This window comes from Passer montanus, unplaced genomic scaffold (assembly GCF_014805655.1).
Source record: "Passer montanus isolate IOZ18808 unplaced genomic scaffold, ASM1480565v1 scaffold1, whole genome shotgun sequence".
NCBI classification, from domain to species: Eukaryota; Metazoa; Chordata; class Aves; order Passeriformes; family Passeridae; genus Passer; species Passer montanus.
The window spans coordinates 10,490,759-10,733,104 of NW_024356504.1; the positions used below are offsets into that span (position 1 = coordinate 10,490,759).

General features: G+C 36.2%; 5 protein-coding genes across 8 annotated transcripts; 3 read left to right on the forward strand and 2 right to left on the reverse strand.

Annotated features, from left to right (window-relative positions):
- Positions 1 to 32,131: 32,131 nt before the first annotated feature.
- LOC120498257 (sodium channel protein type 2 subunit alpha) lies at positions 32,132 to 73,389 on the reverse strand. Its single transcript, XM_039700778.1, has 20 exons — positions 72,780 to 73,389; positions 68,759 to 68,822; positions 68,056 to 68,197; positions 67,067 to 67,273; positions 65,363 to 65,653; positions 61,828 to 62,208; positions 60,721 to 60,853; positions 58,941 to 59,179; positions 57,914 to 58,087; positions 55,820 to 56,176; positions 53,687 to 54,166; positions 44,484 to 44,604; positions 43,966 to 44,120; positions 41,750 to 41,923; positions 40,126 to 40,248; positions 35,101 to 35,382; positions 34,503 to 34,556; positions 33,321 to 33,458; positions 32,591 to 32,695; positions 32,132 to 32,425 (listed from the first exon to the last, which is right to left on the reverse strand). The coding sequence occupies exons 1-20, from the start codon at positions 72,994 to 72,996 to the stop codon at positions 32,132 to 32,134; spliced, it is 4,131 nt and encodes a 1,376-aa protein (XP_039556712.1). The 5' UTR covers positions 72,997 to 73,389.
- Positions 73,390 to 73,731: 342 nt separating this feature from the next.
- On the reverse strand, positions 73,732 to 101,659 carry LOC120498266 (sodium channel protein type 2 subunit alpha-like). The gene is made up of 5 exons (XM_039700791.1): positions 101,379 to 101,659; positions 81,090 to 81,409; positions 77,947 to 78,065; positions 75,332 to 75,421; positions 73,732 to 73,819 (listed from the first exon to the last, which is right to left on the reverse strand). Exons 2-5 carry the CDS (start codon positions 81,354 to 81,356, stop codon positions 73,732 to 73,734), a joined length of 564 nt encoding a protein of 187 aa, XP_039556725.1. The 5' UTR covers positions 81,357 to 81,409; positions 101,379 to 101,659.
- Positions 101,660 to 111,187: 9,528 nt separating this feature from the next.
- Positions 111,188 to 172,933, forward strand: LOC120507592 (sodium channel protein type 2 subunit alpha-like). Its single transcript, XM_039720462.1, has 26 exons — positions 111,188 to 111,465; positions 119,588 to 119,846; positions 120,394 to 120,647; positions 126,356 to 126,672; positions 130,157 to 130,275; positions 131,144 to 131,233; positions 132,833 to 132,961; positions 133,655 to 133,746; positions 134,592 to 134,864; positions 135,160 to 135,223; positions 136,095 to 136,236; positions 136,367 to 136,573; positions 139,434 to 139,733; positions 143,269 to 143,622; positions 144,560 to 144,692; positions 145,350 to 145,588; positions 146,703 to 146,876; positions 148,109 to 148,465; positions 149,351 to 149,836; positions 159,609 to 159,729; positions 160,326 to 160,480; positions 161,500 to 161,673; positions 165,167 to 165,289; positions 167,225 to 167,506; positions 169,840 to 169,893; positions 170,996 to 172,933. Exons 4-26 carry the CDS (start codon positions 126,406 to 126,408, stop codon positions 171,143 to 171,145), a joined length of 4,485 nt encoding a protein of 1,494 aa, XP_039576396.1. The 5' UTR covers positions 111,188 to 111,465; positions 119,588 to 119,846; positions 120,394 to 120,647; positions 126,356 to 126,405; the 3' UTR covers positions 171,146 to 172,933.
- On the forward strand, positions 172,835 to 203,209 carry LOC120498273 (sodium channel protein type 3 subunit alpha-like). The gene is made up of 4 exons (XM_039700801.1): positions 172,835 to 172,933; positions 174,011 to 174,281; positions 175,124 to 175,209; positions 202,958 to 203,209. Exons 1-4 carry the CDS (start codon positions 172,850 to 172,852, stop codon positions 203,207 to 203,209), a joined length of 693 nt encoding a protein of 230 aa, XP_039556735.1. The 5' UTR covers positions 172,835 to 172,849.
- Positions 203,210 to 207,882: 4,673 nt separating this feature from the next.
- Positions 207,883 to 230,844, forward strand: SLC38A11 (solute carrier family 38 member 11). 4 transcript variants are annotated; one of them, XM_039702251.1, is made up of 12 exons: positions 207,883 to 207,901; positions 210,229 to 210,346; positions 210,782 to 210,856; positions 211,457 to 211,591; positions 213,337 to 213,402; positions 215,017 to 215,123; positions 215,285 to 215,364; positions 223,759 to 223,829; positions 224,657 to 224,818; positions 226,502 to 226,614; positions 227,254 to 227,385; positions 229,278 to 230,844. In XM_039702251.1, the coding sequence occupies exons 3-12, from the start codon at positions 210,796 to 210,798 to the stop codon at positions 229,521 to 229,523; spliced, it is 1,173 nt and encodes a 390-aa protein (XP_039558185.1). In that variant the 5' UTR covers positions 207,883 to 207,901; positions 210,229 to 210,346; positions 210,782 to 210,795; the 3' UTR covers positions 229,524 to 230,844. The 4 variants fall into 4 exon arrangements, with proteins under 4 accessions (XP_039558185.1, XP_039558166.1, XP_039558156.1 ...); XM_039702232.1 differs by lacking the exons at positions 207,883 to 207,901; positions 224,657 to 224,818 and having other exon boundaries at positions 210,233 to 210,346; XM_039702222.1 differs by lacking the exons at positions 207,883 to 207,901; positions 211,457 to 211,591 and having other exon boundaries at positions 210,233 to 210,346.
- Positions 230,845 to 242,346: the final 11,502 nt, after the last annotated feature.

Here is a 242,346-nt window from a genome sequence, read left to right on the forward strand (position 1 = left end):
CCCTTTCATATATAACAGCTGATCTTTGCATCTTCATTTATGGAACACCATGCAGGAAAAGATCTAAATATTTTTAAAGCAATTTTTAGATAATTTTAACACATCTGATAGGTTGAAACACTTTTTCTCTATCTTTAATTTAAAAATTGGTTACTATCACCCTCATTACTGATTAATTCCTACTGCAGACTGAAAATTAATTCAAAGATCTTAACTTAAAAGTTACAGATAATATCTACTCTCTGACTATGCTAATCAGTGAAATACTGCTGTAAATAGCTGGGGAAAAAAGGCTGATGTTTGATGCTTTTAAGCTTTTAGTATCAAAAATTCTCATCTGATGCCACTTGCCTTCAGCTTGTTAAGCTGCCAATTCAATTCATTTTATAACATAGTTATTTCTTCCAGTAAGCTTCACTCTACCTTTATGGATGTGTCTAATTTAGAGGAAAGATTTCAGTATAGATGTGGAATCCTGACATAATGCTAAGAACAGATGCTGCAGAAGATGATCTTCAGCACCGAACTTGTTTGCATGCAGAGCACAATAAAAATTAAATAACAAATATATTAGAGTTTCATACAGTCAGTCACACAGACTGATTTAAATACATATGCTCACCATGATGTTCTCAGCTTGTTTTACTATTCATGAAAAAAAATGTTTTCCTGAAAGGGATTTCTTCAGGCTAAATGTATGACTCAAACAGAAGTTGCTTAGATCTTAACCTCTGCCCTTTTGTCCAAAAATGAATTACTATAAACTGCAAAGAAAGCACTGTACTTTTATTCTGAGGACATGGAAAGGAGAATTTAGCATCACTTTGTGATAACCTTTGCAAAAACGTAGGAATGCATTTTTTATGAACCAACCTCTAATAAAAACACATTTACAAAAAAGAAAAAAGAGAAAGAGATAAAACAACTAAACACACACTAAAACCCCACAATTATAAAGAATCACCCCCCAAGTACAGGTCTAAAAACAACTCCTCTGAATTGTCCCCCATATCCTCCCTACATCTCTTGCCAACCACCTTTTCCATTGTCTCCTGCAGTGCTTACAGCACTGAAATTGTGAAATCACCATTATTTCCATGGCAACAGCCTGCAATATCAAATCCACAGGATTATAGCTTGACTGTAGAAGAGGGTAAAGAAGCAGCTGGAGTGTGAGAAAGAAAATGCTTACATTCAAACATCTCAGTGAAGAGAGTGAGAAATGAGCTGACAAAGAGTTTATCGTACAAGTGAGACCTAAGTCAAATCCATGTGTGCACCCATTGAAATTGTGGCTACAGGAGTCATGAAGTTCCAGGTCCAAAGAACATAAGTCATAATTGTACTGCAAGGCAAACCTAATATCTGTGATCATCATGAGTGCACAGCCAGTCAGAGAGCAAGAACTCATTTCATAGCCTGAGATGACTTCCAGACAAAAGCCCTTTTGTCAGACACTGCCTCCCACCAGTAAAAGCACACAGCAACTGGAGGACTAAATGGTATCTTGTGTATCAGTAAAGTCGCTGCACGTTGTGAGAGTGTCAACAGCCACAACTGTTCCCAGCAAGCAGGAGAAACAAATACTTTTTAACACCAAAGGGTTCTAAATTTGCCTGGTTTTAGCATAGCCTACATTTGCAACAAGTGCCACAATCTAGCAGCAGCAAAGCCATTTCATTAAGATAATTTGTATCATGAACCATAAGAAATGGGTCTTAGGATTCCTGGAAATGACAGGTTAGCTCTACATCACTAGCTGATCAAGATAAGGTACAGGAGGTACAGGGACACTGCAGAACATGAGTATCACCACAACACAAAGAAGGCATAGCTAGCCATTGCATATATTTAGTGTGACTGTTGCCTGATTTTTGTTCTGAATCTCTTCCAGGAAGATTACTGGAAGGTTGTTTGACAAAGTAGTTGATCAAATTTAGGCGTTGCCATTTTCTTGAGATCTGTTGATTCCAATCTCTCTGTAATCAAGTCTCCCCAGGAATATGTTACATGGGCGAAAGGAGACACTTCCATTACTCAAGAGCTTAGCTACCACAGAGAGAGATTAAAGAGTGTCTAAAGCTGTTTGTACACACTATGTACCAGCAGGAGATCCCTTCAGAGTAACATCTGTAAAAACAGATGCTGCTCCATAAGCCTATACTTCAGAAAAAAGTACATCTGCGCAGTAGTGCAAAGGCATGCTCTATGTGATAGCCTTATTTACACAGGCACCCTGCAGCACCTGAGCAAGATCCACACCTCCAGGAACTAGGACATAATAAGCATGGGACACACAACTCAATGCTGTTTATGAAAGTGTGTGATATATCCCAGTGGAAGACACGGATATATGCCAGAGATGAACAGGAATAAGCAACAGTCAAACTTCTAACAGCAGTCAGGCCACAAAGTTAGTGATTTCACCAAAGGCTCCCTAAGGGCACAATCGGGGAACCAGGACAGAGAGTTCAAGTGAGTTTTGGCATGTCCTGTACCATAACTACAATTGAATCGGTAAATTCAGATTTTGGGGAATCAACTGAAGCAACTACAGTCATAAAGAAATCCAAATCCAATTTCATTTGAACAGAAGACCCTAGCAGTAGGTCTAATGGTACAAGGCACCAAAGATTTACACAAGTCAAATTTTCAATATATGAATGGAAAGCAAAACTATAAATAAATCCCATAACTGATAGGACGAATCATAAGGGTAATGTAACTTAGGAGTGAAACAATTTTACTAATACAAGTCACTTAGGGTATGTGAGACTATCATTATATAGGATGGGAATACTCTTAAATACACAGAAGTACTTCAGCAATACATATTTTATGAAATGTGAGCAAATGTATGTAGGTATAGAATGCAGTACAAAGAAGTCCATGTCCGACTACAGGAACCAAACAACAGCACATGACTAAGAAAAACAAATGGATGGTCAATCAATATTCTTGGATTTCTACTAAGGCATCAGGGAGGTTCAGCCTTCAGAGTTTGAAAAATAACTGTCAGCTACAGGTAAAGAGATCTGCTATATCATACTTACCCATTTGGTTAAAAAGGGCAAAAATTGGCTTGAAAGGTTCAATTAGAAACAAACCTTTCTAGACGATTACTAAACAGCTGTCCAGTAAGTACAGTTGATTTGGAACAGCATTCTTCCAATTCGCACAAGTGAGGAACAAGCTGACAGAGGAATCTTTCCTGTTCGTAGATACATCCTTCACAACAAAAACATCCTTGATGTGATACATCATCCTCTGCCATCCTTCTCACCATACTTGTGAGGCATTAGCCTACAGCAAGGCAAAACGAAGTTGAAACAGAGGGACCAGTACTAAATCAAGGAAAAGAAGCTAACACATTGCTATGAGCTCTAGGTAAAACATCAATTGCCTAACACAGTTAAGGACTCTTCAAGAAAGTGACTACTTGACACAGTAGAAGCATGTGATGGCTATGGGCTATGAGAAGGATGTATCTCTCCTAAACACCCCCCACCCATTTTTTCCTCCTTCACTTCCTAGTTTTCCTACCCTGCTGAAACTACTCCTACAGTGAGATCATTTAGCCAGTTCTCTAGCTGCAGGTATGCTGACTGCCGAAGCAAGTCCTCAAAGCTCCATGGCAACAGGCTTTGCCTTCCTATGATGCCAGATACCTGGCAGGCACCCGATATTTAAAAATTTCAGAGGCAATATGTTATTACTAGAAGATAAAAATTCCATGCAAATGTGGGAGATATATTTCACACAGTCACAGTACTATCTGGAACCCAGAAAGTAAAATAATATAAAAAGCCTAGCTGGTATGACTTTCTCTAGTGCCTAAAAAAGCTGAAAATTTTAGAGAATCTTGGTTAACAATCTCATTGCAGAAGACCTTTAGATATCTTCTTTAGATAGCAGGTATCCCCAAATCCCAGTGAAAGGCCTAAAAAGAGTGATGTTAGAATTACTGAGTGAGTGGATATGTGACAGTAAATTCATTACCTGTGCTCCCAGAAGAAAGTTTTTCTTACGATACTGGGGTAACATACGTTGCCAAACTTGTTCTACGAAACCAAACATAAGTTGCCATATCCTCAGTGTCTCACTGACACCCATGGAAAGTTTATATACAAGCATTATATTCTATGCTATAGAATATCCCTTTGGCCAGTCTGGGTCAGCTGCCCTGGCCATGTCCCCCAGGCTCCTTGAGCAGCTCCTCACTGGCAGAGGGTAAGACACCAAAAAGTCCTTGACTTGAAGCAAGCACCACTCAGCAACAACCAAATCATCAGTGTGTTGTCAATATAACTTTCACACTGAATCTAAAAAACACAACACTGACCCAGCTACTAAAAAGAAAATTAACTCTGTCCCAGGCAAAACCAGAACAAGTCACAAAGACAAATCCAACAATTTTTTCATCCTAGCCAAAATTTTCAAATAAATGTTTTTCAAAATTCAGTGCTATAGTATACAGCTTATACATCATCATCTGGGACACCGAACAAATATGGAGCATACATGTGAAGAAATAAACATCAAGCACCTACCATATGCAGTAACCATTAAAAAAAGATGTGAAATAATAAAACAGAACCTATTCAAATGATATATCCTCATGATTTAGAGAAAAGCCTCACTATAGAAATCAATTATTGACTAAAGCTACAGAAAAATCAAGAGGAAAAAGACCTCAGGAACACATTGGCATTGGAATGGAGGGAGCTGGGGGACAGAGTATAAGAAATCCAACTACTTATTTCTTTGGTTTATTTATGAAACCTTATTTTGTACTAATTTCCTCTTGAGACCTGATCACATTTCATGATAAAATCTTCCTGAATAAAAATTCTTATCTGAAAATAAAACCAAAAATAAACATCAAAGGTGGGCATTCAATAAATAACTGTCCTATGTGTCACACTGCATTTTCCTTAAATATATCAAGTGAAAGTACAGAAAAATTTAAAGTCTATAGCAGCAATACAGATTCACTTTTGAACATAAAAAACTTCTATGCAAATGACTGCAAACTGAACTGGAGAACGCAGAAAACAGATGTTACACATAAAACATTACTGTGAAGTACTCATCACAAACAACTCCCACCCACTGGCCAGTCAGCACGTACTATAACATTCTAGGGAGACTTGGCAAATAATTCCACAATCAAATCACGAATATTGAGGCCTGCAAGTCAGGATGTTTGGGTTATTTGTTGTGATTAATACTCTTTTTGAATTTAAGTCTTTTTCTTAGGCTGCAAAGCTTCGTTTTTTTAAAGACAATTTTCTTACCTGCTAAATGAATGTCAGCAGTAGAGATGGTTGTGAAATAATCAAGGTGGTTGCTCGGCTCCATACAATGCACTGAATTATTCTGCTCTTTGTGTAACTGACAGTTTTAAATTTGGGAGGGGAGGGGTAGTCAAACCCAAAAGCAACTACAGTGACATCATCACTCACACAAAGAATATTACTTGCTTGTGAAAATGACTGTTCACGTAAGGAACTGCATTAATGCAGACAAAAAACCATTTGCATTAATGCTTGCAAACAGTGAACAACAGAGGTACACGAACATGAATCAAACAGCTGTTCAGAATTCAAATTAATGTTTGCAATACATGTTTTGCTGTATTTGGCAGCTCTAATCATAAGCACCAGTTGCCAGAGGTAGGCTCTGGTAGTTTCAGTACTACAATCTGTAAAATTTACAAACACATAGCAAGCTAATTCCACTTAAGAGACTACACTGTATAGGTACAGGGAATACCATTAATATAATCTTACTCATAGATTTTTGCTTACAGCAGTGATCAACTTACATAAACGTATAATAGGTAAAGTTTTTCTTTCCTCGTTTGCTTCAGCCTAGCTAAATCCACAGTACCAAGTAAATTCTGCAGGATACGACAGCACAACTCAACCTAGGGAATGTGTTCTGGCATTGCAAGCCAAATCCTGCCAAGTCTGCTCTTTGCAGGGTTTCTATACCATCACTTTACAGTACTCCTGATTTCACACTTGAGTACTAATCCACTAATCTTCTAGACTGCCTACACATTGTTGTACACTCTAACACATGCCACCTAGCTCCACTGGCAATGAATTTAAGATGTAGAAACGATGCTGACATATGCTTACCTCTCACATCTACAAGCAGTACAGATGCCGACAGATCTGGCATCTCCTTTAGTCTTCCAAAAGATCTCACATGGTCCTACATGAACCAAGCATGCAAATATCCCCCTCTTCATCACTCAACACAAGAATCCTGCATACAGCAGCAGTGAAATGGCCTTCTAATTCTTATCCACATCAATTGATGTCAGCAGTTGAATGAAATGCTTGTATAACTCAGCCAACAGAATAAAATTCTGTGCTAGTTCTCTTAAATTTTTTCTCAGCATGCTCCCTAGAGAACAAAGTAAAATGAGTAAGAGGCTGTATTAATTCAACCAGGAAGCTGGGACCTTAGCATTCAGGTCTCCAGCGATGAAGATGCAACTTGGTAGGAAGGGACTCAGAGGAATTCAGCAAGAGGGCCTTCCCGTCAATATGAGATTTGTCCACAAAAGCTGTTTGAGCGTGTATTTCATTTATAAAAATTTTCTAAGCTTGCTACAGCAAGCCTTCCTTCCAAGAGGAAAACACGAGATTCAAGAGAAAGATATCCTGAAGCTGGGTCACAAACTCAGGTGCACAATGCCTAACCTCCATATAAGTCATCTAGGACACTATTAGCAGCACCTGTCGAAGTCCATTCCATAATCTTCAGGTAACACTACTGAAGACCTGGTATTGGGCACTTCTCTTCTAGGTTTTGTGTTTTCATAATGAAATTTCATCAATTAAAATCCCTTCACCTAAAATCTCTGCAGAAGATCTTCTTTTACCCTTTTTAAAGAAAAAAGAAATTACTACCTGTATCCCAGAAGAAATTTTCAAGTTTGTACAGATGCTTCCAGAACAGACTAACTACCAGTGGCATTGACTGTATTGCCAGACTGCTTGCAGCAAAGGTCTGGCCAGGAGAAGTCACAACTCCTTCTAAAACTGAAATGTGAAAACAGAAAAACACTGCTACAACAGTAGTCAGTCCTACTGACTTCTACAGATACACAGAGTTTTAGAGCAGAGTGAGCATGTAGATGTTGGGAAGAACTGGCCTGTCATCTGGACTACAAACACATCTTTACTGCACCTCTTTATAAAAGGACATAAAACATTTGGCTTGCTTAACACATTCCCAGCAATTTGAATGAGATTCTGAGACTGGCATGTGTATTTGGCACAGCAGCCTTGCATCATGCTGCTTCCAGCTGCAAGAATGGCAGTAGGGTTCAGCTCTGTAATGAAGACTGGAATGCTATCAACTTCCTGAGTGCTGGAAATAAGTGGCCTTTAATACAAATTTTGCCAAATTTAGCCCATGTAGTAACACTAACTAGCTCACTGCATCACCTTTTCATACTATTTCAGTGCAGATTTTCCACACTGTTCTTTCATGAACATCAACCTTGCACCCCACCTGCAGAGGAACTGCACAACATGGCAGGGAATCTTGTGCATCTCCTGCCAAAGTACGGCATGGCCATGACTGGTACGTGCCAAAGGAGCCTTCCCACCTGTCCAGCCCCAGTACACGTCACTCAGCTCCCTGCTGCATGCTGCATTAGCACGCAGCCTGCTGCTCCTTCACCACTGCCATCATAGCCACTACTGAGGGAGCATGAATTCAACAGCTCTCCTCTTCTGCCTCACGTTCTCTGCATCTTGACACAAGGGGTAGCCATTCTCTACTCTGAAATACATAATGGTTAATAGCTTTTCAAAAATCCAACCAACCAAAACAACACAAACTCACTAAAACACTCAACATGTCCAAATTCAGAACATCTGAACTCCAAGAGCAGTAGCACGAACTTGTAACGCAAAACCATACTGCAGCATATTTGCAAAACTTGCTCTGAACTAGGTTTTCCTTTTTTTTTTCCTTCTAAAAATACAGAACAGACTCTTCCAGTTTAACTGTTTAAGTACTGAGGTATGTGTGCACAATGGTGACAGGAAAGTGTAGATGCAAAGTTTAGGTAAAAAATGACCAAATATTTCATACCTTGTTTTGGCCACAATTTTTGACAATAATAGTACTGCTTCTACGTGACAAGATTAAAAAAAGGACTAATTTTAGGAGATTACAGCTTAGAAACAAGACAAGTAGATATTTTTGAGGTTTTCTGCCCAGTGGCAAACGTGGCAAGATTGCCATCACCTTGTAGTCTGGTATTAACTGTACAGCACAGAATTCTCTTCACACATGAACAAGCAATGCTGAAAATTGCTGGAAAAATCTAGCCTGGCAGAATCCTGAGCTCATCTGTTTGCAACTTGCTATAAAAAAAGCCAAACCAAACCAGAAAAAAAAAAAAGCCCCAGTACCTCCTCCATGTTATCATCACTATCTTTCACAACCTAGACATCACAGGCAATATGCAACAAACTTTCTTATTACTATTTTTACCAGCTGAGAACTTCCACTTCTATCTCCAAAACCCAAAGGATTCGAACTGGTGCAACTTGGCTACCACTACAAAATGCAAAGATGTACTTCTAGCAATGTATCACACCTTTACTTCCTCAAATAAGGTTTAGATTACTTATCTCCATAGAATTTAAATTACATACACAGGAAAAGGAGGTTTAAAATTAAAGCAACTCAGGTTTGTCTGCCTTAGTTGAAAACAAATCACTCTCAAGAAGACCCACAGAAAAGTTTCAATTATCCATTTAATTATCTGCTTTCTTAACATGTTGACATCTCATATAGAATGAAAGCTACTGTATCTTTTCCTCTCATTTATTTTGCTGGGTTAAGAACTGTCTGGATGGATGGGCCCAGGGAGTGAATGGCCAATGGTGCTGCATCCGGCTGGTGTCCGGTCATGAGTGGTGTCCCTCAGGGATCAGTGCTGGCCCCAGTCCTGTTTATCATCTTTACTGATGATCTTGATGAGGGGATTAAGTCTACCATTAGCAAATTTTCAAAGTTAGGTCAGGGTGTCCATCTGTTGGAGGGCAGGAAGGCCCTGTGGAAGGACCTGGACAGGCTGGATTCATGGGCCAGACCAAGAGCATGAGGTTCAACATGACCAAGTGCAGGGTCCTACAAACTGGCCACAACAGCCCCATGCAGTGCTGCAGGCTGGGGGCAGTGACTGGAAAGTGGCCCTGTGGGAAAGGGCTGGGAGTGCTGGTGACAATGGCTGAGGGAGCTGGGGGTGTTTAGCCCAGAGGAGGCTCAGAGGGACCTTCCACCCTGCAAGGCGCTGGAAGGAGGCTGTAGCCAGGGGAGGGTCGGTCTCTTCCCCCAGGCAAACAGCAACAGAACAAGAGGTCACAGTCTCAACCTGTGCCACAGGAGGTTTAAGCTGGACATAAGGAAGAATTTTTTCACAGAAAAGGTGATTAGATATTGGAAAGGACTGGCCAGGGAGGTGTTTAAGGAAAGACTGGACTTGACACTTAGCCATGGTCTAGTTAACGTGGTGGTGTTTGGTCATAGGTTGGATTTAATGATCTCAGAGATCTTCTCCAACCTAACTGATTCTGTGATTTCAAGTAATCATAAGCAAGTATTCAGCTTTCACTTTAATTGACTTTTGGCACTTGTGATGTCAGTTAAAAATGGATTTAAGTATTAACTTCCAGAGGATTAATTATTTGTATGTGCCACAATACCTTGTAATACATTAATTCTATCTTTAAGATAACTTCGTAACAGGAAAAATGCCCTTTTCAATGATGAAAATGAATCAGCATACTGACTAACATATGCTACCAGAAATCATATGTATACCAACAAAATAGAAGAATATGAGGTGTATATTTAGCCCACTATGAAAATGCTTATCATTTGTTCTGTTTTCTAGGCACAAGCAGGAAGTCATCCAATGGGAAAGAAGCAGAAACAGAAAAACCTGGTATTTTTCATTTATATTGAATACCAGCTAACAACAAATTATGATACGTAGAAGGAAGAAATAATGAAGAGCTGGATTAAAAAAAAAGTAGTATGATAGAATATCCCAGGTTGGAAGAGACCCACAAGGATCACTGAGTCCAGCTGCTGCAGTAATGGTTAAACATTCTTAACTGAAAATAATTAATTCCTTAAAAGATGAAATTGGTTAGCAATCCTAAGTAATTGAATGCTATTTCTTTCTTGTAACAAGTTTTTTAGTGATATAGGGTTTGACTTTTGCTTAAGGTAATTTAATATTTTATTTTAAATGGTTTGCATGGTATTTCAGTCACCTACACATACAACTGATAAGGAAGTATTTGCTAATATAATAAATAAAAGAAAAAAAAATCTTTCATTTGAAGGTTGTTAATTTACAAAGTCAATGCTTAAGCACACTTTTTCTACCACAGACTTCCCTGGGAATAAGCCTGTATCTTCGAGTATTATACAACACCTTACTTGCATCACCACCATGAATTTTTTAACCAACTTTCTACCTGCTTTCCAACTCTTCATCTAGTCTACCTCCCACTCACTGCTCCCTTCTCAGCAGGGTCTCCAACCAAGGCTAATGAGCTTATCTCGTTTCCACTGAACTGGTGAACGCTGGCAGCAGCTGACAGTGAATGCTGGACAGAAAATGCAAATCTAGTTCATGTAGAATACCTGAATCATTAGAGAACTTTAAAACTAGTGACAGCACAGTAGTTTTATTCAGTATTTTTCATGCTGTCATTATTAAGCGGCAGATATTTTTAGCCACCAAAAGCCAAATCCATCTGCAGCAGCAGCGTTTCCAAGGAGACAGAATAATTTAAACACATGTGGAACTACATCTCTGTTTTCATCAACTACTCTGATACTGGAGCACTTCTGAGTCAGATTTCTCATTTGATGGGGGGAAAGTGATTTGAATACATGGTCTTGAGACTGTAATTTAACAGTTGAGGTTATGCTTTCAGATATATATCCATTACCTACAAATAACAAACGTTAGGATACAACTCCACTATTTTTCAGCCAGTGTTATTTACCAGTTTTACATTCCAATATAACAAAAAACCCCAAACAAACAAAAGATACATCTCACCAGTCTTTCAGAGTAATTTTTTCAATCACTGACATTAGCTGCAAATTACTTCTTTTTTTAGCAAACATACCAGGCTCCATTTTCTGAAGAATCAGCTAGGAGGAAAGGACACCACTCCCGATGGTAAGGTACATAAGTAAGTAGACAGTGGACAAAGCTTCTTCCAGTCCTTTTTAGCACTCACAAGAGTCCTATTGGCTAATTCCAGTTTTATTTTATGGCACAAATTTTTAGTAATTGTAGGTCTGCTGTAAGGGAATTCTCTCAGTGAATACAACAAAAATGGATTCATGCATTTACCAATTTTAATCTCTGAAATCTACTAAAACTAAATTTCACCATTTTAGCTTTATAAATGTATTTTGTAAATATATATACACAAATCAGTTATAATCACAATTTATTTACATCAATTAGTATTTTTGCTTCAAACCAGCAAAACAGGGTCCTGCATAACAATTACTTCCTATATGTAAAACGTAGAGGTAAGTCAATAGAGAGCTGACTCATTGAAATCCTTGCCCCAGTGAGGCAAATATCAAAATATCCTATTGTTTCAGTGGGGCCAGGACTTCTGCCTTTAGTCCTATATTCTCATATAATGTGACTTGATACACCAATCTACTTTCTGTACCAAGCAATTTATTTGCTGCTTGCCATCTCCACACTGCATGAACTACCAGCTGCTGCTAACACAAACTCTGCAGAAGCAAGCTATTTCAACAATTTATTAAAACTCAGATGTAAATGCTGTAGGTACTACAAGATTTATCTGTCTCATACACATAATAATATGCATCTTTTTTTTTTCCCTTTATAACAAAGATAATTTTATACCTGAGTTATCAACCACATTCATTCCAAACCTAAAAATAATGAAACAAAATCTACAAAATCCCTTTCAGTAATACTGAGGAGTCATTCTTACTGTTTGTTCACCACTAAACAAGACAGTGTCAGAAGCAGTTCATTTTCCTATGCAAACTCAAAGAAAGCATTTGTAGATCTTCCAGCACTCTCTTCCTGTTGGTAGCATACACTGTATTTTCAACAGTGAGTATTTCCATCACACAAAATGACCTCTCTTCCCACAGCTTACTGAGCAACTTCGGCATCAATGAGATGCAATGCGTATCCTGTCACATGAGAAAGCTGCCAGCATCAGGCATGCCTATGATTTCACTGTTTATGGATCTCACATCCGTTGAAAGCTCCAAGGCAGCAGAAATAACAACGGGAAAAACTGCTTCAGACTCATTTGTGAGGAACAAGCAAGATGCTTGCACATGCATTTTTATATCCAAGAAATGTTGTGGCAAGGATCAAGAATAGCAATTCGTAACAGGAATTTTTTTCACCCTTACCTGTAAATCCGGTTTCTGTGTTTCAGCTCTGTCAGTGCAGAATGAAAGGTTTACTCCCCCTTTTTCCATCCATCAGACAGCAGCCATCCAATAACTGAAGTCATCCTGGCACCCTCTGGAACATGCTCTCTCCCTTATTTTCCACTCCCCACCCCCATCTGCATGCTAGCAAAATGGGAAAACAGCAAGAAGAAAACAACAAAAAAGCACATCTAAAAACCAGCTTTAATAAACTACTTAGTAGTCAGTGAGGACACTCAGTACTAAAAGGTAATGACAAAATTTAAAGACAAGAAAAAAAAAGGTCTATTAATAAGCCTTCAGCTCCACTAGTGAATAGGAATTCTCCCTTTCAGCTCCTTTTTGTAAGGAAAAAACAAGCAAACAGCTGTAGGAACACAGTTACTGCCTGTATACATTCTTTGAGACTGACTCAGCTATCCAGATCTTCAGTGAAGAGTGCTGCTGTGTATTTAGGAAAGCTTGTGATTATCAAAAAAACAGTGGTGCTTTTATACAAACAAGGATCTGAAATCTCAATGCAAATTAGAATAATTCAGAGATAGATGCCAGGAATTCCCTACAAAATATGTTTTCTTTCTGTTTGAGGCAGTATTTATAAAATACCTCAAAAAGAATGATTAGTAGATACCTTTTTCTTGAATGATAGCTGTGTAAAACTCTACCTGTATAACTGGTCTGAGTGCATTTATTTTATTGTATTTATAAAAGAGTAGCCAATGTTCAGTGTGCTGCATGAACTTTACACAAAACTTTCTACCTAAATAAGAATTCAAATGCAGAGAATGACTAGGTGAACAATTTTCAATTAATGTGCCTGAAATATACTCCAGTCTCTTTGCAGCCTCTTAAATCTAGGTTGAAAAAAATATTTTCCAAGATCAGAGAATTTTTATTTTCTACCTCTCTACATAAATCAGGTAGGTATCAGCTCAGTTGAAGACAACAGCATCATATTTAGTTTATGACAGTTTAATTACATTTAAAATCAAAATCAAACATGAGTCTTCTTAGCTAAGACATCATTTACTGCCATATCAAAGCATTTGTACTCCAGGATTTCCCCTTTAAAGAAAAACATTAAGCAGCAGAAGCTGACAAACACCTTTGTGTTTACAAATTTTAATCTTCAGCTATAGTTTTCCAATAAAATTAACTGTGAATTCCTTTAAATACAAGCATCTGTTCTCTTCAATGAATTATTGATCTTTAACGACAGCAAGACTACACCAATTAGCATACTTTCACTACAAAGTAATAGCTGATTTAGCTTCTGAAAAAATTAGCTGTCAGTCTTATCACAACAAACTGCCAGCAGATCCTGTGCATAACACTCAGATTCTGTCTTTAAAAGTAAAGTAGGTGTCTTTTTAACCAAATTACCTCAGTTTAACATAAAACCTCTTCTTAGATGCCTAGAAAAATGGAAATCCCTTCCTACAAGCATTGAAAAACTATTAGGTTTCAAATCCAAAAAAATCAATATAATTTTTTTTTTAGTGGGGAAAAAAGAGAATACTGAGGGACACCTAAACTAACATTTTGCCCTGGTAAGCAATTCGCTGGAAAACTTCAAATTTATTTTATTTTTAATCTGCAGAAAGAAATTTGGAATTGAGCACCAACACTTCACCTTTCAACCAGCCTGAGTGCTGAGAGGAATTTACAGATATACAGAACTGTAGTACCAAACCATACTTAATAAACATTTTTTAAATATAGATGCAAGGTGCAGCACTCTTCCATCCCCAAAACACCATCAGAACAGCAAGTCAGAAAAATGGGCAGTACAAACAAATCAATCAGAATGCCTCGCAAAATCTACTGTGAAAATAGGAGAGTATTGCCAACAAAAAACCCCAATAGCTCTACAACAGTCACAGAATGAAGCAACTCAATACAGTCAGACAGTGTTTCTAAAGTAAAATACAAGTAGCATTGCTACAAAAACTGATTAGCATTAAGTAGGCTGCTGCTTCCCCCACACTCCACAAGGGCTGCACACACAAGCAGTGGGGTTCTGTGCAATCTCCAGAACCTAACCTTGCCAGTTTCCTCGGATTTCTGTGTAACACCAGACAGTCCTTGTGAAACTTGCCCCAATTTGCACATCAAGAATTGAGTAAAGTCGTTTACATAATAAATGTATTTAAAAATGCATTATAAATATATGAAATTCACTCCCGCAGAGTGCTGAGGATATTCTCCTGTGCAGGTGGTGGCGTTTGGCTGCCTGGGCAAAAGCCCAACCTACAGACAGCTCAGCTGGTGGCCCTGACGGAGGAAGGCAGCAGCAGCCCCTGCCCGCCCTTTGCCAGGACCCTTCCTAAAGGTTGAGGCTCCTGCCCTCGGCCGCTGCTGGAGCTGAGCTCCGGCTGCTGCGGCCCTGCTGGGACGGGCCAGGCCTCCTGAGCCGGGCCCCGAGGGCTGAGCCGGGCCCCGAGGGCTGAGCCGGGCCCGCCTCGGGCGATGCCAGGCCTGCCTCCCCAGCCGGCTGCCAGGGCAGCCCGCCCGCCTGAGCTGCTCGCAGTGCCGAGCTGCCCTCGGCTCCCGCCTCACCTGCTCTTTCCAAGCCACCTGCTGCACTGGCTGCTCCCCGGCAGAGCACCTGGACCCGACTGGCCCTTTCCAGAGCCAGCACCTGCTACATCTCAGCAATGCTTTCCAGCTCCAAAGTGCCATTATTGGACTAATTAACCACATATACACAGAGATGGAGAAATGGAAACAATCCAGGTTTGTACCCAGTCCCTGCTGCGACTCAAGGAATTACTTTTTGTACTTGTATATGTTTGGTTATTTCTCGTTTTTTTTAAACTTACCTATACCTGATATTCCATACAACACACATTTATCTTTTTTCTCCAGAGCTATTACATTGGAAAAAAAGGAAAGCTCCACCAGAAAGCAGATTCCTGCAACAACTTCCTTCACTTTTTCTTTCCCTGACTATGTGTATTGCTACCAAAATATTTACTTCTGTTTTCTCTGACTCTACAAAGAATGAAGTTTCTTTTCAAAATCCCTGTATGAAGTAGGTCGACAGGATCACCTCCCTCCTAAATAAACTGACTTCAGGCTATGGTACTGGATAGCACCACCTTCACCATCATAGTTTCTCCTGAAATGTAAATCTTTCCAAGTAGGAGAGAAGGTAAGCAATGGCTGAGGGCAAAATGGTCTTATAGATGTACAAATCTCAAAGAACTCCAGTTTAGTGGTAACTAATATCTCTTGATCTCCACTTCACACACCAAACAGGCACTCCCAGCCCCTGGATCCCAGCAGCTATACTCTGGTTACATAACTTTCTGATAGCTTCTCACACGGTCCTTCACTAAAACAAATTACTCTAGATCTCTCCTGTCAAGGGTGAGAGCAGCTCTAACATCCTTCATGAAGGCATGGGTGGAGCTTGATGTCTGGAGAATGCTCCAGGCAGACTTTTGAGACAGTCACCAGTCTGTTCACCAGGCTACTGACTGCAGGCTCAGGCCCTTGCCTAAGACAAGCAGTGGTTACTTGAATATATTCCTCTTGTTACAGTAGGAGAAATTAACTATCAAGGAGCTGTAAAAACTACACTGAGATGCTGGCTTGCAGAGCTCTGGGTGGGAGGTCAGAGAAGAAAAGAGGCTGTGAACTGCCAACTTTGGGATGACAAAAGGCACAAAGACTGGTGATGCTGGCCAGGTGAATGGACACCGAGAGACACAGCAGAAACTTATTAATAAGGAAGGAGATGAAGCTGGGTGACACCAGCAAGGTGGATGGACACAAGGTGGATGGGGAGGGCAGCAAGAGCTGAAGACTCCTGGAGGAGAAGCGAGATTTTTCCACACTGGGACTGTGAAGGCTCAAAGCCTTTGGTGGGGGTCCCTGCTCAGAGGCACCAGCTCCAGCTGTTTCTGTGTTACTGTGCCAGGAATAAGCAGCTTTATGGACATGTGAAGCTCTGCTGTGGGCAACCCGGGGTGGAACCAGTGAGGAAACTCTGTCTGGCTGTGTGAGGAGGCTGTGCTGGGCATCCAGCAGGGCCTGCTGGGTCACTGGGGCTGCCTGCCATGAAGGGGCTCCGGTCCCAGCTGTGCAAGTGTGGCCTTGGGAGTGCAACTGCCAGAGCCTTGGGAATGGGCACACTGGGAAGTTTCATCAACGGGGCGAGTGGGGAAGGGCTACGCTGCTTATTGAGCTGCTAAAGGCCAAAACCACCTGCCACAGCTTTAAGACAAACAGTACTGCAGCACCCGTCAGAAGTAAGTTTTTCTTTACTCCTTGATAAAACCAAGGAAAACCAAACCAAATGTTCCTTTCTCCTTAAAATATATGTAGAGAGCTTCTGTGAAATTAAGTAAAATTAAATACAAAGCCAAACAAACAAAAGAATAACCTAAAAATACCTACTCTACAGAAACCTCCAAGAAAATAGTGCCAGGTGAGAGCAAATCTCAGGCAAAACTGAAAAATATATTCAAGGCAGACTAATTTTAACCTCTTAGAAATGCAAGTTACATAAATTTCAAGTTTCTCAGACTCCCACCCACTTACCAACATTCAGTCTATATTCCTTCAATCAGCTCAAAAGTATAGTGATCTGCCTTCAGTCAAAGCAAAAGTCATATAACAAATGACACAAAAATAGACAAAAGGTAAGCAAGGAACTTTTGCAGAAGAATATGCATGGATTTCCTTTAATTCATCTGTGACTAACTTATAAAGCAGCTTTCTGCCATGGAAATTATTTCCAATTTTGCTTATTTGCATACCAACTAAGTCAGGCAAGTGCCCCTCAAAACCCAGAACTGACTTCTCATAACTAAATAACAATACAAAAGCCTGAAACATCAGACTTCAAAAACAAGCTTCTCTTGAACCATAACCTATGCTTCATGACTGAAAGGCAAAATTAAACAAACCTGAAAAAAAAATATAATCTAAAGACATTTCCTCAAAACATATGCTGCTTATCCCAGCTGTGGACATCTATCTTTTTTTATTCAACAGTAAAATCAAAAATCAACTAAATTTAGATAAATTTTGCCTTGAGTATTATCAACCTGGTTTCAACCACATGCACAGTGTCCTAATCCTCCTAATTTGGTTTTTACTGGCAAGCTTCTGCTCTCTCTCCCCTGCCTAGCTTCATTCATGAGTCTACAGCTACCCTATCTTCAGCCTCACCTACTGGTCATATTCATATTCATTCATATTGGTCACTGAAAGTAGCCCTTAGCCTTTTACTTTTATTGGGGATTGTGGGGCTGCCCACAGTCAGTTCACACAGATGACCAGAGAGGTCACAAGGCTACAGTGATATCTAAAATCACCCTTCTCCTGTATTAGATATTAGATTTTGTGCCATATGCTACATGTATCCTTGTGCCAACCACTGATCAAAAGACGTGATCAAAATATTAAATGGTGAACCAGGTCCTCAAGTACATTATACAGACAAACCAGGGTTTTTTTCACAACAATTTCTGGTGTAAAAAATTAAGTGTTTTACATTTCTACCAACAAAAGTACTACATTTTTAAATACACTTACACAAAATTTAATTCCAGAAGTCACTGAAGGAGTTCCTCCTTTACCCCAGGCACACTTTTAAGCAAGGCCATGCACTGTTGCTATTGATAGTACTCAGTGTTTTCCCCCCGTGCTGCTGATGCACAGCTCACCAAAACAGACAAGGAAAGAGCATCAAAGGAAATCATGTCCAGTTCATAAGGACATGTGACTAACCAGTACTACCAGCCTTTGAATACAGCCACTTCCTTGGGGCCATTCTCATGCCTGTTCCATGCATGGCTTTGTCCTAGTGTTTTTGTTTTTAATAACATAAAGAAAAATCACCATTGTACAGGAAACAAACATAAGAAGTTATGCATCACAGAAATATTAAATATCTTAAATCACAAAAGATGATAAGTAGGGCATTAAGTTAAGCGATTGAATGAATAGCAAACAAATTTAAAGCTTGTAAGGGGCAGACCTGCTAAAAAAAGGAGGGGGAAATTATATGACAGATCAGTTGCTTTTTCAGAAATTCAGAGTGTGCCTAATTTGTCTCCTTGTAAAATGAAAGGTCATTATTTAACTTTTTGCTCCATCATAGCTAAGGCAGAATTCAAAGCGTATATAATTTTGCTGATAAATTAAAATGCCCTCACTCTCCAAGTAACAGGAACTTCAGCTGCACCAAAGAAAGCAGCGTTCTGCAAAGACTGACCTGTGTCTTCACATACAGATCTGCAAAAGCATTCCAGAAGAGAGAATTCACTTGGCAGGGAACAAGAGTCTAGTTCCTATTTCCAAATCAGTCTTGTGAACAAGAAAGCCCAACGATCCCTACACACAAGTGAGTGGCCTAGCATTAGTGTTATGCCCCATTTCATCCCATAGCAGCCAAGAGAAATGGCAGGCCTTGCTTAGCATTATTCTCCCAACATTATTTTATAGCTCGTTCATTACGATGTGTCTCTGAAAGATTCAACTGTCAATTTCAACACTTTCAGGCCAAGAAAAAACAGTATCCAAGTCTCTCATTTTCTTAGGAACTGCTCTCAACTACAATGAACAAGTACATGGCTTTCACTAGGAGAAGAGAAAATCCAATTACATTAAGAGTTCACCCATAGAAAAGAGATTTCCACTGCACAGAGCTGACTGTACTCTAAAGCTCATAAATTCAGATATCCTACAGTGCTAGTATCCCCATTTCAGCAAGGTGGAAGCCCCAGTGACATGCAGGATGACTGAATGCAGGATGGTTCTACTGGCTATGTTAAAAACACAGTAAGCATTACTTTAAAGGTTGTAGCTGCAGAGAGACATCAAATGGATTTCCTGACTTGCAAATGCCTTTTTAATCACCTTCAGTGCAACAGCACGCCAGCAAGAAAATGCTTAGCAGAATCACAAACTTTGAAGGAGCCATACCAACAGAACGTCAGGGTTGGCAGTAAAAAACAGGCAAGTCAAAAGCAACAACCAGGAACTAATTTAAACAGCTTTCTCAAGACATGTCAAACAAGGAAAGACAAAAAACATTGTCACTGGGCAGAGAGAGCTCTTTTCAGACAGATCAGCTTCTGAAGAGTGGTTCTGGAAGAATCCCAAAGTTGTCATCAAAACCAAAAAGCCTCACATCTTACACAAACTGTTAAGCCTTAGGCTAGGAAGGATTTTCAAAGCAGTGACAGAGTCTGCATCTTTATCTTGCATCATTGTGAATAGATAATTTTTGGTGAAGTTAATGAGCAACAGAAGCTGGAGAACAGGCTTCCTTCAGTGCTCAGACACAAAATCAGAAAGTCATATGCAATGAGAAGTCATTCAAGCTCTCCTTTTTTTAGAACAAGTGTTTATATTCAGTGTGTCTGTAAGGGAGAGGTGCAGACAATGGTCTCCACAGCCTTCCTACTGTATCCCTTACAGATCTTTTATAAACTCAATCAAAAATTGTCTGAAAAATCTGTGCAGTCAGGTAGCTGTGTCCCATGATGAGAGATGCAGTGCTTAAATGTAACTGGAGGGACTCTGGGGCAGAAGAAATCTGCCCTTGATGATCAGATGGTTCTTACAGGTAGGTGGCATGATGAAACAAAGATGGCATCAGAGGTAGTACCCTTTTACAGCTACATCAAGCAGTGAAAATACTGAAGGCTGGCCATCAGACAATCCCTTCAGTATCTCTGATACAGATTGAACATGCAGAAATACAGTGTACAGCACAAGTCAAAAACTTGTCTTTGTAACCAAGCTAACTTCTCTTATCTATTAGCACGACCATTGGCACTTCCACAAGAAAAACCTGGAACAGTTTCACAAAAGCCCTCACTTGTAAATAGATTCAGTATAAAAGGGTAAAGGGTATCATCCACTCAATGTTATGGATTAAAATATAACAGAAAAAGTTCAATATAAAATGGAAGATACAGGAAAGCCATTTCAAATATTTTCATATATCACATGAATTACTTTTTTTGCTATTTTGACCTACGAATGAACACTTACAAACACTTTCAAGAGCAACAAAAAATTATCCATTTTGGAACAATTTAAACTTCTGGATGAATGCTGATCACTCTACAGACATTGAAATGATGAGTTCCCTAATAATTTATTACTAAAACTAAACCAAATTTGAATTTAAATCTGTTTCTAAAATGAATTTTAAATCAATTTTTAGTCCATCTTTTAAAAAATCTAATAGTGAGATGCAAGCAACTGAAGATATTCTAATAAACAGTATATTTCATTCTAGGGATACAATATGATAAGAGAACAGAAAACCAGGGAATTTTAGCTATCTCCATGGGGCTTTCCTCCTCTCTGACTGCATTTACAGACTTGATCTTTAACATCTCTTACGGAAAACAACAGTTTTGATAATAATTGAATATATTCATTTTACAGATAATATATCACTATAAAAACTACAATTTTTCCACATTTTAATAGGAATTTTAGTCATACCCAGAATCAGCAGCAGTATGAGTAGAGTGTTTCATCAGTAATATATCAGATGCTGACAAGAAAGCCTGATAGTGATCAGAAACTATTCTAAGTCTTTAAATTATCTTCACTAAGCACAAAACACGGTAGTAATTTTATTTTAATATCAGCATTTTTATCAGCCTGTTCCTTAAAAAAAAAAAAGACTGAAGTATTACTTTTATTCGTTAGTTATTCCTTAATGTAAGCCACATTGCATTGTGGAAAAAAAAGTGGGAATTTTCTTTAAAAGCCCCCTTCATCAGGGAGGTACCCCAACGCAAGCACCAGCTCTCTGCAGTCACGCACTGACACCTAGCGAACGCTGGCAGTGAGGAAACCCTGGGCTCATCTCCTCACCACGAGGGTCACCAGCACACCCGCACTGACAAGGTGCTTCAAACACAATGTTTCCCCAATTCCAATCAGGGGGACACCAGGACCTGCGGTATTCCTTGCACGGGAGCAGGAAAAGACGCATAAAGCATCTGACCAGCTCAAAAACGTGTGTGTTCCTGCAAATGAGTCCCTACTTTGTTTTATTTTTCATGCATAATGGCAGCCTAGTGACTAGTGCTCAGTGTGGCAGTGAGAACAAGCAGACAGACAAGTTCCTCGAGACGAGATGGATTTTGCAACCCCCCCAAATCCACTCAGGGAGTCAGCTGGCTCCACACACAGCACAATTGTTTTCTTTCCATTATGCAGCAGATGGTGCTGGAGATGATCTGAAAAGCCCTTAAACGTGAACGGCACATGCAGAGAAACAGTGGAGACTGCAACCAGAGGATTTATAGCTGAGAACAATCTGGGGTCAGCGATTATGTCATCACATTGTCACTCCTAATGTGTCTCAACAGAGATGCAGAAGCTAGCTGTTCAACCCATTCATCGAGCTTCATGCAGAATCACCAGCCTCACATCCTCACCAGAAAAAACAGAGAGTTCCTGACATTCTTACTCCACTCCTCTTATTCTTTAATTGCATTTAAAGGATACCTTTTCCCAAACTTTTTGCATTTCTTCAGCCTAAAACCCAAGGTAGCAATTATCTGTTCTCTGGAATCCTTAGACAGCACTGGACAAATTACTCAGTGAAAAACTGCACTGCCTAGTATTACAAGCAAAGTCAGAAAACAAATTCCAAAATAAGCCTTCGAGCTCTTACAAGTGAGTTGAGGTTGTGTTGGAAGGCAGGGGAGGAGGGGCAATGCAGTACACTGCCAGATGCCATCCATCACCATAAACCTTTTCAGACCCGTGTTCCAAATTCCCATTTTCACAGCTTGAGTTTCTGGAATTTCCAAACAGAATGTTCCAGAATCACATACAGCATTATAAATTATATACCTCTTCAGCCTGTAAGCTGTATTTTTCCAATATTAGCTCTGAATTGACTTTGGTGAAAGTTAGGTGGAAGAGGAAGTTATAATTCCAGAACTTCTAGATTCACTTGGGAAAAAAATCATGTGTATTCAGGGTATTCATACTTGGCTCGAGGTACTACACTCAATTTCTCTCATGTATATGCAAGTTATTTTGTTACAGCTATCACCTACACAGGTGATAGCAGTAGTGAAGTCTTTAACAAATGGACATTTGGATGAAGTTGTAGTAACAACTACAACTATTATACTAGGTTGCTCTTTCCTGTATGATCCTCCTCCAGCAGAGCTGCTTGTCTTTCAATGAGCAGCTCCAGCTGTAGAGGTCACAGTGGTGTTTTTTTCCTTTTCATGATTCCATAATAATCCACATTTGTTTGTGGTGACAGTGGCAGGGCGAAACAGAGGTCTCCCAGCCCAAAGCATGAAGATCAGCAGGCCACTGGCAGCTGCCTTTACTTTCCAAATTTGTTTTTAATACATCTCTAAATTACCACACGTTATGAGGATAAACTTCTTAGATGTACTATTCAGAGACTTTTACAACATTAAATTATCTAGTTTATTTGAGCTGATTGTTTCAGCAACTTTATAATTCCCATTTTCTTTTTTACCAGTTACAAAACAAAACAACCCATACTAAACTGTGGGGTTATGGCAGGAACTTGACAAATCTGAATAACTGGCTTCTTATTTTGGAATGAGTGCTCAGAAGGAAAACAACACAGAGAACCTATCTATCTTTTAAAAAATGACCCAAGCAGAGTTACTCTATCAAGGACTATCCTATAGCTATTTGGTTCAGGATACACCCCAAACATCCCATGCCACTTTTGCTCATCTGAGATGGTGAGGGACAGACACCACAAAATTACTAAAATTTATTACTGCTAATAAATTTTAGTTTGTGAATCGGGTGCAGTACTTTGAGATTCTTCATTTAAAAAATATAGTGTAAGTCGGTTAGAGAAGTAAATATTTTATGAATGCATCTTGGAAACAAGTTCAAGCCAAAGTAAACATCAGCAGAAGCAGAGCAAATCCTGAGCAACTCAATTCTCATTAGATTTTTATAAGCATATACAATGTTCACAAATATATAAACATACAAATTTCTAGGTATATAGAATGCTCTCCTGCTTGTTGGGACTGTATCTGGAAGACAACATGTTTTTCTATGCTATCACAACAGTAAGGCTTGACAATTTTTTTTCATAATTTCTCATATCACGTATTTTTCAAATCTCACAAAAATTAGAACAGGTAACTGTATTCTTGTCAAATAAGAATTCACATTTAGGTGTAAACATATTGGCAAAAGCATAGATGATTAAGGGGAGGAACCTGAGGGGGAACAGCAGAATACCTGATCAGCTTTCAATGATCAAAATTTCTTCTGTAATAAGGAATCTTTATACTCCCTCAAAGCAGTATCCTGCTTTGCAGTTCAAAAATCCTTGTTGCCATGGGAACTGCAAAAGAAGCCAGTTGTGACATAGCAAACCTATAACAGAAACAAGTCTACTGTGAAATGACCAACAGTCCAGGGTTTTGTATAAAAAATGCTTGAGTATTTTCAACCTGAAAACAAAATGCTGCCTCAAAGCTTTCTTCCAAATCCTTCTTCTACAAATATCTTGCAAATTTTCACTAAAATACAGACATTGTTTATACAAAATAAGGTAAAATACTATTTCATACCTACTACATCCAGCACAAAAATACCTGATTCCATATGTGTCTTTTGCAGATATATTTGGTATAAAATATACATTAGTGATTTACATTACTGTACTTTATGTAGAGAGACAAACAGATCTCAAAAAAACAGAATAGACAAAAGACTAAAGCACACACCAAAAATACTGCATAAGAAACTATATAAAGGAAGACTTCCAATGCAATTATATAAAACAATATTTCCAGGGTACACATGCAATTTGCCCTCTGTATCTGTTCTCACCAGGTAACAAAAATCAGTGCTTGATTACTAAAATAGAACATCATGTCTTTTGAGAAGGCTGTTGGCACTTCAAAGCAAAGTGAAAAAGCAGTGTCAAACCCGGAGTCATGCAGTTCCCACTTGAACACAAACAGTTTGCAGAAGTGTGAATAAAAAAAACCCAACAGGCTGATCAAAGGATCCATGTAATAACATGGAATTCATACTTTCAAACATAACCCTTTCAGTCCCCCATTATAATCTTATCGAGACACTAGACTTATTTTCCTGTCAAATATGTGTATGATACAAAATGTCTTGAGTACACCACATGATAAGTACTGCACTGAATGATGTGACCTTTAGGTCACATATGCTGATTTGTGACACAACAATGAAGCTGGGGAGAGCCCTGAAGAAAACAGTTTTGCAAAACAGTTACCTGCAAAACTGCTTTCACACGTCAAAGCAGTCTCGCATATGTTTAGAATACCTTTTAACATTATAACTACTTCAGTATCACATTATGACTGATTTTAAAAGAATCCTAGGGAACTAGGAACAAGTGTTATCTGCAGACTGGCTCATGGCTCCAGATTGCTTTGCACAACCATTAATTAGGAAATACATTCTTTTTTATCTGTTCTAACAACACCTGCTTATCAGACAGCACATTATACAGAACATATCACTGAAACCAATTAGTTTGGATTACCTTCATTTCACCCCCCTCCCTGGAGGGAGATAAGAGCAGCTATCTCCATTTTGGCCATGCCCACTCCCCTTTTTGACCTAGCCTGCACACTCTGGCACAGACGTGTACAGGTCTTGCCAAATGCTTGGACTAATCACCAAGAAACTGAGGTTACTGAGAGTAACAGAAGGCATTCCCAATGGTAGTTGCTTGGGAAATGGGAAATGCAACAGGCTTTTGTTTTTACCTGTCAAAGCCATAGTGCAAACAGGATGAAGGAGAAGCAAAGCAGTGATACCTGAACCTTTTCTGTCTTTCTTTTTCTAATTCCTTCTTCTTGGAATTTTTGAGAACTTAAAACTGAACTGGCTTAGAGTTTGCTAAGTTGAATGGGCCAAGTTAATGCTTTGTGAAATGTTTTATGTTGATTGAATGCTGCATTAAACCCTTTTCAAAGTTTCTTTTGATTTTCTAAAGTTGCCAATAAAGTTCTTTTTGTTGTTTTGATCTCTTGAGAACACCTTTCAGTATTTCTCCTGTGGGTCTAACTTAGAGTACATGAACAACTGTAAACCCTTTCCAATGGCTCATCACACAAGGTGCTTGGGGCCTTTACAGCATTCAAACCTTCTTATTCTCTGGCTCAACATTTCTCTAAATTAGTGTGCTGGGTTTGGCTCGGAGAGAGTTAAATTTCTTCATAGCAGCTGGTAGGATGCTGTGTTTTGGCTTTGTGTTGGACGCAGTGGTGGTGATTCCAGGATGTTTTTGTCATTGCTGAGCAGGGCTCACACGCAGTCAAAGTCTTTCCAGCATCTCACATGGCCCCAGCAGTGAGGAGAATGGAGGTGCACAAGGAGCTGGGAGGGGACACAGCCAGGACAGCTGCCCCCAGCTGAGCACAGGGATATCCCACCCCCTATGGTGCCATGCTCAGCATACAAACCTGGGGGAAGAAGGGGGAAGGGGAGATGTTTGGAGTGACAGTGTTTGTCTTCCCAAGTCACCGTTGGTGTGGCTGTCCTGGGGATGGCTGAACACCAGCCTGCCCATGGGAACTGCTGGATGGATGCCTTGTTTGGCTTTGCTTGTGTGCACAGCTTCCCCTTTACCTACTGAACTGCCTTCACCTCAACCCACAAGTTTTCTCACTTTTACCCTTCTGATTGTCTCCTCTATCCCGCTGCTGGAGCGAGCAAACAGCTGTGCAGCATTTATCTGCCAGCTGGGGTAAACCAAAACCATCAGTCAGCAGCAAACACCTGTAGAAGATTCCCCTATAGAAAGTAAACCAAACCCCAGCCCAGCCCCATTCACCCCCCTTCACTGTGAACAAACAGACTGATGGAGTACATCCCTGCAGCAACATCTGTCTGTGGTTAAAGCAAGCTGTGCTGCCAGTGTGACAAGTGCCAAACAAGGCTGTCTGCTGATCTGTAGCATCTCTACAAGGCCATTTGTTTCCAAAATACAACAATTTACAATAGTGAATGTGTGTTGTAACACACATTACAACCTCCTGCAGTTGCTTATTGCTTATTCCCTCCACAGTCATTACGATGCAATCACGGAGGCAGGAAATAATTTCAAATTGTCATTAGAACCACCTGACAGAAACAAAAATCTAAACACTAGACACAAGACCTATCACAAAGATAAACTCACAGCAAGGTAACAGTGCATGCTGCAAACATTTTTTGGACTATTACACAAGTAAGGGTCCCCACAGAGTGAAGAAAGCAGTCTACATTCAAGTGCTTTGTATTCCATATATACTACTTAAGTCAAAATACAAACAGATTTCCCAAGGTTCAACCAAAATTTCACCACACATTGCAGAAAGCTCTATTTATTTCCTAGTACAAGCTAAATAGACCTAAAAAAGCTTTATGATGTGTAAGAACACTTGGTCACAAACTATCCAAATTTTCTCATTTTGCTGCACTTAACTGCATTTCCTAAAACAAATTATGATGAGATTTTTAGTGACTAGTGAGGGATGTTGCTGAGCTAACCTGAACTACTGTTCAAACAATAAACATGAAAATGACATCTTGAATTAACAGCCACAGATAAGAACAGGCATACAAAAAGGGCAGACCTTTCCTTGTACTCAATTTTTAAAACCTGTATTTACAGATAACTTTAGCCTGCTTTGCTCTGACAAGACTAAAAAGCATGCAAGTTGCTCTGGAATCACCCTAAGGTCACTCCAGCACCGCTGCCCTTGGGTGTTTATTTACGTGGCCACTTTTCAGGGTAAATATACTGAAATTTACAAATCCCTCAGAGCTTTGTTTTTTCTACAGACACTATGCAAAAATCCATTCTCCAATTTACACACTGATAAAGTAAGGGTGACTAATGTGGATGTGGAATCTTTTGTGGCAGACTTTTGTTAGCAATCTTTCCTCAGTAAAACATACCCTCATCCAGAACACTGCAATATATGGTGGGTATAATTACCCATTAAGTGTGAAAGAACATGGGAAGCTGAGCATGTTTTGCAGCCTGAAGCAATCTGTTCATTATTTAGCTCTACTAGCCTGGGTCAGCCACTGCCTCTCACAACTGTTTGTCTTCTTGTCTACTGAGACCAGAAGATGTTTTAGACAAAGAACGAACAGGAGGTATATCCCTGCTGCTGAGTGGATACAGAACACAGTTTCTCACGCAGGACTAGCACAGTGTTGCAGCACCACAGGATGGATCCAGAACCACAGACCGCACAGCAATGCCCGGAGCCGTTCCCGTTTGCTCCGCTCTGCCGGGGCCAGCGGGGGCCGGCGCAGCTCCGAGCAGCGAGGCCAGGCCCCGCACACCGAGGGGCTCCGAGCCCATGGGCGCAGCCGGGGATGGAAGCGCTGGGCCAGCGGCAGCGCCGAGGGACGGCCAAAGCCCCAGGAGCCCTGAAGGGGTGCCGCAGGCCACCTCACCTCGCATCCCTTTACGCCTCAGGTGCCCCAAACGCAGGAGAGACAGGCGGTCTTACAGGCGAGGATCTCGAGGGTCTCCGCTGTGGGGACAGCCGCTCTCTCTGCGTGACTCCCACACGCCCACAGATGCCAGCGGGGCTCCTTCTCCTCACCCAGCGCTCCCAGCTCCCGGGCCGGCAGCGGGCGCGCCGCGCTCACCGCCGCCCCTGCGCTTGCAAGCGCGCACTGCGCTTGCGGCTCCTCACCTGAGCCTCGGTATTCCAGCGCTGCCTGGCGCCTCCCGGTTCGCCCGCCGGGCCCGCCCTCCATGGCCGGCGCAGAGCGCGGCCGGCCCCGGGGCGGGCTGAGCCCCGGCGGCTCCACGGCTGCAGCTACAGATCTGTTTACGAAACAAACTCCAAAGGGAGGGGTACCCAAGGGGGGAAAAAAAAAAAAAAAAAAATGCTGCGGGAACACGCCTGGGCATCGCCCGTGTCCCGTGTGTGTCGCAGGTGTTTCCTGTGCAACTACAGATCTGTTTACAAAACAAACTCCAAAAGGAGGGGTACCCAAGGGGGAAAAAAAAAAAAAAGTATCCACAGCTACTTGTTGCTTGAGGCATTTAATAATTTCTTTCTTTCTGCTGGTCTTCTGATAAGCACAAACCCCTCTCAGACACATACTGATTATTTTCAATCTAAATCAGACAAATATTTATGTACCTGCAATTTTTTCAAGACCTTTCCCACCCCAAAAACAACCAAACTGACATGAAACTTGTCCTTTAATTACACATTTTGGACTTCGGATGTTTTGGATTTTGGGTTCTCTCATCTCTCCGTATCTTACACCCTGCCCTGACAATTGTTTTTTTACAGCTGAGGGAAAAATCTTAACTGAAACACTGCAGCCTAAGCGCTCGCTGCACAAGAGTAGCAGTACTCGTTTTTAGAGTGAACAGCCTCAACAGACCATCAGTAGTTGAAAATTGTGGAGAGCAGGGACAAAAGGACACCATCCTACTGCTCCATTTGTGTTTCTCCTGGGGTGCACACCCAAAGCTCAGAGTTCCACATCACACAGATTCCTGGGTACATCTGGTTTTCCCAATACTCTTCAGAGGATCTGATGTAGAGTGCATATCTGCACATCTATGATGATTATTAGTGTTTGTGCTTTTAATTTGTTCAGTTGTTGTAACCTTCATGGCATTACTTTAAATTTAGGACAGAGAAAAGTTCTTCTTAGAAATAGCACTCAAATATGATTGCTACCTAAAAATTTGGCTCTCATGTCTTATCATAAAATAATAAATTATACTTAGAAAATAATGATATAAATATTTTTTCTTTATAACACAAAGATAATTCTTCGCATATAAAATATAATTGAAATTGTACATACATTGCAGCCTTGGTAGCTAGAGACTTTCTTTAATATCTGGTTTTTAGTTGTCTCAGAACACCTGATATGAGAAAGGGATTGAAGCATCATGAGCTCTTAGATGTTATCCTGGGATCCTGAATAGGATTAATAACCTCAAGAGTGGAAGTTCAAATGTTTAAGATCCTTCAGAAAGCATACAGCTTCAATTTTTCTTTTCACAATTCTATTTCTAACATTTTATATATATTCATATTTTACTTTCATAGCACCTCTTGATATCCAATAGTTTTTAATGGGAGAATAAAAAATGCAGACAAAACCATTAAATACAATAAAAAATGAAGTCTTTATTCTTTTGGCTCAACTGTAATGTGGTTTACTGTTCTTTATGGTAATAGCATTTTCCTGCATGCAGTTCACCGACACACAAGTCAATATTTTTGTAAAAGGAGGAGTCAACATCGAATTTTTGCTTGTGTAAGAAACACAAAATGTCCTGATGTGATCAATTATACAAGTTTGCTATTTAATTCCTGTGGAAAAAAAAAACATTGTGGATCCCATATTATATTTAGAACAGTTCTAGTGCAGCATGAATCAACAAGAATAAGAATAGTCTATGTAAACAAACACTGGTAAAGATTTCATGAATAAAAATACTACCTTGAAACTTCTGATGCAGGCAGTGCTAGAATCTTAAACAAATCCTCCCCACCACATTTCAATTACAAGTTATATCTATTTGGAAGCAAGTGCATTTTGGACTCAGTTTGAAACTTATTTCACATTAAAATGTGTGCAAAAATACAGTACTAATAAAAAAGCAGAAACCTAAAGCTACCCCATTCTTTCCTTTGTTTCTTATATTGTGAAGTTCTTGAATTAAAAAGTGCTATGGATAGAAAGTAATAAAAGTGACAGTAACATCAACCTGAAGATAATTCTCATTTCTTATTTTATGTACAAAATGCTGAAAAATAAAATAAAATGGTATTTTTTACAGTATTTATATTTTCTTAGAAAATTCTATCCATGTAGTTTTCAACAGATTAAGCAGTTTGCAACATATCCCGTACAGTCTATGCACCGTACAGTAGTCACTTAAAATTTTAGAATGCAAAGCAAGAAGCTCTTAAATAACTGCAAACTATTGCTTGATGTTGTGAAAGAATGATGACCAATTGAACAATTTATTTCACTTAACCACTGAGCTATGGCTTCCCATATTAGACTCTTAACAGTGGAAGGAGTAAAATTACAGCAGCAAAGGCAAGATAAACATGCATCAGTGATAGCTTCCAAACTGTCTATAATGGTACAGAATACTTCATATTAGCTGTTGAGAGATTGCAAATTACACTTACTGTGGTACATATTTGATGCAATAAATATTGTGCACATGTCATTATTTGTTTGCTCAAACATGCACCACGGGATAAAATAACTATTTACATAGAGGGTACTTTTTTAATCAACACATACAATGTCAACCTTGCTGAGAGCAGAAGATGGCTAAATGATACTGCAGGGTGAGGCAGAACAACTTCATAATCCTTGTGTTTTGCAGGTTTTTGGTAAATTCAACTTCCCAAGGTCAGGTAAACTGGTTTCCGCAGAAGAATACTTAGAAGTAGATTCTATGTCCCTCGGTAAAATTTTTATACAGAGATTGTTCAACTACTGTTAAATGACTCATGAAAAAATAAAACATCTGTTCTATTATTGTAGACTCTATGGGACTTTACAGGCACATTAAGATTTGTCTGGATGAGATACTAGATGGATACTGTTATTAAGCACCTCAACATACAGAGCCACCCTGAAACATGGAAGTAGTCAGACTGCTGCTTTGTGCGACGTCATGTTTTCCCATGCATGAACTACAAGTGCAGCATGCCTTCATGCAAATCACTTCTGTTTGTACATTATAGAGAATCCGAGAGCAGAACACCTGGTCCTCATACCCCCTTCCCCAACATAAAACCCATTTACAAAAATAGTCACATATAATAGTAAACAACCTGTGAATTAAAAAATGATAAGTTCACCAACACTGATTTTTGTAAAAATATGGCAAATGTGACTGTTGAAATGCTAACAGTGGATACAATTTTTGTACTGTGTGTTTCATGTTAAACACAGAGATTCATAGGTTTGCACCTTTTTTTTAACTGGTCCCTACAGTCTGGTTGGCCATTTTATCATCTCTTCAGCAGTGTCAGCTGGTACTAAAAACAACAACCTCCTGTCAAGATGTTACCCTGTTTTACAGAGTTGCAGTTTGATGACAAGGGGTCACTGTCTTGCTATAGGCACTGACCTTATATATATATAATTATATATATATCTATATATGTAAAAACTGACAGTTTGGCATGTACCTCCTACAGGAGTCCTGTTGACACAAATACATACTTTTTCAGGCTGTAAACAGTTTATTACAAACAGTATTCTACATTACTTTTTACTTTCCCTGCTGTCTTTACCTTTATCTTCTTTTTCTGACTTGTCTTTTTCATATTTATCCTTGTCTGGCTTTGTTACACTGTCATAAGAAGGTGGGGAGGTTGTGGATGGGGTCATATCTGTTTTTTCTGGAGTGGAGTTCTCATTTAGTTTATCCATAATTAAGTTAAATCAGTAAAGAATATTATTACATTTTAAAACCACTGCTAAAGATATATTCTACAAGGATTGTAGAACTTTAAGAAGTTATTTTATGTACAAGACTTTCTAGTGACAAAGTTGAACCAAAATATAAATAGAGTTTACATGCCAAAAATATTTCTATGTTCACACATCAGACATTTCATAAAAATGAGTTGCTCTTACCTACTATGGAGAGAATGACAACCACAAAATCAAAAATATTCCAACCTATAGTAAAGTAGTAATGACGAAGTGAAATCAATTTCAGGACAAATTCTCCAGTGAAAAGTACAATAAACACCAGGTTAATCCAATATAAAATGTTTTCCATTTCTTCACTCTGGTCATCTGTTTCTACCATCATTGTGACCATGTTAAGGCAGATGAGTATCATGATACTGATATCAAATGCTTGTTTTGTTACAAAATCAAAGACCATGCCTTGGAATTTGTTCTGTTATAGCAGAAGAAAAAGAAAAAAAAAGGTATTTCAGATTAATAAGGCTTTTCTTACATAACGTAATTTTTTTGCTTATGACTTATTTCAGCCTAAGGCATAATACAAAAAATAAGCTTTTTAAATAGATGCAAAAATAACAGAAAATATTTTTATTCTTACTGCTGGTCGAGGTATAGGCTTTTGTGGTTTCTTGGAACCCAATTTTTTCATTGCATTGTAGTATTTCTTCTGTTCTTCTGTCATGAAAATGTCTTGACCTCCAAAGTAAACCCAAGAGACAAAAACTGGTTACAATCATGTATCTTTACTGATTACTTATAAATAATATTAATGATCACTCTTGTTCACATTCGCATCTGTAGGAAAATTTAGGACAGATATAAAAATCCTGTTTTATGATTTTTATATTAAGTATTAAGCTACAGAAAGTGTTGAGTTCAGCAGCTGGAACACTGATACTTTTTCAGGCAGTGTTGACAAAACACAAAGACTAAAGAGGGTACGAATAAAGATAATACAATGTTTATTATCAAAGTTCAGAAATCTATACTGCTGAGCTCTGTGACATGAAAGTATAGCAAAGAGTTTTTATAGCCACATTTAGCTATTTCAGTGGTTAGCCTTTTTATGAGTCAATTAAGGCTTCAGTCACAAATCCATATCTTTACAAAGATCACATTGAGTATTTCACTAACCATGGAGAGTCATAGATTGTCACTTGTCCATCAAGCCCTCATCAAGCCAAATTATAAGCTTTAATAATTTAATGTATTTACTATGCAGTGCTCTTAACTAATTTATCATTAAAAATTATTAATCAAATTGTCATCAGTGGACCAAAAATAAGAATTTTTTAATATTCTTTTCAAAATAACAATGAAGTACTTATCTTCTTTTTCTGCTGGTTGAAATTGTCTATGATGACACCAATAAAAAGGTTTAAGGTAAAAAAGGATCCAAAGATGATAAAGATGACAAAGTAAAGATACATGTACAGGTTATCTTCATACTTGGGCTGATCCAAAACCTGCAAAAAAGGCATAGAAATGACACATTAGTTTAACAGTGAACACTGTTAAAGATAGAATTTAGGGCTCCATCACTGTAACCTTTGGTTCGTGTGGTCAAATCCTGACATATATTTCAGTGATCTTCAATCTACAAGAAGTTACATTCTTGAAATTAATTTTTAAAAATGAAACTGACCTGTACGAATGTAGAATAAATACTGAAAACACAATTGGTTAAAACTAGCAAAGTTCCACTTGCCTGAGTGTACAGACAACCAGAAACACCAAGTTTTATGTCTGCAGAATTTTCTGTAAATCTTCTGGGAGGCCAGTGTTGTGGGCTTTCACTGCTACAGGCACTTAGGAAAGTGCACAGGATTGTGGAAGAGAGGTATCCAAGCCATGTTTAGACTAAGCATATTTTCTTGGTATAGCTATGCACTATCACTATACTACAACAGGCCTCCTGCTGTGAGTGCAGCTTACAAAAAAAAAAAAAAAAAAAAAAAGGAGCTTTACCAGTATAGTTTATTCAATTGTCTACTTAGAACTAGAGGAAAACTTGCAGCAAGGGAACAAGGGGCAGGCCAAAGGGTAAGAAAATGCAGAGGTCTAATTAAAAATAAGCACTCTGCCCTAAAGAAAGCAGTCAGGCAGCTTGCAGAGTACAGTGAAAATCTTAACTATAAATAAGATCAGTATTACAAAAAACCCCAAGTTTCCCTGTATTGGTGTCTGTTTCCAAATATAAAGAATGGCACAATGCATGATGAAAGGAGGGAAAGGTATTTCATTGCAATAGGTGAGTGTGCTGGTGTGTTGTAGGATTGAGGAATTTTGATTCAAGTGTACCATGGAGATAATGGAATCCTTTAGCACTGCTCCTCTGCTTTCCTTATTTCTTGTATTGTCCCCATGGTTTCAATTTTCTTTAACTACAAAATTATAGTAACTCTTTGTTCTTTCATTGTTACTGTAATTGCTGAAAGATGTTAAAATTGCATTCTCAAATCTTGGAGCTCATACAATCAAAACAAATGGAGTCAAGGGACTATACTCACATTCCGAGAATCCACAGCTGCGTACATGATATCCATCCATCCTTTAAATGTAGCCTATAAACAGAACACAGGTGTTTAGGTCACACTTCTGGAAAATGACTTGTCAGAAGCATTTTTTAGGAGCTGAAAACTAAGTGTCTTTAGTACTCATAATGAAAACCAGTGGAGTGAAATCCTAATAGCTGACTCTTGCCTTCTATTGTATGTTTTATTCATGTACAAGAACTGCAATCCAGTTCTAATATCTGACTATAGAGGAGACAGCATCCATTAAGAACTTTTGTCTATTACAAATAATATCTGGTGTAAAAGTTATTTTTTCTGTGCATGAGCATTAGAGGTTTATTTGACACAGATTCAATGCAGTTAAGGTGTATTAGGTTTGAATTACATTTTTTCCTCATAGTCAGTATATCCTCTAGGCTTTGTGTTACTTCTTCTGTAGAGTCATGAATTTGTCCCACACTTCATGACTCAAATCAAGAATTGAGAGACAAAATTTCTAAATAATAAATAAAAGAAGTAAAATCTTTTTACTGTTACAAGTAAATAATAGAGATATAGAAAGATAAATAGAAATTAAGGACTGGTGACTTACCACTTGGAGCAGAGAAAGGTAACCAAGGCCTACGTTGTCAAAGTTAACCTTCACGTTCTTCCACCGGGCAGTTTCATTGTTTTGTATGAGCTCCTCACATTGACTAAAGTTGTTAATTTGGCTGATATCAAATCTCTCATCAGTTGTAGTGTTAACACAGTAGTAAAACTTTCCAGCAAATAGATTTACTCCCATGATACTAAATATCAGCCAGAATATAAGGCAAACAAGAAGCACATTCATAATAGATGGAATTGCTCCTAACAGGGCATTCACCACAACCTGAAGTACAAATGAAACCAAAGAGAGACACTGTAAGAGCACAGACACCAGGATTTTACAAATGCTTCATCAGCCTCTCTCACATGTAACATGCTATTATATTTCTAATATCTGTGTTACACTTCAATTGTTAAGAGCAACAAGTCAGAAAAGCAGTATAGAGAAAAGATAAAATGCCAAACTTAATTAGAAGGAAAAATACAAATAGTAGCAAATGGTAGCTTTAAAGAATGGGTAAAATAAGAACCAGTAAAACAAACTTTTTAAAAAAAGAGGAAAAAGAAGTATTTATCAGTGCTTTTTAGAATATTTACTTAATGTATACCTGCAAAATCATAACAATTATAATCACTGATTGAATCAAACAAACTAAAGTTTCAATATTACATGTTTACGGGATAAATCCAACATGTTCAAATCTATTACTGAGCAAATTTCTAATTGAAATTAACTTTGAGTCTTTTTGAAAATAAAACCAAGTGATGTATGCATGTTCCTTTGGATCTTTACATTTAGAATTAGAAATATAGAAATGCTCAAACAAGGAAAGCTACTGAGTACCTGAACACACCAGAGCTGTTACTGTTCAGGCAACTGGCAGATAAAACTTGAAAAAGAGACTTAATTCCCAACTGAATTTTGGGAAAAATAAGGCTTCAGGAAAGAAAAATGTGAAAATGAGTTCATGTGTGATGATGAGCAATGATTAAAAACATGCTAGAATGAAAATAAAACACTGAGGAAAATGAAATTTGGGAGAAAGTAGGTCCATTATGAATGAGAATTATTAATTTAATGATGGAATTGATGATGCTAAATTAATGAATTCTGATTTTAAATCTCTCTGTAAACAATTCTAAGAATATAAAATTTGGTAAGTATAGAGCACTGCCACCAACTTTGCCAAAACAACTGAAGCAGATCCTTAAAGTTTGCTTTTCTTTTAAATGCAAAACAGTGGCTATTACTTTGATGGGCTTTTTAATATTTCATTTAGCTTATATGATGTAAGTACAAGGGCAGATCCTCTAGCATAATAAACTTATTGTTTCTTTTTGAAATACAAATATATAATGAAGCTCTATAGAAACAATGAATAATAAAATTAGTGATCCAAGTAGATGGGCTTTCATTCCTTGCCCTCTTACAGAACAGAAAATAAACCCTTTGAATATTAGATCCGTGATGAAACACGATCATGTGCACTATAAAGGAGAATTGGGCTGAAGGAAATGAGGGGTGCCTGTTGGACCTTCAGGGCTCCATTCCTGTCAAAACTCTACCTCTTTTGGGTGATACATACTTTGGGCAACCTTTGAGAGCCTATAGGACTTCAGTGAAATTGTTGTTATATTTAAATTTAGGATCTAGATCAAATGAAGTTGCTTTCAATGTAAACTACTTCATCCCTCTATAAAAGCACAAAATGGTGCATGAAGTCCAAATATTCCGTTCTCTTTTTTTTGTTTGTTTGTACCTTTTTTTCCACATATTGTAAATCAAATGTTTTAATAAGTGATTATTTCTCGTGGGAAAATTTAAAACAAATCAGAACAATTTCTTAATCATACTAAAAACCGTCTTAGCAATAACTTATAAATTAATAAACAAAAGTAATGTAGAATTTTATAAGTCAGTATCTGGGTTGAGAAGATTCCCTAACTGGTGGATAAATCTCTTCTGATTATTTCAACAGTGCTGTCTTATGCTGACAAGCTTGTACTCAGCACTGTGAGCCACATGATTGTAGGAGGCCATAAGATGTTGTTTGACCTTAGCAAATGAACAGCCTATATAATGATGCTGAATTAGTTTAAATTGGAAAATCAGGTACTCACTTATTTTATTTTTACAGCAATTTGAGTGGAATAACAAATGGCAAGGTCATTTTTTCTCAATTTGAGAATATTTTCCAAATGTATTAGGGTTTTTTTAAATTGAAAGTTATCTCAATTCTTCTACTCAAAAAATATAAGTAGCTTTCTTAAATGCAATAATATCATCCATCAGGAACAATTCTTGAGATATAAAGGGATAGTTAATGAAGTGAAAATATTTGTCCTCAAGCTTTCAATCTCAGTATACCCAAGAATTCTCTTCCTCTTTGTGCTCCAGCTGCAGGTCCAGTCATGTTCTTTCTTTAATTGCTGGATTTCTACAGCTGACCTACTTTCTCTGGTATTAGTCTGAGTCCTGAAGCTACAGAGAACCAGCTTGTGATACGAATATTTGAAGACGCTCAAAACATAGGGTTGAGCATCCCTGGAAACACTGATCCTGACACCTTCCAGCTTCCACTAGTAGTAAGTCTGTGAGAAAAGGGGGCTAGGCCTGACAGAAAATGAAAGCAGGGGAAGCATAAGAAAGACATCAAACCCCTTGTTTTCTAGTTGAAAGAAAAAGGTATTAGTGTCTAGCACCATATAGCAGTGAGTGATACCACTTGGGACAGAGCATGGGCAGATTAATTATATTCCCACAGATTAATTAATCTGCACGGGCAGATTAATTATATACCAAGTGGAAATTAAAGTATAACTTTCCTAGCAATAACAGTGGTGGGAAGATGCAGGAGAAAAAAAATAATGTTTTTCATAGGGGCAATTTTTTTCTATTAATTACTAGTTTGAGTGGGCACAAGCCGAAATCCTAGAGAATAGTACAGTGTCTTAAAAACTGTACATGTATTGAATGGAATTTCCTGCTTGCATATGGGAAGTATAATGCTCAATGGAAGCAATTTAGAGTGTCTATGCAAATATATGCATTGTACTGTACTGTCATATTTTCAGTTCATACAAGATAAACACCAATGGAATGATTATGTTGTGAACAGACATCTTGAATTTCCATGTATCAGACATTAAAATGTTCTCATACTAATCTCTTCATCAACTTGTGCTACTGCATCTTTAAAAACACTAAACTTGGAATTAATTACTTTAAATAAGGCAAAATTCACTACATCCATTGGAATATTTCAATGGTTAATTGCCTAACTAATGAAGTTATAGATCACATTTCTAGTCTTAAGTAATCTAACTTCATTTAGTACTTTTTATTGCATTTTTTGCTAAACTCATAAATCTTCTCCTCATCTGGTTATTGTACAAAGAGATACAGTTGGCAGATCAGGATCAAATCCGCAGGTAAATTTTATACCAACATGGAAGTTATGGGATTGACAATTACACATAAACCTTCATTACAAGGTTATTGGGTTTTTCCTTGCAACAATAAATTGCCACTTAAGGAATTTTTTATAAAATTTGAAATATTTTTATTTTGGGTTTTTTGTTTTGTTAATTGTTGTCATAAAAGAAACCCCTACAGTTCATATGATTTTAGTGAGATAATACTGATGGTTTAGACAGGCCTTACCTTGATATAAACATCCCAAATTTTCAAGTTTGCTTTAGTAAAGGTCCAGAAATTTTTTGGAGGCAAAGAAATGCTATTTCCTGTTTGAATTTATAAAATTTCATCAAAGCCCATTTCCTTTTTCATTGAGAGCTCTTACTTTCCACACACAGAGCATGACATTTTCTTCAGAAGCTCACCAGTTTGAAATTGACTTACAAATTAGCTAATCAGCTTATCACCTGGGGTGGCAAAGAATGTGATCCCAGGAGGGAGCTCACACAAGGATCCCTTTTAATTATGGCAGGAGGGTTCCAGTTCAGGTGCATCTGCTGATGCCCACTATGGCGGTATGTCCAAGAGAGACAGATGGACCCTGAAGGTGTAAGCCAGACATCTTCCTGTGGCTGGACCTAGAAATATCTACCGTGTCTGGTTGTTCACTACTACCCTTGAGAGAAACATTTCTAGAGCTTTTGAGTCATGGCTGAGTACATCAGGTCTTTGTCCATATCAGTGCACTAAAGAAGTGATTTAAACTGACCACTTTGACTGACTTTGCACTGAGACAGACTGAATGTGCCCTGTTGGGCAGCTGAGGGTCTCGGCTGTGGTAACTGATACAGTGATAAGGAACACTGGGGACAGTAACTTCTCAAATATACCAGCAAAAGTCTAATATGTTTTCAGGCTGCTTAGTGCTCTATAGATTATAATCAAAATTTTACAATCAATACAGAAACCAGTAAGCAACCAGAAATCATGAAACCAGCTCCATCTCTGATATGCTAGAAAAGTTTTCTTAAATAGAATGCTATGTTCTAATATGAAAGAGAGAAGTAAATTAGCACTATTTTAATAGTGCTAATTTACTTATTAACATACAAATTAATTACAAAACTTTTAGTTCTAAAAGATATTCCCAATTTATATATACTGAATAATATGTTAAATGATATAGGCTATGTATGGTAGTCTAAACTGATAAAAAATACATATGTGCTTGCATACACGGGTGTATGTGCACACACTTTTAAGAGGAAGTATTGGAGCTTTTTTAAACTGTCCTGACTATAGAAGGTTGTGTTTGTATAGGATAAATGCAGTAATATTGCATAGATCCATGCAGTTGATAAATCCTTGGGCCCTCCATGAAAATATGAAAATGGGGAAAGGCCAAGGAGTGTCGTTAACTGTAACAATATGTGCCATAACACATGAATTCATATAAGCAGATGAAGCCTTTTGCTTATATGTTAGTGATAAATGTGAAATATATAGGATGGTAGTGTAGCATTTCTGCATGGATTGGTTGTTGATTATTCTGCATGCATTGTGTCCGTGGATGCATGCATTATTTCAGATTCTTTCACGTTGTCTTACCCTCATCCCTTCAAATCGCGACAAGGCTCTTAGAGGTCTCAAAGCTCTTAGTGTCCTAAGGGATTTAATCGCACCAAGTTCTGAGTAGCCCAAGGCATTAGCTGTTAAGCTAACCAAAGAGACCTACACAAAAACAGAAAGGCAATATTGCTCATTCATCTTTATATCCTTCCGACACATATGGTGGGAATGATGTGTGCCCTGAACTTCTCAAGAAGATTCAAGGCTGGACCTCTTTCTCCAGGAAACCCTCTATAATGCAGAAAAAATTTTACGTCAGACAAAGTAGAATAAAAGGATATTCTAGGTACCTGTTGATGAAATCATGTTGATAGAATGGTATATAAGTGCCTTCTATAGTCACATAAACCAGTCAACATTTGGTGGGATTTAAACAAAAATGAAGTCACATGCTAAAACAAAACACCCAAAAGCTGGGTGAATAGGAATGGACAATTTAGGTCAGGACTTCCCATGATATCTTCAGCACTTGATGAGAATGTAAACGCTCTCAAAAACCACATCCAGACCTTGCTTTTGGTCAAATGTAACTTTCTAGTGTCCAGAAAATCTTATTCAACAGCCATAGCTACCAGTGCTGTTCAGATTTAACCGGACTAATCAAGATTGAGAACCAACTGTTTGTTAGACAATGGTAGAAGCTTCACTGTTAGGCATATCCACACTTCATTACATTCCCTGTGACTCCTTTAACCACTTCATCATTTCTGGCTTGCATAACGCTGGTCTGGTCTGCAGGCAGATGAGTAAATAAACTAGAATAGCTGTAAAATAAATAATACAATTATCTTTCATCAATAATCCTTGGAAATGTATTTCTTATAGCCATTGGGAAGGAGTGGCCCTAATAAATAAAAAATAAATCATCTTCTCTTTATGTCCATTTAATGCCCTTCCCTTCCATCCTTCCTGTTCTCTCAATTCCTTCATCTCCAAATTGTTCTTTTTAATTTTTATTTCAATCCCCTGACTATAGGTTCAAAAGAATGCTTCAGATATTAATTTTTTTAATTAAAAAATTGCACCAAGGTAAGGTTGACATGAAAAACTAATAAAGCTATTTATAAGGGTCACAGAAGTAACTAAACCACAGATTATCAAATAAGAATTAAATATTTGTTGATAAATACAAGTTCTACTGGTCATGGCAATGTACACATTGGATGATTGAGCCAATACATGTTTTACAGAGGTACAGACTGAATCATAAAATACTATATGAGCATATAGCCATGTCTTATCATAGGATTTGCAATGCTGGTCTGGTATAGTATAAGGTATAGTGTTTTCCAAGCTCTGTGTAGTAAAGACCTCCTGATCCATCACTGTGTTTTTAGGGAGATATTTAGCAATTACTGTAGAATTCTGGTGCTTTTTATAATGCACAAATAGGTGGTTTAAGACATACTCTTAACTTGCATTCCTTAACATAGGAATTACATCTGTGGAACTGAGAGGTAAATCAGACTATACAGAATTATAAACCATACCACCACAGCAGTTAAAATAGAGTTTTTGTTGAATAGAACAGAAATCTTATCCTGAAAACATAATATTCTTTTTTTTTAAGCCTATTGTACAGGACATGAAAAAGAATACATACATCAACAATCAGGAAGTCCAGCCAGCACCATGCATTAGTGAAATAGGTTTGAAAGCCATAAGCAACCCATTTTAAAAGCATTTCCAGAATGAAGATATAGGTGAAAACTTTGTCAGCATATTCCAGCATGGTCTTGATAGTTTTACGTTGTTCTATGTAGATATCTTCAAATGCCTGTGAAAAAGATTTTTGAAGATGTGATTAAATGTCTTCGCAATTTGCAGTGTCATATAGGAATGGCCAGGAAAAAAAATTAATTGAAAGAAACCCATGATGATAAGGCATGTATCTTTCCCTCAAGCATAACTTTGGCTTTCACTTAATACTTTTTATAAAGCTGGGTCCAAGCAATATTCATCTTTCAGCTGAACTGAACATCAATACACAGAACTTACTGTAAGTCCACTCTTCAAACTTCATTTTAATTTGTTTCCATGGATAATGTTTGTGTGGCCAGGTTTTGGTAGTGGGGGGAGCTAGAGAGGTGGCTTCTGTGGGAAACTCCTAGAAGCTTCCTCCATGTCCAGCACAGCCAATGCCAGCTGGCTCCAGGACAGACCCACCATGGCTGAGGCCAAGCCAATCAGGAATGATAGCAACACCTCTGTGACAATATATTTAAGAAGGAAATAAAAAAAAAAATTGCACAGGCAGAATTGCAGGTAGAGAAACTGGAGTGAGAACATGTGAGAAGAACAGCTCTGCAGATACCAGGGTCAGTGGAGGAGGAGGGGCAGGAGATGCTCCAGGCCCTGGAGCTGAGATTGCCCTGCAGCCAGCGGAGCAGATCATGGTGAAGCAGCTGTGCCCCTGCAGCCCATGGAGATCCACAGGGATGCAGAGATCCACATGCAGCCCCTGGAAGAGCCCCATGCTGGAGCAGGGCTATGCCCGAGATCAGGCTGTGAAACTGGAGCAGGCTTCTCACAAGGACCTGCAGACCATGGACAGAGGATCCTGTGCTGGAGCAGGTGGCCCAGTAGGACTTGTAGGACCATGAGGACTGGATCAGGCTGTGCCTGAAGGACTGCACATCATGGAATAGGGACCCACATTGCAGCAGTTTTTGGAGGACTGTTGCCTGTGGGATGGACTCACATCAGAGAAGTTCATAGGGCACTGTCTCCCATGACAGGGACCCCATGCTGGAGCAGGGGAAGGACTCCTCTCCCTGAGCAGTGGCAGAAACAATGTGTGATGAACTGATCGTAATGCACATTTCCTGTCTACCTGCACAGCAGGGGGAGGACTTCAGGCTGGGAAGGAGGGAGAGATGGGGTGAAGGTGTTTTTAAGATGGCTTTTACTTGTCATTATCCTGCTCTGATTTTGTTAACAATAAACTCAGTTAAAAGCCCTAGGCTGAGTCTGTTTTGCCTGTTACAGTGTTTGATGGCTGATCTCTCCTGGGCCTTATCTCAACCCATGAACTCTTCTTTCCCCTGTCCACATGTAGAATTACAGAGCACCTTTGGTGGGTACGTGGCATCAACTCACTACAGATAGCAAGGGCCTATTGAGATTAGGATTTCCTTTGTGGGAGTTACAGATTTATATTACATTTTTATGAGGGATTTTAAAATTACTGTGTGATACAGTAATTTTGAGGAAAAATTGAAACCAAACTATGTATACTAACTCACAAAGCAATCCTAAATAGAGATAACTGTCTTATCAAAAGAAAATGTATCCATTGACAGTGAATCACTGCATTGAGCCAAGTGTAGAAAGAATGTTACATTCTGCCCCTGCTATGAGAAACTAATTACTTCAATACCTACTCATTGCACTTGATTTAACACCAATCTGTAAAATATCTGATGGAATTGTGTTGGCACTTTCCTCCTCAGTTTGACAATTTGAGTTGCTGCTGATACGTTCATAGCTAAGCTGTGTTTTTATTTAAATGTGTGTTTAAAAAAAAGAAGCTATTATAATCAATATTAAGACATGTGAACACCAGTCTGATAAAATTAATTTCTTATTTCCATTAACACTACATTTTGAACTTACCAAACCATTTGTTCACAGCCCACAAGCAAATTCTTACATGTCCTACAATATATGCAAACGCTTGCAGATATATATTTATATTAGAACATACATTAATTGGATATCAAACTCTAATTTGTTACCTGTAGGTATGTGATTAACTGTAATTTTAAATGCTTGCTGTTTAAAATCACAATAGTCACAATAGTTCCACACTTAATTTACCAGAGCACCACTGCTGAGAAGAATCATGAAGACTATGAAGGTCTCAAACCAGTTATGTTCAACAATCTTATAGCAGGTTTTCCTAAGATTCCACCAGATTTTCCCCTTTCCTTCTTCTACACTGACTTGACAGCATTTGAATCTCCGTACACAACCTAAATGTGATAATAAATTTTGAGATGTCAGAATAAAATAAATATTTATTAGGAATCACAATGAATGGCAATCATTTGACTTATTTCTTATCATAGTTCTACTGCATTAGATCCTTATAATTCCTTTTTAAGCATTTTTGTTTAGTATTTGAATTTAAATCTTCATCTTATGCAATACTTCTAAAGAAACAGAGAAAACACACAAGAACAGTAAATCTATGGCAGTACCTATGAAAGAGTTACTAATACTAACAGATATTACAACTATAATCACTAAACTTTTTTGATTTTGAATAAAAAGAGAATCCTGCCCAAGTCTACACAACTAGGTCTATTTATCTTGCATTTATTTTGCTTTCCTACCTTCTGTGAAACAAGCTTCTGGTTCTAGAACTTCTTCTGGTTCTGCTTCTGGCTGTTCACCTTCTGGAGGTAGTCCAATATCAACTGTGCTGCCTTCTGATGAACTGGATGCATTCAATTTCTGTGAACGAAACCCCACATTATTTTTTTTTCAGTTTTATTATTTTGAATAGAAATTTATGTTGGAAATGTACACCAAAATATTTTGAATGTATTCAGTGCTGTGATACTAAAATAACTTCTTATCTGCAATTTCTAATGCCAAATTGCTCTGCTACAGGTGAGGTCACAAGATTAGAAACTACATAATGTGCATTTTCCCTATTGAAAATATTTTGATATTTTCATGCAAGGAATTGCTGAAATTACTAGAGTATTATTCTGAGCCACACATAAGAATTTTGAAGGGAAATTTCAGTAAGCTGAGAATGGGTGTTTTCCACATTTTGTACTGTTTAATTATTCCAATCATGTGGCTGCATTTTAGGTTACATTGTAGATAGCATGTGTTAATACAACTAAATTTCCAAAATCATGACCAAACCAACAGCAAGCTGCACAGATGTATTTTCATGCCTCAAGTAAATATTATTCTAGCAAGTCTGTAAAAAGCTAAATCAAAAGTTTTATTGTAATGTTTTCATTATTATTGACATGAAAACACATGTTATGAGTTTTATAGGATAATTTAATTATCTTTATTTCCAAAAGAGCAGCACATTACTCTAGGAGCAGTAGCTGATATTTTGCATACTCACTTGGCAATGCATTTTCTGAATTTATTGTGCATTTTGAAACTACTTATTACTTTGGTACAGTACACATAGATGTCCAATTACTATAAAAGGCCAAAAAAAATTTGAATTACTAAAGTCAAAACAAATTATTTTAAAACAATATTGTAAAAAAATAATACTGCATCAATAAATCATGCCAATATTATAATTCAACCTTAAAAATTATTCTTTCACACCATCATGTGATGCTGGCAACAGACAAATATGAGTACTATAATAAGTAAAAGTAGTTTGATTACAGCATTCTATGACTCTTCTAATGTTATCACTATGTGGAGTATAACATCAGTAAAATGGCTGCATTGATAAGTAGCTAATCTTATAAAGGGAATGATGTAAGCAGATTTAGAATAGAGTCTATAGGGAATTAATATTAGACAGAGATGTTCTATGATAACATTAAAGATATATATTTTTGCTGACACTTAAATCTGAAGTTAGAGGCATTATTCCTTTAAAACATTTCTCAGTAGCTTCAAATTCTATACAGTTTTTTTTGTAAAGGAAATGTAAACAATATTATTCTGTGGTACAGAAAGTAACTTGAGACATTTAATGGACTTTTACATAGCAACAAATATTCAATATGTTCTTTAAACAAAAAGAAGATTTATTCATTTCTCCCCCATTCTGATTCTACTGAATCACACTGACAATATCTTGTGTTGTGATTCTGACATAAGCTTAACTTAGATTTTTGTGCACCATGGTTCACTGTAGAGCACATTTCATAGGAAGGCTGAACAAATGGAAACATGTACTGGAGGGTGTATTATACACCTAGTTTCAATGATATCTGCACACACCTTTCATCTATGTTTATTTGAATTTCCCAGCTTAAACATTCATGTCTTGTATTTCTGCATGAGTTTTAACATCTATTGAGGTCAGGTACAATGTACAAAGAGACAGATGCACACTTTTCTGAAGATTATTATTGACAAATTTCACATTGCAATGTGTTTGAATTATAGATAATGCATGGCAGTTTGGTCAATGTGGAATACTGCCTCTAAAATGGAGAAACTAGAAAGTTTGGGATAAATACTGTAGTAATCAAGTAAGTACCACAGCATTTAAACATCAGTGGAAGTCAATCATCAGTTTGAGGAAAAGCCAGAAATACCATAAATGCAAAGTACATTTAAAAAAATTACATATTATGTTAAAAATTACCATTTATCAATACAATATACTAAATAATTTTTCAAACTGAGAAGTGACTGTTTTTATTACATAGTGTTTTCTTAAAATGTTGCTTGCATCATTCCAATCTGGAGAGCGTTTCTAGCAGAATGCTGTAGTAGTAGCAGAGCAAACAAAAATTATGAGCTGGCTAAACCGTAAGTTTGAAAGACCTACTGTCCACTCTTTTACAGGAAAAGTAAGAGTTTGATGACTCAGATATTACGCAGTTAGTTTAATAAGCACAAAAGGATAATGAATTCCTATTACTGAAATTGCTTAACAATAACACTTAACATGGAAGATTAGATATAGCTTCTATAAGGAGAGATCACTAATATCAGATAGAAAGGTAAAAAATTATCAATAGAACCATAAATTATCAGGAACATCAAAAAGACAATTTTATTTATGTGGGACACTATGTATGGTGCCCCACATAAAAAGATGTATCTTTCACGTCTCTTCTCACTAAAAAGCTGCTATGCTTCATTTACAGAGCTGTAACAATAATCAAAGGAATTAAACTGAACAAAAAAATCCTAAAGTGAATCAACAGCAGCTGATACTTGAAATGCAACAATTAAATGCCTCATCCCACTGAGAGCTCAGTTACTCTTCTGCTGATGTAACAGAGTATTTCCTTAGAATGCTGCTCTACTATACCTGCATTTGGCCCCAAACAGATCAGTATATAAAGAAAAATATTACAAAAATTATTCAATAAATTCAGTCTGTAAGAGTTCAGCATCATTTGGGAAAGAACAAAAACTATAAATTTTCAACAGTATAATTTCTTTTTTTCTTTTTTTTTTGGTTATTTTTAACATTGAATTTATTATGTGGCATTATGTACAAAATTTATAAAGTTTAGTATGTATTAGAAACAGTTAGAAAGATTTTATGATACAGCATCTCAAGATTTTATCAACTCAATTAGGTTCAGTATGCTAGGAAAGCTTTTCAGTAACATTTACGTATTTCCACAGCAAACTTATGCTCTGGCATTAAGTAACTGACTCGGGGACTTTGTACTGATTTCTATGTATTCAACACACCATGACCTGGCAATGGATCATGTTATTGCTATCATGTTTAATCATCATGCCTTAATATATAGGAAGATTTTTCTAGCACTTACTTACCAGTGTTCACACATATGGAATCCAGCTGGCTAGCTAGACTACCCCAACTGCAGACCCTGATATCTAGCATATATCCCAGTTCTTTACCTAAACATATCTGGAAGTTACCTTTTTACCTGGCAAATTGCTCTCTGCTTACCAGCATTACATAAACTGGATTTAGGCTGTTTACTTAACATGTGTATAGCTTTTTTAAAAAAATGAACCTATAGAAACGAGACAATAATCAAACACAAGCATAAGCTTTGATCTAATAGTAAGTCCATTTTGAACTTTTTGTTATACCATGAGTCTAGATTTCAAAAGGATTCAGTCATGCAGATTATAAGAGATTTATCAGAATAAAGCGTTAGACAGTCTTTGAGAATTATGAAGATAGACATTTTCTGAATAGTATGCTAAGAGAATTATTCTCAGAGAAGTCTGTTTTTCAAAACCCTAGAATGTACATACTCTACCTCCTTTTCAAAGAAAACAGTAAGGGGACAAAAATAGTTACATGTTTCTAAAGCAGCAGTATACTGATTATCCTAGAGATTTAATTATCTTTTACATCACATGTACCAACAGCCTTGCCAGTCATGCTTTAGTCAGCAACACACAACAGTATGAGATACAGATTTTAATTTAGCTTTCAAGATAGGAAAGCAGCTTGCCTATCAGAGAAGCATTGCAAAAAGCAGCAGCCAAGATTAGGTCAGGAAGTTTTCGACATAATTACTTTCTGAACCTAGACAACATGGCATAGATTCATACAATTCTGCTTCACTTACAGCCAGGCCACTTCTAACGTTTCTTTGTTTGCTCCAAAGATGATTATCTGAGAGTAGTTGGACAGCTCTTAGTTTAACATTTTTAACAAAGCCTGAAATTTCATGATTAGCCAGGATGCCACTAATAGATGTTGAAATCATAATTTAATGATTTAATAATGCAAAGAGCAGGACAGACATAAGCAGGAAGATGGTGCCAAGAGAAACCACCATTTTGATGTTGTTTTCAATTTCCTTTCCTCCTAAATACCTGTGAAAATGCTAAATAATGGAAATTAAATTGGTTTTATTTTCTCAGTCCTGTGTGGATGTCAGTATGAAAATGAAATATTCTGTGATATAAATGGCAATATTATATCCAAACTATCAGTCTTTTTCAGTATGGCTATATCACCTATAAAATCTTCAAAGTGATAGATATCATTGTGATTCCACTGGTGTAATTAAGTGGAATCTGGATTTAACTCTTTCTAATGCTTATACAGTTAGGTAGAATAACTAAGTATAAAAATCCAGAACACTGCAAATCAAAGCAAAACAATTTTGTGGTGATTATTGGTTGCAAATACTGCAAAACCCCCGTGTCTCTAAATTATAGTCCACTCTGGACTTTATTGATATTCATAACTCCTTTGATCTACTTATTAATGAGAATTTATTAAATGAAAATATTTGCAAAAATAGTTGTATGAAAGCAAAAGCATTTTAAGTAGCAGTAGAAATATGCTCCAGTGGGAAAAAGATCTACCACCAGAACCTACTTTAAAAGCCTCTTTAACTCATACAAGCAATAATGAAAGGATATTTCTGAAATAGAGTAAGGGACTGCTGTTTGCAAATATTAATTAAGCAAACTTCAGTTAACTCTCACAGTAACAACTTCCACATATCATATCATAGCAATATCTTCGACAGTGAATCACAGTATGCCAATACAATGTTACCAATTCACAATACAAAGCCTAAATTCTTCAGAGTATCAAGGGATTTTAAATAATGAATATTTTAAATCAAAATACATCTTATCAAAATAATTATTCTTTACTAAATGTAAGAGAAAAAGCTCTGGAGCAAGTATGTTTTAATTCCACTGATTTACAAAACTGAAAGCAGCAACTGTGGTGTTTTAAATATTATGGCATTGTTTAATAGGTGAGATGTAAATCACAATGAAGCTGAGCAACTTCCGCACATTTTGATCCAAACTCAGTAGTTTATTTACTTGAATGCTAAACTTTGCCTATTACTGATGAGATGAGAATAACTTTAAGTTTCTCAAGGCAGACAATTTTAGCTGTTTGGGGAGGTAATAATTTTTTGACCATAAATTAAAGAGCTATAATAAGATTGAATTGGGCCACATATTGCAATAAGTGTTCTCTTTGCACCTCTACACCTAAGTGTGAGTGTAAGTAAGAGCAGAACTGATCTCTGAATATTTAACCAGCCAAATAACAGTTTTGTATGAATTCTTTCAACTAAATTATGGTCACATGCTTTGACTGCAGAAATTAAATTAATTTCATGCTTAATGGTGCTCCAAGTACTGCATATAAATCTCCAACAACTAAATGCTTATAGAAGTACTAAAGAAAAGCACTTCTAAAAAAAAAAAGTGAAAAATAAAAACTATGATGAGTTTGCAGGTTACCTCCATTATAAGTTAAAATACAATAATATGAAAGTTTTCTAAAACAGCTAGCAGCTTTTCATTATCAATGCAATTCACAGATGGACTTACATATAAATATAAGCTTCTGATGAGAAATGTGGCATATGTGTTACATATTCTGCCTTCCCTCAAAGCAAAAGAAAACCCTTCAAAAACCGAATCCTGAATTCCATATCATCAAGATTAGGAGAGGTACATGGCATGCACTGCAGAATACTATTAAAGTATTATGGAGAGGATCAGGACCACAGAATTCCTGGTGCTGCCGCTCTTGCCTGACCATGCTGTGATGCGAGTCCCGTGGCTCAGCAGGGAGCAGCTGTGCATGTTGGTACTTATTGCAATGAATGGGACAGGATCATAGCTGAAGAGCATGCAGGCCAGTCAATATCGGCTAGAAGGTGATTAAATAGGATATAGAGAGATGTATAACTTGCTTAGGTAACCTGTGTAAAACTGGTGACACGATGCTCTGCCTCGCTAAAAGGCACCAGAGCTGCCCGCTTGACTGATCCAGCTTGGTTCTACTCCTGTGAGAAGTAAGAACGGTAGGAAATGAAGTTCAGGACACAGCACCTCTGGTTTTTGTACTGAATATTGCTTACTGTAAAATATACATTATTAATGTATCTGCAACAGCATTACGAGAGCCCATTTTCTTCAAAACATTGAAAAATATTTTGTCATTGGTATATCTTGGTGTATTATTGGCCTATAAGTTACATTTAACATAAATTAATTATTACCCGCTATTATGAGTATTTTAACTAATTATTATACATTCATACATGTACTACAAAATTTTCCATATAAACCATCCTCATAGTACTTAAAACCTAAAATTGAAAAAAATATAATTTCTACACTAAATAGCAGTACTGCAGCTCAGATCCACAGACCTTTATTTATAGGACAATGGACTCAGCACAGTGTTATCACAATTATTAATGGCCTCCTTCCATGATAAAGTTTTATTTAGCATTTCTTCTCTAATTTCCTTATTATACTGTATTCACCCACTGACATTCTTGGGGACACTGTTTTTATTATTAAATTTGTTTTAGGTTTCAGTAACTTTCTAGCAAATTCCTTGTTAATTCACACCTACTAAGCATGTACAACATTTTATATATTGTTTCTACAAAGGCGTAATCTAGTTAACATTTCTATCAAACTACTGGAAAGATACATGTGCTATAATACAGAATTCACCAAACATTAACATGCTTTAATTAAAACTTGCTAAGAAATAATAATTATTTTGTTGGAATTCAGCTTATTGCCCTATACAACAGTGAATACATGGACTTGGTTGTAGACACAGAAGCAAGCATAAGCACACAAACACACACTCATCAGCATCTGGCTACCTTGTACAGTGTCCTCACAGCACCTGGATGCCTCAGCTGCCTTTCATCTGCAAATCTGCTAATTGAATGCAGTTTGATGGCAGTTCCTGACTTAGATTTTAATTTGTGGTGTAAGCAATGAAATGACTGGCAGATCAACTTGGCAACAGCAGTATCATATAAACAGGAAAACATGAGAGGCCAGAAATGCAAGGCACATTATGGCGTGGCAAAAAAGAGGAAACCTTATAAAAAAGCCATCTGTAGCCAATTTTTTAATTTTAAAAATGCCTTTTTTTCCTATGGATCATTTTCATTAAAAGAGTGTTGGTCATCTGTCTAATAAGACAACACTCCACTATATCAAAAAACCATTAAGAGTATCAAGTGAAGAGTAGGAACTAGGATTAAGATTTTAATGCTTTTGTGTCACATTTCTGTGACTCAAATCTACTTGAACTTTAGGCACTTTCCTAAGAAATAGGCTCACAATCTTTGCTTACTGCTGTGTCTCTCTTGAAAATCCCTGAAACTGATAAACATTCCCTTAATTTTTTCACCTTCAGCATCTGCATTAGTAAGAAATGTTGGCCCCGAATATACTCAGCTGAGTTTCAGACTTGGCCAGTTGAAACTGCTTGACCCTAGCTCACCCCTGACTCAATAAGCATTTATTTGTCTTATCACCTGATCAGTTTGCAGTTCCTGAAGCACAACAGCATTAAGTGCCTCCAAGAATGCAATGAAGACACTGTTTTCTTTTAAATATGGTAGGTGGTGTAAAAAGCCTTTCTTTTATGATGGAAGCTTAATGACTGGAGTTCATGCCTCAAATGTGGGATAATCCGCTTTAAAACTTTTCCTATAGGAAGTCAATATTTCTGTCATCTTTAGAATAACCCAATGAGGGTCCTTCCGTGGGAAGAAAAGAAAGATTTGGCTAATGAAAACAGTCAGCAGTCACATCATCCAGTTATACAGTGAAGTAAGAGATGCACCATTGTCATACTCAGCCCTGCTAACCACCAGCACAGAGGTTTGTATAAAGCTCACCCTCCACCTCTCCTACAGACATAGCGCTCTTGTGCAGTGAAGAACAGAACAACTGAAGGTTAAACTTCAACTGATTTGTTCTACACACAAGTACTGGTTTTGAAGAGTAAGAGTAAGACAAATACAATCAATCCGAAAAATATATTTTTATAAGAATAATAAAGACATGTATGATAAGAAACAAGAAAATATGACAAAATGTGTATTGCAGTTGGTAAAAAATCGATCTCAGGTAGAAAATTACTAGAATCTTACCCATGTTTATACTCTCAGATTCAAGTAAGAGAAAATCACTAATGAAAGCCTTTATGTTAGTTTATGTCTACCCCACAGCATGCAATATTGTTCAAAAATACCCATGATAATGCTGAATGCACTAGCATCAGTACTAAGCATAGCACACACTTACTGCACTTGAGCTGATGTGCCTCCACCACTTTCAGTCGTGCAGGACAAAGCAGTGGGTTAATAATACACACACAATAACAATGCCTTGGCATCCACTATAACTCTCAGTGCTAGATTGGATTTATCCACTTGGCACCACCTTGTGCCAGAAAGAGGTACATTTTATTAGTCACAGTACGTAACAGATTGAAATATCTTAAAGCTTTCAAAACAATGAGTAGCCAAATGAAAGGATCTTGTACTAGGATATTAAGCTTTGTAACTTTTTCTCATAAGGCCATTACTTCACTTCAGTGGTTCTGCTACCATCAGATAGATTATTAGTGATTTATTTGGAATTGTTTAGTGATGCTAGTCCAGTATTCAGATGTACCTATCTGTGATGTACATGCATGCATTTTCACTATATAAAAAAGGTTAAAAACATCAGAATGAATTGTTAAAAAAGCAGATTAAAAAATAATCTGCTCTAATGAGATAAACATGGAGAAATTTGCACCAGCCATACACACTTTGTATGACTTCTGGTATCCAGGACTATTAAATTGGTTCTTTTGCTTGCTAAGGATTTAACGAAATAAAATAGAAAAAAAATATTAATTTTCTAAAAACTTTTGTTACGTATCTTAATTGTTACTGTAAATGCAATACGGTATCACCGTCATTCAAAACTTACAACCTTACATTAATTTACCTTAAATAACATTACAAGTTTGTATATGCTGTTGTAAATGACTTAAAGATTTGAACTCAACACTAGTAACCACAGGAGAAAAAAAAAGAAAAGCATCAGAGTACTTTAAAGTTAAAAATAAACTTACCTCTTTGCTTTCTTCCAGGTCTGATTCACTGCTGAACTCCTCTGTGTTTAAATTTTCAAAATCTGATTCTCCAACAGCAATGGGCACTGTCACGGTGAGACTTGGGTTGTTTATGAATGACATGTAATCACTTTCATCAACAACATATTTTTCTACACTGCTGCCTATGCCACTGGTAGTTCCATTCCCGTCTTTGAGATAGGCAAGGTTTTTACCTATATCTACTATTGTATGGTTGGAAATACAGCTGTCTTTTTTATTGTTCAGGTCTTCAAGAGGTTTGATTTCATCTAAAGCTTTCTGTTTTCTAACAAAGGCTTTTTGGATGAATTCACGCACTTTTCTCTTCACATAATCTATGCCTTTCTGAATCCTTGCTACAGCAATCTGGAGATTGTTCATTTCATTGTCGTCATCAGTAGCAGCAAGGTTGTCTGAACTAAATGAGCTCAGCAGCAAGGCCAGAAATAGGTTGAGTACCTAAAATAAAATAAGAAAAAAAATTCTCTTATTTCTAAGTCATAAAAGATATGTCATTAAAAGTTTTTCAATATGAGATAATTTTTATTTCACATGTAACACTTTATTTCTATGCACCTTCCTGCTATTCTTTTCACTTCATAATCCTTGTCCCCAGCATTTTATTATCTTGCTAAAAGCACTTTTAGCTGGTTTGACTTCACTAATACAGGTAAAATCTGAGCTGTTCCTTGACTGTCTCCTCCACAATCTGCAGTAGTTCAGATCTGCTCCTCAAAATGGAGAAAGACATAAAGAGGCAGAATACAACATAATGCAGTGATTTATGCAAGCTACGCCCACTATAGTGCTCATAGGCCAGGGGAATGCAGGCAAACACCAGTCTTTTACAGTTCAACAGACCATAGCTCTAGTACCTCTAGTACCTTCTAATTCAGAATATAGTAAAATTTTGTATTTGGCAAGTATATATGAGTCTATCTTGGTCCTGGGCAGGAACACTAGCTAAGAGATAGACTTCACAGATGTGGTATACCTCAGTTTCAAGAAACTATTTCATCTCAATTTCAAGAAGGTATTTCAGACTTTCTTGCATGACATTTTACAAACATACAAGAGAAATTTGGATAGCATGCAATTATGACAGACCATGTGCAAAACTGATTAAAAACCACTTAATTAAAAATCAGTTAAATTATATTTGTCAGTTCTTCCTGTTCAAACTTGCAGAATATTTTATAAGATATGCCACAGGACTCCCATCAGTCTGGTGAGTGACTTAGTAGTGATAAGCATATTTATAAAATTTGTCAATCATACCAAAAAGAGAAAGATGCACTCAAGGAGGAAGAACTACAATTAAACATAATCATGGTTTATGGAAAGTTGGTGAAATTATTCCAAATCAATATTTTGTTTAATTCTGAAGTACTGTTGTGGAAAGGATTGTTACGAAAAATGAAAAGTATGTATACAGAAAGTGTGAAAGCTGGCAAGGTGGAAGCACTGCAGAAAGGGGTATAGAGGCTGCATCAGGAGAGCAACACTGGTACAGAAAATTCATGTGTCTTTTGGGGATGTACTACAAGGAATGCTGAGTGTAAGAAATGAAAGTATCATTATTCCACATTATTCAGTACTTGTGTCTTTATTCAAAATGTTGCTTGGGAGGAATTTAGAAGGCAGTAGCAAAAGGGATAAGCCATTTACAAATCATCACTTATGAGAAAAAAACTGAAGCATTAGGCTTGTTTTGTTTCCCAGAGAAATGACTGAAAGTGGAAACAGTAAGCTTTTAAATATCTTAAATGTTGTCATAAAGACCAGCAGTTTTCCATCAATATTGAGATAATTTCATTTACTTGGCTGTAAAAGGTGATTTAAATTAGATGTTTCTTTAAAGGCACTCTTAACTGTAAGCATAATTCAGCACTGGTCTTACTAAAGAGGTTATAAACTTACTGAGATTTAAAAGAAAAATAGACAAACCTTTTGCATAGATAATCAAGGTATATTTGAACCTGGTATACAGAAAGGGCAAGTGAACTACATTATTTCCTGAAGTCCTTCTCCAGTTTTCATTTCAGATTTCTAAATCATTAAAAAAAAGAGATATGTCCTAAGAGTTTTAAAAGATCCCCACTGATTACATACCACTAGGTTTCCAATGACCATGACCATCATGAAAACAATAAGGCACATGGCTTGGCCAGCAACCTCCATGCAGTCCCACATGGTTTCTATCCATTCTCCACACAGCACTCGGAATACAATCAGGAAGGAGTGGAAAAAGTCGTGCATGTGCCAGCGAGGGAGCACACAGTCACTTGCAATTTTGCAGACGCATTCCTTGTAGTTTTTCCCAAAGAGCTGCATCCCAACCACAGCGAAAATGAACACGATGATGGCCAGCACCAGGGTCAGATTCCCCAGAGCCCCCACTGAGTTGCCAATAATCTTAATCAGCATATTTAGAGTTGGCCAAGATTTTGCCAGTTTGAAAACTCGAAGCTGCAAAACAGAGGAATGGTTCTTTGTTATCTAATTGTAATGGAATTACTGCTATACATTTCATATTTCAGTTACCGTGTGTCTATATCTTGTCTCTCGTAATCTTTAGAAGTTTTAGTTACAAAATTTCTGTTTCCAGTTCTTTGCACAATACTACACATCAGCAGTGTTAAGTCCTGATTCAAGTGATAAGAAATCAAAAATAATATCTCTATGCTCATTTCAATTACATTGAAATTATCACAAAGACTCTTATTCAGACTTTGACTGTTTTGATGACTTTAGGTATTTATAAAGAAGTTTTACTTGTTAAAGAAGTTGGGCAAAACAATCTTTCTCCTGTAAACTCTGAGAAATTATTACTAATAAATAAATGAGCACATATGAAATGTGATCAGTTTAACAGGACTATAAGTGTATAGTCACTTCCAGTTTCTTTCATCTTAACAGTCAGTGAAATGAAGGAAATAAGTTTCCTAAAAAGAGAAACAAGCTAGAGTTGATAATGACAGACATGAAAGTGACTTGCAATATCTTTAACAATATATTTTCTGTCTTTTAAAATAAATGTAATGTGTCTTACAAAGGTTGTCACACAACATTGAGAAAAAAGAGGGAAATTATTATATTAATAAGTACAACTTGGAACAGATAAAAATGAAATTATTGGAAAGATACAGCAACTGTTCAGACAATTGAAAGAGAAGAATACTAAAATGAATATAAAACTAAATAGTGTCTCATGTGATTATTTTATGTTTCATAAAGAAAATATGACATTAAAACAACTTGACATAAATGTCAAGTTAAAACCAGAATCTACTCCTGAGAATGAAGTCAATCCAGACAGATTTTAGACTTCAGGCAAAGTACAGTGGAATGCTATGCAGATAACCAGAAAAAACTTATTTAAACCTCTTATTTTTTAAAGGGATGTATTTAACTTTCATTTCAAGTTAAATATTTTTTTTTATTTAAGGCAGAAGTTGATCTTGATGACCAGGAACTCCAGCTTGTGGTCTCTTACTGTGTAGGTCTTTTCAGAAGAGTGTTTGGACACTGAATTGCATGCTAGCCTAGTCTGCACGAAGACCAAGGTTTTTCAAGTTCCTGTTCATAAAAGAAATATCTAATAACAGACAGAGACACTGTAGTGACTTCTGAGCAGAAAAGCTGTCAGACTGCAGATAGACCCTTGCACAGGATGGTACAGAGAAGGCTAGTAGCAATGAAAAGTCCCTGGACAATGAAAAATCTTAACACTACTCTCTTGTAAAACTAACCAATAAAGGCAATTGGTAATAGAAGTTCATAAACTAAAATTGTCAATAAAATTTTATTAATTAACTAATTATTTACCAAGCAATTCACTAATCTTCAGTCACAGGTAGTGTAGGCCCTATGGATCTTGAATTTTTTTACTCCTTCATCTAGGGAGAAGACTCTAAGAAATATGTCTCTTAGAAAAATTAATCCTTTAAGCATACTTTTGTCAAGAATAGAATTGATGTTGACAGTATCTTGAAGGAGAAATAGACGTTACCATGATAATATGCAAAACAAACTTGACATAATATAGACATGCCATCTAGTGAGTATGCAATTTAGCATTTTGTAAGTTCTGAAAAGATCTTCTATCTCAGCCAAATATTTTATTTGCAAATGAAAAATGCACAAAACATATATGTACAAATACAAAAATATAATCTAGAAACATATTTTAAATAGTATACTTACCAATCGGAATGACCGAAGGACAGATAATCCTTCTACGTTTGCAAGGCCAAGTTCCATTAAACTAAGACTCACAATAAAACCATCAAAAATATTCCAGCCCTCTTGGAAATAATAATAAGGATCCATGGCAATTATCTTGAGAAACATTTCTGCTGTGAAAATTCCAGTAAACACCTGCAAGGAAAATACAGTTTCTTACTCCAGTTTAGGAAGAGTAAAACTAATGGTATCCACAAGCGCTAAGTTATATTTTCAGGAAGAAATTAATGATAAATCTGAATGTCTTCTCTATATTTCCATACACTGGGGTTAGGAATAAAATTAATATTTGAAGCTTACATATGCATCACATAGTTTGAGTTACAAATACAAAGGATGGGAAAATGCATTTTTTATCTAGCCTGCTAATATGTGTGCATGCCAATACACAGAATATAATCTGAATTTAATGCTCATTTTTATCTCCTTAGAGCTCATCTTTTCCCTTAAACCACCTTTTGACTTCTAGGAATAAAGATAGTTGTTCCTATCATAAAATTATTTTATTAAGAAATAATTAAACAGAAAGTTGAGCAGAACTGTTCTTCTTCAGGATGACTTATGGAAGACACTGTCATTCCATTTCATAATTTCCTTACATCTGTCATGCTTACTGGGTCTTTCCCCTCTAAAATTCCTTGAACACCCAGACCCTTAGGAGGTACTAGTGAGGAGCAGAATGGGTATGGGAATGGAATTGAAAGTTCTTATCATTTGTAACCATTCATCAGAAAACTCCAATTCTTTTAATGAGCTTCACTGACAGAAGATGAAGATTTTAAAAATCAAAGCGCATCTATTGACTCAGTAGATCTTGACTCTGCAAAGTAAGAGTGGTGAAATTTACAAATGTCAACAGCTTTAATTTAAGTTCAACAATCCCAAACCTTTAAATAGTTAACTTTTTGTTTTACATGAATGTGCATAAGTCACAAAAGAATTAAAGAAAAATGCATTTTACAAACATGGCACATCATGAAAGACTTACAAGGTTTCCTACTGAAAGCACCCCACTAAACTGTTCTGTCATTGGGTAGTGCTCCATGGCCATGAACAGGGTGTTCAGGACGATGCAGATGGTAATGGCCAGATCAACAAATGGGTCCATCACAATCAAATTTACTATATGTTTGACTTTCAGCCAGGGAGTACAGCAGTCCCAAATCAAGCAAGTGTTAGCAAATTTATACCAGCATGGTGGACATTTCTGTCTGGATTCTTCCAGTTCTAGAGAGAAGATGAAAATAACATTTTAAACACATTTATCTATTCCAGAATTGCCTGGATATTTCCTTGAAACCTAAATGCTGTTTTCAAATGTACTGTTGATAAACTGCATTGATATTTTGAAACTGAGACTGCTTTCAGTTAAAAGAAATTACATTTTAAAATAATCTATTACAAAAAAAACCCCATGCCAATTCCACCCCTCCCGCCAAAGCAACTATACTAAACATTCAGTAGATAAAAGAACCATTCACAAGCTAATGCTAGATAGAATGCAAAAGAGAAATTTGTCTTGGAAACCTGTCATAAGGCTGGGTGATGAGGGGATTGAAAGCAGCCCAGCAGACAAAGGCTTGGGGTTATTGGTGGCTGAAAAATTGCGTGTGAGCCAACCATATCAGTCACAGCCCAGAGAGCCAATCTCCTCCTGGGCAGCATCAAAAGCAGCCTGGCCAGAGGGCTGTGGGAAGGGATTCTCCTCCTCCAGCCGGAGTGCTGTGCTCAGCTCTGGGATTCCCAGCATAAGAGCAGGTTCAGAGGAGACCACAAAGATATTCAGGGGCCAGAGCACATGGCCTGTGAAGACAGGCTGAGAGACCTGGGGTTACTTGTCTAGAGAAGAGAAGGCTCCAAGGAGACCTTATTGCAGCCTTCCAGCACTTACAAGGGGCCTGCAGGAAAGATGGAGAGGGAGCCTTTATCTGGGAGCGGAGTGAGAGGATGAGGGTGTACAGTTTTAAACAGAAAGAGGGTAGGTTTAGATTAGGTAGTAGGCAAACTTTTTTTACTGTGAGAGTCGTGAGGCACAGGTTGCCCAGGGAAGATGTAGATGTCCTATCCCTGGATGTGTTCAAGGCCAGGTTGGATGGGGCTTGGAGCAATCTGCTCCAGTGAGAGGTGTTCCTGTCCATGGCAGGGGAGTTGGAACTCTAGATGATCTTTAAGGTCCCTTCCAATAAAATATTTTAAAATATCCTCATGAAAGATTAGCATTTAGAGCAACCCTGAAGTCAGACAAGTATTTAGGCAGCATTGTGGTCCACATGTGCCCAACTGCTCTTTATTACCTTCCAATTTTCTATTTTGGGCATAGTCATTTAAGCCTTAACATAAGGTTTCAACCTTTCTTACAAATAATTGCTTAATTCCATGATTCAGAGTAATTGTATTTAGCCTTACAGAAAGAACATGATCCCTCCTTTGTGAAACAGCAAGTCTATTGAATTGGTAGAAGGGGATTTTTCTACTGCAAGAAGCATAGCCATTTTTAAATTGGAAACTTGCTACTTCTACCTCAAACCTATCAGTACGTTGCAAGCTTTTATATTTTTTCCAAATTTATTAGTCCCAAATTAAAAACAAACAAACAAACAAACCGCCAAAAATCCCAAAACTAACTCCACATAGAAATCTCTTCTTGTCTGTACCCTCTAGGCTGAAATAGCTGCATTAAAACATCACTACCACTTAATGCATCACACATTTAACAGCACTTTTAAGGCACTGTCATACAAAAAAACCAAAAAGTCTGTGTTACATACCTTCCATTGTGTTTGTAAGCATGCTGGCTATACTCATTGCTCTTTGCCTTGCACTAGGGTCTGTTAGGTAGTCCATAGGAACATGGTAAGAACTAGAATGTCTCTTTCTTAAGTCAGTTTCTGTAGTAGTGCCCTGAAAATAAAGCACTAATGAAATAGCTAATTGACTGTACATTTATTAACACTGTAAGTTACTCTAGAGCTCTCCTCTAAAGATTTAAAACTCTGCTGTCCCACACCAGTTACATTGCTCCAGTTATATTAAGGCTTCACAACAGACTAAGGCATGCCTGACTCTGCACAGAACAAATAGTCAAACACTGTAGCACATTGCACTTGTGCCTGAGGAATATGTTTTTAAGTACTTTGCTGAAACAGGGTGAGATACTAAAGCAGATTTCAGACTAAAAAATGTTTCACAGTGCTTCTCAATGAGCTCTGCTTTAGGCAGTGAAATCTTTCTCTAAATGTGAAAATGCACAGCCCACACAGCTAGCAGTAAAGAAACTAAGCATAAGTGCATTTTCTTAAGAGAACTCTTAATTTAGAATAAACTATGAATTTCCTAGAACATTTTTCAGACAAATGAAAAAATTAGTAATGTTGACATAAAAAAACCCATAGAAAAATTAGCTATATTACAGGAACACTGTCACAACCCTTTTAAGTTGTACTACCAGGGTAATATCAAAAGTTTCATGTATGGACAGCAGGCAGCTAAATACTAATTTAATATATTCCATTAAGAAAATGTAATTTTTTTCCATTTTGATATCCTTTTGGATATACAAGTACAGAATCATCCACTTCTTAGTTAAGTCTAAGCATAATGAATCAATGGGTGTAAGACTACACAAACTAAATTTATTCAATGCTTTACTATGTTATTCTTTTAATTCCCAGTCAATTTGCATGCATTTTCGCATATTTAGTTAATGAGAGCTGGACAACATCAATTTCTCCTTTAGCTTATAGCTGAAATACATGAGAGGAGCATTCACAGCTTAGCCAGAAAGGTCATCATTGCCATGTGACTACATTTGTGGAAACAGTGACTGATCATTCGGGGAGAGAACATCATGCCTGAGCTATTGCAGACTTCCTTACGTTGCTAGCAGTGGCTGCTTTATCAATCATCACCTCTGGCAGAAGCTGTCCCGTAGGCGATGTCAAAGCTGGCGGCCCACCAACTAAAGACACCACTCCATTGCAATCCACAGTGCTGTGCATCTTCCCGTTTGCTGGAAGTGCAGGAATTGTTCTGGATGACCTACTGGCCTGGCTAATGTTACTGTTGCGCCGTTCACCGTGTCTATGAGGGACAAAGAGAGAATCTCTTCTGCTCTCGTTGTCTTCAAAAGTGCTGTGCTCATCATCAGCAAAGTCATTTTCTGATCCTACATCCTTTGCTCGACCTCTGAAGCTGAAAAGACTTGTTCTGCTGTTGCGCCTTGGGGAAAACAGGGAGCCACGAATGCTCAGCAAAGACTGCAGGTAAATAAAAACAATTATTATCAGATGAAAATAATTTAAAATACAACATTTTCATACAGAGGAAAAATCCACAATGTCTTTAAGGGTAAGGTCATCTACAAAGAAATGAACTGGTACAGTCCCCCCCACTAATACACTCCCTTTTGGGTAGTAAACAAAGAGCACATAAGTGACAGACAAAGACTAGTTATTTTACTGCTTTGGATATATGAAATCAATCAGTTTAATCAGAGTAAAAGAAACTGCTTGACAGAATTGTTTCCTCTGCTATTCTGCCTATGTTATTACCAACTGTGCATAAACTGAATAAGTGTATCTAGATACTCTTTACCCCAGGCTGGCATTAGTACGACAGGCTGAGTAAATAAAATTTTAGGCAAATTTTCTGTGACCCAGTCTGCACACAGAAGTAGCTCCCAAATACTGCCTAGTTTAAAAAAATTACATATATTTTCAGATATTAGTCAAGTAGATCATAATAGGTTTCTTATTTCTTTTTTAAAGTCTTAGCTATCCTGAATATGCAATGATTTTCCTGTAACTTTGTATAAATAGGTTTGCTAATCTTCATCAGTTTACTCATTGGCATAAGTGTTCTGCTATTGGAGGATCTCCAGTATTAGAGTCAAAATAATGCTCTAATATTACAATTAATCATACACATTCTTAATTTTAATTCATATCAGTAATTGCCTTGACTCAACTGGTAAGTATTAGTACCTGATTTCACCCAAGACCTCTATAAACAGCAGAGATGATGCATAATGAAGCAATGTCTTTTTTTCTCTTCTGCAACTTATCTTTGTGGACCTGAGCCCCATTGTATTAGGGACTGCAAAATGCAGAACAAAAAGGCACTCTGCAAAGAACTTATCATTTAAATGTAACACAACAGATGGATACAAAAAAAAAGGGAATACACAGAGGCAAAATTGATGAGTATGATAAACAGTCATCTTAGCTCACCTGAAGTCACTTCCCTGTCAAGCTTTCTGTAGGCAGCATGGTAAAAGAGAGTTTTAAAGAGGGATTTGAGGAAAGCAATGAAGTGTTCTGTGGAAACTCATGGGAGCTTCTTCCAAGCATGAAGGGCAGCATACCAGAAAGAGCTCAAAGAAACTAGTTTGAAAATTTAACAGGAGGTTATGAATACTGCTTTGGGTCAGTCAAAGCTGGGACTTGTTTACTGTAAGTAGACAAGGTGGGTTGGGAGGAACTTCAGGTACAGTATATTTTATGATATAAAAAAAATATTTAGGTAAATATGTTTACTAGCAGATTAGAGAAAAGCAATGGGATAGGTTAATGCTCTTTGCAACAACATTCTTGATGAATACAGCAGTAAAGAGGTCCAAGTTAAAAACTATTGTTTTTAACAACAAAACAGTTGTGGGTCCAGAATAGAGTTTAAAAAAAAAAAAACAATTAAAGAAAAAGAGAGAGAAAAGGGATCTAGCAAAAGGCCTTGTGGACATCCTTTGGAAAACTGTCAAAGTGGTAAAAGGATCTCCTAAAGCACAACTAAACCAGAAGAATTGAGAGGAGACAAAGTTATGAATGTTAGGAAGAATAAGATTTCAAGAGGAATAAAATGGTCATTTACATTGAAAGAAAATGAAATGCCAAGGAAAAAGGCAAAGATTATATATAAGCCTGAGTTTTCTCTAGGAAAATGGTATTAAAAACTGATGAGTGGAACTTCTTTTTAGTGGTTAGAATCCAGACTGAAAAGGAACTAGGGTTGGAAAACCAGAGGGGAGGTGATTTCTAGACTGTCATAGTCAAACAACTGTAAATGAACTTGGAGATGAAAATGTTAGAAGAACAAGTTGTATGAGGAATGCTTCATTTCTTACAAGACGGATGAATTGTGCTGCAGTTGAATAAGGCTGCAGTTTGAATGAAGAGATAGGCAAGAATATGCACCTAGGGGATCATGGATCTTCAACGTGAAGTTGAAGTCAATTGACATGTGTGAAAATTTGTGTAAGGAACAGAATGAATCATGAACTAAATTCAGCAATGAAGCCTCACAGAGATTAGTTAGACAGCTAACAACATAAAACAGCGGCAGACCAAGGAGGTGGGGTGGGGGAAAGGATTACTGTTGAGAAAGGAAATACATTAGGAAGTGAGTGGAAGGAGTGCCAGAAACATTATATTCCCACCACAGTCTGGTCTAAGGAGGACACTCCTTAGTAAGAAAAAATTGGATGAAGAGCTCTGAGCTTCTTTGAGAATGGGAGGCTGGAGAAAACAATACATGAAGAAAGTATGAATGCTCATGATCTGTTAAGGGATGAAATAGGCTTTCCAGAGACAGAAATAGAGGATTAGAAAGGCAGGAATGAGTTTAGTAATAATGACTAAGAAGAAGGAGAAAGCAAGTCATAAAGACCAGGGAAAATTGAAAAGATGGAGATAGAAGGAAGAAGCATATTGAGACACAAAAAGGGGCAGAAAAAGGAGAGAATGTATGCAAGATCTGGATTTGCAGTGCTACGGGGAGAGTGAGAAGTGGGCAAATGAAGAGGAGCTTTGAAAACTGTAGGAGATAACATTACAAAACTATCAAATGAAATAAATGTCTGGATGGCAGATGCAGATGGCACTCTGAGTCACTGGTGTTTCAATGTAAGAGAACACATGCAAAGACACATTGCCACACACATTTCCACCTTCTTTAAGATAACACAATTAATGGTCTCACATCAATTAATTTCTCAAATTTTACATGAGCATTAATGTAATTTCTATTGAGCTTTCTGCATCCCAAATTTTAATACTCTTCTCATTTGAAACATTACATTTTGTATGTATGCACCCTGTTTTGAAGCTACTCATCATGCTGAATACACCCAACTTGATGGGGAGATAGGTCCATTTTAATTAAGAAGCTTGAAATACAGCTCATATTAATTAATATATGTAATTTTGATTTTTCACACAGGAATTCAGAGTAAAACCAAAACCTCTCAAATTCTTAGAGTTTCATATTTGGCTGCAAGTTTTTACTTGGTTAGTCTTTGATTTAGGATATTAATGAATCTGTGGTATCTTGCAAGAAGTAACCAAACTGCTATACAGGGCTTTCTTTATATGATGAGTAGACAAAAAAGGTGTTTAAGAGGTAATAATACTATGGTACCTGGTGTGGGGAAGAGAATCTCTTTTCGTATGTCAGTCTATTCCCCTCAATGGAAAATCGGAAGCCTTTCTTTTTGATGCTGTCCTCTGATGCCGATTTGTGAAATTCTTCCCCATCCTTCTCCTCGCCTTCAGATTGTTCTTTTTGCTTTTTTTTCTTTCTTCTATTCCTTCTCTCTTTAGCACTCTTTGAGCTCAGTTTTGATGCCTCAGAAGAACTTTCGGAGAATCCACCTATTCCACCTACTCCACTATAATCTCTTGAGTCAGCTGCTGCAGCTGCTGCCGCCGCCTATACATACAAGCACATGTGTGATTTCCACCATTTATACAAACACATACCCCACTCACTATTTCAAATTTATTGCCACTCTTAAAGAAGCTATTATTTTGAAATAAAAGCAAAGTTTCTACTTCACCAAGCTCAGCATATCATAAGAAGTGTAATTTGTGAAATACTACAGGAACCATAATTTGCCATTGCTCCATAAACCAGGAGCAAGAGTAACCCAAGGGAAAAACTGTGCTGTCAAAAAAAACATCTGTTTCAGATTGAAGCAATATGTTGCAATGAATTTTTCATCTGAAGCACTATGTAAAAATAAAAATCAAGGCTCAAACAAGTGGTAAAATCCCTGTTAACTGGAAGCAACACTTTCTTATAACATTTTGATGGGTTTTGAATACTCCCTAGTCTATTAAAGATCTTGTGTAATGTTGATATCTTAGCTTGGCAAATAATAATCAGAGATTTGTGTTAAATTACACACTATTACATACTTGTTCCTGTTTGATTTTCAAAACATGTGGAGCATTTTATTAACATTTATTTACAAGATGTGGTAAAAAACAACAAAAAAAATCTCCCAATTCACCCCTAACACATACCAATTGACCAATGAAACAAAAAATGCTGACTGCTGACTTTAGTCATGTGCTTATATGGAAGACATTTTTCAACTTCTGTTCTATGAGGCCACATGCCAAGCAGACATTATAAATTTTTCTATTAAAGATTTGAGAGCCTTCAAAAATAAAAAGTAATTTCAAAGCAGCATATAATCATTACATTTGTACCACAGAAATGTTTTATTCAGTTTCTGCACTTTTCCCAATGCTCTTTAAAACTATAAAACTATGGCTTTCTGCTGTGAGAGATGGGCAGGGAGTAGGAAAAGCCAATTTCTGAAGCACCATCACCTACAATAGTTTTGCTTCTGTTACTTATGTAAGCACAATTACTCTTTGGATTTTTTTTCCATATCTCCACCTCCATTTCAGACAATCGCAGAATGGTTGAGGTTGCAAAGGAACCTCTGGAGGTCATCATGTCCACCTCTCCAGCAGACAGGGTCACCTAGAGCAGGTTGCCCAAGGACCATATCCAGATGGCTTTTGATTATCTCCACAAGCACTCTGGGCAACTTGTTCAAGTGCTCCAGTAAAAAGGTAATTTCCATCTCCAATTTGAAAATCCAGTGCTTTAGCTTTTTGGTTATTATTTTTGTCACAAAATTAACAGATTCACTCAAACCAGCATAAATAGTGCAATGGAAAACATTAGAGATTGTTTACAATATGAAGGAATTTCTGAAACAAAGAATGTATTGCTAGGAGTAGGGGTGTACAAGTTTTCTCGTACGTGAACATAAAGCATTTGTTCACTGTCATGAACAGGAGATGAAATTTTACTTTACAAGGATACCTGAGCTTCTTCCTGTTGCTTTTTCAGTTGTTCCAGCATTTGCTGAAATTCTGCCTCTTTCTGCTCTGCTTCTTCCATTGTTGCTTGGTTCTGTTCTTCATAGGCCATGGCAACCACAGCCAGGATCAAGTTAATTAGATAGAAAGAACCCAGGAAAATCACCAGAACAAAAAATATCATGTATGTCTTCCCAGCAGCACGCAGTGTCTGGAGAAAAAGAGATAATACACTTTTTAAACAGATTTTAACTACTGTTGCATAAGTTAGCCTCTATGTTCTAATTTAGAAATATGTTATAAGACAGATTTGTTATGTTATTATGTTAACACAAGATTATTTAGTTTCTTTTTCCTTATAGAAATAATATTATATCCTAAATAGATATGAAAAAGTTTTGTGTCTACTATTGTCAAGGTAAATCCAAATCTGAATAGTTCAGAACTTATGCCAGTAAGAATCTATACATCTACATTACAGCCTTTAAATTTAATAGTAGGTGTGGCCACTGATCAGCATCTTACCTTCCTGTCTCATCAGTCCCAAACTACACTGCCACAAAAATAGTGCAATATACATAATGTGACAGTGGAGAAAATTACAGTACTTCAAGTAAGGATATGTGTAGTTCAGGGACACAAAACAAAATATTTTTACTAGACTGCAAATCAATCAAACATAGCATCTCTTTACAGCGTGTATGGGTGAGAAACTCTGACAACTTAAATTCATGTATTCATTCAGGTAAAAAAAACAATAATGCTTAACCATCTTTATAAAATAACAGCTATTCCCTATATTGTATTTAAGAAGCACATGGGAACCTAAATCATTAATAAGGGCCTTATTGTTTTAGACAACAGTTTACATATATGAAATTAAAGATGGTTTCTGTTCCAAAGGCCTTAGGGACAAGTGAATGAAAACAACTATGCAAATACTATGTAGTAATGGTATTGGTGATGGTGCTGTTTATTTTAATAAGTCCTCACCAGCTGGTAAAGATTCTCCCAAAAGTCCTGAGTCATCAATCGAAACAGTGACAAGAATGCCCAACTGAATGTATCAAAACTTGTGTAGCCATAGTTGGGGTTTCTACCAGCTTTCACACATATATATCCTTCTGGGCATTGACTACAAAAGAAGAGGAAATGCTATTTTTAACAACTACTCTACATTACGATACGCTGCAGTAAAACAAAATTGTTTAGGAGTACCAGTTGCTAAAGAAATTATGAACAAGTAAAATGTTATTCTACATACCTAACATAAAATTATATAGCTTATTATTTTTCACTTTTTAATTCTACTTCCTAAAAATATTTCAATGCATTAATAATATAACTAATAGTATTCTATCCTTCCCCACAATTTGTCATAACACATCTCCATCAGGACAAGAGAAGAACATCAAGTAGCATGGCTAATAAACAGTTGTTAGCAAGCTGGCAGCAACACTTATGCACAGATCATTCATGTGATTACCTTTACAAAAGTAGCCTGAAAGGCTGATGGAAGTGCCTATGTAAATTCAAATCACAGAGATGGTTGTATTTAGGTATAGTTTCAAATGCAAAACATTGGTAACTTGCAACTCTAGAGTACACTTGATATTAAAGTTGACTACCTGAGCTATTCTAAGTAGCTTATTATTTGTCTTTGATGCATAATGAAAAATTATGATCATTTTCTTACCCTGCATCTGAGCTATTGCCACACAGCAGTGCATCATTTTGTCCTTCCAAGAAGTAGAAATGACCTGTTTAAAAAAAAATCAAAAAGGTGATGAAAAAGATAATATTTATGCTTAATGAAAATTGAGCAATTATATAGACTTTTACACTTGAAAACTAGCAGAGCTAACACATTGTTCAACAGCAATATATAGTGGTTAGGAATGAAAAAAGCATGAAAAGTATTGTTTTGACAGGAAAATTACATTCTACAGAATCTTCAAGTTAGCCTTTCTTTAGAAAACAAAAAAGTTAGTTATACAGTTAATTCTTAGCAACCTAACCAAATTATAAGATATAAGGGGTGGAATATCAAATTGTGTATGTTAGCAAATCAAAAAAATACCAGGAAAATGAGGCAAAGGATGAGAGCAATTCTGTGCTTTCATTCATGCCTTTTGATACATAACACTTAGTACTATTCATTTATAATTATCAATTACATATTATTTTATCCAAGTATTCCTTTAAAAAAAACCTGAATTATTAGGGATGAGATTTTTTCCCTGTCCTCAGCATTGGTAAGGCAACACCTCAAGTGCTGTGTCCAGTTCTGGGCCCCTCAGTTCAGAAAGGCCATTGAGGTGCTGGAACAGGTCCAGAGAAGGGCAGTGAACATGGTGAAGGGTGTGGAGCACAAGTCCTGTAAGGTGCAGCAGAGGGAGCTGGGGTGTTCAGCCTGGAGAATAGAAGGATCAGGGGAGGCCTTGTCACTCTCTACAGCTCTCTAGAAGGAGGGTGTTCCCAGGTGGGGGTCAGTCTCTTCTCACAGGCACCCAGTGACAGGATGAGAGGGCACAGCCTTAAGCTGTGCCAGGAAATGTTTAGGTTGGACATAAGGAACAATTTCTTCACAGAAAGGGTGGCTGGGCATGGGAATGGGCTGCCCAGAGAGGTGGCGGGGTCACCATCCCTGGAGATGTTTAAGGAAAGGCTGCATGTGGTGCTCAGTGCCACGGTCAGTTGACAAGGTGGTGTTAGGTCATAGGTTGGGCTAGACGATCTCAAAGGTCTTTTCCAACCCCACTGATTCTGTGATAACACAACATGCTCAAGAAATTTCTAATTGGATCTTGACTTGAGCAGCTGGGGGAGAAACCACGCATTTATTGTACCTTGCACAAAATTCTGTAGCAGGGGAATGTACTTGAACATTTAGGCTAACTATTAAGATGAGGTAAAATATAATTTAAAGAGGCAGAAAGCCTAAAAAACCCCAACACGCTCTTCTATTTTATTTTATTTTTCTTTCTTTGCAGCAGAAAATGAAACACATTTTGCCATCAATTCCTAGTTTGTGATTCTTAGGGTAAAATGGGAATCTCTAATGGAGATTTTTGGGTCAGGTGGCACATTAAGCTAAAGTTGCCAGAAGTAGGTATGTTCTGGCTGTTCTCAGGAAGCAGATGGTTCCGTGAGATTCACTGCCAGCTGGCATGGACTAGCTTAGCTGGCATGAACTAACTGAGGGCTAATGCTAAACAGACAAGCAGGGAATTGCAACCAGTTCCTACAGACTGCTTCTACTCTGTCACCACCAGTATACGATAGAGGCAGCATAAAATCTGCTTATTTTAAAGAGAGAGAGAAATTATGTCCATAATTTATATATCTGCAATTCTAGTCTCAGATATCATATAAGAAATTAATGCATTTTCAGACATTCTGGTGATTACAGAGTCAGAGGCCGTGAGACATCTGACCCCTACTTAAAAGGCAGTTTAAAGAGGCAGACAGGCTCCAAGCAGAACTTGCAAAACTCTCTGTGGGCCTAATTCACATTCTTTTGTGGTGCAGGTCCACTTTCAGTCCACTACTTTGGAAAACAAAGAAGATTTTTTAAGATACAAAAATAATAATGATAAAGTAATAAAAATAGTAAATATGGGTTTGTAGAAAATATGCCATATACAAAACTATTCCTGCCTCCTGCCGACGTAATAGAACAACCATGGGTACAATTGCTACATGACACTTCCAGATACAAATAAAGAAGATATGTTCTGGCTGGAAATATCACAAAACACTTGAAAAAAGTTCTTAGAGAGCTACTGCCAGTGACACAATGTCAATTCATAAGGGATTCTCCGAAGATCTCCCAGGTATCTGTGCTAGACACTGTTTTCTAGCAAGTTTCATTACCAATTCGAGACATGAAACAATAGGAAAAAAATGCATCAAGTATTCTGAAGACATAAGGCTAGGAGAAAAGGTATTTGAAATTTAGAATGACTTTTACAAGTTGACAAATTTGTCCAAAAGCAATTGGATTTATTCCAATAGAGACAAGTGAAAAATGCTACACTTGACAGGGCAAAATCAAATACGTAAATACAAAATATCAGGATGTGGCTGCAGCCGCCACTGTACAAAAAGATGCAATAACTGCTGCAAAATACAAACTGACTGTGAATCAACAATACAGTGCTGACATAAAAACGACTTAATTTTGAAATGTGCTAATAGGAATGTTGCATATATAGCATAAGGTAAAGATACAAATTAGAAGTAATTGCTAGAGGAGTTAGCACCCAGTTTCAGGATCTCATTAAAAAAACCCCATGCAAACAAAAAATGTAACAAAAAAAGAGGCAAAATAAAAACAACAAGAAAAAAGTGCTAGATTAATTGGAAAGATTGAAAAAAAGTAAAAAAAATTGAAAATGGGTATAGAAAATGCAAAATGGAAAATAGGATTGCCTGGCTTAGGAAAGACCAGAAATGCAGAGGATAAGAGTTTTTAAACTGCATAAAGACATATATATATACATATATATATGTATATATATATGTATGTATAACGTAGTCTATGATTATCTTAGTCCACAGCAGATATAGTAATATATTCAATCAGAAATTAGGAAAATGTAGGTCAGATATTTACAAAAAAAACATTTCTATTTGTATGACACAGTACCAGAAACAACTAAAGGGGAATGGAACCTGTTCTTCAGATGGCTTTAAGAATAGGTTATCATCCAAAATTTCTGCATGACATTTGTATATTTCAAGCATGCTGAGATGATAAGTATATTAAAAGATTATAAGGCAATGAGACCTGGATCCAAAAGCATTTAGTTCTTAAACTGAGGTTTCCTAATTTTCATTGATATAGTCACCAGTTAAAATATACATGCAGACTTTATTAAAAACCCATTACACCTAATTATAAATAAATTACATATACTAAATACACTAAAATAAATAGAAGGTCCTGAACAGATAAATGGGAGAGATTAACAATACTATTATGAAAGAATAGCAATCTACTACAGATATGTTCAGAGTTCTACCTGAATTTTTAAACATGTTAACACAGTACTAACATTAACTACCTAAAATGGTAGAAACATTGTATTATGAGGTAAAAAAGAGAAAAAAGTGCTAATTTCTTGATTTTCCAAAGATAAGAAACAAATTAAAAGACAGAAATATGGAATCTAGTTCTTATTTTGCAAGAAAGAATCCTGGCATAAATCAGCAGCTTTCTCTTAAAGGCGTGTCTGTGCTGTGCAAGGGCGCGTGGTGCAAAGCCACTCACCCAACTCCAGAAGGAACAACAAAGCTACATTTATGTGCTCTGGCAGGATTCTTGGGCTAGCTGATGTTCAGATGTGGGCTCATGAGACTGGGCACTATCTTGCACTAACCTAGCTGTTACATTTCAGATCCCATGTTAAGGCTGTCACACTATTTCAGGAGGCTTGAAGCTAGCACGAAAATTTCTGGTTTATGCTGCAACATGATTTTACTCTAAAAGTCATATTTAATGAAAGAAAAAGATATTTTGCTACCCAATATAATGTTATGAATGTTAAATTATATAACGACTGTGCTTTTATTTACTAGAGAAAAATGAGTGCTTTTATATTTCTTGGCCATATTACACACTTTTAAAGGCAAGGGAAAGATACAGATGTTCTCAAATCTATTTAAATCAATACCAGAAAATCAATTCAGTAGATGATATAATTAATTCTTACTTTTGTCTTCGATGTATTCATCCCAGTTAAATGTTGTCATTGTTGCATTAATAAATGTACCATTTTCACCTATAGAGCTATTAAAGATGGAAATAACAGTTGTTTCAAAAGTAGAATTGTCTGGAGGCCACTGCAGGCATTTATTCCTCAGGTTGCCCATGAACAGCTGCAGCCCTATCAGTGCAAATACACTCAGACAAAACACAGTCAGGATCATCACATCCGAGAGCTTCTTCACAGACTGAATCAGGGCTCCTACTATAGTCTTCAAGCCTGCAAAAAGAAAAGATTTTTATTATGATGCTAAATAGATACTAAACACACACAAAAAAATCATGTGGCTTTTTTCTTGATAAAGATATCATGCAAAAAGACTAGTAATTTGTGACACAATAATTTTAAAGAAAAGCCTTATTATTTGGAAAGATGAATGAGAATATGTAAGTTTATACTTATTTTATAGTGTAAAAAAATAAAAAGTAGATAATACCAAACACATTGTTTATGCCAAAACAAGTGATTTTTTTATTATTCATGCTATATCTCAACCCTACATAAAATAGCATTGTTTACTTTTGCTGATGCTTCTTGCCCAAACCTTTATTTTATGAACTTTTGCAATGTATTCTATATTAATGTAACCCCATTGTAAAGATATTATATGTGCACATCGAAATAGTATCATAATAATCTTGTTAAAATATATGAGGGGTGATGGTTTGGAGAAGAAAGACATCTTTAGAACAATACCCCATGCATGGCCCATGCTATCCTTTAGAGTTTTTGGTTTGTTTTTTTTTTTTTTACATAACTTAAAACTGAATTAAGTTGCTATATCAAGTGCCTGCAATAAATGAGAAAATTTGCATCAATATGAAAGCTTAAAATTAACTTATATTTAAAACATGTAAAGGAAAGCTTGATGTCATAAGATGCAAATCAGATAGGCTGTTTACTGCAAATATCTCATGCAAGAATTTGTTAAACTCAAAGGCTGATTTTTTTTTTTTTTAAAGGTATAAATTCCAGTGAATGTGTATCTGAGGAAAATATGCAAGACAGAGTTTATACATCACGTTATTTTTGCAGTTTATGCTCTCTAATTGTTTTATTCTCATTTTGTTTTCTCATTAGGATTTAAACACTGATAACCCACATCTTAAATTCAGCTTCTACATTCTATGCAATAAGACAGATGCAAAATTCCCCGTTACTTAATTGGTGCATGTTTATGACCAGTCTGAATTCATGTTATAACAAACGACACACATGTATTATGTTAGGACTTTAGAAGTTACTTTCAGGCTAAAAAATCCTTTCTTCAATGTTATTTTTATGCTGAAATGTTGCTTAGTCCCAAGAGTTGGCAAGCGCCAACCCTCATCTGTCTTCATTGCTCTGTAACTGTGTTATGGAGTAGGTATATCCAGTACTTCACCTTCAGCAAGACAGATGTAGTACAGGAATCAAACAAGTGCAAGAACAACCAAAATTATACATGAATGCCAATTAAATTCTGACTAAAAATGTAGTTGAAATGTAAATTGAAAAGATATTTAATTCTGGCATTCTGATTTCAATCTTCTGTGTCCAAGTGATGTCATCCTGAAATTTAGTTTAATTTAATGATATGAAAGTTTTCCATTCAATTACTAAGAAATTTATTTCCTGAAGAACTTTACTACTTTACTCCACAAATGAGGACATCCATTGTAACTCTGAATGGCACAATATACAGACATGAAGAAATATTCAAGCAATGAATCTTCATCATAAATATTTACTACATGCTAAATATTCTGAATACATAGAGGCTTACACTGAAGCCTTTACACACATTCTCAAAATGACAATGTCCTCGTTGCCTTAATAGCCCTACGGTTTCATTTTTGATTTCTGCAGATTAAACAGGTATGGATCAGCCCAAGCAGTAAGGAATGCAGAAGCAGCAGCAAGGAAGCACCAAGAACAGCGTTTCACACTGTGGCCTGCAGCTTTGGAACTGTCACTGTGTGTTGACACCTTGCAGCTATTTGCACCAATTAGCCAAGCAGTCATCATATTGCACCAATGATTAGCTAACCATTTCAATACTTTTTTAACAGCTTATTTTGCATAAAAGTTTTCCACTGTTATATTGGTTTTAGTAAGAGAAAGATGCACTGTGATCAACACAGCCATCCATGAGATCATTCATTTATCTGTAACGTTTATTGCAACAGAGATGAAAGACTGCATTTCCCTGCATTCTTGCACAGATGTGACATAGAAGTCAGTCAAAAATATTTATAATCCACTTTTTCTGTATGATCATAAGAATAGCTTTTCTTACATTTTCCATGTAGTACTGCAAACAGAGGAAGGACATTAAAGAACTTGTGATTACACAATTATATGCATTTAATGTTACAGCAAAGGAAATAGCATCCGAATAGCTGTTGATAGGATGTCCCAACAAGGTAGCTGCTGCCAGTGGAAGCCACCCTAATATAATTTACAGTAGTTTATTTCTGATTATTGGATATTATTCAGAAAAAATCCATTTAACTTACTCTACATTCTTTGTCCAGTCTGGAGGGTTACTCATGGTCATAAATACGCAGTTGGTCAAAATAGTGCACATGATAAGCATGCTGAATAACGTAGGCAAAGAGTTAAGGAATGTAAGCCAGAAAATTTCATAACAAGATTATCAAATAACACACTGCTTTGGTAGATTTTCACTATCAGGAGCTATCTATCCCTCTATTGCTCTTTTAATAGGCAGTGAGAAGGCCTGAATATGTTAAAGCTTTCATTCCCTGCTTTATAGCTACAAGAGAACAATCATATGCTAAAAATTAGAAAACCTGAAAGGTATTTTAAAAAGCACCACAAATCTGGAATATTTTTTCTTATTGAACAAAAATGTCAATCTTTGAAGTATTAGCTTCTAACTTCATATAATACACAATATTATAACACAATAATAACACAAAAATATTGAATAACACAAAAAGTGTTTCTTTTAGATGATCCAGACAAATCTGATCTGCTTCACGCATGCAAAGCAATGAAAAATACATTTTCTTCACTTCAGTGTTTTGTCATAAAATTAGGCATGTATCAACATTTTTCCTTATCACTATGATACACTGAAAGCTAGCTGCCACATAGTAGGAGAGAACATGGGGAAATCTTAGTGAGAAAAGTGTTTTATGGCTGTTTGTTTTATATATGACTTTTGTAATATAAATGCTGTTGAGGGGAAGGCACATGTGATTCTCAAAAAAAAAGATCCAAATAGAATTCCAGAAAAGGTTCAAGTCACTCTAAATCTACAGCCTTTTACTCTCAGAACTGCTGACATTCTTCTAAGATACAAAAAAAAAATGCACCCATCAAAATGAAAACCATGCAGATGAACCACGAAACGCCCACATGATGGCACCAACACCTAAAGCTACAGAGAGGACAAAGCTCGAGTTTGAGAACAGCTGCAGGTTCATGTGGTGCTCCTAAATAGAAATCCAAATACAATGGGGTGAGAAGTACTGTGAGGTTCCCCTCCAAAACTTTTCTTTGTATGTCTACGCTAATTAAAAAACCCTTCAAGTGATAATGATACCTCTACCTTCTGAGCTGTCAAAAAACTGTGACATTACATTCAACAATCCTTTGGGTTTTCTGCACAATGAATATATTTAAAATTCTTAACTGAGAACCTAGCTTCTCTTTATGTAATGAACACATATGAACAGAGCAAAAGAGAAATAAATATATGTTTTTTTAAATATTAAAAACCCATGCTACAAGTGTTTCACCAGCCTGTACTTTACATAGGCTTTCAAAATCCTTTTTGATGAAATGTCCACTTAGAGTTGCAGACCCTCACTATGCTTTCATTGGTGGAAAAATAACTATAATATACCATAAATTTAAAAAACGTGGTTTAGCATTCTGACTTTGGTGACTAGTTCTTCACCACCACCTCAGACCCACAATCTTCTATTATTTCCCATAAGTCAATATAATAATGCTTCAGAATATGGGAAAAAGTGTCATACTACTGAAAAATAATAATTTCTAGTGGCACCTGTTGCAAGAAAATTGACAACAGGCTATGCAGTATCATGATTGTTTTGGAAGTCATTCGTAGGCTAGCCATTGATAACAATGTCTAACACATACCAACCACTGTAATTATCAGTCTTCCAGTACACCAAGACTGAAAAAAGTCCTTTCAAGATTTAGTCTACATAATCTCAGGATCTCTGTACACAATGCTAACACAAAGTTACTTTCAGTGTGCTTATATTAGACTTCTGTAAATACAAGTGTGTAAACATTTGTATTTTTTGCTTATTAAGTAAGCTGGCTTTCTGAAGTCAATGACCTCATTGCTCATATTGGTATTTGGGATCAGACCAGTGGGATGCCTACTATAGTCTGCTATTAAAACACCGAAAAAGACAAAATAATAGTTAAGTAATTATAATAATTTAGCTTTTCAAATCTCTACCTGCAATGTGGAAATCTCATGACCTTCTTGAAGACTGAAATTAAAACATCAATAGGTTTACAAGTGTATAATGCAATAATGATCATGAAATAAAACAGAGAGGTGGGATACATACAAGACTGAGAATGTATAACAAAACAAGAAATCTAAGCTGTGTTATGAATCTATCTTTCTGTTAGGGTTATCTGAATCAGAAAATGAAAAGGAATAATGAAACCATATTTTCACTAAATACTCATGTAAGCACAGACCTGGGATCAAAGATTTGATTTTAATACACAGTGTCAGGGAAGAACTGAAAGTATTCTGAGCAATATATCTGCAGTTTATGAAAAATGTGGAGGAGGAAAGATGAAAAAAAGATGTGAAGATTACAGAAAAAAAATAAGAGGGAAGGAAAAATTATGTGGGTGAAGAAAGAAGATACAGAAATTGTAAAGGACGATGACTGGTTGTCTGGCTTTTGGTATTACTATATTAGGATCCAGCAATGAACAGAAATGAAAAAGGAGAATGAGAAAAAGATCAGAAGACAGAAATAGTAGAGAGAAGAGGGACAAAGCACTACCGATCACATTGATCCTGGGACATGTGCCAGAGAATGATTTAAATACTAAGTAACATCTCATTCATTACAGTTTCAGACTAACCACTTGAAAAGGATATGAATGTACCAAAATCTTAATAGCTATTTTTCTAAGAGGATTGAAAGGAGTTAACATGTACAGGGCAGAGGTGGCACTGAATCGGAATATTGCCTTTCCTTTATTTAATACTATAAAGGTCTGGAAAAAGAAAAAGAGAATGAAAAACAGCATTTAGAAGACACCAAGTTACAAACCCTGAATAATTTTCATTTCATCATTAATCATATTTGGTCAATATGCTCTTTTTGCATTGACACAATCCCCTTGTCCAGTTCACACATTGTAGCATCCAGCCAAATTACTATAAATACAATTAAATGAACATTTAAGTGCATCTATAAAGAAATCATAAGTAATCCTGATATTTCTAGCTAGTAAACAGAGACAAGTATGAAAGTAAGGTAGGCAATATTTGAAGAACTAGCATACTTTTTGTGCGGTATAACATATAACTGAGGTCTGTAACTGCAACCAAAATGAGAGCCATTAAAACTTCAATCCCCAAATCAAATAACCAGCATAAATTATCAAATCAAAGTACTAAGACAAAAGTAACTCAAAGTGATCCAAGTTTCAAGTGATCATGGAAATATGGAAATCAAGAGGTTTCGACAACCATTTTTGAACATAACACTAATGTACTCAATTTTTTGCTGTACTCAGAGTAATGTATTAGTCCCCTTTTCAGCTATTGCTTGTGATAGTTCTGTACCTGCAAGTCTATTTTCCTTGTTGTACTTTACTTTCACCTAATACAGAATTCATTCCATTCACTGTATCCAGCTATTTTCACTCTCTCCACATTTTCAGCAATTGCTCATTTTAAAAAAAGCATTTTTAAATGTAACAGTGCTTTTAAAATCCAAGCAATAAAGAACAAAGCCTGTAAGGGTTTTTTAAAAAAAATTATGTTGAGTCCCACACATCTGGGGAAAGTCCAGTCTATTTCCACAATTTCTTCTTTCTACACATGGGTGACTTTCGTAATTTTGAAAGAAAAAGGATCTAGATAGCATTGTGGCAGTCTAGGAAGCCCAAAGGGCACATAAGCCATGCAGACCTGGAATACTGCCAGCAGCCATGATCTAACTCAACTGAAATCAGAGGGCAGCATTTGTCAAGATTATGCTCTACTTTCTGAGCAGGTGTGGCAAATAAGAGCAGCTGAAACCACAGCCTCTCCCTGCCTGAAATAATAAATTATAAATTATAAAAATCAGTGGTTCCAAACTTAACATGTTTGCATTCTCCCATACTTAGAGATTCTCAAGCTGTACTTTGATCTTTTATTGTACAGGAGTCTGTAACATGTTCTTTACTATGAAGATTTTTCAACTCTCTTACTATTGGTCCTGGAGTTAATGAAAACAGGACTTCTAATAATCAGTTTCTTATGTTTTCTTTTCCCTTTACTTTGACAAAACCTCTCATGAAGTAGCATTTGTGTTATGCTGACTCATCAAGTTAGGCTAAAAAATGAAAATGGAGCCTGACCCAAAAAATTATGTTCAAAAATATGCAAAGAATGCTAAGAAAAACAATAGGAGAAATTCATAAAGCTTGAAGTCTTGCTTCTCCTACTGGAAACCACAATGCTTTTGGAAAAAGATCATGGCAACTGCTATACATTTCTCAATCAGGAACGAGCAATTCAGCAGGATTTTACTTCACATCCACACTTAATTGCAGAATTACTCTTCTAGTTTCCAAAGCATGATGATGCATGCTCTAACTTTAGGATTTCTGGCATTGAATTTAGATTTTTACTACTACAGAATGTGAAAAGAATTAAGGAAAGGAATTGTTACTTTGACCCAAATTCTATTTGCCTTCCAGACTTCAACAGGGTAAATCACTTGACTAAAGGGAGCAAAACATGATAATTAATTGAAAACCTTGTTTTCAGATTTAACTCATTATTCTCTTTACAGGAATTCTGTTTTAGAAATCCTGCAATGAACACTTTAAGCACTATTGATTTTTTTTAGCTATTCTGCTTAGTTATTCATGGTATGCCTATATTGCTATTATTTCAACATATTACTGATGAGGCATACCCCTAATTCCTGCAGGAAATATCTTCATTTGCATTTTTTCTCTTAGTCTGAGTTTGAATCATAACAATTCTTGGAATCTTTCTTCATTTTTCTTTGAAGCAGTTTCTTCACTTTCATGGGTTTTGGTTTTTTAATTCACTTGTTTTTGTTAGCTAGCTAGTTTCCACAGGAAAGAAAAAAAAGCAGGAGAAAAAAATTATGAAAACAAGGTAAAAAAATAATTTCTTCTTTACTAGTAGAATAATGAGACTGCAATACATATGATGCCAAAATCAAAGGGACTGAAAATCTGGAGGAAACCCAAGGCCATCTGGACACTAGTCTAAAGTTCAACACTTTTGTGCTGGCCACAGCAGTTGTTGTTACTTTAAATCAAAGCAAATATGTGGATTGTTTGGAGGTTTTTTTTAAGTAACATCTCCATAAAAATAATTTTTTAATTATGTAACATTCTGTCAACACTCCAAGTGCAATTGCTACCTCCGCTTTATTTAAGTCCCTCTTTTGAATACCTCCTCTTTGAAAACAATCCTAGTACAAAATAGAACTGGATAAGAAAATTTTTTCACCCAGACTAAGTTGGATATATGATGCCTCTACAGAGTAAATATGGATCAGGATGATCATCATATCCTGAGAAATTACCTTTACATACTTCCCTATCCTTCCCAGTGAAAAGAGAATGCAACCTAAACTTTTCACAGCAGTGAAGAAATCTAGTAAGAGGATGTGTAGCTACCTTTGAGGTGGATTTCATATTGGAGACCTGCTCCTTTCACAACTACAAGACAGCAATTAGTAATTATTCTAAAGATAAACCCTGTGCTGCTACTTCAATTGTCCTGTGTGCAAAACACTGAAAGTTACAGGTTTTAATAAAATGCCAGGTTTATTAAAAAAATAAGTGCATCTCTACTTGTCTATAAGGTCCCACAAGCATTACTAATTTCTGCTCTTAGAGTGGAGACTTCTGCCAATCACATCAGCTGTTGATGGAATTATTATATGGAAGCTCTAGATCAAAAACAATAGAAATACTATGCCTTTGAAGGGTTGTTTGTTATTTATTTTTCTTAAAGTCTGATGGAAATACTTTTACACTCACTTTTTTATTGATATAATATGGGTCCAGGTCTTCCAAGGGCTCGGACACCATTCCTGGAGGTATGTCGCCGTAAATAAATGGCAGGGTCTTTCCTGCCTCCAAGTCACTGTTTGGCTTTGGGCCATCTTCATCATCATCATCTTTGCGCTCTTGTTTGGATTTTTTAGCTTTCTCTTCATTGATACGCTGTTCAATAGCTGCAAGGGATTCTCTTGTGAAGTAGCGGAAGCTGTCAGGTCCTGGTGGTACCAGCACTGATTGTGCCATCTTTTCATCCTGCACCTCTTAATTACTGTTTAGCCTCTCTCATAAAAAAAGTGCTAAAATAAAAAAAAACACACACACACAGAAAAAATTTAGAACAACACAGCTACCAACAATGTAAAGTAATATATCATCACAGAATTTTGTGGGGGACAAAATGTTAAATGTAGGAATTATCATCCAAGAGGAGGCTGCCGTGAAATGAATTTTTAAATTTGTTTTTATTTCAAGACAAGTCATTTTCCTTTGCAGCTTGCCTCTTAGATAGTCTCAGAGGTATCAATTCTTAAAGCATTTAGTTTAAAATTCATTTAGTGCTTGCACCAATAGATTGTCAATTCTACAGGCTGATAAAAAAATCACATACAATACAATAACATATTTTGCCTTTATCAAGAGTAATGTTATCCATTCCTATGAATAGAGTAGGAGATATTTTCCACTACATTCAGTGTTAGGAATCAACAGTTCTGAAGTATTTGGTTCAGTATTGAGTGAGACTCCAGACAATGTAGCTCCTTATTACCCTGAAAGCTGCATCTTGGATCAGTCCTCCCTCCTATATGGACCAGAAATGACTCTTAGAATCCACTATTGCCATGTAGGGCCAGAAGGATCAGTTGAAAGCAATATAAATGCTCCTTCTCTTCGAGTACAAATCTGCTGCCTTTGCCGAACTGCCAGCTCAGGAAACAAGGTTCAGGCATCAGCACCTGTATTCAGATCCCCTGCCTGGCAACACACTGTGCACTGGAAGAATTGCTGAATTAAACAAAACCGATTTTTAATCATTACAACCTGCACTTAGATCTTTTATGTCTGAGATCATATCAATTGTGTATATATTTCATAAATTTCACCAAGAGCAGGACCATCTCTTCTTAATGTCTCCAGGCAGTTCAGTTAAAAAGAACAGTGGAAAATATTCCCAATGCAAATACTTTGATCTGAAATTGCAAACAGGCTATCTGCTGTAGCCTACAAGAATTTTTCTCAAGCATCCTTCTGAGTAAGCACATTAAAAATACAGCAAATGCAATAAAATAACAAATTCTGAGTAAGACAATATACCCAGAAACAATAATCAGATTAAAATTATACAAAAGTTTGAATACAATCAGCCTGATCCTATTTTACCGTCTCACTTAGCACACATACTCCGGTACACACAGTCGCAACAAATATTTTTGAAGGCTGTTAAATAAGCTGCAACATGATGCTTTCTCCTCCTTTTCAACCATATGCACACAGCCACTTACACCTACACAATCCACACACATCCCAACTCCTGCAGGTCTCCCTGTGAGCATGCTCTTCCACTGCAGGCAAATGCACCTGGTGCATTCTGTCATGTACAGTCTGTACCAAACTGCTGCTGGGAGCTGCACTGACTACCAGCAGCAGAAAGGTTCATTAGGAAAATGAAAATGGTCCTACAGCAGAATCCTGTTAGATTTTATTTCTAATTACGGAAGGAAAAAAAAAAAGAAAAAGAAAAAGCATAATTCTGTTTTAATACTGCAGGAAACAATTAAAAATTCATTACCAGTGAAGAATCTTGCAGTTATGTGGGTTTGGAATGGCACCAGGGAAGACTGCAGTTAAAATTCCATCATGCCTTATCCTTTTTTTTTTTTTTTCCTTTCTTCTTCTATTTTTTTTAAATTCTCCTTTTACAGACCACACCTAACTTCCTGCTGAAGGATCCTGGTTATTGAAGTAAAGTCTGGCATTTCCTGTGTGAGCCTACTAAGTGCTGTAACTCTTATTGCCAGTAGATGGTACTGATATATACTCATAAATTCTTCTCAGAAATGGTAAAGAATTTTTGCATGCTTGAACACTTCCTTAAACTGAGACTCTTGGATTAAAATATATGATTTTATATAACCAGTCAAGTCTCAAGATTCTCAAAAATTCTTTTGAATACATAGCAGCTACTGATGTGACCATAGCTGTTAAAACTGTGAAGGTGAGAAAGAAAGAAAGAAAGAAAGAAAGAAAGTAGGAGGGATAGCAAAGTAAGAGAAATCAAAAAATGGAGGTTACACAGACAGAGTACAACCTAAGCAATTGCTGAAACTGTGTTACCAGCAGTCTGGATTATTTTAAACTACAGGTTGTGTAAATGTTCTAAAATAAATGCATACAATATGTTCACTGTGCATTCTTTCTAAATGTGGATTGTCCAGCAAAGGGAGGGAAGGAGGGCACTTCTGAGTGTTCACTGCAGCAGCAAGTTCCTATACAGAATCCATCTATTCTTGCTCCCTGCTGCAGCAGGTGGTTGGGAGCACTGTAAGCCACCCTCTGTAGCAAATCAGTAAAACACCTCCTTGGGGCCCCACTCCACCAAAACACCATCCTACTTCTTTCCACTCTTCTGCTTGCTCTGTATTTTCCATGCTTACCAATTTTCATACTTTTTCCTCCTGCTGCACCAATAAAACTTTTTTATCTCTCTCCTACCTTCCATTCAACCTTCTGCCCTTCCATTCTTCTTTCACACAAACACAAATCTCTTCCAAACTTTTCAAGCAAGACACATTGCTGTATCTGTACGTTCAGATCTTCCGGCAGTCATTTACTCTCTGCCGTCTCCTTTCCTTCAACCACGAAGAGGATACAAAAAAAAAAAGGTATGGAAAGTAGTAAAAAGCAAAAGGTCAATCTAAAGTGAGAGACATTGGAGAAGGAATTAATGGAGTGGCTGAAGAAACGTCCCTGTGGTTTTGAAAAACAGACAGTGAAGAGAGGGGAAAATATTGATAATTTTGTCCTTTTGTAATTGTGGTGAGATAATGAAGAGTTTGACTTGGTCAAAATAAGTTTTTGAAATTTTCAGCAACTAAGACAAGATGTGCCAAATGAGAATTATAATTGAACCACATCAAAAGTATCAATTTGGGTTTGATTCATTTAAACATTACACAATATTTTAAAATAATGTTAAAAGCCTTTTTAGAAAAGTGTTTAATTCAATAGGGTTTTCTATTTTCACAGATTATTCAAAGAAAAAGAAAATCAAGAATAAGTTTGCAAATAATTCCATGTAACCAATTTTTTTTGGTTAAAAAGCTTTGGATGAAAACTTCTGGCTGGCTCTAATTAGGACTACAGTTTACTTGGGGCTGTTCTGAAGTCTCAGAATAAGAGGACTGTGAAGCAGCACAGATCCACAGGAGGAGTAGAGGAGCTTCTAACTACAAGAGCATTTTGATTATTTATTTTCATGGATAGGCAACAGCTTATGTACAAATGTTACAGTAAACCAAGTACCTGAAAAGCTGGGCTAATTCACGCAATATGGGAAAGGCACCTCATTCTTCCATTAACAGTATATTAAATGAAAGCATCTGATTATTTGTTTCTTATTGTAAGAGTCTGAAATTACCAGAGATCTCATTTTGATTTCCACCAGTGATACACAGTGTGAGGAAGGACAGCGAAAAGAGAAGACAAAAAGGAAATAGCCACAGGACATTGCATCCCATTGCCTTAGAGGTTTGGGTCTACAGTCTTACTAGGAGGCTGTAAGGAAAAATGAACAAGTATTTTGGAGAGACAGATTACACAGGAAATGCAATATCAGCTTTGCAGTCTAAAAGAAAAAAATATATATTTCTAAAAAGGAGACAACAGCAATTAATACATCTAGAGAAGCTTGTAACAATCCTTAAAATATATTAGATACTACACATAGCTATAGTAAATCTAACAGATAAAATTATTAGAGATAGAAAGGGAAAATTATTAAATCATAGCAAATATCAATGAAAACCCAATTCAACATAGCCTATGTTTAAGAATTATTGTGTGAACATGGTAAAAAACTTGCCTAAAACATAAACATGAAATAAGAATAGCAATTCTGGTAATAAGTCATTCCAACTGCTGTCTAGCTTCCCACCTACAGCCATGGGTACATTTTATGAACAATTTTATCACTGACGGTATCCATCTTCCCTCTACTGTGGCATGTGTGAAAGCTTGAAATGGACCTTGTCATTTACTCATCTGGTAAAACACAAGGCCCACAGAGAGGGTAGAGATGAAGAAGTGTTCAGTGTCATACGTAAAGAAACTCCACATGAGGGTGAATGATTTTTGACAGGACAGAGCCAGGAGAAACCTCCAAATCTTTTCCTGACATCCTAAGAACCTTCATTTACAGACAATCCTGATTAATAAAATTAGAAAGAAAATAGATTACCAGTTTTTCCTCAGAAATGTGTAAAAAACTGTCTTTGTTCAATGGCAAAGCATTAAAATGCACAACTGGCAACTGGCCATCATTCTCTGTGGTTCTGTGATCGTTTTACTCTCCAGCTGTGTGTCCCTGTACTATATTAGATTGTCCCTAATTGCATGACTTTTCATTTATAGTTCTGAATTTCATCTTGTTCCACTAACAGCAGTCATCAAGCTCATCTAGTCCTTTCTGTATAATAGCTTGCTCAGTCTTTGACAACGCCTTACAACTTTGTGATATGAGCAAATTGCATTGGCATATTTCCATTTCTTTGCTGAAACAATAAATTAAATAAAATCTGTCCCAAAATTAAAACAGTGGCAAGCAACTTTGACCAAAGTGTAGGTTACTGTGAAAATTCCTGTAGTTTGCAAAACATGTTAATACTACACTAAGACCTTTAATCTTAAACAACCCAATACCATTAATTGTATGCTCTAAAGTAAAACAATATTTTAATTGAAAGAGCAAAAGAGACCTAAGCAGAGCTTTTTCTCCTTGTAAATAGTATCCATACATTGAATTTAAATAATTTCTGTCACCTCTTTCCCCCACGATAGTTAAAATTCTTACTACACTACTGAATTAATCATGATGATCTAGGTGACAGAAAAACATGTTTACTAGCTTTGAGATGACATGACACTGGGAGGGCTACAAGTAAGCTGGGAGGATATTATTAGGCTTTAAAATGTCCTGACAAGCAACAAAATGGGCTCAAAACGTGCTGCAATTGAAGAAATAGAAGTTCTACATTTTATACTTCGACAATATGGAAAGAATTCAGACCACAGAAATAAAACATCCAAGGAAATGTAGGATCCAAGAGATCCTACATCTGGAAGATCCCAGGGAGATGTAAGATTTGAGCTCTTTCTGTATTAATTTTACATTGAAAAGGTCGATTGAAGACACAATGACTGTCTTTATATGTCAAAGAAAGCTCTTCCGAGGAAGGAAAGGAATTTGTTTTCTTTTTATCTAACATACAGGTAAAGAGGTTGTGGCGTTAAACTGCAGCAAAAGGGTTTGTTAGGAAAACTTTTTACCAATGAAAAAAGGGAATTAACAGAGAAGACATATAACAATCTTTCAAGGACTTCAAGAAAAGCTAGACCTCGGAAGAAAAAGATCAGTGGTGAGTGTGAGTAGCAAAACTGATCAGGATGAGAATCAAGAAACTTGTAACAGGCCTTAACTGTTTTAGGGTCTTAATAAGTATAGGTTTCTCATTGTTTTGTGCTGCTTCATCTGTTATGTTTGTCCCCAGGCCTAAAGGAAGCTGTCAGCACTCCACAGAACTGCATCAAAGATTGCATAACATGGGATTGCCCTGTTGGAAGGTGGAAGGTTTACAGCTGGTGCAGTACCTCTGCTAATATTTATGTTTTCACTGCTCCACTGCTGAAATTAGACAGCAAATAAACATCAGTTCTCCTGTGCCTGAGGTTTGTGTGTCTCATACAATGCTCCACTGTCTGTTCAGTAGCCACTGAGACAGAGGTCCCTTCATACAATACTGATGTACTGAACTGTGCACTTTGAACAGTAGGTGTTCCTGCAAAACAAATCTTTCCAAATGGCTCTTACAAGAGCTATATTAAAACACAGCTTCCTACACATTTTCCAACATTTTAGATGGATGTATAACTAGCAAGTCACCTTTGAAAATGCAGTTACTTGAAACCTTAAGCCAATATGAGATAGTTGTGTCACAAAGGACAGACACATTTTCCACCCACTCTTACCCTTCTCATTTCCCACCGTGTTGGCCTGAGCATTTCTGCACCTCTGCATTTTAGCCAGATCAGCCCAGTAGTCTGGCTGAAAACTGTAAATAACTGGGCAGATTTCAGAAAGATCAAAGAGCTGATCCGTCGCACTTAAGAAAAGGAATTAGGAGTCTTAATGTCTCGAGATGTCCTCTCAGAGTGAAAAGGACTAGCTGACTACCTTCAGTGTCTTTCAAATTGTAGTGCTTCACCTCAGTGCAAGCTCAAAAGGCTTAAGGCACCAGAGTATGAATGAATGGATCTCCAGAGCTTGAACAATGGAGCAGAACAGGGACCTAACAAATATTGGCACAGATTCTGTACCTGGTGTAGAACCCAGTATAAGTAGAATAAAAAGGCAAAAAGTGTCATTAAAATGCCTAAATGCTAGCAAATCTAAGGATCAAATTAGGCTACCATTCAGTTACAGCAGCCTTAGGATTGCTCTTCCAAGATCAGAAAGTGACCAGGATCACCCATTTCCTTTCAACAAGAACATCAGGACTATAAGAACATCAGCATTTTAAGAAAAAAATTGCAGCAAGGATCATATAATGTGAAAACTGATCTACAAAGATCCATATTGGGAAAGTTTGGGGGGGTCCTTTAAATAAATTTTCTTACTCTCTTTAAAACTTATTTCAGGAAACTGTCCATAGGTCTCTGGCAAGATGTACTCTAAAGTGTTATGAAAAAAACATTGGTAATAATCAGTTAATTGTTATTTTAATTACTGTTAACCAATAATTGGTAATGATTTGCATTTGTTGAAGTTAATCCATTCTCCTCTTTTATTAGAAATGGCCTTTGAAAAGTTGCTGATTTTTAATCAAATATCAATGCATGAACAAAAAAGCTACATTTCTTTCCAGATGAGAGGCCCTTAAATCCTTCTTTCTAGTATTAGACAATCTGGATTTTTCACTTGATGAAAATACCATTCTTCAACTTTTTTTATTTAATACAGTGAGATAAGCTTTCTGCCAGACTCTAATGATCTCCTCCAGTGCTCCTTGATCACAGGGAAAAAACAAGGCTGATGTAAATCCAAGACAGGTTCAAAACAACAGAAACAACAGTTCAAATTTCCCTTGACAAAAAAGGGAAATCGAACAGCAATGTGGGAAGAAAACGCAAAAGTATTCACCAAGTCCCTAATGAAGCTGATTAAGTGATTATGGCCTTTCAGCTATCTAGCTTCAGTGGGCTCTTCTTCAAATCAATCTTTGCCCTGATACACATCGTGAGAAGCTATCCCCACAAGAAGAGTCTTCTGTAAGTGTCAGGCTAGAGATATATCCATTTTTAGTGTGTTTGTGTGGGGAGAGTGAATATACAATTCAAAGATGTAATGATAACAGAAGTGCCATATGTATGGGATGAGCTAGATATTTCCAGCTGCCAGAATAGGAGAATGTGCTGACTACTTATGCTGTTAATAAAACATGCTGTGATTTCTTTTCCGACAAACCAGAACACAGAATTTAGCATTCCCAGTATGGGCATTATGCAAAAGATGTTTAGAATGAAATCTCCAATTAATCTGAACTACAGTGTGGCTACAGAAAATTCGTATCTAATTTATATCCTTTGGATATAAGGCACCAGGTAGATGGGAGATTCTAACATCCCCTGAACATCTGTCCAGAAGTTTTGGATGAACAACATAAATCATTATTCTGAACCTACTGACAAATTACTGTGGGACATACTCTGTGAGTCTACTTTTATATTCTTACTGTAGTCTGCTGCAAACACAACCTATGAATAAGCCCTATCAGTTATCGCTTACGTAAGCCCAGGTCAGGCTCCGACAGGGAAGCCGGGCGAAGCTTCCCTCAAGCCAGGGACAAAGGGGCACGGACCGAGCCCTCCCTCTCCATGAGCTGCTGCCAGCAGCTTCCACTTCCACGCAAAACATTCCCACCCGCTCCCCGTAACCTGGCAGCGCCGACAGGGCGGGCGCTGCGGCGAGCCGGGAGCAGGCGGCAAGAAGGCGGGGGAGTGAGGCAGGGGAAGCAGGGCGGAGCCCGCCGGCCGCCGCCGCCCGGCCCGGCCCGCGCCGCAGGTGCGGCAGCCGAGCCGCCGCCCTGGGCCTCGGCAGCCGCCGTGGGCACAGCGAGGGGAGAGGGGCGGCCAGGTGTCGCTGGAAGCGCCAGGGCCCAGTGAAAAGGCGGCCGGGGAGGCGGTCGGGGAGCGGCCGGGCTCCGCAATGGCGCGGCGCCCAGGGGAGGTTGCCAAGCAACCGGTCCGGCGGCTGCGGCACCGCGCTGCGCGGGGGGAGCGCCGCGCCCGCGGGCCCGCAGAGTCCCGCAAGGCCCCCTCGGGCACACGGCCTGTTGCAGAGGGACAGCTGCCCCCGGCGGCTTCAGCCGGGCCGCTCACACGGGAGCAGCTGGAGGGGCGGGAAGGAGCGGGTGTTTAGGGCAGATAACGGCAGGAGAAGGAGAGGCAGAAGTGGCGGGGGTTGCTGAGGAGAACCCGCCCTTCAGGGCCACCGGCGAGGGACAGCGGAGCCCCGCCGGGCGAGGTCCCTTCCCGCTGTCCCAAGAGCCGAGCTAAGCAGCGATGGAGCCAAATTCAGGCTTTACCATCAGGGCGGGAAGAAACCGGGGGATCACCATCCCTCCTTCAGTCAGATTTGTGTACCGTCTGCATTGGATACAGTCAGCCATGCTGCCTACTGCCTGCAGCCAGCCAATTCCCCTGCTCCGGGTGGGCGGGTGTGTTGTGGGGCTTTTTTAAATAGGAAACAGTGACTGTAAAACCATAGAAACGGACCTGGGGAGTGGGGTGCTGGGACAGTTTTTACATCATCTCCACTCATTTCAAGCTGTTGGTATATTTTTGATTAAAAATTAACCTCATCCACTACATGCCAAAACCCCTGGGTTTTAACTTTGTGAATGTGGGAGGATGTGAGGGTGTATATGTCCAATTTGTAACTTCGCAAATTAAAGAGAACCTGGATCTGAACGGAGCATTTTCCAAATAGGCTTGCGTTTGCAAAGATAGCTGACTAGTGACAAACCAAACTGCCTCTTGAGAAACTTCCAACCCCAAAGCACAATAGGCACAGAAAGCATGAGGACCATCCCACACGGGGGAAACAAATATCTCCATGGACAACAGATGAGAATTTCTCCCCCGGGAACTGTACTGACGCTGACAGGCTCCCTGCAGCTGCACAGCACCAGCTGCCAAGGGGCTCCTGCAGGAGTTAATGCAGCTTGAGAGAAGCATTAACTCCCTGGATATCTGTCAACCTTCAAGGGCAGGATGCCACAAAATGTTTCCTCATAAGCACTACTCATGCTCCTACTATGTAGCTGCACCTGGAAACATATCAAGGTCTCTGAAGGAGGTAGAATCACACGCACAAAAAAGCACAACTACAAAAAAGCACAACTGCACAGCACAACTTCCTTTCTCATTCATGGTCCCCACCAGATTCCCTTTGCCACTGGAACAGAAGAGTTGGCTTTGTTTCAGTAAAGTGCCACTTCAAATAAACTAGAAGCAAAGTGGTTTCAGTGATTCTAGAAATTAAGTCACAGATGAGGTCCTATATTTACTTTTAAATATTCTTTTAGTCTTATGATGGTTTGTGGTTAGCAGTTCTTACTATATCCTTAGGGACAGAGTGCAGATGGGTCCAAGCCAGCTACTAGTTACAAGTTGTGATGTCTCATGCTAGTTGCAGATGGGGCTGATGGTACTGTTTATTACTGAGATACTTGACATTGACCTATCCAGTTTTCCTTTTATTTTTTTCTTCTTCTCCCCTTGCTCAGTTATGCCAAACTTGAAGTGCTGGGGCTAAAATTTTATGGTTTTGCCTCAGACCAATTTTTGGAGGGAAGCTTCAACTCAAATGAAACTATTTCTAAGAAAAAGGCTATGTATATGTATTTACCCTTAACAGTTTATAGTTGCCAATGTTCAAAGCATGAATAAGTCACATTCTGAATTTGGGACTTTTGCTTTTGGAATAATACCTACAATACTTGCCTAGAGTTGGACATTTTGGAAAAATTAGTTTGCATGTATTTGAAAGAACACCCCAGAGATTTAAAAGTGTGAATTACAGAGGTAATGCATTTTTCTGTTAATGTTTCATTGTCTGTCTGAGGGCATTTTCCTTCAACTGAAGTCTGTCTTTGTGGACTCTGCTGACCCAGGAGTGGGAATGCTTTAATCTTTTTGTTCTAGATCTTTTTGTATGTTCTTTATTAAAGAAACCAAACCAAACGAACAAGGAAAAAACCCATAAAAACCCAGAAGGAAATATAGAAGGAAAAGGGGGCATTTGGGCGAAAAGGGAAACATATCTCAGACTGAAGGCTGGCAGCATAAGAAACCTCCAGGGAAATGATACGTGTAAGAACTGTCTGCCTGGATAAAGCAACTGTCTCAAAATTGGCTGCAGTAATCCTGCAGGCTGGTTGCAGAGACGTGAAAAACTCAAAGACTTGTGGATTATTATGATCAAGAAGCTCATCGAGGTTGATCAATTTTAATACAAAGGAGACCAGGTAGAGAAGAGAAGCAGGAGAGGAGGCAGTATAATGAGGGAAGCAGAGACAGGAGAAAGCAAAAAAAGCTTGGGAGGATTGGGAAGAGAGAGAATAAAAACCTGAGATAACTGAACTGGAATTAATTGGAAGGATGGACAAAAATATGTGAAAATGAATTTATAGATGTGACAGGAGCTCTTTGAAGTATGTGTGAACCTGTGTTCAATAACCCATTCATAAGTGTATCAACATGGTCTCCCTAAAATTGTGTACCAACACGCCCATGAAAAGCCCCTATTACTGTAGGAAGAAGGACTGAAATGACAGCATAGAATTGAGGTCTGCTTTAGTTTTGGTGCATTTGTCAGTAGATACTGCAATGCAATGTTCACTGTCTGATGTAGTATACAATATGGATGAGCTCTTAAAAGCAGTGAGACTTGTTTTGAAGGAGACTGCCTTGATTCGCTGGTGCTGCACAGGGATCAGGAAAAGTGACTAGTGGGAAGGGGAAAAGAAGGATGTGTTCTTCATGCACGGTCTGTATGCTGTCTTGGAGAAGTGGCCATGCCACAAGTAGGGTTTGCTTTCTCTGGCATCAGATGCCTGTTTCTATTGGCATCTGCATCTAAGCCAATCTGAACTCCTTTCATACTTCTGGAGAAAAATAGGTCTTGTAAAAGGCAATTCTTCTGACCTATTTGAGTAATCTATCTTAAGATGAGGCAAGTTGTGCCGTAGAAGTGCCTGTCTCTCTGGACTGACTAGAAGGGGTAAGAGATGAGTACTCAGTCCTGCCTGATGGCAGGCAATTCACTCTAAACCGCTGTTTTCACAGGTGGCTACAAATCAGATGTGTGATTTCTAGACTGTAAAGACAGACTTAATTCAGTTTTCCACAACTGATTCCTTGATTCTGCCACTTACTAGCATGCTTTTAATGTGATTTCTGAAAGTGTGAAATAGTTAGTAGATCCTTTTACTTCCACACCTCCTTACTAAATATCAGCCACTTATTTTGCACCTATTACCATTGTACCACCTGTTCTCATTTTGTGTTTTAAGAAGCAGAACTACGTGTGGTTTGGGAACCAGAATGACATATGAAAATATATGGGGTCCGCATTCTGATACACCTTGACAGAGACAGGGGGAAAATTGAATATTCCCGCTGTAGTACACAACAATATGTATTAATTACTGTAATTTTAATAGTTACCATGTATTACAGTTCTGCCAACTGTCCAAAGCTTCACACTACAGGCATCTCTACAGCTGAGTAACTATGTATTTTAAATGAAGATGTCATCAGTGGGAAACACATAAAACTGGATGTATAGTCAAAATTTGGCAACCAAAAGGGAAAAATTAAACCAAACAGCATGAAATTAGACCCTATGATGAGTAATAGGATTGTTGATTTGTGCAGAACACAGCCAAATGGTTACATAGGATTTCCCAGACCAACACAGAGAAACTGTTAGAAAGCTTTAGAGCTGCACCTTCATCCCTTCCACTTCCCATGCAAAGGCAGAGAGCAAATATCATCACTACTCCCCAGTGACCTGACCAGCACACTTGTTTCCCTGGGTAATGAAAAGCTCAGTCAGAAATATAACATTAAAAAGCATTAAACAAGTCTCTATTAAATTTAGAAGATTTTTTTTTTGCTCTGAAAGGAAACAGAGTAGTTAATTGGCCCACAATTAAATAGAAATTCCATTAAAAAATCCTGAAACAGTTTGCCAGGCCCAGTTTCTCTTTGCCTTTTATAGTGTTCTCCAAACCTGTCATATCAAGACATAAACTGAAAACATTCTGAACACTATGAAAACATCTTTATGGATCAATTTATGCTGAGGGACAAAGTGCCTATGGCCAACACATGCCAGTTAAGTAAGAGCAGGAAGGTAGTATCACTATTCCATCAAGGAACTTGAAAGGCCTGAGGGAGCAATGCAGATTCGTAAGTGCAGGATCAGAGGGAATGGTTATGAGTGCTTACTCTGACATTCTGCCCAGTGTGGATTATACCAGTCCCCTGATTTAAAGAGTCTCAGCTGAAACACACCAAATTCATGAGAAACCCTTAGTAAGTTACCTTATGGCAAAGTATTATTGCAATAACATGGGTGCCTTGTTTCATACTTGGACATCACTTGATGTCCAAGTGATGTTACGAAAAAAAGGAGAAGTTCCACGGAAGTATGGAAATGTGCCAGAAATGGAAAGCTGAATACTTACATCATATATCTGCCCAAAACTAATTTTTTATAGCTCCTGATTGTTTTCATAAAAGGGAGAAAACAATTAACAGCTTTAAAATTCAGTCACTTTCTTTAAAAATGCAGATTCAGTTTCAAGGTAACTTTATTTTAAAAAGAGTGGAGGCTTGTTCATTATATTTTATAACTATGGGGAAAGAAAGGCTTGCTGACAATAATCTGCAAAATTCTAGGCTAAAATAAAACTGCAGCCAATTGTAACTGGACTATTTACTGAAATTTGTTCAATGGAGTTTGATAATTTTTTTTTCAGTACAGAATAATTTCCTAAGTGTATGGGGTTTTTTTATATACTCAATTTGCATTTGTAGGTTTCTGTGAATAAAAAAACAGAGCAGATGTTGAAAACATCTTCAGGAGAGTTTTTCCATTCCCACTATGTTTGAGCCAGCAAAACAGGTTCTGATTAGAGGAAATACAGGAGCTCCCCAAAGAGTTCTTAGAAGCATTCCTTGCTCACAGCGTCACCTGCAACTTGGAGCTGTACCACTGCAAGGACTGTTTTGCCACAGTAGTCGTGCCCACTGTGCACACTTCTTATTTCCATACAGAAACATGGATACACAAGTCAATACTTCCTTTACAATGTATTCAACTTTTTTTCATATAAACTCAATTTGGATACCCTTCTAAAATTTCTCTTTACCCCACCCTACATTTGGCTGCATTTTTTCCATCAGTCACTCTTTAATTCGCAGATGATATTTCCTCTTACCACATTTGCCCATCCTCACAATATTTATACCAGCTCACCAGCTCACTCCATTTCTGCATCATATCCTTCATCTTTCTCACTAAGGACAGATTATTTTGAGAATGTGTGAATCCATGAACTGATTTGGAAGTGAGGTCAATACTGAGAAAAGCTATATAATCCCTTTCCCAGCAATGGAGAACACTTCTCCAGAGTTCCCTGCCTCTGCCACTCCATGGAGCAAGATATCAGCATGAGTAATAACACCCAAGTGTCCCATATAACATTAAAGGTCATCATCATCATCATCATTCCCTGAGGCTTATGTTCAATTTCTTTTCCCCGAAGAATAATAGTAGAGTACCAGATTTCTCTGTGTGAAAGTAGCCTGCCTTTGGCTGGGCTTTGGGGGCCAAAGATTTGCTTCAAATGAAAGATCAAAAAATTTCATCTGGCAAAAGCAGAAATATCTTTTTATGGTGACAAATGTAAAGGCTGTGAAGCACTTTAAATGTTAATTATAACTGAAAATACCATAAAAAAATTTTGAAACAAGTCTTGAAAATGTTATGACTCTTGCTTATGTTTAGCCAACATAACTACAAAAGCAAACTCTTTGCAAGATGTAAAACATTATTCTGTTGAAAAGTTACTCTCTTAAGTGTGGCCTAGTAACATTTACTGTCTATTTCTTTCTAATAAAATTTACTTCCTTAATAATTTTAAAGGTTTCCATCTTCCTATTGCTTCTGAGAGCAAAATTTGGTGCTTTCCATTTCATATATTAGTGTTTGCCAGAAGCCAAATGAAAGTAGAACTCAACCTGCACCCAGTATTTTCAAAGAATATTCTCATTGCTTCACGAGGAGAACTTTTCAGCAGTATTATCGTGGTACTTGGGAGGCTGTTTACTGTCAACACTTTTGTAGTGCTACCCATTTTACAAAATGGAAACCAGGTTCTGCACTGAAAAATCTAACCTGTGTGAATGCATTTGCACAGGGTGTTTGTGCAGCCATCACCAAAGCCTCAATCTGCAAACAATTGTGCAGTGTTTGCCCCATGTCTGCTTTCAGGTTAACACAACTACAGATGGAAGATTTTTTCATCCTGCCTGGTGTCAGTACTTATCTTTTAGTTTCCATGGTTGCATTATTGACTTTCAGCAAGGAGAAAACACATGGAGCTCACACACTCTACAAATACACCTGTTAAAACTCTTTGGGTACAACCTTGTGTGCTACAGTGCCAGTTAAGATAACTTTGCCAGAGACTTCCAGGAGGGAAGACTTATCTAACAAAGCTTGCCTTGTGGCCCAAGAAGTAGGATTTTCCACTGGTTTGCCTTTGGTACAAATGTTTACTTATACACAAAATACAATTAGCATACTTAGAGATAGGCTGTCAAATTTCAACTATGCTGAGCAGAGTCCTTGTTTCATTATAGCGCTTGTCTAGAAATTTGCCATATACTTGCCTTTAAGCACATGGTTTGTTTAAATATTGGTACCTGTTTATGGAACTCATTGTTAATTACAAATCCCAGTGTCTAGGCAAAGGACATTTGTTTCTAACCTTGCTCCCCACAGTTTATGATCCATGAAACTCTGGCCACTGTTTTTCTTGAGATCACAGACTGTCAAATTTTTTTGCATGTATCTGTCTCCATTTTGTATACATGTATGGAATCCAGCTCCTAATATATCTGTTATCCTACTGAGACGAACGGTGAGTCTAGAACACAGTGTATTGCTTTAGAGAACTTGAGTCAGACTTCTAATTTCAGAGTGAGTCATTTACATTTATCATCAAACAAAACTACATTGGGTTCAAAGTCTGTGGAGGATTTTGCAGTTACACTGAGGATGGTGAGACATGGTGAAGATGGTATAGAAAAAAAAATTATGTATAATTCAGATAGGAAGACTGTTTCTGCCCCACTCTGAAAGCCTGCTGGTAATAATTAAACTAAAGCAATACTCACCCTGCTGTGAGAGGAATGACAGAGGTAGATGGGGAACCATTGCAGCTTTAACTAAGTTAGCTCAGTATCAGTGACCAGAAAGCCATGGAGTCAGAAGTTAGAAGGCCAAAATAATCAGGCAGGCTTGTACAGTTCCATACAGCACAAATGCTGCCTTTGAAACCCAAGTGCTAAGCTAGAGGCTGGCTGGACCTGCTGCCATCCTGCTTTTTACTGCAGTCTTGAACAGTACCCAACATTTTGGCTAGAGCAGGTGGTTTGGCGTCTGAATTACTCAAAAGCTGTATCTTACAACTCCATTTAAGACCAGACAATCAGTAGCTTATGGCATAGAATGAAGGCACCCTCTCTCAAATGACAAATCCACATCAGAAACCCACTTGCTGTACGTTCAAAACCTGGACATCCATCATCTCAAAATGCATGCCTGCTCATGCTGTGTGTCATCCCTTTGTGCAGGTAAGGTAGCTGCACCCTGCACGGAGCAACCATTATCTTATTGAACATGAGCCTCTTTCCCATGGTCAAAGAAGCTTGCATTTTTAATGCACAATGGCAACCACCTGTGAGGACCTCCAGAAAGATGGTGAGGACCAACTAGCATTAGTTGCAACTATTCATCTGGCCAAAATCAGTGGAAACCAAGCCAAGAATCAAGCAGCAAGAAAGATCACAACTGCACAAAGCCTAAGAAAACTTCACATGGAACAACCACTGAACTTCAGCTTGAGAGACATAAAAAGAAGTTATTGCTAATTTTTTTTTATTTTACTTTTTTTTTTTTCATACAGTATGGACAACCTGACATAGTTTTGTTTGCTTTGTGTTTCCATCATGTGAATCACTTCATAAGGCTTTCAGCTTAGCCAAAAATTAATTGTTGATACTTAATTTATTTCTTCAATGCCACTATAAATGGTGAAATATTTATTTCAATTAAAATAGAAAGTAAATATCAACTTCACAATGCAGATTCATGCATCCTCTTTCTGTCTGAATTCTTATAACAACAAGAATTTCACCATTAGATAGAAAAAGTACATTTTTAGTCTGCTTATTGGAAAAGGTTTGACAGTGTTATTTCTCTAATCTACAAGTTTAAAAAACAACAGGCAAGAATGATGAATCTATGTTGTAGGTTTTTTAATAGGAAGATTTAAAACTGTTTTTGTGTTTATTTAATAAGCATGGTGGTTATCCTGCAGCATTAAAATGTATTCCCAGCCTTTTTTGTTTGAGAATTTTTGCCACAATCTATTTATTCTGGATTGTGTCAAGTAGGCTGCTCAGGCAATATATGAGTTTGAGTCTTGTTGCTCCTGTTTAAATTTATTGAAATCTGGTCTCTAAAATAATTTTTAGATTTGCTCAGAAAAAGCTTCTTAGCAGCTTGTAATAAATACTTAGAGAGCTGCCATGTGTTGGCTGTGTTTCTACATTAGCAGCCCCTTTCAGCACAGTTAATACTGAGAACTTCTGAGGCACCCAGAACTGAAAGCAGGAGAGGAAGCAAAGCCCTCCTGCTGGTCCCAGACCAGTCAGAGGCAGAAAGGGGAAGCTTCTGGACTTCAGTTGGAGGTAAGGGTCAGAAAATGGTTCAGAAGCAAAAATAAGAGAGTTAAAGTAGCCAACTTGGAATTTGAACTGAAGAGAGTGAATATAGTTATTCAATGTTTCTTTAAATTGTCCTCTCTCAGTATTTTGGTCATAAAACTTCTTTACAGGATATATTCCCAATTATGCATTAAGTACAGAATTATTATTTCCTCAGCTTTTTTAAAAAAAGGTCTTAAGTCATTTAGTAATTCACAACATCATTTGCCTGTCCTTATTACCACCTCTGGGAAATTAGGTACATTGTTCGTCTTTCAAACACAGTAACAGAGGAACAGAAGATACAAGTGACCATTGGCAGAAAGGTCTTCTCACCCAGGATTTCTAAGGCTGGTGGGTGTCCACAAGATGAGGGAAGGTAGAAGAAATGGATTTATTTGAGTGACTTCAGGAAGCCTCTAGAAAGGAGGCCCTGGGATTCCAGATGCCTGCTTGGCAAGCTGGGACTGAGGGCAAAGAGAGAGGAACAGGAGGACTCTGATGGGCAGGAGGCTGCTTCCACTCAGAGGGAGTGCAGGAGGACCAGGGTCTGCAGCTACAAAGGATCCACTGTGGTTTGGAGAAGCTGGTGGGATCATGTCTGTGGTCTTAAAACATTGGAAGCAACACAGTAAAAATCTTGCTTGAGATTTTTTGTGCTCCAGCTGAGAGCTGAGTGCATAACGGGATTACGGTTGCATTTCTTGCTACCAGGGATGAGTCAAACAGATAGACTATATTAGATTTCAGTGTCCTCTCCATCCCTTTGGTGGGAGAGTTTTTAGGGCTCCTTGGGGGTGGAGCAGGGCTGGAGGTAGTGACCACACCAATCTATTCATCCAGGTCTGAGGTGAAATCAAGGAAACAGCCGTGGCAGCATAACTGATGCTGGGCTCTTGCTCTTGCTGCAGGGTGGGAACACTGGTCTCTCCTGTTGAGATCTGATGCTTATACGAGTACAAAGTACACTTCAGTTACAGAAATTCAGTATTAAAAAATAACAAGTAGGCTTTAATAACCCCTATACTCAAGGGGGAGTCAGCTTTCTATTAGGGTCAAGTTTTGCTTGAACTCCTTCAGAAATATCCAACTTTATTCCTAATGAAATATATCTGGATCATGCTTTGATATGCTACCGCCATTTATGTGCCTCTGTTTCCCAAGACCTAATGTTCACAATAAATATATTAAAAATCTGTAAGAATTCTACTTCAATGTTTTCCTTTAAGGGCTATGATAACTCAATTGATTTTATTTTTATTTTTTTTAAACAGAAGAGTTCATCTAAAGATTACCTTGGAAGCTATATGCCCATTTGACCTACTAACTGCATTTTATAAGCACTGGAAAATTTCTGTGATTACAAATATTTTTTCTTTGAAAATTGGTGCAGTCTAAAAATCAAGAGAACAGAGCCAGGTATTTATCCACTTGCTTAATATTGAGAATGTGAGTCATCCCATTGACATGTCTGTTTGTTGTTGAAGTGGGGCCTATAGGCATATGAGAGCATCATTTATTTAATGCATTTGTCACCAGAGGAAATTGCAGATCATTTGGACATGAGCATTCATAATTTCTCCAGATCCGTTCAATAATGAAGGAACCTTTACCATCTAGTGAAGAGACCTTCAGATATTGCAATGGCTCAGCCATGCCCAGATAATGCATATTGAAAACATTGATCGGAAAAATGCAGCTAAGCAGGCAACCTGCAGAGATGGCGAGAATGTGTATGAACCTTCTTAATGTTTCACTTGTATCTATGGAATCGTCTAAAGCCAACACAGCATCAAGCATTCGAATCCCAACAGGCAATTTTCTGTTGCTTCACTAATCACCACAAAAAGAAAAAAGTTTGCCTTTACACAGGTAAAAATTTTGATGAAGTGCTACTTACCACCCTATAATAGAAAGCAACAGGGGAAAAAACTGATTGCACATCACATTCTCTGTTTTTTCACAAACTGGTTATTGAGCCCCTTCTCTGACCTATGACTTTGTAAGTCAATGCATTTCTGTGTTGTTTTTACCAACTAAAACCATTATTGGTGTAATTCAGAGAAGGTAGAAAAAAGACCAGAAGGTTTGAAAGAAGAGTCAGGGGGTGCTGCATGAGCTTCCCACCTCCTGAGTCATTCTGCTGTCTCTCCCAGTGGGTATCATGCTTCTAAAAAAATAATGAAAGGAATATTTTTTCTCTCTCATGCAATATGGAATGAAGTTTCAAAATAAAAATTTCATTCTTATATATAAAAACAAGTCACAAAACAGATGTGCTTCATATGGTATATGCAGCAGTGCAAAACCATGTTTAGTCACAGACAAGTCCTCCATTCTGTCTTCCATCAGGGAGAGGCTGTTTTGGGAGATGAGGGAGGGGAGAATCCTATAAATCTCCTATGCCTCACAGAAAAAAAAAGATGAATTTAGGAAGTAAAGAGAGCCTCACACTGAAAATGCTATAAAGAAGCAACAGTACATCTCTGCATCAAAATTGTGCAATCCCAGGGATGCAGTTGTGTGCTTTAAAACACACTCCAATTTGGATTCAGAATACAGAACCAATATAGCCTCCCACAGAAAAAGAAAACACTTGTGGATGACCACCTTAAAATAACAGCAACAAATTACCACAATTAAGATGGAAAACACAAACTCAAAAATAATCCTTATCACAAACATGCAAGCTTAAAAAACATAGGACCAGAAAGCTACAGAGCAACATCATTTATCATTATTGTGCTAAGACCTGATTGAATGCTATGAAAAATCATGCAGTGGCAAAGATGGCTATTATTTCCTCTCCTCTTGCTCTATTAATATTAATTGAAAACTAGGTGTGGCACCACAAGAGAAGAATCTTGGTAAAAACCAGCTAGAATTTGTTGGCTTTTAGCATTCTAATTAAATATAATGGTGTCTTACCTGATTAAAAGAGGATTAAAAATCATAGCATAAGAAATATCCATACACTTGTAGATAGATGATGAGAGGCTCCTTCTACTGCAGGTACAGGTTCCTGGGCAAAGAAGCTTGTAAACTCTTGATTTCACTGAAATGAAAAAGGAAAGAAATAAAGAACCTCCCCATAAAAGCAACAAAGGAGCCTCTGCAGTATTCTGTAGTGTCTTCGCCTGCTTCCTGTTCTGAGCTTCACTCCTTGAATCCCAGCATCGATCAGAAAATTGGTGGTGGGGGAAAAAAGGGAGGGGGGAGAGCGGAGAGGGAGGAAACGAAGCGGCAGCGGATTCCGTGCTGGCTCCACCTCCCGGCAGGACCGAGCGCGCTGGAGCCCGCACAGCCTGCGCGCCGTTACCCTCGAGTACACAGCTGTAAACACGGGAGCACTGAGCAGTGCTCACCAAGTCTTGAAAACTGCCTTGACCTTTAAAGTACACAACACAATGATTTTTTTTTATTTTTAATTTTTACAATGAGGTAAGTATTTGAATACATCAGTATACATGTAACTGCAGAAAACTCAAGGGACTGCCAGATATCTTTATTTTACTATGTACTAATGCACGTCCTGCAAAACACAAATGACATTTATATATTTATTGAAAGCTAGAAGGAAAAAAAAGTTGTTAAGTATGACAGAAGGAATAGATGTTTGGATGTAGCAAGGAGTGTTACATTATTTCTCAATAAAGAGTGTTTAGGGTGATCTCTTTTACTTACTTTAATCCAATGCTCCATAGCATTTTATAGCATCTTAGAACTGATCTTTGGTATTCTGGATACTATTAGTTGTAAAAGACTAATGCACAAATTGACTGCCTCACCCCAGTTGTCTCTAGCCACAATTCCTATAATAGCAGTGTTGGATTTAGTGTTACTAAAGGATACCTTATACTGGAATGCTGTGTAGCTGACTGTTTCTACTTTTATCTTCTATTTCTATCACGTACACCTGCTCTGTCACATCACACAGCTAGCAGCCACCTGCATGTGGGGTTGGCTCAGCAATTCTCAGCTGTGGAGGAAAATTTAATCACACCAAAACATGGGGCCTGGGGGAGGAAAAAGTGCAGAGTTAACTACGAGTGTATCTAGATGAAAACTGTGGACTTTATAATTGGGATCCATGATCTAACTCATCACAAAAATCAGTGTTGTCAACACAAGGGAGAAGCTGAAGAGAGAGTCCATTTGAGTAAGGACAGATATTTTTGTCAGCTTAAACCATTCATCACGGTCACCCCAAAGCCTTGGAGTGTCCCAGGAAAATGGTCCATTTTCATGCTTGTTCAAGCCCTGCAATGGGATCTTGGACCCTGAAAGGACTTCAAAATACTACAATAATGCAAGAAGTGATAATACATGTATTGTGTGGGCATGGGCTGAGCATCTTAGAAATCCCGTTGTCACCAAAAAATGAGTTTTCCAAAATACTACAATAATGCAAGAAGTGATGATAATAATAGGTCAAAACACCTATTGTGTGAGCATGGGCCGAGCATCTTAGAAATCCCGTTGTCACCAAAAAATGAGTTTTGACCTGAAGGAATTTTTTCCTTAAAGCAGTCCTTTATACAGAGCTCCTCACACTTGTGAGGGGTTTCCCCGCGAAGTGCCGGCAGTGCCACCCTCAGCCGGCGCTGTCCGCGGTGCTGGAGCGCGGCCCGGCGCCACGGCCACCGCTCCTCAGTGCCCGCACTCCGCAGCAGGGCACACAGCACGACATACTCTGGGATGTACTTTGATAACTTTGTATAAATGTGGAAATACATCATAAATGCGTATAGGCCTACTTGAGACCAAAAATTCTGAAGCTGATATTCAAAAGCCTAATTCTAAAGTCACTTTTTGAATGTATTTTTTGCAAAATTATAATTTCATTGGAATATGTAATATTAAAGATTTGAGTATTAATTCAACATCATAAACTAACCAAGAACTTCTATGCTATCTAAGAAAAAAATAACTATCATTTGAATTAATAACATCTGTAATATTAAAAGTGAGATAAAACTTGTACAAGAAATTTGGAAATTATATGAATCTTTATTACTTATGATAGTACTAATATGTAATTCTTTGCAGTAGAGTAGCAATTTGGTTAAAGATGTACTGGTAATAAACATGAATTTCAGCTGCATTATAAAAAATATACACAAAATCAGAGAAGCTTTTATTCTGTAATCTTAATCCTTCTACTCACTTCTCACTTCTATAATCTGTAGGTATATGGCAATTACATCTTAGTGCTAAAGTTTATTGGAAAAATGAGATTTGATTTTCTGTATCTTCTGTGAAAAGTTAAACAAGATGTGATAAGATCTCACATATACCACAATAAAGTGCCACAGTAATTAAAAGGCAATAGACTTAACTGCTGAGATTCTCTGGAGTTTTCTAAGGTTTTATTTTCCCGTAAAAACTGAATTTTTCACAAAGTGGCACAAACTTTCAAACAGTTACAATGAGAAAGTAGAGTCTCTCTATGAAAATTTCAGAAGAGATACAAAGAGATCCTAACAGATCTCATAGCTGATTCTAAATCTCCTAAAGCTATCCAACAACAGCTACAAACATGGTTTCTTATTGGTTTGATTAACCATTTTAATAGTAATTATAGGAACTCCACAGGAATGAAAACAAATATGCATTGAATAAATCTCATTTTCTGATTTTACTTCGAGTGTCCTAAAACTAGGATAGCTGGAAGAATCTCTCTGCTTATTCAGCCATGCTGATAGAGCTCATTTCTACCAGAAATTTCTCTTTGCCTCTTAGAGCATGGCTAACAGTCATCTGCATAAAAAATAACCATTCTATTAAATCATGCAAAAACATTTGCCCAGAAGAGATGGAGCAAAAGGTCAAACTCCAGTTTCCACAGCACATGGGATGTTAAGCTTACGGAGCAATGCTTGGAGCTATTCTGGCCAACAGACATTTATCTACGCCTGTCGTTTACATGCCTCAAAGAAATAGCTGCTTCCCATATGTAAAACCCTTTCTTTTCCTTTTTATCTTTTTTTTTAATCCACAAATCTCTTGACTCTCAAACTCTAGACCTAAATCTGTAAATTGCTCAGGCAAAAGACAGGTCTACCTATTGAACAGTGGTTTATTGATGTGTCATCTTTTAAGAAGATATGAATTAATCTCAATCAAAAGTTATTGACCTTTGTTTAGTTCTTACAAAATCATGAAGCCTATTATTCTTGCCTTTAACATCTGAGAGTCACCTTTGCAAATTACTCATTGAAGTGAAACAAATTTAATGTTATTCTAAATATGAAGAATATTCCCTTCTCAGTTCCAGTTACTTTAAGAGAAACTGCTTTGGTGACTACTAATCATGAACAATCTTTGAATATTGTTACATTTCTTTCAGATCTAAAATATTTGCATCTGAGGTGTATTAGTGCAGGCTGCCAGATTTTACCTCTGCCTGAAAAAAAAGCTTTGGAATTTAAAAGATTTCTGAACATTTTTCAACATAATAAAAACTCTCTGGTCTTGGTATCTACTTTTGAAGCAGGGACTATTTTATGGCATATTTATAATATTTTCAAACTTTAAAGCCACTAATTTCTTTGCTGCCTGAGGCTAACACTGAAGTCCCTTTTAATGACCCATGGTGGATACAGATTTGACAAGGAATAAGTACAATGGTTTTTGAAAGAACACATCACCTCCATCTTTGCTCTCTGTGACATTGTGTACCTGTACTTTACAACACCATGCAGCAAAGAGTTTACATGTTCTGTATCCTTATCATTCTTGGCCAAAAGCAGATCAAAGTACAATTATTTTTCTTTAACATGCTAGAGTAAATTGTTTGAAATGTTTTGTCATCTCTCTCAGTATAATATATTTGAGTTTAGTTATAAAGGTACTATTTTTAGTGCAGATAACTTCTATATGTACTGTGAGACAAAGAGAAACTTTCTAAAGCAAAATCAACTTGGCAAGCATATGTTATTAAACAGAGCAATTATTCTAGGCATTCCAGCTTTTAAAGACTAGCAAATAAATAAATCATAACTTGAGGTTTGCTTAACAAAACCTCCCCTCTCTCCAAGTGATGATTACCCTTCATCTGACCAATTAAACCACATGACTCAGTAGCAATAAATGGAATGAAAACATATGAATGCAATCTCTCTGTTTATAGGTGTCCTGGGAGAACATTATTAGATTTTGTTACTAGCTCTGAGAGCACACTAGTGCACTTGTTGCTGAGGTATCATTTAATTCATTTCTCCACCTCTTAAAATCTGCCTACCTTAAATTGTATTTGTTCACTCTGAAATCGATTGCTTTCATTTCATCTTTGTTTATTGGTCTTGTCATATATATGTTAGATCCTTTTGAACATTGTCCATGTCCTGTGAACATATGGTGCTTGAAATAATAACTTCCTAGGCCTGGTTGGTCTCTTTGGACGTTACGAGGAATAACAAAATATTTCTTCACTCTTGATCCCTACAGCTTTGTTGTCCAACAAAATTAATTTATGCTATAGCCCCTTTGACATCAGGAATTAGCTGCATTTCATAGGAGAGGAACAAAGACACATACATACATTAAGGTCTGGAAGTTACACAAGAAGAGTGCAAACCTTAGATATTGGACCCTTATTATCTGAGTCAGTGCCTGTTCCCTGTTCTAACATTTATTACTCACATAAACATCTAACATTTCTCAAAATCCTCCTAACCTGTTTGCCTGTATCCCTGTAAGTTCTTGAGGCATGTGACATGCAAAAAACCTACTTCATAATAAATAAGTTGCCTTCTGTGATTCTCCGTGTTGTGATGAAATAGACATAAAATAAAAAAGCCTGATCAAGCAAGATTAGAAGAAATATTGGTTCTAGCACTTGGAAATTTGTAAACTACTTCTGCAGTGGCAGCAGATGCAGTGCATACTACATACTAGAGGATAGAAACATCTAGAACATATATGGTGGGAAAGCTACATCTTTCCAGTTACCCTATGGAACTTTTCACCAAATCTCTCACTGAGCAGTGAACCAGTGAGCCAAGCAGTGAACCAGAGCCACGTGAGGTTGGCTGCAAAGCTCCTGAAGACCAGTAGTGATGCAGATAGATCCACCTCTACCTTGAGGATCACTGGCATAAGAAATTTTTTTTTATTGATCAGTTATTTTATTATTGTTTGCTGGTAATTATCTTGGACTTAGACATCAGTTCCATATAATGATTTTATTTCTTCAAAATGTAGATACACAAGAGTCCTACTCTTTTTAAATATATGAACAGAGTATGTGCATTTATAAGAGAACATTTAAGATATCTCTAAGCGGTGATTGTTGTGTACATTTTGTTCAGCTCATGATAACTTTATGATTGTGATTGTAATTCATCTGAATGACAGGAAACTTGTAACCTGAGATCAATATTTTGGAAGCACTTAGGCCCATATGAAAGGTGGGTGGGGTGTTTTATGCTCTGTGACTTATTTTTAGTTCATTTTTACTGAATGAATGGAATTATCACAATGGAGTCCACTTGCATATGGCCTTCTTATTGGTTCTTCTATAATAGTTGGAGGGGTTTAACTATTATTTAATAACATAATATTAAAATAATATTTTATTATTAAAATCTATAACCATTAAAGTGCAGATTGCTAATCATATATCTTTATTACAATGTTAGGAATAATTTAAAGCAGCTAATTTTTCAGATGGTATGGCCTGTTAAAATAATATTATTTAAATCTATAACCATTAAAGTGCAGATTGCTAATCATATATCTTTATTACAATGTTAGGAATAATTTAAAGCACTAATTGCTAATTTTTCAGATGGTATGGCCTGTTAAAATAGATTCTCAAGTGAAAATGCAGATTATTAGCTGAAAAGCTACTATGTCAGGTCCATGGCTTGTAAATATGCATTAGTAGCTGGTCCAAAATTTATTAAAAGCAGGGATTTTTTGATTTTGGCACACTAGGGATAAAAGGAGGGAAAAAAAAGAGAGAGAGAAACTGATGAGATTTATGCACTTATATTAGCCAGCGTTGAGCTTGAATTAAAGTCATGTTTATTACACTTGGCTAAATACCACAATTTTGATTTCTTTCAAAAGGTAATGTTGGTAAGTAGTTGAAGGAATGGTCACAATATCATGGCTTATATTTTGGTGCCTTTAAGTACACTAGTTCACAACAGTGCCTGAGAATTACTAAGGAGAACTGTTGACAAAAAATAATTGTACTAATCAAATAAAATATTTAACGTTAAAACAAGTTGATGACTTAATTGCTGAAAAATTACATGTGAGCTATGTACAGGGATTGCCCTTATGAAGCCCCATACAGGGCCTGTATTCATTCATATTTAATTATTCAAAATTATTTTTCACTTTGGAACTAAGATATTTCAACATTTGTATTTCAGCTGTTTAGTTAAAAGTGACTGGATAGCTTTGCATTTATTCAGTCTTTACTGGGAGCAAAACTGCACCTGGGGCAGGATTCCCAGAAGGATTATCTAGAAATGTCAGGGCTTTTCAAGTTACATTTTTAAATGTAATTTCTGAGTTGAACTTTCAGTGATGATTCATTAAAAGTTGTAATCACAATTTAAATTGAAACAAGTGTCAGGCTGGAATTGTTATAAACTACTTTTGTCAAAGCAGCCTATTTGTTGTTGTCTTTTGAATGGTCACTTCTGATTTTCAGATCTGGCAGTGAGATCTAGAGAAGCAGAAGAAAGGAGGAGAGAGATTTTGTATATATACTATTGATCACATATATACATTTTATATAGAGGGTTTTTTAAATGAAATTTTCATATTTAAAAATGCTGGGGTTTGGGGGGAGTTGTTCCATATAGATGGTTTGATGCACTTATATTATAATTTTATATAGCTATTTGTTTGTGCCCTGCTGTTCCACTGATAGATTTCAAAGTTCTTAAGAACATTATTCAAAGTCTGTACATGAATAAGGAGGAATATAGGCTGTACATGAGCTGTGTATGACCTGGGCCTGGTTAGCCTGGAGAAGAGATGGCCAGGAGGGGATCTTATCACTGCATACAATATCTTAAGTGTGAATGTCAAGAAGATGAGACCAGATGGTGCCCAGCGACAGAACAAGAGAAGTGGGCACAAACTGAAACACAGGAAGCTCCATCTGAACATGACGAGGAACTTTTTTAGTTTGAGTGTTACAGAGCACTGGAACAGACTGCCTAGAGAGGCTGTGGAGTCTCCTTGCCTGGAGATACTCAAAACCCAGCTGAATGTGATCCTGCAGCTTGCTCGAGGTGAGCCTGCTTTAGCAGAGAGGTTGGGTTACAGGATTTCCAGAGGTCCCTTCCAACACAACCATTCTGTGATTCTGTAAATGAGCATTTACCATGACTTTGTGTGGCATGAGCATTTCTACAAACAAAACTTAGATTTTCTGAACTCTTCTTCTAGTGTGAAGATTGATAATTGAACTGTTTATATTAGTGACATAACATTTCTCTAATAGCACACCTACACCTATGAGAAGGCTGTCTTGGTATAGACAAATACATTAGGTACAGTCATTGTGCCAACTGGCATATCACAGAAGATTGCAATAAATAGAAGGACACTACCACAAAAAAGCAGGACTGGGGGTTCTCCAGTAATTTGATGTTAGTCTAACCATCTTGTGGAACATTAGTTTACAAAAATTAGCTATTCTAAGACAAAACTCTTATAAAACTTAACAAAGAATCAAGCCTCTGAACCAGCTCAGGTTCAAAACTGTTTTTCATAGACTTGTTTCTGTTGGAATTACACAGCTAGTATTAAGGACAATGCTTTTTAACAAAGTTGAAATGGTTTGTTATTTACATTCACATTTCTTTATTTTTCCAGGATAAACAGATTCAACATGTATTACTCCCCTTTAACTCTCTGATGTTACTAGTTGATGATTACCTTTGGATGATGACATAAAGACTTTCTAAAGAAAACTTCCAAAGACCCCCAGGAACTTTTTTTTAAGATTAAAAATTAAAAATTAAAGAAATTTAAGCAAATGAAAGTCCTATTCAAGGACTGGTTTCATTTGCAAAACATGATGTGTTTGCAAAAAAAATGTTCCTAAGCAATTTAAAATGCAGACACCAGCTTCTCATTCATGGGTCTGCTAAATTAACATAATCCCATGAAGGCAAAATCTATTCTATGTAGAGACAATGAACACTTTTTAGTTAAAAATATATTCCTTCTTAACTCCTAGAAGTTTATAAGTTTATAATATTAAAATAAAAAGACAGGATTTATTATTTTTTTTTTTTAGTAGGACTGTGGACTGTTCACACTCACAAAGTCTCTTTGAAGCAAACGCGGATTTGTGTGAGCAGTATGATCAGAAGTGTCCCTGTATGCCCCAGGTTTACAAAACCCAAACATTTTGAAGGTGACGGTACATCTCTTTCACTTAGTATACAGAAATTATTCTGGGCATACAGAATATAAACATCCCTTGAAAATGTATTTCTGTTTCCTACTGCCAGATTCAGGAATTTGGTGTATTTGTCAAGCACACAGCAAGTGTAACTAAAACCAAAAGGACTACTCAGAAACTGACACAAAATATTTTAGGACAAATGCTAACTGCAAAGGGGATATCTGTTCATATGAGGGATGTGGAACATGAGTTGAAGGCACTTGCTAGAGGCCATCAGAGTGGATGCTGGTGCTGGCTGCCCTGGGGTCCTTGCTTGCAAAACAAACTGTGTGACCAGGGGACAGAGAATGGGGCTGTTTCTAAGCTCTGCAGAAGAGGCATTTAAAGGAACTACAGGAGCTATAAGAAAGCAAGATATTAATTGCTTGTTATACTCATTTATTCTTGTTTTGTGGAATCATGTTTGTTTATTAAATCCCACATGACTGAACATGAAAGCTGGTAGCTTGATTTTCAATTAGGTGGGATCTGTAGCAGCCTCTACCCCAAGGCTTTGAGTCATTATATTGCACACACTTTCTGACACTGCTCAGCATTTCTACACTTCACTTTCCACAGACATAACACTCCTCAAGCTGCCAGGCAGGGCAAAACAATATGCTGCCCGAAGGATATTATTCACTCAGTACTGCTGCCCATGGAGGAGGTGGTGCTGGAGCCACTGCTCTAATAATTCTTCCCCGGATGGCCAGAGGAATTCTAGGTAAGCAGATGTAAATCTGCACGTGCCCAGGAAGCCTGTCTAAGGGAAAGACTTTGAGCTTTGCTTTTTACATAAGCATAGTACATTTTACACACTTGAAAGATGTGAACATGGTGCCAAAAATACATGGTAGTATTTAACGAATAAGAAAGCATCAAGATAATCAGCAAGTTCTGCATACACCAGTTAGGGAGGCAGTTAGGGAGTCTGTTATTTACACATTCCTCCGTTCCCATGCATTTTAAAGGAAACAGCACACTTAAAACCAAATGCTCTGTTCATTGTATGTGGAAAACGGCTCTCAAATTAAATTATTTTAATAAAAACGTCATCGGAAGGGTTATTCAGTAACCGGAGTGGTGGTGTGTGCTGTTCTGCTCCTTGCCCGCAGTGAGCGACTCCCGGAGGCGCGGGCAGCGCCGGGCAGAGCGAGGCGAGGCGGCGGAGCGGAGGCTGCGGGGGCTGCGGGGGCTGCGGGGGCTGGGGGGGCTGCAGAGGCTGCAAGGGATGCGGGGGCTGCAGGCCGGGCGGCTGCGCGCTGCCATCGCCGCCGGTAGGTGGAGCTGCCACGTCAGGGGCCGCGGGCTCGGCTCCGCGCCCCCGCAGCCCCGCAGCCCTGCCCGGCCCCCCGCGGAACGAGCCGCGCTCTCCTCCGTGCTGGGGACCGTGGGGTGGCTGAGAACAGGAAGCGGAGGCAGAAGCAGAGAGGATTCTGGAAAGGTCTCTGTGTTTTCCACCGAGAATACAGAAATTGTGATCAATTAGTAAGGCTTTGTGGATGGAAATCTGGACTGTTTCAGGAGGAGACATAGATTACATTATTTTTGGATGCTGGGCTTTGCGGTGATTTTTCATTCTCTTTCAATCAGGTAAGATAGCAAAACGTTTAATTTTACCCATAATCAATCGTGGCAACGTGATCTTTTCCACATTTTGGAATTGGATTTTTCCTTCTGGTTTGCTGTCAAGGTAGAGTCAAAGATGGAATGGGGAATTCAAAGCCATTTTGTACTGACTGATTGTGATGATGGTGTGATTTTTTTTCTTTTTAACCCCGTTAAATCTGATGTCTGTTCTCTTAATGTGATGTTGTAACGCAGTAGTCTTCCTCACAAAATCAGATCATTTTATAATCAAAGTATTCAGCATTAATTCCAAGCATTTTATAGAAATGACCTTGTTTCCTAGGAAGAAAAATCTGGTGATATTCAGACTCAGGATTCTGATGATTCAGGGATAAAATCTACGCTGGTGTATATATATATATAAAGAAATTCTTTTGAATTGAAGAAATTCCCTTATTAGCTAAATTTTGTAAAAAAATATAAATATTTTCTTTCTGTGCAATTTTTTTCATGGTTGTGTGTAGGAAAGAATGGACTCACTGACTGTTTATTAACCAGACGTCTACACCAAATGTGTAGTTCATATTTTGTCTGTATTATTACTGCCAAGCTTAATATATGCTTCTTAATAGGACTGTTTGGAGATATCAACACAAGAATTATTATATTTCTTCATTTCATTGTCCATTCATCTATTGTGTCATTCATTGTTACCATAATAATTAAAGCTGTCAGTTATTAAAGGTAAAAGGACAATATCTACTGAAGATCACTTTGATACGTGAATTCTTTTTTTCAGTAGTGGTTCTACAGACACACATAGACATTAGAGATACATGTGTTAATATTGATTTGGAAATCATTCCAAAAGAAAACAATGGAAAAAATGCCTTAAAAAAAGCCCATACAGCAGAATAAGGAGCCCACAGTTTATAAATCACGTCCTCAATGCATATATATATATATATATATAAAAATGCAGGATTGGTCTCAGGTGATATTCAGATTAGCAAGCAAGGCCTGTACCTGAAGTAATGATGTGAAAGAAAGAAGTTTTTAATTCGTATTCATTATGGTGCTTGGGGTATCCTTGTTTAACTTCAAGATAAATAATCAGTAATAATGATGCTTGTTTTAGAAACATATCACGTTTGTGCTTTCATAATTGACTTGTCAAGAAAACTGTTTCAGAAGGGACTTTTTAACTCTAACAGTTTAATATTTAATATTTGCTCTCTTGCACATCTCCATTTTGGAATGGAAGGTTGTTAAAGAGAAGAATGTGAGTTGCTGCAGTAATTTGAAGCTTCATAGCACCTGTTAAACAGACATGTTGTTTATTAGGCTGTGATATTTACAGAAATCATGCTTGTGTCGTCAGTTTACAATTTTTCCCTCAATGAGCCGACGTTAGGTCCCTCTACTGATTTTCTCAGCTCTGCCAATTAAGGTCAGTATTGCAAAATTCTGTATAGGTAATCCTAGATGTTAGCAAAGAAAGACAATTTCACATTTTCAGTGAAGAACATGAAACAATTCCCCTGTGCCCTCTAAGGTTGTCAGAGTGGCAGTTTGGTCATTTCTGTATATTATCAGGTACTCTGGAGTGGGAAATACCAAGGGAAAGAAAAAAGCATAAAAAGTAGGGTGTGTTTAATCAATATAGTGGTGACACCTTTTGTGCTTTCACCTCTTTTTCTTCACAGATGGCATTAGCTGAGTTAACTTTTACCTTATGAAGATTAGGCATGGAGAGAAATTTATTTGCCCTCAAAAGAGCAAGGATTTTTGAAGAAAAAAAGAATAGTGGGATGTAAGATGGAACTTTCTGACTGATGATATCCATTTCCTTCTGCTGCTCCCATCTCGGCCCGATGTAATTTGTTGTGTGTATGCTATGTACTAATGACGTTACTGGAGTCCCACAACTTTTGATGAATCAGTGAGTAGCAGATACCAAAAGAGAGCCATGTACAAGGCAAGCAAGTTGTGACCTTGTTCTAACATACAAATCTTGGCCTCTTTTATCTGTATGCTCTTCTTGCCATAAGATGACAAAGGAAAATAATTGCTTGAACTCTGCTTCATTTAAACCTAAGGAGAATAAATGCAAGTTTCTGATATTTGGTATACTTTATTTGTATATTTTCTGAATTCTGACAGTGATAATTGAAAGTAAGTTTCAGAAAGTTGCATTTACTCTGTTCTTCATCACAAAATGATATTTAGAAGTTACAAATTTAACTTAAAAAATTCTAGTTAGCTTATTTTCCACTCAGTGTAACTATTCTGGTTTGTTTTTTTACCTTACAGCTGTTAATCAGTAATGTATACTGTTGCCATTTGCAAGATACATTGGTTTTTTCATCCTCACTTGAATAAATAAATTGTTTGAAGCATCATAGTAAAATTGTTGCCCACTAGTTCAGGCTGCTTACAGAACACAAGTACACAGTCTGAGCTGTGGTGTCCATCAAATCAACTGGCAACCACCCTAAAAACCACGTGTAGGAAAAAGGCATTCTCTTAACTGGAAACCTGATATTATGCATTGCATCTACTCCTGATTAAAAGCTGTGAAGCACCTTGCAATGGCATGTCTAAGTTTGATATTTACCAATAGGACTCCCATAGGACCTTGACACTGGAGCTGGCAGCATGCAACCTGCTCATCTGCTTTCATCAAAATGTTCCTTATGAACAGCTGGAATCTCCAGTATATTACAGTGATAGTGTTATTGCTTGACTTTCCTTGCCTTATGGTGAGGTAAGGCAGAGGGAATAGGGATAGGAGCAGCTCAGGCAGGGACTGTGATACTTGAAAATATAAATATAGAGTGGGTACAGCATATGCTCTTGAGTAACCATAATGTGTACTACTAATGTACTACCACTGTAATCCTAAATAGGAGTAAGCAAGTTGAATTCTAGGCCGCAATAGTATCCCGTTTTGCTTTTTTCATTATGCAACCTCAAATTATTTCTTCACAGTACAAACAAACAAACACAACCAACCAACTAACAACAGCAAAAACCCCCCTGAAGATTGAAATCTCAAGCAAAAAGGAGCAGATAATCCACCCCAAAACAGAGATTTAAATTATTGCTAAACTTTAATGTGGTCCCCATCTTGGTAACATCTTCTTACAAAAAATTGCTGTTCACAACTAAGAAAGATCACAGAATATGTTTTACAGTAAAAAATGCAACTAAAAAAGTTAATCTTTAATTAAAGAGGTTATGAGGCTTTTTCACGTGTAAAAGCTTAAGGAAAAGGTCATTTATGATCAGATTAATTATTTGTATAGTTAATAATTCTTTATTGCTGTTGGTATTTTTTTGACTGAGTCATTTTACTTTGGTAAGTACAATCATGGAGCTACCATGTGCACTTTCCCCTTTTCAAACTGGAATTATTTTCCTGCTGTATCTTTGGGTCAGCGTTCTGGATGTCATATACCCTTATCAAATGGTCACATTTTGAATATGCCTGTATTGAGTGTACAGTCCATATGCATGGGTCTGGCACATGCCAGATATATCAGTTGCAGAGATGATGTACCTGCTCAGCAAGGCTGCAGTTTCACAGGTGCTGAAGTTACTGTGTGAGCACAGATCAGCTGAGGAGCACATACAGCTGACTCCCTGTCTGTGAGGTGCATCCTCACATTTCTTTACAAGATTTCCTGAGTGAAAGTAATGAGGCACACTGGTAAATCTGAGAGGATATCACAGATTCCAGTAAGGAAAATGGTTGGAATGAGCATCAGCACTATTGGTTCTGTGATCCCCTTTACCATACATACCCATTATAACTGCACAACAGAAGGATCATGGGATAAGTATACACTGCAGGCAATTGCCATTTATAGATTATTTACACCTAAATTATGTGTTGCTTATTTAATTTTAAGGCCCTCCTTTTCAGTGTGGCGAGGATCAGTGTTCATGGTCTTTTAGCATAATTTATTTTAAGAACAATGTGAAGCAAGAAACTTCCTTTATCTTCTTAACCATAAAATAATATTATGTATGATTATATAGGATTCTAGGAAGTTGCAAGTTTGTGTTCAAATCACTACAGAAATACAGATGAAGAAGTAAATTAGGAAATGAAATATTCACAGGAAAAAATAGTTCCTTTTATGTAGGGCAACATAGCACTATGTAGCCTGGCTGATGTATTAATTGAGGGAAAGTCTGTCACCATTTCTCATAAATTATGTCCTTTCACTGCCTGGTAGTCCTGGAATAGAAGCAGAAATTTTTTTGTCCATGTAGTCTGAATTTGAGGCCCCATGCCCCAATTTCTTGCCTGCCTAGATTTGCATATCCTGAAAACTCTCTCCTTTCTTAGGCATTGTTGTACTATCTTTTAATGTTTGGACACACCGAGGAATTCCAAATTTGTGTTGGTTAAAAATATACTCAGAGGATCCTAAATTTCTTGGTCCAGTTTTAAATACGTCCAAAGACAAAGGTTTCAGATGCTAAATGAATGTGCTTTCCTGACAAACAACTCTCATTGCTTACTCAAAAGCCAGTCACAGAGGACAACTGTGTAACTGTATCAAGACTCTGATACAAGAATATTTTTATCCCTTTTTATAAATATTTGAAATATATGTGTGACGGTCTTGGAAACCTGAATGTGAATTCGTCTGTGTCCCACATAAAAACACAGGGTTTTTTCTCAGATGCAATTAACATGATACAAACTTGATTTCCTTGAGCACAGAAATTTCTCCACAGTTATTATTATCAATAACACTTACTTTTTTCTTTAAATGTTGTTGTGCAGTGGCTAAATAGTAAAGATAAAACTGGCAGACTACAAAATTAGGATATTAAGTCACAGAAAATAAGAATCCCTGTACACTTTAGCAAAGTTAACCTAACTCCACAGTGGCACTCAGGGATAGACAGATGGAAATTATGCTTATTTCAGCAGATATTTGAGCGTGTTTTCCATTGAAAAGCACTCCTTAAAGAAGAATAATGCTCTAAATCTAAGTTGTGTGATAACCTTTAAATTACATAGAGGGCACTTTTAAATTGTGAGTAAAGGTATACACCTAACTTACACTCTTGCACCTTATCAAGGAGTAAAATAAATTCCCCTCATCACAAACAGCTTTGAAAATTAAAAAAAATAAAAATTAAAGTTTATTCTTACTTAATAGCCCAGTAATTTTCAAAACTTGTTTATGACGGATGAAAGCAAAAGTACTAGGCTTTACAGATAGAAAGGCAATCAGTAATGTTATTTTTATGTCTGAGTGGTGTAAATTTGATGACAGAAATAAGTAGGCAATTTCAAAAGGGCCCAAGAGTCCAAGGTCAGATTGAACTGAAGGAGGGCAATCCTAATGTTTACTGTCATTTAAATGAAATGTCTAAAGAAAAGCCTGTCACTGATATTTAAAGCCAAAATGCTCACATGAAGAAATCTGACCTGAGACAAAAGTTCTGACCGAAATCAATATAAATAAAATTCAGCCTGTATTATGAAGGAAATTCTTACCTACTGAGTGAAGCTGTAACTGAGCATTAAAGGAGTCTTCCTGAAATTATTTTGCTAACACCATTTTAAATCACTTGCCCTGTATTTCCTACCTATCGTTTTGCTTTAGTTAGTATTATAGTAGGTAGAATACTAGAATTCTAGTAGCTGCTACAGCACTAGCTATCGTTCCATAGCACATATCACTTAGAGCTATAGGCCTCTAATTAGTACAATATTTTGTTAATATACCGAAATTTCAACATTATAAGAGATAACTTTTAGAGAGATGGTGGAAGTTGTAACTTACAGGCATTGCACGTTTAGTTTTATTACATGCAGGTAGAGACTAGATATATTCCATACTCTATTTGTAAAACATTCCAGAATTAAGGCTTGATTATATTTTATTAGGCAGTTCCATGACACCTGAAACAAAGCCTTGGAGAAATCCATGCGCATCATTCCTATGCTGGGTTAAACCTTGGGTATAAAGCACTCTATTTTCATGTTGACTTTATGTGCATTTTCTTCCTTGTGTAGTAATGATCACATTCAGCCAAGGACTCTGTGTGAGCCTCTCAAACAGAAGTTCCAATTTTTCCCCTTTGGTTTCCTAGACAACTGTCAAATTCCAAATACAGTCCATTAATCTTGTGTTAGAAGAAGTTTATTCTTTCATATTTTGTATTGACTAGCTTCTGCAGCATAGTAAGACTAGGAAAGTAAGTGTTTCAGCTGCATGGTTCTTACTGATTCAATTAATTTTCCAAGTTTAGTTTGTTTCTTTTTTCTGAAATTCATAAGCAATGTTTTCCATTGCAAGTGCATTTTTGTAAGTTTCCCTAGAAAAATTTATAAAAGAGTACTACTTTACAAACAGAGCTTTCTATTTCTCTTATACAGTGAAATCAATATTGTGATATATTTAGGTATTGCCCACTGCAGTTTTATTGTGGCACAATCACTAGCATATTGTGCTATAATGGTCTTTATAAGAAAATCTCATTTTGAATAACCCCATTTCTTTCCAGTTTATCATTACATTGAAAGGGAGATAAAGAGCATGAGGATATAGTTTGAAACATTCTTTGAAGGAATGTCATGTCTCATAATTTGAAACATATTCTAACCAGTTTTAGACTAAATGTTCATGCTATATATGCAGAAGACTTCAGGAAAGAGCCCTACATGAAAGAATCAATGTAATTTGTCCATCAGGAATCACCTCTGACTAGGCCTGAGATTTTACCCATGATTCATTCTTGGGAGATGAAGATAAGCTACCCTAAATAAAAATATTTTGGTCAACAAATTATCAGCCAAAATAATTTTCTGTCCTCACTTTCAGCTACAGTAAAACTGTGTAGTCTGGACTCATCTATGAAAATTTCTGGTGTTGGAGTGAGAACCAAAGATATTAGATCGAGAAAAAAACCCTAGAGGTTTGGGGTTTGGTTTTTTAAATTTGCTTGGGGGGGGCTTTGTTTGTTTTTTGGTTGGTTTTCTTTGTTTATTTTTTGTTTGGTTTGTTGTTGTTGGTTGTTGTTTTTAGTGTATTGAAAATTATACAGAAAAAAAAAAGTGAAAAACTATATGAGATGAGATATTAGTTGAAATCCTGTAATGAAATTACACTGACATGGCCTAGGTCTACTGTAAATTTCGACAAAGTACACACAATTCAGCTTCCTTCAAGTTTTGCTGTAACTACAACTTAGATTACCAGGATGCATAGAGGTAGAGACAAGGTTGGGTTTACATGTGGAAAAGGGTTCTCTGCCTTGTGCTTTAATTCAAAATACAGATTTGTTGAATTTACCTGTTATTCTAGTGTTGTTAATAATTCTCACATTAAAAATTAATTCCTCAGCATTTTGTGAACTAGCAGATATTTTACAACTGGAAAGAAGTTACACTCCCTTTTTTGATGAAAATAAATGTCATATGAATGTTTAGCATGAGTGATTGTTCTTTTATTAGAAACCTCTAGAATCCCTTACATATTCTTTTGAAACTTTTGAGCAGAAGCACTTAAACATTTTGTTGTATCTGACCATGAGATCAAATTTCAGCCACAGTGCTGCTTGAGAGGCAGAATCCAGATGCACCCAATAGTCAGGGATTGGGAAGTCCCGTCTGTACCCCCAGGGAAAGCTGCATTCCGTGTAAAATATGCATTGGTGCATAAGTATCAATGGTGGCAGAGTCATGATTCCCTGAGGTCAGTTCTGGAGACACAGCTTTCAGATGTCTTCAGTGGAGCCTCTCCAGTAGTGACTCACCACAGCAAAATGTGCTGATCAGTGCTTCACTCAAAATGAGCAAAGCATTGAAAGAATTTGCTCTTAGCCATCACTGGGATGAGTTTATGTCACATTATTAAACAGTGGAAGCTCTAATTATGTTAACACTTATTGTATATTGAAACACTTATTGAAAATGCAATTCTAGATTGATAGGCAAATTCTGAGTTAGCTTTTGAAACATATTCTCTGTACTTGAAGTACTTGGAGATCCTCTGTCTTTAAGAGTAAGAAAAGCAGTGATCTAAGAGAAAGCTTTCACTTTTTGTTTTCCCACCTTTTGTGTTCTCTCTGACCTGATCTGTGTCTACTCAGATTTTCTTTATTTTATCTACAGAGTTTCTACTGTGGCTGTTCATGCTCACTGTATTTGGAGAAAAGTATTTTTAAGAGCTGCTTTCACAACAGCAGAGACCTAAAAGAGAGGGATGTCTTCTTCTTCTTCTTCTCTTCTCTGGAAGTAAAAGCAAAATAACAACATAAAACAGTAAAAAAAGACCCCAGAAGTATATCTAGATGAGATATCCAAATGAGAATAAATGTCTTAAAGACAGCTCATCTGAATCTCAATGGCTGAAGACTAATATGTGTAAGATGTAAGTAGACTATTTAAATTTAATGAACTGGATACCCAGATTGTTAAAGACTGAGGAACACATGGCCAACCTTTGGCCAGCTCTTCAGGTTCTTGCATCATTACAAGATACTACATTTTTCTGATATATTACTTGGCAAGGAAGAAAAATTTTGTTGCACAAAGAAAAGCATTTGTACCAGCAATCTCAATGATAGATAACTTGAAGAAGTACCCATATATTCATTCAAATATATAGTTAATTAACTTCCATGCCTGCTTAAAGACAGTAAATCCATTGGGGGTAAGGATACACTGTTCAGTTCCCAAAATGACAGGTGAGAACACTCGTGTTAGTCCAGGAACTACCAGCTGCCATGTCTTATCCCATGTCTACCAAAGACTACTAGTGACTATTTTTCCCTTTTAGTGAAAGCATGCAGGTAAAAGATGAGGGGAAGTCTTTGAAATGCACACTTAAAGAATATTCTTGAAGTACTTTTGTTCTGTTAGGTTTTGTGAAAGAACTAATTTTCATTACTGTTTTTCTTACTTCTCAGTGCTCTCAGGTTGGAAAAATACGTCTATGTGAATATGTAGACTTGCCCTTGTCTACTGTAATTAATTTTTGAGAAGCTTTGGACACAGGAACAAAGAATGAGAAAATCTTGAAGGAACTGCAGTCTTGAAGAAGCTTCAGGTCCCAAGGAGAATCCTTCCTTGCCAGTTCATTTTCTGCCAGAAATGCAGCCTTTTTCTTTTCACATTAGCAAAAGATACTGAAGTTAAATTCTGAGATTTGGCATTTCTTAGAAAAATAAAGGTAAGACAGTCTTTTCTTCTCAGCCAGAAATAATGTTTCATTGCAAAAAATGGCTAGTTGATATTCTGCTACATATCTTCATTAAAATACCAGTGGAAAAATGAAATTAACACATTTATGAGGTTCAGCTATAGAAATTTGAGTTGCATATATTGTAGTTATTTTTTCTTTTGAATGCAAGGATCTCTAATGTTGGAAGGTATTTACAAAATGTTGATTACAGTACAGTATTCCAATTAGGCTGATGGACTAAGAGACCCTTTCTCTTATGTCTGCTGAGAGGGAGTAGTGTCCAGCAATATTTTCCCAAGAAGCAGCTTCTGGATCTTTCAGACAGGTCTGAAATTGCTTCCAGTCTGTAATCTAATCTGTTTTGAGTGTTTTCCCATCTGCCTGGTCTTTCACCAATCACACTGAACCTCATGTAACATACTCTGCACAGATTTCCAAAGTCTTCCAGTGTTTTCTTTTGCTGAGGTTGGGGTTCTTAAGCTTTAGTTAATGTACTTTCACACCTAATTTCAAGTCATTACTGAGAACGTGAAAGAAGATTGCATGTAATAACCCTGAAGCAACTGAAGCTTTTACTACATTTACTATTATTTGGCCAGGTTTCCACCTATTTTAAATCACCCCCTCCTAAATAATTTTAAAGCAAGTTTTTATGAAGGAATATTATTTCTGTGACATACCCTTACTGGTTGATTTCATATTCTCATAACAAGTCTTTTTGTCTTCTGATATTTATTAATTTTATTAATAAACACCTGGTAGTGATTTCATTGTTTTTATTTTTATTTTGAATAGTTATGTAACACTAATGCCTATAGGCTACTGAGCGTGACTGTAAAAATACATACAAAAATGCAAAATATAAATACTGTCATTGCTACAGATAAATTATAATCTAAAATATTACACAATTGATCAATAGTAAACGTTGAACTTAATGGAAGAAACAAAATAAATCCTATGTATTAGGAGGACCTATAAAAACAAATTGTCAAAGTTTACTAGATTACAGTTTAAAGAGGCAGGTTCTGACCAGGTGCTAAGTTCTGGAGGCTGTTTTCACCTTGGAGGAAATCACTCCTTTCCTTGAAATACCTATTTTTATGAAGCCAGCTTTCATGTATTCCTTGCCTTAGGACCCACAGCTAATTTTAACTAAATGTCTCTTTAGATATCTCAAAGAAATCCGCATTGCATTGTATTTACCACGGTGCACTACAGCAGTGACATTTTGAGTCTCTTTGATCTTTTTGTAATTCCATTTTTTACTAGAAAATTTTAAAGCAGTAAAAAATAGGGTAAATATGCCAGGATAAATGGTAAACTATGGTAAATGTCAAATATGAAAAGATAATGATCTGTAACTTAAAAAAATATTTCAGACCACATTTTTCTTCATGAAATTATTCTCTGTACAAAAGCCATGAGAAATTTCAATTAATATATTTAATTTTAGTTCTTCTCACAAGCAACTAATATTTATCTATCCTTTTATTTCTAGAACAAACTGCAGGCAGCATTTCCTGTTTTGGAATTTGATCAGAGAACTGTAATTTAACTGTAATTTACCTTCACTTCCAGAAAACAAACACCTGAATTTTGCAAAGCAGCTTCCCAAACACTAAGAGAGGGAGCTAAGATGACTCATTTTTTCAGACTGTCCCAGCACATGCTCTCTGGTATCTTAGCCCTCCTCGGGACAGTAAGAGCTTGGGTTGAGGTATTTTTCTGGTATCAGCACACAAGATCTACAGTTTTTATTTGTAAACAGCAGAAAGCAATCTCCAGCTGATGCTGAGGTAGTGGTGCCACTAGTCCTGCTGTTTCTCCTGTGGGAGACCCACCCTTTGATTTGGACAAATAGCTTTACTTCCATTGAGAGAGCTGGTCTTATTAACACTAGTGATTTAGAGAAAAGTTTTTAATCCAAGCTTTAGCATCAGAGATCCTAAAGGCTTGGCATAGGGGAAAGCACTAGTTCCAAATTACAGTTTCTCAAATAAAAGATTACCATAAGAAAATTAGGATAGCTGGTTATTTTGCAGATTCCATTTGCCATCCTTACACTTACTCCAAGCCTAATCAACTGTTACAGTTTTAATGGAATGAAAATCTCAGTAGTCAGCTTTTTCAAGGTTTTAGCAAGCAGTACTTTAAAGGAAAAAAACCCAGCAAGGTTTGCTGTTTCTCCACCCTGAAAATTTTGAAGGGGGTGTATGCAGTTTCATGCAAAATGTAGATAACCTGAAGATTTGAATAAACAATCATGGTATCTACCTGGTACTTAGACTGGTACTTCACTTTTACCATTTGCCCTATTTAAGGTATCATAAAAATAGATACCTTCAGGCCACTTCTTCTGGCTTTTTCAGAGATACAGAAAAATTAATTTGACACTGTTAGCTAAGATACTTTACTTACTTTCTGACTCATCTTCTGTAAATGATGAGAAGATTGTTATATTAGAAATAAAATTTAACAAGTTATCAGTGGACATAACTGGCTGAAATATGTATAAAATTAAAAACATATAGATAGTGTTTATTGCTCAGTCTTATTATTTAAAGGTAGGGACTGAAAGCAAACTGGAGAAGGACTTACAGAATGAAATGCTAATTTACAACTAAATGGCAAAAGCATGTCTTTAATAAATGGGAATTTCATTTTTCTGATGAAATGTATTAAATTATAAAGCATTACATATATGATATATAAACTAGAATTGTATTTCAAATACTTGGAACTCTCTTTGCTGAGCAGCAGATGGTACTGAGGGGCCTGGACCACATGTAGTTTTGAGACTTTTTCTTTAAAAATTGTTTTTTAATGACAGTGTCTCTGAATTATTAGATATACAGACTATCTGAATTCTGCCTAATACCATTCATGTCCTGGCAGTTTAGTTACCAGATAACAAGCAATTTTAAAACCAGTGAAGGAAGGAGAGGAAAGCTATCACTAACAGATGAGCAGTTCATGAATCAAGGATTGCAAAGAGCTTGTTTAGGGCTCAGTACAGGCAACAGCACAACTTCTGTTTCATAGTTCTGTTAAATTAATGCATGTATAGAAACTGTAATCAGATACATATTTCTGTGTTGTTCTGTTAAGCTTTGTAAGCTAAATGAAAATGCTTGGGGCATATTTAGTATAGGAAAAACCTTCTTGTGTAATAGCAACAGCAAAGAAAAGATATAATTGCACTAGACAGTAGTGGAGGCAGGTCTCAAGTAATGTTTTCAACTCGTCAGGGAAACTTTTTTTTAGGGCATGTTTTTTCCCTGTGAAATACAGTGAATCCCTAAGTTTGCCATTACTTTCCCCAGTCAGTCATTGGCTCCTTTGTGGATTTCAAGAAATACAAATACATATCCTTTATGTGCTGTAACAATGCATTTTGTTACAGCATTCATAGCTGTAACAGTTAGTGGATGAAAAGTAGCCTAAACAAATGCATTGAATTATAAAGACAAGAAATACACATTAATGACTTGATTTGGATGTATCTTTTGAGACTAGTTTCATAGAAAAGGCACCTAGAGTGACAAGTTGAATCACAGACCTGTAAAATGGGGAATAAATAAATGAATTATTCAGAAAGACCAAGGAGAAACCTCAGACATCTTCATAGTTCATTAATCCTGCATGAGCAAAAGTAGTAATCAAAGGACTGTATCCAGAAAATGAGTGTGCTTTTAATTCTAAAAAGAAGGGACAACTTTGAGTTTAGGATTCTTATAATTGGGAGTTACATTAATTTTCAAAAGGGATTAGCAAAGGCATTCATCTTGTACAAAGAAAAAAAAATCGTAGCAGAAATTTCAGCGTAGAAACCTGTGATAAAGTTGCATGCTGGAGACTCTGGCTGGCATTGTAATTTACTTTTTGCTTTTATACTGCATCTGTATCTCCAGCCACTCCAAGGTCTCTGTCATTCTGCACATTACATGAACTCATAGTTCTCCAGGATATTCCTTGAGATAAATTTTTTCTTCTTCATGTCTACACTACAGAGTATTTTAATTCTGAATTTGTGGTCAGGTATCTTGGTTCTGCTTGTGTATTACTTATCTGCTTGGTGCTGTAATCTACTGACTAAATTATTTCAGTGACCTCAGTGCTGATCCTACACACTGATGGATGCTGTGTTGTGAACCCACTCCAGAGATTAAGATTTGAGGTGGCATAGGAGCATGAGTCCTTACCATGTCATGGGATTGGTAATTCAGATTTAGGAGTATGCTGTTTCATTTCTTTCCTCTGGTTCCTTACTCTAGGTTTTTCAAGCACTTTTTAACATCCCCTTCAGCCTTCACATATCTTATTTGATAAGATCATTACCGTGGCACTGGGTGTGTCTCTATGTGTGTGGATTTCTACAAACTGCCTCAGACAGGCAAGAAGCTGTAGGAGAAGGACTACTGAATGAGTGCAAATGAGCAGAATATAATATCTCAAATTTACATGTGCCATCTCCAGGATACATATGTTGCACATTCATGAAGTAATGCAGCAAACGCTATATGGCTTCATGTAACAGAAAACATAATTCAAGCTCCTTAGTTAAGCATTGAAATTCACTCTTAAAATTAGTTCTCATAACTAACATTTTTACAACAGTATGCTGTAAACTGTTGCAAAGTAGACACCAAGTAAGGCTTTAATTTATTGCCTGGTGGCAGCATTATTTAACCATATCTGCCTTCATTTTACCATTCTCTCCCTCCAGCTATTCAAACCTCTCAACTGTGCTGTACAGTACATCACTTTAAATAACTGATCTTGCTGCAGAAGGACTTGGAAGAGAGAAAAATAACACTGCTTTCAGTTGATGCACTGCAGGACTTCATAAAGAGACCTTCTGTACAGTAGAGAGTTCAATGCAGAGAGCAGGAAAAAGCAGCATCTTGCACCACTGGTACTAAAGCCATTCACAGTGAACCAGAGTCTTAGGTTTTGGACTAGTTTCAGTCTGAAATAATACTATGACACTTGCCTTGCAAAGAATCAGAAGCAGCATCTTTTCCCATATAGGCTTGATTATACATGCTGTTTACTTTTACTTAAAAGGCCTGTGGTTTTGATTCACAGCTAACAGTCAATAAATGCAGCCTAAGCTGCTCTGGGATCTAATATTAGCCTTCACCACAGTTAAGTGTCAGTAAGAAAGAGTTATGGTTGTTCCTCCCATAATTCAGTTGTTGTCATTTAAAGAGCACCAGTTGTGCAAATCTTTTACTTTAATGAAAGTATTGATGTTTATAAAGTTGTATTACTGATACTTAAAAAAATATGGAAAGATAAAATCTATTAAGTTGTAGAATGTAGGTTTACAATTTTCAGCAGTACCTCACAGAATATGCATTTATACTTGCTGTTAAAAAAAAAAAAAAAGCTGTATGGTTAAAACACTTTTATCAGCAGTTTGTTCTATCTGGGAGTGTCCAAGGACACAAGCAAAGCAGTATCTGGGGGCAGAAAAAGAAATGTCTTTTTCTGTATCAGCAGGAAAAAGCTGAAAAATAATTTATAAAATATCAAAACAAATTCTGAGCATTTGCATTTAACTGCCATTCAGCCTTGAAATATGCTGCTTCTATTTCTATTTAAGCCTGGAAAGAGTTTCTGACCAAATGTTGGGGTTTTTCCTCTTGGTATAATCTAGCTTGCCTAAATTATTTAATTTTCTTTTATAGGTCATTCTTATGCAAGAAGCTAAAAGTAATTAAATTTGCAGGATGAAAACATGGCACAGGCACTGCTGGTACCACCTGGACCTGAAAGCTTCCGCTATTTTACTAGAGATTCCCTCGCAGCTATTGAAAAGCGTGCTGCAGAAGAAAAAGCTAAAAAGCCCAAGCAAGAACATACAGATGATGATGATGAAAATGGTCCAAAACCAAACAGTGACTTGGAGGCAGGAAAGACACTGCCATTTATTTATGGTGACATACCTCCAGGAATGGTATCTGAACCTTTGGAAGACCTGGACCCATATTATATCAATAAAAAAGTGAGTGAACTATCTTTTTCATGAAATAGAATATAACTTTATACACTAGAAAAGTTAATCACAAAATATGATGGCTAGAACTATCAATCTGCTAGCTATCCAGAGCCATCCTTTTATTTAACAGAACTGATTTATGCCCTTCCATACTGTAACTTCTTCAATTCTGTTGAGTTACTTGCTATTTATTTCATTGTAAGGAAGATGTGTCTTCCTTGATCTTGCCTGAACTTAAGCACAGAATGAATTTTCTTTATTTCAATGTAATAGTAAGACTGGATATGACAAAAGCGATGTTCTAAGCATGGTTTTGCAAGGGAAATAGTTGTAGATAACAAGCTAGCATCCGCTCAAGTTAGTGAAATAGAGGACTGTAACCATATTGTTTGTTTCTGTATAGCTATATAACACATGCAAACATACATATGAAATATATTTATCTCTATATTTGTAGCATGTAGAGACTCTGTAAATGTAGGGTCATACAAAAATACCACAATGCAAACTATTGCTTGAGGTGCTTGGGTTTGCTATGATAGATTTCTGCTGCAGAGCTGTTATTTAGAAGTCTCTGGAAGACCATGGAAAAGCTTGTTTTTGAGGAAGGAATTAAAAAAACCACATTTCTGGTGTTCTGAAGAGTTTTCATACAGAAAGACCAGAGCAAAGAGGTCTGAAATAAAAGCAATATATCTAAGTTACATGTGTGAATGCAACACATGCAGGCTCCTAAAAGAGATGCATTTTCCCTTCCAATTTGCACAACCATACACAGTGTTCCTTTTCATATGATCCCCAAGTCAGGGACTAGGAGATAGAAAAGGTAGTTCAAACAGACTCATTCAAGTAAAAAGTTTGACTTTTTACAAGTCATTTCTGCAGTAGAGTGTATTGGTTTTGGTCTTGTAGCAATGATGCATGCAGCTGGAAATGGACGGGTGTTATTTGAGTTAAGAGAAAGACAAGGAAAAAAACGAGCATATTTCCATAGCTGGGATTAGTTGTAGACTGTTTTAAAATCCTCCAGTGTCTGAAATAATCCAACCTGGGAACAAGTAAAAGTACCTTAGTCCTGCACTGATCAGTGAAAGTACAGGTAGCAATAAGAGCCAGTTTTCCTCTATGCTCTTGTTTATTTCTGTATGCTCCTTTAGCAGCATCAAGATGTTCTCTCAGTTTCTGATAGACTGCAAAGTGTTGTGGATCAGGAGAATGAATGAAGATGGATAACACCCCTAAATTAAAAAATGCAGAAGGTGTTTTATGGAGGAGTACTTGGGACTATCTTTTCCTATCTCTCTGAAATAGAAAGAACTGGACACAGTTGCTCTGTTGATGGCTTGAAGCATTCCAGGCTGTCATCAAGATAAGAAATTTGATCTTCAGCCACTAAAAAATCAAGGCATAAAATACTTTAAACTCCAAAGAAACTTTGTTTGCTAGATAAAAATCATGCAAATAATACTGTCACTTTTGTGGCTGAATTTGTGGTTGCCTTTGGTTTGTAAAACAGGTTTAAAAATTATGGCCTCAGTAATGGGAACAGAAAAGAAAGAATCTGTATGTAACTGCATAACCTAACAGTTGGCAAAGTTAAATAAACAGTGCTGTAGATAATACAAGTATATACATTATTAAGGAAATGTAAAGAAATTAAAGTTCAAAGAAGTAGCGTTAAGTCAAGGGTTATTTAAATTTATATGGTTTGGGTTATAACAACAGTTCCATGGAAATTCTTAGAATATATATTCTTAGAATATAAACCTCTTTCTTGACTAGCTGCAAAGCTTCCAGAATAAAGTTGCATAAGTAAGTTCAGGGATAAAAGTTGTCTGAACAAGTGAAGTTTCAGAAAGCCTGAGAAGTTCTGAACTATAGTTTCTAACCTCCATTGATCAGAAAAAGTAGTCAGATTTTTTGGAACAAAGGTGTAAAAGCTCACACTAATGATGGATTTCTTAGTATCTGAGAACAATTAGTGAACTGCAGGATCTTTAGTCACAGGTGACATCTGTGTTTATATTACCTAGCAGCATAATTATGCTCAACAGAAAACAAATGGACATCTTAAATCATGGACTAAAATTAGTCATCCCTCCTCTGGTATATAGTAGAAACTACCCTTAATCATTGACTTGTCAGTGCAGAGGAAATCATATGTGAATTTAGTCTGTCTTCAGGCTCAGCAGTGACCTTGGGACAGGCAACATCTTTCTAGCATTTCCAGCTGGGTGAAGGACTGTAGGGCAGGGAGAAATGCCAAGGAGTGTGTGTCCCTCCTCTGCCACCCTCAATGTTAGCTGGATCTTTTTCTGTGAGCAGGCACCAGCAACACTCCTTTACCCATTTTCTTCCCCGCCGTGGAGTTGTTTGCTTTCCTTCCCTGAGATTACTGTCCAAGTAGGCAGTAAAGGCCACAGAGAGGGCAGAATTTTTCTGATCACAGCCGAGTTTTTACAGAGAATGGAAATCAACATGGAGAACAGTGATACTTTATAGCTCTGCTGAGAGTGTCACAAAGACTCTCTTATGTTAACACAAAGCAGAACCATTACCATCAACAACGAGCAAAAGGAATGAAGAATAGTTATGTCCTGAAGAAATTTCAAGCAGCACCATAGATGCAAGTAAACCTCATTCACAGACAAATACACTTAGGCAACGACTGCCCACAGAAGCAGAATAAACTGAACACAAACCATAGGTTTCTTGGACCAAGTTTTAAAAGATAATCACTAGCTCAATTTTCTGCTCACATATAGGAGAAGTAAGAGCACATTGTTAACAAGAAAACCAGCAATTAAAAAAAAAAAATTGTTGTGATATAATGCCAAATCGTGGCATCTGTTTGTCTTGCATTGCTCAGAGCTATGTTAGCTGGCAATATATTAATAAATTTAATTTTTTCACATGTATATATATAAGATGTATATAATTGATATTGATAGTATCTAAAATAGAAAATGAAAGCAAAATTATCTTTAAATTGTGGTTGATTTTGTAATGACAATTTCTTCTTGTCACTATACATATGTGTGTATATAATTTTGTCAAGTATTTGTTCCAAATACAAACTGGCATTAGAATTGTCCTTTTGCTATTTTGGTTTTGTTTGTGTGTGCTTACAAGGTGGAATACATTTGATAAATTTGAATCACTTTAATTAAAGACTTCATAAGAAATAAAATTTAAATATTTTAGTGGCAAAATTCTGCATTTTGCTTTTATTGATAAACTGCTGTTGTTTTTTGTAATTCCCACCAGTTTTAATTACATCACAATTCAGTCCACATGCTGGAAAATTTTGCAAATTTGAGAATTGGCTGTGGAAAACTTACTCCATTGTATTAATAGAAATCAGGTTTTTTTGTACCATGGGTAGACAGTAGAAAGGAACTTGTACCTGTCAGGTGGAGAATGGAAACTTTTAGTAGGAGGTGTATATGTAGCCAACACTGTATTTTAATTTTGCATTTCTTTTTTGCAGACTTTCATAGTATTGAATAAGGGAAAAGCAATTTTCCGATTCAGTGCCACGTCTGCCTTGTATATTCTAACTCCTTTTAATCCCATCAGAAAAATTGCTATCAAGATTTTGGTACATTCATATCCTTTTTTCCTAATGTTGATTTAAGTGTTGCTATTTAAAAATACTTAATGACTGAAATAATACTTTTCATGTGGATGTACAAATTGTGTCCATAGGAGTGAAGTATGCTAAAAATATGTATGTTGCTCACATTTTAAAAAAAGAGCAATATCACATGTGGATTGGAGTATGATCTTCATCCCTGCCGAGAGAATTCTCTACTGAACCACCTAAATCTGTCAGAGTTTAAATATCAGGCTTTATATCTAAAAGGAGACCTAATCCCATACTAAGCCCTGCAGCTAAGGCCACATTAGTAACAAACCATTGCACTTGAACATATCTAAGGTCACACTTTTAGCAAGACCAGTAGTACTATTCATGAACTAGACTCACTTTGCAAGGACAAAAGAGCATGGGTAAAGAGCAGGTTTTTCGGCATTGTGTTTTCAGCATTGGGATAGGTGTCCTATAAAAGATTTGGGATAAAGGAGAGTATTTTCAAATATACTTCAATCATGTTCAAAGAAAAACTCAGGCCTAAACAAACCAACCTCTGACTAAAGATCTTTTAGAGTGATCCACCTGTATTAACTGAGTACATTTGGGTAGTCATTTCATGATTTACAGTTAAAGATATGTTTAAACTTCCTTTAAAACCTGCTATAATTACGAAACTATTGCATTTTTTATGGAAGCGCACTATAATATGCCAGATGACATACCATTTAAAAGACATAAAATTATGTGCAAAGATTTGTTTGTAGGCTTTAATTAGCGTGTCATGTTATTTGTACACATTTGTAAACACTTAATATTTTAAAGTTATTTTAGTGTTATAAAGCTGTCCTATTTTTTTGACTTTGTGCCTTAACTATAACCTACATTATTCAGCATGCTTATCATGTGCACTATTTTGACCAACTGCGTATTTATGACCATGAGTAACCCTCCAGACTGGACAAAGAATGTAGAGTAAGTTAAACATTTTTTCTTCTTTATTTTAATGTCTTTGTTTTTGTGTGACTCCAAACAAGAAGCATTTATTAAAATGCAAATGCCAGAATGGGCTTGTGCAGAGTCAGGAAGAATCAGATTCCATGAGATCATCAATATCTTTCCCCTTTCCTCCTGAACAATTTAAATGGTTTGAGAGTAACACCATGTTTGTTAAAATTATGCCTGAGGAATATCTGAACTTCTGCTGTGTAGTAAAAACAGCAGCTCTTGTCCTTGGATATTCTGAGCTGTAAATCAGATAGGGATCTACAGACGTGCATGTAAAATTGTGCATGTAAAATTGTTCCCATACCTTGCTTGAGTATCCACAATGTCATCACAGTGGGACTTTTATCATGCCTTACTGGTTTGACCTCATAAGTGCCTGCCACAATAAGGACACACAAGCCACAAACCACAAGAAACTCAAATTGCCAAGGAAAGGGCCATAGCTATGAAAGAGCAACAAAGAACTGACCTAAATAAGGAATATTTATCTTTCTTGTTCATGGTTAAAAAGGCATGCTTATTCCTTAACAAAATACAGATATGTTTTCCTCTGAAGTACTGTAGAATCATAGAATGGTTTGGGTTGGAAGGGATCTTAGAGATCCTTCCCTGCCAGTTCCAAGCCCCTGGCATGCAGGGACACCCTTCCACTAGGTCATGTTCCTCAAAGCCCTTTATGTTTTTATTTGAAATAATACTACTCATGAAAAAACTTCTAATCACTTGTTGCTTCTTTCAATCCTTCCTTTTCTCAAAGAGCCATTACTGGTTTTTATTTATTTATTTCTCTGCACTAATGAACCTTACACGGAACCCTGTTTAGAAACCACTCCCATTAACCCATTCCCAGTTAACAGTGATGATAGCTTGTTAAAGTTGCAGAGTCTGAAAGGAGAGCAGTAGGGTCTGTAGGTAGAGTTCCTTTATTCTGGAGGTCCACAGAGATCCATGTGGGTCTCAGGAAGTGCTTGCATTATGCTGGTTATAGCTGACTATTCTATGTTGTTAAATGAATAGCTGTTCCCACACCAGGTAAGCTGGTAATCGTGCTCCCCATCTTTGAGAATAACAGTCTGGGCATGATTTCTTATATTTGATGATTATTTATGAAATAAACATGTAATACAGGCATTAGTATAGTTATTATCCAGAACTGACTTTTACAAAACTCTCTGATTTAGACATAAAAAAATTCTTTCATTTTTGTAACACTTAGACATCTACCTGGTTTATGAATGCAAGCAAAGAGGCAACCCTGTGAGTGCTAAAGAATGTACATATAAATATCAAAGTCTGAAATGTTTCCATAAATAGTAGAATCAGAAATTATTTGTAAGTACAAGAACTGAGATTAAACCAACCTTTTAGAAAATAAGTAGCATATATATCAGGTTCAAATTTCAACAAAGACTGAACAGCAATTACAATATTTAGGGCAAGTGAAGTTAATAATTTGCTCTTTTCACTTCTAAATACTTTTTCTTCTTTTTTAAGTCATCTTTGCTAAAGAATGGCACTGTCTGTAAGTATGCAAAAATCCATTATTCCTGCTCTGATGATTTTCAGGTACACTTTCACTGGAATTTATACCTTTGAATCACTTATCAAAATTCTTGCAAGGGGCTTCTGCTTAGAAGGTTTTACGTTTCTGCGAGACCCATGGAACTGGCTTGACTTCAGTGTCATTTTAATGGCGTAAGTGGTACAACAACTTTTTAAGCTTTTAGGGCATGAAATTAGTGGTAAATATTATTGTAATAAATGTATTTACTTAAACATATTTAATTTTTGCAACCTTTGAAGCTTAGACACTGTATAACACTTTTTAGTATTCATAAATCAAAGTAAAATATGGCAGAAGCCGAAATGGAGTGTCAGCCACTGGTGTAATTACTGCTGAGGGACACTAATTTCATGGCCTACATTTTTCTGCTGACCAGAAATGAAGCCATCCCTTTGACTTCATGTTACCGTCCCATTACAAGCTAATTAGTTTAACTAGATGTTCAAATACAAATCAGTGAGTTTCACTCCAATGACTTAAGCAAAATTGATGAAAAAAATTATTAAAGTGAAATGTACTGAAGAGACAGGTAAATTTTGAAATATGATTGCTAGTATTGCCACAGAGGTTATGAAGACCCACATAATTAGTATAAGCTCTGCCTAAATTCTGAATAACTGTGATTTAATCCTACAGGTATGTAACAGAATTTGTAAACCTAGGCAATGTTTCAGCTCTTCGAACTTTCAGAGTATTGAGAGCTTTGAAAACTATTTCTGTAATTCCAGGTAAGAAGTAGTTGGTGTAAGGTGTTAGGCCCCTCGTATCTCCAACTGTTATTTGTGTGCTGTCATTGTGTTTGTGTGTGAACTCCCCTATTACAGATATGTGACAGAGTTTGTGGACCTGGGCAATGTCTCAGCGTTGAGAACATTCAGAGTTCTCCGAGCTTTGAAAACAATATCAGTCATTCCAGGTGAGAGCGAGGTTAAACACCGAGGCTGACTTTCGTTCCATTGAATTCGCTGCCTTTGAGCATAAGTCTTGCTGTTTGCTGCTCATGTTGCAAAAAAAATATATAAAAAGAAATAAAAAGGCATGGATCATTAACCTAGTTTATGATTCTTTGCCTTTTCAGCATTAGCTTCTTTTATTTTGCAAAATCAGCCTTTGAGTTTAACAGTCTTGCATGAAACACAAAATATGAGGCCTATGGGTTATTTTGCTTTGTTTTTCTGCATTTTATTGTGACAAATTGCCTCTACATTACAAAAGCTTAGTTCTATGGCATCCTTGGTTTTGAAATTTTTCCTTTTTTTGGCACTTAAAATTTACATTTGTCTTAAAAATAAGCAAGTAACAACAAAAGAAGATACTAAAAAGGAAATAAATTATGCACAGGAAAATTTATCAAATGCAAACTATTTTTTCATTCAAAATCACTAGCAATTCTATCTCATGCTGCTTTGCATTGTTGTGAAGTCATGTTTAGAATTAACTGGAAACTGAATTATTGGTAGAATTTTTAATGCAGAGAAAAATTAGTAAATGCAATCAATTCTGTACTAGGAAAGCATGATTGATAAAGTTTCCTGCTTGAGAATATTATATATTCGATTTATTGGAATATATGTATATTGCACATTCATAAAAAGGAATCTTTTTCTTTCATTCATCTTCACAAGCTCTGAGGCTGCTCATGAAGCTTTACCTTTTGAGAAATAAAAAATAATTTATTTTTAAGTGTCTGCATGGCCTCTTAATTATATGGGAAGGGCAAAGACACTCTTTGATAACTTTATCGATCTTTTCTCTTTGCAGGCCTGAAGACTATAGTAGGAGCCCTGATTCAGTCTGTGAAGAAGCTCTCGGATGTGATGATCCTGACTGTGTTTTGTCTGAGTGTATTTGCACTGATAGGGCTGCAGCTGTTCATGGGCAACCTGAGGAATAAATGCCTGCAGTGGCCTCCAGACAATTCTACTTTTGAGATAAATGTTATTTCGTACTTTAACAGCACAATGAATGAAAATGGTACTTTTGTTAACATGACAGTGAGCACGTTTAACTGGAAGGATTACATTGAAGATGAAAGTAAGAATGTCTGATATAACTATTTTAATATATTTGTGGCAAAAATATGTAATTATTTATGACCAAGTAAAGAACATTGAGGGATTTATATTTCTGACTTATGTAGAACAGTCCCTGATTTACAAAGATGAAATACATCCAATAAAAATACAACAACCAGAAAGGTTCCTAAACAAACTACAAAGGGATCAGTAGCTAGCCACTATGATTTAACACAATTTATTTTTATTTTACTTTGTATTGCTTTCAGGTTTATTTGATCTATTAATATATATTTCTAATGCTTTCTACACAGCTCATTTTTACATTTTGGAAGGACAAAGAGATGCCCTACTTTGTGGTAATAGCTCTGATGCAGGGTAAGACCCTTTCAAACATTCTATGTTATGCTCTGTAGAAAAAGAATTAACATGAGATCTAGTTGCAACTCCATATTTAGCAGGGTTACAGAACTTTTGGAATTTTGCAGCTAAGTGAGAATTTCTTACTGAAGTCAAAATGTTTTACACTCTGGCTGAATGAAATAGCAATTAACAGCCTTTTTCCTGCTTGATTTGAAAATGAAGTTGGTTTCATTAATAAGATCTGAATTTTTTTTAAGTCTCCTTTGATGATTTACTGATTGAAGAAAGTAGGAGGAAACAAAAGTTAAAAGTGAGAAAGAGAACATGGAAAATATTAAGAAAGCACAGCAGTAACTTCATAGTTCAAGACTGAATCTGTTTTTTCAAGTCTAACTCTTTCACTTCTAGCAAATTCTGCCATTCACATGTGCCAAATTATAAGCCTAGAATTGTTAGCTCAACTTGGATGCCTGACTGGCAGCAGTGAAGAGGTTTACTAAAAACATATTTATCAGTAATATAAGGGAAATCCCTAGTACTACAATTGGATTTAGCTGATAATATTTTTTAATCTGTCTGTAACCTTAACAACATTTAGCAATTATTTCTGCCAGGAAGTAATTAATTTGGAATAAAGATCCTATTTGCAAAATGTAATTGAGGAGAATTTTAATATTTAGGTAATTTCAGTCAGTGAGTGCATGAAAGATATCTTTTGTTTGCTATGTTATTAGTTAAATTCTTGGGAATTTTTTTCTGAATTAATTTAATTATAATTAATGGATTTTCTGACGAAAAATAATGCATATTCTTCCGAAAGATAATACATATTTTCTAGAAGGGAATAAAAATTTTGACTAAGTTCTCATGTTTGATTTTCACATAGGCAATGCCCAGAAGGATATATATGTGTGAAAGCTGGCAGAAATCCCAACTATGGCTACACAAGTTTTGACACCTTCAGTTGGGCTTTTTTGTCCCTGTTTCGGCTAATGACTCAGGACTTCTGGGAAAACCTCTATCAGCTGGTAAGAAATTATTATGACATAAATAGTACACTGTTGGCCATGTCCAGAAGTACATAAATAGGCTTATCATTGCATAAGCTGAAAAAGATAAGTTGTGGGATAATATATAAATATGCTTTCTACTCCCTAGACACTGCGTGCTGCTGGGAAGACATACATGATATTTTTTGTTCTGGTGATTTTCCTGGGTTCTTTCTATCTAATTAACTTGATCCTGGCTGTGGTTGCCATGGCCTATGAAGAACAGAACCAAGCAACAATGGAAGAAGCAGAGCAGAAAGAGGCAGAATTTCAGCAGATGCTGGAACAGCTGAAGAAGCAACAGGAAGAAGCTCAGGTAATATAGGAAATTGTACTTTCTGAACAACCTTGTTCTTAGGGCAAGGAAAAAATATTTTATGAATAAGAACACAAACAAATTGTGCAATGAATTTCAGAAAATAAAAAGTCTTGTTTTCCATGCAAGTTATAAAAGTGGAAATAGCCAATGAAAACCAGGAACTGTCCAAATAGTAAAAAAAGCAAGCTAATGGTACAGAAAAGAATTTTACTTCATTCACCAAAAGACTGTAAAAGTAAAATGTTTTTCATAAGAGGCTCCAGGAATCTGATTTAAGTAGTCATAAATAATGGTCTTTTATGTTACATATCTTATAAATAGCATGAAAAAAGTCTAGTGATGTTACTTCTGGTTTACATCTGAGTTAAAATTGCCAAGCTTGATGTACTTAATAATTGTCCCCAAATATTCATCAAATAAAGAGAAGAATTATAATCAGTGTTCTTCTCAGTTTCCATCCAGCAAAATAATGTAAAATATCCCTAACTGACACTATAGTAAATCAGAAGTTTATGTATTCTTAGAACAGACAAGCAATATTCAAAACCAGATGAGCAATATTCATAACAAAGATATTCCTTCAGAATTCTTTTAAAGTAATCTTTGTTTCCTTTGAAAAGAGAATAAAATTATTTAAAGTTGTATGAGAAAAGGCATTTTAATAGATGCTTTTGTGAAAGCTTTTATCTGAAAATAAAATATATGCAGGAGTCCAGGTCTGTGAGTCAGCCATCTGTCTAATTTCTGGACTGATTTTCAACTGCTTTTCAAATGGCATTTAGTCATTTCCAACAGGACAGTGTTTATAAAATGCTAGCAAATTTGAAACTCCTATGAAACTCTATTTTTGTCTTACTTTACAGGTACTTTCACCGAGTTAGAATGACTCGGTAAAGTGCTAACAAAAAGACAAACTCTCTGTCTTTTGCTTGAAAAGAAACCTTTATGTATGACTTGTGAAATCTCATTAGCATATCTTTATTTTAGTCATTAAACTTTATCCTTTCCAAATTACTAAAGAAAGAGTAGAATCCTGCAAAAATGAAATTTAGAAAGGTTGAATGTCAGCAAAGTGTATATTGCTGGGTTTGTCTTAAATCTGGTGTTTTAATGACTTAAAGCCACTAAATCACATTATACTAAAAGATATCAGCAGGCTCATCTAGATGTTTGTGTATCTACGAGTGGGGGAAAATGAAGCTCATCCAGACTTAGAAAGAATAAAATAAGAAACAGACACTATAAGTAAGGTTGAATAAAGACCCTGAAAGTCATATTTTTTTTCAAATGAGCAACCACTACATTCATTATAAGTAAAGTATTATTAGAGTCAGGATCTCTTTTGTTTGTGAAAACATTAGCAGAAAGTAGGCAGTACAAGGTGGATCACTGAAGTGTTGAATTAGTGGCTAAGGCAGAAATTAGTTTGGGACTCATCTCTTTATCCCCTTGACACTGAAGTTATTCATACACAAACTTAAGTCATCACAGTGGTCTTTGAATTGCTCCACTTGTTTACCTTTACTGCTGGTACTATGAAGTAGATGGGTGATGACTCAGCATCTGCTGCTTTGTTTCTGTTACAGTCTTTGAAGGATGGTATTCTGGAACCAGTATGACAAAATTTTGAGTATTGCTTTTTTATTTTATAAACACTTCAGAATCCTTTTAATACGCCATTTAGCACAAAAAGTCTGTATCAAGTCAACTTGTATAGCATGGGTTGTATATTGTGGCAAAGAAAGAAATTAATTCATACTATGAGCTTTGAAACTATCCTTTCCTGCTGTAAAGAGATATGTCATCATTCCTGAAATACTTGGCATTGAATATAATATGTTTTGCTGGATAATTACTAGTCATCTTTGTTATATAAGCCTAGTCTCTTGCCATTTATCACACCACCCATTTTTGTAAGCTACGAGCAGTCTACCATCTCCCTAAAGATCTTTCCACTACAGATTTTCATTGCAATCTCCCACAGTTCTTTTGAGGAACAGCACTGGACATACTCTCAATTCTTCTTTTTTTCATGATTAAAAGAACCTTTCTCTAACAAACCAAAAGTAGGCTGACCACTGTAGTTAAAGATACTGGTCCTGAGTTTTTGGGATGACTCTGCTCCAGTAAGTCATCTCATCCCTTTCCACAGAGAAGAAATCTAAACTTATTTTCTTCTCACAGACTGTAACATGAACTGGAAATAAATGTATCTTTGCATATTTGTAAGAAATACCTAGAGTGCAGATACAGTGGGACATGTAGAGGGAAAATGTGAACAGGAGGAAGGACTTGAAAATGTGTCTAGAGGTTATGCCTGGTACCAGCAAAGGCAGAAGGAAAGTAAAGAGTGTTCTTGCTGTGAAGACAGTGAGGAAAGGCTGGATTCAACTGCTTTCAGGGTGCTAGATGGATTTGATACATTAACTCACAGGATGAACGTTAGGCATTAGTTTTGTCTGTATGAGCTCAGAAGGCATCAGCTGAATTAGACCATGATGTGGGACTTTTCTCAAGAGAAAATGGAATAACAGGTCCTAAATACATGAAAAAGCACTATGTTAACACTTTTCTGGCTCCTTTTATTTCAGACAAGTGTTTTGTTCTGCAATTCTTTAACAAATAGTGTAGCTATTGTTCTGCCAAAGTTTGTGCTTCAAATAACTCATGCTGCAAAACAGTGAGGAGCTGTATAACTCAGTAATTTATCTTCAGTACCATTTGTTTGGGTATATTTTCACACTGAAGAGTGTGTGAAGAGCATTATTATCACAGTGATAATAAAAACCAGTTGATGAAAGACTATAAAATTATTATTTTTGGCCTACTATGAATACCTTGCTTTATAACCTGACAGACAACAGCAGCAGTAGCAGCGGCATCAGTTGCATCAAGAGATTTCAGTGGTGTAGGGGGATTAGGAGAGCTCCTGGAAAGCTCTTCAGAAGCATCAAAGTTGAGCTCAAAGAGTGCTAAAGAAAGAAGAAACAGAAGAAAGAAAAGAAGGCAGAAAGAAATGTCTGAAGCAGAGGACAAAGGAGATATTGATAAGTTCCCGAAGTCTGAGTCAGAAGACAGCATCAGAAGGAAAAGTTTCCGCTTCTCCACAGAAGGAAGTCAACTGACATATGAAAAAAGGCTCACTTCTCCTCACCAGGTACCTCACTCTATTTTACTAAATCATGTGTGTCCTCTCCACTCTTATTTTCACTGATATTACAGCAAGTTTACAGATTGGAAGTTATGTAAATGGTAAGGGAAGGAAAAATGAGTGATAGGACCATTCACAGTGTAAGTTTGAGATGGTTTGACCCATTCTATTAGCAAAGGGATGAAAACAACATACCAAGAATACTGATAAACTTAATTAACACATTCCTGAAAATGTACTTCTGAGAATGTGTCTAGTAGACTGGAAAAAGAAAGGTTAGTATTCATATATATGCATTAATGAACTGTACATTTTCTGTTCTGGATCCATTTCAAAACTATACAAATATGTAGGGTTTTTAGCAGACTGCAACATTAAAATGCTCTGCACAGGAAATCCCACATTACCATTAATTTCTATGATTTTAATTAATTAGCTTCTTTAATGCGAAGATAATGAGAAGACTAGCACTAGTACTGCACAATAAGGACAAACTAGACAGGGATCTTTTGGGCCTGTATGTGTAGCAATTTAGTCATACCATTCTTTTTCATTAGAAATAATGATGAAGAATCATTTCCATCACAGGAAAACAAGTAGTTTATGAAGGACCTCTGGAAATCATTTAATACAAAGTTCTAAGCTCTATTTGCATAAATCAAAGGGTCACTTCTGTCACCCAAGGATATCCGTCTGTATTTGGCACTGGTGAGGCCACCTGTGTCCAGTCCTGGGTCCCTCAGTATAAGATAGTCATGGAAGTGCTGGAGCAGGCCCAGAACAGGGCTGGTGAAGGTCTAGAGAGTGAGTTATATGAGAAGAAGCTGAGGAAGCTGAGGGTGTTTAACCTGGAAAAGAAAAGTCTCAGGGGTGCCTTATCACTCTACAACTCCATGAAAGATTGTGACTGGGTGGAGGTCAGCCTCTTCTCCCAGGCAACCAGTGACAGGATAAGAGGAAATAGCCTCAAGATGGCCAGGGGAATTTGAGGTTGGACATCAGGAGGAATTCCTTCATGGAGAGGATTGTAAAAAATCGGAATGGACTACTCAGGGAGGTGGTGGAGTCAGTGTCCTTTGAAGTGTTCAAGAAATGACTGGACATAGCATTCAGTGCCAGGGTTTAGTTGACAAGGTGATGATCAGTCAAAAGGTTGGGCTTGATGATCTTGGAGGTCTTTTCCAGCGGAAATGATTCGGTACTATCTTTGCTTATTTCAAGGCTACACACAGTTATTACATTTTTAGAAAAAAGCATTCAAAATGCATCTCTTCAGAATGATAATGTGTGGTCCGAGCCGAGATGGCTTTTACCTATGAATACTACCCAGGTTAGGAATACTTCATTAAAGATGCTTTTGACAGGTTGATTTTGTTTTTGTTTTTTGGGGTGGTTTTTGTTTGTTTGTTTGTTTGTTTTTGTTTTTTTGCAGTTGTAACAAAGCTTTGGGGCAAAAGTTGACAGCATACAACTAAAACTTTTGTGCCCCAAGAGCAAAAGAATTGCAAACAGTAGAAATGGTAAAGGAAGAGCTCATTTGTTTTGTTAGCCATGGAGAATCTCCCTGGTGAGACAGGGTCCAGAGCATGAAACAGCGAGGCAGAATGGTAAGGGGAGATAATCTGCTCAGCTGGGCCCTGTAAGAGGTTTTGTCCTTTGATACCACATTCCATATGCAGATGAATGATGCAGTTTGCCAGAAAAGTCAAACCTTCCTTTCAGTCTTTACTTTCTGATAGCATGTAGACATATATTTCTGCCTCTACATGTGTTAGAATTGCAGCCATTTTGGCTTATATCTTTTGTCTCAATGCAGCAGGGACTTGCAGAATAGACATTACTTCTCCCAAATCCCTGAGGGGACTGATCCAATTAGCTGTACTCAAAATGTGGCAACGAATATTGGAAAGATTGGCCTGCAAATAAAACATAGCAGCCATGGGAACATTCTCTAAAAGAACAAGGCTATCACTGGTAGTCAGATGAAACCCTGGTGAACATGTCGTTTTTTGAAGGACTGTATTTTGCCCAGATATATTTATAAGGAAATGTAAAAAGGGTGTAGTAATTAGTTTACTGCTTTGTCAGAATTCAGTGTCATGTTCCATAGAAGCTAGAGGTTTTACTTGATAAAATTATCTTTCAGTATAAGCAAAACAGCACTTTTCCTCCAGCCAAGTTTACATAAATGGGTTAGCAAAATAATTTGACTGGTATTTTTCAAGTAACTCAGCCTGAGGCTGACAGCCAGCATAGAAAATTTCAGCCCAAACTATTAAAATTTGGTGTAGCTGTAAGAGCAGGAAAAAATACATCTTGTAATGGTAAACACCTGCCAGACCTTATAACAGGCAGTTCTACCAGTGCAGCACACACATAATGTGTGAATTTATACATCTGACTATGCATATACAGAGATATACATGGGTTGATATATGTATAAATGCAGTGTTTGATTTTTGAAGTATTAACATAGGTTTGTATAATATAGGACAGTTTTCACTTTCACTTTAATTATCCTGAGATCAAACATAGGATTGCTATTACATATGAGGACTTTCCACCTGCAGAAATAGTGGAAAAAGTGACAATAGTCTCAAACCAGGTTTTTGATGAACCAAGATGTGAAGATTTGCAAAAATGCAGAACTGAAGAAGGCTGAATGCCAGTTTACTTTTCTCCACAATTAGTACTGATTTTATTTATTCATGAATGCTGTTAATAAAATATGTAGCAAGAGAGAAGAACACTTCATTAACTGGCTTCTACTGTAATTAAAAGATTAATTACCAACAACCACTGATTTATTTTTCTCACTTGTAACAGAATATCTTTAGGTAACTGTGTCCCTGGTGAATACTTCCTTTGAACTGCCTGATAGCAAAGTGATACTTTCTAGCAGGTGTGTTCGACCTGCTATGGCCCCCAGAGAGCTGTGCCTGAGAGTGCTGCTGCTGTACCTCCAAAGCTTCCCCAGGCTGCCCTCTCTGTCTTCTAGATACTGTTTCCCCTCTACTGAGCCTATTGGGAATGGGTCAGTCAAGTTCCTTACATCAGTTTAAAAGGATTTCAGTGGCAAACTTAAGATCACTTTTGCATCTACTAAATAAAACAGAATAGTGATTGGTGAGCATTATCAGTTCTCATCACTAGGAATCCAGGCAGTGAAGAAGTAAAAGACTTTTAGCTCCGTACTGTAACTGAAGGAATAAGAGACAAGTACCTTCAAAATCCTGATAGTGATATTGAAAACTGTCTCCAGCACAGTCCATGTCAGTTCAATGCAGTCACTCAGGACTGTTCAAAACTTGCTTATGTCTTCTGCACAACTTTTCCTCAGTACTGCTACCTTACCTTAAAAGAATTTTCCCCCTCTGCTTCAGGTTCCCTGGTGAACATGTTCCCCTAGTGGACAAATTATACTATGGAAGAAAAAAGTGACTATCTTTCCTCCAGCAATACTGTAACTATTCTTTGAAAAGCCAAGAATGTACAACTCTAGTTCTAATGTTTTGTGTGGTTTGTTTTAAATCTTTTACAGTCTTTGTTAAGCATTCGTGGTTCTCTGTTCTCACCAAGACGCAACAGCAAAACCAGCATTTTCAGTTTCAGAGGTCATGCAAAGGATATAGGATCTGAAAATGACTTTGCTGATGATGAACACAGCACTCTTGAAGACAATGAGAGCAGAAGAGATTCTCTCTTTGTTCCAAATCGACATGGAGAAAGGCGCAACAGTAACATTAGCCAGGCCAGTGTGTCGTCTAGAATTATACCAGCCCTTCCAATGAATGGGAAGATGCACAGCAGTGTGGACTGCAATGGAGTGGTTTCCTTGGTTGGAGGACCTTCAACTCTAACTTCACCTACTGGTCAGCTTATACCAGAGGTAATTGTAAGTAAGGCAGTATTTATTACAATTTGGGTCTGGCACAGACTTTGCTCTTATTCCTCATCTCTGCCTTCCTTATTATTTCTTAAAGAAATAATTTGCAATAGTTTCTAAATAATAGAACATAAAGGAAAAAACCCTCAACCTCCTGTGTCTAAGCCTTCGTAAAGTGTGATATTCTTCTTGTTTTCAGCAAAAGATCTACATATAGGAAAAAAGATTAATTGAATTTGACTTTGTATATAATGTGTATATAGTTTCACTTCAATAAAGTAGATATTCAATATATAAATAAGGCTATAGCTTGGAAGTATATATAGGAAAACTCCTATAAAATGAAACAAAAGTTGGCTACTACTCTCATGATAGTTATTAGAAATACACCATCCTGAATTCTTCTGAAGGACTTTTTTGTCATAACTTTCATGAGAAAAATATGTACAATTCCTATGTACATTTGAAATTACATAACATTTTAGTCTCAGTGTCAGACTTCTGCAAACTAAGATGTTCTTTCAGCCATTCACAGAAGCAAGACTTTTTCATCTATAGTAATTTTTTAATTAATAATAATTATTATTATTATCATTACAATTATTATCACTATTGTTATTACTATTATTACTATTATTATTATCACTACCAAGGAGGTACCAAGCAAAAATTTTGTTCAGCCAGTCATTTAAATGTGAACCACCTTTGGTCCCACACTGTGTTGGTGTTTGGTCCTGCAGTTGATTATTTGTACCACTGTACAAAATTCCCATTGAGTCCCTTCATGAAAAAAAAAAAAGAAATCCTGACAAGAACAGAAGCATTCAGTAAAAAACATAGTACATTGCACAAAGCTGATTTGATTATCACTACAATATTTATGCAGTAAATACTGTTAATTGGATGTTGAAAAGGATGGTGTAATTCCTCAGTATTTAATTTACAGGGCACCACTACAGAAACAGAAATAAGGAAAAGAAGACTGAGTTCATACCAAATTTCCATGGAAATGCTGGAAGAATCTGCTGCAAGACAAAGAGCAATGAGCATAGCCAGCATACTTACAAATACAATGGAAGGTATTTAGTGCATTTTATCTGACAGGCAGTTCAGTGAAGTTCTGCTAACTTTATGTACAGAGAAATTATTTACATAATTTTCTTTGTAAATGTAAAACTGACATGTGGAGTCTCTAAACATCAGATATAAAAAGCTTTTGAGCATTTCTAAGGTCATTTACACAATCTGAATGCTTAACCGTGTTTCATGACACCTTCTGAAATATTATGCTACTGAGTGGTCTAATAGAGATAAAATAATGGTATCTAGAGGATTGCCAGAGCCTCAAACAGAAAATATAGGGATTGGTATAAGCTTCATAAAGGATTCATGTTGACTTTTAATATCTGAAATTAAGATATCTGTTGTAAGCAAGTTAAGTAACCTAAACAAAATGTCTAGATTCTCCCTACTGTCCTGGGAAAGACAAACACATTTCTCCCTTTAAACATTTGTCTCAGATGATTTACTCTTTAGTGAATGGACTTTACTGTCCACTGGTGGTAGAGGATCTGAAATAAATTAAATGCCTTATTTAAGGTAGATAAACATGGGTGAGGGAAATCTCATGTTAGTGAGAGCAGTTTATTTGATTGACATAATCTTCTCTCATATTTTAAACAAGAACTTCCAGAAGATACATTTATAATATTCATTTTTTCTGGGTTTTTTTTCAGAGCTTGAAGAATCCAGACAGAAATGCCCACCATGCTGGTACAGATTTGCAAATACTTTCTTGATCTGGGATTGCTGGAGTCCGTGGTTAAAAGTAAAGCATGTCGTCAATTTAGTTGTGATGGATCCATTTGTTGATCTTGCTATAACTATTTGCATTGTTTTAAATACCTTATTTATGGCCATGGAACATTACCCAATGACAGAGCAGTTTAGCAGTGTCCTTTCTGTGGGGAATCTGGTAAGTAGTTTGTGATGAACTACTTAATGTAAAAATACCCTTTTCTAAAATAAGAAAATTATAAGTGTATTGTATTTGTTTAGATCTATTCCAGAATGTCTTTTTATAAAAAGTTTAGATTTGGTATTTATGATTTTCACAGGTAAAATGATTTTTTTACTGGAGCCTTTATCTTTTATGAATATATGTTTTTAACTACTGTAATGGAATAACTGAATATGTGTGGAAGTGCAGTCTTCACTGGAATGCCAGATTGCTTGACATCTACCTTGGGTTTTTTCTTTTAAACATTAAGGTAGATTATGTTATTTTTACCATGGTACTGATATAACATCACAGAAAATACTTCAGTACAAAATTGATAAAATATTCAAAGTCAGAATTTCTCTTGGAATTTTTTTCAAATACGCTCCAGTGAAAATACTTTTACAAAAAATGTATGCTCCCAACCTTTTTGTTTTGCTGCACAAACCACTGATCACTACGCACTGCAAGAAAGTGTTGAGTTAAATTCTGGACTTGGAAACACCAAGATGCATTGATAATTTCACATTTGGCAGCAGGTATTTCAAATAACATTATGACCCTGAAGTTCATTTTCCTAAAAGGAAATAGCCGTCATACAACATGGTAAACTATGTGTGAAATTCTATATTCTTACAAAAAGCATGGGACAAGAAACTCCAACTTCCCCTGTCTACAAGACAGACTTCAGAGAGTCTGAGCTTAGGCAGTCTGACATTAGAGACTATCATCTCTTTAGACTCTAAGCTAGGAAAATACTTGCTGTCAAGTCTTCTTACTGGAACCATCCTCATCAAACAGGACTTAAAACACCAGATCACATCACATCATCTGCTGGGTGGATAGTCCAGCACATACCACGGAGCTGAACTGCTGACTGGTCAATAGGTTTTTATATGTTTATTTAATCTCTGTCTCACTATAAATGCTGATTTAGTTACTTGTTTTCAGTGTTTAGAAATACTTAGATGTCATTTGGAGATAGCAATCAGTTGGTTTTTATAGTAAGAGGTAAGAGAATTCATTGGATTTTTAAAAAAATCCTCAGGTATATAAATTTCTCATAACAATTCATTACATTTTGTTTTAGGTATTCACTGGGATATTTACAGCAGAAATGGTACTAAAGATTATTGCCATGGACCCTTATTATTATTTCCAAGAAGGCTGGAATATTTTTGATGGTATTATCGTTAGCCTTAGTTTAATGGAGCTTGGTCTTGCAAATGTTGAAGGATTATCTGTTCTTCGGTCTTTCAGATTGGTAAATACCTTGATAATTAAATATTTGCATGCAGTTATCTCACTAAAAATATAAAAGTGATGGTGCCTGCAATAATTACCATATTTTGTAAATATATATTACATACTTCAATGACACTTTTTTTTTCATATGTGCCTAATTTGCAAGCCATGTTTGGTAAGTTCAAATTTAAGGTGATTGATACCTTTTAGTATCAAATTATCCTATTGATCTTCTATCCAACTGATATCCTTTGCCAACATAACACTAATTGCTACCTTATTAAGAATTTTGTGAATCTTTATACTGATTTCATTAAGAATAATAAAAGCTGAATATCTGTGAAAACATACATATCACAAATACACAGCACAAATAATCATAACATTTTTAGTCTTTATATTGTGAACACTACTTTGTGGTACTTGTAAGGAACTTAAACAGATCCTCTCTTCACATTTATTTTAATGCACACCAACAATAAACTTTTAGTCACTCCATTACGTAGAACAGAATCATAACAAGCTGACTTTAAGATAACATTTAAATTGAAATATTATTGAGCTTCTACTAGAATTGTATTTTTATAGCAACTGGTATTGTGCACAAACTAGCTTATAAATATCTTTACTAGAGGTACAAGAGTAATGATTTAAAAACCTTTACTACCAATAGTTACCACATTACTTGAAAATCTCATCTCCTAATACACAGACCAGGAAGAACTGACTTATTTAGCACTATGTGCAATGGTACCCAACTTCACATAACCTAATACTTTGGGTAATGAATATTACTTTTAAGTTAATGCTTACGATTTGAATGGACATGCAATGTCTGCATCAAGTTTTTGCTTAAATAATTGGCCTCTATCTAAGCATGGAAGGCCTAATGTGGTTCTGAGGGAATGTGGAACTAAGCCAGCATAGGCATAGTGACGGTGATGAAAAGTATAGAAACTTCTAAAATGTCTTTAAGAATTGCTCAAGAATCACCTGCAAGTGGATGTTTAAAAATAGTAAAATAAAACCACAAATTATTACTTTTTTTACTATGTGCATCACTGAAATGAAATTATAAACAATGCATTTTTGACAAATACTCCATGTTCCCTGCTTTAAATAAAAATAATAATGTGGTACTACTGAAGAACGAATTAATCTACAGAAATTCATATGGTCTGTTAAACAACTTGGACCTAGCTTCTATTTTGTAACTAACGCTAAAGGTTCATCTGCATTTTTGTTTTACAGCTTCGAGTTTTCAAACTGGCAAAATCTTGGCCAACTCTAAATATGCTGATTAAGATTATTGGCAACTCAGTGGGGGCTCTGGGGAATCTGACCCTGGTGCTGGCCATCATCGTGTTCATTTTCGCTGTGGTTGGGATGCAGCTCTTTGGGAAGAGCTACAAGGAATGTGTCTGCAAGATCTCCAGTGACTGTGAACTTCCTCGTTGGCACATGCACGACTTTTTCCACTCCTTCCTGATTGTATTCCGAGTGCTGTGTGGAGAATGGATAGAAACCATGTGGGACTGCATGGAGGTTGCAGGCCAAACCATGTGCCTTATTGTTTTCATGCTAGTCATGGTGATTGGAAACCTAGTGGTACGTGATGAACTTTTTTTTTAACATTAACTCTGATCCAGATGTGCATGACTTACAGCTAGACAATGAAAATGTTTGTCATCCTTCTGTTTAGAATTTAAAAATTAATCTGAATGTCCTAATTTTGGGTAAAAACATTTGAAGAGTCCCTTTTCCTCTTTTTCATACATTTCTATACACTGAAGTACTCTTACTATGGGTACAAGCATTTAGAAGGAAACCAAAATGTCAACTTCAACATCCTATCATGGGAGTGTTGCAGCTAATTTAGAGATGATGTTTAATTTTTAGTACTGAACTTTCAGGGTTGTTTGCATATAAAAAACAAAAATGAAACCCAGAGTGATTTGTCATCCAGCTCAAAAAGGCTTTAAAAAGCTTCTAACTCAAGATTGTACAAGAAATCTTTATAGAAAAGTTTAAATTCAAGCTGACAACATAAAATGCAAAATTCCAATTGGAAAATATTGAATTAATCAGAACTTCCTAGAAGTGTTATAAGAGGGATGTACCATTTACACTTCTACTTTAAGTTTCTTCTCCTGTTAAAATTTGCAGTCAAAATTTCCTGTCTAAATTCTCTTCCTTTAATGATATTTTAAACATGATTTAAATTTTTATAAAATAGAATTCAAAATGTTTGTATCTTAGTCATTTACTTGACCTTGCAATCTTGACATTTTACCAGCAAAAAATGTGAAAAAAGCCCCAAAAAGTTATTTATGATCTGCAACCTGCTCTACTGATTTTTTTTAGAATCATAGAATCATTTACATTGGAAAAGGCCTTTGAGATTATCAAGTACAACTGTTAACCTAGCACTGCCAAATTTAACACTTCTGATATGATTGTATTTACTACATAGCTGTGTTCTCTCATCTTTAGGTATTGAACCTATTTCTGGCCTTGCTGCTGAGCTCATTTAGTTCAGACAACCTTGCTGCTACTGATGACGACAATGAAATGAACAATCTCCAGATTGCTGTGGCAAGGATTCAGAAAGGCATAGATTATGTTAAAAAAAAGATACAGGAGTTCATCCGAAAAGCCTTCGTTAGAAAGCAGAAATCTTTAGAGGAAATCAAAGCACTTGAAGAGCTAAACAACAAGAAAGACAGCTGCATTTCCAATCATACTGCCGTTGAAATAAGCAAAGATCTGAATTATCTCAAAGACGGGAATGGAACCACCAGTGGTGTAGGCACAGGCAGCAGTGTGGAAAAATATGTAATTGATGAAAATGATTACATGTCATTCATAAACAACCCAGGCCTCACTGTGACAGTGCCCATTGCACTTGGAGAATCAGATTTTGAAAATTTAAATACAGAAGAATTTAGCAGTGAATCTGACATGGAAGAAAGCAAACAGGTAGGATTTTTCATATCTTAAAAGTATTAAATTGTAGTCATATGTTTACATGTTTTAACTACATATTTAGAATATTTTTAAAACTGTAATATCCCATGTAAATATATTTCATGTTTTAGAATTTTATGTATTACCATTCAAGAAAAAATATATCATGGTACAGTAGAGGATCCTTAGAGTTTACATTTTTAGTGTTTTGTTTATTAAAATTTGGAAGATATTTGATTTTAAATATTAATATTTCTTTCACAGTTTTATGAGGTTTTAGGACTAGTAAACACTTGATAAAGCACTCTTTATGTAGTACCTACATGTGATAAGAATGTATAGAATAAGGATGGAAGGCTAAGGGACAATTAAGGATCTATGCATACCAAATCAAACCTAAGTGGAGAAAAAAATACTACTTTCAATATTTAGGGTAGTTCTAAAAATTAGCCCTGAAACATCACAAATCAGTAATGTATTCTAGATTATCTAAAAGTTTTGTGAGTAATATTTGTACAGACTTTGGGTTCAGAGACTTAGGCTGGCTGAAATGAAGTAATCTAGGTACCGATGAATGTCATGTAAAGCAGCAGCTCAGGTTATCCTGGAGAGCAGAATGACCTTGTGATCTAGATGCACGCAGAAACAGCTTACTTGAAGGCTTTATGCTGTTAATATTGTGCAGTTACAGAAGGTGGTCTAAAAAACCAATGCCATGTGTTTCAAAATCTAAGTGGCTCAAATGCCAGAAGTGATCATGAACAGGTGCTGATAGTATTCAAGGAAAACTTTGTATTGGGGTAGCGATCAATGACTAATAAATGCATTAGCAGAATCTAATTATATTCAGTGCCATTAGAAATTTAGGAACTTTGAGGTTTAAGGCATCAGGAACCATGGATAAATTTGTTTTCAATTAGATTAGAAGCTGTGATGTTATGCAATAGCTTGTTAGTCCAAAAGGGTTTGTTTACCATGATGAAAGCTCTCCAATAAAGAAGCCCTGCATTCATGACTTTATCATAGCTGTATATCTGGCATATTTGCAATATCAGACTTCACCACGTTACATTAATGCATAGCCATGAGCCAGTTAATCACGGTATGGGGCTTTTACTAAAGAACATCAAGAGTGTGTGTTTATTTGCAGCTGCAAAAAATGCTGCTCTGTGTAACAACTGTAAGATGAAGAGCAAGATATTCTATAATCTGAGTTGCTCAGTTATGAGACAAACACTTTCAATGCAGATGTATAAGATAGTACAGCAGTAGTGCTTATCCATGGTAAATTTAGAATATAAGAGATACAGGAAGTATAAAGCAGTGTAAATTAAGAGATCAACTAGTATTAAAAAAACCCCAAAACATTCAGAGTGATTGTGGGTCTGACAGTTAAGTGTTTTTTTTATATAAGCTGATTTAATAAAATTTGGTTTTCATTCCCAATGAACATTTAACAAAGTTTTCTGTACTTTCATATATTCTGGTGTTTTTTAAAATGACATTACACTATATATTTTCTTCTGTCATTGTGGCTAACTCTGATAAATACAGTAATGAATGCCTTCCTATTAACTCCATCAAGTTACAAGCCTAAAAATTTCCTGAATATGTTAGTTTTTAAAAGGTTTGTAGTATGCATTAGGACATTGCGGGGGGCTGTGCAGACACTGAATTTGTGGTTACATGACAGGTTAGCCTCTTCACTGAAGGAACTTGGAAAGTTCCTATCCACACCTGGCTAGTCTTTGCCACTTTCTCTGCCTCAGATTATGGCATGGGTATTACTTGTTTATTTCTCCTGTAAGGTAGAGTGAATGGCTCAGTTTACAATGTACTGCTGTATATTCTATCAGAACAGCTGAGGAAAAAACTAAATGCAATGCAAAGGCAGAAACTCCTCTGCTTTCCAGGTGAATATGTGATGTATGTACACCCCAAGAAAATGGAGTAAAAGCCCTTCTGGATGTGCTGACAACTTCTGAATGCCAATTTCAAGGTGACTTTCACAAGTCAATTGCTCTGTTCCACCCCAGCTTTGCCTGGTTTAGGCATCATACCTGTATATTCTAAGGCCATCCTGAAGTTTCTGGACAATAATAAATCAAAAGGGATTTTGCCCTTTTTTTAAAATAGACTGGTATCTGTGTGTCTTCAGGAAGAGAAACCAATTAATAAGCAATTTGACAGTGAAAATTTCAGGTGGTTGTGGGAAATCCAGCAGTAAATGGTGGATGGTGTTTTTATTAAGAAATTGTGGAGAAATTTTCAATAGGGTTAAGATAGGTTTAGGACTTCTATGCTGCTTCAGTATTTTTGTAGACTGTAGTAGTCAGTACCATTGGGAAACTGAAGCAATAATACTTCCATCAAGTTCTGCTCACACACAAGTGTCCATTGTTTAACTGCCTGACATGGATTCATACCGTGCAAGTGTGCATATTGTGAACAGTATCTAATCAGACAGTATCCTGAACATTGTGAATTCTGTATTAATTCTGGATTCCTTATTCCATTCCTTCTGGATGATTTCTATGAAAAGAATAAAGTGGGGTTATTTTATTGTGTGTATAAAAATCCACTGGATTTGGAATATATGAACAGAAGTTCTGGCGTGTGACAGGAATTTGTGAAGTTTCCCAAACTTCTCCTACCAAGTCAACAGTACTGCTGAATCTTTTGCTGCCTTCTGATTGTCTTTTAAGGAAGATAAAGAGTACATTGGTGCAGTGTTTAAGTTACCTCTCTAGAACAGTACACCATCACTTGCTTTGTTTTGCCTTCCAAGGGGTCCCACTGGGAAAACATTCCTGCTAGAAGGCCTGGTCTGCAAAAGGAGGGGTAAGAGATGGAGCAGAACTTTCCCTGCCGTAACTGTGGCAGTACTTAGCACTTAAAATGCCCCAAGGACATATCCACTATGATAACATTTTATTTAACCACAGAGCTGTGGAAAGCTAGATCTGCATTGTGAAATTAATATTTTTTCCTCTGGTCTCTTCCTGACTGTCGCTGATGTTAAGAGTAGAATGATTATTTGAAGTGTGTTATGCTAGAAGTGGGGCATAGCCTGTGTTTTCCTGAAGAATATACCAGGAGCAAGTAATTAGTGTACTTGTGGGTGAGTGAGGAACAAATTGTAATATTTCCTATTTTTTTATCATATACACTATAGTAGAAAATAACTCTAGCCATTGAGCTTCACTGGGAAGGCTAGCTCTTTTCTTTTTTCTTTTTTCTTTTTTTTTCCCCTTTTCATGCTTTCATGGATATCCATTCTAATTAATTTGCTAGTTAATAACTTCCAAAATCTGCCAGAACCTATTCTGGAAACTGATTGCAAATTCCAGACCTAAACAAGAACTTTCTAATACATATCACTAGAAATTTGAGATCACCTTTTTTTGGATGAATGAGCACATTTATTAGATTATAAAGTTACTTGCTGCTTTAGAGTAATAATTGGCTGAAAGTACTTGCAAGAACTGAACATTTAAGTCATACTTTGAGGGAGGATTTTTTTAATTATCAGAAAAGAGAAGTGCACTACCTAATGAGATAATCATCAGAAAAGAAACAGATTTCTGCTCTGAAGAAAAGATGCTCAAGATCATTAGCTTTGAAGATCAAAAAATTAGAAATAGCTTAAGGGGATAATTTGGTGGGTTTTAACCTTAGCATGTGGATGCTGTTTTTATTGTGAAATGAGTAACTATGTTAATCTTACCAAACATAAGACTCATAACTATTGTATATTGTGTATTATTTAACAACTGTTTGTTAGAGCTGATTGACAACTTTATAAATATAGTTTTGCATTTCAACATGGAAAAATAATTTCAAATATATTTCTCAGTTATGGAAAATTTATTTTACAACTAAAGAAATACATATACCTACAGCCTCAATCATTCACAATTCCAAGAACCTTTCTATCTACAGTGTATGTACAGTAAATACAAATTCAGGTTGGAGAAATAAGGGTACTCAATAGACTTTTGATGATCACAACAGATGATTTTGATACAATTAAAAATATCCTTCATCATAGAATCTACTGAATTTTGAAAACAATTAATAAATTCAGTTTTCTGATTGGCTTCATCAGGGACTTTGTGTCTAGATGAAATGAAAAGTAAAAGAACGGAATTATTGCATTCCCAAAATAGAAGCATTTTCATTGGGCTTCAATAAATTTCTTAGCCAAAACTGACTCAGCAGGATTTCATCAATTCGTTGGATTTTTTAAATTGTGTTTAAAATGTCCAGCAATATAAGTGGTTTTTTTCTAAAACTGACTCGGTCTGGGACAGTATCTTCAGAAGTGACAAATTATTTAAGTTATAGACTAGCTGTGGTTAATGATTTAAACCATATTTCTGGTACACTGATGCTCCACTGTCCAGGCACTGACAGAATCCTCTTTTGAAACAATGAGATAAAGATTATAGATTCAGAAGTGTATAGCATACTAAATCTGAACTAGAAACTTCACGCAATCTGATAATTCATCACATTTGAGTTGAAGAGAAATTAAAGATGTTTCTTTTCATCAAGATCTAGGAGCTCTACCATTATTAGAGGGTGAAGGAGGAATGGGAAGGCATACATCTTCAAAGTATTTTGCTTCCTGTATGTACATATTTTTCAAATAAAACAGGCAATCACATAGTCAGTTAAACAAAGACTAGGACATGAAATAAACAAAACCCTTAAAACTTTCATTAATAAGCATTAAAGACTGTATAAATATAGGAATAGTTTCCAGATCTGCTAACCATGTCTTTGTTAATTTTATTCATTCAATTTTTATTTATGAATCACAATTTTTGTGTGCAGATTAGTAGTTCTAGCTTCTGTATTTGTAATTTTTCGAAAATAAACTAACAAGTTCTGTAGAAAAGTTTGTTGAACATTTCAGGTGGTATGTATTTCCCTTTTCCCAGCTAATAATAAAATATTTAATAATTATGTTTTAATTGTGTTAAAGCCATGTTTGAATTAGAGATTCCAAAAAGAGAAAAACTAGTGATCCTGTGTATTGAACTTCACTACCTACCATTCTTACTTCTCACAGGGGTAAAACCAAGCTGGAGCAATCAAGAATGCAGCTCTGGTGCTTTTTAACCAGGTAGAGCAACGTGTCACCACTTTCACACAGGTTACCTAAGCAAGTTATACATATATATGTATATATATATATAATCACTTTTTAATGGATTTTGATTGGCCTGCATGCTATTCAGCTACGTACCTTCCCTATCCATTGCAAGAGTAGAAACATGCACAGCTGCTCTCTGCTGAGTCATGGGACTCACATCACAGCATGGTCAGGTGGGATTGGCAAACCCAACATACATTTTTTAACTCCGCTAATGGTTTTTCTGAATATTTAAATACAGTATTTAGCAATAACTGCATGCTCTTCAGGTTTTGAAGTATGGATCATAAAAATACTGGAATGTTTTATGCTAAAGAAGCCAAAGAAAAAGGGAGCATGCATAGTTTTTAAAAAATAAAAACAACCCTTTTTGATTCAGCCCTTATAAATGTAAATATTTAATGAAATATTTTAAGTGATTTTGAAATAATTACTGCCATGAGTTCAACTCCTTAATGAATAACATTTGAAATATTGCAATAGCTACTGATGTAAAAATTACAGTTATACTTTTAAATCTACAATGCACTGTAATGCAGATCTTCAAGATGCTACAAACTACACGCTATATTCATTTGGACAGTGCATATCTTGAGTATTATAAACTGGAAGCAAAGCAAACAGTTTCATAATTGCTAAAATTATACCTAGCAAACAACTCTCCCTAAAGAACTACAAAAGCTAAACATTTTACAACTTCTCTTTTCTTAAACCCCTTTATAAATAGTGGTGTTTGGAATGTGTTTCACTATAGCATTCCATAAATTAGTTGGGGGACTTGTTTGTGTAAATTGAACAGTCTGTGGAGTAGTCAGCATAATTTTAATAAAATTGCACATATATCTATTTATCCTAAGGATTTTTTTCATTATAGGCAAACATGCCATTGATGAGTGATTGGCAGAGCCTTCAGGAATAGCAACAGCTATTATAACACAGGAACCAAAGTTACATGAAACTATGGAGGTTAAATTATTCTAGTAAAATGAGGCATCAAAATTTGGAGGGGGTTGAGATTTCAGTCCTGTATTAGGATTGAAAGCTGTTTCCTTCAGGCAGTTTCACTTCAAAAGGATCACCAAGTAGTTAATTTTATACCCTTGATTGTAGTGTGGCATGATCTACCTATTGTGGTCTAAATTGCCCAGAGATGCCAAAAAAAATTAATATTGGTGAGTGTTCTGAAAATTCTCAGATTTTAATGAAGAAATTTTAAACCAAGATATGCTTCAAACACCAAATAAAAGTCTAAGGAGAGAGATTTTAAAATTACATTCTTAACATAATACAAAAGTCAAAGGTTGTAAGATCTGAGATATAAAGTCAGTTTAGAATCACTTTGGAATCATCAATCTCCATTATTTTATATTTTTTCACTCAATTACAGTGCAGCTTTCAAGACTGAAAGGATAAAACCACATGGCTGAATTATCAAAGGCAATTTGTAATGGCTGAATCCTTTTATTTTATTGTCACTTGAATCATGAAGCCGTTTGTAAAGCTTAAAACTTCAGTAGCCTGCTCTTGCTCTTATTGAAATTTAGACTAGAATTAAATGAGAGCAAGACTGGGTCTTAAGTGAATGCATTTCCTTGTAAATGGGCACATTAACACGCTGTTGGTCAAAGCTTGTTTTAATGATCGAAGCTGTCGATAAGTGATGCACTGCTCTGAAAGAACATTATGGAGGCTGATTATACATACATTAACCAAGTATTTGGGTGGGTGATGAAGCATTTTTTTCTTTTATATCCTACACAATAATATTTATAATACTGTTTTCAGAAAAATATAATCCCACTGAGGTAGTCTGATTGTTTCTTTTATTTTTGTGTGTGATTTCCACAGTATTGCTCAGGCTTCTGCTCTAGTCAAGCATGTTGTTTTGCTGATTCAGGCCTTGAGAATGCTGCATCATAAGCAATTGCTTTCAAATGTTTCCTTATAAAGGAAAATGTGATATCATTGAAGATGCAAATAAATATTTACAGGGCATGGTGTGTTCTGGAGGCTGATAATCACATTTATGAGCTGATAAGAAGATTGTGCTAATCCATCATGTATCTTGAGCTTCCTATTAGTTTTATTAGCTTTATTGCTAGAAAGAATATCATTAATGTCACCTTATTTAAAATGTATTGGTTCTTTCCTAATTTAGGGTCTTGAAGCAAAGAAGAGGAGTGTTATTAAATAATGAGGTTTTTCTCTTAAAAATGCAGTTGTTTGAGATTATATAAAAATAATGAAGCGAATGCTTTGTGTGAAAATTACTGAAAATAATTATAGTAGTTTTTGTTTGTACTGGTTACAAATTGCACTTCTGTCACTTGGTTTAAGCAACGATGCTGACAGAACTATCTGCAGCAGAGTTTACATGGGAAGATGCAGTTAAAAATTTGACTGCCTTTTAATTTGCCCTCCTAGATTTATAATGGATGCTTACTATGAACCTTTATCTTGCTATTATTAAGTCAGCAATTTATTTAATGATGATGGATCAGGACATGAATTAATTTTACTTTTCTTAAGTTGACTGTGACAGAAAATTATTTTTAAAATGTTTCAGTTTTATTTAATGAAGAAAGTGCTTGTCATTTCAATGGTATTATTTCTTGGTATTTCCATGATATACAATAAGAGAGTTAATTCACAAGTATTATTTCTAAAAGAGAGAGAGCCTTATGTGTGCATTATAAATTGGTGTGCTAATAGTGTTTAATATAGTGTATATTACTTGGTATTTTTGTTGTAAATGTAATAGAGAAAGTGAGATTTAAAATATTCTCACAGTGAGATACACAGTATTTTAATTCAGACTCACAGATTTACATGACCAGTAATAAAATTATTCCATTTAGAGGCAACATGGCTGGAACTATTTTACATATATAAATTTCGGAAGTCATAGAGGAAGTGCAGTATGAGAAGTGAAACACAATATTATTTTTGGTCATAATGCAGTAACAACCATGGGACCTGAGGTCTGAGAGACCCTACATTGACTACATATTGTGTGTGCAAAAGGCAGCTTCTTGAAATTTGTCCCTGAAATTATCCATCATTCAACATGTTCTTTGTTTAAAACTTCATTCACATAATGTAAAAGTTAAATATGTGGAAATAATTCCTTACAAAGCTGTATTAAGATATATGTGCCACTTAATTTCTGGCAGAAAAAGCCCTCAGCTGCCAATACATTTTACTGAAGAGACTGGGTTTCAACTGAAGAGTTAAATAACTAGTTTTAATTTGCAGCAGTGTCTCTGAAGAAGAAGAGAATACATGGAAGTGCCTCTTTCAAGAAACAAGTTACTGTTTATTATTTGTTGCAAAATTTAAACAGTAGGGGATTTTCCTATTCTAAAAATACCACTATCTTGAAAACTAAATGAAAAGTACTTGATATTAAGCACTCTCTCAACAAAATTGAATGGAAAGATCTCCATCCTTTCTAAACATGACCTTCCTCCAAAGGTCAAAGGACATGATCAATTCTGCTTAGCTAAAAGCACAAATCTACTCAGTGCTGGAGTGCCCTTTTGTTGCATCTGTACCTGCACAATTTAAAGTATTAAGTGAGAGGTGCATTCCACATCCCTTGTGAAATTCGTATTTACAACTGCTACATGTGATAAATGAGACAAATTTCACTGCCACAATTTCTGTAATGCTGCTTTCTGATTACAAGTCTTATTTCACAGTCAGAGTATTTTGGATGAAAAAATTACAACAGTACAACAGTAGTGCCAACTGAAAACAATTTACAAGCACTATGTCTGATAATTGCATTTGTTGTTTGCATCTTTAGCAGTAAATTCCTTTCAAAGTATGCTATCTTAAAAGGGCAAAATTATGGGCAGTCTTGTGTGACTGATAAACTGTATGACCTGATCAGATTTTTAATGTAGTTGGTAAAAATTTTCTTCATTTGAGTTATTTTTATCAATCTCCAGTTCTTGCAGTTTTCAGATCTAGAAGTGTTTTTACTGTAGTAAGGACTATAGTATTCCATTGTATAAAAAAGCAGTAGAATGATAGAAAAATTTGGGATGGAAAGTGCATCAGGAGGCCTCTCAAAAAGCACAGGAGACCGGAATGCAAAGAAGATGTTTCAGCGCGGGTAATTTGTGCTTTCTGCAAAAATTAAATGGTGCAGAAATTTGCCATTAAGTGTCATTAAATTTACAACTCTTTAATCCAGGTAACATGTATTTTTGTGAAAGTACCATTCATAGTGGACAAGAAGGTATATGTGCAGATTTGTGTTAGTTCATTTTGCTAGGAAAACTAAGACACATTCCAATGTAATCCAGCACTATAGTAAAGAAGATTAAATAACCTGAGAGAGTGCTGCATGCGAGCTCTCCAGTATAAATATTACTCAAAATACTACACCAGTCATATTTATGGATCAGGTTGGTAGCCAAATTATATTTCATTGTTCCCTATGAGAAGATAGGGAAACAGAATTATAACGTCGTTACTGTGGTTTTGCTTTTAATAATGCATATTTATAAATTTGTCATTCTTTAAAAGTTAGACTGGCATGATTTGATTCAGTACCATTTTTTACAGAATTTGTATCTAATGAGAAAAAATTGTTCTGTGGAACTTTACTTACAGAAACTAAATGCATCAAGCTCATCAGAAGGCAGCACTGTTGATATTGCTCCTCCTGGAGAGGGCGAGCAAGCAGAAATTGAAAGTGAAGAAGCTCTTGAACCAGAAGCCTGTTTTACTGAAGGTTGTAGAATAACTATTGACTTAGATGTATTACTAAAATGACATTGTTACTATGCACATTTAGGTTCTTGAGGGTTTCAAATATGGTATATCTTCATGTCCTCAAAAATCAAAAGAAAATGTTTTTAGCCCAGAATGCTGGAAATCAGATGAAAAAACAAGGTTTCCCTAGGTTTTGAGTAACTTAATGTATCTGGCCACTGCATACAACTTGTAACTAAGAAACTTCCTTCACTTTTCTATTGGTAAAATGCTTTTCAGCTATTTGAATAAGCCCTTGAAAATTGAAAGAAGTAAATTTTTGTGTGACTCTTATCAACAAATAGAACAGTTACATGCCAACAGTCAAAAATACTGATCTTTTTGGATGGACTTCTTTCATAATTAAGTATGCCATTGTCTAGTTTCTCTCCAGATTAGTGTTCTTAATTTAGATATTCATCATCCTGTGTGATGTGATAGCCTATTCAGCATTCCAGTGATTACTTTTTAAACATAATATAAAATTAGTAAAAGCCACTAACAATATATACTACAGTAAATACTGACTTTGAAGTAATTGGCTTTTGGATACTAACATCTCTTAATCTAATGCAGGTTGTGTACAGAAATTTCCATGTTGTCAAGTAAGTATAGAAGATGGCAAAGGAAAAACGTGGTGGAATCTTAGAAAAACCTGCTACAGCATAGTTGAGCACAACTGGTTTGAGACTTTCATTGTATTCATGATTCTCCTCAGCAGTGGAGCATTAGTAAGTACAACAAAATTGCAGATGCTGAAGTATTTTGAAATCTCTTAGGAATAAAAATTAAATTTGCTTCAGAAAGACTTGTTTTGTTTGTAGCTGTATGAAACTCCCTACATCTCATCATTCCATAATGGAATGAAACTTGACCCAAACCTGAAAAAGTTTGATACATTTCATATGCACTTTTTTAATCATGCTTTTGTCTTGCCACTATGAAATGGTGCCATTTCCTTTAAGACAGCGTAGCTCCTCAAAGTTTAAATTGCCTGCCAATTTTCAGCATCTTTGTCAAGAGATTTGAGTACAAAGGGCTATTGTTACCGGTGAATATATAGCTAAATATATGGGTTTAAGTCTTTAATTCCTCCTAGTCTGATCTACTTTTTGAATTTTGCTTGTGAAAGACCATACTAAAAAATGGAATAATTACTTCATTCTATTCCTATTTTGAAGGCAGGAGATGTGGAAAAGTTCAGCAAATTAAATGGAAAAGTTCAGCAGCAAATTAAACATAACAACCACTGTCCAAAAAGATTTGCATTACACAACTTTCCAGCTTCACTCAGGTTGAACATTTGCTACAATATCAATGTGCATAGTTGTATATTCTAGCAAATACATTGCTTTTTAATTTTTTTAGACATAAGTTTTATCTAACTGCTTTCTAGAAAGCAATACAAATATCTGTATCAGATATATAAGAATAGCGGGGTTTTGTGTCTATGTGAAAGTTTCTTAAATACCACAGAGGATAAAAAAAACATGCTGTGAGTTTCTTTCTTCATTCATTAGTAATTTTAAATTTAAATTTAGAATTTTAAATTATTTTTTTTTAACTCCAGACAGGTCTCCTGTTGTTCCATTTAGTAGTATAGTTAAAGATGGAAAACATATTAAAAAAGAAAATGAAGAAAAACAAGGGGAAATATTAGCTCTTCTCTAATTATTTTTTATTCCTTATTCCTTAATTTTATCATGTATATTCTGTGAAATAGTAGTAATACCTCAATATATTTTTATAGGCTTTTGAAGATATATATATTGAACAACGCAAAACTATCAAGACCATGCTGGAATATGCTGACAAAGTTTTTACGTATATTTTCATTTTGGAAATGCTTTTAAAATGGGTAGCATATGGTTTTCAAATATATTTTACTAATGCCTGGTGCTGGCTGGACTTCCTGATTGTTGATGTAAGTACAAATTAATATTGTAAAATTCTCTATAGTAAAGTTTCTGTGTTGTACCATGCTACCATATTTCTTGAGATATTTGCATAAATTCTGGTCTCATCAATATTTATTCCATATGTATATAAAAATTCATCATATTTGTAACTCCCACAGGAAAAAAAAAAAAACCTAGCTGGAGTGGCCCATAATTCAAAATGGATGACCTCTTTTTTCCTACCAGCCTGAGTTAGTTTTGTTATACAGTTAATCTCTAGCTCTGTCCTGAAAATCTACACTAGAATGAAGCAGTGTTTATGGTTTTCCTAAGAGCATGTTAATGAAGTAGAGAGATGCACTCTTACAAGACTGTGTTAAAAATTGATTTTTTTAGATAAATTACAACTCATGTTTTAATTATTCTTCTTGTATCTTAAACCTAAACAGATTGTTCTAATCCATACTCCATGATTTCCTAGCTTAGCCTCAGAGATGATGTTATCTGGGCAGGCTTTCAAACTTAAAAATACGTCATTATAAGTAAAGCAGCTTATGTTGCTAACTTTTTACCATAGTTTGTAATTTTATAAACAAAAACATGAATAAATAAGATTGGAAGTTTCTACTGTTGAAGAATTATTTTCAATGTTCTAGCAAGATGTAAAAAATGCCTTACTGTGTTTAAGTCTAACTCAGCAATTTCTTTAGCACCACCAGCACTTGAAAGAAACACATGAACTCATGTTATCTTCCTATAGAAAAGCAGGCTGTGCACTGCTTTAACTGTCAGTTTAAAGAGGTGATTCAGCAGCATTCTGCCAGTGAGAACACCAATGTCTCCTTCTTCATTAGAAGTGACTAAAGTTAATCAGATTGTTTAATTCATTCTCTAAAATAATTCAAGAGTAAACACAGATAATCCTTTAGGGCTTTGACCTTTAGTATCTCACATACCTGAGTCTCTCACTGTGACAAGTAGCCACAGTTGCTCTCACTGGTTGTGACTAAATTAGATTTTAATAATTACACTAAGAATGGTAATTTTCAGCTCTGTCACTTTACAGCTGTGACAGATGACTCTTGGTACATCTGCCTACTTCAGTTTATGACTCTATCATGCCATCGTACTGTACAGCCTGACCAAAGATCTTGAGCAAGGCTGTCACTGCTAAGCTTCTAAATTTATTTTTTTTTTTTTGCAACAGATAGTCTATATTAGAAGAAAAATACAAATGAGGACATACAATCCTTCAATTTTAGGAGACATATCTTTCTACCATTTTGAGTTCATTTTCATTTCTTAAAAGTACTGCATCTGCATGCACTAATCTATTTGTCAGTGTGCAGAGACATTTACTTCCTGGCAACAAATCAGGTGGAACAGATGAGAGAAGACCAAGTTTACAGTACTCAGCTCACCAGAGGAGTACAGAACAGTTGTATATCCAATAGAATTCCATGCAAAACTTTGCATCCCATATGAATTGCAAAGAGGAAAACACATTGTTTCCAATAGATAAAGTATTTCTTTGAGAAAAAACTTCATGTTTATGGTGTAAGAGCACTATCACCATGATAAGAAATCTGCCCATAATCTGAAATAGGCAGCGCAAACAAGATTGAAGAATTTTACAGTCAGGACCTAAGAACTGCCAATACACACAGTGTCACTGAAGGATTTCAGCAGCTGCTGCTACCTAACAGTTTAGAACAGGTCTTGTTTGTGAAAGATAGGTGAGGCATAGTGCAAATTAATAGGAGTTTAATTTCATAGAACACCACCCTCTCCCAGTGAAAGAGATATTTTTAAAATATTTGTTTCAGTGTTTATTTTTAATTCATAAAATGTGCTGTCTTTACACTAAGGTTTATTGTTATGCTGGGTATCTTGTTGATTTGAGTGAATAAATGAATATTCTATTAAAAATACAAAAAATTCCATGTCTTGTTATCTCTGGAATATATTATGGGTGACTAAGGATAAAAAAAGATTTCTCTCACTGTAGCATCACAGGAAAAATAGATTGGATTAATGATAATTATTAAAAATAATTAATGTCAATAGTTAATGTAATGGCTGAAAAATAATGTTATCTCTAGTAAGTGAAAAGTCTTCAATTGCAGACTAAGAAAATCAGTACGATTTTCTTCTTAATATGCTTATGAATCACAGCAAGTTCCATTTATCCATTAGAGAAATAAAATAATCCTTTCCTTTGTTAATAAAAATTACATTCTGACATGAAATCCAGTTGAAATGTCCAGCAATATGAATTCACTAAAACACTGTTTTCTGTTAGATAATATACATAGCAACATAGCAATGAATAACTGATTTGTTTTTGCTCTTGGACTGGCCTTCTTAGACATGGTCTTGTAACTCTTGTGTTTGTGAGTCATCTAATCGTTCTTTATGGATATAAGTAACAAAGGAAAACAACTTTTCATATAATAGTCAAAATCTTACCACCATTATCAGTGAATTCCTATTTCTGTGGAGTCTTTGAAGAGTTCTTTAAGCTGAGGTACAGAAATTAACATTTGAGGGATTTTCTTAAGGACCAAAATATGCCTATGTTCATTTACATGTCATCTATGCTTTTGGTGGTAGAAATGAATAAAATATGAGTAAGGCATGGTTTTTCCCCACTCCTGTCTCCAAAACTGCTTGAAGAAAATTAATTCCTTTCATATGAACACAGTCTAAAGCTCAATTCCATTTGAGAAGCAAATTAATTGCTCCTTACTTAAGTGGATTGTCTTTTAACAAAATTCCAATAACATGCATCAGGAGCATAACACTGTTGTAGATAATACAGCTCTTACTGCTATAAGGTGAACAGCTGTTAATATCTTTCCCATAATATTTTTCTATACTTAGAAGATTTCAAAAAAAACCAGAGACTTGCCAGGAAAGTGAGATAGTACCACTATCGATACATATTTCTGAGATACCCTGGTTATTGTTGTTATGAACTGTTTCACTTAGAAGTAATATTTATAACAAATATTTTTAATTAGCTACTATAATATTTAGTATATTGTTAGTGTTTATAGATATTATTAGTGTGTAGATGTTATTATTTATATTAGTGCTTACGTGTTATTTATGTTAATGGTTATATGTTATTATTAGTGTTTATAGATATTCACAATATTGACAGGTGTTAATAAAATAATTTAGTGTATTCAGAATTTTAAATTGCTTGAAAGCGTGAACCCTAATGAATTACAGGAAGTATGAGTATTTTGTCCTTAAAGATTCCTGGAAATTTTATCTTTCACCAAGAGTATGCTTCCATGTGACTGTTAAACTCTATCCAACCATAATAGATAGACATTTAATAGCATATATTCCTTTTTCAACCATGCATTTATAAGACCTCTTGCCTTTCCAGCAAGTATGAAAATGTTGGCATTCTATAACTTGTCGCTGTTGATTTGTTGCTTGAATTTCTATTCTTTTTAAATAAACAGTGTATAACTATTTTTAATTTTTTTTTCCTGTATTTGATAGGTCTCATTGGTTAGTTTAATAGCCAATGCTCTGGGCTATTCTGAACTTGGTGCCATTAAATCGCTACGGACATTAAGAGCTTTAAGACCTCTAAGGGCCTTGTCACGATTTGAAGGAATGAGGGTGAGATAAAATGAATGAATCTGAACAAATGTATGCATACAAAAATTAATGTATTAATGGTTACACTCATCTTGCTTCAAAGAACTCCAACACGGGATGGCATGCAAAAATGTGTGGAAAAAGGCCCTTCAACATGTCCTTACAAACACGACCAATGTACACCTCACATTTGGAAATTAGACCTCAAGCTCATTAAATTTGCCTGGTCACTGCTGCATAGTTGTGTTTTCCCAGCCCCCTGACTTAAAATTTCCATTGATTTGTGGACCTAGAAAAATAAAAGGACATGACAAATTTTATGGTAGAGGGTTGGATGTTTTTTCCTGCAGTTTATCTGGGAATTTTTTTTACTCAATTTCTGTAGCTAACTTCAATTCTGTGCTAGTTTGTCAGTGGTTCAGGATAAAACACAATAAGCCAAGGAACAAAACAAACCAACAAAAGCTGAAAAAGCTGACAACAGTGACACACCAGAAATGAAAGCTTCACTGTGTCTCCATATCTACATGCCTGGGGAAAAAAAAAATCCCACAGTAAATGCTGTAGTATTAGGGAAAGGTATTTTGAAAAGACCTGAAATAAGGATAGGTTTGGAAGTACAGAAGGAGAGAAATGGGAAATCATTTCCTCAGCTAGAGACTTTTTCCTTCATATGAATGGAAAGAGAGCTAAAACCTTCCTGCTAAGGAGATTGTCATTTTCATATTCTGCCAATCTGACAAAAACAAACCAACCAACCAGAAAAAAAAAAAAAAACCCTCCTGGAAAAAACATATTATAAATTGTAGCAGACCATGCTATCCATTGAAAAAATTGATACATAACAAATTTAAAAAGAAATGTTATTGAGAGAGCTCCTTTTAATCTTTCATCTCAACTTCAATACGTATTTATAGTTCAGTAATAGGTCTTCATTTGCCAAATAAATAATGTGGTTCCTGTCTGGGCAAGGCTGCCGATATCCTAGCGGTGGCCACACCTGCCAGTGTAGGGAAGTGTGTCCTGTGCACATCACCATCACCACTATGTTTTACATGATTGGCAATACAAACAACACATCAAGAGTCTATCTAATAAATAAGCAAAGCTTCTGTTGATGCTAGACTACTTTTGGTCAACTCAGTAAAATGAAAAATAGTACCTTTTTCAAACCCATACAGAAAAGACTACTGCAGTCTCTACTGATTTGCTAGAAAATTAATATCTGCAACTTTCTTTTAGTGGAATTACAATAACTAAGATAAAAGTTTTAGTTGAATTACAATAACTAAGATAAAACTTGTCCAAGGATTTCATCTGGTCATTAAATGCAACCAATTAAAAAGAAAAAGAAGGATACGGGTAAGAGCAACTATAGTGACCCAGGCAATTTAAAACCAAGACTTAGAGCAAATGCTGTTAATAATTATTAAATCAGATATCCTTAATTTTGTTGCATTCTGTGTGGATAATAAACTACAATGATGTCAATATATACATAACTTTTCTAAGAATAAAATGATTAGTAATGATAGTTTTACATGCAGACATTTTTGTTCAGTCTTCCACATCATCATTCTTTGAGCTTTTTCTGGTTTATTTTCTATTTATGTATTTTAATTTATATTGCTGGAATTTAACATTTATTTCTCTCTTTTTCTCTAGAGCACACAAATTCTAAGAATTCATCTTGCTACTAACAGGTTTTCTTTTGCTTTTTGATTTTTTTTCAGACTTTTGCATTGTCTTTGTTTCCATCTCATTTTATTTCTTGCTTTTTCCAATCCCATTAGCATTTTATTAAATCTTCATTAAAATTTCTCCCACAAATTTTATTGCAATATTTTAACTGTCCATCCCATAATAATACTGTTTTCACATTTTTAAAGTATTTTCAAGTATTTTTCATTTTCTTTCCATAAGCTAAGTGGCTATTTTGTCTAACTTGTACACTAGGTGGTTGTAAATGCCCTTGTAGGAGCAATCCCATCTATCATGAATGTATTGCTGGTATGTCTTATATTCTGGCTAATCTTCAGCATCATGGGAGTAAATCTTTTTGCTGGAAAATTCTATCATTGTGTCAACACCACAACTGGTGAGATGTTTGATATCAGTGATGTCAACAATTATACTCAGTGTGTGGAACTCATAAAAAACAATCAAAGTGCCCGATGGAAGAATGTGAAAGTAAACTTCGATAATGTAGGAGCTGGATATCTTGCTCTGCTTCAAGTAGTAAGTGAATGTATATATTTTATTTCTGGTCTTTTTAAAGGTGTCTAGGAAAAATGGGCAAGTTAAGACTGTTAAGCAGAGGAATAATTTCTTCATAGCAATAATGCACAGCTCACGCAACCCTAATACATTGTTTCCTGTATTGTTTTAATGATAGTAGAGTAATTTTCCTTTCTAAGACTAGGGAATACAGTCTCAGGAGGATGATAATAATAATGTGAAAATAGAAAGTGTAGAAAATAAAAGATTCTCTGTAGTGGTGCACAGTATAGAACTATCATATTCCTTTATGCTTATTAAAGAGTCATTATAGTATATTAAATAAGTATTATGCTACTTATAAATTTAAATAAGTATTATCCTTGTGAAGTACTGGATGTTATTGCATAGCATATTAGTTCCATTAATTACTGCTACTTATACAAAATTTGTAAATTTACAGAGAAATGCAATTGCATTTCTCTTTCAATTGCTTATCTTATGCACTGTGTTAAGAACTGCACTTATTCTAGGTACTGAGCATATTTTACTTGTGTCAGAGAAATAAAGACCTTAGCTCTTTACAGGTTCCTTGCTGAGAATGAAGCTTCTAAATCTAGGATCTGATTCAAAACACAAGCAAGAAAGTATGTAATTACATTTAGATGATTGAACTCTGTAGAATCACTTGTCTGTAACTCAACATACAGCTTCACTGAATGAAAAGATTCTTACAGCTCTGATATTAAAAGTTATCTAAGAGTTATATGCTTGTCCCTTCTATCTCAGAGCAGGTCAGTATTTCTAGCTGACCTTAATTCCAAAATTAACTACCTTGATTAAAATGTTTTGCCTGTAAAGGCAATGCAACTTTTATGTGCTGTATAGTAGTACTGAGCAATGATTGATTCTCTGGCTTCAAATCTCATTGCCACTCTTGCCTCTGAAGATGTGTAAGGAAAGCTGCTTCTCTTGAAGCTGTGTATAAATGTCATCTGTGTCACACATCCAGACAGTCTAGGTCTTCAATAACTACTTAACTACTGTGAACCTTTCCTTCTTCTCACTCTTTTTAAATTTTTTTTTCCTGATTTTTCATAATTTTCCTTTTCAAATATTCCTTCTGACCTTTACTTGCCCCACAGAGATTAAGGGATCTTTGAGCATGTTTTGTGTCACATCTTCATTTGATTGCCTCCATTAACATTTTTCCTTCACTCTTCTGTATATATTGCTCTTACCTAACTCTGAACCTTTCCTAATATTGCTATGCAATGTGCACCAAATGGCTGGCCATTGCCAAAAACTGAGCCAGAAAGTGTGAAGCCTGGCTTCAAGCACACCTTCTCAGTAACTGGTATTGCACTGCAAGATTCAGGAGGATACAAATGCTTCCAGAGTGCAAGTTTTCTGCTGTGGAAACTGGCAGCTGTACTAAAGTACCAAAGCCACTTCTGGCAAGCACAGATGGAAATATACTCCTTGGAATGGTTCCTCTCCTGAACCTCCTCAGGAGTGATGCTCTTTGTTCATTTCACAGGCTTTTTAGCTCTTTTTCCTTTATTGTGAATAAGCCTGGAAACCCTGGCTAATGGTTGCACACTCACACTTTCAACTAGCATATCTCACCAACACTGGTGTTCCTTAGAAAATGGACATCCTGCATGCATTAAAATAAACTTCTTAGAGTAATGATGGCAGATCTTTTTACTCTTTACTTGAAGAAAGTCCCTATAGGAGCTCAGCCAAATTTTTAGATGTCAATTACATCAATTACATCTCTTTCACAGTTCACTTTTTGGTCTTCTGTAAAACAAATATAAGTAATAAAGTGTATTTTTACTTCAAACAGTCTATTCCTTTTAGCTATGTGGGATTAAAACATTTCTAAAAATACCAGGTCAGTTTAGACACAGAAAAAACCCCATTCAGACGCATTTTGGTTTCTGTCCAGAAGTTATGTTACTGATTCCATCAATTCATGTTGTAAACTTAAAAAAATGGCTGTGGTCATGAGTGGTTCTAGTAGATCCTACCTACATATCTCCAGCATTAATGTCTGCCTAAATCTATCATTCTTCATCTGCAAAGTAAACATCTGCAGCTCCAAACATACTGTCAACTTGAGATCTTCAGAGCTGGTTTTTAACAATATTTGAATAACTAAAAAGAAAAGTGTAAAAAAAAACTAGTATTACTAGAAAAAATATTTATGATGCTTGTGTTGTCAAGTATGGTTCAAAAATTTAGAAGTGATTTTATTTAAAGTGGAGGTCCAGATAAATAAATAATTTAGTTCTTGTATGTTTTACTATTTTTTATAATGAAGATAAACAACTTTGTTTTACTTCTAGGCTACTTTCAAAGGATGGATGGATATTATGTATGCTGCTGTTGATTCAAGAGATGTAAGTGTAAATTTTTCAAAGATCATCTATTGATTATTTTCTGAGAGTATAAAATTTAAATAGCTACAAACACAAAAAAAAATTATAATCAGCATCAATACATATTTTTTGAATCTCAGAATTTTTACTGGAAAGAATTTCACTTCCTTCTGTTTAGCCAAAAAAGCTAAATTAAGTGGATTTTTTTTTTAAGGATGCAGTCAGTGTAATAGAACAAAGAGATTTTTGACATATTTTTGATAATCATAAGTATGAATTAATTTAAGATTATATGATGCATTTATTAAATATGGAATATATTAATCAGGTTTTATAATTTGTAACTGTGCATTTTGTTGTTTCCTTAGGTTGAGTACCTATGTTACCTAGATATTTTAGTGCAATTAAATTTTAAGGCTGAAGATCACCTGTTAAGCTTTCTGGGGATTAGAATTTTACTTTGGCTACAAAACTCTGTTTAACTTACACAAATACTCATGTTAATTATATTGTCTCCCAGAGTAAAACACCCTCTTTCATTATCTTCAGCATTTCTACACTCAAGCTTGTTGTGCTGTAGAGATGCTGGGATGTGGCATCCAGAAAAACCGAGACAATAACAAAATCTTTCTTCACAACTTCCTAAATTTAATGGATTTCACAAAACATATATTCACTAAATATTTGTTGAAAGCATCTGTTCCTAGCTGGATGTAAGATCACTCTTGCAAGACCAAAAGAGTTACAAAGAGATTTAGGCAGTAGTAAATTTTTTTTTCTGTTGCATGATAATATACTGAACACAATATAAAATATTTAGATTTCTGCTAATAAAATTTTAAGTATTAATGACTGCTCTGCATCCCACATTGCTTCCTTCTTCTTTATGAGGAACTTCTTATATATGTACAAACATCTGTGGGCACATTTACTTAAAAATTTCATATGAGCAAAAATTCTGTCAGCTTCCGGTTCTCCAAATATTGATTGGAATGGACAAGTTCAATCTTTCTTTTTAATAAATTAGTGCTGTTCATAGCTTTTCTGTCTGAGATGGCATATACCTAATTCTATATTTTTACATCTAATATTCTCATAGGTATCATTTTTTATATTTTTGTAGGTAAAAGATCAACCTAAGTATGAGGACAACTTGTATATGTATCTCTATTTTGTCATCTTTATCATATTTGGATCATTTTTTACCTTGAACCTTTTCATTGGTGTTATTATAGACAACTTCAACCAACAAAAAAAGAAGATAAGTATTTAAAATATTTGAATATTGGTATGAATTACTAGCTATAAAGAATTTCAAAGTTATTTCTGTAAGTCTAATAAAAATCAAAAGTAATTTCAAGACCTTAAATAAAATGTCTCTTTTTAAATAATAATCTGCACTAAAATCTGTGGATGTATTTCTGAACTTTGCATTTTTAGCATTTCGACAAGTGAAAAGTTGGGTCATAATAATTTGCAAATTGTGTAAACAGTTACAATGAAGACATGAAAAGTGAATGTGAATTATTGCTTTGATTAGATGCAATATCATCTGGCATGAAATAATTTCTTTTTCAATTTACGCTAAAAAATCAGGATAAATTAAGGTACATTCATCATAATTATTTTTACAAACTCTTGACACTTCATGAAGACACAATATGGCATTGTGTTCATATAACGAATAGTGGATCTGCAAACTGATTGAATAATAAGTTAAGAGTAAGTAAAAGAGACCTCGTATGAATTGGCTTGTATCTATAAGTAAAAATGGGTACATAAGGGCTTTTTTTTCCCTAACACTTCTATGAGAATGAGATTAATTCATTAGACACAAACACAATCTATAATTCCTTATCAGTAGTAAAGCAAAGATATACAGGGAATGGTGGTTTATTTCTGTATACTTTTGACATACAAGTATGTTTAAAATAATTGTATTGATAGTGCATTCAGTTCAGTTTTAAAGAACTTTAAAATATAAAAATACAAATAATCACATTCAAAATATTTTGAAGCCTCACAGTTTTTAGTTTTGAAATGCCAGGTTCATTCTAAATTTTTGTGTGCTGTGAAAAAGCAGTTTCATATGGTTTGGTTTTTTTCAATCACCAATTAAAAAACAGCAATACCAGACAGAATCTCTGGTAAAAGAAAACTGTGAACTACAGAAATTTTTCCTTGTGCAGATATTCTTTAGCTTCCTAAACATGTCTGGGGTTACTATCAATTTTGTGATGCTTCAGGCTGTGGTACCCAGTTTAGCAGACGGTGACATTGACATTGTGCTTCCATCTGACTCAGTGCAGATTCATCAATAAGCACAATTTACCTATACTGGAAGTCATTCAGTCAGTTGCACATCTGACTGGCAGTATTTGCAACTCAGACAAAGGCTGATTTGAGTTTGTCAAGGTTCCTTCCAGTGGTGCTTTAATTTGCTATGTCACGAAATGAATTACTTTTCTTAATTTTATGTCAAAGGTGGGGGTGGTTTTTTTTGCTGTTAAAACCCACAGATTAGATACTAATACACTCTCCCAACACAAAGTCTGCTTCAAAGTTATGCCTCTTTTAGATCTGTCTAGCTGTAATCCTAAAAATCTATACAGAAGATAGCCATGTAAGGCACTAGTCATGCTCCTATTCACTAAACATATCGTAATCAGTAAGTTATTGAACAGAATCAGTACAGAAAGAATGCTTTTAGCCATTTCAGCAAAAGTGAACATGAAGACACTGGAAAAACTCAATGCATTACTCAACCCACAATGGGTTTTTCCTGTTCGTTAGGAATGTATATGAGCATCCACCCTATAAACACCTGGAAAAAGAACTCTTCCTTTTTTATATAAATTAAATATAATTTTTATTATTATATTACAGGGAGACATGATGTAGATAAATGTTTTATGTGTGGACATGATACTAATTAATTTTGATATTATTTCTTTACTTTGGAGGTCAGGATATATTTATGACAGAAGAACAGAAGAAATATTACAATGCAATGAAAAAATTGGGATCCAAAAAGCCACAGAAACCTATACCGAGGCCAGTGGTATGAGTGATTTGATTTTTACACCCTGAATATTAAATACTCATTTGGGAATATAGTCTTGTCTACAAGATAAGATTATAGGTCTGGAAAGAAAATATATTTTCAATTTATTTTACTGTAAATTGTCCCTTTTTGAATCCATCAGATTTGATTATTAATATTGTGTTGAAAAACATACATAATGAAGTATTAACAAAATTATTTAATAATATTAAATTTAATAATGATAAATTTCAAAATTCCCTGCCTAAGTCCTGGAAAACCACAATTGTTTGAATCATTTATTGGTTCTTGTTACCAGGGATAAACTTCATTTTCTGTTTTTTCTCCTCACAGAGAATTTGTAGGAAATGGGGAGGCACTGGCCCTTGCTGCTGAAGACAGAAAGGGGCACTGGTAACCTATTGGGAAAGACAGATACGGAAAATCTTACAGAATAAAATCATGTCCTAGGGAGTAAAGCACAGACTAGGATAAATTTGTCACTAAGCTAAGACACTACTCTTGTTATTTACTGAACTCCTACACTGTTTAAAAAAATAAAATACTTGTTGCACCTTATGCACCAAGTGGTTAAAAATAGACTTTCTAAGCAGAGACATATGGCAAAAAACACTGAGCTAAGTACTAAAGAAAAACTAGGATATTACAGTCATAGTGTGTTTGAGACATGTGTCTTCAGCAGCCCAATGATCTCACCAAGCACAATTAGTTTAAGGAAGAAAGAGGGTTAGCATTTTAAAACCATCTGAGAATAAAGATAAGAAAATTAGCTTTTATTCGGCTGGTACTCTTGCTGGCTATCAATTTACACCATCCATTTACCCCAATAATATTAACTGTCATTGTTATTACTCTTATTATTGCAGTGTTTCCCTTCTTGTCTCTTCAACCAACAGAGGCGAACTTCTTGATTCACTCTAGCAAGATGAGATATAAACCAGCATGTGCTGGGCTTACTGCCTCCCTTGTGAATGAGTGCTGCTTTGCACTCCTAAACCTTGAAGGGAGTTGTTTTCTCATTTTAAAAGAAAATTATTTACACTGTATAAACTGTATTCCATCTTGTATTTGCAGAACAAATTCCAAGGCATGATCTTTGATTTTGTAACTAAACAAGTATTTGACATCAGCATCATGATACTCATCTGCCTTAACATGGTCACAATGATGGTAGAAACAGATGACCAGAGTAAAGAAATGGAAACAATTTTATCCCGGATTAACCTGGTGTTCATTGTCCTTTTCACTGGAGAATTTGTCCTGAAATTGATTTCACTTCGTCATTACTACTTCACTATAGGCTGGAATATTTTTGATTTTGTGGTTGTGATTCTCTCCATAGTAGGTAAGAGCAGCTTGTTTTCCAGAAAGAACTAGTGGAAGAAATAGGAAACATTTGTTTCAAGTATGTTAATACTGATTGCAGAATTTTCTTTTTCCTATGACTTAAATGTTGATTCAGATCTTCGTATTATCTAGCATACAATATATGTAATGTTGTATATAAGATTTTTATCTCTCCCAATAAATTAATTGTCATTTTCCACATCAAAAGACATAATGAAACTATTTGGCACATTAGATTAATGTGTACAAATATAAAGAGGAATGTTTAGTGGTATATGCAAACTAACCGCAGATTTACTTTCAGTACTAGAACTGAAAATTATTTGAAATGGGTGAGATTTTTTTTTTTACTTTTGCTAAGATTTGTCAGTTAATATCTAGTGGCTGTCCAAGGTGCAAATGAGTGACACATCTGAGAAAGATTGTGCTGCTAAAACCTAGATCTGTTAAAGAAATCTCTGATTTTCAGAAATTAAGCCAATATCATCCTTCATAAAGAAAGTGCTTATAGGCTCAGCTTCAAGAATTAGCTGTATCTAAGACATAAACATCCCTTTCCCAACCATTTTAAGAACTACTGAAAGCTTAGACAGGGACTACCTACTTGCTATAATCAGTCTTTATTTTACTTATTTACCTTCTCTAGGATAGCATTTCAACATAAGGACAGATGCTTTCACCTTATTAACAGCTTTCAATAAAATGGAATCACTTGTATAATTTTTTGTTATGGCATAGAATCCCTACACTGATTATATTGGAAATAGCAATAACTCAATCTTTCCATAGGTAATTAATTAATTTTAAATTTTATTTTAATTATTTACTTTTTTTTCCTAGGTATGTTTTTGGCTGAGATGATTGAGAAGTACTTTGTATCTCCCAAGAAAAATATGAAAAAGATAAAGCAGAAAAGAACTATAAAGGTAAAGACATCAGGGAAAATAAAAAATAATGATCTAAGAATTTTGTTAATGGGACAACTTGTTTACAGTCTTTGAGAATGAATCATCAACTGGACTCCTGCAGGAGATTTATGCCAAACTGACAGTTTTTACACATATATGTGTGTGTGTGCGTGTGCGCGCGCGTGTGTGCATATATATACATTATATATATACTTAAGGTCAGTGCCTATAACAAAACAGTGAACCTCCATCATCAGACTGTGACTCTGTTAATCAGGGTAAAAAACTTGACAAGAGGTTACTGTTTCCACTACAGCTGACACTGCTAAGAATAAGGTAAAAGGTGGCTCCATAGAGAAGATGGAGCATGAAATGAGTGCAAAAATATACTTTATTTCCACAACATGTAGAACAGTAATTCTCTTCACTGTTTGTAATGCAACTGCCACACTTGTCATATTTTTACAAAAACTGTATTAGTGTATTTATCATTTTTTAATTCACAGGTTGTTTACTATTACATGTGACTATTTTTGTAATAGGTTTTATGTTGGGGAAAGAGGTATGAGGACCAGGAGTTCTACTTTCAGATTCTCTATAATGTACAGATAGGAGTGATTTGCATAGACATGCTGCATTGTCAATCATGCATAAATAAAAATATGACATTGCACAAAGCTGAAGATTTTAAGAACTTCCATATTTCAGGGTTGCTCTTAAATTTGAAGTATTCTAACTACTTGTATGGCTGCATCCAGACTATGTGCATCCAGATTAATGTGCCTGGAGAGTCTCCTCTAATTTACAGGAATCTGCAATGACTTATTTTTATGTGAATGACTAAACATTAATATGTTTATTTTAAAATATTTACAGTTCAAAAAATATTGTGCAGTTTCTGCACTGGAAAAATAGCTTCACCAAAATATATCTGGGAGTTCTTTTGTTTTGTTTTGGTTTTGACAGCTCTTTTTTTTCCCCTGGGCTATTCTTTGGTTACTGTCTTTCATTATCTCGAACATCCAGTGAATCCATAAAATACCCTTTTCCATGTAAATATTAACAGTATACTGTTGTGCATATTTGAGAATTAAATGGCTTTACCGCATTGAATTGCATCAGGTATGTACCACAGTATGGTTAATTTGCAAGAGCTCAACAGGATATGTTGTATTCTGTGTCCTAGATAGGAGAGTATCACTGATGCATGTCAATGCTGTTGCTGCTGTACCTTCTCCTTCACTGTCCACAGTCTCCACTATAGGAAGCCATGTGTCAGTGATGAAGTGAATCAAGTTGTCCAACCAGACCTCATTCTTTCAAATCATTAAGCAATAGTTTACAGCTATTTATGAGCTTTTTTAGTTTTGCATTTTAAATTTGAAGTGGCTGCTATGTCGTGTAGAATCAGACTGTACAGGCCATATTGCAAACTGTTAAACCTGTTGACAATGTGGTTAGCATATATAAATAATGTAAAGAAATACCATTTGGCAACAGTTCTGTATATAAGAAAAGTGTCTTCAAGTTTAGATCACTGTTTCTTATATTTCTTTCCTTATTCACTTGGCTTATTTTCTAACCACAGTAATTCCAAACTGGCATCATCACACTATGGGAAAAAAGTGAGTATTTGTAGACTATCTTGTTTTAATAATATATTTGCATATATTCCAATGTGAAGTAAATTGTGTAAATCTGGAACCCAGCTTGTTTCCAAATAGTTACAGGACATAGCAAGGAAAGCATTAGGGGAATGTGTGAATTTCTAGCACTATTTGCATCAGAAGTTCCAAGATAATCTCATAGTTGATTAAATCCTTGCTATCTTGCAGTGTCTGTTTACATAGTCTACTCTTATTCTTTTTTGAATCACAGTTCACTAGGCTTGTACAAATAAAGTATTTCCCAAGAAAAAAATGGCACATTTGTATAATCCAGGACATCTGGACATTTTGTGTTTCATACACAAGCTAACATTAAACGTAGAATCTTTCTTTTACAAATGCTTTTGACTTGTAATGTGTTGGTGAAATGCATGCAAGAAATTGTTATTATCATAAACAACGCAAACAATATTACATATGAGCCAAAAAATAAAGATTTCTTTTTTTTAAATTATGTTTATTTTGCTTTGTCTCTGAACTTCTGTTGGTTAAAACAAGATAAAAACTGACTTTGGTGCGAATAAGAATTGATTTTTCCCTGCAGCTAAACACCTTATTCTTCACATTTTAACTTCTACGTAAAATAATTATAAAAAAAATCTGAGAACTTTGATCAAACTACATTTCTTTTTACTTCTTTGTTATCAGCATATTGTCTGTGAATAAAATGGGACACCTACACAATTCTACCCCCAAAAAGGTCTCTCAACCCTCAAAAGCCCTTCTCAGCCATTTGTGTAATTTAAACCTCACATTACTCTACTCCTATGCTTCCAATGCATTTGAATGGAAACAACACTTGAAAGAACTCTCCACATGCTACAGGGCAAGCCTGTAGTGATGGCTATTCCAGTCGAGCATAGTTTTATATTACTACCATATTGTGCTTGTAGTCCTTCCCTACTGTTAATCCTCCTTTGCTTCCAGTCAGCAAAGGATTCCTCATTTTATTAAATCCTAAAATCCTCACTGTGTGACTATACTGATCCATGTCCTGATCACTGATTCCAGATGAATTTTCAACACGTCCAGCCACAGACAAAATGCCTTCCACTCTGTATTCAACTTCTTATCTGTCACGTATTGCCAAAAAGAGAGCATTAGTAATGCTGACAGTAGAGCTAAGTCACTCTCCTAGTCTAAGTTCATTGCTTGGTACTCTTCCTTAATGAGTTTTCAGATGAAACAATTTCCACATGAATGCCCAGAAAGGAGACATATTCCTGTTCAGTACATTACAAATTAATTCTTAGGGCAGCACAGCTTAATGCTGTTCCCATGCAAGTGTTCCCAGAAGTCCCAGTCCCTCACATGAGCTAATGCAGCAGTACTACCATGTGCACAGTCATAAAAGAGTAACGAGCTTGCAGAATTAACTGGAGCTAATTCAGCACTGAAGTAATTTTAACAAAGGAGGAAGGACCAGTGTGTGGTGGAAAAAAATCCCAACTGTTTCTTCTAAGAAGCAGACTGGCCACAATAAAGACAAGCAGGACTGCCATTATGGGAAGTTAGGAGCCTGAATAGTCAAATGTATTTACTATGAAATTCATTAATACATTAAAGGAAATGGTGAGTACTCAGCACTTTTTAGTCCATTATAAATTGCATACTGTAATTTATTGAAAAAAAAAATTAAATCCTTTGGGAGGTGAAATCATGATAGGAATGAAAAAAATCAGGAAAGTCGTTGCCCAGAGGGTTCATCACTAGTATATGACTGACATGATACATTATTATTATTGCTACACTAAATGTCACAATTGTGTGAGGATTTTTGCATTTCAAAGCTTAACTCTCTTGAAGTGCCATTTGTTGTGATCTTTATGTTCATCTCTTTAGTTCCTCAACTAGATAGATAAAATGGCAAAAAAACATAAATCTGAGCACCAAAGATTACCGAACTAACAACAAAATCTTACACTTAAAATAAGTTTGTATTATTTTTTATTTTTTGCCATTTTGAAAATGTTTGGCTATCTAGAAAAATATAAGCCTTGGAAAAGACAACGCCATGAGAGCGAAGCTCAAAACCACAGAAAAACTTAATTACAAGCAGACAAAGCAAATAGCAAGCAGAGTTCATTAGCCATGTGTCCAAATTACTGAGCTTGTTACAATGGATACTTTCTAAAATATCATGATTAATTCACATACAATTTAATAATAAGACAAGATAAGGTAAAGGAGGCTGGTGAAGTGCTGTGATCTGTTTCCACTAAACACCACAGAGCAGGGATGTGCTTCATCTTTGTAATGTAACACATACTCTGCACCACTTCACAAATTAAATACCTCACCCTCATAGAAGAAAACATACTGCAACATGAGGCTTGGCTAAGCTAAGAGAATAAATTGTACTGCAGTAGCCTAAGTAAACTGAAGCCAATTACCATCTCTCAGGAGAAAAGACAAATCACATGCATCTCTGCAGCAAGTGCTATGTTTGATGCATATATGAAAAGACATATCATGAACAATTTATAGCAGTAAAGCAGGCATTCATTCCCAAGCATTCCACACTTCAAGTACATTTCCTGTATAATAAAAGCCACTTAATGGGTTTTTTTCTCATAACCTACATTAAGGGGTAACAGGGAAAACACTATCACCCCTAAAAGTATTCATTGTTTTTATAGGAAACACACATAAAAATATAGAAAGCACTTACCAGACCTTGCATAGCATTACTGTTTTTTTCTATAACAGGATTTTCAGCATCACAGGGATCTTTATGCTTTATTTTAAAACCTTATTAGTCTGTACATGGATCACAAACACTCTGCCTCACCGTTTTCCTGATATAGAAGTGTTTGGTTTGCTTTCAGAAGGCAAAGCCCCAGGTACATGCTTATAGTGAAATACCAGCAAAGTACAGTCTTAATGAGTGAAATTGGACACCTAAATTGAAGTGGGTCATGTCATTTTTTCCTTCAGTCTAATGTAGTGATATCACATCCAGCAAACCAAAAGAAGCAGTTTAACAACATATCATATAACAGCAGTTATATTCAAAGATAACGTGCACAGGTTTTTTAATTATGTCACACAAACACTGTAAGTTGTATTATGAATTTCTTTCCCAGAGATTTGGACCTGATCGACTGAATTGAACAGCCACAAAAATTTACACATCTTCAATTTTTTCGCTTGTTGCTGTTACTGGGGGATGACAGTGATGGGCCTAATTTCATGACTGCAGGAAGCTCAGTACTGGTATACACTTCAGAGATCCCAGCTCTGATCTAAGGAAGGAAATTGATTGACCCAGAAAAAAATAACAGATTTTAACTCTGTGGAATATCAAAGGCCTTATCTTACCTCTTCATGCAAATATGCAGAGAAAGATCTGAGAAGCATGTGAAAATATGCAATGCAAAAGTTGTATAAATTCTCTCTCTCAACTAAGAAACATTAAAGGAAAGACATAAACACAAAAATATGCAGAAGGTCAAAGGGATGGTAGTTTTAATTGATACAGTCAGATCCTAACATATAGGACACGTATCATAGGTATCATTTATTTTTTGGATGGGATTTTGCTTCTGCAAGTCCAGGGAACAGCACATTCTTTTCAAACTCTGAAAGTGATGAGACAAAAGTGGCAGAGCATATGCTACTTCCATGAATGTGTGCCTGTAATGTGTGTAGAAAGGATGTTACTAACATCTCCCATCTGCACCAGGCACATCCTTAATTCATGTGTTGCAGAGTTTGTTCAGAAATTAGGACAAGCAATGATTTTTATTTTACTGTTATTTTCATAGTGAAGTATATTAACTTAGAATCTAATTTAATGTGTAGTTTCAATTATATGTTTTAGCTTTAAAATCTCTAGCTGCTCCATTTAGTGAGGGGTTTTTTTTGTTTGGTTTTTTTTTTTCTTAACAAAGAATGTGAATAAACTGCTCCATTTAGTGAGGGGTTTTTTTTTTGTTGGTTTTTTTTCTTTTTTTTTTCATAACAAAGAATGTGAATAAATTACCTTATGTAATGTAATAAATTACCTTGTGTGTATCCAGGTTGTGCAATAGGCAGAAGCAGTATTTAAATTACCTGCATTCTCCATCATACCTTCTACGTTCCTCACTCACAGCAGGAATTCAAGAATTCCACATGGGGACATGAAGCAACATCCAACTTGTTGCCCATATACATGGAAATATATACTGAGTAGAGTACTTTGTCTCCACTGGGCAGTCCTATAGGGGAATTCTCAGTTCCTAGATCCAGCACAATTAGCCTATTTTCATACTGTGATCTGAGTTCACCATGACTCTGACATTGGCACCTTGTATGTCTTCATGATTGTAATGAAAAACAGTGGGTAACTAAAATACAAAGCCCCCTGTTGCTTAGCTAAGCCCAGAATATTGTCCAGAGCATGCAATGTGTTTTTAGTTAGGTGATTTAAGCTGTTAATGAAACAGGCAGAGCAATTTGATGACTGGGTAGTAAATTCTCAAAGTGATTTTGTGAGCCTGTATTTCTTGTTCTAACAATTTTATTTCTATTTTTCAGACTGTTCATATATACAAGAATATACAAGCTCTTTGTTTTGTTTCAGATTAAAATATATAACTGACAATGCTCTTTACTGGCTTGGCTGTTCCCAATCCACATTCTGCAGACTTTTTCTAGCTGAAGCTAGAGATTGTAAATATTTTACAGTAAAACGATATTCCTATATTTTCTAGGTCACTGCTTTTTACTGTTCCCAAATCATTAGGAACAAACAGCAGAGTGAAGGAAATGCTTCATCTGAAGATGGAGTACAAAGGAGACCAATTGTTCTCTGCAGCTCACCACTGCTCTCACACTGCTCCACAGCACTGAAAACATACACAGAGCTGCTTCCTTTGGGAAAATAAGATCCAGACAGTAACTCTCATTTAACATAGGGACTCAGACACTTTAAGGAAATACTAGCTGGAGTCCTTTCTTCCATTTAGCCAAATCACTCTAATTAATTCCCCATTAAAAAGGTAGGATTTTTTTCCATCTTTATTCTCCCAAAGCTCTATACTCTCCTTCTTTATGTCAGCGTACATTAATTTGAAGCAGGGACATCTTCCTGTTGTCTGTGTACAACATTCCTGACTGAACTTTAGGCTGAAAACTCCAACACTGAATAATATTAATAATATCACAGATAACAAACACTTTTCCACAACCCATCTTCTCCAGGTATTATGTGTAGACATACAGAGTGACAGCTTCATAGTCCTTAAGATAAAATTCCACTCATGTAAACCACAAAAATTCCCAGCTTTCATTTATCTTGTTCTGTATGCTTCAAGTCTGACAGTCCTTTACCTTTTTTGAGGTTATGGTAACTCTCACATCTCTCAAGTTTCCCACTCCTTACTCAAGCACTTCACTTCCTCCTGTAGCAGAGGTGTTTACTTGCACTACTGCAAAGAAGGAGTGGAATTGAAAGGACAAGTATCTTGCAGCAACTCCAACTCCAGCTGTGGTCTTGCCAAATTGCAGAAGTTTAAACAAGGCCACTCCAGGTCAGGCCACACAAAGCATGTGGGAGGAAAATAGTAACAATTCACTAGGTGGCACTTTTATGACCCACTTGAATCTGAAGCCAAAGAAGATGCAATCACATTTTTCTGCTATGACATTGACAAGGTCAAACTGTATTTCATCACTGAAAGTACTTTAAGACCTCTTTCACTAGCAAAAGTCTGTGTGTCCTAAGCAAAGCCCAACTTTGTATTTCTACTAAGGTAATTTGCTGGGGTATGCTGTGGAAGACTGAGATGAAGGACTTTTCCCATGTATTCTCATTAACATTTCCCACCAAGCCTATCTATTTTCTGCTGCTAGAAGTGGTCATAACTATGGAGTTCTCCCTTCTTATTCAAACCAGTGCCCTAAACCACTGCCGTGTTAATGTGTTTTCACCTCAGCATACAGGTATACCTTTCCTTCTGAAGTGCCTGACTCAGGAAAAACCTTTGGTCAGTACAATGCAAAAGCTCAGGCAGTCCAACTGCGATTGTCCTCTTGCCTTTCCAATCCACATAAAGATTTTAAATGGCAAATGCAAGTAGCCTCTATCACACTGTCTGCAGTGATTGATTCTTCCCCATTCCTGCATTTCAGGGGGCATGCACGTACATAATAGGGTGGACAGGGTAGGCATGTAATCATGTGCAACCCATACAAAAGAAGCCACAGCTAGAAGGGGAATATCTTCATGCCCTTCCCCCATTCAGGAATTACTATCATCTTACAAGAGCCTTCCCTGAGGGCTGTATGTAGTCATGGTGACAAGACATCACCACCTGTCTGCCCCTGCAATGGAGGCAATGAGCCAGAATGCAAAGCTTTGTTTTGCTGCAGCTGAATGCATATAGCACATTTCCAAATAGTCTGATTCAAACAGAAACCAGAGAAAATGACAACACTTTTCAAAACATAAAATCTGAAGAACGTTCCAGATTTATTAATAATGGCTTATGAAAATGAATCAATAAAACAAAGTAGCTTGAAAATCTACATGAATTAGCATGCTTCACACTCTTCAAAATGCAATTTTAGTCATAAAATCACAAAAAAGGATGCTTTATGACCAAAAGCAGAAAATGCCGACATTACAGAAGCAGAATTTAAAATAGGCTGCAACTGTTAACACACATTGCTTTTATTCCAGTGAAAATGCACCCAGACTATTCCATACTGCTTGCCTGTTCTTAACAACGTTCAGCTTGCAGCATTTTCCTGGTTTTGGTACTGACTCCAAACATCAGCTGATTAAAAATCACAGAGAACCAGCTAAAGTACCAGCACAACACCACTCAGTGAAGGGCAGCAGTAAACATTATAAATAATGAAACAGGCAGGTGAAATGCATCCCAGCAAAGAAAGGAGATGGCCTAAATGGAATGGGAGCAGAGTATTTCCTCCTCATCCCAGATATCTAGTTTATATGTGAGGTTAGGCATACATTAGGCAGCACCTCACAGCTCTCAGATGTGGCTGTATACCCTACCTCAGGCTGAGCTTGCACTAGGCAAGACACAATGGGAGTATCTCCTTTCTCTTATCTTCTCAGTACACTGAGTTTCCCCAGGAAAGAAATGCAGACTGGTAAGGATTTTCAGCAAGTTCTCTGAGTGGGTGAATTGGATGGTCAGGACTAAAAAGCAAGCTGCAGAATTCTGTTTTGTGGTTTAGATTTACCATCAGAGACAGTACATATGTTTTCTGAAGCTGCAGTGTTGAATTGGGCCGGACCTCTATTTTCCTAATATGGGCAAGAACTACTAGACACCTGGATCTTTTATGGATCTGTTCACATGGGCTGGCTCTTCTCTGCACATGCTCCAGCACTTCAGTATCTTTCTGGGAGAGAGAGGCCCAAAACTGAATGCAGGATTCAAGGTGTGGCCTCACCAGTGCCCTGGTCCTGCTGGCTGCACTACTGCTGATACAGGCCAGGATGCCAGTGGCCTTCTTGGCCACCTGAGCACATCTGGCTTCTGTTCAGCTGCTGTCAATCAATACACCTCAGGTCCTTTTCTGCCTGAAAAGATTTCCACTCACTCTGTCCCAAGCCTGTGGCACTGCCTGGGGTTGTTGTGCCCCAAGTGCAGGACCTGGCTTTTTGTCTTGCTGAAACTCATGTAATTGACCTTGGCCCATCAATCCAGCCTGGCCAGATCCCTCTGCAGATCCTTCCTGCTTTCAAGCACATCAACACTCCCAATTTGGTGCCATCTGCAAGTTGACTGAGGATGCACTCAATCCCTTTGCCCAGATAATAAAAAAAAGATATTAAACAGTATTGACCCTAGTACTGAGCCCTGCGGAACACCACAGCCAACTGCATTTAACTCCATTCCCCATCAGTCTCTGGACCTAGTCAGCCAGCCAGTATTTTACCCAGAGAAGAGTACACTTATCCAAACCAGGAGCAGCCAGTTTCTACAGGAGAATGCTGTGGAAAACAGTGTCAAAGGCTTCAGTAATGCCTAGGTAGATGACATCCTCAGCTTTTCCCTCCTCCACTGAGACACCTTGTCATAGGTATCATCGATTACATCAGATGTTCTTCCATCAATGACTACATCATTTGTAAACAGCAAATATTTTATTTTTCAAGTGGTTAGCAGAAAAGGCATAGTTTTGATAAAGTCAGGAGAAGTTAGGAGTGCTTCAGTGCTCTCAGGTACTAACTGATTAAATTTTGAGTAATCTTTACAACTGCACATGTACTCTGCCCATAGTCACTCTCCTTCCAACATATACCCATTTAACAGGCAGACAGAGGCTTTCTGGCATCAATAAACATAAAATCTTCATGTCCACACTCAATATTCAACAAATGCTAAAGGTCACATGTGCTAAAGTTAATCTGCCATCTTGTGGGTATATATCACAAATACACTTTTTAAATTATCAACCATACAATTTATTACAGACAAATTAGTATCTTGTATTTGTATATAACCTACCTAAAGGTTCCTGAATGAAAAATGGGAGACACAAATACAACCTACCACCTGGTAAATAAGACATACATAATGATTACTGTAATTCCTAAAGAAGTAACCACAGAGGAATATTACCCAAGTTACAGTTGAAATTCTAGTTGGACAGACATTCTAGGATGGAAACTTGGTCACTTTGAAACAAAAAACAATATACATACAAATTACAAGTTAACTGCATAACAAATTAGTATAAGTTTTTTAAAAAGAAAAAAAAAATTAAACACAGGAAGAAAGATCAGTCATAAGGTGCTGAGTAACAACTTCATTACTGCTTTGGCTGCCAGTTAAATTGTATGTGGCATAGAGCAAGCGCCAATCTAAAGGTGAAGTACAAATGGCCTCTGCAATGGTACAAACATCAAAATTGTTTCCCAATAGATATATAAAACTTTCCAGCAAATTATGGCCATCAAAGAAAAAAAATCTTAAATGTGCTTAAATACAGCTCTAAAATGCAAACAGCTCCTTCAATTCTGTGTGGAATATTGCAACATTAATACATGAAAGCATAATGAAATTGTATGAGTTTCATTGGTGATTAACTTCAACATGTCATGAAATGTTGCTCCCTGGCACAAACTCCCAAACTTCCATTGTGCTTCATGTCCTTTATATGTTCTTATTCTAATAAAAATCTCTCCCTAGTCATGAATTGTGGAAACTCTTTACAAAATTAACAGTAAAACATTGATTCTATTTTATACATAGATACTTTATTTCAGTTTAATCCATCAAGACACTTATCTCTGATGATAATGACTATTTGCAAAGCTATAAGACTCTGAGATGCTTTCATAGGAATATTCCTACTAGATAGAAGTAATACACTAGTATGGAGACATCATGTGTCTAAAACATTTTGCTTTTTGAACAATTGGAAATCAAAACTCAGGTTACGTCTTAACAAAAGGTATTTAGGTTGTTTTAATAAAAACAATTAAATGGACTCAAAGAAGGGGCAAATAGCATTTTAAAACATCATTGTTAGAGCCATGATGTGTGTCACTTGTGTAAATATTGTGGTAAAGATTCACATTTTTCTTCAGCAGGATTTAGGATTTAGCTTAATTCTTGGAAAGGAAATCTACAATCTTCATTGGCTAGCTATAGAAAATAGACATCTTCACTTAAGAAAATAAGAAAAAATCTGAAGAAATAGCCATAGAAAGTATGTCTCACAATAGCTTATGATGTCCCACCAAAATGTTTTCCAAGAGAAAAAAAATAATTTTCTAATGAACACCTGGGATGTATTTTCAGACTGGGGGAAAAGTCTACAGAGCTTTTGGCTGTTTACCCAGACAAAGATAATCATAGCAGTAGATAGACATGAAAGCATTGCAGATATACTGCTGTTTTGAGTCCTTGAATGAATCTGCCTAGGTGCAAAACTACGTCACAGGGAGAGCAAGATCAGCAGAAGACCTCTTTTGAGTCACCTTTTACCTCCAGTGCAGCTGATTTGGAGAAAGGGATGTTGGAGGGTAATTCATAAATGTGATACTTGGTTTAATGCTGACATTAAATATTTTCAAGGAAGACTAGCTTGGTAGCCTGGTGAATTAAAATTTTGCCTTCATCCATGCAACAAATTATTATACCTATACCTAGGTCATAGATAAGAATGCCTTCTTCCACTTTTATAAAGTACTATAACAGATATACAAATCAAAATATGACACAGATTTAGCTAAGAAAAATCTATATATTATATTTATTTATGCAATCCACCTGAATTGTTTCTGCTCCTTTATGGGTGTTGTCTCAGTTACGTTATGGGGTACGGATTAATTTCAGTGAAATGCATCATCAGCAATGGAAGCTTGCCATGAAATCAAGACATGCATTTTGATCTACTAATCTTTCAATGGAATTACTGCCACTGTTTTTGTTCAGTTTAATTTAAAATTAAGTCTTGTTTGCAAATCCAAATTCTACATATGGGAAATGGTTTTGAATTAAAATTCTTGCTATAATTCTGTACCAGTTGTAGCCTAACTGGTGTTGGTGTGATATCTGAATACAATTATATTCTAAAAAGGCTTCACATAATGACAATATCAAATGAAATAAATTTGTACAGTTATCTATAATTTTGCCTTTTCTCATTATGTGCATGTATTATATATACGTACACAAAATGCAGTTTGGATTTAATGGGTGGGAGATTTAATAACAATACAGCACTGTTACACAAAGGTGACAACAACAGAAACCATGCTTCACTAACTTCATTGCCTTATACAATGACAAGTGACTGGACAGACAAGGAGAGAGCAGTGGATGTTGTCAACCTGGACTTCAGCAAGGTTTTTGACACTGTCTGCCATGATATCTTCTGAGGCAAGCTCAGAAAGATCAGGCTGGACAAGTGGATGGTGAGGTGGATTAAGAACTGCCTGAATGGCAGGTCTCAAGGGGCTCTGATCAGTGGCAAAGAACCTACTTATCTAAACAGTCTCTAAAGCAAGTCAACTGTTATAAGAATACCATCAATATATCCCTCCCAGAAAAGAAGAAAAATAATCTGAAACAAAACCTCCTAGCAAACAAAAAATCCCAGCTTATTCAAGTCTTGTATTTTCTTTGCAATACATTAGTGTGCAATACACAAAAAGGAGTTTCAGAGGAACTGAACTGTAAGCCTTCTCTGAAGAAAATGCCTTTAAAATTGCACTAAAATAATAGGGTTGCTTCAGTGCTGCTTACGCAAATTACATTTGCTTGGATTATAAATTGGGCAAATTTAAGTTAATCATTCACTAAATTGTGTGGCTTGGTTTATTTCCCTTCCATACCAAATTCAAATTCCAGAAACAGAATTTGAAGATCAAGCTAAGCGATTTCTGATTTTTCTACTGGTGCTGACTGAAAAGTGTTCTTGTCCACAGGATACAATTTATCTATTACTCTCCCCAAGTAAATGATGATCTTGGCACCTCTATTTTCTGTTTATATCCTTTCTCTGTGCTGCCCTCTGTAGTTGTCACAAATTCCTTTCTCATATGATCTGAGACCAATTATTCTCAACGGTATTTAATTTTGAAGTTTGTTGTTCACCTTCAGATCTATAAAAGGGGCTTCTGTGATCAAATGCTACTTTTTGAACTGCAATAATTGTTCCAATAAAACATATCACCTGTACCTGGAATTCCAATCTAGCATCTGACATAGGAGCCAGTATGTCTGTATAGTTATTTTGATAATTTTGAAAGAGATGAGATGAAGAGCTCCTATACAATCACTTTATGGCATTAATACAGACTGCATTGCATAACTACTTAAGTGATGCCACTGAGATCTGTGCACAAATGAATAAAAACAATCACGGGTTAGACTTCAATAAAATGCTAGCAAGGGTTAAATTCTGCTTTAATCCTTAAACAGGCTGCTATTAAATGTGCCTAAAGCTTTTCTTTCTAATATGTCTAGATCTGTAAAGGAGTGATGAATAAAATAACTAGCAAATATTATTTCTTTCCTCACGATGAAGTGGGGGAAAGAAGGGAGAGCAGACCATTTAGTGAAGTCAAAGAATCCAGTGTACAAAGAAAAGTTAAAGCAGTGACATCAAACCTGATAATTATTTACTAACTACAGTGTTATTCACATTCAAACACTGCAAATTTCAGATGAAAACAGGATCTTTTCCAGTTTTCAGTTATTTAGCTTCAAAGGAGATAGGTATTTGTCATGAAGAAAAGTTTTTGTTAAAAATCTAGTCATATGGTGAAAAATAGAACTCTATCAACCTAGCCTAGTTGTTTTTACAAATTGCATCTCAAATAATAAAATAAATTTTCTAAGTGAGCTATATTCTAAATAACAAAGTCAACTTTCTCCATTTCTCTTCTATCTCCCCACTGAATTTAAAATTCTACTGTTTTGAGTACACCCACACACTATCAGAAAGTGAAGGAATAAAAAATAAACACAAATAGCCCAAGATCATCTATTTACATACATTAATGTCTGTAAAGCAGAGGCAGACAAGAAAATATCAAGCAGAACAGGAGGAAGCAGGGAATTGGAGAGCGCCTTTCATATGGACAATATACTCAACCTACCAACCACTGCGGTGATTCCAGGTTAACTATTCTTATCTTATTTCTGAGTAATAAAAAGATGAGAAATATAAAATACAAAAATTAAAAAAGGAAGATAAGTCTTGGATACAAACACTAAGGCTCTTGAATTTGTATTAATATGGATAGTATCATGACCACTCTGCTTATTTACAGAATCGGAGATAAATAATACAGAAGAGTTAAGACTAATAAAACATTAACAATTTTCTCTCAGTTCTCATATAGCTTTGTGTTATTTATTCTGAAAAGGTTGGATAATAGTAGGGGTAAATGAAGCTCTAATCTTCTGCTATTTACCAAGATGACATAAAAAACTCTGAAATCCAATGAAATTTTCTTAATATCTTTAATATTACTGCCACAAAATGGTAAGAGATTCCCAGAAAGAAAACAAAACCCAACTGCATGTAGGTCTTCATTAGGAAACCAGGCTGCCCTTTAACTCACTAGAAGCAATTCACTGATGATTCTGGCTGTGACCAGGCAGAACAGATAAGGAAGAACAACATTTTCAAAAATCTCACCATGTCTTTGTGTTTACTCTAAGTTTACCATAAGTGATCCTGAAATTTTTCAGTCTCTCTCAACAAGTGGCAGCATAAATCTAAAAGCTCCTGTGGCATTAAAGATCTTTTCCATATGTAGTTGTGATGTCACCATTTTACCACTTATCCTCTACTTCTGATTAATGGTCAAATACAAGATTTTGCAGTTAAGAGCAAAACTGTTGGCCTCTTTGTGCAATGCTTTAGTAAACTGAATGGCTGACAGCATATGGTCTGACTAACATGAGGTGACAGAAGGAAGGACCTTTAAATCACCACATTCTAAATTAATTTCATGGCTAAAAAGATGGCTATGTAATGGCCACATATGATTATGTGGTCTTGCATGACCCTGTTCTCTTTGTGGTGACCTGTGTAAAGGTGCACCACAAATTATTTTAAATTACGGAAACCACGGGATCAATTTCAGTTAAATACCAGTCTTTGATTCCATGGCTTACATGTTTAGTGAAGAGCCTCCTTTAAAATTAGCTATCATATTCTGGATGAATAAAATAAATCCAATGAAGCGAAAACCAGAATTACAGTAGCTCAATAACTAATAAAAAATAATGGTTATTTCATAGCAACTTGCAATAAGGATACTCTAAACTTCTTATTGACTTGCCTAATCCTAGTAAAATCTTTCTAACATGTTTTTATAGACCATAACTCTGTAGTGCAGCAAGCAGAGTTTGTGCATAAACAAGATGACCTAGTTTTCAACATCTGCAAGTCGTAGCTTGAAGCTTGTTTGTTACTTGAAAGGCAATTAAAATTTAAACAAGTGTGAAAGAACAAACTCTTATTTTCCTTGAATTTCTGCAAAAAAACCCCAGTTACCCATAAACTAACATTTAATACAAAGCCACATCAGAACTGAAAATAACAGCACATAATTAGTATTCGTATTTTTTAGACAAAAACAAACCACAGAGAGATACTAAAACATACACAAAAATGAAAAAGAACAGTAGGGGTAAACAATTCAGGAGATTAGGTGGGCAATTCCTTTCAAATTATAAACCATGTACAGAAAGTGTAACTTCACAGGACAGTCTTCAAGTAAGAGATAAGCTGTGAGTCAATGAACTAAGTGATCTGTGTATTATTGTATGGAATCCATTAAAAATCCAGACACTCATCTTGCAACAGACAAACACTCCACATAAAAGGTGTCTACATCAGTATTTACAGAGACAAACTCATTACTCTTTTCCTCTGATAACAATTATTTTCATTGTATTCGCATCTTTTACTATTTAACTAGGATGGATTTGCTGTTAGTTACTGAACATGATGCTTATTACAAGCAGAAAGTTTATCTAGATCAAAATAATTTCTGTTCCAAAGAGCTTGTAAACTAAACACAGGAAAACACAAGAAAAACTGCCAAAGTGCCAAAGGGCATTATAGCACTAATTTTAAAAGGAAGCTAAAGAACCCAAGTAATTTATACTTCTTCATGTCTGGAAAAATCTTCTGGAAGACAAAGGTGCAAAAACTTAATATATGTTATACTAAAAAAACTATACTGAGTAAATTTAGCTCCATCCCTGTCACTGCTCCAAAGGATGGCTTTCTAGTTAAAGCACAAATGCTGAAGTAAACAGGACTGTATCCAGTTACCAACTCCTCTGCAGGACTTCAGACTCATGGCTGAGACTGTTACCTAGTTTTCTTTACTTCTATCTGTGTTCAGAGTCCAAATGTAGGTGTTACACAAATATATGTAACATCTACATAAAGAAGTGCTCTAGACTTTCCCCATGGAAAGCCTACTTGTTCCATGTAAGGAATATAAATTATTTTCATAACAAAATGTGGCATTCTACAGACCAGCGCTCAATAGTACAAGCACAAGATTTCTGCTTCCACAGACTATAATATTCATAAAAGGAATAACAGATAAAGATAAAGGATAGGAAATAGAGTAGTCACAGAACATTAACCCACTTTTAAAATTAAGTATGTATTGCCATTCTTTGTGAACGTACATTTAAAACACAAATATTATTCAAAAATACAAGTGCCTGATCTGATTACATAAATATCTGATCCTGGTGCATTAAAGAAATGTAGAAGAATAGGCTGCCATCAGCACAGAAATATTACCATTTCATTACTATACATTTGTGTACTTTCTGCTCCTCATATTAATCTTAAATTCAGTCTTCATATTGTTGTGATTTCTTTATTGTTTTAATTACCATCTACTCAGACCTTTTGCTCTTATTAATACAAAGTATTTTTAAATCATGAAAGACACCCGACATATAAATAAATGTTTTTACTTTGACACTGATACTGGATAAACGAATAGAATAGAAAATAAAGACTGCAGTTTAGAATTGGAGATTCTAAAATAACTGATTAGCATCAAAACAACTTAAGGAGAACTAAGTCTCGCCAAACATCACTTTTTTCTGAATACAGGTTCATTTGATCAAAGTAACTGTGTTGACGTCAAATGCCTTGCAGAGTGTTCTAATAGGCTTCTATGACATTCTGAGATACAGAAAACAAAAATCAATACTATACAAAATACAGGTATCCAAAGGTAAATGTAAATGAGATGCTTCTCATACAATGGAGCGCTTCCATGCAGATTATACATGGCTGGTGTTGGCCAACAGTAACACAGACCTATTTATCATAGCCTGGAGCATGGTCCTCCATCACATTCTGCCATACTCACGCAAGAAGAAAAGAGAAGAAATTGAAAAAGTTAAAGTTATAAGACAAAAAGACAAAAAAATAAAGATTCAAAGAACAGTTTTAGACCTTAAATAATGAAAATGAAAACTGTGCTGCACATACCAACTATCCAACTGAATACTAAAGTAACGCATGCAGAAGATACTCCTCTTACATTCTTAAAATGCAGTGAGATAATATGTCTTGCATACTATTCTCTTCAATATCATAATCTTGTAATAGATGCAAAGTCTAATGTCCAATCTCAGAATATCTGTATAAGAGCTACAGCCCTGTAAAATCACTTTATTTACTATGATTTACACAACTTATTCTACTCTCACAAGGAAAGCTATTAGAAGTACTACTAGAATCCTAAAAGAATAAAATAACAATCAAAATCCCTTCAAGAAACATAAAATAGCAAGAATTAGATTTTTTTTTTAAAACCCCATACATAAAAATATCTCTTTGGATTCAATGCCATTATCATGCACATGAGATTACATGCTTTGGAGTTCAAATTGCTTGACTCCAGTATTTTTTTTCACCAGTAGAATAGCTTTATGTATTAACGGATATTTCTTTAAATAATATACATCTCGTTGTTGAGGATTCTGCCTTAGTGTAACTTATGTTTGGATTTATCATTCTACCGTCCTCTCCTTCTCTTAGACAATTAATTTGCTTGTGGTACCATCTGAGAAAAGATTACAGGTTAACCAGGTGGCTTTTAGCCAACAGCCAGTTTCCCTTCCAGGGCAGCACCTCTGGGCATATGGTCAGGCAAATGAGCCCGCTCCATCCCGATTCTCCCCAGACAGGGACACAAGTGATTCATCCCTCCGGGCTGATAAGCTGCTGACATTTCCATCTCTGTTTGCTGGGTTAGCTGACAGATTGCTGACATGATCCCTTTGTTTTCTCCCTATTCTCTTTACATTAGAGCCAGGAACAGAGCAGGTGAACACCTACTCTCTGCTACAGAATTCAAACACCACGTGGAGCTCACATTACAAGTAGTTTTTTAGAGTATAAAAGTTAAGCACTCATGTTAAAATTATGAATTGCAAAACTCAATATGAAAAACAATGTATCACGAGTCCTGATGCATATGAATTTCACATACAGATGTTATTTATCAAGAAGCACAAAAGGTTTAGCAAAGATTTCAGAAGGCACTGCAAAAACACTTATAAGCAGATCTTGATTAAAAAAAAAATAGACCACATCTGGTTTTTAACATAAATTAGAAGCAGTTTTAATTCTATAAGCTAAAGAATTTTATATTTGGAACTTGCAAAAGGAAATGCCCCTTTTTACAACAAACAAATAACTTAAATAGCTTCAGAAGTGTAAGAGTCTGATCTAAAAGCTTCTCTACGTATAAGATAAGGTTATATTAAAGTTTTTGTGCTGCTTTCCAGATACATAAACTTTAAGCAAGTTAAGCTTGACATTACTCAACTGTAAAAACACAAAAATCCTAATTATATATAGGATTGCACAAATAAATCTTCCTAGGAATGAAATTTCAAAACTCCTACAGGACACCGAGAGAGAGGACAGACCTAGATACAGGACTGGCAGAATTTAAAAAGACTACTGGTGCTCTAAATAAAAAAAAAAAAAAAACCACAACCCAAAACATAGTGAACCCATAAACCCCTGTCACCACTAGACCAGACATTGCAGGGCACATAAAAACATGGAAAGCTATTTGTTTATTCATTCTTCACTGAAATCTCACTAATTTGTGACAATACATTGGGCTTTTTTTCCAGAGAATAAATCATTATGGGCAAAAAACATACAGCATTTTGCACAGAGGTTTGTCTTACAAGGATATTTAAAACCCCAAGACATTCTGCAACATCCTACACAAACCAGCCCTTTTTAATATACTATGCCTTTAATATGCCTATTTCAATATACTCCAGAAACTGAAAAAATTCCAGGGTGCCCACTTCTTCTCTAGGCTACCATCCCCATTTTTGCAGTTTCTTAGTCCTGGTAAGTGCTACTTGTACATAGCTAAAAAGTCCCTGTAAAAAAACCCAAACAACTAATGATAGCCTCCAAAGTTAAAACAAAATTAACTTTCCCATATCCTTAACCTCCTTTCTCAATATATTTGTTTCTAGTCAGTTTTAATGGGAGAAGGTGACAAATGGCACTCAGCACAGGATCTGACAGTGCTTTTCAATTCATGACACAGCACCTAATGGGACAGTAGAAGAGAGTTGATTTGAATAATATAATTTCAAAAATGGGCTAAGAGGGGAATAGGCAAATTTATCTTGTGAAATCAAAATAAGTTTTAATTCCTACCAATGTCTGGGTTTGAATTTTATGTTGTTTTGAAAACTTAAAAACAATTCTACAGGTTAATCTTTGGTCCAATACACCCCAGTATTCATATCCCATACTAAACCTCACTTTTTTTTACAGAAAACCAAGGTTTTTCCTGACTCAAAATGCCTTCAGTTTGTCTTAGGAAGAGAGACCTTAAAATACAAAACAAAATTTGGCAGAAATCTTTTTATTTTTATAAAATGGAGACCTGCAAGTAAATTCAATTTGTGGTCAAAAGAGACACAATGTTTCCTTCAAATGTATGGTAGGATAGCTCAAAGTGCCTGTAAAATGTGCTCACTGATGCAAATGCTTAAAACATTATCTACTGCCAGTAGCTGCACCACTGGCAGTAGACTACAAGTGCAGAAAATTTCTATCTACTATAGCAGAAAACTGACACTTTCTACATGCTTATCACTGAGCAGAAAAAGCCTAGCAAAAGAAACAGAAGCATTTTTAATATATATAATAATAAAAATAAAATTTTAGGCAAAAAAAAATTTAGTCCACTATAAAGTCTTTTCTTACTTAGAGCACACAGATTTTTAACAGGAACTATCTAAACACAGGTTTAAGTTACTGTGTCCTCAATCTGTGGCACAAATTTCTAAAGAGGTTTTTGTACTGGGTTATCTTTGTACTATTAACAATACTATGCATATTTTATCACCATTTCTCTTTTGACAGAACTAGGTCTCCACAAACACACAGAAATCTGCAGAGTATAAGTGTTTGAAAGCAAATATCTCAAATATAAAGCTAAAACACTACAATTGGTTTCACCATTACTGACTTTGTATTACATAAGGAGGTTACGCTGGATTTTCTTTCTGGTAATACTACTGCAACAAGAAGCCAAAATTTTAAGACTCCCTCTGAAAGCAAATCAAGTTCTGTCATGAACCACTTTTTCTGCTTTGAACTGCTAATAAAGCAGAAGGGAGCATGCCCAAATTCTGACTCTACAGGCTGTGGACTCTTGCTATGAGACCAAAGAGCCTTAATTCATAATCCCATTTTTAAAATTAATTTCTTAATTTCAATTACATATGTATTTTTAAGAGCATTATCCATAGAAATTGTTGAAGTTAGTGATGTTACATTCCTGGTGTCAGGATTTTCTACATGTATGTTTAGGTGCTCCAACGCCATCAAGGTCTGTGTCACTCAAGTTTTAACGACCTTTAGATCAAATAGATCTAAAGGCAAGTGCAATTAAAAAAATTAAAAGAAAGGAAAAAAAACCACTCCCTGGTCCATTCAGATTGGTGATGTAAAGGGAGAAATTAAGTAACAACCCAAGAAATATCCTTGTGAAAATGTTTTTTTTTTAACCCCCCATGCCTTAAAGTGCTTTCAGGCAGCTCAGGAAGGACCAGGTCAGCTTCTACAATACTAAAGAGAGCCCTGCTGTCAAGGATGTATTACTGAAAGTGTCCTTCTCCATCTAGCTCAAGGCTTAGAGAATTTAATTTTGTTAAATCCAACGTACACAATTAGCAGGGTAAAAGGTAAGCTATACTTCTGGAGCCAATGCTAACCAATAACTAGATTCATGCTGTATAAATTGATCCCTTGCTATTTATAAGTGATTTGACAAGGACTGTAGCAGGCATTTTAGACATGTGGCTGGCAGGTGTCATTCTGTGCTCACTCAGAGTATTTATGCCTATGTAGGTACTCCAACCTGTGTGTTGCAGGAATAAACTAAATGTCTTAACACCTCAAAATGCTGCATGTACAAAAACTGCTGTCAGTTTAAAGGAAAGAAAATTTTCAGAAACAGCTATTTAAAAGAAAGCCCACAATAAAATGCTTTTAAAATGTGTCATACTAGATATTTGCTTTGTAAACTGTTAGCCTTCAGTGAAATAAGTATTTGCTTATATTATTAAACAGTAATTAAAAATATGTAACGCAGTGAAATTTATTAAAACACACAGATAGCTGCCAAATAAATATGGAAATTGTGACTGAATTATCTTAAAATATGAGATTAAAAATTAAGTAACTAAATAAATTGGACACACATACACAAAATACAAATTTGAAACAGATAAAAAATAACACTAAAAAGAACATTGCTCATTTATAATATCTACTGAGATAGTTTAAGTCTTTCTTGTTATTTGTAAAGAAATTGTTGAGACTCCTGCACCTAAAATTAGACTTACTATATCAGTTACGTTGTGTTCTTGGCTGCGACATCCTTGGCTGTGCAGCCCCTACACTGCACTCTCGTGTGCTGGTGTGGTAATGCAATAGCTCACCACAACTTGTTTCAATAGTGTGCAGTCTTCTACACAGAGATGCAGCATAGGAAAGGAGTGACATGGCAGTTACCAGCATGGGAGAGAACTCCTTGGACCTAACTTTTTGCTGCTGGAGGATTCAGCAAGCAAACAATTATTAACACAAGTGTTCTTTGCTGAACTGGCACTGTAGACCAGAACTACTAAATATTTATTTTGCAAATAAAACTGACTGAAGAGAAAGTAGTCAGACAAGTTGTTACTATCACAGTATGGTTCAACAATAATTATTCATAGGATAATAACAAAACACCTATTTTAAGTAGAAAGACCCTACTATAACTCACCATGCAATTCTATCTCTTGGCTGTAACAGGAATTAAAAACTCCGTTCCTTCATAACAACATTTGTTTCTTGGCTTTATCAGACCTATGCTTATCCTACCTATAATGACTGTGACCACTTTGGTGCACTTCTGGACCAAATTTAGTGAGTTGTTGATGTGGTGGTGGTTGGTAAAAGGTTGGACTCAATAATCTTGGGTGTCTTTTCCAACATTAAGGATTCTATTATTCTAACTGCACCAGTAATTTACTGTCATCACCTCAATCCTGCCATCACCTCAATCCTGCAGATGCTTCCAATTTTATAATCAGTGGTACTTATGCTTTTAAGGCAGCACCAGGAATCTTAAAATAATTTTTAAAATACTTGAATAAAGTGCTATTTCTACTACTATGCTACAAAATCAACATTTAGAAACCTTGGGCAAAACTGCTTAGCTAATTTTTGATTATGCAATTGCAATGCTTATTTGCATACAGTAGATTAGTAACAAACATGTATTGAGGAAAAGAGGAAAGGGATTGATAGGGGATCATCTCAAAAAACAATAAAATAGCTGTAACCCACAACAGCGTTGAACAATATAAAAACTCTAACTGCAGTCCTTTCTGCAATGTCACTAATGGTTGCTGTGGAAATAATTGTCACTAATACAAAATTGAAAGCAGGGAGCATTTGGAAACTCACAGCTCAGTCTGCAGCATCTCTAGTGTTAAATTTCTAATGTAAAAATTCTCACCCATAAATCATATTCTCTCAATCCTTTTCTGCCTCCCACCCAGCTGCACCTCCACCCACCCTACTTCAAGGCTGTACTGTTTGTGCAAGGTAATGTTCATCGCTGCATATAGTAAAATGATTCTACCTTCTGTTACCCAACAGTTCTTCTTTTTCAATCCTTATCATTAATAGTTAGTCACAGAGCTATTATTCATTCTCTGAACTCCTAAAATGAGATATCACTGGTAGGTTTATATCCTTAGCAACTGCACATAATATGGAGAACTGTATTTTACTCAGCCACATCATGACACGTTCCTATTTCTGCTTGCAAACAGACTCTTGTTGTTGTTAAAGAACGGGTGTCAACAACAGGCTTCAACAGGGTATTTCATACCAGTTAATATGTACAGCATGTCTTTACCTCCCCAGCAATGTCACTAGTTTGAGTGACTGCAGCCTTTCAGCTCAAAGTAGATTTCTCTACCAGCTAGTACCTATTAACCCTTGGTTCTACTATACAAATATACACAAGTACGTATACATAGGATTTGCCTTAAATAATTCTGCCTCCCTATAAGCAAGGCAGATATCAAATATTTTAGATCATTTAACATCACATCGTGATAACTGCTGCTGTAAATATAGATGGTTATTTTAAAATTTTATATTTACTATTTTTTACTTTAATTATTTACTATATATTCTTTCATTTTACTCCATATGCATAGTAAGGAATACCCCAAATAGAAGCGATATGATGGTGACATTCTTTAAAGAAAATGTAATTGTTTCAATAGTCATAATCAGATTTTATATGTACTAGGAAAGAATGTGCAGGATATGCAAAAAAATAACATACCTAACTTCACATACATCTTTGCATTAACATATTTTTCTATAATAAAGGAAGATGTTTTGGAAGACTTCTTTCTTTATAATAAACATGAAGGGAATTCAGTGGTCTGCTGGTCTTTCAACATAGACCCAACCTGGAGAGACCCTCTCTCATTACATGATTTATCCTTTTACTAAGATGTAACAACGTTCATGAATAAGGAAAGCCATAAGGTCAGACAATTCTAGAGTGGCATGAATACTTAAAAGCTGACATCTCTGTCAGAAAATTCTCCATTTGATAAGGAAAGTACCTCCACTGTTCAAATCCCATGTCTTGTTTCTGGATGCTTTTGGCCAGAACTGGCAGCAGATTTCTTGAAATTCTACGTTCCTTTAAGGTCAACCATGCTTCAAAAGCACCACAAGGAATCCAAAACCCACAAACTTAACACAACTATTACCTCCTTACAAAGGGTGAACTTTTCTTCATGCAGTAGAACATGCTAGAGTAACACTGTATTCCATACACAAACCTAGCTGGTATGGTCCGCTTTCCGTTTCCATATATGCAAACATGTTTAAAAAAAACAAAAATAAAACCAAGCTCTACGAAGCTTTAAAAATCATATGTGGAGTTACTTATTACAAAATACTACAATTTTGTTCCATTTGTACCTCTTTGTGTTGTTCTTTTCCCAGAGCCTCACTTTCTTAAATCTTTCCTAAAGAAAGTCAAAGTCACTGCATCTTACGGTCATAAGTACTTCACCTGCAAAACAGAGACAGAACTACTTAAGTTTTGAATTAGGGATATGAGAACTGCAGCAGCCACTCTTGTTCCTTCAGGCTTCAAAGGCAGCCAGAAAAGTCCATCACCATTCTTCTCAAAGGCTATTATCAACTCAGACAGCACATGGTGGTTTTCTGTAGGCCTAGGTCTTCTGAAGGAAGGCAGAAATAGGGCAGCAGGTGAGGCAGTGTTTCTTGAGGAGCACAGGGGTAAAGTCAGGGTTCTGAATGGAAACCATTAACAGCAAAATGGGACTAAGATGTGTGGGGAAGTACTTAACACTTAAACTAGAGTATATCTGTCTATATTTTTTTAAAAAAACAAAGATTAAATTACAGAGAGCACAAATTAAATAAATACCACTACCATATTACATGCCACCCCTACATCTATGAAAATTGTAATCTCAGGTATAAATGCACTTGCTACACTGGGCTCTTCAAAACAGTGCCTTTTCAGTACCTCTCCTAAAAAACTGTATTTTTGGCCTTGAGAGGTGGAGGATATTCTGTAATACCTCCAGCTGAACTTGTCTGTTGAACATAGATACATGTATATATATCACATATATATACACACAATTACACATACAAACAATTATCAACTTTTCCATTTCTTCCTCCCATTGAAAATGCTACAGAAGTCTCTCTTGTCAGTTATCTTTACTGAAAATAGAAAGGGATTGTTTTTATTAGCAAATACTTTATTGTTATAATCACAGTTATCCATTCCTTAAGTTAGTTGCTATTGCCAATGGAGATTATTCTCAGTCTTTCCCCAGTGACGCTCTATTTGTCACTATTCTGGGCATTAATCCAAGTCCAAAGATAGGAATGAAAATTATAGGCTCTTCCTACATAGCTTTCCTTTTTAGAAACTTCATGCAGGCTCCACATTAGCAACTTCTAACTTCTCTCAGATTTCTTCCTACATAAGTCATTCTCCAAACAGATCAAAAGTGGAAAAAATTCAGCTCAATGCTCAAAGGAATTTTATCCTTTAACTTCTTGCTGAAAAAACTTAATTTTCTTTTTTTTTCCAAATTCAAATAAAGGTAGCAGATTTTGGGGGGATGGGGAGTGGCTGGTTGTTGTTTACATTTTCTATAGCACATACCACATTAATATCTGATATAAAATATTAATGGATTTTTTCTTCACAGTAGTTCCATAAAACAGAAAATACCATTGCCCTCATTTTAGCAGTAGGAAATTCATGCACAGATAGTGAACTGCATGTGCAACATCATAAGAGAAGAATATGCTGAAACCGGGAATACCTTTCTGAAAATACAATCCTTTTCATTCCCAATTGTTTCCAGTGTTTTGGAAAATATTGCTAGATATTTTACTGTTGTTCTGTGATGTTAATTAAATGGAGTGTTGAATGCAACTTTTTTATTTGATCTAATTCATCACACTATATTAATAGATAGAAGCTCAGTTATGGGTTGTGATTTATTCTGCCAAATGTTAACAAACAAACAAGTTGGAAAAGCTAATAATAATAAGTAACCAATAAAAAATAGATAACCAAATTTAATTCACTCCTAGTCTGAATTAATTGACAGCAAGTCTATTTTGAAGCAGCAGACAGAACTAAGGTGTCACTGTAACCATCTGTCATATATGCTTTGACAAAGAGGGGAGATTTGCAAGGTACATCCACATCCTACTGCTAATGGAAAATCTCTGTATGTTACATGGAGCCCCTACATACCAGTAGGAGTATGTTGGACCAAACACTGATCTACATGTTTACCAAATCTCTTGGTTTATATCAAGCAGATACTTAAAATGAGATCTACTGTTTTACTGAACTTCAGTGGAAACTATATTTGCATGTAGCTCTTAACCTCTAAAATAAAATCAACAGCTCTTGCCAGATACTTCTTGGCTGCATTTCACGATGTAATGTTTTAATTTAGCATTAAAATTAGCAATCAAATATGATTACAAAGTGAATAGTGATTGGGAGGCACTTAATCACCTAACTAAGATAAAACATTAGGATTGGCAAATCAGAAAATACTTTTGAAAGAAAAAATGGAAGAAGTTGCAAATGTAGTCAAAAGAGAAGCTAAATGGCAGGGAAGTCATTAGCAAAATAATACTTGATAAGCCTGATTGCCTCCTACTTATTTTGCCCAACCATTTAAAAATTATCCCTTCCCACAGTCCTTTCTAGTTTTCTCCCTCTTTCTTCCTTCCCCTGGCTAGTCCTTTTGGCAGAACAAAGACTACCTGTTCTTCTACTCCTACTCAAGAGAAATCAGTCTTTCACTTACTAATGGATTCCAAACCTGCATTACTGCAGAACCAACTATGGGATACATACAAACAAGTGTGCCACATCTACAAATAACAAAAACACACAAGAAGCATAACAAAGTAATCCATTATTTCCTACAGGTATATGGATTTGGTTGGCTCTTCTGCTATATTCATACAATACCATAGAGCATTTAGGAGTTTCACCATTGACTGCTCTTTGCACAAGGTTTCATCATTATATTGTGTCTATAAATCATGTTTTTAAGTGATGAACAAGTGAAAACACATGGGGAGTTCATAGTTTCCAAGAGGATAGCAAAAATATTCTGCCCCTTGGTACATAATAAATAAACTATAATCAGTTTACTGATTGTAACATTTTACACCATAAATAAGCTAAATACTTACATTGCATCATTCAAACACCAACTTTCTTGATCAGATTTGCAATATTTTATCCCACCGCTCTGCATAGAGAGAAACATGAGTTTGAAAGCAGTCAAGACTCATAACTGGCCAGGCCAATTTACAAAGACAGTCCTGAACAACAGACAGGAGATTGGCTAATCTCCGACACAATCATCTTAATTACTCTACATAATTTTTTTATTGCTTTTATAATACGACACCCTATCACTTGATTTTCTCTTTATTTTCCATCCCTGGTAAATCTTTTGGAGCACGGCAACACGCCCACAAGGGGTTCAGAGGCTGTTGTGAGCCGTCCTTCGCAGTTGCCGGCGCGGCCCTGCCCGGCCCTGGCCCTGGCCGGCCCTGCGGCGCGGGGCGGCAGCGCCCCCTGGTGCCCGCGGCGCTGCCCCCGCGGGGCGCGCTCCCGCCGCGGCCGGAACGCGCAATTGCGAGCCCCGGCAGAGCGGCCGCGCTCCTCGGCCCGGCTGCGTGAGCTCCTCGCCGCGCTGTTTGGAAATTAACGGTAGGGGGGTATACCCGAGCAAGAACCGCTCCGTTCGGCAAAGAACTTCAGGAAGGAATCCGTATTGTGTGTTAGGGATACAAGGGATTTGCACGTCAAAAGATGAGGAAAGGGGTCTGTTTATACTCAACAGTATATTGTGTTCTAAACTAGAAGAAAAATGTTGATTAAATTGACCTTAGTTTTTCAAATAAACTAGGAGCTTACCACATTAAGGGCAGCATTTTTATGCTACTACAAGTAATCAGTTTACCATCCACTTCAGAAAACACAGAAGATATGTTCCCAAAAAGGAAGAGAATCATGCCATTTACTAGGATTTGTTCTGAAGACATTCAAGAATGAAAGAACAAAAAGCACAGCTGAAACAACAAGCACTAATAACTGAAATTAATACTGTAACATATTTTAATACTCTGAAAATATAAGCACATAAGCAGTAAGCAAAGAAACTTGGTTGCCTTCTGTATAGGATCTGTTAAGGCACTGGAAAAATACTACAGCGCAAGCTCTAGGATTGCACATGGCTTCACATTACCAGTGAATCAGTAACACCCAGCCGAATACCAGCACATGCAACATTAGCATCTTCTGCTACAGATCAGAAACAGAACCAAAACAATTAAGCTAAGAAATGGGTAACACAGTGCCATTACACTCAGCATAAATCAATACCATGCATGAGGCTAAGAAACCAGGAATGCTTCACAAAACCACCTCAAAATATAATGTAAATATAAATATAAGCCTGCCAAACATGGCTCTGTGGCCTTACCTTTCGTTCTCTGAACACTGAATGCCCTCAGGCAAGCTGATGGCTAGTAAGTTATCAGTCCCTTGTGCCTTACTTTCTTGCCTCTAGTTCTACTTCTCTTTAGATCCTTTCACAAAAATGTGCTACAGCAATACTTCAAGCAAATCCCAATTTTGTAACTTCTTCCTCACTCAAATTCTAGCTCATACACAGTAAACAATCAAGGAGACACAACTGATCCTGTTCAGCCTCTTTCTCCCCCCACAAAGGGTAGTCCAGCAGGTAAAAATGTAGCATCCCCTTTAATCCTAGACCCTTAGTTACACGCCAGCACAGTTAGCTGCTAACCCACAGGCTGTCACAGCACTCACCTTTGAGTAATTGGAATATTAAGCAACCATTTATTGTCTCACTTTTTCAATTATAGTAAAGAAACAAGAGTAAAGCTGCTGTGACTCAAAAGCGCACAAGGAAAAAACTACCAAGCTTCTAGAAAGATGAAAGAAACTTCTAGGAAAGCAAATAACCAGTTCTTTTTGAACTCACACTTTAGCTGAAGAGTTACAGGGTGTAACACAGCAAGGCAGTTCCCAGTTCAGAATTATGAGTTTTCAGTATGGTTCTCTAACAGCAGTGTGCCTGCTCTCTAGGTTTCATTGTGGCTATTTTGAACTAGAAGAATTTCAGTTTTGATTTTCCCAGCTACAGATCTCATAAGTTAATGAGTCAGAGAGACAAACAGTGAGTTTACATTTCAAATTTTCGATAAGGAAAATTTATACGTAAAGCTTCAATTTCACCTAGTTGGTTTCATGTGAGACTTAAATAAACAGTATATTATTTGTCACAACCAAGTAAGGCATAGCCAGTTGCAGTTTAAGGTTTTGTTTTCCCTCCATATGCTTCCTTGGACCATAACAGTGCAGGACAGGAGGCAGAAAATGTTATCACGTAAGACTGAAGCCTCAGGATCTACAATGAGAACCATCAACAAAAGGTTACCAACACTGCCTACACAAGACTTAGCAATGATAAACTTAAAGACTCTGTTTCTCTAAAACAGATTATTGTACCTTCAACTTGCAGGAGAGGAAAAACTGTACTGATGACTTCCAGCTTTCGTCCACTAACTTCACAAATACTACAGGTTCTTATGAAGACCAGCTTAGAAGTTTTAGGATATAAACATTTTCCTCAAACCATAATTGAGTAGCTTCTGTAAAGCTTTACACACCCTTACAGGAGACCAGGTGCTTGGTATTTATTAAGATCAGCTAAGCAACACAGGCAGACTGCCCACAGCTGTCATATTGGGGGTTGCACCCCCCTGTAGTCCTGATTGTCCTTGCAGGGGGCACAATATATAGCTGGATAGTTTCCACGCATTGCTCACATGCATCACCAAACATTTCTCAACAAAATCTTTTTAATAAATGGTCCATAATCTTTCTGGCAGACTGTTATGTATCTCACAACTAAATTAATTTGCTGTTGAAAACATTAGTCCTTTTTTTCATGTTTTCCTCAAAGACAAAGAAACTCTTAAAAAGTAAAAGGTTACTGACCTTTTTACAAAGGACTAAAAATCTGACATTAAAGTGTCCTGTGATTATAACAATCATTCTTTACAGAGAATACTAATTTTTTTCTGTTTTGTTCCTTCATTTAGAGATAAAAGGAAATGTAGTCTTCTTTATATGTCAATTTGCATCACATGACTTATTTTTCTAGGCCTACTTTGTGTCTAATCTTATATCTTTAATCTGAAATGGTTTCAGATGATTCAGACATTCTTGGAGTACACAAAGAGCTTATAGTATTGACTCTTCTTTGGCTTTTTAAATGCCTTGCTTGCTTTAATGTATTTAATGCTTGTGAAAGATGACAATGGTTTCACTGGCATTTAGAAATCTAGTTCTCAAGCACTGGAAAAACAGAAGTTGCAACAGTGTAGGCTTCTCCACAAAGCTCTGCCAACACCGTTCAGTGCCATCTCATCCTATTATTTATAACAGTGTGTACACCTTGCCCAGTGGGGATGGCAGGCATGTTTGTATGTAGTTTCCTGGATCATTCTTGGAGATCTTTCAGGCAGCCATATTCATGTTACATGTGCCATTTCCAATACCACTAGTACCAGTGACGTGAAGCAAGAACTTAGCATTACCTTCCCCAGCCACAAGTTAATTTATGATTTAAAAATGATCATCCCAAATCATTATTACTTATATTTTCCAGTCACTCTATTGATAATTCAATTTAAGGCATATTCTTTCTCTAGTCCTCCTTGTGGAAAGTGTTTTGCCATGGAAAATTTCCCAAGATACTCTCCAGTAAACAAAAACCACCCCTGTTTACTCTGTCTGTTCTGGTTTTGTTGTGATTACTCTTCCCACCCAGCCTTACATTTATGTGGATCTTCAGGATCCTCTTGCAAAATTTCTGCTCATAAGTACTAAAGGTACTAATAAAGATTCCTTTTTGGTGTTTGTTGCTCTAACTAGTTTTGGCCTCCTTAGTATGTTTCTGCATTTCACAAAAATTTATGGTTCTTTCTGTTTCATTTTGTGCCTATCTTTTTTGAAGGTGCCATCTATTTGTTTTGCTTTTTTTTATAATTGTCTCCTGTGGTTTAATTGTGTTGGCATCCTTCAGAGCTTGATCCTGCACCACAATTGTACAAACTGTCCTACAGCAAACTCCCAAAGAACTTAATGTAAACAGTGGATTATGGACTTGCAGTGCACCCTGCGATTTTATTCACAATGTACTGCCAGTCTTAAGGCTAAGACTAAAACCATGATTAAGCATTCTAGACAATAACCACATTCCAAAGCACAACAAGAAGCACAGAGCAATCCAAGAAATCAAAAACTAATAATATAGGAAAAGCATCTCTGCACAATCTTTTGGGAACTGTCTATCCCTTTCCCTAATTCACTGTTACTGTACTGAATTAAACGAGAGGTTTATAAACACTACTCGGAATCATGCCAGTGTTACCAATAGAAGTACAATTTTAAGTGGGTGCCACATTCAGGCACCAGCCCCCTTATGTACTAAGAGCTGCATAGTGGGAGCTTGACTTAATTTGTCAAAAAAAAGCCTGAAGGATGTATCTGATTAATTATAAGGTTATACAGGAGAAAGTATTTGTATATAACATAAATTATTTTCTAAGGTAACTAATACATATTCCAAACAACAATTAAAACAAAATCACATTATTCAGGGCACTATTGTAGAGCATGTGGGTGTTAGATACAGAGGCCTTGTGAGGAAATTGCTACAGTACTAAACATAGAGTCTGGTAGAAGGCTATCTTGAAAACCTATATATGGTTTATTATGCTCTGCTTTAAAACAGCTTAATTCTCTGGTTTCACACAGAATTCTTTGTACAGTCCATGAAAGAAAATAACATTGCTACAAATCACAGGAATTGCATCTTAGGCCTCTCAAAGTTTCTTTGCTGAGTCATGTCATCTGACTAGTCACACAAGAATACATGTCAGCTTGTAGCTTGTCATGGACATGATTAGAGATTTTTTGAAGGAGCTGAGCTAATGTGCTTAAGCTATTGAACAAAAATGTTGTATATGCTCTTTATGTGCACTTTGTTCTTCATATTAAATCATATGCATCATAGCTCTTTAAGGACAAAATTACTGATGCACAGCACATATGCTCCTTTAACAACCACAGTTTACCCTAGCAAAGTATTGTCAAATATAGCAATTCTTAAGACTATAGAAAGGAAATTAGCATGCTCTATTTTCTCTGCTATTTAGTTGTCATTTCTCAGGCATTTTTTCCCCCTAGTGATTTAATCTTGTTGAAAATTTTGGGTCCACATTCTGATGCTGCCTTCCAGTAACTGGAGTAGTTTCATAAAGTTAGGTAGATTTTTTTGCCGCCGCCGGCCGCCGCTCGCCAGGTACCGGGCGGACACTGGGGGCAGGCGAGCTGTGGGACTGTGCGCGGTTCAGCGAGCCTGCCGGCACCCGCCGGACTTCTCTCTGCGGCTCGTGGGGCGGGGGTGGGTGTGAGGGGCACCGCGGCCGGTTGCGGCGGCTCAGGACGACCGGCCGCTGGAACGTCCCCGCTCCGCGGTCGAGCGGGCGGCAGCGATGGCCTTTTCATCTCTGTTCAGTTGTCCCCAAATTCGTAGGAGGAAGAAAGAGACCTAAGTACCACGCAGGGGGAGAAATGCGTTCTCGGGACCTCACCTTGTGAGGCAGGGGAAGGGCGGTTGCTCGGCAAGGCTGAAATTCGGTGTGGCGTGAGCGCCCCATCATCTCCCGCCGTGCCCCATCATCTCCCGCCGTGCCCCATCATCTCCTGCCGTGCCCCATCATCTCCCGCCGTGCCCCATCATCTCCTGCCCTGCCCGCTGCTGTCGCTGCCATAGCGGGTGGCTTGGCTGGCCCCCGGCTCGCAGGGGCCCCAGGAGAGGACCCTGCGAGAGGCAGACGCCTGGCGTTCATGTGTCCCGCGTAGTAGAGCTCTCTGGCCGGGCTCCCAGCTGGCATCCCTCCCTGTCTGCGGGCCAGGGACACTCTCGGGAGCGCTGCTCTTCACACAGGAGCCGTTTCACCTGTGTCACAACTTTTTTTTGCCCTTTGGTTTTGCCCATCGAAATATGTCCCTTCCAGCTGGGGAAAGGGACCAGCTCTTAGCAACGCACATTGTGTTAATTTCTTGTGAAAAGAAATTGAAGAGAGGGAACTGGGCTGTGCAATTTCACCTGTACTGTGCTGTTAGCAGAGAGCATTAGAATTTCAGGAGAGAATGACAGTGATGCTTCTGTTGCTGAAATCAGTGGTGAAATAAAAATGTAGCACGGGTCTAGATAGAAACAGCTGTGGGAGAATGTTACTTATGAAACTATGTGATATAAAAAAGATAGGAAATAGTGGTTAGTTTCTCTGTGATGACACAAAAGACTTGGGGACACCCAAGTGAAAATACTGAATGGTAGATTCAGAACTGATTAAATTACCTGTCTCTTTCTAGGATGCATAATTAAAACCTGGCATTCACCGACACATGACATTGTATGCACAGTTATGCACAGTTTCTAAAAAGGGAAAAAATCAAGCAGCTGTCCATTTAGAAGTGTGGTGCACCAAGAACACAACCACTTTGGGAAGTCCAAAATACACAAACAGAGGAAAGCTGGGAGAGGAAAGTTGTTTGCTAACTAGCTGTCTTTTATGGTCTTTTGCTTTCCCTAGGCACCTTTCATGGTCATCACTCAGAAATGGGATGCCATGCTGTACTGGCCTTTGATCTGAGACAGTATTATGTTAGTGCTGCTTAAGGATTAAAGGTTCCACTTAAATGTGTAGCCCTACTAGAGGCAGGCAATCTTATGCTTATCAGTTTATGTGTCTATCTACAGATTAGTTAAATTTTTCAGTAATTCAATTTTTTTCCCAGGAATATTAGAGACAAGCATTTGAGTTGGTACTACCTGCTGTATATGTTAAATAGGCTTCTGCATTCATGAAATAGTGGTGTTACCTTCATACTTAGTACACAGAGCACAAAAATATGGTCTTTCTGATGAATAATTCTAAAATGTTCTCTGGCAGCACAGTGGTGATCTAAGGAGAGGTTTACTGTATGTTTGTTAAAAAGTTCTTTTATGAAGCATTAATTTTTGAAGCTACTGGCTACATATTGTGCTCTGAACTTTGGTTCTTTCTCACAGAAACTTTCTGGGACCAGCTGATTTGATAGTGTTATTAACTATTCATAATTAACTAAACCATTGAACGGCACAAAAATATTTAAAATACTGGATAAAACCTTGGATTAGACTATGTTAAGATGTTGGCATGCTTTACTAGTAAGTCTTGAAATTAATTTCATTACCCTGATTCAGGACCTTTTTTTACTGACCAATTGTATTAGCCAAAATATTTTCAAAAGTACTTGATTCACATTTTTGCCTTTGAAATATGACTAAGAATGTCTTTGTTTAGCAGCCTACCTCTGAGTTTATATATATTTCTCTCCTTCCACTTAATATTTTTCAGAGAATTAAACAGAAGATTATGGGTCAGACTTATACAGGAATTAGCTGCTTAATACCCCTTTGATTTCACACTGAAAAAAATGGGATTTACTTATCAAAATACCTCCACAAATCTGAGTCTATGACAATTTTTTAAAAAAATCTTTAATAGGCTGTGTGAAAAATACTTGTTCTCACCTATTTTTCTCATGTATAATGTTTTTCTTGTCTTCCTGAAATAGGTAGAAACAGATGACCAAATAGCCCTCCTTAGTAAGCCCAGGAATAAAGGAGGAAACAGTGATCTGGCATCAGCTGGGTTTAACATTATTAATTCAATCATAGGATCAGGCGTTATAGGTAAATCTGCTTTTCTTCTCTATCCTGTATTCAGCCTTGTTTATTCATGCATGACTATCTAGCTTGGACAATAACACTGACTCCTTACTCTCTGCTGCTGTTTTTAAAGATTTTTCTCTGTAATTATTTGCTTACTTTGCAAAAATGCAGGGGTGTCAGTTGAGACCACACCTTAGTGATAAATACCTCAGAGTCTCTTGGCCATAATGGTCAGAGAGGTTGGGCAGATGGTGACTGAACTTCATACTTAAGCAACACTTTCTCCACTGAAAATTACATTTTGGAGGTTATTAAGCATGCTGGTCCAATTTGGGAGATTACTGGCATTTTTTAAAATCTGAGTTTTTCTTTATTTTGATTCTCACAAATAAATATTTGGAAAAATATTTATTTATTTATTTTAATATTTATTATGTCTCCTTTTCTGCTTTGCAGGGTTGCCATATTCAATGAAGGAAGCTGGTTTTCCTCTAGGAATACTGCTTTTGTTTGTGGTTGCCTTAATCACAGGTACTCTAAAGGCAGTTTCTGTTTTAAAGATAAAATTAATAATGCAATATTTTTAGCTTATCTTATGCTTAATGATACCTTAAACAAGTATATCTATGACAATAAAAATTACTAATATTTTCCTTACCTCACTAATCCCTTCAGTAGGTTGCTAAAAGTAGAGAATTACACTGTACAACATATGAAGCTGTTTTTTGACTGCATTTATTTTCATGAAGCCTTAGTTTCCTAGTCAAGGTTACATTTGAAAGAATGTTCTTATTTGTGCCCTCATAATCACCTGTTTGAGTCCACTGTTAAGACTGGACTAATTAAGAGACTGAATCCTGAGAGGGTTGTTTATGACTTTTAAAAATAGACCACAGAATGAAAACCTTTGATTGTACTATGATTTTAAGTATTTTTCTTCTGATATGAGCCTATAGCTCCTGGATTTAGTGGATTGAGATTTTGTGAGATTTCTCATCCCTGCTCTTCCTAGTACCATTGCTTTTCTTCTTACAACCTCTTATTTTTGGTTAGAGGAGTGAAAGAAGGTGAAAAGTAATCAACTACAGGTTGGTTCATATAGTCTTTAACAGTAATTTTATGTTTTAACAGATTATTCCATTATACTACTGATCAAAGGAGGAAATCTGTCCAGTACCAAAACCTATCAAGAGCTGGTCAAAAAAACGTATGGTCTTGTAGGTTATCTAATCCTTTCAATTCTCCAGTTTTTATATCCATTTATTGGTAAGATCACATAAAATATAAATGTTTAAGTTTTATAAGTAACAAGCTTTTTCACATTACTTCATCATTTCACTGATTGAATATTAAGAACTATATAAAGAATGTAGAGTATGTGCTTCTTTGCTTTTAAAAAAAAATTCAGTTTATTTTGTGGGTTCTGAAGAATGACTTCAGTGAATTGAAGGATCAGAATAATAGAATTGAACTGAAATGTAATAGCAGAGAAATTGATGATCACACATATGAAAATTAATGACCAAAGTAGCTAGAAAAATAGCAAAGGAGATTCTGTTCTAGATTGTGTAGCAGAGAACAAAGTTGATGTGTCTGAAAGAAAATATGAATTTAGGAGTATACTGAATTAGTATATTTTCAGAGATGCAATTTTACTAAAATTGGAGAAGCCACAGTTTAGGTCTTGCTAGATTATTATGTTCTGTCATTGCTCTTCAAAAGCATTAGTTCAGCCTCATACCCAACAAAGTACTAGGAAACTCAGCAGTTGAGACCTCTTGGAAGATAAAACAGTAAATGAACAGAAAGGTATAATCTGGGCAGGAATTTATTAGACCAGAAGTTTGAAATAAAGTTCTGTTCTGAATTTGTCCCCTGCTGTAGCAACATAATTAAGTCAAATCTTAAATAGTCTTGTTATTTTCACACATCGAGCTGCAGGATGTGATGACTTGAGATATCAAGAGTCTGGACTTGGTGATCACAGAATCACAGATGAAAATTCCAATTTTGGGTCTGGCTACAGATACCTGAGATTTTTAAGGGTGGCAAGTTGCTGTTACTGCAGGCAACAGTGTTACAGATTTAAATTACACTCCTTTGTAAACCAAGTACTCCATTGATAATACAGAAAAAGAATTGTAAAGGTCTCAGTCCTTACCACAGAGCTATGGTTATGCTCTTGTATGTGTTTGAATTAATTTATATAAGTAGAGTTGATGACTTACAATTTCACAACACAGAATATTTATATATAGTTAAGGTCAATACCTAAATATATGGTGTCTAAATGCTAAAGACCATGAGAGTGTATATATATTTTGTTTGTGTATACACACGTGCACAAATTTACACACTCATAGTGTAGAGTTAGATAAGAATGAAATAAGAATGTTAAGGCCACAGCACTGATTAGTGAGAGGGGGGAGGAATCAAAGTCCGTGTCTCATCTCTTAATCTATTTTCTCCTTCTTTTTTCTGGTTTAAAGAGTTTGCTAGCTTTTTGCATGGGCTAGAAAGTCCGTTGCATTTAATTGCAGAACCGATTATTAGACTAACACAGGAAATTTTCAAACTAAAATTCAAAATTTTCAAACTAAATAGAAACAAGCATTTGAAAGTAAACTGATAAAGAATTGCTATTTGAAACAAACAGTTGTAGAAAGCCTTTTTTATCCTCTTGTGAAGTAAGGTTATATGGCCATTCAGCACAATGGTCTTGCTTATCAGGCTGCATTAATACTTAGGTTGTACCTGTTTAAAAAAAAAAAACAAAAAAACAAAACAAACCCCAAACCAAAACAACAACAAAAAAAACCCCACAAACAAAAAAGGAAGTGTTAAATAATGATTTTTTTTAAACGTAAAACTTTCAAGTTGTTGCTGCTAGCCATAATTTGTATTAGAGGGATAGTGGCATGTAATCCTGAAGTCTACAAAATGTGTGTATTCAGTGTTAGTCAGATATTTTGGATATGACTTGTACTAACAAAAAACTTATTTTCTTTAAGCTATGATCAGTTACAACATAATAACAGGAGACACTTTAACTAAAGTTTTTCAGAGAATTCCTGGAGGTAAGATGCATTTAAAAATTTTAAGAGTGGGGGATTATGGATTGAAGTGTAGCATAAGTATTTTGGAATTACCTGTAATATAGCTTCTAAATTACTATTAAGTTTAGTTCAAATTAGGAATGTGAAGCATATGTCTATGAGTGGGGTTTTTTGAGTTTTTTTTCTTTAATAAGCCTTTCCCAAATAAAAACTATGAATCCTAGTCCTTGGCTATCAGTGGACTCAGTGTCAGTGAAGAGACCAGATGCTTCAGTGAAATACTAAGCAAATAGAAGTGAGTCTTCCACAGCTGTGTATTTACAAGATTATTGGGGTTTGTAAATTTATTTTTTAGATACTTTCTATAGTAATAATAATGATTTAAATAGTGAAACTGTATTTAATCTAGTGAATAACTCTGGATAAGTTGCAAATAATATAATGAATGTAATGCCTTTTAACTCATGCCCCCTTGTTTCCCTTCCTGTGCTCTAAGTTTTCACAGCAGCATCAGTGGAGCGATTTGTGTACGTGTTTGATATCTACTTTAGCACAAAAGCAGCTAAGCTAAAGCATTCTTCACTAGGAAGTTAAACTGAGAGAAAACATATTTGTAATGAAGTGGAAATGTGAATTTGTATGAACTGTTTCATTTCCACAGGAAAGCTACAATTTTCAGCATGTGAAACTTGAAAGGTGTGGATGTAGTTTTAATTATCACACTGTGCTGTTCTGTGAATACCTGATCAAATTGATAGTGACAGTGAATATGTAATGCTCTGTATATAATATGACTTCTGTAATAAGGGGGAATCCCCAGCATGGCAAATCTTATTACCTATCCAGTAGAATACCTGTCTCGAAAGAGGTGGGAAAACTTTATAATCTCCCAAAGAAAAGAGGGAGCAGAACACTGAGTTTTCCATGGCAATTGCCAGTCACTTTCCAGCCATAATTTTTCATCAAGTGTTCATTCAAGCCAATGATTTATGGTAGCCTCACTGAAACTTGGAGGTGTTTTATTTTAAGTTGTCATTGGCTTGAAAAAACCCACCAGTTATGCAAACAAGTCCCACTGATTGCATGGAATATTATAACAGCATTGTTGCCTTCACATGGTAATCTACTTTGCAAGTGGAAGCTGGCTGATGGCCGGAAAGGAGGTGCCCAAAAGAAACCTCAAAATTGACTTCTTTTAGGCCATTTCTTAGAGAACAATGCTATCCTAAACAGCACAGTAATTGATGTCAACCCAGAGTATCAAAAAATTCTCAAGACTAAAAGGCAGAAAGAAGTAGTAGAATTTTTTACTTGCAGTCTCCCAGCATTTACCCAGACACAATGAAAGACGTTAATACCAATCTATATGTAGGAATCTAGATTTTGCAGTTTTGATTTAATATATCCCATATGTTATGCATTTGGTTTGAATTTGCTGAATTCTTGTGTTGATGCCCATGCTGTGCATGGCTTTCTCAGTGTTAGTTACGCCTAGTTTTCAGTATTACTTAGCCTGAGTAAAGGGAATAAAAGCTTGATCACCAATAGTTTGTTACTTCTAACCTTTCAAATGTAGCTAATCTTTTCCTCAAGTTAGTCTCTTAAAGAAATAAATTATTTTCTTTTTTGCTTTAGTTGGGGTGGATAACGTGCTTACCGACCGTCACTTCATAATTCTTCTTACCACCATCATCTTTACCTTACCTATATCTTTATATCGAGACATAGCAAAATTGGGAAAGGTAAATCATAACAGCAGTTGATTTTTGGTTTATTGTTCTGTATGCCATTGAAAATAAGTGCCAGTCATAACTTCGTGTAAATAATTAACAAATGCATTATGCTGCTCAAAGGACCACCTTTCAGCAGCTTACTGACTGAAGTCATGTTTTTACCTTTGCAGGTGTCTCTTCTTTCTCTGATTCTAACCATTGTCATCCTGGTGGTTGTGATGGTGAGAACAGTAACCTTCAGTCCACAAGTGTGAGTATTCTTACAGTTGCCACAAAGTGAACTTCGGTTCATATATAATCTGTTATTTTGCTGCGTAGTTGTGGAACATGCCTGCTTTAGAACAGACAGATAATCAAAAAATGTCTATCAGCAATAATACAAAATAAACAGCTAAATATACTTCATCCTTTTAAATCTTTTTTTCTAGTGGGTATAAGCAAATTTAAAATCTCAAAACCCCTAGAGATAAATGAGGAGTTGTGGATGACTAATAGCAGGTGGGTCCTGGATTGGCATGTGAGATTGTCGGTCATTTGAGATTTTTTTTTTTTTATTTTTTTCCATTATTGTCAGACTGCCTACATTACAATCATTAAAATAGCTACTATCTTAGGAATATTTCTTTTTCTGATAAGATAAATATAACAATTTCATAATAAAAATAAAATAGAAATACTGTAATTTTTTTAAAAACAACACAATAGTAAAATCTTTATTTTGTCATTTAAAAAACTATATGATACAAAAAACTCCTACACATGCATACTCTGAAAGTAGTATTTAACATTGGACATTGGAGTGTTCTAGACAATTTAATTCACATAATTATGTGTTGTGACAATATTTTTATGATTATATTGCAAGAAAGTGCTACAAATCTATTATTTTTCCTTAAAGACTTACAAGGGCTGTCTTTTTTTTCTCATCCTTTAAATATATAGATATAGTAATAAAGATGAAAAATTCTATTTCCGAACATGCTTTTTTATTTATTGGAACAGATTTATATGCTACTCTTATGTTTCCCTCAGATTCTTCCACCAGGATTGTTTCATCAGTGTTAGGCACAATGGTTCAGTTGTATTACTGCTGTGATACATGGGTTAATTGCAGGGTATTCAGGTTTAATGGTAGGAAGATGCCTGGAACGCAGTTTCTTAAGTTGTACCAGATGATGTTGTCTATCATCCACAAAATCTCTCTCTCAGAACAGTGTGGAACTTCCCTCCCCACCATATTTCTGGAGGAGCATGTTTTTCACACTGTGTGTCAAAGGGGTATTTAAAAGGTTAATCTCAAAACTCCCTGTTAAAAAAGGAAGAAGCTATATATAATAGTTACGGATAACCTTGTTACTATGGTAACATTTCTTCTCCACAGTTGTGATGCACTGAAAAATATGGAATGCACGATTTTATTTTTTCTTACAATACATGCTATTTGGTTTTGAGTGATTCTTGAAGTTTTACTTCTTAATTCTAGAAGTAAGAGTTCCAAAAGAGATTTTAAAAAATCATTATTACGAAAACACAGTCCTTGTATCTGTCATATAGGGAAAGAATTTGTACAGTCCTGGATAAAGGCTCAATGGGTACAAGAATATTCAGTCCCTACAATTGTTATATGGCAGAACTGATTATGTGCCTGCCATTGATGACAGGTGATTGCCAAGAACAAACTAGACAATTCCATGGTTTCACATTCCAATCCTTAACTGGCCTTTTCTTATGAATTCTTCCTGAATGTGTGTGACTCCATTTCATATTGATTACTTCTTGGCCTAACCACAGTGGGTATGGACAGCAATTTATACTTTTTCAAGTGCTTGAAAAACACCTCTAAAAAAGCTGTAATTTGACCCCCTTTGGGGATCCTTTCTATAGACTAAATAAGCACAGTTCCTTAAGGATTTATATTTTTGTCATTTCCTGTGCTTCTAATCATGCTCAGTGGCTGCCTTAAGTCTTCTGCAAATAAAAGTGGAATCATGATGCCCCACTTGCCTGGGATATTCCCTCTGAGGAGCAGTGAAGATGATTATCTTAAATGCAGAGTGTTGTAAGGTCCCTTTCAACTGTGTCCGTTGGGGATTGCCGTGCCTCTGTTTATGTAACCTAGTTTGATGTTACCCTTTTTGGAAAATAGCATGATATCATGAATGTGCCTTGAGTTTGCAGTCTAGTGGAACTACCAAGCACGAGATACTCTGTAGAACTGTTTGCTGGTGATTTTTCCTTTGATACTCTTCTCATGAAGTTGGGGATTTTTTTTTGTTTGTCTGTTCTCTCTGCCTTGTTCTTTTGAAGCCTTTTTATCCTCTGCATAACTAGAATTTGTCATTATAGAATTGAATGCTGCTTTATCAGATGACCAACATTCCATTTACCAACATATTTATGATTTTTTTCATCCCTTTCTCTAGCATGGTTGTGTTAATTGCACATTTCATGTTTTCCATTAAGGACACTTTTTGCTTTTTGTTCCATCATTCAAATCATTGCTGAATACATTCAAAAGTACTGGACTCAGGTCAGGTGCCACTAGAAACCCATTTGGATATCTTCCTGCTTTGATAATTACTTTCTGAGTAATAATCAGTTTTCATTTACCTTTACATTTTTCAAGGTGAATACTTCTACCCTTTGAGAGGTACAAGTTCATTATGTGGAAATGATAAAACATTTTTTACTTAACTGCAATCCATGCTCTAGTTGAAAATTAAATCTTATTTGGACAACAAAGTGATAAATGATATTTTCTGCAATAATCTGAAACTTCCTGCAATGTCTTAGACCATCAGAGAAACAACAAGATTATTACTATTTTAAACACGAATTACAAGGTTTTGAATGTTGCTTCTTTTTTTTTTGTTTTTATTAGCTTTGGGTGTGGGGCTGGTTGTCCAAGGACATTTTAGGAATGTTATTGTCACATTCTGATGAGAAAAACAAAACGTATTTAAGATGCGGGATTGCTTGGTTTAATTTATTTCCTCTTATGTCAGATATAAAACTGAGTTACTTCTTTTTTTCAGTTTTGGTTTTGATAACTACCATCCATATAATTATTGTTAACTGAATTACATAATAAACCTGCAGATAGAATACAGTGTTCTGGATTATTAAGAGTTCATTCTCAGTATTTTAAGATGCCGGATAAAAATACATTTTGACCTGATCTCTATGGCCATCTGCTTATGGCTGGGTATTTTTGTACTGTGATCAGAAAAAATAGGTAAGAGTTAATTCAAACTGTAAAGTGCCGCATGTTAATACTGCATGAAATAACTTCATGCTTCTGGCCTGAAACTAACGTTCCTTGCTGTAAAAGGAAATATTTTATGTAGCTTATAACAAGGGATCATTTTAATTTTATTTGGTGTTCTTTAGCAAGAATGTTATGATGTCAGTGTCTCCATAATACATAATGTCTATGAAAAACTTCAAGAGCAGCTGCTACACATAAAGAGGATGTGAGAATTACTCAACTGGCAGCTGATTCCAGGGATAAAACACCAAGGGCTCAGGAAAAAACTTGAAAGTAAAAAGCTGATTCTTTCCTTCATATTAAAAAATCCAGTAGTAAGTAAAGGTAAACTTTAATGTGTGATGGAATTAAAAAACCCCAACTAAGCTACTTTATATTTACAGAACTGTTAAGTACTTCATTAAGGAAGAAAGAAGAGTAGACGTAGCTGTATCTAAGTTGGGCTGACATAATAGCTTTGCCTTGTCTGTGTTCTTTCACTAGATGACATTGATTAATATGAAATCCAAGGCTAATGTGAGCTGTACTCATTTTCTTTCCATTATATTGATTAAAGTTATATTCAGCATCTCTGAACTTTTCAGTGTCTTTGAACTTTTAAAGTTCAAAAAGACCTAGAAAGTTATTTTACCTTAGAATAGAATTAAATTGAAATGTTACAATTAATTTCCTTAATGTTTGAATAATTGAATTAAACCTGAATGCATTTCTGAGATGATTCTGGATTATATTGTTAACTGCTGGTTTGCACCTAAACTTGGCAGTTTGACACTGATCTTCAATCCAAAACAATGGAAGTCTTTTGCTCATTCCAACATGTAGCTCCCTTGTAAAAATATGACTGTTCCTATCTAGAAATCACCTTTCTTTTTTCAAGTCAGTGTTTCATAGCCACAAGCTGGTTGAGATCAGTGGTGTTTCTTTCTCTTGCCTTCATTACGGATGTTTTGCTTCTCATGCACTGTTCTACTCCAACATTTCTATGTAAATGACAGGAAAGATTTTTGTGTAGCATTGATCTTAAAATGGGTTTATTGTGCTGCAAGTGTTTTGCAAGAGGTAAAAGAGATGCCATATTAGACTGCCAAACAAATTTGCCCAACTCTTGCTCATGATCTGGATGCTTACCCTGTTAGGATATCTTATCCTTTGTCTGGTTCATTTGTTCTCAATTTCCCCCTTCTTATGTAGATAAACATGAATATTTTCAAAATTTTTTTTAGAATTCATTAATATCTTTATTATGATGTATTTTCACTTACATACATTGAAGACTCAGTAGTCTTATTTTCTTTCCCTCTAAGTATTCTTCATTGCTAGGCCTCACTACCTTCAGTCTGTCTTGCTTTTGTCTTAGTTTCAGCTGAGACTTTTTCCCTGTATGGCAACTCCCTTAGACTGTCTTTTTACTCAGTGTTTTGCTATTTTTGTTCCAAGACCTACATGTAAATTACATCTCAGGTTTTACTTTGTGTTTCAGCTTCTGCTATATATGATAGACAGTACAGCTGTCAGCAAGTGCATTTAGTTCAAAAATGTATTTCTTCTCTTACCTTTCATTATTTCACTAATACTTCTTCAGTGTGAAAAAAGCTTCCTGTTCATGCAGGCATAGCCTTTGTTTTTATACACTGAGTGAGAAGCAGAGAGCTGGCCGATTTTGTCATTCACAGATTTTCACAGCTAATGCTATTCTTGTATAAGAAGCAGTTAAAATCTTCCCCTAATAACTCCTAACAAGAATGTAGGTCAGACCAAAGGTCCCCTAAAAAAAAAAAAATCATTGCGATCAGCAGGATTGAAAAACCACAACAAGTTATTCTGTATTCTTATGATATTCTTTGAGTGTGTGCATGCATCTGCCTACAGAGATGCAGATATATTAAATCAATTTGTGTATGTTTACTTTGACAGATTATGTTTCCATTAGCTGCCCTTTGGCTTGTGAATGATTTTATGTGACTGTTCTTTATATGGCTCTTCTACAACTAACACCTACTGTTTTCTGACATAATTTTCTCTTTCTGAGGAGTCTTTCTATGAAGTCTTATTTTATATAGACGCTTTCATGTCACCTGCACCCTTTCCCTGGAGCTTTTCATATGTCTATTTGTTCTGCAGACTGAACTTGGGAGTAATTTCTTATTGATGTGATCACAGCTCTAGAACTGTTGACTCTCAGTTCCAAACACTCAGAAATGATTACTCAGTGTTTTGCTATTTTTGTTCCAAGACCTACATGTAAATTACATCTCAGGTTTTACTTTGTGTTTCAGCTTCTGCTATATATGATAGACAGTACAGCTGTCAGCAAGTGCATTTAGTTCAAAAATGTATTTCTTCTCTTACCTTTCATTATTTCACTAATACTTCTTCAGTATTAAAAAAAAAGCTTCCTGTTCATGCAGGCATAGCCTTTGTTTTTATACACTGAGTGAGAAGCAGAGAGCTGGCCGATTTTGTCATTCACAGATTTTCACAGCTAATGCTATTCTTGTATAAGAAGCAGTTAAAATCTTCCCCTAATAACTCCTAACAAGAATGTAGGTCAGACCAAAGGTCCCCTCAAAAAAAAAAAATCATTGCGATCAGCAGGATTGAAAAACCACAACAAGTTATTCTGTATTCTTATGATATTCTTTGAGTGTGTGCATGCATCTGCCTACAGAGATGCAGATATATTAAATCAATTTGTGTATGTTTACTTTGACAGATTATGTTTCCATTAGCTGCCCTTTGGCTTGTGAATGATTTTATGTGACTGTTCTTTATATGGCTCTTCTACAACTAACACCTACTGTTTTCTGACATAATTTTCTCTTTCTGAGGAGTCTTTCTATGAAGTCTTATTTTATATAGACGCTTTCATGTCACCTGCACCCTTTCCCTGGAGCTTTTCATATGCCTATTTGTTCTGCAGACTGAACTTGGGAGTAATTTCTTATTGATGTGATCACAGCTCTAGAACTGTTGACTCTCAGTTCCAAACACTCAGAAATGAAATTTCTGACTGTGTGCTTTCATTACATGAAGTCCCTCTACTCCAACAATATGAAAATGCTTTCCAAAGCACATGCAGCAGTACATGAGTTACTGAAAAAAATAGCACATCTGTACCAGCACAGATTGTTGGACATTATAAGCTGCTGGTAGTGTTCAAATCAGGGATCTGAAATTCTTCCTCTATTCTGTGACTAGAATGGAAGGAATTTATCTTCTTAGGCTGTTAAATAAGCAGGATTTTGTTCTTTTGGGTTTTTTTCCCAATAATACTTCTAATCTGATTTGTCATTTATTGGTAAAGCAGAGCAATATCTTGGTCTTTTGCATATTGCTAGTGCATAAGCTAACACTGTGCAAGGGGAAAACCAGCTCCTGTGATTTTTTTAAAATTAATTGGCCACTTTATTAAAAATGTTTCAAGTGAAATTCATATGCTTTCTGAATTCCCTTTTTAAATCTGTATTTGTAGGAGCTCATAATATAGCTATAACATTGCACAGGAAACATTTCTGTTTTCACAGAAATTAAATGTGTTTCAGGCAAAAGCATTCTTTATTTTTTTGCATTTAAAATATTTCGTTTATAAGGTATTAGATAATCTAACTTTATTATTACTAGGAAAGAGTCAAAGAAAACTTCTGCTGTCAAATGAAAATATAAAACAAATTTTCATTTTGTATGTTAATTATCAAAGCTGACCTCTAGTGGTTACAGAATGGAATAAATGGAGTGTTAGCTTCCACTACACTCTTTATTTTGAAATATTATTGCAATGCTTCCAGTCAGATGTGAATGTTTTCCCTAAAAATACTACATTCAAAATTATTAATATTAATTTTCCAGACACATCTCTATGTGTAGTGATTTGAAATTAGTGGTGCTATAATACTAAGGGAGCTTACAGAAGGAACAACAGCAGCTATTTCTCAAGACAAATAGCAGATAGCTCTGTTTCATCCATAGTATTTCACATCAACTTTTCTGAGTCTGAGAATATTTTAGGAGGGCCATATTCAGCTGCCAGAGGCTTGAAGCAGTATGTTACAGCAGTTCAAGACAATATACTGTACATGAGGACAAAAAAAGGGAACTTGATTTTATGTTCAGGTTCTGTTAACTTCAAAGTTAAACTTCATAACCACAGCTTAAGAGCTGAAAAGCTGCTCTAAGTCTGAACTGAATGTGCATTAGGTACTTTAAATCTGGATTTTTTTAATATGAAAAAGGATTGACTATTTGAACTCAAGAAATAGTAAGATATGAGTTCTGAAAGAGGAAACTTTTTTTTACTTTTTGTATTATTACTTTTATTTTAATCTGTTTATTTTTAGGGGCTGGAGGTGTAATTTAAACATTTGAAAGCAATGAAACCTGGCATAGCATATGCCACTGCAACTGTCAAAATCAGCAAGAGGGAGAGATCACCAAAGAGGGGAAGGGATAAAGCTGCCGTTGTTACCTTCACAGAACTGGCCTGAGTGCCATACTGCTTCCTAGGGCAGTAGGAAAAGAACATCTTAAGGTCTCAGGTGGCAGCAGCTTTCCCTCTAAATAAAAACTGAGCAATCAAGGTTACCAGTAGCCAACTTTTTAACAGCAAGCTTCTCTGGATTGTTTTTAGTTGTCTGTGCTTTAATATTACAAATTCAATATTTAACTGGATTGTGAATTTCATTTGATATTTTTAGCAAATTGTATTTCTGGAAAAGAAAATATGTCCTTCCCTGTTTTTTCATTTTGGCCCTTTATTCCATGATGAATTTCATGCAGTAAATGGTTTTTAACAAAGTTTGCTGATGGTCCTTCTCTAAGCATTGCAATTACTACAGGTCCAAATCTGTGAGCATATCTTAGAGGAGGAGGTGTGAGTATTACATTCTTGCCTGACTATAAAAGTCTCCACGTACTCTCTTACAATTTCTTGTATGTTTTGGGAAGTAGTGGAATCTCTTTACTATGAGGAGCAGTTGGAAGAGGTGTAAAGAAAGGCAAACTCCCTCACTTGATTTGTAGTCTTAGTAAAATGGTATCTCTAGACTGCATGGATTACATGTTTAAATTCAAAGGTAGAAATTGCCTCTAAATAGTCAGAGGACATTTTCAGTTGAGATAACCTTAGTCATAATCAGTAACAGCTTTTACCTTCCATCTTGCTGTTTTGTGGTATATGCTGACATGAAGAGTTTACTTCCAAAACTGAAACAGGCTGACATTTTTGACTGTAAACACTCGTTACAGAAATACTTGAATCAAAACAAGGGAGATGAGAAAGGTATCTCCCTGGTTTCAGCTTGTTAATAAACACTGGGGCTATGTCAGAGAGTAATAACTGATATTTGAAAAGAGGGTAACCTATTTAAATGTCTGTTTTAGACCCAAATCAGAAAATGCATGGATATTTGCAAAACCAAATGCAGTACAAGCCATTGGGGTGATGTCATTTGGTAAGTGTTTTTTGCTGTTTGGGTTTTTTTTTTTCAATATAAAGATCAACTGTAAGAAACTATTTAATATTTTGAAACTAGAATATTTTTTAATATTCATGTTAAACTGATGTTGAAAAAAAAAAAGAAACTGTTTGAATGATCCATATGAATGTCATTGTTATTGTGTAAGACATTAACCTCATCCATTGTCCATTTGGCCCTGGAGGTTTGCCACTGTAGCAGAGACAGTGTGCACATGAGTGCAGCTCACCTGTGCAGGTCATCCTAAAGCCCCTGCATCAGTGGGTTTGTCAAACTGATAAACTGAGGGGGCTGGGATCATTCTGCATTCCCTTGGGTAGCCTCTAACAGAAAAGGCCTCATTCTGATATGTGTTCCTGCCTGCAGGATCTGGTATATTATTTCTTGTTAGCAATGTGATAATCTGAGGCCTCCCAATGATTGCTGCTGCCTAAAATGGATGCCATATGAAATCTGAAAGTAGCAAATGGCTCTGTAGATTTAAAAAAAAAAAAAAAACTTCTCAAATCTGCTGCTGGGTTCTTAAGTAAAAGAAGAGCAGGAGGAGGAAATAGCTGTGGAATGGAGATGTGGAGGGTGGGAAATTGCATAGCATTTAAGGATAATGTAATCAGAATCATCTAAGGATGAATATAAACCTTCATCAAATCAACTAAGCAAGCAAAGGTTCAAGCCACTTATCTTTGCCACTCATTGCAAGATTAATGTTTGTATTTAATAATGAGTGGATTCAAACTGTGCTGTGTCTCTATGCATTTATGCATGAATTCATACATTTGCTTTAACTGTCATGTGTGTTTCAGCATTCATCTGCCATCATAACAGCTTTTTAATATATGGGTCTCTGGAAGAACCCACATTAAAGAATTGGTCTCAAGTCACACATATGTCTGTGGCCCTTGCTCTTATCATCAGTGTAGTGTTTGCTGCCTGTGGATATATGACTTTTACAGGATACACAGAAGGTAAACTGCTTGATCCCTCAATTTTGGTGCTTGCTATAATCCTTACATTTCTGCCTTCCTGTCTGATTTTTCTCTGTAAACATCTTGGTGACTGTAAAAATGCAAATATCATAGTATATTTGGGCAGAAAAAGGACATTTGTCATAGTTACCTAACAACCAAAACGTGATCCAAAAATGTCATGCTAATAGCTGTCAGATTCCTAAGCATAAACCTTGCCAGTGGAAGTCCCATTTGAATACTTCTGTCATTAAAACACTTTGAGGACTACACAGCTATGATTTTTCCACGTGGTCTAGCAGCAGAGAGCAGTTAAGAACAAAAATTTCCTACAGAGTATCTGGTATATATCTGTGTATATTTTCTTACATTTTTTCTTGTCTGTACTAATACAGCACCGTAGAGTTACAGATGTTGCCTATCTTTGCAACAGCTATTCTGGTGTTACTAATTCTACTGTCCCCTCTGTGGGTATATGAATACACATAAATATATATAATCAATCTTGCATCATACTGTTTAACATCATTTTGTTGAAGTGAAAAATATATGTTCATAAGAACAAGGTATAAATTGGTTTCAGTGCATTACTTTCTTCAGGGAAAATACACATTTCATAAGCAAGCATCTTTTCTGTTAGTAGTGACATTCCAGATTGTAGGAGGAGGCTTCCAAGCTTTTTCCTTTTCTGATGAGCAGCAGCATTTAGTTGAGAACAGAGAAATTGTAGGATGGGGACTCCTGGTTTGTCTATCTTATTTTTTCCTGCCTCCAGTGCTTACTCCAGCAGAGTAAGTCACTGTCCTAGATGTACTGTAGCTAGACCGAATGCAGGCTGGCTGAGAACTTCAGGTACAGAAACCTCTGCCTGCAGCTCCTCCTCAGCTCATGACTCTTGTGTCAGCAGGTTCCATCTCACTTTCTGTCTCCCCTGCCAAAATCTTTTGGCTGTTTAAAGTACACTTTATTGCTTCTTCAGTGCCGCTGTGTTTCCTAAAGTAGTAAATCATGAGACAGTATGGTAACCACATAAAAGAGAACTGATAGATCTTGCACTGTCTCTTGTGCTTCAGAGATGATTACTACAGATTCTTTGTGGTACACACTGAGATGATTTGAATTTTATAGTGATGCTTTTGGTTTTAGATATAAGATGATTTGCTAGGTAATAATCCATATGTTTATAATGGGCTTTTGAGGTCAGAATACTTGAAATTATTTTCTACAGCTTATTAGCTGTGAGTAGATACTGTCAGGGAAATGCAGTTCTCCACAGGTAACTCTCACCTCTTTTTTATGTAATTGTTGTTCCAGGAGTTTTTAGAAAATTTATCTTCTACACATAAGCTTTCTTTCTGAATCTGTCACAAATTTATTTAATCAAACACTGGCGTCTCATACAAAATCTGTGTTATGGAGAAGACAACAGATGACAAACTCTGATATGTATATTTTAAAATATTTTTTGAAGATAAATGTCACTTGAGGTAAAATACGCAGCTTAACCAGCAGGATAAGATGAAAGTTATTCCCGGACATAACTTGTGACTGTAACTAGTTTCTAGTTACATGCCAGAAGAGGGGATCAGAAAACCTCAAATACTCCACTAACCTGCACTTCAAGTTGCAAATATAGGTAAATTATGTGAAGTTCAAGCTAATTGGTGTTTTGCTATGCCTCAGGAGATATATTTGAAAACTACTGTAGAGATGACAACCTTGCTACGTTTGGAAGGTTTTGTTATGGAGTTACTGTAATTCTGACCTTCCCCCTTGAATGTTTTGTGACCAGAGAGGTAAGAATTTATTACATTTTCCCTTTAACACTGTTGTTATATATTAATAGTATTGTCACATATTGTAGCTGAAGTCTATGGTTGATCTGTGATAAATAGCAGCATATTTTATCCTGCTACATGCAATGAGAAGGGGAGACTAGTTGTACTGTTTAGACACTGGCCATATAATGTTGTTTCACATTTATTAATATATTAATAATTAATAATATCAGAACTGCTTAAAATTTCAAGTTTGGCATAAATGACACTGTTGTTAGTGTTGAGAATAGCAAAAAATACATACTTTTCAATCTTAATAGCTTTTCTTTTTAGAATTATCTCCATCTAGGAAATTCATCAATTCAGTGAATAATTGTAAGTGGATTTATTCTGTGATGGGCAAATGGGAAAAGAGTAAATTCTGAAATCCTACAGGTATAGCTACGTCAATTTGGCAAGTGTTCTGCAATTTTAGTAATGATTGTTATGGGTAATTTTTGGAAGCATATGAAGATGTTTTCTTGAAGCAAGGCAAGTAAAATTCAGCCAGTGTATCCTCACCCATTCCTTCAGTTTCCTAAGGTTAGAAGGTTTGGAGTAAGTTGTTTGATAACATAAGGAGAAAAATGAAGGTTTAAAATTGTGGTTCTGTTTCAGGTGATTGCCAATGTGTTTTTCCATGGGAACCTCTCAACTGTTTTCCATGTTGTTGTGACGGTAGTTATCATTGCTGTGGCGACTGGTGTATCATTAGTGTATGATTGCCTTGGAATAGTTTTAGAGCTGAATGTAAGTGAACCTGTTTACTCTTTTATTTAATAAATCACTTATTAATGAATAAGAAATTTTTTAAATCCACAGCTCTACTGAAGATCGTAGGAAATTTGACATAGTCAGTAGTAGTGTTAGAAGAAGGAATTACTGCTTCAAAAACAGATAACTAAAGGTGAAAGGAAGATCAAGAAGTAAAATTCATATGGTTGGGGAGGGTTTTAGAACAGTTTTGTAGATAAGGCAAGTGGCTATGACCTACCAAATGTGTTAAGCCACAGCAGAAATCACTGAAATACTCATCCCAACTGTATAGTGGTATTGAATTTAGCATTTCTTTCTGATTAAGTTGGCAAATTACTTAACACTGGGGCAGATTCTAGTGACTGCCTTGTGCCACGGGTAAAAAACAGAGGCAGGTAGAAAGAAAGAAACGGTAGTAGCTAGACCACAGAGATGGTCACTGGAAATATACAATCAAAATCAAGCAAAAAAGCAAGCATTCCATCAGTGCAGTGGTCTATTTCCTAAGCAGTTAGTCAGTAGTCAAGCTGATAGTTTTATTCAGTTACAAATAGAAGTTGATAGCCAGGCATTTGCATGGGTTGCTCCTATCTTGTGGGTTTTTTGCTTTTCCTTTTTAAGAGAGAATGATGATACAGCTGTAGGTATTTATTGGATGTAATAATTGTTCTCAGAAAGATTGTTCAGTCCTGGTATCTAGCAGTAGGAAAAATGAACAGACAGAGTATTTACATGTGAAAGAAAGGTGATCTGTCTTTGAGCTGGCTTTCTGTCCAGCAGAAGAGCTGGCTTTTGGCTCTTCATCCCGGATGGCATTTGATACTATTTCTCTGAGTCTGCTTACTCTCCCTGTTTAGAACAAAACACAAGCCATTGTGTTTGCCTGGTGGTAATTCCCCAGGGAAACTATTGAGTCCTATGGGAATCAAAGGGTCACAGAGTTTGCTTTGTTATTCTTTTTCTGGGATGCTGGTTTATGTTACTTCACAGACCTAAAGCTTAATTTTCATGGAGGAGATACTTTGTGCTTGTACCTATTTTTGATGTCTACTGATCACTGTTAACAGGTTCTACCATACAAACATTGGAATTTTTGTACAAACAAGGATGTAAAATTATTACTTAGGCTGGATTATTATCTGGCCATAATTAAATTGAAACATAATGTTTGTTAACTATGTAACTAAATATACATTTAAAATTTCTACATAAAATTGCTTCCTTTTGGCATTTAACTCATATGCTAATCTGCAGAGGCTTTACTATAAAAAGAATTTTTGAAAGTGCTTTTTGTTTGTCCCTTGCTAAGAAAGCATGTAAATAGGAGCTGAATTTTTAGTGAGAGGAAAGGTTCTACTCTGTGAAAAGGAGCTTTGCTTTCATAGGGAAGTCAACCTAAATCAGGTTATAAATGTCAAAACTGATCAGAATTCTTTGAACTGCTACATGAATTTTTTTTCAAAAAATTTTATTCCTTTTAAAGGCAGTGTTATATCTAAACTCCTCCATGGAATTATCTTAAATATTTCAATTCAGTTCAAGTATCGAAGAACTATGTTTGGACTTTATCTCTTAAGCTGAGAAACTTTGGGTAATAAGATTAAATGCTTCTTGCAATATTAAAATAGTATTATGTATCAGCAAAGCAAAAGCATTTAAATAAATCTTAATTATTGGAAATAGTTTAACAGATATTTTTGCATATTTTGGGACCTTTAGTTTGGAAAAAAGGTTTTCCATATAGCAACACAGGAAAAGGCTTTTATCCTCTATTTTTACTGCTGTATCAATCTAATCACAACTGTTTATAAATTTAGGTTTTTATTCTTCACATTTAAATAAACATGCTTATGAGGTTTTTTTCTATTGCTCTTTCCCACACACAGGGAGTTTTGAGTGCTACCCCCCTTGTTTTTATCATCCCATCAGCGTGTTATCTAAGGCTGTCCAAGGAGCGGTGGAACCATTCAGATAACATCATATCCTGCCTGATTCTTGTTCTTGGTGTGCTAGTGATGGCAGTTGGGTTTGTCATGACTGTCTTGCATCCCCAGGAATGTAGCCATGGGAAAGAAATGTTCTACTGTTCCCCTAGTAATGTTTCTTTACACAACAGCACACTTCCACCCTAGGTAGCACACGAACCTCCAGACTAGACTGGGCACATCTCACTGTGAGCCATACATGCCAGTTTAAAGAAGGGTGGAGCAAAGATTTTTTGTGTTTTGAGATACACTAACAATTTAAAACTGTATCACTGTATTTACATACTTGATTTTATGCTGCCATCCTTTTTCAGGTAAGACTTCAGTTTTAACTGTTGAAACACAAAATCTCAGAGGTGCCTTTCAGTAGACATTACTTGAATAACTTGCAAGCCTACCAAAAAGGTTGCATTTTTTAACCTTAGTCTGAAATACTGTTTAAAAGTGATAAATTAAATGTTTTGGAATATAAACCTTTCCATGTTTCAGTGATTTAACTTAGTTTTTATTAATTTTATAATCTTTCATGTGTATTTATTAGCACACTATAATATGGGGGCTTTTTGAAGTCCTGAGAAAGTGTATTTCTGGATCTCTGTGTACTACAACTCTGCTATTAAATCAAAAGACCCTTATTAATTCTGTCTTTGATTCTGCAGTAACTGTCCTTTAGAGCTGAAAGCTTGCCTTTTAGTGTTTCTTGAGTCAAAGGAAATTTTGTATTCTGACTGAACTGTAACTGATACAATTTAGGTGTAACTGTTACAATATGTGGTCTTGTAATTGAAAGTTATTGCACAAAAAATCCACAAGAGTGGATTTAAAAAGACTGAACTAGGCAGTCTTTGTAAAAATTTCAAGATTGACGAAGAAGGAAATTACATTGCAGCTCAATTCCTACATTTATAATATTATTCATTATTTCTGAAGCTGTATTTAAATTAACATCCTAAACCTAATAATCATTCTAGTCCTCTGTTTCCTTTCAGTATATGACTAGTGATTTTGTCATGGTTTGGTGATTTGTTATGTTTTCCAAAATTCATCTAACATCAAGGATTCATGTATATATATGTATGTGTATAAATATACATATATACATAAGTATATAAAAAATATACTCACATGCCTATGGAATAGGACTTGAGGCTGAGTAATATGAATATCCTCAGTCATAGCAATGCTGTCATTTTGAAAATGTTTTGCTACCAAATCAAAATGTGTATTTGAGTAAATTTTTGCATTATTGTGAGCCTTGTGGTTCCTCATGCCAGCTAGATGTGTAATGTTACTTCATTTTTATGCTGCTTAATGGGGAGAGATTTGTCTTCATCTTGCATGACAAAGCTATGCCATTCAATACGTCCCGCTAAACAAATGCATAAGCAAGGGTGGTGGCTAAATTATGATAATACTTGTGAGAATAACACACTTTTTAAAAGTAGTACTTTCAAAATAAATGTTTTAAATATACTGGGTTTTTTGTTGTTTCTTTGGTGTTTTTTTTTAAGTTGTAAAGCAATTAGAGAGAAGACTATTACTCTGCTTTAATTTCTCTACAAAGGGTCAACTTTGAGGGTGATAATTTATTTGTTCTCCAGGTACCTGATACTGTTCACTGATATTTCTCACCAGTTTAGATTCAGTAATAGCTGATTTTGTCTTAGCTGTGGGTGAATTGTTACTGAATAGATTCACTTTCTTCTATGCCAAATGGCATCAAACCCAAATAATATTTCCTTGTGACAGCTAAGAAGATCTTTTTGATCAATCGTAATTCTTTCATAAGCTTTGTTGTTCTTTTTTTCTGATTTTTTTTTTTTTTTACTTTTAAAGTAAGTTACCTTGTTTCAGGTATTAATTATAAACTGTCTTTGCTAGTTTCATTTGTGAATTTCTCAGGTGATGATGGGGTTCTCCCAGCTGTAAGTATATTGAAAATGGGAGGTTGGGTGTCACAGATGCCAGAATTTAAAGTTAACTGCTATTTGCCTAAAGGCTTTATAAAACCCATGATCCTTTCCTTCCCAATATTACATAGTGAAACTTACCTTTATTGAAATGACAAATAATAGCAATCTGGTAAATCCTTTCTTAGAACCTAGGAGGTCTAAATACAGAAAGATAATACATCATAACAAAAGTTGTGATAACCATTGTTTTTTGTAAACACTTATGACTTCCCAAAATAAAATTGTAAAATCTGTTGGGAACCTCTCACTGGCCTCAGCATGTGCAGGATCTCACCACAATCTTAGTGCTTCAAGCAGAGGTTTTTTGGGAGTAGCAATATCCCCATCTCCAAATGCTCTATGGTGACAGAACTTCATGGAGTGCATGGAGGGAGAAGAATGTTCCACAGGCATTTGCTGGCAGGATTTTCACATCAGAAGCTGGTAGCATGACTCACTATTTCTCAAAGTTCCTCTCTCCAGCTGAGAAGGCATTTCAGGGCACCAGATATACAATTACCATTCTCACAGGAGCTAAGCAGACAGTTTATGACTTTCTAGAGTAAAGTGCTTCTTATCAATCACAGAATTCTGAGCATTCACAAAATACTTCCTCCTAAAAGTTTGTCAGATGATCAAACCTGATATATTACCTGAGACTTCCTAGAGAATTTTCCTTCCCCCTCAACTTTCTCTCTGGAGGGGGAAGCAAAAGGGCTCAGGTTTGCTAAATGGACATATTTTTGTATATTTTTCACACACAAAATCCTTATATCTCATATAACATACATACATTACATACATTTTCTGCATTTGATAGGGGAAGGATATTTATTTACGATATACATTATTTAGTATTTGTGACTCACTGGAGAACAGAACTTAAAAAGCAGTGTGAGGATTCATTTGGAGTCTGGTGGTAACATGGGATAAAAGGGAGAAAGTAATAAAAGCAGGAGAGTAAACAAATGTATTTGGAGTGCAAAACATGAGATTGAATAATTCCAACATAATTGACAGAATAGTTCTACTTTTAGTAGCACTGTTATATGAAGATCTAATTTTAAAAGCAATTCTCGAGTTTTGGAACTTTTAAATTATTTTTTTTAAGAATTGGTGTAAATTCTAAAACATTCAAGATATGAATTCAGACCGGTGAAGGAAATAAGTACCAGCTTTCCAGTTTCTGTCATTCACTGCTGTTGGAGAAGTTGAAATTCAGGTACATGCTTAATACATGACTCAAAACTCTTCATGGAGAGAAAGTAAACTATATAGTTATACCTCTTTATGCTTATCTTTCTGTTCTCTCCTAACTAAATGTTGATTCTAGGTGCTTTATAAGGCAATACCATGTAGAAAAGCTATAGTTGCTGTATGGAATTCCAAAACAGCATTCAAGAAAAGTTCAGGAAGGTCTGGATTTTCACATGTGATTTCCTAAAAGAGACAGTATCCACTAAAACTGGAAATTCCCAGCAAGATTCCTGGAATTACTGTATTAATACAAATACAGAAGTAATGAATCAAAGACAAAGAAAGTTAGAAACAAGTGAAAATTACTGTAAGACACTGTAGGAATAAATGTCATAGATGTCATTCTATAAAACCTGAATTGAGATGGGGTCATGTAAATTATCTTTCAGGGAGCAGCTTATGTCTGCCACAGCAACACACTTGGCAGACTCTTCAGCAGTGTCTTTTGTCTTGATGGAGGCAGGACAGCTGACAGTGGTGATCTGCTGTCTTGCCAAGAACACCTGCCTGAGATGGCATGGTGGGATGGTGTAACCACCTCTTGGGACTTCTGTTTCTAGAGGCAGGGGCTGGCTCATATTTTTCTTTGTGTTCATACACATGAAAACTCTTGTCAAAAAGCAGTACCTTGTCTATTATACAGAACATGTTAAAACACAGGGCAGTTCTGGCCTTTGTGGAACAATGATTAAACTCATCAAAGGAGGCATAGATGGGGTCGTGTGACATTTGATGGAGTGAAAGTTGCCTAATTTTGGCCATCTTGCACATCAACCCATTAGGAAAGATAACTTTGAGGACAAAGGACAAATATTTTAAAGCTTAAACTGACTACTTGGGGAAAAAAAATGGAACATGCCCTACAGAGAAACAAAAGTACATGATTAGAGGGACATCTATTTAAAACTCTTCCGCTTATACTGACCACTAACTTTTTCCTTTCACCATGCCTTTTTCTCTCACAAAGGAATATTTCTAATGAGCTACAGCACTAAGTTTCAGGTTCTTTTTTGTCATGTTGCAAGAGACACGTTACTGAGTGACTATTTGCTCCTTTTCTTTCTAGTTTTTCTGTGGTTTATTTTTTTTTCCCAGAAAGGATTGTCTGTCTTTTGAATCAGGTCCTTTTATATCACAGCTCAGTGTTCTGATGTGTGAAGTACAAAGTATTTTCTATTTTCTTTTACATAAATATTCTTATCAGCCTACTGTAGAATAATAGACATCTTAAAATAACAGTTTTCACAAAAGGGGTATTATCTTTCCTGAACTATAAGGTTAGCTGTCTTCCAGAGGATAGAGAAATCCCTAAAGAGATAGATTCCTAAAATTAAATTCTGAAGGAGGTAGCATATAAGACAATACCATAACACAGTGTTTTCCAGCATTTTAAATTAGTGGCATGCTGTATGTTGGCACCAAAGTTTTGTAACAGTGCTAGTCAGCCTGCAGTGTGAGACAAATGGTGTTCTTAGACTCCTATTCATTTATTTAACAGTATATGTTAAATCTCTTCCCATTTACTGATTGGGCAATGGAATGGAATATTACCCTGTCTCAGAGGACAGTAATTCTTAAACTATGCAAAAATATTATTATATAGCATATTTTGTGTAGAAATCTTATTATCCAAAAACAATCTGTAGTGTGCTGATCCTCCCAGGGACTTCATAGCCACCCTGAAGCCTTCTTGGAAAGATGGGGCAAGTGTACAGTTACCAAGTTATTACAGGATAATTGACATTTTCAGTCTTTTAGAAATCAGATGTAATTTAATCCAGATTTTATAAAAAAAGAGTAGGCCTCAAGGGTGAAATGCAAATACAGAATTGATGGCATATCAAATTGTTGCTGGTGGATTCTTTGGTACTTGTCCCAGCTGTGGGAAAAGCATGTGGATACAGCAGTCTTAAGCCAGCCCATGTAGAGAAAGGAAGGGGAATCTAGACCACAGAGCTATGTAGCACTGACAATTTTCTTGGCTTCAGCTAGAAAACCAGTGGAAATCCCGGCAAAATGTACATTTCTTTCTCACAGTCTCTCCCTTCAGCCCTGTGTTTCTAATCTATTGCATGAAGGGGTTTACAGGGCTCTGCAATAGGAGAAGACCATGAGAGTAAGTAAGCTGGATCAGTATTGTGACTTTGTAGGTAGAGATGAGAGTGTGAGAAGCTTGACCAGAGGGAATGGTGCAGCTGTGGATCCTGTGGATCTGCAGGTGCTCTGAAGGCCAGGCCATTGTACTTGGGAGAAGTTAACTCATTGTGAAACTGAACAAGAGAACACATTTAATTTCATGCACATGAAAAATACAGATAGCATGGCAGAGAAAGCTTGTTATTTTAAATAAAGGATGAATATTTTTATCTACTTTCTGTGAATATCCAGTCTTGTATTGCCTAAGAATAACAACAGAAATATACTAATAACTCTGCTTGCTGTAAACAAATTCAAGAATCTGGGATTGATTCAGTCATCTCTGTCTACTCTGAAGTCCACTGCAGCCATTCCCTAAAAGGGCAGGGAAATGCAGAAAGATGCAAGGAAACTTGAAACAAATCTTTCACTTTGGCAGTTTCTGCTGCTATTAAACACCAGCTGAACCAGGATATCAATATAGGCATTCAAAATGCAATAGAAAATGGACAGGAGTAATAGATAGGGATACTATTTCCTCTAATACACACATAACTCAGTCTGTAAAAGTAAGAAAGTCTGGACTTCTTGGAGCAGAATTTATTCTGTCAGATTTTCTGGGTTCTGTTGCATTCTACTTTGTATTATTAATTACTGGTAATCTGTTCCCATGTTCTTTTATTGAAGTGCAGTTCTTCCTTAGATGGATAGTCCGTTGTAATGTTTTTCCTTAGGAAGACTGTGAAACTGTAGGGGGCTTCCAAAAGGGCTTATATCTTCGAACTAAAGCAGGATGCAACAAGAAAAACATCCTGAAATTTTAGTGGGACATCAAAAGAGGAGACGCCTGGAACTGAGTAAGCAACTTCGTTGAAAACTTGCAAGTACTCTCAACTGATGGTTCAGGCTTTCAAAACTAGAGCAAAAAAACCCCTCAGCATTGTTCCTTGTAGTTCTTTAGTTAGATGTAAACTGGGAATTCAGAATGTATTTTCAGAATTTGGAATGTAACTTCAGGCATTTTAAACTTCTCAACACATCCTCTCTATAGCCATTCATTATTACATGAATTCTGCTGTTTCCTCTGGTATGAGGCCAATGCATGACTCGTGGGAGCTTTTAATAAATATGTAACAGATAACTCAATACAGACCTGATGATTATCCAGGTGTTACCAGCTCTTGGGAAATTTGGTTGTTGTTTTAGAAGCAGACCAGCAGATGGTGCTCGAAAATTAGTTGCATCAGAATTGAGTGGTGCATTTTCAGTTCTTGTTTGTTTGTTTTTATTTGGGTTTGCTTCTGTTATTTAGAAAATGGCTATTACACACATTTCTTCATTAAATGAAAGTATAAATAAGGATGGAAGAACAAAATACCCAGCAATTTGTGGAATTCTGTCCCTGAATTCTTACTGGTTTTTGGTTTTTTTTCCTAGCAATATTTTTTGGGTTTAATTTTTATCTTATTGTGTTTCTTCATTTCAGTTCAAATGCTAACAGCTTTATCTGTAAACTCTGGCTTTTCTCATAATCAGACTGAGATGCTTTGTATTGTAGATTTAAGAATAAATGTAATAATATTTGGAGGGGTGATGGTAGATGCAGATGATGGTTATTAATTTCTTTTAAAAATAGAAAAATTCTCTGTTTGAACTAAAGTTTATGTGCAATGATACACAGTAATCTTAAGAGACTTGGGAATTTTACACACAGTCCATTAAACATAAAACTTTCTGCAAATCAGAAAATCCAATGTTAGTTTCAGAAAATAAGCGTCGGCCTGTGTTAAAATGCAGTAAATTCAACATACTCTGCCATCCTGCTAACTCTCAGTCTGTGGCTGTGACAACCTGTTGACATGCTATATTGCAGATTCTGTGGATGCTATGCCCAGGTGCTTTGAAACTTGGCAGCTTTACAGTCCCTGCTTTCTTGGATATTTCATGTGCAGACACTTTGATAAATTCCCAGTTCAGTTTATTTTACAGAGTGTGATGATGAGCCTAACTTGGGAGCTGTGTAAGCCCCACCCAAGGCATATAGTTTATTTTATATATTGGCAAGTTAATGAAAATGTTTTGCTTGAATATTAAAAGCTTAACATTGGCAGTACCTGCCTTGAGGTAGCTAAAGTGGAGTGGAGAGAGAAATTTGATGAAAAATAAAAAAAGCGACAAGTGGTGTAGTGGCGGTGGCATTTTGTGCAAGAGGCATGAATTAGATTGGTCTTTGGCAGGACAGGCACGTTGTGTACAGTGCTAACTTGCATGTCAGTGGAGACAGCTACAGAATTCACAATTAATGTGAGAAGTCTATGACAAGTAACAAAGTTTGGGCTTCATAATTTCCAGGAAAATGCAACTAGTATGCACTACACTGGATTTTGGGAAGTAGAAATTTTATATGGGTATACACACAAAATCAAAACCACCTGTGCATTCGTTGGAAAGCAGAACATGCAGCTCAGAAACAAGAAAAACTTGCAAAACAACATGCAAATAAAACAAGGTACTGGTCTTGTCTCTTGCTGCTAAGCCTATTGTCGTACACTTAATCTTAAAAATAATCTTTCCATTAGCATTTCAACAAATGTGTCAGGGGAGAAAAAGTAAGGATTTCTCTGTTAGGTTGCACCTAAGAGGAGGGACCTTAATACAGTATTACATTAAGGGTACCCTAATGCTAATGAAACAATACAGGACCTTCAGAAAAGCATTTTCAAGTAATCACAGCTGTCATAGTTGATCTGCACTCACCTTGGTTAGTTCTTGGCACGCCTGCAGCATCCATGAGAAGCATGTCTCTGTTAGGTTTTCTGATGTCAGCTATGGAGACTGCTGTATTTCCAGCAGGAAAAAAATAATTCAAAAACCACCTGAACTGTACATCAGGATTCAGTTCAGAACTGTGTACACATACATACAGTGTGATTTTCGTGGAACTTAAATGTGTGACTCAAGACCTTTGATAAACTGAGAATGAATCAGACTACGCAGAAAGTCCAAAGCAATGTTAATGGACCTGACTGGTAAGCTGTAGGCATAGACTGAAAAATAAAAGTATTTTTGTAACTGCCATGTCACAATAATCCAGTTTAGAAGTTACATATGCTATGGCATGCCTTTGAATTCAAAGCTGATCTAATGGTTTTCTCTTCCTTAGTTCCTATTCTACTGGCAACTGTGGCTCCTGTACATAGAATACCACTCTGCTTTCTCAAATGCAGGAATTAAGTAATTTATTCTTGGTTTGAGTAAACAAACAGGAATTGTAGTTTTGTGTAGTGATTTTGTGGACTGTATGAATTACCTGAAATTCTGTGGCAGAGTTAGGGACAAGTACAAGCAAGTAATTTGTCTGTACCTCTGGAGTCTTTGAATACACCTAATACTCTGTACTGCACATGAAGTTATAGCTGCAGCTCATGTGCAGCTGGAAGTCAATTAGAAGTCAAATCCATTAGAGTCCATCTACCCCAAGGCAAGCTGTTTTGGGGATGTTCTTATGAAAGAGGTTAGAAGCTCCTGTGAAAATAACCAAAATGATTGTGACTGAGTTAAGCATAGCCATAGATCTTTCTCTGTCACACTCTCATCTTTTTCTGGTTTTGATTGTTAGTGCTTTTTTTACTTTGTTACTCTGTTGCATTTGACATTTACTGTGCTCCACACAATGTTCATCAGTCTTCTTGTTCCAGTAAAGACTGTGTTCAAAACCTTGTTTCCTGCTCTGATTTTATAATTGTCTTCAAACAGTTTTATTCACATTCATCTTTGGCTAAGGGATGAGATCATCCATCTCTTAAACTGGGTGCATATATTTACATTTCTGTTGATCTCATCCACAGTAGACTTGGCCAGTCAGAAAACCAGCATGAATATGCTGAGATGGAGATCATGGGGCTGAGGGTCATGGAGTTCAGCATGCAATTGTTGCTGACTGCTGTTTTCCTGTAAAGAATAGGAGATTGCTGTGACACAGCCCTGAAACCTCTGGCAACATGTAGTGGACAAAGATAGCAGTAGGCTCAGAGCAGGCCTATACAAGCCTGGTGATTTAGCATCTGTTTTGATTACAGCTTCAACAGGAAGCTCTTTTCACCTGTTGCTTGTGTGCTACCTACCATACACTGTCCCCCACATTAAATTGACCTTTCAGGAAAATGCAGTATTGATTATTTCAAAACCTGGCTCTTGCAGTAGGTTATTGAGGCTTTAGAGAGGGGGGACTGGTCTCTAGATCAGAGGGCAAATGGCACAGAATGGGTTATATCCACAGATGAATCAGTTTGCCCTTGATGTCCCCTAGACAAAACAGAGCACTGCTTTGGCTTCAGGCATAATTTATGTATGCAAATATTTAGAATTAGGGGAAGGATGCACAATGCCTCCTGCAAGTGGTAAAGGCTTATAGGTAGCATTATACAGAAGGTATGGGAAGGAATAGTAGCTGGTGCAGTCAAACCATACCAGGGCTTGATCTGGCTCTATGTTCATGTCTCATTCAGCAGTATAGACACAGGTTGCCTTGGTGACTGGTGAAAAGTGTGTGATAGATTAAAAACTGCCTGTCAGCAGTACGTGGAGGTGCTACTGTACCATTTAAAATTGTCAGACAATGTCAGAGCAGGCTGACAAGGACTTATCATAGGCCTGTTTATGTTGCTCCCACTTAAATCGGCAGACTCAAATGAAGTCCAGAATTACAGTGGGTTTGTGTTCTACCTGCAGAGGGCATTCATACTGTTCAGTACATCATTACTCTCCAGTTGAGAGTGAAAGGATTGTTTATGGTTATCTGAGTTATGGGTGCATGAATCAGGAGCTTTATGATAATTGCTTTATTGAGCATACCTGTCTTCTGTGAAGATTCTGAGAACCTCTGGATGAGTACATATGAAACAGATGAAAACTGTGGTTGTGAGAAGAGTGGTAAAAACTGGTCAGAGATTTTCCTAAGCAAAAATACATTTTGTTATCTGAACTACTTTTTCATTTGAGTTATAAAGTGTTTTAAATTATTGTTGTTAATTTCTAGCCCTTTGCATTTTAATAATTTTAAGGCATAGTTTGTGCACAGTGCAAAATGTTTAAACTCCTTTACAATAAAGCTGCTCCACAAAGCTTGTACCAAACTTGCAGAGAGTGGCAAAAGTTACAAATACGAAAATTTTGAAACAGACATAATGAAATCAAGCTAGAATGGAAAAAGGTGATATTTTATTTTCTTGGAACCAAGAAGTGTAAGACGAAAAAGATTATTATATCAAGGCTATTAATCAAATATTTTTCAAAGCATTTTTTTCAGTTTTAAATTTAGTATGAAAGCAATTCTTGTTTTTGAAGAGGGGAGCATGCCGTTTTGTCAGGCTCAGGAAGTATCTTCATAAAGTATCTCCCAATCCTGGAAGTGGCAAGGACAAGGAATGTAGACTAGCTGGAAGAACAAGTCTGATAAATGGTAACCCAGGCCCATTGTATCAGACAATGGCAGCTGCTGAATAAACACTGGCAGAGCAGTATTAGTCTGCACAAGAGACAAGCTGAAGCACAGAACACTTGAGAACCTATTCATAATATAGCTGTTGATCCTTGGATGCCTCTGGAAGTGAAGATGACTGTTAGAAAGTTAGCAGTCTAACAGCTGAGAATAGACTTTCAAGAAACAGAGAGAAAGGAACAAGAGCAGTCTGCTTCTTCTTGAGAGCAGGCATTCTATTTTTGGGGATTTGCACTTAGGACAAACTATCAGACAATATTCTAGGAAGTCTGTATTCATTATGTTAAAGTGATTAAGAAGTATATAATTGAGAATCCAGGACACTGAGATGAAAATAAGGTGTTTGTCAGGAGGTCATCCTTGGCAGAAAATACACCTGGAGTGCAGTACACAGAATGGCTAGAACTGCAGTTTTCTTTCATGTAATAAGCTGGTGTGTATTCAAGAAACTGTGACTGAATGCTATATTTCAACTTCCACTTCCTGAAAGCTCTCCCCTTGGACCAAGCATATATTTCTGTATTAGTCTCTTTATACTGTCACAAGCTTGACACAGCTTTCTCCTCTGAACTCTCCTCAGCTTTCTAACAAACCTCATTGACTATTCCTTAGTGGAACTTACATAATAAATATTTGAATGTGATCACTGCAGATAGTGTACTAAGACTTGCTGCTCTTAATTGTATTTTTAATACTGAAACCTTTCTGCTTATTCACACTTCCAGGAAAAGGTTTTATAAGCCTTATTTGAGAAGTGACTAGGGTTACAATGAATTCCAGGTGGAAGAAATTCAGGAAAGCTTTTATTGCTGACTGACACAGATAATTTTCTGTAGAACCTACCCATCCTTACAATGGGCTCTATAATATTGGGATTATGGTGCCTAATGCATGTATTTAGGTATGGGAATAAAAAAATACTCTTAGGACTGCTGGATCAAATTGCTAAAGAGATTAAATTGCAACAGTTACCTGACTTTGTACGCCTTTGGGTAGTGAAAGGGAGGACTGGAGGAGCTGTTGGGACTTGCTGTTTGTTCTAAGCTTGGCAAAGGATTCTACCCATCTTTTCTGCTTTATGTATTGCAGATTAAACACGGGTACTATTCAGGAAGGATCTGCTGGTAAATGAGATCTTGAAGCAGATGAGGAGTGAGATTTCTAGCAAAAAAGGGGAAAGGCATTACCACCCCGTGTCTTTACTATCAGTTCCCATGCCTTTACTACCAGTTCCATGGTAGCAACCACAATAGTTAGATTAGATTATAATTCCACTGTTCCAAATAGGTAATATTTTTCATCATGGCTACTATGTAAATTTGAGACTTGACTTCAGAGGCTTTGAGCTGACTTACAATTCAGTTAAATATCTATGTTTTTTCACTGAAAAAGTTAATAATCTCTGGAAAGCATATTTGGTCCTGATGAGACTTCTCATATAAAAATGATCAACTTTGCAAAAGCTAAAACATGTAGTATAATCAAGTCCTGTGGTTCCCCTATAATTTTCAGCACGCTTTTTTCTTACCTTTATTTTACCAGCTACTAATTTTCTCCTTCAATAATTTAAATCCTTTCTGTTAATCTGTAACTGAAGTAGACTTTGCAAATGAAATGGTACAGTTCTAATCAGATGGAAGTCTGCTATGGCATTTTGCTATGTGTGATACTCACTGCTATCTGGTGCAACCTGGAGAGATCTCTGGAAAGGCCAGATAAACACAAGATAGTACGCTGGATAAACACAACAGGTAAGCTGTGTTGCATAGAAGGATTTAAGAAATATTATTTCACTTTCTTCTTTCCAATATCAGGGTAGAGTTCTTATGGCTTATCACATTACAGATTCCTAGTATTCTCTATCATATAATAGTCAACTTGGATACCTTTTCTCTGCTGTACTCTTGGTTTTTACTTGGATCATATTTGATTTCACAGTCATCAATCATCAGGGCGAGCTTCCAGGTTTTAGTCCTTTAGCTACACATAATTGCCACAGCTCTTGAGAGGATTCTCTTCACAGTGACTGTGATAATGAATTCTGAATGCTGCCCTCACTATCTTCCCCATTTTCTATTTTGCTGAAGATTGTAAAGGGCTTTTTTCCTTATCATAAACCCCAGAT

Coding starts and splice junctions, on each gene's coding strand:
- LOC120498257 (XM_039700778.1), bottom strand. CDS start 72,996: ATGATCCTGACTGTGTTTTGTCTGAGTGTATTTGCACTGATAGGGCTG. Junction 54,167..55,819: donor TGGTCATTGGAAACCTAGTG/GTATGTAATCAG, acceptor ATTTTATTTTAG/GTACTCAACCTATTTCTGGC. Junction 44,121..44,483: donor AGAAGCTTGTTTCACAGAAG/GTAGGAAAGCAA, acceptor TATCACATTTAG/GTTGTGTACGGAGATTCAAA.
- LOC120498266 (XM_039700791.1), bottom strand. CDS start 81,356: ATGGCACAATCAGTGCTGGTACCACCAGGACCTGACAGCTTCCGCTAC. Junction 78,066..81,089: donor CATATTATATCAATAAAAAA/GTGAGTGTAAAA, acceptor TTCTTTTTCCAG/ACCTTTATAGTATTAAATAA. Junction 75,422..77,946: donor ATTAAGATTTTGGTACATTC/ATATCCTTTTCA, acceptor CTCTTTGCCTAC/GTTATTCAGCATGCTTATCA.
- LOC120507592 (XM_039720462.1), top strand. CDS start 126,406: ATGGCACAGGCACTGCTGGTACCACCTGGACCTGAAAGCTTCCGCTAT. Junction 134,865..135,159: donor GGATTACATTGAAGATGAAA/GTAAGAATGTCT, acceptor CTTTCTACACAG/CTCATTTTTACATTTTGGAA. Junction 149,837..159,608: donor ACATGGAAGAAAGCAAACAG/GTAGGATTTTTC, acceptor CTTTACTTACAG/AAACTAAATGCATCAAGCTC.
- LOC120498273 (XM_039700801.1), top strand. CDS start 172,850: ATGACAGAAGAACAGAAGAAATATTACAATGCAATGAAAAAATTGGGA. Junction 174,282..175,123: donor TGTGATTCTCTCCATAGTAG/GTAAGAGCAGCT, acceptor TTTTTTTCCTAG/GTATGTTTTTGGCTGAGATG. Junction 175,210..202,957: donor AGCAGAAAAGAACTATAAAG/GTAAAGACATCA, acceptor AATCTTTTGGAG/CACGGCAACACGCCCACAAG.
- SLC38A11 (XM_039702251.1), top strand. CDS start 210,796: ATGAAGGAAGCTGGTTTTCCTCTAGGAATACTGCTTTTGTTTGTGGTT. Junction 210,857..211,456: donor TGTGGTTGCCTTAATCACAG/GTACTCTAAAGG, acceptor ATGTTTTAACAG/ATTATTCCATTATACTACTG. Junction 213,403..215,016: donor TTTTCAGAGAATTCCTGGAG/GTAAGATGCATT, acceptor TTTTTGCTTTAG/TTGGGGTGGATAACGTGCTT.